Source organism: Adiantum capillus-veneris, chromosome 10 (genome assembly GCF_014529385.1).
Source record: "Adiantum capillus-veneris isolate H3 chromosome 10, ASM1452938v2, whole genome shotgun sequence".
In the NCBI taxonomy this organism is placed as follows: Eukaryota; Viridiplantae; Streptophyta; class Polypodiopsida; order Polypodiales; family Pteridaceae; genus Adiantum; species Adiantum capillus-veneris.
Genome location: NC_140940.1, coordinates 93052615 through 93340972, shown reverse-complemented (window position 1 = coordinate 93340972; position 288358 = coordinate 93052615). Strand labels below are relative to the sequence as shown.

Sequence of the window (288358 nt, the reverse complement as noted above, 5' to 3'; positions counted from 1 at the left end):
TCAAGAATGTGGGTAATCTATTGTGGGGCCATCTCATCGGCACGAAAGATACGTTGGGAGCTAGAATCGACCTTAGGGATGCTGGTCGTAAGGAGCAATATTGGTCACAGACAGCAACAACGGATCGATATAGCTGCCTAAAGCACCAGTGATCTTGACAGGACAACAAGAACACAAAGTGAAAGGGATAATTCAATTCTTGCATACGTCCACAAGCATAATGCACTCGGTCTGGACAACATTCACAAAGGAAGGGAAGCTTACCGGTTTGAAGTCACACGACTGGCATAAAATGTGTAAGGTATGTTTGAAGTGAAATAGAACATAGTAGGATGTGCATAGTATTACCCGTGTGTGGACTTTGATCCCAATGCTAAATCTATTTTGCAGTTTATTTTGTCGATGGCCATTGAGGGTTGTTTGTCCACCAGCGTCCGCCAAACAATCTACAAACTTGCGAAATTGGTGCAATGGATCTCCCAGAAGGAGATCGATAAAGTTTCTCTACCATCCACCAAACAAAACGCTGCGGAGGTTGTTTGCATGTTCAAGACACACTTTCCTACTACCATGCTGACCACTCAAGTGCATCTTCTCGTTCACGTAGTTGACGAGGTGGAAATAGCAAACACATTGCATTCCAAGTGGGTGTTCTTTTTAGAACGTTTCACGAAAACGCTCAAGGGATATGTGCGTCAGAAGGCATGTTTAGAGGGTAGCATGACAAAGGGTTGGCTTGTTTCAGAGTCCTTTGTGGCTTTCTAGATCTGATAGTGTAGGAGATACGCTTTGGCGCACCATTGATAATAAGTGAATTTCTAGGATTGTGATGTGAAATCTCGGTGTGGAAAGAACATAATGAAGGATCTAGAGGCTAAGATCAATCGATTTTGCATGCTTCACAACCAAGTGATGCAAAAGTGGATCTCACAGTAGGAGGATGCAAAGCAAGAGCGACAAAGGGAACGACTTGAGTGGCGACTCTACACGTGAGGTTTCTTCGCGATTTTCGCAACGAGACTTCCCAGTCGAGATGGATGCAAAGCTGAAGGCGCTTAAGCAAGATGTAAGTGAAGAGTTTAATTTGTTTTTGGGTCATTTTGAAGAGTGTTGGGTAGAGCTAGCGGCAGCCATGCATTTGGCTAATGGAGCCTACTTCAAGCTGGACAAATTCATGGCGTGTATGCACCCCAAGGTGAGAGAAAAAGTTGATTTCGAGAGTCCAAAGAATTACAATGGTGTGATAGCGATTGCCCGATCAAAGAGCAGAAAGATAAAGAAGAAGATAGAGCAGGGTGTGTCAGGCTACGAGACGATGGCCCATGTTCAATCGCAGAGTCCGAGGGAGGCTGCACATGAAGATAATCACGAAAATCCAGGTGTAGTTGTTGTGTCGCAAAATTGTGTGCACACAGTGCAAGCTTTGTCCGAGCAAATGCAGGAGTTGCGGCTCAGTGTCACGGATAGAGGACAGCCAAGAGGAGCAAGGGGCAAGGCACGGCCACTGCTAGGTAGGTGTTATGATTGTGGAGAAGAAGGGCACTATGCACCCAATTGTCCTCAACCACAGAGAGAGAGGAGGTATGTACCCCCTTTCTGGTAGAGGTCGAGGGCAAGGACAATACAATGGTCCAAGAGAGCAAGCGGTGGAGAATCCTGTGTAGCCAGCTCCGCAAAACATTATAGGGGTGGATAAGCAGGATGTCGAAGTTTTGGCCAATAAGAGAGCAAGAGCTGAGAGGGAGGTAGAGACACAGTGGGAAACTAGAGCTCGCAAAGGCAAAGAGGTGGTGTACGATGGTAGAGAGCAGCCCGAGCCTAGCAAAAGAAGGAGGCGTCACAAGATCAAGCAAGAACATTTCCAGCTAGGACGTGGCTATCCCAAGTACAATCTCGTGAGTGATGTTCAAATCAAAAGGAAAATATTACGATCCCCCCTCCAATAGGCTTTTGTATTATAGATTCTCCCATCAAGAGAGACTTGGTATAATACAATCTTTGTGCTCCTTGTGACCTTTGTGATGCTATGAAGATGGAAAGCTTCATGCATCACGAGCATAACATAGACTTTGTAAAAAGCATTAACCATCCCCGGCCTCAGTCCCAAGGCCTCAAACACCTTCAAAGGTGGAGAGAGCTAGCGGGGAATGAGGGTAGGAAAGAGGAAGGAGAAACATTCATAGGAGAAAGAAATAGTTCCTCACTTATCATCACTCTTCTTGCTAGCATACATAATAGCATAGTAATGAAGATGGAGAAGATGGCAAGCTTCACCATTGAAGCATGCCTCTTGGTTGGATTTGCATTCCATAGCCAAGAGCGTTGGTGTAGGCTCTCAACTTCTCAACAAGCTTGAAGAAGGGGATGAAATTCTTCCTCTTTCACCAAGTGAGAGAAAGTGTGAAAAATGAGTGTGTGAGTGGGTGTATACCTCCAAGCACACCCCTTGCTTCCTTTGGTCGACCCCTCCTTGTAGCTCAAGCTTGAAGCTCATTGGACCCCTCTAAGCCTATCCAATTACATGCACAATGCATTTCAAGTAACATGGGTAGCCTTTGGACAAGTGTCCTCCTTACCCCTTTGAGAGAGAGAACTTGAAAATATCTAGATATTTGTTAAATTGAACTAGAAGCTCATTGGACCCCTCTTTAGCCAAGCCAATAGGATTCAAACACACCATGCGGCTAAGCATAGGGAGAGCTTGACATGTGTCCATGTGCCCCTTGAGAAAGGGGGCGCCCTTTGGGTGAGTGGGAGGTTAAGTCAAAGATTCCCCTAACTTTGGGGCTTTCCCCCTCCTTTTTAGGGTCTCTTTTTGACTCAAGCACCTTACCCCCCATGCATGGGAAGCTTCTCAAGCACCTTCCTCATCAAGCATGTGACAAGAACCTCAAGCACCTTATCAAGCATGACAAGCACTTCAAGCACCTTACTCATCAAGCATGACAAGCACCTTAGTCACCAAGCATGGCAAGAACCTCAAGTTTGGGCCGGGTTCCCACCTCAAGCACAACCCTAGCTTGCCTAAGGTCTAAGGACTTTTAATACTAACCTTTGGAGGTCTTTAATGAAGCTAACCCTAAGGACTTTTAAGCTCCATTAGATGCACTTTCCTCTTTGATAGACCACCTCCTTTTGGACCCATATTAAGATGTAACCATCTCTCCTCTTGGTCCCCTGCTAAGATAAGTCTAGAAGCACTTATTGCTCATTGCTCTTTGGTAGACCATCTCCTCTTGGACCCCTATTGAGATGGAACCATCTCTCCTTTTGGTCCCTTGCTGAGATAGGTCCAGATGCACTTATTACATATTGCTCTTTGGTAGACCATCTCCTTTTGGACCCCTATTGAGATGCAACCATCTCTCCTCTTGGTCCTCTGCAGAGATAGGTCTAAAAGCACATGTCTCTATTCTAAATCTTGTTCCCATTTATTCTCCACATGAAATGATCAATTTAAAATGTGAAAATCATTCGGTTAGCTAGATATTAGATTTTATGACAGTACCTCTCTCTTGAAATCATAGTCGTCTTCGACTATGAGGTAGAGAAGATAAAGCCTAGTCATTAGTCCATGTTTCTTAGCGGGTAGAGGATCCCTTTTTACCCTACAATATCATTCCAAAATGGATGACTAATCCATTTGGTGCTCTGGAGACTTAGCTTCATCTCTACTCTTTAGTCCATATCATACTTCCAAAGTAGAGTAACAAATTCTACTTGGTCTCTGGGAAACGTTGTCACCACAAACATGATCCTAAGCATGCATACTTCTTAAATTTTGTGCACAATAAAAGAAAGAGAATGAGTTTTTTAAGACAAAAACATTGCTCATTTAAAATGCATTTTCATTTGCTTACTCTAGTGTAACATTGTAAGCAAATGACAAAAACATGCATACTTCCTAAATTTTGTGCACAATAAAAGAAAGAGAATGAGTCTTTTAAGACAAAAACATTGTTCATTTAAAATGCATTTTCATTTGCTTACTCTAGTGTAACATTGTAAGCATTGACAAGGTTCATATTATCCTTAAGCTAGGTTCCTTGCATCCCTCTAGCATCTTCAAAAGGATAATCATTAAACTTAATAAGATATCGTCGGATAATCTTACCGTTCTTTATACCTTGTCTTCATGTCATAGGATGGACTCAGATTGAAGTACTTCTTCTTGATCTTCAATTTTTGGAGGGTCTGCAACTATTGCTTCTTTTGGTGGTGCTCCTTTGTAAGCCTTACGTAGACTCTCATGGAAAACATTGTGCATGAGCCAATGGTTGGGCAACTTTAATTGATAATCCATCTCATTGATTGGCTTAAGAATTTAAAAAGGACCATAATATATTTTTTCTAGTTTAGCATAATACTCTTGGTGGCCCGTAGGATTTGTGTCCGTAATATGCCTTAGATGAGCCTTGAGAAACTTTAGCAAGACCAAATCATTTTCCTTAAAGGCTAAGGCTCTTCTGGGCTTATTAGCAGTAGCCCTGTTTTCCTTTGCTTTGAGATGGATATAACCTCTTTAATCCATGGAAAAGATTCTTGTGAGTCTCGGGTATATTCATCAGCAGCGAAGATCTTTCCATGTATTTTAAGTAGTAAGGGACTTTTGGATCTTCCCTCTTTAACCTCGAAAGGTGCTTTCCCCATAGAAGTATGCACAATGTCATTGTACACATACTCTATAGAGAGGTAGGTACTTCTCTCATTGAGAAGATTGATCTACTTCCATGACATAGGCTTTTAGTAGATTCAAGAATTGTTAGATTAGTTATTTCACTTTGGTCATCCGTTTGTGGATGATAGGCCAAAAGTGAAATGTAATCTAATTCTTAGATTCTCAAAGAGACCCTTTTAGAAATTACTAGTCATTCTAGTATCTTTGTCTGACACTATGGATGTTGGCAAGCCATGATACTTGAAAATTTGAGATCTGAAGAGGGTTGCCATTTGATGTGCCTTAATAATCTTTTTGACAGGCATAGTGTTTTCTTGTTAAGCATGTCAACTAAAACAATCCAAGTTGCTTCCCTCGGTCAATTTTCAACTTTTGGTATACCACGCATTTTGAAACATACTCTTGTATGTTTACTTTTCATGGTAGACCAACATAAATACATTTCTACTCCTCAAAGAGTAGATTGTGGAATCCCTCTTTGCCCTGCATAAGGAGAAGCATGGGATTCATACATGACTTTCTTATTGTATGGGTGAGTAATACATAGCCTATTGCCAGCCATTTGGAAGATAACCATCCTTCAAGGTAAATGGTTCTTTTTTCTTCCCTAATGCAAAGGCTGTAATTACGTACTTAAAGTTCGGTCAGTAGCATACTCATCTATCATAAAAGATAGATCATTGTGAGTTGCTATAGACACCACATTTACCCTTGGCTATTGTGAAAGTGCATCAACCACTTGATTGTGCTTGCCAGCAATGTGAGCAATATGAAGTTTAAATTGTGAAAAATCACTAGGAGTGCACCACCCTTAACCACAAGCTTAGAGATCCCAAACTCACACACTGCTCTAGTCCTAGATGGAGAGTCAATAAATCTTCTTCATTGTTTGTGTGAACGCCTTCCAAATCATAAGCTTTAGAGAAAATCACTTTACCTTGTGGATCATGTATAATCACACCTCCTATTGATTTCATCACTACTCTTTTATAGGCTCTATTGAAACACATAATGAAGGCTTCTTCCAAATCAGGTTCTTTTCCAACTTCTTTTTTCATGACTCTTGGATACGCCAACATATTTTCCTCTTTATTCACTAGATTGTACGCAAAATATGACTTGCTAGTATGATTAATTTTGAGCTCGAACTTGAACTTGAACTCTTGTAACTCAAGCACCCACTTTTGATACATCTCCATGTCTTTAGATGAAGGACTACCTCGAGAAAATAATTGTTAAGTGTGAGCACATAAAAATTTTGAATAATGAAATGCACTTTAAACTTGCAACATGCAAACACAACGGTCATCACCCACTGTTCAGCCTCTGTGTATGACCTTTCCCTAGAGATAATCACATGGCTATGAAAAATAGACTGGCTTGAACCCACCTTCAGCATCAACACAACACCAATGGAAATTGTACCCACCATTGTGGCAACATAGAAGTCATCCTCCTTGATATGAGGATAAATCGTCTGCAACTGGTAAAGAAACTCCTTTACTTTGCTAAAGGACATTTGTGCATCCTTAGTCCACTAGAAACCATGAACCTACTGACTCAAATTTTGAAGAGTGTATACATACTGTGAAAGCATCCAAAAGAACTTGGAAAAATCCTTTTGAACTTGTGCACAAATGAAATGCAACCTGCCGCACTGGTTGGGTTTCCATCAAAAACCAAGACTTCACCTTTTCTCGATTACCTTCTATCCCATTTTGTGAGACCACATGACCCAATAAATGAACCCCCGGTTGAGCCAGCTTACACTTATTGGGATTTAGTTGTCCATGCTCTTCATCCCACCTTTATAAGCATAACTTTAACTTGAAGCTCTAGAACTGTAACACCCAATATCCTGATGTGAATTACCCAAATATGGCCCGAACACCCTATTCATCCAATCTCAAAATGTCGCATAAGCATTCACCAAACCAAAAGGCATCCTGCGAGATAGGCAAAGCATCCCCATGGAAAAATAAAGGTGGTTTTCAATTGGTCCTCCAAAGCAATGCCAATCTAGAAATAACCTGCAAAGCCATCCATATGAATATATCTCATTCCTCGCCACATGGTTCAAGATTGCATCTTGGAATGGAAAGGGGTAGTTATTCCCCTTTGTAGAAACATTTAACGGCTTGTAAATACACATACTCTCTAATTCCCATTATTTTTTGGTGTAATGACGACATGTGAAACCCATTCAGACTCTATCACTAGGTAAAAAATACCTGCCTTGAGTAGCTTGTTGATCTCTTGCCACAAGGCCTCCTTTTGAATCTCTCCTAATCTCCACAACTTTTGTTCCCTTGGATTGTATCCCTCTTTGAGTAGAATCCAATGCTCCACCCTTTTAGCTCCTTGTAAGACTTTGTATTTAGTGGCAAAGAGATTGGAATATGATGCCCCCTTTCCTGCTTGGTTAGATCTTCACTCAGTATGCGCTCTATTTCTACCACATCTAGATCGCCATTGGGAGGTTGCATACCTTCATTGGAATGGAATCCATTGTAACTCCAAAAAAATCTATTCCCAACTTCAGCAAATCCTTGTCACTCTCCTCCTCCTTTGCAATGCTAGTAGAGCTTTCATCATAGGTTGATTCCATCTCGTACTCATAACTAGTGCTTGAATCCCCTTCATCACCTTCTACCATAGGATGAAAGTGGCTCTCCCTGTTCTTCAAATCAAGCACCACTTTCCTACGATTCTCTTGATCCGGCAATGTGAAAGCCCCCTTCTCCCAATCCTACTCACCTCCAAATGCAAGCAACCATGGCCTCCCCAAAATGAAGGCGAAAGCATCGTCACCTACTTTCATCCACAAAAAAACAATGAGGCATTCAATTTCCATAACCTTTACCTTCACATCTTGAGCAACTCCCAAACATCTCGCTTTAGCATGGTTGGACATCCTCATTTGCACATTGGATCTAACCACAACTTTGATACCTGTGTCCTTCATAGCAGACTCTTAGCGCACAAACTTGTGCATCACCATCAATATATGCATGCACCTACCTTTTCCTTTCAATCATAACATCCATAACTGGAAGCACATTAGTCAGGATCCCTACCCTTAGAGCTAGATTTGGCACCGCATAGACATCATATCTAGTCGGTGGAAGGCTTGTGCTGACATTGGTAGACCAATATCTCCTCAACTTGGGATTCAATGCAAGCAATTGACTAAACATAATGTTCGCCTTTTGATTTTGGACATCACTCACCAAGTCATACTCCAGATAACCCCATCCTAGCTGAAAATTTGACTGCTTGATCTTTCAATGGCACCGGCTTCTTCTTGACTCTGGCTACTCTTTGCCTAGGTACATACTATTCAAGATTTGGCTGAGCAGATGTAAGAGATTTATTTAAGTGTTATGGATAGAGGGCAACCAAGGGCTTAAAGAGGTAGGGCAAAACCATTGCTTGGCAACAATTGATACAATTGTTTGGAGAATAAGGGCACCTGATTTGGACTGCCCACATTCACCAAGGTAAACCCTATATATGTACCCATTGTTTAAAAGAAAAAGAGGGCAAGCAGAGTTCAATGGTCAAAGGGACCAGTAGGCAATTGAGAATCAAGTACTTCCAACTCCACTAGGTAATGATGAAGTTCCTAGAGTCAATATCATTGGTGTGGATAAGTAGGATTTGTATGTTTTGGCAAACAAGTTAGCAAAAGGTGAAAGGAGACAAAGATTGAACAAGAAACCAAGGATGAGGAATGGTTGTGACTCCCTGATTTTCTTGGTTTTTCATCAGGACTTTTTCTCTCAGTCTCTCGAGCGAACTTGGGACCATAAATTTATATACCAATGCACCTTGCTTGATCTTCTTCTTTGATTTTCTTGCTCTTTGCTTCTGCAATCGCAACCCCACCATTGTAACTCTTTAAATTTACCTTCTCTCAGCCTTCGAGATGTAGACACACCATGAATTTCTCCAATTTGAAGTACTCTTCAGTGGCCAATTACATAGTAGGGGCAAACTTTGCACAACACTCTTCAAAATGATTCATAAAAACACCCAATTTTACATTTACATCTTGCCTTAAAGCCTTCAACCTTACATCCAAATGAAGTAGAGACACCTCCTTCCAAAATCCCTACAGAAAGAAAGCCTGTAGGGCCAGCCATATCAATATGGGTTCTCCCTCCAAAGAATCAAACCATACCTTTGCTTTGCCCTGCATCAGCTAGCAAAATTGTCAGCATCTTGCTATCTTCATTTGGCATATGCAATGACAACTTGAAATCGGCCATCCACTCCTTTGGATTCTCCTCGTTGATGAAAATTGGCATGTAACTTCCTACTGCCATCACTTCTTTGTGGAAGAAACTGCCTTCCTTGATCAAACCAACAAGCAATCAAATGCTCCTTAGTGGGGACACTAGAAGATGGATTGGGTAATAAAAACATGGCCAAAAACACTCACAAATTGCTTCTGTATAGACTAGGATTTCACAACACCCAACCCTCTCAACAACACCTCTAGAACAACACAATTTTAACAACACACACACACACACACACACACACACCTTATGATGCACATAAATAAACGTAAACACATCTTGAGAAAACAACACTTGCACAATACTCACAATACTTCAATCAAACATGCCACCATTGCACAACACACTTCTCTACCTCTCTCCACCACCAAACACGGCTCGAAACTCATGCACGCAGCGATACCAACACCAAAGCACAAAAATAATGAAGGACTTACAATAGGGAGCAATCATCAATTGATTTTTGAGCAAAAAGAGGTGTCTATACAAGGCTTCTTCTATTCTCCCTTTGAACTAATGTAGATGCTATCCCAAAACAACAAAAAGGGTGGAGGGGGGAGCAAAACTTTTCTTTTTTAGCACATTGTTTCTCCTCTGAACACACGTTCAATTCTGTGCATGTCCACACATGAACTACTGCTTTTAGACCCCTGCTTCACTTATTGTCGCATGCGCGTAAAACCCCCTATTTATGGAGGGCAGCTTTTAGACCCCCGCTTTGACATTGTTTCTCCTCTAAACACACGTCCAATTCTGTGCATGTCCACACATGACTTACTGCTTTTAGACCCTTGCTTCACTTATTGTCGCGTGCGCGTAAGACCCTCTATTTATGGAGGGTGGCTTACGGTGACTTGGGGTCCACTTGCCTCCTGCAAAAAGGAGAGGGGTCCATGTGCACCCCCCATATGAATGCCCCCTTATGAGCAGCCACTAGAATCAACAACAAGTGCCACGACACCCACATTGACCATCACTAGTTGTTCATGGTTGCCACCGCTGCCAGCAGTGCCACATGCAGCACCCAAAACCCGCACATGTGAGGGGGATGAGGAGCTCTTCTCTTCTCCTTCTTCCTTGATGCCAATGCCAATGCACTCTTACAATATATGTACCTTGGGTCCTTGAGCTCAAACCCCCCATGTGGGGCTAGCATGCATGCCACATGGCATTGGAAGGAGCGCCCAACCTTTGTGAGTTAAAAATCTTTATAGAATCCCATTAAAAAATCGAAAATCTCCCCCCATTTCAGGGCACTCCCATTCCCTACTCAAGGATCCAATTGACTTCTTGGAAAAATACAGTTGTAGCCCGGGATCTTAAATCCAACTTGCATCACTGGCTTTACATTCTAACTTTTCCATGGCCTCAAACAAAGAACCCCAACCTGGCAACTGCTTCTCTCTGGCAATTGCTTCCAAATTCAACTGGGCGTATCTTGGTGGCCACAACTTTGATTGTCATGCCATCACTTTTAGTGGGCTTCCCATGCTATACACTACCTCTAAAAACTTTGGAGAAAAATAAATTCCTAATGGCACACTTATTGAGGCAATCAAATTGGCTCAGACCTAGCCCCCTGCAAAATTTTAACTACCCATAACTTGGCCGTTTGAACTCAGATTGCCAATCTAAAAAGACCAACATGCACCATAATATGAGCAGTTTAGGTTCATGCACTCAAATATACCTTAACCAACAATCTGCAATGGTTTAATCCATTAGGAGTTTGCAAACCACTTTTACATTCAAGCAGTTGTAACGTGCACTTTGTAGCTCCGATTGATGAGCCGTTTGAACCAACTCGGAAAACACTCTGAGGACCACCTTTGAGACTTCCATTTCAAAAATTTAAATACTTTGATGAGACACCTTTGATAGGCATATTGGCATGCACATGTACTACCGTTGACCTTCATATCTACTTTTTCACTTTAGCATGTACATGTAAGCACACATAGCATAGCCTCACACACTTTATTGCATCACCCAACTTTAGCTACACCAATGTATGCATGAAACACTCATCTAAATCTTGACAGCTCTTGCCGTCCTTGTTGTTGGGAAGGAACTCCTTCTAGAGCATAACTTGAAATCACTGTTAGGTTGTACTTTTTTTTTGGGCTTTAGCAACTTCCATCGCTTGTAGGCCTCACCTTCAAATGCTAAAAACATTTTGAGAGAATATAATACATTTGCATTCACATCATTTGTGTTCCTGCCAAAGGCTAAAGGGGTGTAACTGAGGCATCAATCAAAAGATAGCATTTTTGGTGGGAATCCAAGTGTAGTTGTTGAACTCTTGGCTAGGGTGAGGAAGTGTTACATTCAAAGCCAAAATTGGAGATTGTTAAATCTTGGCTAGGGTGAGGAAGTGTTACATTCAAAGCTAAAACTGGAGATTGTTAAATCTCATTGGTGGGAATCACACAAGGTAGATGGCAAATTATCGATAGATGATGTTGTATCCACAGATGGGTTTGCATTTGCAAACAATTCCATACGATTACATAGCTTTTTAGTGCTAAACATACATATACCAAGCATCCTGTGCTACTTGGTTGAGCAATCCAATGCTCTACTTAAGGAAATTGTCATCAATTCCATCTTTAGAGTCTTTAAAAATAATCATTCAAGTGAGATCCCAAAAGATTATTACACATTTCTTGAGAGCATTCAATTTTATTGGCTTGGCTTCTTTGACTTTGTAGCTACAAAATTCCTTATTTCCAAGCCAATAAATTTCTTTACCTAAATTGTGTGCACTCTTTATTGGGAATTGATGATATATCTGTGGGCCTCTTTCTCTATACTAAAGGACTATGAAATGAGCTAAAAATACTATGCTTAAGCTTGCAACATGTGGAAGCCCAAAAAAAGACTTTTTCAATTATAGCATGTTGATGGATTCTAGATGTCTCTCAATCAATGCATTCTAGAAGCAAGAAATTTTACCTTCAAGCATGATGGATAGGACTGTGCAGGTACTATACCCGTACTAAAGCAAATTCAAGATGCCTCTATGTGCAAGCTTCAACAGTCGAGCTCCCTTGGTCGCAGAGAGCCATGCACTGTGTCAAAAGTAATTGGAAAAACTTTCTCAAGCTAGGGATGTCCTCAAGTAAGAAGAAAATAAAAATGCACAAAAATATAGTTTTTTTATGCAAGCAACATGCATTGAAAGATACTCAGGATGCTTCTGAAGGATTTTTTTAAAAATGAAAATAGAAAAGGGCTAAGGAGTCTCTCACTTCTAAGATTACAAAGGATGGCACCTAACTAAACTGACAACCAGGATATGGTTAAGGCATGTGTGGATCACTACACTCAGATTATGGGTGCAACCCAGTCTTCGGATAAAGAGAGTGGCTATTGATTGGATGTTGATGATCGTGGATGCATGTATTGAGCATGTCACAACCAAAATATTAGACGGGCCTTTTGAGGCAGAGGAATTATATTATGCCCTCACTCAACTCCCTAATGACAAAACTCCAAGAATTTGTGGCTTATCAAAATAGTATATTGTCCTTGGGAGGATCTAAAAGATATAGTTCAACCTCTAATTAATGCTATTTGGTGGTCTCAATGCATAGATCCTACTCTAAATCAAGGGATCATTAAGCTCATCCCCAAGAAAGAATTTCCTAAAACTATAGGGGATTCGAGCCCTCTAACTATGACATGCATACTGTAAAAGATTTAGGTCAAGGCTTTGCCCATCAAGATGTTTCCTTTTCTCCAAAAGCATATTCATAGCTCTCAAAATGGATTTATTGCTCTACTAGATCCATTTATGACTACATTCTTACCATTCAACTAGGTATAGAGCATGCCATCATAACTAAGCAGGATAGAGTGCTATTGGAGATTGATTTTGAAAGACCTAGGGGAACTTCCTTGAGAATCCTCCTCCCTGCCTCCCTTTATATAAGTACTAGAACTCCTAGCCCTAGTCTATACTTAGGATTCCCTATCCACACCAAATAGTCAAGCCCTTCGCCTAGGTCCCTGACCCCCCTGGTCTTACATTACTTCCCCTTGGAGAAGTGTTTTCATCCTAAAAAACAAAAGTAGAAAAAATCTTCTCAAGAACACTAATGTTTTCCATATTGGCATCCTTCATGGATCCAATTGTCCATTTGATCGAAACACAATTTAGTAGAAGGTTTGATGAAATCAAGATTGATTTTCCACATTGTTGTCCCTTTGAAATCGTCTTGTGTAGCTAGCCCATACTGCCAACATAGCATATAAACTCCAATCAAAACTTGCTTGGGTATGCTAAACGGGTTATCTCAAGTAAGAAAAGAGTACCTTTGTGTTACAAGTCACATGCCATGCCCGACTTGCCGTTACCACTAAACAACCTTGCCTACATGCATCTACTACTATTGATGAAGTAAAAATTTGAAAGAAGTCACCTTTTTGTGTGTTGAGGAGCATCATAAAAAATTGTATGGGTTATCTTTGTTGGATCCATCCTCCTTAATCCAGGCATAAACACATGCCTTGCATGTATCCAAACTGGGTTAAAAGGACATGACTAAGAAATGTCAAGACTCCTTGTAGAGACAACCATGATATCTTCCTCAAGTTTGTAGAGTGTTCCTACAAAACAAAACTGAGATCAAGCTAAAGAACAAAAACCTACTTACTCGTGACCATGTCAACCAATTGGGTCTATCCTTCGCTAGTCAACACTTGATTATGTGTTCCATAATCAAAGTATGTCCGATGTATCTTGGTAAACCGTTCTTTGTAATCAAACATAACTAATCTATTGTGGCTGATCTTATGGCCCTTGCATTGTTGATACCCTATATGCTACCTTGTGTCCATGCTTAAAGTCAATATAGAGTGTAAAGAAAATTGAGTTTGCTGATCCGTCACCTTGTTGAGTGGACGCCATATTGCGAGCACAAAATTTTGACAATCAATATCTAGGTTGATTGTATAAACAAAGCATACTTGGCAACTATTGTCATTGCCAACCTCTTATTGCAATTCGTTGTCAGTTATGTTTGCACCATGACACCTTGTCTTCGACTTTTGGCACCTGGCCAATCCTGCAATTTGTCTTTGCATGAAAGCAGAGGTAGTTGCATGTTTCTGTGCAAAGTCATCCATGTCAAAGCCCTTGAAAACCTCATAAATGTGACTTTTAGAAGATTGTTAATTGCCTCCATGATCCCCACCATGCCTTTCATGGAGTCCATAGGAGTTTCACAACGGGATCTTGTCTAAACCCAAAAATCCATAATCTAGGAGTTTTGTGAAGAACTGTGCTTTCTGATGAGAGGATCATCAAATCAAATTCAATTTCACTTAAAAAGACCATTGAAAAACACTAATGTTTCATCCATGAAACCTCGATGCTCATACAAGCACAATTCTCAATCAAAACCCAAACCTCTTTCATGGTATCATGTAGCCTCGCCCCCAATTACATAGTCGTAACATCAAATAGTTGAAAGGAATGCTCGAGCTTCCACCTTCACGAAGACAATTTTCTGATTTTTCAGAGATTTATGAGCTTCTATATTGAAGCCCAAACACCATTTTGATAAGGGAAAACCCTAATTCACTCCTTCACAAGCTTAGATACAAGATTGCGAAGAGGCGGGACTGCAGCATACATAGATTGGGCAACAATGGAAGCTATTGCACAGTAGAGCAAAATTGCTGGTTTCTTCTGTAAAAAGCCCCCTTCCCTCTCTTCCCCACAACATTTTCAGCTGATGTGTCAAGTTTTGGGCCATTTTGCCACTTTGGACTAAAACTAGGTCATTTTCAGCTCATTTTTGACCCAAAAAAATGCCATTTTTGAGGCGAAAAATCCCAAACGGAGTCAGAAAAATCCCTAAATTTGTGGGATCACTCACATAAGCATATAAAGCATAGATAAGTATCATTTTCCATCAATATACCATTTTGGGTCACTCTCCATGCAATTTTGCAACGGTGCATGCTAGCTGCTATTTTTGGCAATTTTTGCCCGCATCAATCTTTATAGGCGAGATGAGTGTGCCACCATAAAACACTTGGAATATATACATTGTAAAACCAAATTAAGAATACTATCAAGTGGAAAAGCATGCAAATGCGCCACATCCAGGGCCACGACTCCCCGGATAGGTATGTACATGATAATGACCGCAGTAGACGCTTCAACATATATCACAATATGTACACGATTGCTTTTATTTGCCCTCTGAACCTGCATATCCTCCGGTATGTGCCACAACAACATTTGTAGAGCATTAAAACTCATGGTCAGACGCCATATTCTCACTTTCATCCTCAGTTTGCATATAGTTGGATTCATCATCCTCTTCACTTGGTTGTGCATCAAATGGATTAGAATGCCCTCTTCTTTTGAATAATTTATTTTTTTTCCTGCAATGGGAATTTTCAGTTCTGTTCCATCCAGTTCACGCGAGGTGTAAGTTGCATTTCCATGCACATGTTTGACAACATAAGGACCAAACCATCTCTTTGCAGGATTCCTTATTGTAGAGTGTTGGTTTTCAAGGCTACTATCGTACACCAACACCCAATCACCTTCTTCAATGTCTTTTGGTCTGAGCCTATGCATCTTGTCAAATCTGTCTTTGTTTTTCAACCTTGCATTCTTTAGTCGAGCTTTTGCAAGCTCAATGTCTTCAGGCCTTCTTTCTAGTTGTCGTATGCGCAATGCAAGAAGGTCTTCTCTACTCATTCCATCTTCCCATGGCAATACATTCCATGTAAGAACTACATCTTCAATTGGCATCACAGGTTTTTGACCATACATCAATTCAATAGGCATATAGCCAGTGAGACTGAACTATGTGTTGTACGGTCAGCCCACAATGCAAATGGCAGTAACCTTGGCCACTCTCCAAGATTACCTTCACAAGCCTTAGGCAAAGCTTTGATTATTGGAGGATGTCCTCTTTCACTTTTTCCATTTCCCTGTGGGTTATAAGCACAAGTTAAAGCTAGTTTGATGCCCATCCTAGAGAAGAATTCCCTTGCTTCATCAGCATCCAATTCTCCTCTATCTGCAGTTATCTTTCCCACACACCCATAGTGACAAATCACATCTTCAAGAAGAAATTTACATACAGCTTGTGTACTCTTTGTCCTCAATGCACGCCCTTCAACTTGATTAGACAAATCTTCTCTTGCAAGCACCAAATACCTCATTTGCCAAAGTCCCAAAGGCATTGTAACCAAGTCCACAACTCATTTGTAATGCATGGCTAATGGGTAAGTAGGATGTAGTCCATCACGATGCCGTACATTTGAATGCATTTGGCATGTCACACAAGACTCCACAAACTCAGCCACATCCTTATACATCCCTTCAAGAAGAAATTTACATACAGCTTGTGTACTCTTTGTCCTCAATGCACGCCCTTCAACTTGATTAGACAAATCTTCTCTTGCAAGCACCAAATACCTCATTTGCCAAAGTCCCAACCAAGTCCACAACTCATTTGTAATGCATGGCTAATGGATAAGTAGGATGTAGTCCATCACGATGCCGTACATTTGAATACATTTGGCATATCACACAAGACTCCACAAACTCAGCCACATCCTTATACATCCCTTTCCACCAATACCTTTCTTTTACCTTGGCAAATGTTGCCCATACACCTGAATGTCCTGCCCATAAACTTTCATGGAACTCCTTGATGATTTGTTGCTGAGTAACCTTATCGCATACTACACGCAATGGTGTTCCATCTCTTCGTTTAGGATGCTTCCATAAGTAGCCATCCCTCAAGAAGTATCCATATGCTTTTCTTCTTATCTCTTAAATTCTTGCTCAGTCCAATCATCCTGCTTCTGCAGAGTACTTAAGTAGCGACCTATTAAGAGCCAGTCATCCTCATATAGTTCCTCTGAAAAGAACTCAAGTGAAGACACAAAACATGCACGACTACTCTTTGCATGATCAATAGTGTAAAACTTTGTGCCAACATCATCTCCATCAATAATCATGTCCTGTTCATCTTCATACCTTGCCCTAGATAGCATATCTGCCATTGAATTGTCTTTCCATGCAATATGCTTGAACTCAGGATTCAAGGACTTTATGTAGGCTATCCATCGCAGCATTGCAATATCAGGAGTTGAACAGTTTGTGATCATTCCAAGAAGAGGCAAACAATCAGTTTCCACAACCACTGATGCCCCTATCAAGTACTCCTTGTCACACCTCAATGCTGTAACCACCCCCCATAGTTCCTTTTTTACTTGTGCATAATTGCGTTGGCAAGAACTCAGAATCTTGGCTCCAAATCTCACCACATACCTTTTTCCTTCATCATCATCTTGCCCTACTGCCCATCCTATCCCTGTAGGACTCGTGTCCACTGTCACAATGACAGGTCTCTCACATGCATAGTCTACCTTTCTCAAGGTTGGTGATGAAAGAAATAGCTTCTTTAACTTTCTCATGGCTTTTGTGTGCTCTTCTTCCCATTGAAACTTTTGATTCTTTCTCAACAACCTATAAAGGGGATCTTCTACATGTGCATAATGTGGTATCCAAATAAGATAGAAGACGCAAGCACCAAGAAATCTTCGAACTTCAGTTATAGTTGTATATGTTTCTTTCATGTTTTTGATTGCATCCATCTTTTTTGGACAAGGTCTTCTACCATAAGGACCACACATATGCCCCACAATCAACACTTCATTAACACCAAATACAGATTTTTGCCCTGATAGGGTAAGATTAACTTCTTCAAGCTTTGACAAAATCTTCTCACAATCTTTGATATGGTCTGCAACAAACTTACGGCACCCCCTTGAATCCATAGCTTCAACTTTATATTTGTCTTCACATCCTTTGATGGGCACATCATCAAGAAATGGCATTGTGATTTGAGGTATGAAGTCACGTAGAACCATATTCATCCCATTCATCATTTGTGCAACTGAATTTGTTGCTCCTTGAGGTAAGGTACACGTCCTTACCAATCCCAAAGGTGTTTTCATAGTTGTCAGATCTCTACTCTCAACATCTAGCTGAAATTGATCGTACCCTGAATAGAGATCTCCCATTGAGTAAATTGACCTTCCTGCAAACGCCCCTGTAAACTCATCCACTATAGGTCCTGTACCCACATTCCTAATGGTAACCTTGTTTACAGGTTGCATATCTTGTATGAACCGCAAAGCTCCATTCTTCTTAGGCACAATGAACCACCTGTTTGAATATGGTACACAAGAAGGCTCCAGGATACCCATGCTAATCTTTTCATTGAGTAGTTCTATTAACTTTGGCAAATGTGCTTTTGGAACCGGAATTGGGCGTACATTCCAAGGTACGTGAGGGATAGTGAAGATCACCATAGGTGCAACAACATTAGGATCAACACACCCTATCTCATGTGGCTGGAAAGCAAAAGCCTTACCATGTCTTGAAAGCATTTCTTTAAAACTCTTCTTCTCTTGTTCTGTTAAGAACTCTTCACAACCAACTTTAATCTCTTTTAGGAATTCCATTGTGAACTTGTGTCCAGTTCTTTTTGGATCCCTGAGACTTGGCTGCAAAGAAGCTTGCTCTAACTTTTTCCTGCAATCTGATGGTAAAGGTAAGGCCACTGGTCTCACTTTCTTTGCCACCATTTTGTACTTGGTCTCCACACGCACTTCCGGTCCTTCATTAGCATTGAAATCTTTCTGATCTTCAAAAGCCTCAATCACATCATACATTTCCATAGAGCATACTTCCACAATGTGGGTTCCATCTTGTATGCTAGAATCCATTTTAGCTTCAAGCTCAAGCATAGTATCTACAGGAGAAACTTGTTCAAAGAAACCTGAAATGTATTCACTATCCTCTATGAAACCATTTTCTTTCATGTATTTCTGTACACTATATACATATTGTCATGCACTTCTTTTCATATCCTCAAGCTTCGTAAAACATACTGATCCATGCTCTGTTAATCCCTGGAAACCTGTAGAAAAAGCTTCTTCTCGCTTTGGGTCAGGCGAGAATCTTTTTCTTCTTGTACCATTGCAATCCCGCTTCACAATGGTACATGGCCAAAACCCCTTGTCTCCCTATACTCTTGAACTCTTTGTTCGCTTTTGGTAGAGGATACTCACGAAGACTATTGCGGTTCCTCTCGTGATTCACACACACATTCAAAAATTGCACAGCTCGCTTCCCATCTCTGTTCTTTACCCTAGCATAAGCAGAACCATCATCCAAGACCTTTGTTTCCATGCGAACGGCTGTGATGTGTGGCTGCCCAAGGATAAGAGAATAGGTAGACATCTCTTGCACAAAGAAATTTTGCTCATCCTTCACATTACCAATCGTCACTTTCACATTTGGACAAGCCCCATACAACTCTCCTGATGAGTTATTTGCAGCTCTAATCATCCACCCATGGTCTGTGTCTATCAGCCACTTACCCTTCATGTAAAGACTCTTGGACATAAGATTGATCTCAGAGCCATGATCTATCAATGCAACATATGGCTCCTCAAGATCACCCTCCTTGACTAAGGTTTCTGTTGTAGCTCTTGCCCAATGACTTTTGGAGTAGTGGCTTTTGTAGGAGGCTTCATCATCATCATCATCTACAAATCTAGCATGTACATCTCTTCGAGAAGACTGGTAGCATCCTACCACACTATCATCGCAATCACTCTCTTGGACATGTATTCCATGTGCCTTACGTGACTCCCCTTCACCCTCAGACTGTGGAGGAATATACTCAGTGAGAGTTTGCCTCTTTCTTTTTATGATATCTATAATTTCTTCATGAAACTCGCGTTTAGCAATGCCAAGAACCTCACCCAAGGTAAACTCAACTTTGCTATTCAAAATCCTTTCCTCCAATACCTGCTTTAAGTTTGTTGCAGCTTCAATGTCACATTGTAGTTTGTATGTAGGGCCTTTTGCTTTAGCTTTTCCTTGCTCTTTCTTCTTCCCTGTAGGTTCCTCCTCCATAGGAATCTCAGGAGGAGGAGGCACATGTGGTGGAGCCTCATAAGAAGGTCCTGGATCCTTTCTTCCACCAGCTCTTGTAACCCTCTTCGAAGTAGAAGGACCTGCATCTCCATTCTCACGTCTGCGCTTCTCTTCCACAATTGCTTCATTGTTATAGCATTTTGCAAGATAGGCATGCACTGATAAAGAGTCCACAGGGTCATCCCAACCTGTTGTATGGCGTATGCAATCACCGGCTTCATGTAATACCTGTTTAGTTACCTTCCTTTTTCGACTGAGGCCATTGCATATGGCCACAAGCTATCAACCTCCTCAAAATCATCCGGAGTATACTTTAACACTTTCTTTGGAATTAGCTCTATCTTTGCCCCATAGGTAGCATCCTCCACTGCAAAAATAGCATGACTAGCTGCCATATCCTCCACTAACTTCCGCATACCTCCTTTTCCAAAGTTAGTTCCTAATGGCATACCTGTCTCTCGCATATGGATTTTGCCATCCTTAAAAAACACAAGATCTCTTTTTAAGGCATCACTAAAGCTATCACAATCCCTTATGCCATGGTCTGTGCCATCACACCATATGCATCTGTGCACAAATCCTTCTTTGCTTTGGGATTTTTGTCCTGTAGGTTGTCCTTTCTCTTCAAGCCTTGTTAGCTTTAACTTCATTTCTCGCATGTCCTTAACAAGCTCATCAAGCATTGAATTATCACCTTTTGGACTCACAACAGTAGGCTTTGGTGGAATCTCTGACATGCTAGGAGGAGAGGTAGTACCATTCACCACCATCTTGTCCCTACGACGTTGCCTCTCAGCAAGCAATGAAACTGTGTCTTCAACCTCTTTCCACTCAGCCTTTAAACCCTGTTCTGTATTCTTGTCTTCAAGGAGTAGCTCTAGCTTTTCTTAGAGCTCGTGACCTGCAGCTTGAAGGAACAATTCGGTCTTTTCACTATCCAAAGTAGTCCGCTCTTTTCTTGAGAGTTGAGCATAGTGTCGCTCAAACTCTCTCAACAGTTCGGTGATGGAAAGTCCTTCTTTTGGCTTTGCAACCCATTCCAAGAAGGTCCTTTCAGATTCCTCCATGAAGTATTCCTCCTTTAGGGCTAATTTGAATTGCTCCCAACATTCTCCATGATCCTCCCTGATTCCCCTTACATGGTCTCTAATCTCGGGGACCACAACAAGCTCAAAACTATGAATCATGTCCACCTCTGGAACCAGTTGTAACTCCATCTCCTTTACATAACCACAAAGAAACTTTGTGACATCTTTCCCTTCAAATTGGTCCATTTTGTTCACAATAGTTTGAAGGGCTTTGGTTGTTGCTGACACCTCCCTTCTTTCTGCAGCCTGTTGTTGTTGCATAAACACGGCGAATGCTTGAAACATTTGCATTGTGCATTGATCAAAACACATGCCTTGTTGCTCTTGTTGATCCATAGCTTTAATTATTTGTAATTAAACCTTTCAAAACAAGTATTTGAACCCCCACCCCAGCTGCTTCCCGTCGGGTTCACCAGAAATGTCGGAATGTGTGCGGTCTAGCTGGGAAGGTGCAAAACCTCTGGTTGTGAGAGTTCGTGATGAGAGTCACAAACCCTTTGCGAGAAAGTGTTTGTGGAGAATCACCAACCCTCTTTCTAAGGGTGACAGAGAATCTAAGAGCGTTCATGACAGCAAAGTCACAAACCCTCTTTCCTATCGTGCTTGGAAATTGCTTGTTTTCGTAGTCGAGAGTATGATGAGAGGATCATCAAATCACATTCAATTTCACTTAAAAAGACCATTGAAAAACACTAATGTTTCATCCATGAAATCTCGATGCTCATACAATCATAATTCTCAATCAAAACCCAAACCTCTTTCATGGTATCATGTAGCCTCGCCCCCAATTACATAGTCGTAACATCAAATAGTTGAAAGGAATGCTCGAGCTTCCACCTTCACGAAGACAATTTTCTGATTTTGCAGAGATTTATGAGCTTCTATATTGAAGCCCAAACACCATTTTGATAAGGGGAAACCCTAATTCACTCCTTCACAAGCTTAGATACAAGATTGCGAAGAGGCAGGACTGCAACACACATAGATTGGGCAACAATGGAAGCTATTGCACAGTAGAGCAAAATTGCTGGTTTCTTCTATAAAAATCCCCCTTCCCTCTCTTCCCCTCAACATTTTCAGCTGATGTGTCAATTTTTGGGCCATTTTGCCACTTTGGACTAAAACTAGGTCATTTTCAGCTCATTTTTGACCCAAGAAATGCCATTTTTGATGCAAAAAATCCCAAACGGAGTCAGAAAAATCCGACTCGCAGTATAATTTCATCATAACTAAGAATTTACACTTTTAAATAAAAAACTAAGCATAGGTGGGGTATTGGGGCATCATTGCTAAGCATTTAGATGCATTCTGGGTCAAAAACGACTAGGTAAAAAATCCACTGCTGTTAATAATCACGATTTTGAACTTTTCTTCCAAAATTGACATTTTTTGGCATAAATTAGTTCTAGGCACGGTATAGATCTTGGGTATGAGATATGAGGTGATTTGGATCAAGAAAAGTTGTTCATAACCCAGATTTTGGCTTGCAAAGATTTCTTTGCGTTTTTTGGCCATTTTACAAGTAATGGGTGGTCATTTTGGCTCATACTTGATTTTTGGCATGTAATAGGTGTGTACACATGATAGCTGAGGTGAATTGATAATTTCCAAGCAAAAATCATGCAAAAGTAAATAATCACGATTATTTACAACAGTGACAAAAACTTTGCAAAACTCACAAATTTTGACCTAAACATGTTTCATACACCTAATACAAGTCCTAAATTGAATTTGGTCAAGTTTGGTCATGCCGACATCACTTTGTGCTCTATCGACTCTAAAATCACCGTTTTTTGTGATTACTCTGTCTGTTGGGTTGGTCAGTCAACTTTGAGGCTTTGGACCTGTCCGTAACATAGTCGTGAAGCTACCTGTCTAATTCTGGCTCATTTGGAGTCAGTTTGGCCTCATATGTCGAATTTGACGCTTTGTAACCTTCGAGCCGTTTTCTGCTTTTTGAGGGCCTTGCTTGATGGATTTTACCAAACCAATCATATACATTGTATGTGGACCTCATTAGCAAGCCATCTGTGGCGTCAGGTCGGAATTCTGGCATTTGCCAAAAACCTAACTCTTCTACTAGGGACCCCCTTGACCCTAGCCGAATGGTCATCTGATGGTATAGAAAGGTTCTATTATGTTAGGGCATGCTATGGTTCAAATCCCATCCGATTTGGTCAAACTAACAAGCCGCTATGGTCAGTTTTAGGTCGTAGGTCTTCGTGCATTGCTCGATTTCTAGGTTTTTTTCTAAGGCTTTAGACTAGCTACCGGCCGTACAAAATGGATCATTATCGATTAAAGAACTTACCCCTCATGTCTCGTGTGAGACGGCGCTGAAAAAGGTCAACTGTGGGCTCCGAAAATGTCGCGCGAAAGAGGCCGAAATCTCTCTCTACAAAAGCTCCAAGTGGAAATGAGGTGGTTTTAGCCTACCATGGATATCTATACCTGGACTTCCCGAACCAAATTTCCCAAGATTCCCTCGTTAGTCCTACTAGGCCGTGAAATCTATGTTAGACTAAAACATTTCCCTAATCGGATTCCTATAGCTCATTCTGCAAGAATTTTGCAAAGTAGGCATGGCCGCTTAATTTAGGCTTCCTGCTTCCGTCTTTGGATTTCATTGAAAATTTTTGTGCTTGTTCGCCTTATTCTTCTGATCACCATCGTGTCTTCAATTTTTCTATATGAGCTTCCCTTCTATTTATTATTAATTTTGACCTGTTTATTTGAAAAAATCAAAGAAAATAGCAAAATACTCTAGAAAAGTAAAATAAAAATCCAATAATTAAGAAAATCACTTGAAAAACATAGTTTTATTATTTTTTGTTGGATTTCTCCATTTTTAAGCCTCCTTATCAACAAAAATGAAAAAAAAAACCCAAAAAAGGACTATTTTTGATGATTTTCTGCTAGTATATACACTATTTACACTCATTGGGAAGATATTATCAGTGAATTTTTTCCTTGATAATGAACTATAAGGACATTATTAGGTAATTTTGCAAAAAATCACACGTTAACATGAAACTTTTTCCTCCCTCTTCAAACATTGCCCTTAATTACCTTGTACTTAGTGCCCTTCCACCCCTCCTAGATGGCGTACATCGGGACGACTGCGTGCATGGGTTGAACAATTGTGTGTATGCATAGCCGTGATTGGTTCTACCATGGTATGAAGATCAATGCAATTCAAACCAATATACTGTGCAAGAGCTGGGTCTTGAGTAACTAACTCAAGGGTCGATATCGAGGTTTGCTGCTAATGTCTTCCAAAGAGCAAATCTTGTAGCTTTTGTGCTCTCTGTTTGATTGTACCATCAGGGTGTTTTAGCACGCTGATTGCTTGAGCTGTTGGTAGCACGTTAGACTGTTATTGAGCTTTTTCTCTCATTGGTAGCTTGGTGTCGCATGGTGTGGTGGAGTCTGTTGAGACTTAACTCGCCACTGCTTGATTGGTTTCGCGGTCTGTGGAGAAGATAAGTGCTCCTTTTTCTTCCAAACCCTTTTCATGTTAGGTTTCTTGCTCGTAGATGCTCAATTCTATGTTCGAATCCTTGGAACCGTCTTATGTTTCTTTGGTGAAGTTTTAGGCACCCATATCTGAATTGGTTTATCCTTAAGTTGTGCTTTTGGTACCCAAATCTGCCTGACTCCTTGCATGCTACCTGTAGCATTTGATTGTCGAGGGGATGGAGAAGATTGGCTTCGTGGATTGGTTTGCTGGTTTCTTCTTTTCCATTCCTCCTTGCTTGATGCAACTGGAACAATGAGTTGCCCTCCTTTAGGTGATAGCTTTAGCTGATTCGTATCCCAATCTGGTACTGCTTTGTATGTACACATCCAGGGAATTCCAAGAAGCATCGTCTCATTCATGTGTTCATCTGGCAAGCATACAAATTGATGCGGACATGAACATCCATGTACTACCACCTTCAAGTTTACTACTCTCAATATTGGAGTTGGATTCTTGTTGTATCTTTTGATTGTCGCTATTCCTGCGGTCAATTCTTGACTTGTTGCCTTCTTGTATGTGGAATAACTGATTGTATTCACTCTAGCTCCTGTGTCTACCAAAGCATTGGTGCTATGATTGTTGAGCTGTACTTTGATGCACAGATCCATTCCATCTAACCAGTTGTCATCTGTTGAAACTGCGTCTTTGCGTAATTTTCATTGTCGATCATCTAGTTCCAAAGTGTTGATGGGAATCGGTATCTGTTGATTCTTGAGAGCAGCTTTACGCTTGAGTACCCAAAGTTTAGCTTCCTCTTGGGCTTCATCAATAACCTGCTGTCGCTTGATCTTCCTTTGTTTGGCTGCATGCATTCTCTCTAGCAAATCATTGGTTAGTGGCAATTTGTATTTCTTTAAATGACATCCACTAATCCAATTAGCCATTGGTTCACCATCTAGGGTGGACAATTTTACTGCTCCATTTGGAGATACATCTTCAATGATAAATGGTTCGTTTCCCTTTTTCTTAAACTTTGGAATGTGCTGCTTAAGAGAATAGACTAAAACTAAGTCCCCTTTCTTGAAGATTTTTGTGATTAAGTGGGAATCAAAAAATTGTTTTTGTTTCTGCTTTTGTGCATAGATATGAGCTACAACAGTTAGCCTTTGCTCGTCTAGCTTTTCCAAATCTTCAAGTCTTTTTGACAATTCATGTCTAGTCCACTCAAGCTTTTGTGCTACCCTTAATTTCGGCAATAGAAATTCTATTAGGAGTATGGCATCAAGACCATAAACAAGGTTAAAGGGTGTAGCATTTATAACTGTTTTGAATGAAACTCGATAAGCCCATAGACCAGCATGGAGATTCATTTCCCAGTCTGTCCTTCCTAAACTAACCACTTTGGTCAGTACCGAGCTAAGAATTTTATTCGTATGCTCAGCTTGTCCGTTTGCTTGTGGGTGATAGGGAGCTAATTTGTTATGGATTACCATAAACTCATTAAGCAAATACTCTATTACGTCATTGAGGAAATGAGTTCCCCGATCACTGACAATCTCTATTGGCAGTCCATATCTCGTGAATACATACTCATATAAGAATGCAACAGTGGTTCTGGCATCATTCTTTTGAGTCGCTTTAGCCTCGGTCCACTTGGTCAAATAGTCCGTAGCTACAATGATATATTGAGCTTGGGTTCTATAAGCAGGTGGCTATATTGGTCCAACAAAATCTATACCCCATTTTTCGAAGGCTCTAGCCCCCATCATTGGTCTTAAGGGCATGTTGTCTACTCGTGTTGGCATTTTTGCTCGTTGACAAGCATCACATCTTCGAACATATTCTTTGGCATCTGCAAAAAGTTTTGGCCACCATATGCCTGCCATCAAGATTGCTCTTGCGGTGGTCTCACTAGAAAAGCGACCTTTAGCTAATCCCGCATGTGCTTGTTCTATAATCGGAATATACTGGTTTTTATTTGCACAATGACGCAAATGTTGTTGACGACATTTACTCATATCCTCAGGAAATGTTCGGCTCGATAAGTAAGTAACCAGATAATTACTCCACTTAGGAACATGTGACATTTGAAACAATGTTACATGAGGAATGGGTGGTTGTTTTTGACATTGAGGGTAATCTTTCACTAAAGATCTAACATCTCTCCTTATAGTCGGCCAAAATACTCCAAGTCTTAAGATTCATTGCATAGTTTGATCTTCCACAAAGTGAAGTCCTACTATGGTAACATGTGCTTGACTTAGGTATTGTTCCTTTTCTTCAAGGTTAATGCATAAAAGCAATATCCCATCTTGATTTCTTTTATATAGCCTTCCAGCTAGTAATTGATACATAGCCGATTGCTCGATTAAATCAATTGTGATAGGAAGTGGAGCTCCCCTTGGGCGCAGCTATGGCATTAGGAAAAGTTTGGACTCAAAAATGGGCCTTGTAAGAATTGTTGATGTGGCATAGCTTTCAAAAAGTGGGGATCGGTAAATTTTTTGCAAATAAGATCCAAACTTGTCGGAGGTTGGATATTTAGAATCTACTCTTCAAATGCTATCTATTGATGTATAGCATGCATGTATCGGACATTGCCTTCATGTAGATCTAGAAAAAGGTGATTTTAGATTACTGTAACGGTAACAAAACCTGGGTGATTGAAAAAAAATAGCATAACTTTCATAGAAGTCATCCAAACTTTTCGGACCTTGGCTCTTTAGAATCCATTTTTCAAGAACTTTCCAATGATAGGTCATATCATGGGGTTCTAAGCAATATTTAGAGGGGTCTACCGGGTTGCTTTCTTTTGTACAACTTTGATGATGTGGCACTCTTAAAAGGCCCAAAAATGAGTTCAAAATTTTCCTAATGCGTCCGCGCGCATGGCGCTGCTGTGGCGTGTCGGTGGTGGTTTTGGGCAAGGCTGGGCGGCGCCCTACGCCCGCGGAGTGTGAACCCGATGATGACGTGGTAGGCCCTTGCTAGAGGCGGGTCCCGCGGCTCTCAAAGGCCGAAAGTTTTGAGGAAAAGGGAGGGGGCAATAGCGATATCCCTATTGCCTTCCCCCCTCAGGTAAGGGATGAGCCCCACAACAGAGAGCGAGCGAGAGAATCCGGAGGCATCAAAATGGTATAAAGCAAAGCTAAAGCCGGCCAAGTTGAGGGCCAAGTGGACAAAGCCAGATGCAAGACCAAAAGGGGGGAGATCCGGCCGGCCAAGGTGGAAGGTGCAAAGGGCAAGTGTGCACACCATGTACATGTTTCCAAAAGCAAACTAGGCCAAGTGTTAACAATGCAATAAAATACTAAAAGAAGCTCTAAGTGAAGGCCACGGCAAGAGAAACTCACCTTTTTTTCTTTTTTTGGGCCTCTTAGAGGTACCCTATAAAAGGTTGTATATGTGAAAATTTAGGGGCTTTTTTGCCCGTGTGAGTAAGTGAAAGCTTGAAGCTTGTGTGATGCCAAGCTTTCCATTGAACCTGCATACATTAATTGTACTACCCTCTATGCAATAATACCAACCATTTTGCCCAATCTTGTGTGTTGCTTCTCCCCAACCCCCTCCTTTTCTCTCGCTCTTCGTGTATTGGTCATAGCTTGCAGAGGGTTTGCCTGCAGCTTGAAGGGTGCCATCAAGAGAGCAGATTAGGAGTGTTTTGTAAGTCGGGACGGGTGAGTTAAGCAGTGTGGGTGCATTTGTGTCGTGTGTGTTCTTTTGCAAGGAGTGAGGTAGTTGCTGTGTATGCTAAAGTGGAGTTGATAGTGACCTAGTAACAAGATAATTGAAAAACATGGGGGCATTATCATTATCACCTTCATGTGCAAAATCAAAGTTATCAATGTTCATTCCACTCTCTTGGTTATTGTCAGCCATGCTAATTAAACTTATGTATAGAATTAATTTGTGCTTTGGTACCCTCAAAAACCTTAGTCACTACTCTTCTTTACCTCTGAAAATTAGTTCTCAAGCAGCCACACCCCTAGTTCTCAAGCAGCCACACCCCTGGTTTAGAGACAGTCGATTGCAAAGACTAGTGGAGAGGGTCTAACATTGCTCGGTTGATTATAGTTCCTATTGAGCTTGCTAGTAGCTCAATAATGGTTAAGCCAAAGGCAAGCCCCAAGAGACTCCATTATTAAGACTCTAGTTTCCAACGTTGTACCTCAAACTAAGTCCTTATCAACCAGGATAATAGATCCTTGTCCCACTTACCCTATTGCAATGAATAGGTCCAACCTTTCATAGACAACTTAAGCACCTCTCTTCTTAAGCAAGAAAAGACAAAACAATAGCTCTGATACCTGTTAGGAAATATGATGTAGCTAAATAGATATTTGAGTGGATTACTTAATGGAGAGAGATAGATTTCACACACAAGAGATTATAGAGTAGAGAGAGAGAGAGAGAGAGAGAGAGAGAGAGAGAGAGAGAATACACACGATATATGTGGTTCACCCAATGTGGGCTACGTCCATGGGAAAGCAGCCACTCAATGGCTTGAGTACTTCAAAACAAGAAGTAGTTTACAAAGGGATTATACCCTTAATAGATCTCTCGCCTTGCTTCACTCTCACCACCTCACACCCACCTTGTTGCATCAACTTCACACTATGAAATGTGTGTAGAAATGGCTTCCTTTTATAGGCCAAAAGGGCTGCCCTCTCTCATCAGAGGCAGCCATGTGTAGCCGCCCTTGTGTAGATAAGTGCAAGTCAGACCCTCCAATCTGCCCATGTGTGGCCGCCCTTGAGAAGACAAGTCCGCTTTTGAATTCGGCCACCGGCCACCGGCCACCACTCGCCATTGACTACTGGCCACCCGACCAACTGACCGCTCATTTTCCAACCACTTTCTGACCGCCGTTCAGCCATAATATTCCCGCGAAAAGGAATATTCCGACAAAGCCAAATTGGCCGTGAAAATTTTGTTTTTCGGTGAGTGATTTTCCTTCACGCCTGCACGATGGCTTCTCCTCATAATGGGGGCCTGTGCATTTTTACCGCAGAAAATTACAAGGGGTAAATCAGGCTCCATACTTAACAATCTCCCACTTGGAGACTGATCTCCAAACCAAACCTGTGTGACTGCTTTCCATGCTGGATTCTTATCCTTGAATGCCGATTGAAGATGAGCAAAAGCTCAACTTCTCCTTGTTGACCACCTTTGTAAACATGTCTGCAGGAATTTCACTTGTATGCACCTTTAGTTATCCCTCTTCCAAAAGAGTGCGTATGAAGTGCTATCTCACCTCAATGTGCTTTGTCATTGAATGAAAGGTTGAGTTCTTTGCAAGATGGATAGCACTTTGGCTATCATTGTACAAGACACAATTGTCTTGTTTAAATCCAAGCTCTTCTAAGAATCTGTGAAGCCACATAATTTCTTTGCTTTCCTCTGTATTGCTACATACTCTGCTTCCGTGGTAGCAAGTGAGACCACTTTCTGCAGCTTTGAAGCCCAACTTACTGATGTGCCTCCAACCATGAAGACATAGCCAGTAGTGCTCCTTTGAGTATCTTTGTCACCTACCATATCTTCATCAGCATACCCTTCTAGAAAAATATCAGTTCCTCCAAAATATAAAGCATTTTTTGTTTTCCCTTTTAGATACCTAAGTATCCACTTCACAGCTTGCCAGTGTTCTTTACCTGGGTTGTCCATGAACCTACTCACAACTCCCACTGCATGTGCAATATCTGGCCTTGTCTAGACCATAGCATACATTAGAGAACCTACTGCTGCAGCATATGGAACTTTAGACTTATAAGCTATCTCCTCTTGTGTCTTTGAACACATATCCTTCGTTAGTTTAAAGTGACTAGCCAAAGGTGTAGAAACTGGTTTTGCATTTTTCATTGCAAACCTTTCTAGTACCTTCTTGATGTAATCCTCTTGAGATAGCTGTATTGTCTTCTTCGTCCTGTCCCTTGAAATTGTCATGCACATTGCACTGAGGACCACCCACTATAGAGAGCACAACACATTATCCGCGCTACAGGTGCTCTCATTTTTGCGATCACGGTGGGACCTCAAGTGAAATCTCACTCTGTGAGGTGCAAATATTGAAGCTAGTTGGGTCTATCTAGCTTCGCCTACCTTGCCTTGCACTGTTCTCCTCTCGCCTGATCCAACTGGTCTAGTCCTCTGTTGCCCTAGTCATCTCTCGCCCTGGTCCAACCTGTCCTCGTCCCTGGTCTAGACCTCCTCGACCCTGGTCTAGTCCTCCTCGTCCTTGGTCTACTAGTCCTCCTCGTCCCTGGTCCCCAGCCTGGTCTAGTCACTTGCATGGTCTAGTAGAGTCTAGACCAGTCTTCAGCTAATTCAAGGTTTTGTTTGCCCAATGCTTGGTTGGGTTGGTGGTCCCTGCATGACCCATACAAGGCGGTCAGTCGAGTGTCAAAGCGCACTCCTGAGTCCTCTGAAGTACTACAACAGAAGACGACCATTGTAACGTGTTAGAAGTCCATCAACCTCATCACCCATACCTCCACATACGACATCACCCATTCCTCCCTCCGGTTCCACATCTTCCAGATCACATTCTCCAGTAAAGCTCTCTCCTATTCTGCTATAGCAGGCTACAAAGCAACAGGCTCAGCAAGGGGCCATGGAGCCGTTGGCTAGTGTTTTGGCTAAGGTAAACATCAAGTTCCCTACATTCAAAATACTCTCCTTAGAAGATGCTGACGACCATGCAAGGAGGTTTGTATCTCTCTATAGGGGTCGTGGTCTTAATAGGGAAGATGCTTATTTGGTACTCTTTCCATCCACCTTGGATGGCTTAGCAGACAAATGGTACAGCCAGTTTGCAGAGAACCATTTTGCAACTTGGGCGACCTTAAGACAATAGTTCTGTGCACCTTTCAGGCCAGGTGACTACCAGGAGAAGGTGTTGGATGAGTTGGCCGACATGGTGCTCCAGCCAGAGGAGACTTTTGTAGAACTTATGATGAAAACCAAGTCTCTGGTTGCCAAGCTTCCCCAGCAACCAGGTGAATTTATGGTTAAGAAATGGGTAGAGAAGGCGCTTCCCAAAACTTCTCAGCAAAAACTACAAGAGAGTCTCCAACCCGATGCCACTCTGGAGGAGTTCATTGCAGCTGCTACGAGGATAGAGGGGGCTAGGAAGCTGTTCTCAAACCCCCCTCACATAGAGACCCCCTCTGTATTTTTGGAAAGTCCTTCTGATCCTTTAACTTCTTTACACAAGGAACTGGAAGCCCTAAAGTTACAGCGAGCTCTTCAAGAGGAGAGGTCCTTCTCTCTTAGATAGGAGACGCCTCCACATCATGAGGCATTGGAACAGATCAAGCGCGAGCTAGAAGAGCTCAAGGGTCAGCAAGAGACTAAGGCTACGGTTTGGTGTAGCTCATGCCGCTCTCTAGGGCACCCTCCACAGGAATGCCCCCTTTGGGTTTACTGCCACTTCTCTGAGAAATCTGGACATGAGGACAAGGATTGTTACTACCTCAAGGGATTGCGACAAATACAGCAAAGTCTTGGTCCTTCTCTTCAGCAAGGGCCATCACCTGCATCCAACATGGTTTCTCCCTGTGGCCATCCACACCATATGCCACGTTTGCTGACAGCCCCTATTATGCAAGGTATGCATAGCACTTTTCCCTCTCAGAGCTTTTATCATACCCATGCTCCCTCATCACCTCAAAGCTTCTATGCCTCCACCTCCAACTCAATGCACCAGGAGCAAGGACCACCTAGCCCTTCGATTCGCCCTTTGAATCGGCCCATTTTGTGCTATAGATGCGAGGAATATGGGCATTACCAAAGCAAATTCCCCCTGCCAGAAGGGTCCCCTCCATGCCATCATTGCCCTGACACGAAGGATCACTACAGTAAGGATTGCCCTAAACTTTGTGCATCCACGGCTTTGAACTCAATTCAAATCCAGAATGAGTTTGCCTTTCCCAAGCTCAATTTGATAGCAGTGAGCACAGTTTCTCACACGCCCCCTTCTACCCACGTGGTTACCCCTCTAAATAAGCCGCAACAGTTGGCAGAGGAGCCATCGGGCATCCTCACCCGAGCCTAGAGAGCCGCTCTCGGTCTTAGCATTCCATCAAGTTCAACTCCCCCATACATTCTCACACCTGCGTGCCCCCAGTGCCATGAAGGAATCAAAATCCTTGCTCTCGGATATTGATGAAGCTTTCTTGGAAGCAGTTTCCGATCTATAGAAGATCAAGGTACCAGAGGAACAACAACAGGTAGAAAAAGAGAAGCTTACAACAGAGTCAGTCTTGAAGAACATGTTCCAACAAGTGTCCCTCTATGACATGCTGCGACTAGATGCAAAGTTTAGAAGTGACACCTGTGCTGTTATTCAATCACTTTATCCTGGAGCAGATCCTAGTGGCAGGCACCTCCCAGTGCGACCATCAGAGTCCTATATGATATCCAATCCTGCTGCTCCACTCACTGATTATAGAAGCCCTCGCCTGACAGCGTCCATTTTGGGTAGGCAATTCTCAAGAGTGATAATGGATGGTGGATCTGGCATCAACATGATGCCCAAGTTCACTATGTTAGCTCTAGGTCTACAGCCTACTCGCCCTACTCCCTTCACAGTTACATTGGCCGACCAACAGACAGTCTACCCAGTGGGCATAGTGGAAAATGTGCCCCGACAGGTACAAGACTTTACTTTTAACTTGGATTTTGTTGTGGTTCGTCTTCCCCAGGTTGAGGGCGGATTTCTTTTGCTCATTGGAAGACCATGGCTGTGACACACTAAAGCACTTCATGATTGGGGAAACGACGCAATGTGGATACATACTTCTGGCTCCTTGATGCAACCCATTCTCTTAGAAGGTGGTATGGATCCCGTGGTGCAGCAAGTTTCTTTGTCAATGGAAACCAAACCTGAACAAGAACAGCCTACTACACCTGAAGGGTTAGATGAAGATCTGCTCGAGTGGTTGGAGGCTACCAAATCTATGCCTTGTTATGGAGTCTCTATTCACTCTTTGCCTAAAGATACACCCTCTTCAAATGTTTCCACAATCACTAAACCTAATGTGCCAGCTCAAGAGTTGAAGGTCACAGAAGATACTCCTGATGCGCTCTCGGTGAAAGCCCTCTTGATGAAAGCCGTTGAATTTGGAAAGCCTATGAAAAAGTATATAAGCGGGAAGAAATCTCCCCTACAGGAGTTCACCACCCCTCAAACATCAACCCCTATGGTGTCTGCTTCTCCGACCAGAACAAAGCTCTCTTCTGCGTCTAGCAAACTCCCTTCACAGAGCCCATCCTGCAAGGTGAATTCCAAGATCATGATATCTGTCTTGGTCATAATAGTTCGGTGCTTCTTATTTGTCCCTCGCCCCCTACTCCCCTTTCCCCCTCGCCTCGCCCTAGCCCTTCCCCCTCACCCCCTTGCCCTTGCCTTCACCCTAGTCCCTCCCCCTCTCCCCCTCGCCCTCGCCCTACCCTCCCCGTCACCCCCTCTCCCCTACCCACCCCCTCTCACCCCTACCCTCCCTTGCCCACCCCCTCGCTCCTACCCACCCCCTCTCGCCCCTACCCTCCCCCTCACATTCCCTCGTCCCTACCCAGCCCCCCCTCGCCCCTACCCTCCCCCTTACAATCCCTCGCCCCTACCCACCCCCTCTCACCCCTACCCTCCCTTGCCCACCCCTCGCCCCTACCCACCCCCTCTCGCCCCTACCCTCCCCCTTACATTCCCTCGTCCCTGCCCAGCCCCCCCTCGCCCCTACCCTCACCCTTACAATCCCTCGCCCCTACCCACCCCCTCTCTCCCTTACCCACCCCCTCACCTTCCACTCGCCCCTACCCACCCCTTCTTGCCCCTACCCAGTAACCCTCACCCCTACCCTCCCCCTCACCTTTCCCTCGGCCCTACCCACCCCCTCTCGTCCCTACCCTCCCCTCACATTCCCTCGCCCCTACCCAGCCACCTCCTAGCCCCTACCCAGTCACCCCTCACCACTAACAGAGATCCATGCATGCACGGGTGGACTACTGTACATCGGTCTGGCAATGTACTCTAATGGCAATGTACTCTAATGGCAATGTACTCTAACTGACTTTTGACTGTGTAGCATCATCGCAAACAACACATAGACAACCAATCCTTTGCCCATACAAACCCATGCTCTTAGCGAATGATTGTGCACAGGCTAGCTGGTGACCATCCACTAGAAAAATCATGATAGCTTGGTTGCTCTCTGGGTGTCTCCGCTAGCAAAGCCTTGGTATGCCATGCTCTTTTTCCTTGCAAAGTTCTAGTGTAGGATCCACTCCAGTTGGATTATGAGCACATGCTTGCAACTATATTACAGAATTATTGGGAGCTTTCTTCAGAGCTTCCTTCAATCCTTCAAAGTCCAATCCTCGTGTGCTAGCTAAGTAATATCTGTAGGTATGTTGATTCACATTTGCATCTCTAAAGATGTTGTGATGATTGGACCATGTTGGCACGGGTAAGTAAGCCTGTGACTCAGGTCGGAACCTTTTTATGAATTCTGCAAAGAGGCGGACAATACCTGTCCCAGAAAGTGCCTGAACTGATGCCACTTTCTTGTCTTTCAACACTTGTGCATCCTCACCATATGCCAGGTCCACAGGCAATTTTTCTCTCACCCCGCAATTCAGCCCACTAGCATGTGGCTATCGAGCATTCATCTGGTGGCCATCCTGTTGTTGTGATAGCTTTTCGTTCTGCCATCATGATAGATCTTAACCATATTTGTGTTGTTACTACACCTTATGGTCATTCCCCTTTTTGAAAATAGTGTTGTGAAGAAAGTGCTGCAAGGTTCATTTGCAAGTATGGACCAAGTCATTTTCCTCTCACCATGGTTAGGGATGATAAAGATATCCTGGATCCAAACTGAAAATATCTCTTTGCAGTGGAGCCTCATTCTATTTTGCTAATTGGGATTCTTTGACTAGGCAATCATACCGGGTTCTTGCATATTCAAAGGCTTAAGGCGTTTGCAAGCAGTGCACTGTTTTTAACTCCACTTTTTGAGGCATTTTTTTAAGTATTTCCTCTCACCGAGACGGTGAGCGGTCTTGTGGCGAGCAACCTGTAGGCAGGCTACAGTGTCACTTTCACAGGACACAGTTAGTACAGTTGGTCTAGGATGGTTCACAATGGAGGGACCCTCTGGGTTGGGGAGTGACACGTGGCAGGGTACCGATGGTGGTCTAGTGGACATCATGGCCAGGTCACCACATGGCTGACATTTATGAGCCGTTGCTGGCTCTTTATGGTGGTACATATGAGTAGTAGCGGTTAGCCATCGATATTATCTTCTTCACCTCTGGTCCAGCATCGTCGTCGAGAGCAGTGAGTCTATACACAGAGCACACTCATTCACCATCCTTGCACATCTGATGCCTCGACACCCCATTGTACCTGAGAGTCCTGGACTAGACCTGAGTGTGCTGCCACACCAAAGTCTGTATCAGTTCTTTGAGATAGTCGAGTCATTTGTTGTGATCTACGGTTGTTGTTCTGTGTTGTTGTTGTGTCTTTGTGAGCTCATTTTTTGTCTATTGTTTCCCTTCTTTTCAGTCTGTTTGAGTGAGATTGTCACGCACATTGCACTGAGGACCACCCACTGTAGAGAGCACGACACATTATTCGCGCTACAAAATGTACCTTTGCCGACAATCTCACAAACTTCATCATCTCCCAAGTATACATACTCAAAATTACCTTTGGTGTAATTTTGGAAATGTTGCTTGTGTGGTGTCGCATGGAATGAAGCCCTAGAATCTACTATCGAGGAATTAGACACATTGTCTAATGAGAGAATTAGAGCATCTTGCTCTACTTTACCTGCCGCATTGGCCTCCGATGGTGGCTTGTTGTCTTGAGACTCAGTCTCCTTCTTCTTCTTGGACCAGCAATCCTTCTTGACGTGGCCCTTCTTGCTGCAGTTCCAACATTCAATAACTAACTTTGTGCGTGACTTGCTCCGTCTTGAGCGATCACGACCCTTTTGGTTTTTGAACCTCTCCTTAGGCCTTCCTCTTGTTTCCACTGACAGTGCAGCACTTGATGATTCTCATGTGCTTATCCTTTGTATTTCCTCGCTTAGGAGAACACGCACAACATCATCAAACTTAAGAGTATTTGTGCCAGAATAGAATTACTTACAGCCATCACAAGGCTGTCCCAACTATCCGGTAGAGATGATGGTATAAGGAGAGCTTGCACTTCGTCTCATCAAAATTGATTTTCACTGATCGAAGTTGAATTATATTTGTGTTAAAGTCATTTAGGTGTTCTACAACTGAACCATTCTCTGCCATCTTTAGATTGAATAAGCACTTCATAAGAAATACCTTATTGGATGCCGATGGTTTCTCGTAGAAGTCGTCAAGTGACTTCATCAAGTCCTCCGTGGTCTTCATCTCCGAAACATTGAAGGCCACCGTTGACGCCAAGCTTAACCGGATTATTCCCAGTTCCTTTTGATCAAGGACAATCCATGATTCATCTGCCATTGTTGCTTGCTTCTTCGCAAGACCGCCTAGTGGCAAATAGAGGTACTTCTGGTAGAGATAGTCTTCAATCTGCATATTCCAATGTTGGTAGTTTTTGCCGTTGAACTCCTCAATCTTGAGCTTCCCTTCCTCCGTTATAACTCCCACTCAATTCAAGGAATCATTTCCTTGAGATAATTTAGCTATACGCAAACCTTGCTCTGATACGAGTTGTTAGGAAATATGACATAGCTAAATAGATATTTGAGTAGATTACTTAATGGAGAGAGATAGATTTCACATAAGAGATTATAGAGTAGAGAGAGAGAGAGAATACACACGATATACATGGTTCACTCAATGTGGGCTATGTCCACAGGAAAGCAGCAACTCAATGGCTTTAGTACTTCAAAACAAGAAGTAGTTTACAAAGAGATTATACCCTTAATAGATCCCACCTTGCTTTTCTCTAACCACCTCACACCCACCTTGTTGCATCAACTTCACACTATGAAATGTGTGTAGAAATGGCCTCCTTTTATAGTCCAAAAGGGCTGTCCTCTCTCATGAGAGGCAGCCATGTGTAGCCGCCCTTGTCTAGATAAGTCCAAATCGGACCCTCCAATCTGCCCATGTGTGGCCGCCCTTGAGAAGATAAGTCCGCTTTTGAATTCATCCACCGGCCACCGGCCATTGACTTCCGATCACTGGCCACCCGGCCAACCGACCACTGGCCACCCGGCCAACCGATCGATCATTTTCCGACCACTTTCCGTCTTGGAGAACATAGAGGGTGAACTTAATTAGTGGTAGCAACATAACCACGATACTTAATTAAGTTGGCATGAACAATACTTTTTCAAGAGAAAGTATTAGAGAACATGACAACAGTTAAGGACCGGATTTACTTGGAGCCGGTCCCCACTTCAAAAGGCTTTAGTATTATAGATTCTCCCATCAAGAAAGACTTGGTACAATACAATCTTTGTGTTCCTTGTGACCTTGGTGATGCTATGAAGATGGAAAGCTTCATACATTACGAGCATAACATAAACTTTGTAAAAGCCTTAACCACCCCCGGCCTCAGTCTCAAGGCCTCAAACATCTTTGAAGGTGGAGAGAGCTAGCGGGAAATGAGGGTAGGGAAGAGGAAGAAGAACCATTCATAGGAAAAAGAAATAGTTCCTCACTTATCATCACTCTTCTTACTTAGCACTAGGTTGGTAACCTAACAAGACATAAAAGTGTCCTTTCAGGGTTTTGAAAAAAACCTCCAAAACCATAGTAGATCCACTCATTTTGTAAAATCCTTTCATGAGGTTATAGTTCAAGGCCTACTACACATGGAAAAAATAAGAAACTTTTAAAATTTCTCATCTTTTGGTCACACCAAGCCTCCAAAGTTGATGCACCAGTACATTTTCATCAAAACAATCATTTCTTACGTTTTGTTGCATAAAAATCAAATTAGGGATTTTTGTAGGACTTGAGATAAATTCCCTAGTTAACTTCAATGGGTTGGTGATCAGAACATATGATTGCTTCTCACTCACTATTTTTTGTTTTGCCAAAAGAAATAGGTACAAAAAAGTTGAATTTTTACCATTCTGTAAACCTATCATCAAAGTTTCTATAGCCACGCTCAATACAAATAATATATGCATGTTTTCTTAGTTCCCTATTGTCCTTTAGGTTCATAAGGAGCCATGGAGCATGTCAAAAGAATAATACATCTCTTACCAAGGGGAATCTTGGGGGACAAAGATGAAGTACTAAATACAGCAAACATGAAAAAACTGGGTTCAACATTATGAGTTGTAGAATCCCATAGAAACTATTCAATATCTAGCCAAATTTGATCCTTATGACTAGATGTGGTTACTACCTACAAAATTCATGTAGTCGTCACAAGAAACTAACAATATTGAAAAAGCTATACTTGATATACTAGAATGTTTTGTTTTCTTCTATAATTGAAAAAATCAACCATCGTTTTCTACTATGCAAAATAGGGTATTAGGTGCCCCAAAACTCAAGGATTATTAGCTTTATGTTACAATATGCGACATAGAAAATCAAAACTGCATTTGGATATCATGAAAGCCACCAAAAAAATCATAGAAGAGCTAAAATTAGCTAAAAAACAGGATTTGACAATTTTTGTAATTTGGTCATAACTTACAACTTTGACATTTATTTCTCCTTAGAAGCATCAGGACATGTTGAGGACTACTAAAGATAGTTCTCTAGCATTATAGACCTCACAAACATGAATTCTAGAGTGGTATAGTTGCAAAAAGTTGAAAAAAGCCAAAAACAGGACCCGTTTTTTCACACAGTTTAGGTTGTGAAATGTTGTGCAAGGACAAGGTTAAAGATGGAATTGATATTCCAAAAAAATGTCGAGTTTTTTTCAGATCATGAGACAACTTTCTAGACAGATAGCACCTCAAAATCCATTTTGAAACTCTTGACATAATTCAAGGAAAATGGTCACTTATCAGGACATAAAAGTGTCCCATTACCAACCTAGTGTTAGCATAACATAATAGCATAGTAATGAAGATGAAGAAGATGGCAAGCTTAAGCATTGGAGCATGGCTCTTGGTTGGATTTGCATTCCATAGCCAAGAGTGTTGGTGTAGGCTCTCAACTTCTCAACAAGTTGGAGAAGGAGATGGAGCTCTTGCACTTTCCACTTCACACAAATGAGAGAGAGAGAGAGAGAGAGAGAGAGAGAGAGAGAGAGAGAGAGAGACAGAGTGTGTGTGGTGGGGGGGGGGGGGGGGAGGAGAGTATACCCCTTCTCATGCTTGGTCTCTCTCTCTCTCTCTCTCTCTCTCTCTCTCTCTCTCTCTCGTATTATTTAATTATATCATTTGGACATGTGTCCTCTTTTTCCTCTTTGAGAGAAAGAGCTTTATGCATCTAAATTCTCATTGGACCCCTTTAAAGCCTATCCAATAGGGTTCAAGCACATCATGAGGGCCAAATGGGATAGATCTTGGCTTGTGCCTTTTATGATTCTTATTAAGAGATCATGTTTGAATTGATCACTTCAAGCACCTTAGTCATTTAAGCATGAAAATTGTTTATGCCTCTTGAGAGATTATGTTTGAATTGAACACTTCAAGCACCTTAGTCATTCAAGCACAAAAAGCACCTCAAGTTTGGGCAAGGTTCCCACAAACACCTTAAGCACCTTAGTCAGCAAGTACGACAAGCACCTCATGCTTGGGTAGGATTCCCACCTCAAGGTTGGCCCCAACTTGCTTAAGGTCCTACGTCTAAGGACTTTTAACAATGACCTTTGGAGGTCTTTAATGAAGCTAACCTTAAGGTTTTTTAACTCCATTAGATAGCATTTCTCTTTAATAGACCATCTCTCATTTGGACCCCTTTAATCTTGGCCCCATGTTGAGACAGATCCATAAGCACATGTCTATATTCCAACCCTTGTTCGTGTTTATTCTCCCACAATAAATGATCAGTTTAATATGAGAAAATCATTTGGGATGGTTAGATATTAGATTTTATGACAAAATGAACTAAAATAGGAAGTAATGAAGAGATGAGCACACACATTTGCTATGTACAAAAAACATGAATGTGATTGGCTAGCTTCTTTGGATGCCGATACAAATTTGGCAAATTTGTTTACCTATGTAAGGAGCTAGAGTCCAAGGTTCTACATTTGAGGAGGATGATATGGATGTATTTCTTACAATGATCCAATATATGAATGAGGTACTAATGATGATTGGTAAGATTATTCTTGAAAAAATTGTTGTGTAAATAGTTCTTGATGTTTTTCTAGATTCTCCTAGGACTTTGGTCTCCATCTTTAGGCTGCGAAAGAGGATAAAGACGATGTGAATTTTGATGGCCTTGTCTCTACATCTACAAGAGGCCAAATCCCAAAAATATAGGGTCAACTAGCATGCTATTGAACATGCATTTGTGGCTACATAGCAAGAGAAGAATGCTGCTACTGCCACTTCCAATGCTTCTACTGATAGCAGGCCTTCCCCCACAACTTCTTCTTCTTTAAAAAGAAATAGGTGTGAGAAGTTTGTTGATAAGGAGAAAAGGAAGCTAAAATATAATTACTATAAGGCAAATGGTTATCTCATCAAGTAATTCTCTTAGCATAAGGCTACAGAGGTTCAAGAGAAAGGGCCAAATGTAGCCATTGCATATGGTTCTTCTAATGCTGACTCAACAAATATTATATGGGATACAAAATAGACTTTTAGTATGCAATTTTCGAATTACTCATGTGTTCATGATGCATGTTTTGCGGAATCTATGGATCATGTGTGGTGCTTTGACAATGAAGTAACTAAAATGTGTTCACTTCTCTTGAGACTATCCCTTATAAGGATGTTGTCATGTGTGCCAACAATGTCTCTTATCTTGTTCAAGGAAGTTCATAGGATTGGGAAGGTAATGCTTACTATTGCAGTTGGCAATTCTTTCACACTTTTGATGCTTTTTTTGTACTTGGAATTAAGAAGATTTTTTTTTTTGTGCACTTGCAAAACTTGGTATTGTAGTCAAGTTTGTGGATGACAGATGTATTGTGCATGATTTTAGTTTTATGATGCTATTGTGACATCTAATACTTTGCTTCGTGGGTTTCATAAGATCAATGCTTACAAGAAATGTGTCAAAGATCTAGCATGTGTATCATTTGATTTGAAGGTTATCTCATATGTAAAACTTTGGCATGCTTGTTTTGGTCATCTAAATTCTACTAGTTTGTCCAGTCTGTAGAAATCTGATATGGTTTCTTCATTACCCTCTCTTGAGACATCATTGAAACATGTATGCAAAGGATGTACTATGCAAAAATGTAGCATTCTAAGTTTCAAAAGAATAGTTCTGTGTGGACTAGTCATAAATTGTGGCTTACCCACATCCATGTTTGTGGTCCAATGCACACCTCTTGTTTTGAGAATCAATTGTACTTTGTAAATTTCATTGATGATCACTCCAAACAATGCCTTTATAAAAAGGTCTACGAGGTTGTCATGTGTTGGCACATAAGCCAAGTTGATCCCTCTTGCTGAGAGTCTCTCCCTGACATAGTGGTAATGCACCTCAATGTACTTTGTGCGAGCATGAAAAACTGGGTTCCTTGCAACTACGAATGCGCTCCAATTGTCAGTGTAGATAGTGTTAGAAGTGTCCTGTTCAACACCCAAATCAGTCATAAGGCGTCCGAGCCATACACACTCAACTATAGCTGTGAATACTGCCCTGTACTCAGCCTCACAACTAGAAGTGGCCACAATAAATTGCTTCTTGCTCAACCATAATATACATGAACTGCCAAGCATGAAATGGAAGTCACTTATGGACACACGCGTATCTAAACAGCCAACCCAAACTGAGTTCGAAAAAGCAATGTAAATCTAGCGGCAATGATCCCCCCTTAGGATAAAATAACCCAAGATGTAAAGTGCCACTCAAGTAGCGAAAGATCCACTTGACAACCTCCAATGCTGACCTTGGGCTATGCATAATCTGTTGACCTGTGAGACTGCAAACTGAATATCCGGCCTCGTGTTGCATACATAAATAAGGCATCCAACAATAGTTTGGTAAAAAGTGACATCGATAGAATCACCAGCATCATGAAGACTCAATTTCAAACTTGTTTCCATGGGAGTGGCAATAGGTTTGCAATCCTCAAGTCCAAATTTACATAGCAATGTCTCTATGTAACTTGTCTGACACAAGGCAATACCACCATCACACTGCTTAAACTGTATGCCCAAGTAATGATGCAATAGTCCCAAAAATTTCATCTTGAAAGTAGCATTCAAATCAGCCTTAAAGTCAGCAATATGTGCCTCATTTGGACCAGTGATCAACAAATCATCCACATATAGAACAACAATGAGAAGTGCATTGCCCTCACACATTACATACAATGTGCTTTCTATTGGACTATTACAAAATCCTCATTTAATTAAATGAGTTGTCAGATTTCTCATACCAAGCACAAGGAGATTACTTCAACCCATACAAAGATTTCTTACATTTGCGCACTTTATCTTCTTACCCTTTAACAATAAAACCATGAGGCTGCGCTACATAAACTTCCTCAAATATGTCACCATTCAAGAAATCAGTAACAATTTTTTATTGATGTACATCCCAACCAAAATGAGCTGCCAATGCACATAGAAAATATATAGTATTCATACGACAAGTGGGAGAAAAAGTCTCTTCATAATCCATGTCTTTTTGCTACGCATAACCCTTTGCAATAAATCGAGCCTTATAGCCATCAATCTCACAATCTGGCAAAGTCTCTTCATAATCTATGTCTTTTTGCTATGAATAACCCTTTGCAATAAATCGAGCCTTATAGTGATCAATCTCACCATCCGGATTGCGTTTCAACTTGTAAACCCACTTCGTACCAATGAACTTTTTGCCAGGAGGCAAATCACATAAAGTCCATGTGTCATTTTTAATAAGTGCATCATATTTTGATTGCATGGGAGCCATCCAATTTTTTGAATTTTTTGCTTCATCAAAAGACAGAGGTTCGTCAACATCACATAAGCTATACATAGCCAAAGCATAAAAATCTGATGCAAAAGATCCATGGTGAGAACTTGAACGAGTACAACTAGACAAAGGTGCATCCAATTTACTGTCACAGAAAGTATGCACCAACCATTTTGGCATACCTCTAGCCTGCTCATTCTCAACCCTTTCCACATCAAGTACGTGATGTACATCTACATCAATAATAGTTTGATCTATAACATTTTCCATGACGCTACATTAAATAAACTTCCTCAAATATGTCACCATTCAAGAAAGAAGTAACAATGTTTGATTGATGTACATCCCAACCAAAATGAGCTGCCAATGCTCATAGGAAATGCACAATAGTCATATGAAAAGTGGGAGAAAAAGTCTCTTCATAATCTATTTATTTTTGTCGTGCATAAACCTTTGCAACAATTCGAGCCTTATAGCTATCAATCTCACCATTTGGCTTGCGTTTCAACTTGTAAACCCACTTTGTGCCAATGGCCTTTCTGCCAAGAGGCAAATCACATAAAGTCCATGTGCCATTTTCTATAAGTGCAACATATTCTGACTGGATGGCATCCATCCAATTTTTTTGAATTCTATGCTTCATCAAAAGTCAGAGGTTCCTCAATATCACATAAGCTAGGCACAACCAAAGCATAACAATCTAATGCATAAGATGCATGGCAAGAACTTGAACGAGTACAACTAGACAAAGGTGCATCCAATTTACTGTCACAGAAAGTATGCACCAACCATTTTGGCATACCTCTAGTCTGCTCATTCTCAGCCCTTTACACATCAAGTACATCATGTACATTTGCATCTGTAATAGGCTGATCTGTAATATTTTTAGAAACCCCCATAGGCTGTACTTTTACCTCATTCAATTTTACATTCAAATTTCCACCATTGAAAGAGATAATCAACTTTCATAAATGTCCTGTGAGCTTACATTGATGTCTCTAGTATATGACAACAAGGGCTGAACATAATCTTTCACAAATGCAACATCCCATAAAACCAAGGTATAGTTTCTTTGCGGATGGCACAACCTGTAACCTTTGCTTTCATTACTATAACCAACAAAAATGCATTTGACAGCCTTATCATCCAATTTTTTGCGTTGCATTTGTGGCACCAAAACATAATCCAAACAACCAAAAACGCGCATATGATCAATAGATAACTTTTTGTCATGCGATCCTTTATAAGAAGTCATAGAATGAAAAACTTTTATAGGACACCTGTAAAGTACATAAGTGGCACACATGATAGCCTCAAGCCAAAACGAATGTGGCAAAGCTTGACTTTTGACCATACATTGTGCCATTTCCATTAGCGATATGTTTTTCCTTTCAGTAACACCATTTTGCTGATGTGTATATGGAACTCTACATAGGTGTTTTATCCCACAACTAGCTAGAAATGCATTAATTTCACGAGACATATACTCCCCCCCTCGATCTGAATTGAGGATGCCCATAGTACATTTAGAAACATTTTTAGCCATAGCCAAAAATTGCTCAAAGCACATAAACACTTCGAACTTAGCTTTAAGCGAATATACTCATGTATGATTGGATAATCATCAATGAAAGTCACGAAGTACTGGTAATTTTCCAAGGACAATGTTTGCATGGGCCCACAAACATCGATATGCACAAGTTGCAACCTGCATGTAGCTCTAATTGAACCATCCTTTGAAAACTCCAAACGTTGCATCTTACCCAAAATACATCCTTCACAAACATGATTTACAGGTGTTTCAAGAGGCGGTAAAGAAGCAACCTTATCAGATTTTTGCAAATGCAGCAAACTAGCAAAATTTAGATGTCCAAAACGTGCATGCCAAAGTTTTGCATTTGACACAGCCTTTGAATCCACAAATGCATTTGTAAAATTCTGCCCACACTTGTCGAAGTGAGCTTATACAACCCACATCATAAAATGCCAGATGCAACAATTTCATCACCAAAACTGAGATCATGAACTATATATATGTCATCCACAAATTTCACAACAAGATCAAGTCTAGCAAGTACAGATACATACAAAAGGTTCTTTTTTACCCCAAGTACATACAATGCATTAACAACTGTGAAAGAAATGATATTTAAAGCAGACAACACGATCTTTCCAACTCCCTTAATTGGATAAGAGGCATTGTTGGCACAAGTAACTGTATTTCCATGAGCGATATCCTCAAGAGGTAACCAAGTCACAATGAGAGGTAATGTGCTTTGTACCACCACTGTCAAAGTACCACACATGAGCATCTGCAACAAGTGACATATATGCATCATGGACAAAAGGATCATAAGTACACTCTGCACTAAAAGCTCATTTTGCATCTACATCAGCATCAAAATCTCCTTTCATAGAAGACTCTGCAATAGCTGCACTTGTAGTGGAACTAGCCTATTTCTTCTTAGCCTCTTTTGCCTTCAATTTTGGACACTGCTTGATCAAGTGATCCTTAGCTTTAAAATAATGTCAATGCATCTTTTTTTTGCCCTTTTCACCAAAATTTCTGGACGAAGTGCTATCATGAGAAGCATTATGAACAGGTTCCTTTCCACTCGCAAAAGAACCATGAGAAGTGGCTACATTGCTGTTACCGCTTTTTTTTTGAGCAACAATAAAGGCCTGTTCAATTGGACACTGTTTAGCCTTGTTTTTTTGAAAAGTGACTCTTGCAACAACAATGTGCACAATGCATCAAACTTGACAACTTCAGGATTTCCTTGGGTCATAAGTCTCCAAGTACTAGCAAAAGTCTGATAAGAATTTGGAAAATCATCAAGAACAGTTTACACAACGGAACTGTCAGAAATGACTTCACCCACAAAAATAAGTTCCTTATTAATATCCTTGATACCAATAAGAAAGGTGTCCATTTCATCTTCCTCATGCATAATCTTCGATTCTAGCTCTTTATGCAGCAATGCAATTTTAGCCTCATTGCGACTTGCATAAAGACCAGCCATACTATCCCAAGTCTGTTTTGCAGATTTTGCTGAACAAATGTGAGGAGCAATAGTGCGCTTCACAAATAATGCAATCAAAGCATGATCATGCGTATCTCTTACATCCCAACGAGCCTGCTCAGTCGTAGGCAAAATAGCTCTAACAACAACAATTCTACCACCAAAACGTGCAATATCCTCAACATTGCCTGCATCCTCAAAACCAGGGCATTCCTTAATGCCATGCACAACATTCCAAATGCCCTTTGGCACAAGAACATGTTGTATCATGTAAGCCCACATTGGGCAATTGTCTTTATCGAATTTATCCTCAACAACAAACATCTTGAACACATCTGTGTTGTTGTCAGCCATGGCGAATGCATGCACCTGATGTGAAAACTGTTCGAAAAGAGGAGAAACAAAACGAGACCAACTCGTGTTATATAGCACAATAAGGGACTTGTTATGCAAAAAACGACACTAAAAAAATTTGGTACAAAAGGACGAAATTGTTGCGCATCACTGCCTGTAGTGGAAATGGAGGCCGAAATGAGCCCGATGTATTTGTAGACATATTGACACTCACCAAAGATCACTGAAATCTAAGAAAGTGAGCAAATATCTGTTGGCGACGCTGATGACTAAGCCTGAGAGGATGCAACCTATTGCTCTAATACCAATTGTTGGAAATAGGGTTGCAAGGAAATGCACACAACTTGGAGAAGACAAAGGAAGCTCAAGACACACAACAGAGAATATATTACTTAGTGTGCAATGGAAAGATGAGATAGCCCTAGAATGATGGGCATGTATACAATGCACGGGGGAAAAACCTCCTAGTGAGGGAAAAAATGCCATGACGGTTCTAAGTGTGTTAAAACACATCACTACCACATATGTATGGTAATGGTGTGGGGGGGGGGGGGGGGGTTGTATGTCTAAAGAGATTAATACATTTATAACTAGTCATGGGATAAAACACCAATGTATAGTGCCATATACCCCTCAACAAAATGGCATTGCAAAAAGACAAAACAAGTCACTTATTAAAATGGCATGATGTATGGTCAAAAGCAAAGCTTTGCCACAAGCTTTTTGGTTTGAGGCTATCATGTGTAGTATGTATGTGCTAAACAAGTGTCCACCAAAGCATTGTAGTCTATCCATCCTTAAAGGCTTGGCATGGCAATAAGCCATCCTTTTTTCACTTGCATGCGTTTGGTTGCTTTGCTTATGCTTTGGTGCATAGGAAACGTCTTAGTGGTTAGAGTTTAGAAAGAAAAGAGTACAAGTTGTATCATCCAAAAACAAAGCATATTTTGACTAGTTGGCAACGCGTATGCTAACAAGAAAAGCATGTGATCAAGGTTATGACTATGATTGAATGGGTAGCATATAAAGAAAAGGATTACATAATGAATGACATGGGTCTAGAAAAGCATACAATCAAGTTTGGAAACTTCTCTTATCTTTCTCATATCAGATGTGGTTTGGGACACTTTTGTTGAATAGGGTGAAAACACAATGCTATGGTTCAAGTATATGAATGCCCCAACAAAATCAAGCTTAACAAAATAAGTAGGCAAGGCCAACTTTAATCTAACCTATGATACATTTGCACTAATAGTTGACCTCTTATTGTGGGATGCGGACAAGCTTGTCCAAACAAGACACAAAACTATATTTTCCTTCCACAATGGTTTTTTTTAAAACGCCCATTTTTAGTAAGTGAATCTCAAAGGACTAGCGTATTAGTATTTGTCGAGCTCAACATTAAGTTTTACGTAATTGCAAGCACAAAGGTATCCCTTGACAAGATGGCATGCCTAAGATTGCATTGCATCGATGGATCAAACCACCTTCTTGTATTTTAGCTTAAAGACATTTGGTCTAGGGGAAAGTTATAAGTGTGATATGTCCATTTTTTGACTGGAATAGGACCAGCCTCTCATCAATGCTGCAAATGAATCTAATAGGAACTAATTAGAAAGCTCATTCACAAGTTCAGTTGAGGCTCATCCTTAAAAAAAAAGGAGTACGCAAGGCACCGATTGTTACCATTATTAGAATATGTGGACTCTATGATCAAGTTTTCAAATGTATGTTGAGATATATATGATTGAATCTTTAGGAAGTTCTTACAAAGCTATATAAAAGGAAGTTTCTTTGTCTACTGGCCTTATGCTTCAACAAGTAGATGGAAATTGGAGTATCCTATTTAATGTCACAAAGTAGAGAAGTCAAACCAACTATTAGATAAATGGATAAGTTAGAATCGAATAAGTCATGGTTGTGATTTTTGAATGGAAATTAGCAAAAGTAAAGGCTGTAGAATGTAAGTGGCATCACGCTCACTAATAGACAAACTTATGTACCTAGGTATCATTAAGTGTTGAGAAGTTGAAATCATATTGATGGGAATTTGTGCAACTAGGAGTAGATACTTTTCACGTCATCTTATTTTTCTCTATCAATGAAAGGTTGTTAAAATACAATGGGAACTTGTCTATCTTTACTTTTTGCATGAAACGAACCTTTATGCTTAAACTTAGTGAGTTCCATTAGGATATTATAAGTTAGCTTCAATGTGATGAAACCATGGAGCCCTTGGCAAAACATTCTCATACTTCAAGGGGAAATGAAGAAATATTCTTATACCCTTGAGCATGTACTCGGATCTTTCCAACTATGTTGTCCAGAAGTTATTGATACTCCCTGTTCTTGTTGTTGAAATCTGTCTCTTCCTTGTGATGTATCGCCCCTATCAAGGATATTGTGCATGGATTTGTTAGGGATAGAGAAAAACTTGGAGACAACCATAATGTAATGAATGACTTCAAATGTGGTAACGCCTTTGTCAAGAACATTGTGCATGGGTTTATCACAGGTGGAGAACAACGACAATCATACTGTAATGAATGGCTTCAAATGTGGTATTGGGCATTGGGCCTCGGTGCATTAACATATGAACCAATGTCATTATGAAGGAATGCAAAAGTTTGACATGGTTTGAAGTAATCTCTTTATTCAAAGTTAGTGGCTTTGTGATGTAAATTCCAAACATGTCAACATACTTTCGAATATTGTTGCTTCTTTCAAATTTAAGACACATCTAGGCAAAGAAGAATGGATCATAATGTACTATCTAAAGTAAGTTTTCAAGAATAGATGTCCAATGCCAAAATTCGAGTTTTTCAAAAAAGCTATGGGTTTCACACTAGTTTAATAGGATTGACGTTTAAAGTGGCTATCACTGAACCACATTGTGGAAAAAGCATTAATAAGACTACAATATAACTTCTTTTGGTCTTTTTGAATACATATTGATGCCTTTTGGGCTCATTAATGCACCAACCACATTTAGTAAGAGTGATGGATACGTTTTATAAGCATCAAGATTCACAGGTATTCTTTAATGATATGATCATCTATGCCAAAATTCTCAATGAGCACAAGAATCATTTAAGGTTGGTGTTTCAAAAATTGTGTGACGATGAGCTCTATATCAATGAAAAAAAGAGCAAATTCTTTTTGCAAAAAACACACTATCCAAATCAATTCATCTAAAATATAAGCTGGTATCCAAATAACTTAAGGTGATAGAGGAGTGAACTCCATCAACAATCTCCATGAGTTTCGAGGTTTTATTGAAAAATCATCTTTTTATAGGATAAATATTGAAAGACTGTACACCAATCAAGAAAAGTTTAAGGCTTATCTTACACCTAGTGTTATTATGACCTGATCTTTTTAAAACCTTTGAGCTTTACTATTATGCACGGGAGATTGTTTGGGACTACTTACAAGAGGGGGTCATGATATTGCCTATGAGAGCTACTAGATTTATTTGAATGAGCATATTCTTGGAAATGTTACAAAGGAACTTCTTGCAATATGGCATACTCCATGTTAATGGAATTATTGACCTCGTGGCACTCTTTTCCTTCATACAAACAAACCATCATAATGTTTACTTAAAGTTATCCCACAAGAAAATAAGGCGGGCAAATTTTCTCAGTTTCGTTTTCACATTCCTCACATATTTGGCAAGCACAATCAAGTAGCTAATGTACTCTCTCATAGGTCTAACATTAATTCTATATCCATAGTATAACACAATGATCTTACCAATGTGGTATATGTATTTATCGTGAATATAACCTTGTAGATGATATATTGTCATCATTGTCTAATGGAAAGCCACAAGATCCATTCACATCAACAAAAAATGGGTTCTTTTCCTATGGCAATGAATGAGAAAGTTATGCAAGAGTCACATACTACATCTTGTGTGAAGCAATGCGGAATAGCAACTATGGCTCTTGAGACACATGAATGTCTCTCAATGCATAGTATGCCAAAAGGTTAAAGCAAGTTTATTGTTACCTTAACAGTGCTATCTAGCATATAGTTACAAATTTTTGGTTAACACACACATCTTGTACCGCAATTAAGAACATTAACTCATCGTACAACTAATCTTTTTATCTCTGAGATACGAATGTCATGGCTTCCCAAATTTGAATTTTTTTCCGACACACCAGAGGGCCCACACGGAGAGGTGCTTATCCCTTCCAAATATTAGCCATGTTACATGGTCGGGCAAGGGCCGCGTACCATCGGGCAAGAGCCACCTGTAGGCATTACCATGGCCACCTAATTGATGCACCACGTGCTAGGAATGACGGAGAGAACTAGTAGCAACCAGCTAGGAACCTCCACGATATACAAAAGAATGAAAGTTCTATGAAGGGATTTATGACTACAAAGCCCACCAATTGTTGTAGCTCAAACACTAGGATATACAAAAGAATGAAAGTTCTATAAAGGATGTATGACTAGAAAGCCCAACTGTTGAAAGCTCAAGCCGAACTGTTGAAGCTCAAATGGAATGAAAATTGGATGCTTGCATACACTCATGACATTCGCTGACTCAGAACTGCAACCAGGGATCCATCAGCACCTCTTTCTAAAGAAGAGAAGACAAGATCGACATGGTCTAGAGGGTCCATCACTTGGTCCGTGTCGAAAGCCTCTGAGAGTTCCACCACGATCTTAAGCTCCGGCATCTGCATTGCATCTGCAGAGATCTCCAAATTGCCAAAAGAGTTATCTGTGTTTCTTTCGTCTGCATGCAAGCTACTTTCATCGTCTGGTATACGGTCAAGCCCCTCTGAATGTGGGCTTGCTGCTCTGTCATCATCCCTACCCTCGAGCGATGGGTAACTATGGCTACTGCTGCTGCTAGAGTCACCAAACGGCATTGGATCGTCGAAAACTCGTGATTCATTCTCAGGTGGATTCGTGTACTCAGTCGGTGAGTTCTTGGCCGCCCCATCTGCTGCCAATGGAATGTCAACTTTGTTCTCAAATGCTCCCAGTGTATCATCATTACTTTCATTTGAACCTGCATTCTCCAGTTGGTTATGCTGATAAAGGTGAGTAACCTCTGTGGGTGGAATTGTGATGTGATTGTTATTAGCAGATGAAAATCCTTCACTTGTTTCTCGATGTTCCTGAACTGTTGGAATTCCCACTGATAATTGATAGTTTGATGTCTTTCTCCGTTCTTGCACCACTTGGTGACCAAGTTGAAGAGGCATTTCATGAAACGCCCCACCATCTTGATCGGTAATGGATGTATTCTCTACCTTGTTTGCAAAGTCTAACAACATGCTTTGCTGATGGGGTGGTTCTAAGCCAACAGGAAATGCTCCGGTTGGTGTAATATTTTCTTGAAAGAAACTGCCTGAATGAGGATAGAAACCTGTTGGCATGATATAACTTGAAGAATAGGAACACTCTCTTACATCAATAGTGTTGACATGGTGACTGGAGTCTGGAAAGTCAAGTGCTGGCCTAGCATCACGTGCAAGACGATCATCCTCTGCTACACCTTGCTCTGCCCATTGAAGAGAACTGCTTGCATTGAGAGAACATATTGGCATCCTAGAATGACTTGCCAAACCATCATGCTCTACATGCCTAGTGATTTGAGAATAGCTGTTTGGATCAGAGGCATAGGTGGTCCCCATGGTACCATCTTCTGAATGAGAGAATTCATGAGCACGTTGATTGCTACTGTCAAAATGCGGAGAATCAATTGCGTACGGGGTGTTGTTCATCACAAAAGCACTCTCATTCTCTAGATTGGTACCTTGGACATAAGCACATGAATCAAGTGCATATTCCGATTGTATGCTATCATTATCTAAACACGAAATTGGGAACAGTGCTGAGCGCACATCATTTGACAAAGTAACTGGCACAACATCGTGTATGGTGTCTTCCCTACTCCTATCAAAAGCACTGCTTGCAGCATTGACCACTTCAAAATAATCCTGTACAATAGGGTTTTCTGCAACACCATCTCCCAGACTCTCTTCTTTTGCAAAAGCCTGATGAATGATGTCTGCTTGGACCTCATCACCTGGATGTTTAACATCATTTTCTGTGCTGATGCCATATTTGACTGGAGGATTCTCGAATTGTAGCAAGCCACCACTATTAGAACTCAACAAGTGAACAACCTGGAAATATTACACTTTGAAGTGTTATGAGCGTTCCTAAGGACCAGAGAGGAGGCTATATATAGCCCAATGCAGAGAGAAAAGAAACAATATACTCGAACAAATAAAGAAGCGGTCGCTAGCATGCAAATGCCTAGAAAACCTTCAATCAGCATATCAGCTCATCTATAAGGGCGCACTACATGCTCTTAAATCTGTTCGGTAAGGTGAATCCCACCAGCTAAGCTGTAATTTTGCAATCCAACATAGGCAAGCCCAGAGAATACTACAATAAATAGATACATTTTACTTCATATTTGTCCTTTTCATTTGATATTTTATACTAGTAGATGCATGCCATCTGCTTAGTACTCATCAGAGCTTTGCCCATGCAAAGTGGAGCCCCTAATTGATCGAGTGCTACCTTAGAAGTTCGGTTTACCTGTTGCCCTTCTTTTGGCCCAAAGTCTCGTCTCTTTGAGAACTTTGATAGGAAAAGACTCCATCTAGCCTTGAGAGCATCCATGGTTGAGTGTGTCTGCACAACCTGCAAAGACATTGCTTTAAAGGCCTCAATAATATAATTGCAAACTGCTTGGCGGCATTATCAAATCACCTTGTAGGCCTTTACTGGTGCTGTCAGCAGCTTGCTACCTAAATGCAGCCACACAAAAATGCTTGCCCCAGCAATAAGAAGCATGCCTATGCCTGTTGCAGCCCCGATAAGAACTCCTGCAAAGACAAAATTTTGTATTCAGTGAGAAGTTAATGATTTCTAAGAACCAATTTTGCTTTGCAAGCGTAGGGATGTTTACCAGGCCTTAAGAGTAGCCATGTATGCGCGAACCAGCCATAATTTACAATGACAATTGTGGACACAGCCAACATTGGAACAGATGTAGTGGTGCTACAATCATTAAAGCACCCATAGTTCCCCATGTCATTGACTATAATTGTGATATGGGCAATCTCATTCATAGTCTGTCAAATGAAAGCACAACTATTCAGAAACAATTCATTTGAAAGTGCTATATATGTTCCTTGATATTAGGTCAGAAAATTTACAACCTATGAGAACACGAATGAGAACGAATTGAAATAAATAGATAGGACTCTACCAAAAACAACCAAAGAATTACATAGCTTTACACTAGAATAAACAAGAGAACTAGGCAAGATAAATGGGAGTACAATAAGGCTTTTCCTGGTTTTTCTTAAGGGACCAACTATAAGTCTATTACACATAGAAACATGGTACAAGGAACGGGATCGGGGTTGGGATGGCAAAAGTTTGCTATCTATTGGCCTATACCCAGAGAATGTATTTCCACTGCAGAAGAAAAGATTTCTTTTGAGGTCTAGGCCATTCACTCTGATTGGAGGCCAACTCTACAAGTCAGGACCATATGGTGTTCTGAGGCGGTGTGTCTCCCCTCATGAAGATGCCCACAATGGTCCCACTTGTGGCCATTAACCTGGTCATATCACCGCCCAGAAGATTCTACAGAGTGGTCTATGGTGGCCCTATGCTTTTCGGGATGCAATCGCCAATGTGAAAGTCTGTGATGTGTGTCAGCACTGTGCACCTAAACCAAGAAAGCAGTCCAACCGTCCTCTGCAGGTCTCTATGGCATGGCTGCCCTTTGAGAGATGGGGCATCGATTTTGTGGGTCCAATTGATCCCCCAGCCCAACTAGGTAACCGGTAGTATTTGCTGGTGGCTACAAATTATGCAACCAAGTGGGTAGAGGTATTGGCGACGACTGATTGCACTGGCAATACTGTAGCCAAGTTTCTGTATGAAAATATTTTGTGCACGTTTGGATGTCCCGTGGAGATCACCAGTGATAGGGCCAGTCACTTTGTTAATGAAATGATTTCAACATTGCTCGCCAACTAGAAGATTTTTCATCGTAAGTCTTGTTCCTATTACCCTAGAGCAAATGGGCAGGCCGATAGCACTAACAAGGTTGTGATAGCCCTTCTGCGGAAAGCATGTCATCTCCATCCGGCGTCTTGGGCTCAAGCTATCCACGACACCCTTTGGGCATACCGCACTTCTTTCAAAGCCACAACCAATCACACCCCATTTCAGTTAGCCTTCGGTTTGGAAGCAATAGCACCCTTCGAATTCAACTCAGGATCTCCGTGAGTAGGCAGTCTGCGTGCCAATGGGGATATGGGATCTACCTCTGTCTCTCATCTCGCCCTATTGGAAGAAAGCCGCCGTTTGGCTTCTCAGGCTCTTGAAGTAGAGCAGCTTCGTCGCAAGGAGTGGCATGATCGCCATCTCCGAAAGCCAAAAATTATGCAAGGCTCACTGGTACTACTATATCAGGCTCGATAACAGAAAAAGCAAAGAAGTTGGTCCCAGCTTGACAAGGACTACTCATAGTATAGGAGATTCTACCACAGGGGGCTATACAATTAGTGACTCTGGAAGGTGTTTCCTTGCCGTGGGTAAATGGCTCCAGGATTAAATGTTACTACCATAAGCCATAGGTTGTGGTCTCTCAAACTAGTATTTTAACCTACAGGCCACGAGTGTGCCTTTTCCTTGTGCTCTCTACCATCTGCCAGCTCACTTCTATCATTTGCCTTATCAGAGTCTTTCTTCACCTTCATCTTGGTCCCACTCTTAAACACTGTCTCCAAGTTTTTTCAATGGATTCCTGCTCTGTGAATGAATGACTTATATTCTTTCATTAAACATTTTACAATGGGGTTATTTGCATCAGTCTATTTATTGAGTTACTCTGAAGTCTCAATTCGATATTTAATTGGGTATTTCTCTCTTCTCATGGAGCCTTCTCGAAGCTTTCTCATCTTAACTGCATTGCCCGCTTTCCCTCCTTAGTATCCTTTTTTTTTTTCCAGAGTCTGCCTAGTTGCTGTATTACTCTTCTTTTCATAATTGAGATATTCCTCTCACATGTGGAATTCAAGATGTGTTGGTTAGCCATGGTGAACATAGCAATTTATCCTTCCTTTGCGAAACCATCTCTTCCCCTAGCTATGCTATGTAATATGCAACCTTTCCTTTCCCTTTTATTGGTTGCTCTCTCACCTACCCTCAGCCCTCGCTCTATCTTGCTTACCCTCGCCCCCTCGCCGCTACCCTACTTTGCTAGCCTACTTCTGTCTCAACTTATCGAGTACAACTTCGTCTGCATTCTGTATTCTCCACACGACCGGACTACCTCCATCAATCTCACGCCAAGAACTGCTCTTCAACATCGCACTGTGTTCAACAGCTCTCTCTCTGTGAATGTAAGCTTTTGTGGCTATGTAAGTTTCTAAGGATACGGAGACACAGAGTGAAGTTCACAACACACTATGGCTGGTACAAGCAAGTAATCTTGTAAGAAAACCTTGTTGTGACAGAGGCCCTCGACCGATACATCTCGAAGTTTTGCGGAGGAAGACGCAGAAACTCCACCCATGGACTCACAAATGTGTCCTCCAGTGATCATAGTGATGAGAGTTACAAAGCTTCTCTAGAGTCCTCATCGGGGTCTGACTCCAACTCTGGTTCTGGCTCTTCTAGCCAATGGGAAGAACATGTGAAAGACAAAAAGAAGGCCAACAATCAAGTGCTCAACCATCAAATTACTAGACCTCCTTCCTCCAAAAGTCAAACCAAATTCACTTTGAACTTTCATCTGCAACAGCCTAATCCTTCCCTTCAAGAAGTTATATCAAGAGATCAGCTACAAACGCTAGGTCTGACAGCATTGGCAGAGGCGAATCTCCCTACTACTATTCCTGTGGATATGGTCCATGAGGTTCTCAAACTTTTCCCAAAAGTAAGAGGTCACACACTGACGGCTACACGTATTGGTCATGCTTTGGGGATGACAAACTTTCCTTCAGTAAAACCGGCTACGAGAACCTACTCACATGCGACCATTCAGGCATGCCAGGAGCTACTTAGTGTTGATCTCGCTGACTATGCAAAGAATAAAAAGCTCTGGGCCATTTTCAAGTATTACTTCCTAGTTAGAGTTGCTAAAGTAAGCAAGGGCAGATGTGATGTGCCTACTATGTTCTCTCACTGCGATGGCCTATACTGCCTCATCAACACCATCCCGTGTGGCAGTGTAAAAATGCAAAGGGGAAATCTATTGAACAGACGATGAATCTACCTGGGAAGAAGAATAAGAAGAGAGCCACACTGGTGAAGGACACAGTAGAATCTCTAATATCACTGACAGTATCTAAAAGCCAGCAGCTTCGGGTGAAGCACCCTGTGTACGGCGCTCCTCGTATACTCCCGCTACTTGTTTTGTGGTATGCTCGGGTGTTTCGGATCACACTATGCATATTTCAGCTGTGGCTTCTACAGTGTGTGTCCCTCTCTCTACTTCTGCTATTTTCACTCCTACCACAGTGACTAGCTCCCAAGACCCCCTTGCAGTTGCCTCTTCTCCTATACCTATCCCTGTTGCACACTCCACCCGTCACTAGAGAGTCATGCTCCCAGTCCACCACCAGCAGTGCCACTTGCCAGCCCTCTCCCAACTTTGCTTTGCGACACGCATCGCAAGAAAAGTCTAAAATCATCGACGACCTCCGAGCTCAGATGCAGGGACTTCGAGAAGTGCTACTACACAGTGATTTGGGATTCCAAGCTCCAGTGAGTAGGGGATATGGCTGGATAGGGCAGGGGATACAAGTAAAGACTCCTGTTGGGTATGTACAGTCAGGTAGCTTTGCCCATTTCATGGAATCCTCTTCACACACTTCTGTCGGATACGGCCAGCCTCAACACTTTACCTACTATCCTCAGGGGTTTCAGCCATCGGCTTTCCTACCAAAAATGGAGTCAACATAGAGCATTCCTTGTGACGGCCTCGTTGGTACACACCGACACGGTTGTGTTAGTCGATGCCTTGAGTACACTGCAAGTCAGGTGCTTCCGTCAGTTGTGTAGCAGGTGGAAACTCTTGTCACTGGGAGCCAGTTTGGTCCAGAGCAGTAGAGCTCATCAGCAACAGCCTTCCACTATCGATTTGATGGCTCCTCCTCCAGAGGCAGATACCTCAGGTGCAGCAGTGGCGACGACGCTTTCTCTCGGTTGACAGGACCGCACTGCTCTGCTCAGTTTTCTTTTGTACATATAGCGACTTCTCTGATCTCTTTGCAGCATAGTGTTACTCTCACCGAGACGGTGAGTGGTTTTGTGGCGGGCAACTTGTAGCACGCTACAGTGTCGCAGGCACTGGACAGACAGTTAGTTGCAGTTGAGCTGAGTCCAAACTGAACTGACTTTTGCCTGGACTGTGACATGTGACATACGGGTGGTGGTCTAGAGGACGTGGGGCCAGACCACCACGACCATAGTTTTGGGATAGTCTTAGCTGGATTAGATATTTGTGAGCCGTTGGTGGCTCTTTATGGTTGTATCTGTCCGTAGCTGTTTGGGTTTTATGGGATATCTTCTTTTGTGTGGTCAGTCGTCTAGAGTCCATCATCTCAGTTGTACATAGCACGTCTGCACCATCCCTGCATAGTCGAGCCTCGACAACCCCATTGTACCTATGAGATCTGGGTTGGAGCTTAGTGCTGGAGTTTGTATTTGTTTCTTTGAGTTTGTCAATGTTCATGCTGTTCATGTTCAGGTTCTGCTGAGTCGTACTGTTGTTGCTCTGTTGTTCATTGTCTTCTGTGTTTGCATTCTGTGGAGTGAGATCTCACGCACATTGCACTGAGGAGCACCCACTATAGAGGGCACGACACATTATCTCCGCTACATATATTAACGTCTACAAAAGACCGAAGTGACCTATGAGACCAAGAAAGTTACAAGAAGCGAATCTAGTACAATGTCTGAGTGTGTGAGAAAAGAGAGTGTGTCTTAAATCATGGCACCTCGGGACTTGGAAGGGCTTGAAAGTTTGCAACAGGTTCTAGGTGTGTGCGAGCACACCCCTCATCCTACAAACTAGGCCAACCTCACGCCCACCGTACCTCCTCAATATTTGCCTCCACTTGAATCTATTCCACCTCAGTACGTTGGCAACCTACAGAAGGCAGCCTCACCTGCACCCCGTGGACCACCACCATCTCTGTCATAGTCATGGTGCCCATCTTCCTTCACACTATAACTGCCCCCACAATATTATGGTCTACAAGTCTGGCCCCTTAGGCGCTCCTGCCACCTGCATCAGGCATGAAGCCTCACCATTTGGGTGCCCACAGCCCCTTCTCCACTCCCTCCCATACGGCACCCCAACTAGCTGATGTTCCTTATCATGGGATGGCTCCAACCATGCCTCATCATGCCCCTTCTTTCCACGTTTTCCCTCATGCATTTTAGCTCCACTGTGCTCGTCAATAGTTCCATACTGAACTGGGCTCAGCAAACTGAGCACTGCAGGCAAGGCTGGGCAGCTTGGATGGTGCCGAAGCTACAGATGTTGGCACCAGGAAACCCAAGGGGGGTGATCCTACGGGTGGCAAGGGGAGGAGAAGGCCTGCTCGCCTGCTGAAGGTGGGGATAGCTGGTTGTGGGAGTGCATATTTTGATTGATGTATACCTTCAAGATATCATTTAGTATATTCACGATAAAATCTCTTAATTGCTTTTACCTAGGATTCGTATCCCATTCAAAGAGGGGACTCATGATAACTTTTGAAAGATTAGCATTGTGAATCAACCGAGACTGATCTTATAGTAAAGTGTGCTGCTGCTGCTGCAGCCGTGGCAAATGTGACCCCAGGGCCTCAACTATACAGATGAAGTGAATAATCCATACCTGGCCTCTACTACTGTGAATGCAGCCTGGCTCCCCTTGCAATGACGTGTGAAATGTCATGACCTTGGTTTTCCCTAAGTTCACTGTGAGGCCCCAATGAACTTCCTGGAGGTGCCGCTGTTTTTCTCCCAAGACTCAGAAATCAATATGATGTAATCAGCATATAGACAGGTGTATCTGATGAGTCGACCCCACCTCCACCTCTATGCACAATGAAGTCAGGCACCTTGTCAACATATAGCCCAAACAATGTAGGGGAAAGTGAGTAACCTTTCTTCACACCAATGGTGCTAGCAATGATCTTTGACATCCCTCTTTACTCTGCCAATATGGGCTCAAATTGAGGCTAGATGCCTCATGTCATATTTGTCGCGACTTTGGGATAGCCTCACTTGAGTAGCATGGATATATCGAGCTTCAGCAGTGCATATTTTCTTCCACAGCTATTGAGAAGATGAATACCGTGTCAAAGGCTTTGCACACACAAAGCAGCAATATAACTTCCTCTTCCACACCCTTGCCTGATCAATCACATATCTTTTAGAGTGAAAACGTGGTCTACAGTGGAGAAGGCTTGCCTGAGGCTCGCTTGTCTAGGGATAATAGACCCTCACGCTTTGCATAGGAGCTGAGCTTTGCCTTTTAGTTTGGCCAAACCATAACCAACCACGATAGTCTGTAATTGCTCGGATCGAGCATATTTTTGTCCTTCTCAATCGGCACAATGGTGTGTCTCGTCCACTCAGTTTGTAGGCCTGGTTAAATAGGGGAGCAAGACATGGAGCTGATGGATCAATTGCAGAAATGAGCCGCTCACCCTGTAGACCTCTGTGAGCAGCTGTATGAATGATGCAACATAAAAGACTATGGTTCCTGCAAAAGCACTTTACATGTAATGGTAGACAAGAGAAAGTTCTTCTAGCCATTCAGTCTTATGGAAGAAATTCAGCTAGTCATCAATGCATTTATATCCTGACTTGAATCCGTTTTATTAGGTCCCCTTCATCAATGTTAGATGCACATGGCGCTGGATGAGAATCTTCATGCTCCAACTAGAACTTGGCACAAAATCTAGCTACAGAAATTGCATAAATAATTAAGATTCCAAGGAAGTTGTTTTATCAATCGGGATTCAGAAAGCTCTCTTTGAAACTAATGCACCATTATCTTCGACAATCTCAGCCAGCCCCAAAGCAGAATTTGCGGACTCATAAAATGTGAACTTATAACTTGACAGAACTTTGCCTCACTTCACACCATAATCAAGGGATAGCTTGCATCTGGCACTAAGAGCACACCAATGTGCCACATAATGGAATGATGCACAGAGATTTCAAAATTAACTGTTCATTTACTGCTATAGCTTTTCAGAACCATGGAAGCCATCACTATGATGAATTAAATTCACAATTGTTAATCGCATGTTTCGACTACAGCTCCTTTTAAAAATTGACAATGGTTAATTGCATGTTTCAACTAGAGGTCCTTTTAAAAACCCAGTGGGACATGCCAATATCTCCACAAGCCTTCTGCATGCAATTGTACAATAGAATGATAAAACATTCAAAGCAAAATGGCTGGGTAATTCGGGTTCCAAGAACTTTTTGATAACACAGGATTCCTATTCTCGTCCATAATGGAAAGGGGAAAACAATTCATTCAGCAAATAGATGCTTCAACACAAGTCTGAAACAGGAAAACAAATTTTGTCCTGCTAGGAAAATGTTGTTAGTATCTGATGCATAGTGTGTTATCCAAGAAAGAAGCGCTTGATGGCTAATGCCTCACCCCACATTTTAAAAAGAATACCCAAAATCTGAAAGTCCCCCCATGCCACTGATCTCAGACTCTTACAAGGGGCAAAATGAATCAGACCTAAGTAGCCACAAAATGATTGTGAAGAAGAGTGGACACTACTTGGACCATTAACCTCTGCATATCACCGGCCATAGTTGGTCTACATCCTCAATGCATATGCTTACCATCTTGACCTCTAAGCTTCGAGAAGCACTCATCTACACAAAGCCACGTTCATGCATGGTAGGCTGTAGCACCATATGTATGAAGCCCTACAGAATAAGCTGACCACAGGGCATGGACTAGAACTTTTTTCTTCTATTCATTGCAAAGTCATAACATTGCAAAATTCTCGTTGAAGCAAGAAATCTAAAGTCTTTAATAGTCCAAGTAGTATATGATGGATGCACCTAGATTTATCAGTCACTATTGGGCACTAAAGGACCTAGCAACTCATGGTTATTGTAAACACTAGCTCGTTAATTCACAATCAAAGACTCACATAATATTGCAAAAAAGGACATGGAGAAAAGATAACATTGTTAAACTGATGATATGCTAGCTTATTATCTACGAGCAGGCAATAACCAAGACTCAAACTTGTCTACAATGGCTAAAAAAAGAGATGTTTCACTTGTTTTTATTCTGCTTTGAAGTGTCTTCGGTTTAAATGCTGATGTGGCTTACTGGACTTAATGGAGAGATGGAGCGATATTCCAAACTGGAGAGGGCAGAATTACAGTTAGATAAAGATGCGCGGAGCTTGATCGAGCTGCCAATAAGTTCGAGGGAGGCATTTGCTGATATCAATTGAGAAACGGGCTGCCAGCAGGTACCATTATTAGTTGAAGCAGTCACCGCCACATCACCTCCAATACTCATGACAACCAGCCCATTGTCTGTCCCAACGGTTAATGAGCATTGTAGCACTTCTCCAAATGCTGTATAATCCAAAATGTTAGGTTCATTATCATCCATTGACTTACATGCTAGTAAGTAGAGAGAGAAATGAAATGAAATGTTATATTAACGTCTTCAAAAGGCCAAAGTGACCTATGAGACCAGAGAGTTACAATGCGGTGTATCTGATACAAAGTCAGATTAACAAAATAAATTAAACTAGGATAACAAAATATAAATATTGCGGGACCCTAAACTAAGCAGTACAATGTGAAGGCAATATGGGAGGGGAGTAGAGATCCATCTTCATCTGCACTCCGTACGACGAAAGAGTATGGCTTGAATCCTTTGCTGTAGCCTCCTTCGAAACTGTGTAGCTCCTCTTCTCCATCGGGGTCGTCTAGATCTCCCTAGCTCCAATGCTCGGTCTATGAGAATGCCAGTAGTGCGGGTAGACCTCTCCACCGTTGTCTGGTCCTCTGTCTGTTCTTCTTGGTGTACAATATCTAGTGTAAAGAAATCTGTGATCTGTCTCTGGGGATGTCTCTCTTCAGCTCTCCTCAGTAAAGTTTCTCTATGCCTGTGTAACTCAAGTAGATATAGCCCAAGACATCTTTGATCCTCATAACTCATGACCCTAGATAGAGGCCCAAAACATTCTCTGAATAAACAATGAAAACGGCCTCGTATCTCATAGTACACTGTGCAATGACATATGTAATGTACTTCTGTCTCTGGTTCTAGATGGCATAAGCGGCATATCCTGCTATCTGCTGGTGTCCCTCTGATTCTGCCAGTCTCAATCTCGAGCTGATTTGAAGACGTGCGTATCTGGCCAATGGCACAACGCAAACCATGCGAAAGATGCGTGTCCATATAGCTAGGTCGAATCACAGAAGCAGCAAAAGAAGTTTCACCAACACGGAATTGCGTAAAGGCTGATGACGTGGCAGAACTACGGAATCCCGCATTTTATGCTGACATGATGACGTGGCAATTGTACGGATGCCCAAATATGCACTGACAAGTGTTGACGTGGGAGTGTACGGATTTTCGTGTTTTGCGCTAGGCAGCTTTTTGACAATATGTGTTTGGACCAGTTGCTTTTGAGTTTGAAAGATTTTCATGTAATTGCTTTTTATGGCCAAGGGTCTTTAAATATGAACCAAGGGTACTCTCCTAAATCTTCCCGTCTCAATCTCTGACTGATGCGATGATGTGCGCATCTGACCAATAGCACATCATATCCCATGGGATAAACGAGTGTCCATATAGGCAGATCTGATCACATATCCATCTGATTGCATCCTCTGCGAACTGGAGAAGATGCTCTCCTTGTCCTCATCCTGGCTTTCTTTACCATCTAAGTATTAAAGAGTATGTCTATGCGCATGGCTCCTGAGGATCGGGTAGAGCCTGCTGCCATGGAGGAGGGTGTGATCTACTGGCCATCATTAAAATTGTGAATAGATGGTATAAAACTGGGCCGAGCCATAACATAGTCCATTGTGCTAGCTCTGTGTCTGTGAGGAAATCAAGTGAACCCATATGCTGCTGGAAATCTCCGTAGGCCATTCAGGATGGCCAATCCATGTGTAGTCCCCATGTCAGTCAAATATTTCGCATACTCATTATGCACCACATCCTGTGAGCACCTGGACAATCCCATATCATTGACATTAAGCTGTCTTAACATCTCCTCTGAGGTATCATAGAAGGCTGTTTGGGAGTGGTCCATCCTGACATTGAAGTCCCCTAGGAGGATGACATCCCCATCTCTAGAGAACTTCCACGTGTCCTCATTTAAAATCATGTATGGTGACTGCCCCTTGGGCAATGCATAGAGAGATGTGCTCGGGGGGAAATAGCATATTGCAATATAAAGTGGCCTCCCCGTTTTTGCTCTCACCCTAACCCACATATATCTAGAATGCTCAACTTTGCTGAACAATATGAATGAGAGGGTGCAACTCTTCCTTGAATAGAACTACTAAACTTCTTGACCCACGTCCTCTATGCTCTGATCTCCCCTCTTGTCTACAAGTGGTCTCCCAATGGTATCCCGTCACTCTAGGCAATGTGATACCGGGAGTTTGATGTGTAAGAATAGAAAATAATGTCTCGTCCCCTAAAGCTATCCTCAAATGCACCAACATCTAGCTTCATTGATCCATTGCAGTTCCATACTGCCATTCTAAGGCTGGTCCCATAGGTCTTGCACCCTCATGCAATGCGTCTTTCCAAGATCATCACTCTCTAGCCTCTATAGAAAGCAAATTTTCCCTTCTCCCTCGCAGCCTTGATTTTTGGCATCAACTCTTGCATGTGTGCAATTTGCGCTAAAGTGAGGTCATCACCTAGAAATATCCCAGTTTGTTTAAGGGTTGGCTTCTCTTTAAGCACTTTAAATAACACTAAACTGAAAGAGATGCACAACACATGAGACGGAGAGTGGCGGAATTTCACCCCAAGAGAGCACTGGCCCCAAACCTTGGCTCCCTTTTCGGTATTTTTTTATATTGCTTCAACAAGGTACATCTCTTTCTCCAAGTCTCTTCTCCGTCTTAATCATCACCTGTACCTTCTCAAATATCAGGTTATCCTTTACCTCGGATAGTTTTCCTGCTCTTAGAGAACCTGGCGACAAAGTGTTGTCTTGACTTTTCCGGCTAATTGTGACCTTTGTTTTGGGCGGGGTTTGAAATGCATTTGGATCAAAAGTGTTGTTTGGTTGGTCCATCATGTATGATATGTGCAACCTACACGACTTGTGCTTTCCTGCAAGAACCTCCATTGCCTCTGTGCCCTTAGTGCTTCTGCACCCTCACGCTGCTTGTGTGCTACTTGCTGGCTGTGACTTGCACACTGCAGAGAGAGACGCAGCCAACCTGCGCGAACCCGAGAGAGAGAGAGAGAGAAATGAAATGAAATGAAATGAAATGTTATATTAACGTCTTCAAAAGGCCAAAATGACCTATGAGACCAATCAGTTACAAAATAGTGAATCTAATACCATGTCTGGGTACAAAAGAACTAGAAAAGAACTAGAAGTGGAACAAAATACTACTACTACTACTACAATCTAAAACTACGTGGGTGTAGCAGCTGATACAATAGGTACCCGGTAAACTGGATGTAACAGTGTGTGAAACAAAGATGGAAGAAATGGTGAGGATCCATCCTCATCTGCACTCTGGATGTCGAGAGAGTATGGCTCGAATCTTCTGTTGTAGTCTCCGTCGATGCTGTGTAGCTCCTCTCCTCAGTCGCGGTCGTCTGTATCTCTGTAGCTCCAATGCTCGGTCGATGAGAGTGCCAGTAGTGGTCGAATGAGTGTGGGACGAGCTCTGCAGTGGTGGCTGCTCCTCTGGCTGTCCCATATCTAGTGAAAAGAAATCTGTAATGTGTCTCTGGGACTGCCTCTCTCTAGCTCTCCCCAGTAAAATGTCTCTATACCTGTGTAACTCAAGTAGATATAGTCCAAGACATCTCTGATCCTCATAACTCATGACCCTAGATAGAGGACCAAAACCCTCTCTGAATAAGCAGTGGAAACGCCCCCGTATCTCATAGAACATTGTGCAATGACATATGTAGTGCAACTCTGTCTCTGGCTCTCTCTGGCATAATCGGCATATCCTGCTGTCTGCTGGTATCCCTCTGAATCTACCGGTCTCAATCTCGAGCTGATGTGAGGATGTGCGTATCTGACCAATGGCACAACGCAAACCATGAGACATATGTGTGTCCATGTAGCTGGGTCGAATCACAAACCCATCTCCTGTGAGGTGGAGAAGATGCTCTCTATAGAAAGCCATCTTTGTGCTCAACTCCTGAGGCGGCTCTATCCATGTCCTCCTGGTGTCGAGCTGGATCAGGTCCTGACGAATGAGTCTAGTGATCTCCACCCGTGTAAGAGACAGCGAGGGTGCCTGAAGAGAATACTGGAAAGGGGGCAACCTGTCCATGGTGAAGCCATGCGTCTGAAACCATGAAGTCATCTGTGCATACCAGCATGAAGTGTCCCCCTGTAGAGCTAACTGTCTGGAAGACTCAAGGGCCAATCTAGCATATCTGTCTCTAGTAGTATCCCATAGGCTGTGCACAAAGGACACTGATCTGGTAAGCGCCTCAATCTCCATGGGGGGGGCAGCTAGCTCTGCTCGAATGATCGCGTGAGGTACGGAGGCCTTGGCTCTAATCAATCGGGAGATCATAGATACCAAGGGCCTCTCCATACCTCTCCAACCATCCTGGCCTACAGAAGGTCCCCATACCTGTACCCCATACATCATAGCTGAGGCTACTAAAGTATCAAAGAGCCATAACTTTGTCCGAGGTTCCTGGAACTGAACCTGCGAACACATCCTCTCCAAGCCTCCCAAGGCCGCATAAGCTCTGGTCAGTCTAGTCTTTGCTGCTCTCCCCAAAGAAAACCTCGGCCCAGTGAAGACTATCCCAAGGTAAGTGTATGCATCTGTATACTCCACAATCTCTTGACCATACGTGAAGGTCGGTGCCGATCTCCTGATCCACTGCGGTGTGGTGTTAAACACCATGACCTTGGTTTTACCAAGGTTTACAGACAATCCACTATCCTCTGCAAAACTGTGTAATGCATCCAACTGTCGCTGCATACCCTCTGGTGAGTCAGAGATCAAGACAATATCATCAGCATATAACAACAATGGGATCCACGTCCCTGCCAGCTGGGCACCTCTATCACCCTCTCTGTCAATGTAATCAGACACCTCATCAACATACATACCAAATAGAGTAGGAGACAATGGGCAACCCTGTTTCACCCCGATAGTGGAGTGAACTAAGTCAGATATCCCCTCTGGGGTGCGTACATGTCCCATCACTGATCTGTATAAAGCCATAATCCCCCAAATCAACACTGTGGGCACCCCCATCTCCTGCAGTCTGCGCATCAGTCGAGCTCTCGGTACCATGTCAAATGCTTTGCGGAAATCCACAAAGCTACAATAAATCCGTCTCCCATGTGACCTGCCCTCCTCAATGATAGCTCTGAGTGTCAGAATATGGTCAAGAGTGGAGAAACCCCTCCTGAAACCTGCCTGTCCCTTTGCCCGTACACCCTCACCCTCTGCCCAGTTACTCAACTGCTGCTCAATAATGGATGCATACAATCGTGCCAGTGTGTGTCCAACCATAATAGTGCGGTAATTTCCAGGCTCTGTAGGATCACCTGCCTTGAATATAGGCACAATAGTAGACAACCTCCAAGTCTCAGGTAATCCCTCACAGATGGCACGATTGAACAACACTGCAAGAACCTCCATCAGCATATCCCTAGCATGTATAAAGTGCTCCGCTACTAGAGAGAGAGAGAGAGAGAGAGAGAGAGAGAGAGAGAGAGAGAGAGAGAGAGAGAGAGAGAGAGAGAGAGAGATGAAAAGAACCTCCATTGCCTCTGTGCCCTTAGTGCTTCTGCACCCTCACGCTGCTTGTGTGCTACTTGCTGGCTGTGACTTGCACACTGCAGAGAGAGAGAGAGAGAGAGAGAGAGAGAGAGAGAGAGAGAGAGAGAGAGAGAGAGAGAGAGAGAGAGAGAGAGAGAGAGAGAGATGAAATGAAATGTTATATTAACGTCTTCAAAAGGCCAAAATGACCTATGAGACCAAAAAGTTACAATTGGTGAATTTGATATCATGTCGGAGTACGGAAATTACAGAGAACTAACACTAGAAACATTAAGGAAATGAATATGAAACTGATTCGGGGGGAGGTTGGTGGGTTCAAATGAAATCTCTCATCGGTCTCGCTGTCGAATCTCATCCACATCCTCCATGGTAAGTACTCTGGTTGGGCATCTTGCATGTCGAGCTAGAGTGATCTGTATCTTTTGTTGCAACCTTCGTCCATGGTGGGAGACCCCTCGAGGTCGTGGGCATCTGGATCTGCCTAGCTCCATGGCTCGGTCAATCAGCGTTTCCTAGTGTGGGTGGGCTCTGAGATCTGCTGTGGTGACTGCTCCTCTGCCTCTCCCCTGGCTTGTGTAAAGAAATCTGTGATTCGTCTCTGAGACAGGTCTCTCCCCTAATGTCCTCAGCAAGCTCTCCTTGAGTCTGCATATCTCTAGCAGGAACAATCCAGACATCTCTGATCCTCGTATCTCATGACTCTAGAAAATGGTCCGAAGCCCTCTCTGAACAGACAGTGGAAGTGACCCCGTATCTCATAGTATGCTGGGCAATGACATGTGTAGTGCAGCTCTATCTCTGGTTCTAAGTGACATAGGTGACATATCTTGGCCCTTGCTGGCACCCCTCGAAATCGGCCAATCTCGATCTGGTGCTAATGTGAGGATGTGCGTATTTGCCCAATAGCGTATCGTATCCCACGAGATAAGTGCGTATCCATGTATGCAGGCCTAGTCACAAAGCCGTCCTCCGTGAGATGGAGAAGATGCTCTTTGTACAAGGCCATCTTCGTTCCCAACTCCTGTGTCGGCTGTATCCATGTGCTCTTGGTATCTAGCTGATCAGATCCTGGCATATGAGTCATGAGCTCTGTCCGCGTGAGAGACACGGAGGGTGCATCTAGGGACTATTGAAACGGAGGCAATCTATCCATGCTGAAACCATGTGACTGAAACCATGCTATCATCTGTCCATACCAACATGTTGTATCTCCTTGTAGCGCTAGTTGTCGAGATGACTCCAGGGCAAGCCGAGCATATCTGTCCCTGGGGAGATCCCATAAATTGTTGATAAAGGATACTGATTTAGTCAATGCCTCGACCACGAAGGGGGGAGGGGGGGGGGGGGGGGGCGGCTAGCTCGGCTCGGATAATCTCATGCGGCACTGAGGCCTTAGCCCGAATGATCTGAGCAATCATAGAGACCAGAGGCCTCTCCATACATCTCCATCCATCTGTGTTGCCAGATCTCTCATGATGGTCTACTGAGGGTCCCCATACCTGAACTCCGTAGAGCATAGCTGAGGTCACTAGAGTGTCAAAAAGCCATAGCTTTTTTTGTGGTTCCTGAAACTGAACCTGCGAACACATCCTCTCCAGTCCTCCCAAGGCTGCATATGCTCTCGTCAGTCTAGTCCCTGATGCTCTCCTCAGTGAAAACACCGATCCACCGAAAACTACCCCAAGATAGGTATATGCATCTGTGTACTCCACAGTCTCCCGGCCAGACGTAAATGTGGGTGCTGACCTCCGAACCCACTGTGGTGTGGTGTTGAACACCATAACCTTGGTTTTCCCAAGGTTGACAGACAATCCACTGTCATGAGCAAATGTATTCAAAGCATCTAAATGACACTACATCCCCTCTGGAGGGTCAGAAATCAACACAATATCATCAGCATATAATAACAACGGAATCCATGTCCCTGCTAGCTGAGCCCCTCTATCTCCCTGATGCTCTGCATAGTCTGAAAACTTGTCCACATACATCCCAAAAAGAGTCGGAGATAGGGGGACATCCCTGCTTCACTCCAATAGTGGAGTGGACCATGTCAGACATTTCCTCAGTAGTGCGTACCCGCCCCATCACTATCCTGTAAAAAGCAAGAATACCCCATATCAGCTCTATACGCACACCCATGTTCTGTAGTCTGCGTATAAGTCCCTGCCAACTGTGCTCCTCTATCACCATCTGAAACCGACCCGTAGGGCGGTAGACTTTGGCTTTCACCCGAAATTCTTTACTTTAGACACACACAAAGAGAACTTTGGAAAGGTAACCTGCGACGGGAATTAACACTTTAAGCACAAACACGGCTCAGAAGCTAGAATGCTCCGAGAAGACGTCGACAACCTGTAGGCCCCAAAATTGGCGCTCCTTTCGGTATTTCTTTACTTTAAGAGGGTAAATTATAAGAAGAGTCCTGGGAATCTTTATCTGTATTGAGCTAGACACCACCTGTTCTGGCGAAATTTCGAAAGCATAACAGTCCCAAAACTTACCCGGAACCAATTCCCTTGCTGGAACTCGCTTCCATTGACATAAACCCTCTCATTTCTGCCCAAAAATAGTAGATTCAGCATGCTGTATTTACTGGTTTTTGCCCTATTTTCAGACCTAAATAGTCTCTGAATTGTCCTCTAACAGTGGGGCACTGTTCCCAATGGTTCTGGCATCCGTATGGCTGAAAAATAGTCCAAATTCAGCACATAACCAGCGCTGAAAACGCACCTATACGGTGAGGTTATCAGTGCCTGCTTTTACTAGCAGTTAGCTACTTCTGTTCCTGCTCAGAGAGGCTCTTGCCTCAGCAAAAACACATATGACCACAGAGCTGTACATGAGTCAAATGAAGAGCCCTCTTGAGGGGCATCATATCACCCTCACCAGTGCCTGCTTTTACTAGCAGTTAGCTACTTCTGTTCCTGCTCAGAGAGGCTCTTGCCTCAGCAAAAACACATATGACCACAGAGCTGTACATGAGTCAAATGAAGAGCCCTCTTGAGGGGCATCATATTACTACACATAGGAGAGAGAGAGAGAGAGAGCAATGTAGGGTGTGCAGGACATGACTTCTTGCACTATACTGTACATGAGAGGGAAAGCTTGCAATCAATAGCTCTTAACCTGTGACAATCTTGCAAATGAGGCCTTCCCAGTTAGAAATCGAGCGCCCTCCTCTTCTGCATGAGGAAAGTGCACTAGAAAGTGCCACTTGGCTTATTTACAGGCAATTTCCCGCTTAAAAATCTCCCAACTGATTGCCCAGTTGACTTTGCAGCAGAGTTCTAAAATGTTCCCCTTGTCATTCTGGATGACGCAACAAATTTTATGCTCCAAAATAGCAGTTCCCTAAATTTTAGGGGATGCTTCCGTTGGACTCCCACTGGTAATTTGACCATCTATCCCCACTAGAACCACATCCGAAAATGCAATGTAGCCCAGCTGTCGGGTACTTTCCTTTGGTGACCCCACCTTGGCATTGTGCCTTTATTGAGTTCACTTCCTAGTATCCACCAACTTGCTAAGTGCGACGGGGGGACCTACATGATCTTGAACTGGGCCTAGACATCCTTTTACTATACGAGTTCCAGTGCCGACCAACTTCCCATCTGCGGGTGAAACTACCATTTTGGCCATACAATGTCCGACCATTTGCAACTTCAAAAAGAGGGTCTCAAAAATTAAACAAGAATCATTGGAAAGAAACCAACAACTAAGGTTAGCAGTTGCCACGTTCTCGTGACATACCGACCTCTTGAAATCGCAAACATCCTCGATTGCATACCATGAATACACGCCACTCATGATTTTGTGTTGTTAGCACTCTTTTATCATCGCATGTATCCGCAAGAAAGGTCGTAACATATAGATACAAATGACTTAATGAGACCTTCATACTTTTGTCATTTCTATCTATTACACTGAATTCATATGTACATTTGATGTGCTAGCTCTATCATTACCCCTCCTTTGCACACGTTGGGTTGGGACATAAGTAAGCTGTAACCCAAAGGCTTCAAGGTAAATCTGCAATACATTTGGTGACTCTGACAGTTCATGCTCGTCCATCCACTTTGCATCCATAGGTGGATAGTTTTTGAACTTCACCAAGTAGTGTCTTGCAACTTGTCCTTTAACTTTTCTCTCCTTATGTGCCAAAACTTGCTCAGGTCCCAGGATCTCATCAAGTTCCTCAACTTCTGGCTGATTCTCATCTAGCATATCTTCTGGCACATCACCCACGAAGGGTCTTAGAAGACTCATTAGACAATTACATCTTCCACGCATTAGACAATTTTATCCTGTAAGCCACATCGCTGATCTTATCAAGCACTTGAAAAGGCCCTAGTAGTGCATACTGAGCTTAGGGAACAACTATTCCTTGCCCTGCATCTTCTTTAACCTTGCCTTCTCAAACCTTAACAGAACCCAATCACCACGTGATAACAATAATTCACGATGGTGACGATCAACAATCTTTTCTGCTTTGCTCAAGTCTTCTCCAAGGCACCTTTTGAGAATTGTTGTACGCATACTCAAGCATAGGCAAATACTGTTCCCACTTTCCCTTATTATCTGACACATAGCATTTCAACAGATCCAAGACAATAGAATTAGCTTCTTCTGACTGTCCATCAGTTTGTGCATGAGACGAAGACTAGAACTTGAGCGTAGTGCCCATGTTCTCATACAATCCTCTCCAAAACAAACTTGTCATGCGAAGATCACGATCACTGACAATCGATTGTGACATACCATGGTACTTGAACACATTGTACATGAATAAGCGTGCCATCTGATCAATTTTATCTTGTTCCTAATAGGGATAAAATGGGCCTGCTTGCTGAACTGCAAATAATGGTTCATATACCATCATTCCCTGTTAGCGTTCTTGGAAGATCAAAGATAAAGTCCATAGCAATGCTTTCTCATGGCTTATCCGGAATCGGCAGTGGTTGTAACAACCCTGGTGCCTTTTGCTTGTCAAACTTGACCTTTTGACAAATCAGGTATGCTCGCATAAAGGCATCCACATCTCTTCTCAAAGTAGGCCAATAAAAGAACGTCTCTACCGCTTTAACTGTCGCATCAATACCATGATGCTCTGCATACAGTGGGACATGACTTTCTACCATGACCTTATGTCGCAATGGCCTAGTGACACAAAGTCTGCCATGCATCATCATAAAATCATCTCTGAGGAGGTAGTGCTCGTGATGTTGCCCCTCTTGCAACTGTTCAAAAATCCTTGCGAAGTCTTCACCAGTAGCATATTGTTCCTTCATGTCATCAAGCTCATGATGATAAGGAATTGACACAACTGAAATTTGTGGCTTTCTGGATAACGCATCAGCCACAACATTCTTTTGCTTTCCACATGCATGATTTGGAAGTGAAACATAGAAAGATGTTTGCCCATCGCATATGCTTTTTGGATAGCTTTGACTGTGTCAAGAAGTATCACAAGGTTTGATGGTCTGGCTGGACAACAAAATCAGCACCTAAGAGCTGGTGCTTCCAACTAGAAAGCGCATGAATCACGGCCAAGAGATCTTTCAGACTTGCATAGTCTTCTCTGGCCCTTGCAAAATTGGACTTTCATAAGCTACTACCTGTCCATCTTGCATTAGCACTGCTCCGATGCTACCGCCACACGCGTCACACTGGACCACAAATGACTTCCTGTGATCTTGCAAAACAATTACTGGATCTGAAGTCACTTTCCTTTAAGAAACTAAATGCTGAAATCTCTTTTTGGGTCCATCTGAAAGTGACCTCTTTCTTTTGTAAAGTGTGAAGAGGTGATGCTATCTCTACAAAATTCCTGATAAACCTTCTACAGCAGGAACACAATCCCAAGAAGCTTCTGACATCATGCAAAGTCTTCAAGCCTGGCCAATGTCTTAATAGCTTCGACCTTTGCGGGATCCAGTATGACACCATCCGTTGACACTATGTGGCCAAGAAACTGGATCTCTTCCAAGAAGAATTCACTTTTCTTAGGATTGACAAGTGCTCTTGGAACACAATGGTCAAGTGACGCCTATGCTCCTCTTCATTCTTCGAATAGACTATTATGTCATCGAAGAATGTACCAACAAGCTGTTGATGCGAGTGGAAAATCCAATCCATCATCCTGTTGAACATGGTAGGAGCATTTGCTAGACTAAACGGCATCACTAGGAACTCATAAAGACCAAATGTCGTTCTAAACGCAGTCTTGTGCACATCCTTTGGCCTTATACGAATTTGATGGTACCCACTCTTAAGGTCTATCCTGCTGAAAATTGTAGCACCCTCCAAATGATCGAGAATATCATCAATCCTTGGAATAGGAAACCTATTCTTGATGGTATTCTTATTCAACGCACGGTAATCAATACACATGCGCCATGAGCCATCCTTTTTCTGTACTAGGAGCACTGGGGAGTAAAGGGGTGAAGAACTAGGCTAGATCAGCCCCTTCTCTAATAACTCCTCAACCTGACCCATAATCTCTTTCTGTTGCGCCGCACTAACCCTGTAGGGAGGTCTATTTGGTGGGCTACACCCTGGCACCAAATCTATCCGATGGTCTTCAGATCTCTCTGGCGGCAATTGCGACGGTAATGAATCAGAAAAACAGTCACGAAACTCTCGCAAAAATGCTGACCTTTCTTTATCTAACACAGATAAATTTGAGTGACAATTATATGAGACATCACCTGCAAAAATCAAGTACACAGAAAGATGATTCTTTATTACAGAAGTGATAGCCGAAGCAGATACAATAGGGATAGACTCCCCTTTGAGCTTTAAATCCAAAACATAAGTTTTGCCCCTACGCTGAAGGGTGATCGTCTTGTCAAAGGAATCTAGCACGCCATGTACTCTGAACATCCATGGAATTCCAAGTAGCTCTGCATAACTCGCTGGCATCCACTTTATCCCATGCTCTGCATAACTCTCTGGCATCTGTATTGGACTTGTCACCCACCATATCTGGCACCAAACCTACCGTGGGTTTAGGCTTCTTGCCTTTCTGGTCCTCTTTATCATCCGATTCAGCTGGTCTTTTCCTTTGTGGACAATTTGTAGAAAAGTGACCAGGCTGCTCGCATATAAAGTATCTATTTTCAACCATTAGGACCTTCTTTTCCTCGAGTGGCTTACACACAAAAGGCTTCCTTTTCTGTTTCTTTGCTTGCGCTCCAGAAGTCCCGGCTGAGTCCTTATCCTTGTTGGCCTTTTCTGACCCCTGTGACGCTTTAGGAGCCGTTTTCACAAAGGGTTTCTTCACTGAATTTTTCTTCTGCTGCCCTCCTTTTTCGTTGCTCGGAAACCCACTGTCCTCTCCTTTCAACAAGGCAAGACCAGTGTTAGCAAGTTCCATGAGCTGGGTGAGGGTAGCCACTTTGTTCTTGGTACAATAGTCTCAAAGCCCTTTAGGCAGCCCACAACAATACTTCTCTATTTGCTCTGTCAATGGCACAAATCTGTAGGAGGTTATTGAAAGTAACGCTTTACAAAACCTCCGATTCTACTCCAGCAAGCTCTTGCAAGTAGCCGAAGTAAGCTGGTGCCAATCTCTCATGACGTCGGCTTCAAATTCATTTGATAGCCAAGCAGATGCAAACATTTACTTGAATTAGACCCAAGTGGCGGGTGCCTGACCTTGCATTAACAATGTCGTCCACCATGTAAGCGCATTGTCTTTCAAGAAAGCGGCAACTTTCCTGACCTTGGAGGCCTTTGTAAAATTCCCTCCTGCATAAGCTATATCAAACTGTTGGAGGAAAGTAAGGGCCTTTGGCTTATCCTCAAAGCCGCTGAAGCCTGAAAGTGCTAAACTTTATAGCTACACCACCTTCTTTGTAAGCTTTCGGCTTTTCGAGTGCCCCCAAATTGTCATAAGGAATTGTCTGCAACATGGGCACTGTGGTAGGAATCATCGGCGCATCTTGGCCATTGACATTTTGTGTCAAAGGTGCCATATCTTGTTACTGTCCAGAAAAATCAGCCATGCCAAAATGACCCTGTGGCACCCCAAACTTGCCCTGGTTGCTCTGAAAGCCTTGCTGCATGCTGATGCTACCATACATGGGGTTTGGCATCATGCCTTGCATACCCCCAAACATTGTTCCTGGCATGTACAGCTGGCTTCCAGGCGCATAACCAGCCATACTTTGGAACACAGATCCACCCCCGAAATACCCAGGATGTACCGTGGGAGGTGGGAAAACTTGATGCATTGCCTGGCAACCAATTCCCTGTTCATTCAAGATAGCATGCTGGCTCTAAAAGGTGGCGGGCTGAACTGGCATAGCCTATGGAATACGCGACCTAACCGCCTGTTCAAGGACGGGAGGAACCTGTTTTGGAGCCCCCAACTCCGCAACATGCGAGTGTTCCCTATCCTACTGCGACGCATGAAGTACTTGGGCTTGAGCCTCAACAAGCTCTGTTTGCGGTGTAGGTTGCCTATTTTGCTGTGGCACTGGTGGCGCTTGCAAGAACTCCATAAACCTTGGGTTCTGTACCAGTCGCAAAAACACATTCACCGCGGCAACTAACTGAGTCCTGAACGCATCATCCTCAAGTTTCCGAGTCATAAAGCCATGTACTGGAGGAGCATTCTCATTAGGAAAAGAAAAAGGTGCAGATAGGGGTGGCCGTGAACTCTCGCCATAGGAATTTCCTGTCTGTCCTTCGAAGAGGAGCCCTCTTCCATACTGCCTTTCCCTTTGTCGGCCATAGTGTAATCCCGCGTTCCTGTACTCTGTGTCTTTAGCCAAAACAATCGAGGCTCACTTCTTGAGGAAAAAGTGATCTATATCCCGGCAATGGAACCATGAAACCGGCCTGTATGGCGGTAGACTTTGGCTCACCCCCGAAATTCTTTACTTTAGACACACACAGCGAGAACTTTGGAAAGGTAACCTACGACGGGAATTAATACTTAAAGCACACACACAGGGCTGCTGGACTCCCACTGGTCATCTGACCATCTATCCCCATTGGGACTGCATCCAAAAATGCAATGTAGCCCAGCTGTCGGGTACTTTCCTTTGGTGACCCCACCTTGGCATTGTGCCTTTATTGAGTTCACTTCCTAGTATCCACCAACTTGCTAAGTGCGAGGGGGGGGGGGGAGACCTACATGATCTTGAACTAAGCCTAGACATCCTTTTACTATACGAGTTTCAGTGCCGACCAACTTCCCGTCTGCAGGTGAAACTACCGTTCACATTGGCCATACAATGTCCGACCATTTGCAACTTCAAAAAGAGGGTCTCAAAAATTAAACAAAAATCATTGAAAAGAAATCAACAACTAAGGTTAGGAGTTGCCACGTCCTCGTGACACCATCCTCTCAATGTAGTCAACAATCTCATCCACATACATGCCAAATAGTGTAGGAGATAGCGGGCAGCTGTGTTTCACCCCAATAGTGGAGTGAACCAATTCAAAAATCCCCTCTAGAGTGCGTACATGCCCTACTACTGACTTGTATAGAGCCATGATCCCCCAAATCAACTCTTTTGGAACCCCCATCTCTTACAGTCTGTGCATCAACCTAGCTTTGGGCACTGTATTGAAGGCTTTGCGGAAGTCCACAAAGCAACAATAGAGCCGTCTTCCACGTGATCTCCCCTCCTCAATAATGACTGTGAGCGTCAGGATACGATCAAGAGTAGAGAAACCTCTTTTGAAACCTGTCTGTCCTCCTGCCTTTACACCCTCTCTCTTTGCCCATCTACTCAACTGCTGCTCAAGGATGGATGCGTACAACCGTGCCAATGTGTGTCCGATCATGATAGTGCGTAGTTCCCAAGCTCCATAGGGTCCCGTGACTTGAAGATAAGTACAATCGTGGACAAACTCAAAGTATCAAGTAGAAGCACATGGCACAGTTGAACATCAGTGCTAGAAGCTTTGCAAGAAAATCTTTGGCATGTATAAAATGCTCTGCTACCAGGCCATCCTGATCATATGCTCTCCTAGTCTTCATCCTGTCAATGGATGTCTTTACCATCTTGGCGGTAAAGAAAGCACATTTGTGTGGGCATAGCTCTAGCGGATCTGGAAGAGGTGGCTGTGTCGGGACGGTATAGAGAGATGATGCATACTGATCCCATACCTCTGTAGAAGTGATGACTGGTGGGGGGGAGTGCTCATGGAAGAGTCTCCATGCCTTGCCTGAATCCTGGCTCAAAAACAACCGTTATAAATCCTGCTCTAGCCGAGCTAGAAATGCCCTCTTCTTTCGTCGTACCAAATGCCGAGAAGCAATTTGTGACTGCCTGTGAGTAATGACACCTAGAAGTACCTCCCTCTGAAGTCGGGCTCTCGTCTCTCGGCACTCCTCATCATACCAACTATTTTGGGGTGTGATCCCAGAACATCGACGTTGCCGAGGCTTAATACGGGATTATGCCTCTGTAATTGCATCCTGTAGTGTCTCTGTCAATATATAAGTGAGCTCCCCTAAAGGTCTCCCCGGATCCTCTGTGCATAAGCTTCTGTAGATACCATCTATGTAGAGAGAATCAATCTCTGAAGTAGAAGTGTATCGGGTATGCATAGGCGTCTGTGCCAGTCGAGCTGTGTTGAACTGGAATGAGACGGTAAACGTGAGGAGAGCATGATCTATTGCAATCCCAATAGGCTTGGGCTTGACTGTAAAGTCCTGAGTAGAGGGTATGACACTGGGCTGAGCCAAAACATAATCCACTTTGCTGGCCCTTTGTCTATGAGAAAAGCAAGAAAACCCACTCGACGCTGGAAATCTCTGAAGGCCATTCAAGATGGCCAATCCATATGCAGTCCCCAAATTTGTCAGATATCCTCCATATCCAGTGTGCTCTTCATCTTGCGAACAATAGGTCAGCCCCATATCACTGACATCCACTTCTCTCGACATTTCCTCTGAGGTATCGTAGAAAGCTGTCTGAGACTGGCCCGTCCTGGCATTAAAGTCTCCCAAAAGAATAACATCTCCATCCCTAGAGAACTCCCATATGTCCTCATCCAATATCATGTAGGGTGACTCCCCCTTGGGTGATGCATAATGAGATGTGCTGGGGGAGAAATAGCATATTGCAATGTAGAGTGGCCTCCCTATCTCTGCTCTCACTCTGACCCACATATATATGGCCTGCTCATCCCTCCAAACAATATGAATGAGGGGTTGCAGATCCTCCTTGAACAGAACTGCCACACCTCTTGATCCCCGTCCTCTATGTGTTGATCATCTTGCCTACAAGTAGTCTCCCAATGGTATCCCGTCACTCTAGGTAATGTGCCGCCAGGAGTCTGAGTCGTTTTCGAGTAAAAAATAATGTCTCGTCCCTTAAAGCTATCCTCAAATGCGCCTACATCTAGCTTCATTGATCCGTTACAATTCCATGCTGCCATTTTAAGGTTGGTCCCATAGGTCTCGCACCGTCATGCGGTGCGTTTTTCCAACACCACTACTCTCCCTCCCTTGTAGAAAGCTATTTTCCCTTTTTCCCTCGCCGCCTTAATCTCTAGCATCAGTTCTTGCATGTGTGCTACCTGTGTTAGAGAGAAATTAAATGAAATGTTATATTAACGTCTTCAAAAGGACAAAATGACCTATGAGACCAAAAAGTTACAGCACGGTGACTCTGATACAATGTTTGAGAGAGAGAGAGAGAGAGAGAGAGAGAGAGAGAGAGAGAGAGAGAGAGAGGAAATGAAATGTTATATTAACGTCTTCAAAAGGCCAAACTGACCTATGAGACCAGAAAGTTACAATGCGGTGTATCTGATACAAAGTCAGATTAACAAAATAAATTAAACTAGGATAACAAAATATAAATAGTGCGGAATCTAAAATAAGCTGATAGGTGTGAAAGGTGAAAGGCGTGAAATGTGTGAACTAAGCAGTACAATGTGTAGACAATATGGGAGGGAAGTAGAGGCCCGTCTTCATAGAGATCCATCTTCATCTACACTCTAGACGACGAAAAAGTATGGCTTGAATCCTTTGCTGTAGCCTCCTTCAAAACTGTGTAGCTCCTCTTCTCCATCGAGGTTGTCTAGATCTCCCTAGCTCCAATGCTCGGTCTATGAGAATGCCAATAGTGCGGGCAAACCTCTCCACTGTTGGCTGCTCCTTTGTCTGTTCTTCTGGGTGTACAATATCTAGTGTAAAGAAATCTGTGATCTGTCTCTGGGGTTGTCTCTCTTCAACTCTCCTTAGTAAAGTTTCTCTATGCCTGTGTAACTCAAGTAGATATAGCCCAAGAGATCTCTGATCCTCATAACTCATGACCCTAGATAGAGGCCCAAAACCTTCTCTGAATAGACAATGAAAACGGCCTTGTATCTCATAATACACTGTGCAATGACATATGTAATGTATCTCTGTCTCTAGCTCTAGATGGCATAAGCGGCATATCCTGCTATCTGCTGGTGTCCCTCTGAATTTCCAGTCTCAATCTCGAGCTGATGTGAGGACGTGCGTATCTGGCCAATGGCACAACGCAAACCATAAGAAAGATGCGTGTCCATATAGCTAGGTCGAATCACAAACCCATCCCCCGTGAGGTGGAGAAGATGCTCTCTATAGAAAGCCATCTTTGTGCCCAACTCCTATATTGGCTCTATCCAAGTCCTCCTCATGTCCAGCTGGATCAGATCCTGACGAATGAGTCTATTAATCTCTACCCGCGTCAGAGACCTTAAGGGTGCGGGTGCCTATAGAGAGTATTGAAAAGGAGGCAGCCTGTCCATGGTGAAACCATGTGTCTGAAACCATGATGCCATCTGTGCATACCAGCATGATGTATCCCCATTAAGAGCTAATTGTCTAGAGGACTCTAGAGCCACCCTGGCATATCTGTCTCTGGTAGTATCCCAAAGACTGTGTACAAAGGAGATTGATCTAGTAAGCGCCTCAATCTCCATAGGGGGGGCAGCTAATTCCGCGCGAATGATATCATGCGGTATGGAAACCTCGGCTCTAATCAGCCGAGAGATCATAGATACCAGGGGCTTCTCCATACGCCTCCAACCATCCTGGCCTATAGAAGGTCCCCAAACTTGCACCCCATATAACATAGTAGAGGCAACCAAAGTATCAAAGAGCCATAAATTTGTCCTAGGTTCCTGGAACTGAACCTGCGAACACATCCTCTCCATTCCTCCCAGAGCCGCACCGGCTCTAGTTAGTCTAGTCTCTGCTGCTCTTCTCAAAGAAAATCTCGGCCCAGTAAAGACTACCCCCAGGTAAGTGTATGCATCTGTATACTCCACAATCTTCTGACCATATTTGAAAGTAGGTACTGATCTCCTGACCCATTGCGGTGTGGTGTTAAACACCATTACCTTGGTTTTACCTAGGTTTACACACAATCCACTATCCTCTGCAAAACTGCGTAGTGCATCCAAATGTCGTTGCATACCTTCTGGTGAGTCAGATATCAGCACAATATCATCAGCATATAGCAACAATGGGATCCACGTCCCTGTTAGCTAGGCACCCCTGTCACCCTCTCTATCAATGTAATCAGACACCTCATCAACATACATACCAAATAGAGTAGGAGACAATGGGCAGCCCTGTTTCACTCCAGTAGTAGAGTGAACTTATTCAGTTACCTCTTCCGGAGTGCGTACATGTCCCATCACTGATCTGTACAAAGCCATATCCCCCAAATCACCTCTATGGGCACCCCCATCTCCTGTAGTCTGCGCATCAATCGAGCTGTTGGTACCATGTCAAATGCTTTGCGAAAATCTACAAAGCTACAATAGATCCGTCTCCCATGTGCTTTGCCCTCCTCAATGATGGCCCTGAGTGTCAGAATATGATCAAGAGTGGAGAACCCCCTCCTGAAGCCGGCCTAACCCTTTGCTCGTACACCCTCGCCCTGTGCCCAATTACTCAAGTGTTGCTCCATAATAGATGCATACAACCATGCCAATGTGTGTCCAACTATAATAGTGCTGTAGTTCACAAGCTCTGTAGGGTCACCAGCCTCGAGGATGGGCACAATATTAGACAACCTCCAAGTCTCAGGTAACTCCTCACACATGCATGATTGAACAACACTGCGAGAACCTCCATCAGCATATCCGTGGCATGTATAAAGTGCTCCGCTACTAGACCGTCATGATCATATGCCTTCCCGGTCCTCATCCTGTCAATGGCCCTTTGTACCATCTCAGATGTAAAGAAAGTGCTCATAGCTTGGGAAGGCTTGGTAGGGTCTGGAAGGGTTCCTGTCTAGGAACCGTATATAATGATGTCGCATATTGGCCCCACATATCAGGTGAAGTAATCACTGGGGGAGGGGAGTGCTCATGGAGAGAGAAATGAAATGCAATGTTATATTAACATCTTCAAAAGGCCAGAGTGACCTATGGGACCAGAACGTTACAAGGTGGTGGATCTGATACAAAGTCAGAGTAACAAAATAACAACAATACAAAACAAAGATATATACTATGGGATCCTGGACTGGTCGATGTGAACCAAGCAAAAATGGGCGGCTTGCTGGGATCGTTGAATCACAGGAGATATAGCATCAGTCGTTGGCGGATCTCATCAATCTCCTCCATGGTTAGTAGTCTGGCCAGAGTGCTCCGAATCTTCTGACGTAGCCTCCGTCGATGCTGTGTAGTCCTCCGCAGTCGTGGGCGCCTGGATTTCCCCAGTTCAGTCACTCGATCGATCAGTGTGCCTCTGGTGTGAGACGAGAGGGAGCTCTGCTGTGGGCGTGTCTGCTTTGAAGAAGTATGTGATCCGTCTTTGAGACTAGCTAGCCTCGCCACTCATTAGGCTATCCCTGTGTCTGCACAGCTTGAGCAAGAACAAACCCAGGCATCTCTGGTCCTCGTATCCCATGACTCTTGAGAGTGGTCCAAAACCCTCATTGAACAAGCAATGGAAGTGGCCTCGTATCTCGTAGTAAACGGGGCAGCGGCATGTGTAGTGCAACTCTGTCTCAGGCTCCATGTCACACAAGGGGCATGTCCTGGCCTCTGCTGGTACTTCGCTGTATCTCCCAGTCTCAATCCGCGGCTAGTGAGAAGATGTGCGTAACTGGCCAATAGCACATCGTATCCCATTAGACAAGTGGGTGTCCATGATCCATGTCCTCCTGGTGTCTAGCTGGGTCAGGTCTTGGCGGATGAGCTTGGTGATCTCTGACTGTGTAAAAGTGAGACGCTGTATCTCCCAGTCTCAATCCGCGGCTAGTGAGAAGATGTGCGTAACTGGCCAATAGCACATCGTATCCCATTAGACAAGTGGGTGTCCATGTATCTGGGTCTCGTCACAAAACCATCCTCCGTAAGCTGGAGAAGATGGTCTCTGTAAAAATCCATCTTCGTGCCCAATTCCTGTGCTGGCTGTATCCATGGCATCCTGGTGTCTAGCTGGGTCAGGTCTTGGCGGATGAGCTTGGTGATCTCTGACTGTGTAAAAGTGAGAGATGGTGCATCCAATGAGTACTGGAATGGTGGCAACCTGTCTATGCTAAACCCATGCGCCTGAAACCATGATGCCATCTCCCCATACCAGCATGCTGTATCTCCTTGCATGGCTAACTGTCGAGAGGACTCAAGTGCATTGCGAGCATATCTGTCTCTAGGAAGTTCCCATGTGCGGTTTATGAAGGAGACTGATCTGGTGAGCGCCTCAACCACTAGTGCAGGGGTCGCTCACTAGATGCGATAATATGCAGTAATGGTTGTAGTTCCTCTCTAAATAGCACTACTACTCCTCCTGAACCTCTGCTCCCATGCTCAGATCTCACATTTGTCCTGTGAGCTGTCTCCCATCTGTATCCCATCACATGTGGCATTACCTGTCCAGGGACTTGATGAGTCTCTGAGAAGAATATAATATCCTTGTCTTTGAAACTGTCCTCAAATGCACCCACGTCCAACCTCATAGACCCATTACAATTCCAGGTAGCCATCTTCAGTGTGGTCCCATAGGTCTTGCACCGTCATGCAGTGCGTCGCTCTAAAATCACCACCCGGTTATCTCTGTAAAAGGCTATCTTTCCCTTCTCCCTTGCCGCTATAATCTCTGGCATTACCTCTCTCATATGTGCGAGCTGTGAGAGAGTCATGTCATCCCCGAGGAAAATACCTGTCTTTTTGAGAGTAGGCCTCTTCCTCAAGAATTCCTTCTTCTCTTCCAACGAGTGGAAGCGTAGTATGAGAGCTCTCGCCTTTGAAGACTCTCCCGTGCCATCACTTTTCTTACCTACCCTCCATGCCTTTGTGTGCAAAGGCTTCTCCATCCCCATCATCGATGTAAGGCTTGTAACCTCTTTCTCCACATTGTTTATGTCCTTGAGACCGGTCACTCTCACATGCAGTGCTCGCATCCGCCTTCTTTGTTCCTCTTCAAGGGTCATGTTGATAAGCGTCGGTGTACAAGGAGTTTCTTGACCTTTCCCTTTCTTGGCGACCTCAATCCATTTTTCGGCCTCGTCCGCCTTTTTCTGTGTCCTTGTTATCATCTCCGCCCATGAAGATGTCTTTGCCACACTCAGTTTCTCTTCCTCTGTGATCATCCTTACCTGTTCCTTGATTTCCTTGATTTCATCTATTATCGAGGGCTGAAATTCGCCTTCCTCTTGCCCACTGCTTACTCTATCAGCAAGCTCCTGTTTAAGGGCTGAGACTTCTTTTTTGAGTGTCCGTATCTCGGCGTTTGGGTTCTCCTGTTTGAGGGCTAAGACTTCTTCTTTGAGCGTCTGTATTTCTGCGTTAAGGCTCTCTTTCTCCTTCTTCCACTGTGCGCCTTCATTGAAGACCATCTGAAGGAGGTTGGCCTTCTCCTTCCACCACCCTTCCATCTCTATTTTCCACTCCTTCATTTCCCTCTCCATTTGCGCCATCCGCTTGTTCGTGAGCATGAAGGTTGCCTTTGCTTGCCACTTGCAAACAGGTGAGACATTGACGGCTTCCGTGTCCTGTGCAGGGTCTTGTGCAGGGGAGATTGCTTCCATGTTTTGTCGTTCAAGAGATGTATCGGGCTCACTTACCATTTCGCACACAGAATTTTCGTTGAATCCTACGCGTATGATTTCCCGTATGATGCCTAGCTGAGCTACGCGTATGATGACCCTCCTACGCCTAATGAGTAAAAGGAGTAAAAGCGCCTACCTGAGTGAATGATGTTGCCGCCTACGCGTATGATGATGCCGCCCGTGCGCTCTTGCCGCGAGAGAAATGAAATGAAATGTTATATTAACGTCTTCAAAAGGCCAAAATGACCTATGAGACCAATCAGTTACAAAATAGTGAATCTAATACCATGTCTGGGTACAAAAGAACTAGAAAAGAACTAGAAGTGGAACAAAATACTACTACTACTACTACAATCTAAAACTACGTGGGTGTAGCAGCTGATACAATAGGTACCCGGTAAACTGGATGTAACAGTGTGTGAAACAAAGATGGAAGAAATGGTGAGGATCCATCCTCATCTGCACTCTGGATGTCGAGAGAGTATGGCTCGAATCTTCTGTTGTAGTCTCCGTCGATGCTGTGTAGCTCCTCTCCTCAGTCGCGGTCGTCTGTATCTCTGTAGCTCCAATGCTCGGTCGATGAGAGTGCCAGTAGTGGTCGAATGAGTGTGGGACGAGCTCTGCAGTGGTGGCTGCTCCTCTGGCTGTCCCATATCTAGTGAAAAGAAATCTGTAATGTGTCTCTGGGACTGCCTCTCTCTAGCTCTCCCCAGTAAAGAGAGAGAGAGAGAGAGAGAGAGAGAGAGAGAGAGAGAGAGAGAGAGAGAGAGAGAGAGAGAGAGAGAGAGAAAATGAAATGAAATGTTATATTAACGTCTTCAAAAGGCCAAAATGACCTATGAGACCAATCAGTTACAAAATAGTGAATCTAATACCATGTCTGGGTAGAAAAGAACTAGAAAAGAACTAGAAAAGAACTAGAAGTGGAACAAAATACTACTACTACTACTACAATCTAAAACTACGTGGGTGTAGCAGCTGATACAATAGGTACCCGGTAAACTGGATGTAACAGTGTGTGAAACAAAGATGGAAGAAATGGTGAGGATCCATCCTCATCTGCACTCTGGATGTCGAGAGAGTATGGCTCGAATCTTCTGTTGTAGTCTCCGTCGATGCTGTGTAGCTCCTCTCCTCAGTCGCGGTCGTCTGTATCTCTGTAGCTCCAATGCTCGGTCGATGAGAGTGCCAATAGTGGTCGAATGAGTGTGGGACGAGCTCTGCAGTGGTGGCTGCTCCTCTGGCTGTCCCATATCTAGTGAAAAGAAATCTGTAATGTGTCTCTGGGACTGCCTCTCTCTAGCTCTCCCCAGTAAAGTGTCTCTATACCTGTGTAACTCAAGTAGATATAGTCCAAGACATCTCTGATCCTCATAACTCATGACCCTAGATAGAGGACCAAAACCCTCTCTGAATAAGCAGTGGAAACGTCCCCGTATCTCATAGAACACTGTGCAATGACATATGTAGTGCAACTCTGTCTCTGGCTCTCTCTGGCATAATCGGCATATCCTGCTGTCTGCTGGTATCCCTCTGAATCTACCAGTCTCAATCTCGAGCTGATGTGAGGATGTGCGTATCTGACCAATGGCACAACGCAAACCATGAGACATATGGGTGTCCATGTAGCTGGGTCGAATCACAAACCCATCTCCTGTGAGGTGGAGAAGATGCTCTCTATAGAAAGCCATCTTCGTGCTCAACTCCTGAGGCGGCTCTATCCATGTCCTCCTGGTGTCGAGCTGGATCAGGTCCTGACGAATGAGTCTAGTGATCTCCACCCGTGTAAGAGACAGCGAGGGTGCCTGAAGAGAATACTGGAAAGGGGGCAACCTGTCCATGGTGAAGCCATGCGTCTGAAACCATGAATTCATCTGTGCATACCAGCATGAAGTGTCCCCCTGTAGAGCTAACTGTCTGGAAGACTCAAGGGCCAGTCTAGCATATCTGTCTCTAGTAGTATCCCATAGGCTGTGCACAAAGGACACTGATCTGGTAAGCGCCTCAATCTCCATGGGGGGGGCAGCTAGCTCTGCTCGAATGATCGCGTGAGGTACGGAGGCCTTGGCTCTAATCAATCGGGAGATCATAGATACCAAGGGCCTCTCCATACCTCTCCAACCATCCTGGCCTACAGAAGGTCCCCATACCTGTACCCCATACATCATAGCTGAGGCTACTAAAGTATCAAAGAGCCATAACTTTGTCCGAGGTTCCTGGAACTGAACCTGCGAACACATCCTCTCCAAGCCTCCCAAGGCCGCATAAGCTCTGGTCAGTCTAGTCTCTGCTGCTCTCCCCAAAGAAAACCTCGGCCCAGTGAAGACTATCCCAAGGTAAGTGTATGCATCTGTATACTCCACAATCTCTTGACCATACGTGAAGGTCGGTGCCGATCTCCTGATCCACTGCGGTGTGGTGTTAAACACCATGACCTTGGTTTTACCAAGGTTTACAGACAATCCACTATCCTCTGCAAAACTGTGTAATGCATCCAACTGTCGCTGCATACCCTCTGGTGAGTCAGAGATCAAGACAATATCATCAGCATATAACAACAATGGGATCCACGTCCCTGCCAGCTGGGCACCTCTATCACCCTCTCTGTCAATGTAATCAGACACCTCATCAACATACATACCAAATAGAGTAGGAGACAATGGGCAACCCTGTTTCACCCCGATAGTGGAGTGAACTAAGTCAGATATCCCCTCTGGGGTGCGTACATGTCCCATCACTGATCTGTATAAAGCCATAATCCCCCAAATCAACACTGTGGGCACCCCCATCTCCTGCAGTCTGCGCATCAGTCGAGCTCTCGGTACCATGTCAAATGCTTTGCGGAAATCCACAAAGCTACAATAAATCCGTCTCCCATGTGACCTGCCCTCCTCAATGATAGCTCTGAGTGTCAGAATATGGTCAAGAGTGGAGAAACCCCTCCTGAAACCTGCCTGTCCCTTTGCCCGTACACCCTCATCCTCTGCCCAGTTACTCAACTGCTGCTCAATAATGGATGCATACAATCGTGCCAGTGTGTGTCCAACCATAATAGTGCGGTAATTTCCAGGCTCTGTAGGATCACCTGCCTTGAATATAGGCACAATAGTAGACAACCTCCAAGTCTCAGGTAATCCCTCACACATGGCACGATTGAACAACACTACAAGAACCTCCATCAGCATATCCCTAGCATGTATAAAGTGCTCCGCTACTAGACCGTCATGATTGTAAGCCCTCCTGGTCCTCATCCTGTCAATGGCTCTCTTTACCATCTCAGTGGTAAAGAAGGTGCTCGTAGGTGGACATGGCTCTGTAGGATTTGGAAGGGGATCCTGCCCAGGAACCGTATATAACGATGTCGCATACTGGCCCCACACATCAGGAGAAGTAATCACTGGGGGAGGGGAGTGCTCATGGAAGAGTCGCCATGCCTCGCCTGAGTCTCTACTCAAGAACAACTGATACAAGTCTCGCTCCATCTGGGCCAAGTAAGCTCGTTTCTTCTTTCGCACAAGGCGCCGGAAAGCAATCCGCGACTGTCTGTAGGTGATGACTCCTAAATGAAGATCCCTCTGAAGCTGGGCTCTCATCTCTCTGCACTCCTCATCATACCAACTATTCTGGGGCATGCTCCCAGAATGTCGCCTCCGATCCGGTTGAGTGTGTGGGCATGCCTCTGATGCTGCATCATGTAGTGTCTCAGTCAGTAAAGTAGTGCACTCCTCTACTGAGAGGCCTGGAGCAACTGTGCATAGACGATCCCAGATCGCCTCTGTATAAACTGAGTCAGTCTCTGGTGTAAATGTATAACGGGTGTGTGACCTGCCTCCTGATTTCTGGGCTGTACTAAACTGAAAAGATACGGACAGTGTCAAGAGAGCATGATCCACTGCTACGCCCACTGGTCTGGCTCCCACTGTGAAATCCTGAATACAAGGAATAAAGCTCGGCTGTGTCATAACATAGTCCACTATACTGGCCCCATGTCTGTGTGGAAAGCATGTGAAGCCTGCTGCTCCAGGAAACCGCTGTAAGCCATTAAGTATGGCTAGCCCATGTGTAGTCGTCATCTCCGTGAGGTATCTCCCATACTCAGTCTGCTCTCTGTCATGTGAGCATCTGTCAAACCCCAGCTCACCCACATCCAACTCTCTAAGCATCTCATCTGAAGTGTCGTAGAAGACTGTCTGACAGTTGCCCGTTCGAGCATTGAAGTCTCCTAGGAGGATGATATCACCATCCCTAGAAAACTCCCATATATCATCATCTAGAATTGAGAAAGGCGACTGCCCTCTGGATACAGCATATACTGACGTACTGGGGGGGAAGTAACATATAGCAATATATAGAAATCGACCTGTGTCAGCTCTCAGCCTCACCCACATGTATCCAGCCTGATCATCTCTCCGTACAATATGTAGTAGTGGCTGTAGCTCCTCCCTAAACAACACCGCTACTCCTCCTGAACCTCTACTCCCATGCTCAGATCTCGTGACTGTTCTGTGGGCTGTCTCCCATTTGTATCCCACCACATGTGGCAACAGTTGGCCAGGGGCCTGGTGAGTCTCTGAAAAGAAAACAATGTCCTTGTCTCTGAAACTGTCCTCAAAGGCACCAACATCCAACCTCATAGACCCATTACAATTCCAAGTCGCCATCCTCAATGTGGTCCCATAGGTCTCGCACCGTCATGTAGAGCGCCGCTCTACAATCACCACCCGACCATCTCTGTAAAAGGCCATCTTCCCCTTCTCCCTTGCCGCTTGAATCTCGGGAATTACTTCTCTCATATGCGCAAGTTGTGAGAGAGTGAGGTCATCGCCTAAGAAAATACCTGTCTTCTTGAGAGTAGGTCTCTTCCTCAAGAATTCCGAGAGAGAGAGAGAGAGAGAGAGCGGGAGCGTAGGGGCAGCGTGTGCGGGTGCGTAGGGGCAACGGGTGCGGGGCGGGAGATAGAGAGACTCACCTGCGGGTGCGGGTACACAGGGGCAGAGCGCGTGGGGAGGGCGAGAGAGATTCAGAGGCAGGTCCTGTCGTGCTCGCGAACGGGCGCGCGCGCGCGCGCGCGAGAGAGAGAGAGAGAGAGAGAGAGAGAGAGAAGAAGGAGAGAGTTTTACCGTCGTAGGAAACTATCCCAAGAGACCTTAAAGATCTAGCCGACGAGGAGTTGAACTCAAGACCTGTTATTCAAGAGGGAAATGGCATAACCAATCTACCACACTTGGGTGATAGAAAGGTTATACCATTTTTCTCTTTTTATTGGCACACACCCACACCCACACACACACACCTGAGAAGAAGAGAGTTTTAACATCGTAGGAAACCATTCCAAGAGACCTTAGAGATCTAGCCGACGAGGAGTTGAACTCAAGACCTGTTATTCAAGAGGGAAATGGCATAACCAATCTACCACACTTGGGTGATAGAATGGTTATACCATTTTCCTCTTTTTATTGGCACGCATCCACACCCACACCCACACACACACACACCCGAGAAGAAGAGAGAGAGAGAGAGAGAGAGAGAGAGAGAGAGAGAGAGAGAGAGATGAAATGCAATGATCATTTACATCCATAGAAGGCCTTGAAGACCTATGAGAAAAGAAATATTGTCATCATATGATCCGAATGTCTAATACAAAAAAAGGAAGAGAGAGACCTTGTCTTCCAAACTCATCAATATCTGCCACAACCACATTTTCTATCTTGATGCTTATATTTGAGATCATGTTGACATGTGCATCAACATAGTTTGGTGCAACAATTAAAGGGGGGTCATTAATAGCTCTGACATAGATTGGCAGGTTCTTAGTCGATTTCACGTCTTGCAAATAATAGACATCATACATTGTAGACATGTTTTCTGCTGTGTTTGAGGAGCTGGCATTTAGATAATCATCCCCTGCACCCCTGCATTCAAAAGAGCTCAACCCTTGAAACAAATGAACTAGTGAATTATCAAAATTTTCAAAGATCTAAATTCTTGTTCCTTCCTACCCACAATAAATTCAACTACCTTGGAAAGATTATGGTCTTTATATGAAGTGAAAAAGCTTCAGATTTATGGCACTGTTTTGTCTGTGAATTCAGTAAAAGTGAACATGCCATGTACCTTAAGAAGGTCATACACTCAGAAAAAATGCTTAGTGTTTGAAGCATACTGTGTCTTACCCTCTAAGGTTAAGTTTTTCATTAGAAGACTGACACTTGCATGCTGGCAATGTCAGATCTTCTAGATAGAGCCCCTTCTCCCCCCCACCCGGGGCTGCGGAGGGAAAAGCAACACGTTTTCTCCAGTTGTCATTATGTACTCTTCTTGGAGGTGGCTTTGTGAAAATCTATGAGACCTCACTTGGTATTGAAGGATAATGAGTTTATACAGGTGAAGCCATGGAAATCTTTGAGGACTATAGATGCAACTACATATTTTTTGTTCTTTGGAGAAACAAATAGTTTATTCGACTAAATTCCGCAATAGATTGAACATGAACGAGAAAAACTTACCCAACATAATATACATCTCTCAAGGCTCTGTTCACTGGTTGCAACATGCCAAAAATCATCAAGGTTTTTGAGTTATTTCCTGAGATTGTGACGTTTGAGTTTATTAGAGATAACAGAATTCCATTTAGGACTGATAACTTCACTTTAATGAGAGCTTTTCTTTTGTTGAACTGCACTCGAAAACCTTGCAAACTTTCCAACAAAAGAAATAGTTATGAGTGGGAGAATCTTGTTTAAATGAACTCCATGAAATACTTAGAAAGGCACAAAATTTTGACTATCTCAGAGTAAAGCTAAAGTATTCTTTCGGTTTTTTTAGACACAAGAAATGCCTGTGAAGAGCATGCCCAAGTCCTTTGCCTTAGGCCAAGTGTTGCAAAAGTTACAAAATGTGGCAAGGGACAAACGGCCTTCAATGAGTCCATAGTCCTAACATCACTTTAAATCAAGAGCCTTGGTGCTCAAGCTTTTATATCTCTATTTCTAGTCCTACTGGCTGGAACATTGGACAATGGGGCTGGGCAGTGGGAGCTGGAGCAGCCACAATGGAGAAGAAAGAAAGAAAGAAATCTTTTTAACGTCTATGTGAGACCCAAGGTAGTTAGGTACGTAGTGTTCGGTACAAATCGGTACAAATCGGTTAGTAAGGTAGTACAGAATGGATTGAGTTTTTAGGTACGTAAAAATTCGTACTTTTTTTCACAAAGCCTAAAACTGAGAGTACTTCATACATTTGGGTGAAAGCATGTTAACCTGTCATGCTTTTTCATGTCCCGGACAATGCTAACTAGCACAATTTTGACATATGCTAACTAGTACAATAACTTGAGCTACATCTCCAAGATCTATGACATATGATATATCAATAGAAAGCACTTGAAACAAGGAATCCAAATGTACAACCTCCGATAAATTTTGATATTATTTGTAAAAAATTTACCGGACGCCCAACTTTTCGAAGATGTGCTAACTTGAAACTGCTAACTAGCACAAAAAGCGCGAAAGGTTAACATGCTTCCACCCATTTATATATGAATTCACCAAGACTTTTAATAAAGACTAGCAAATCAACAATAGACCATTACAAATGCCAAAAACTAGAGTCCATGAGTCTAACCGAACAATGAAAACACAAAGCTGAGTTTAGCTAACCAATGTCTACAACCAAATAGTGTCGATGTGTGCTGTCATGGTCACATAAAACTAAGAGCATCAAAATAGATACATAATGAATCATGATAATCCAAGAGTGAAGTCTGAAGTCCCGACTCTAATAAGTAAGTACAAACTGCACACTGCACTCAAAGTTGGCACTTGCAAGAGAGGAGCACACACTACACTATACCTGTATCTCTGCCAAAACCAATCGCTCTCAGCCGCAACAAGGCGTTTTTTGAAAAGAGGCCTAATCGACTGAAATAGAGCAGCCAAAAAAAAAAGGTACAAATCCTTTCCGTACTATACGGATCCATACTGTACGAATAGACTCCGTACGTACATACGGATGCAACCTTGGTGGGGCCGAAATCAACCTTTGAGACAAATCAAGTATACATGTGTGTATGTCCTCTGTCTATCGGAAAAGACAAAAAAGTTTAGATTAGTACATTAAAAAAAAAAGAGAGGACGTCTGGTGGATGATGAGATCTATGGGGATGGATGGAGCTCTAGTACTAGGGATATGTGCATGTCTTTATGGCGAGGGTAGTACAACCATGCAAATGCATCAATCTAGCTAGCTCCATCTTGTACTAATGGGGGGTGTAAAATGTAGTACATGGGAAGGTCAGGAGCAAGGGCTGCCCAGATGAATGCCTCTGGGCGAGCCATTATCTAGGCTCGTCTCTCCTCACCAGCTCGATGTGCCTGACTCCGTATCTCCTCGATCTGTCTGTAGTGGAGTCGGGGGGCCCAACCTCTAGTAACCCGCGGGCGTCGTCTAGCCCAGCTCGCCTCAGCTTGTTAAAGGGTCACTCCCCTCGATGGGTTTGGGAGTGGAAGGGGTATAGCTCTCTGAAAGAAATTTGTAACTTGTGACAATTCCCCCCCCCCCCCCCCCCCCCCCCGTCTCTGTAGGTGGTTGAGTGTCCTTGTGCCTCTATATCTTAGCAAGTAGCGAACTAGCTGTCTCTGATCTCTAGAGCGCACAATATCTCGGAAGGTAGACTGCCCTCTGAATAGGGCTCATATCGGCCTCTGATATCAGCATAAGCTTTGCATCTGCAAACAAAATGCTCCTCACTCTCCACTTCCTCTGTGCATACTCTACACTCTCTCTCCTCCCCGGGAATGTCATGAGCTCGCCCGACCTCGATCTCTAATCTGTGTGATGACACTCTGGGCTGGCCAATTGCTACCCGTGAGCTGTTTGGCATATAGGTGTCCATATAGCGTGGTCGCTACCACGTTGTATGAACCAGTCCTCCAGTATGGTAAGAAAATGGTCTCTATAGTGTGACATCTTCCGTCGGAGGGGAGATGTGATCCAAGTCTGTCTGATATAGAGCTGCCAGAGATTCTGTTGGATCACTACGTTTCTCTCACTACTTGAGAGATAAGGTTGAGGGGAGTCGGGGTCGTACAAGAAAGGTGGCAAACTCTCTAGGTCAAGGCCATGTGATCCGAACCATGCTCTAATCTGTGTGTACCATGCTCTGTCGTATCCAGCCTCTGATATCTGTATAGCTAACTCAGATACTCGTCGTGTGACTGTCGAGGGAGCTCTGTCACTTTGTGGATGAAGCAGACCGTGTAAAAAAAGCGCCTCCACTACCATGGGGGGTGGTAAGCTTTGCCCTGATGATGTCTAGTGGCACTGTGTGTTTGCCTTGAAACAGGCAAGAAATCATATAGATCTTGGCCTCTCCATCCGTGCCCACTGGCTATTTGTCAATCTGGGTGCCCACACTACTGCTCCATACATCAGGGCTGGAGTGACTAATGTGTCGAATAGCCAGATCTTCGTGCGGGGATTCTAAAAATGTGCATGATGGCATCTCTGCTCTAGCATAGCCAATGCTGCATATCCTATGGTGAATCTATCAGTGACGGCATGTGCCATGGAGAAGGGTCTCTGTCTGCTGGTGAAAGTGACTCCCAGTTAGATGTAGGAGGTGACCACCTCTATTGGTCCTGCTACTGTAAATGTTGTTGCTTGTCGGACTGGCTCTGGAGGTGTCGAAGATCATGATCTTGGTTTTCTCAAGATTTACTGTGAGTCCCCTGTTTGTACAAAACTCGTCCAAAGCTCTCAGATGGCTCCGTAGGCCCACTGGTGACTCTAAGGTTAGTACAATGTCATCAACATATAGCATAATGTGGACTGTGGTACCTGCTAGGTCCGCTCCTGCACCTCTCGCTCGTAGGATGTAGTCGGAGATCTCATTGATGTAGAGTCCAAAGAGGGTTGGGGAGAGGGGGCATCCTTGCTTAACACCAATGGTGCTAGCAATAGACTCTGACATACCGCCTGGGCAGCGAACTGTCCCAGTCACTCTCTCATAGAGAGCATAGATTGTCCACATTATCTCCAAAGGTATCCCTAAACTCTGAAGTCGTCCAAAGAGCCTCTCCCATGGGACGGTGTCAAACAGTGTGCAGAAATTTACAAAGTAGCAATAAAGCCTCTTCTTCCGCACCTTTACCCAATCAATGAGGTAGCACAGAAAGAAGATGTAGTCGATAATGGAGAAGGTCTGCTTGAACCCTGTCTGACTAGGAGCCCGTAGTCCCTCAGCCTCCGCGTCAGGGTGGTCTCGTACGGTCTCGTACGTTTTGTACACGTACGACGATGTGCGGTACTAAACGAACTAAAAAAAATTATGATGTACGATGACGTTATGTACGTTCAAAATAAAAAAAAACAAATAATTCTTAAGCCTAAGGCTTAGGCCTTAAAGAAACTTGACATTTAGACAGATTACAATTATGAGAGCTTGAGAGGGAGAGACGATGGAGAACTTGTCACTTGAGACTCGAGAGCTTCAATGGGAGCTTGAGGGGGAGAAACCCAAGGGAGAGGAGAGCTTGAGCCTTGTCACTTGAGAGCTTCAATGGGAGCACATGGATGATGAGAGCATTGAGAGGCTAGAGCTTGTAGCTTGTAAGTTGTGTTGAGAACAAGGTGGAGGAGTTGCTTAAATAGATTATAGGAAGAGGAAGAGCATGGGAGAGGGAGAGCATGGGGCATTATGGATGCGAGAGGGAGAGCATGGCAATAGGCATTGGTACATGCCACATGATTGCAAACATGCTCCAAAATGGCTCCCTAAATGCCCACTAACACGTGCAAAAACTGCCGCCAACGGTCATAAACGGCTACATTTTTCGATCGTACAGAACGTACTAAACGTACGGAACGGAACGGGTCTGACCGAACGGTACTAGACGTCCCGTACGTCGAACGAAAACTACCCTGCTCCGCGTACAAACTAAGCTCAGCCTCAATAACTGTCCTATATAGTTTGGCCATTGTATGGCCAATCATGATAGTCATGTAATTTCCTAGATCCAAGGTGTCTCCAGACTTGTGGATCTGCACAATGGTGTGCCGGGTCCACTCCTGTGCTGGGAAGCCCTCCCCTATAGCCCAATTGAATGCATGTGCGATCAACAGGTCTATCGTGGCGGCTGCATAAATGAGGTGCTCACTCTGAAGACCTGTATTATTTGATGATCAGTAGTGCTATAGTCGGCATATGGCCTTCTTGACCATCTCTGCTGTGGAGGAGGAGCTCGTGGGTCGAGGCCCGGGAGGTTGTGAATCGGAGATTGGTTCGGCACCTTATACAGTTTCTTTGCATAGTCGTGCCATACCTGTGGATCCTCAATGAAGATAGTCGGTTGTGGCTCATGGAGGGTGCGCCATCCTGTGGCACTGTCCATGCTCATGAACATGTGGTATAGCTCTAGCTCCTGTGCCTCCTTGAAAGCTCGCCGCTTTCGGTGCGTGAGTGTCTTCATCTCACATCCGGCCTCTCGATCACTGGTCTCTTCAAGAGTCCGTTGTGCATGCAACTGGCGGTAGAGATCTCTGCACTCAGCATCGTACCAGCGGCTCTGTGGCATAGTCTCTTGGGGGGGGGGTGGGGGCTGTATGGGTGGTGTGCGAGAAATAGCTGATGGCTGATGTCTGAAGAACAAATGTGATGTGGGAGGCAAGCATAGGTAGTAGTGTAGAGGGGTGGAGCAAAAGAAGTCACTTCTTTTGAGTATAAGTGGGCTAGCTCATGTGTTAAATGGATCGTGGTGTGTGGGGTGCATGTCATGGTGTGTGGGGTGTGCGGTCGCTTGTGAAGGAGAGTGCGAGATAGGTGTGGTCGGCTCCAATCGGTATGGGGGGGATGGTGAAAGAGCTAAGTATGTATGTGGCCTTTCTAGATCCCATGATGTAATCCACGGTACTCCACCCCCCCTCCCCTGCACCCCCCCCCCGGCTGCAACTCCATGTGGTATGCATGTTAGTCCTCTTCAAGTAGGCCATTGTGCCATCTCAGTATAAATAACGAGGCGGTGATGAAAGCCTAATCTGAGCAAATGATGGCCGTACTTTATGGTGCGAGCTGTGTTTGTTGACTCTCTCATGGTGGCCTCCTCCTGTATGGTGAATAGTGCCACCGGGTCTTCTATGTCGTATGTCTCACACTGATTCTTGCATGTCCTGGCATTGAAGTCTCCCATAAGGAAGACTTCCCCTAGCGTAGAGTACTCCATGATCTTATCTGATAGGCTTGTGTATGGGATGATCTCTCCTCCCTCCCCTGCTGTCTCTGTGGTAGCAAATCAGGAGCCTAAGGAGGCGAAGTAGCAGAGGACAATGTAGATAGTCCTGGCCTGTAATAGCTCCAAGCGGATCCAAAGGTAACGGACGTGTGGGCCTTGTACAACAATTTGTATCGTGCTTCGGAGTCCTTGCGTGAAGAGTATAGCCACCCCTCCTGAACCTCGTGCAGTGTGTTGGCGGGTGCTCTCTCGATGTGAGAACTCCCACTGAAACCTGGATCTTTGGTAGACTCCGCTCTCGATTCTCATGAGTCTCTGTCAAAAGTCTCGATTCTCATGAGTCTTTGTCAAAAGAATGAGGTCCCGTCCGCTCAAGCCTCTCTGGATGTGTCCATAGATCCCCGTTGTAGTTCCAAACCACGAGGTGGATCTCCTCATGTGCCCCATAGGCCGCGAGTCCCTATGCGATGGTCTTGCCATCAATGATGACCCTACCATCTTGGTATACCTCCTTCTTCCCTTCTTTACGAGCTTTCTTCACTCTAGGCATGCATGCTCGGCGGTGGTCTTGTTGCATCTTTTGAGGTCGTCATCAAAGTAGCTAGGGGGCCCCTTGCGACCTCTCAGGATAACCCTCTTTCGGATGAAGGATGTTCGAGACTCCTCAGAGGTGTGTAGCCGGGCTACAGTGTCACTTCACAGGACAGACAGTTGGACAATTGGTTACAGTTGGTCTATTTCACACTGGACGGACCTCTGGGCTGGGGAGTGACACGTGGCAGGGTACCGACGGTGGTCTAGTGGACATCGTGGCCAGGTCACCACCACCACTCAGTTTGGAGATAGACTTAGCTGACTGGACATTTATGAGCCGTTGGTGGCTCTTTATGATGGTACATGTGATTAGTAGCTGTGGGGTGAGGATCATCATCTTCTTCACTTTGGGTCCAACATCGTAAAAGCAGAGAGTCTTACATAGAGCATTGCTTCACCATCCCTGCACATCTGAGCCTCGACAACCCATTTGTACCTGTGAGTCCTGGGCTGGAGCTGAGTGTGCTGCCACGCCAGAGTCTGTACATGGTTCTTTGAGCTAGTCGAGTCCACATGTTCTGGTCCACTGTTGTGTCTCTGTTGTTATCCATTGTTCCTGTGTTTCATTCCTGTGTTTCATTCTGTTTGAGAGAGTTTCCATTTGTTTGAGTGAGATTGTCACGCACATTGCACTGAGGGGCATCCACACTGTTGAGAGCACGACACATTATCCGCGCTACAGGTGCTCTCATTTTGGTGATCACGGTGGGACCTCAACTGAAGTCTCACTCTGTGGAGTAACTGGGTTCTTCGCTTCGCCTGTGCAGCCTGTTGGTCTGGTCTAGTTTCACCCTTGACAACTTAATCTAGCTGGTCTAGTCTCTCGCCTTGTTGGTCTGGTCCTCTCTCGCCTTGGGCCACCCAGTGCTCGTCCTGGTCTAGTCCTTCTCGTCCTTGGTCTAGTCCTTCCTCGTCCTGGTCCAGGCCAGGTGGTCTAGTCACTCGCCCTGGTCTAGCAGAGTCTAGACCAATGTTCAGCCAAGTGAAGGTTGTCTTGCCCAAGTGAAGGTATTCTTGCCCAAAGCTTGGTGGGGTTGGCGGTTACTGCATGACACATACAAGGAGGTCTTTGGAGCGTCAAAGTGCACTACTGAGTCCTCTGAAGTACTACCACAGATGGCGTCAACCCTTGGTGCCTAGTAGAAGCATATTAACCCCATCACCCCATACCTACTCATACGGCTACCTCCATTCCTTCGACCGGTTCTACATCCTCCAGGTCACCTTCTCCGGTAAGGCTCTCCCCCATTTTGTTACAGCAAGCTAGTGAGCAACAAACTCAGGAGTAAGAGGCCATGGAGGAGCTCACAAGTGTTCTGGCAAAGGTGAACATCAAGTTCCCTACCTTTAAAGGTCTCTGCGCAGAAGATGCAGATGACCATGCTCGAAGGTTTGTCTCTCTTTGCAGAGGTCGTGGCCTCAACAGAGAAGACGCATACCTGGTGCTCTTCCCGTCCACCTTGGATGGTCTTGCAGATAAATGGTACAGTCAGTTTGTTGAAAACCACTTTACTAATTGGACCATGTTAAGACAGCAGTTCTGTGAAGCTTTCCGACCAGGGGATTATCAAGAGAAGATTCTAGATGAGTTGGCCAACCTGTTGCTCCAGCCCAAGGAGACATTTGCAGAGCTCATGACCAGAACAAAGTCCCTGGTTGCCAAGCTGCCTCAGCAACCAGGGGAATTCATGGTGAAGAAGTGGGTAGAGAAGGCTCTGCCTAAGACTTCTCAACAAAAGCTCAGAGAAAGTCTCCGTCCTGAAGCCAGTCTGGAGGACTTTGTTGCTACTGCTACTAGAATAGAGCGAGCAAGAAGGCAATTCACTGACTCTCCTCAGTTAGATACTGCCCCTGTACTCATGGAAAGTCCATCAGACCCCTTGACTTCTTTAAGAAGGGAACTGGAAGCCCTAAAGTTACAGCGGGCCCTTCACGAAGAGAGATCCTTCTCTCTCAGAGAGGATAAGCCTCCACATCAAGAGGCTTATGATCAACTTAAAAGAGAGTTAGAAGAGCTCAGGTCTCAGCAGGAGACTAAGGCTATGGTATGGTGTAGTTCATGCCGCTCTCCAGGACACCCTCCACAGGACTGTCCCCTTCGCTCTTATTGCCACTTCTGCAAAAAATCGGGTCATGAAAATAAAGATTGCTACTATATAAAGGGATTGCACAAAATACAGCAAAGTCTTGGTCCTACTCTCCAACAGGGGTTAGCACCAGCATCCAACATGGTTTCCCACTACAACCATCCCAACTACATGCCACCTTTGCTCAATACCCCTGCTGTCCAAGGTATGTCAAGTACTTTCCCGACTCAAAGTTTTTATAATGCTAATGCCACCTCAACTCCTCAGAGCTTCTACACTTCAGCCTCCAACTCCATGCAGCAACCACCTCGTCCCCCGTTTCTTCCTTCCAATCGGCCCATACTCTGCTACAGATGCGGAGAATATGGGCATTATCAGAGCAAGTGTCCTTTACCTGAGGGGTCCCCTCCTTGTCGTCATTGCCCTGATTCGAAGGATCACTACAGTAAGGATTGTCCCACGCAACGCAAAGGGCATCCACGTCTTCAAGCTCAACTCAGAACCAGCAAGAATTCACCTTCCCGAAGATAAACTTGATTACTGTGAACACCATGCCTCAACCATCACCTGCTACTCGATGTGGTTAAGCCACTTTAAGTGGAGGAGCCTGCTGGTGTTCTTACTCGGGCACATAGAGCAGCTCTTGGTCTCAGTCTGCCCACAGGTCCACCTCGCCAGTCCCCACTTCCTCAAGCTGGTCTATTTGACCCAAAGGACGAGTCCTTCAAAATTGCTCAGAGCAAACCAACGCAACCACCTCGTCCCCCGTTTCTTCCTTCCAATCGGCCCATACTCTGCTACAGATGCGGAGAATATGGGCATTATCAGAGCAAGTGTCCTTTACCTGAGGGGTCCCCTCCTTGTCGTCATTGCCCTGATTCGAAGGATCACTACAGTAAGGATTGTCCCATGCAAAGGGCATCCACGTCTTCAAGCTCAACTCAGAACCAGCAAGAATTCACCTTTCCGAAGATAAACTTGATTACTGTGAACACCATGCCTCAACCATCACCTGCTACTCGATGTGGTTAAGCCACTGCAAATGGAGGAGCCTGCTGGTGTCCTTACTCGGGCACATAGAGCAGCTCTTGGTCTCAGTCTGCCCACAGGTCCACCTCGCCAGTCCCCACTTCCTCAAGCTGGTCTATTTGACCCAAAGGACGAGTCCTTCAAAATTGCTCAGAGCAAACCAACTTCCCTGTTATCTGACATTGATGGAGCCTTCTTGGAAGCAGTGGCTGACTTGGAACAGATTAAGGTCCCAAAGGGAGCCCAGTTCGAAGGCGCCAAGCCCATAGCAGAAGCCATCTTGAAAAATACTTTTCAGCAGGTGTCACTATACGACATGCTAAGGCTCGACGCAACACTTAGAAGTGACACCCTGTCAGTCATTCAGTCTCTGTACCAGGGGGCTGGGCCTAGTGGCGGGCACCTCCCTGTACAGACCTCAGAGTCTTATTTGATTTTCTATCCATCTGCTCCCCTCACCGATTATAAAAGTCCTCGCCTCACTGTATCTATTCTTGGGTACCAGCTATCTTGGGCACCAGCTATCTGGCGTCATCGTTGATGGAGGATCTGGAATCAATTTGATGCCCGAATTCACTATGATGGTCTTAGGTTTAAAGCCTACCCGACCTGCTCCTTTCACTGTTACATTGGCCGATCAGAGAACAGTCTACCCAGTGGGCATAGTCGACAAGGTGCCTCTGAAGGTACAAGATTTCACTTTTAACTTGGATTTTGTGGTAGTTAATCTTCCCCAGGTAGAGGGAGGTTATCCCTTGCTGATTGGTAGGCCATGGCTGCGACACACTAAAGCACTTCATGATTGGGGAAACGACGCAATGTGGATACATACTTCAGGCTCCGCGATGCAACCCATTCTCTTAGAAGGTGGTATGGATCCCGTGGTGCAGCAAGTTTCTTTGTCAATGGAAACCAAACCTGAACAAGAACAGCCTACTACACCTGAAGGGTCAGATGAAGATCTGCTGGAGTGGTTAGAGGCTACCAAATCTATGCCTTGTTATGGAGTCTCTATTCACTCTTTGCATGAAGGTACACCCTCTTCCATTGTTTCCACAGTAACTAACCCCAATGAGCCACCTAAGCCAGCTCAAAGGTTGAAGGCCTTAGAAAAAACTCTGGATGCGCCCTCGGGGGAAGTCTTTGAATTTGGCGAGCCTATGGAGGAAAATAGAAGTGGGAAGAAATATCCTCGACAGAAGATCACCCAACATCAAAAATCAGCCCCATTGGTGTCTGCTTCTCCCAGATCAAAGCTCCCTTCACAAAGCTTGTTCTGCCTGATGAATTCCATTAACTTTATAGTAGTCCTGCTCATGGTGACGGCCCTCTGGAGCATCTCCTCTTTCAACCAGGAGCCATGGATTTCATCTATTGCCCTACCCACCCTCTCTCTTACCCTCGCCCCTACCCACCCCCTTCACCCTCGCCCCTACCCTTCCCCTCCCCCTCCCCACTCTCGCCCCTATCCACCCCCTCCTTCACCCTCGCCCCTACCCACCCCCTCCCCCACTCGCCCCTACCCTCCCCACCCCCTCTCTTACCCTCGCCCCTACCCTCCCCACCCCCTCTCTTACCCTCGCCCCTACCCACCTCCTTCACCCTCGCCCCTACCCTCCCCCTCCCCCTCCCCACTCTCGCCCCTACTCACCCCCTCCTTCACCTTCGCCTCTACCCTCCCCACCTTCGCCCCTACCCACCTCCTCCCCCTCTCACCCCTACCCACCCCCTTCCCCCTCCCCCACTCGCCCCTACCCTCTCATACCCTCGTCCCTATCTAGCCCTTCCCACCCTAGCCCCTACCCACCCTTCCCCCTCGCCCCTACCCACCCCCTCCCCCTCTCGCCCCTACCCTCTCCTACCCTCGCCCCTATCTAGCCCTTCCCACTCTCGCCCCTATCTAGCCCTCAACACCCTCGCCCCTACCCACCCTTCCCACCCTCGCCCCTACCCACTCCCCCTCGCCCCTATCTAGCCCTCCCCACCCCTCTCAAGTTCAGCAAGTGAAGTGTTAGGAAATAAGACGTAGCTAAATAGATAATTAAGTAGATTACTTAATGGAGAGAGACAGATTTACATACACGAGATTATAGAGTAGAGAGAGAGAGAGAGAGAGAGAGAGAGAGAGAGAGAGAGAGAGAGAGAGAGAAATGAAATGAAATGAAATGTTATATTAACGTCTTCAAAAGGCCAAAATGACCTATGAGACCAATCAGTTACAAAATAGTGAATCTAATACCATGTCTGGGTACAAAAGAACTAGAAAAGAACTAGAAGTGGAACAAAATACTACTACTACTACTACAATCTAAAACTACGTGGGTGTAGCAGCTGATACAATAGGTACCCGGTAAACTGGATGTAACAGTGTGTGAAACAAAGATGGAAGAAATGGTGAGGATCCATCCTCATCTGCACTCTGGATGTCGAGAGAGTATGGCTCGAATCTTCTGTTGTAGTCTCCGTCGATGCTGTGTAGCTCCTCTCCTCAGTCGCGGTCGTCTGTATCTCTGTAGCTCCAATGCTCGGTCGATGAGAGTGCCAGTAGTGGTCGAATGAGTGTGGGACGAGCTCTGCAGTGGTGGCTGCTCCTCTGGCTGTCCCATATCTAGTGAAAAGAAATCTGTAATGTGTCTCTGGGACTGCCTCTCTCTAGCTCTCCCCAGTAAAGTGTCTCTATACCTGTGTAACTCAAGTAGATATAGTCCAAGACATCTCTGATCCTCATAACTCATGACCCTAGATAGAGGACCAAAACCCTCTCTGAATAAGCAGTGGAAACGCCCCCGTATCTCATAGAACACTGTGCAATGACATATGTAGTGCAACTCTGTCTCTGGCTCTCTCTGGCATAATCGGCATATCCTGCTGTCTGCTGGTATCCCTCTGAATCTACCGGTCTCAATCTCGAGCTGATGTGAGGATGTGCGTATCTGACCAATGGCACAACGCAAACCATGAGACATATGTGTGTCCATGTAGCTGGGTCGAATCACAAACCCATCTCCTGTGAGGTGGAGAAGATGCTCTCTATAGAAAGCCATCTTCGTGCTCAACTCCTGAGGCGGCTCTATCCATGTCCTCCTGGTGTCGAGCTGGATCAGGTCCTGACGAATGAGTCTAGTGATCTCCACCCGTGTAAGAGACAGCGAGGGTGCCTGAAGAGAATACTGGAAAGGGGGCAACCTGTCCATGGTGAAGCCATGCGTCTGAAACCATGAAGTCATCTGTGCATACCAGCATGAAGTGTCCCCCTGTAGAGCTAACTGTCTGGAAGACTCAAGGGCCAATCTAGCATATCTGTCTCTAGTAGTATCCCATAGGCTGTGCACAAAGGACACTGATCTGGTAAGCGCCTCAATCTCCATGGGGGGGGCAGCTAGCTCTGCTCGAATGATCGCGTGAGGTACGGAGGCCTTGGCTCTAATCAATCGGGAGATCATAGATACCAAGGGCCTCTCCATACGTCTCCAACCATCCTGGCCTACAGAAGGTCCCCATACCTGTACCCCATACATCATAGCTGAGGCTACTAAAGTATCAAAGAGCCATAACTTTGTCCGAGGTTCCTGGAACTGAACCTGCGAACACATCCTCTCCAAGCCTCCCAAGGCCGCATAAGCTCTGGTCAGTCTAGTCTTTGCTGCTCTCCCCAAAGAAAACCTCGGCCCAGTGAAGACTATCCCAAGGTAAGTGTATGCATCTGTATACTCCACAATCTCTTGACCATACGTGAAGGTCGGTGCCGATCTCCTGATCCACTGCGGTGTGGTGTTAAACACCATGACCTTGGTTTTACCAAGGTTTACAGACAATCCACTATCCTCTGCAAAACTGTGTAATGCATCCAACTGTCGCTGCATACCCTCTGGTGAGTCAGAGATCAAGACAATATCATCAGCATATAACAACAATGGGATCCACGTCCCTGCCAGCTGGGCACCTCTATCACCCTCTCTGTCAATGTAATCAGACACCTCATCAACATACATACCAAATAGAGTAGGAGACAATGGGCAACCCTGTTTCACCCCGATAGTGGAGTGAACTAAGTCAGATATCCCCTCTGGGGTGCGTACATGTCCCATCACTGATCTGTATAAAGCCATAATCCCCCAAATCAACACTGTGGGCACCCCCATCTCCTGCAGTCTGCGCATCAGTCGAGCTCTCGGTACCATGTCAAATGCTTTGCGGAAATCCACAAAACTACAATAAATCCGTCTCCCATGTGACCTGCCCTCCTCAATGATAGCTCTGAGTGTCAGAATATGGTCAAGAGTGGAGAAACCCCTCCTGAAACCTGCCTGTCCCTTTGCCCGTACACCCTCACCCTCTGCCCAGTTACTCAACTGCTGCTCAATAATGGATGCATACAATCGTGCCAGTGTGTGTCCAACCATAATAGTGCGGTAATTTCCAGGCTCTGTAGGATCACCTGCCTTGAATATAGGCACAATAGTAGACAACCTCCAAGTCTCAGGTAATCCCTCACACATGGCACGATTGAACAACGCCCATGTGTGGCCGCCCTTGAGAAGACAAGTCCGCTTTTGAATTCGGCCACCGGCCACCGGCCATTGACTTCCGACCACCGGCCACTGGCCAACCGACCGGTTGTTTTCTGACCACTTTTCGGCCACCGTCCGGCCATAATATTCCGGCGAAAAAAAATCTCGGGGGCCTCCGCCCCCAAGGCCTCTAAAGTTGCCCTTGATTCTTGTCCGTGAAAATTTTGGTTTCCAGTGAGTGATTTTCCTTCACGCACGATGGCTTCTCCTCATAATGGAGGCCTTACAAATGTGCGCTTTTACCACAGAAAATTACAAGGGTAAATCAGGCTCCATACTTAACATGAAGGCCCTTTCATTCTGCCATCATCATGGAGCTAATCCTATTTGCGGTGTTACTCGGGTTTATGGTTATCCCTCTTTTCGAGAAGAGTGTTGTTGCAAAAAGAGTGGCAAGGGTCATCTGCAACTACAAGCATGGCCCAGGCTATGCAATCATACATACTGGGGTTCCTGCCTAGTTAGAGGCTTAAGGCGATTGCAAGCAGTGCAGTGTTTTTAACTCCACTTTTGAGGTATGTAAGGTCATGGGCCTAACACTTGCTTCAAAAAGATGTACGGATGCAGTACCTAGTGGTTTTCTTTCACAGTTTTTCAGTATTCCTCACCGAGACGGTGAGCGGTCTTGTGGCGGGCAACCTGTAGCTGGGCTACACAGGACAGACAGTTGGATAGTTGGTTACAGTTGGTCTAGTTCACACTGGACGGACCTCTTGGCTGGGGAGTGACACGTGGCAGGGTACCGACGGTGGTCTAGTGGACATCGTGGCCAGGTCACCACCACCACTCAGTTTGGAGATAGACTTAGCTGACTGGACATTTATGAGCCGTTGGTGGCTCTTTATGATGGTACATGTGAGTAGTAGCTGTGGGGTGAGGATCATCATCTTCTTCACTTTGGGTCCAGCATCGTATCTCCAAGCTTTGAAGAAGGGTAGCTCCTCGTCTTCTTTGTACCCGAACTTCATGCATAAGGCTCTCCCATCACTCTCGGGTGTGGACCCCTCCTCTTCGATGCCAATCACTCGTACATTGAGGCGGCGGGCTTGTTGCATCTTCTCTTCCTCAATGGTTGTGTGTATGATGAGCACTTCATCTATTTGGGCTTCCGCTTTCGCCTCCTTTTTTATATTCTTCTTGACTACTTCAACCCATCCTTCCTTGGTAGCCTCCAATTTGTCATCGATGCTTGCCGTGAGAGCTTTGGTGATGTCCTACTTAAGAGCTTCCTTGGCTTTCGTTTTGATCTCTCCTTCGGGGTGAGGGATGCGATAGAAGCACAGAGGAGGTTGATTTTCTCCTTAAGCTCTTCCTTTTCCTTCTTCCATTCTTCTTTCTCCTTCTCTCTCTTCTCCTCCCACTTCTCCTCCTACTTCCATACTTCCTTCTCCTTTTTGATATTCTTCTTGACTAACTCAACCCATCCTTCCTTGGTAGCCTCCAATTTGTCGTCGATGCTTGCCGTGAGAACTTTGGTGATCTCCTCCTTGAGAGATTCCTTGGATTCCGCTTTGATCTCTCCTTTGGGGGTGAGGGATGCGATAGAAGCACAGAGGAGGTCGATTTGCTCCTTAAGCTCTTCCTTTTCTTTCTTCCATTCTTCTTTCTCCTTCTCTCTCTTCTCCTCCCACTTCTCCTTCTTCTTCCATACTTCCTTCTCCTAGATCAATCCTTCGACCTCTTTCTCAAGCTTGTATAGCTGGTTAGTGAACACATCAAGGGTGTTCCAATGTACGGGTTCTCTGGCTTGGTCACCACCGGCGGTTTGGTCGCCTGTGTTCTTCAGCATGTCGGCCTTTTGGGCTTGGGGGGGGGGGGGGGTCTGGTGTGGGGGAGGGGTTTTTTAGGAGAGTCGAAGCAGAGAAATCTTCACATTTATAAGAACAGGCATATTAAAAGACTAGTGCAAACATTGATTACCTCCCAAGGCTTAATGGATTTCTCTCCAAAGCTATTGCCAATGAATCAGAAACTGTTATACTTGGTGTCGACCACACACCTGAAATTTGATTAGAAAGAGGTTAATGAACAAAACACTGATGCAATACTGTAAGCTTTAATCATCAAAGAGAGTGAAGGCATAATACAAATTATACAAAGCATATGACGTCCTTTATATAGAAACAAGGTGCCCAGTCTCTTTACAAAAGATTAAAGACAACAACGGCCTTCATTATAATAAAACTCAAAAACTGCAGCAAAGAAAATTTTCCTACACTTGTTTAAGCCAGAGTTTGTAAATGCGAAGTTAAAGTGGTGAAAATTGAGCTGCTCAATTGAGGTAGCTTGTGCATTGAGATAGCTTCCATTCTAGTAATCGCAAAACACAGAATGAGTCCCGTGCATTATTTGCTGATACCTTAAGAGTGTTTTTGCTCGACAACCGACATAGTTTACTCTTTTGAGGTCTACCAGAGTTTTGTGCACATACCGCAAAGAAATCTCAAAACATATGCCCAGTTTTGGATATTGGAATGCCTTCAAAAGTCTCTATGTCAGCTTGGTTTCAGATGCATGGCTTCACTATGAATAGATTACCACCTTGTCAGTACTCATTGGATGCACCATCGCTTGCACTGACACGGCGCAGGATTATCAGACAGGATCTCAGATAAGGAGGACATGGTTGTCACCTGGAGAGGAGCTAAGGAAAAAATGGCTTCCTACAAACACCATTTTCTCCACACCACTGAGGCTGGCTTCATCATACGGCCAAGCTACATGGGCTGAGCATCTGTCACATGGGATTCGATGTGCGATAGGTCCGCTACGTACATCCTCACACCAGCTCCAGATAGAGATACACAGATACACAATAGTTCCCCTAGATATCATCACATAACTCAGAAGAGGAATCATCACATAAGTATTCAATGACAAGAGGCTTGATAATGTGGCCACAATGAAACATGAGCATCTCTTGTTTATGAGAGATTTTAAGAGGACTTCAAGCACAGGGTTTTCCAATAAAATTATTATTCATTTGGGACATAAAGCAATTGGTACTCTACATACAATCTGAAGTAAGCCTGGTTGCACACTATGCCTCTGCCGGCTATTTCTCTCAGCAATAGCCAATCGAGTATCTTCAGCAACAAAATGGGCGGTCATCTTAATACACACCATAAAAAAAAACTGCACGCCATTTCCCAGCTGGCAGCTAGCTAGGTGCCAAGTCCAAGGGTCCTTTGGATGGAGGGTATGGCAGAATTAAGTGTTGTGATCATTAAAAACATTGTATATATTCAAAGGAAATTCCTACTCCAAAGTTCACTGTTTGAGCCTTTGATATTAATGCAGTCTTCACGAATTCCAGGGCACTTGAAAAGATATAATCAACAAAAAAAACATGTACATGACCTAGACAATTAGAATCACCTTCTGCAATAGAAAGACTGAATGGACTTCCATGGACATGAACACCTTTTGAGGTAATTGCTAATCTATAATTGCCTGCCTCAAACATTGTGTAGCTTCCTTCATAACTAAATTCCGATGATTTTTGGGTTTCAAAATAGTCGAACACCAAATTTCTTGATATAACTATCACGAAATTAATATCCCGTCCATCTTTTGCTTCTGCCAGGTTTCCAAACATGTCCATAGTTCTGATAAGGATTTGCTGGGTGGACCCAACCAAGGACTTTGTGAGACCTGAGCCCATGGGTAAACAAGAAAATATCTGAACCTCGCCTGCAATGAAAAACAAAAATGAACTATTTACCTCTTCCTTGAATTACCCGTGAAAAAGGGCAGGTAGTTAGAGACAACCCTACCTGCATGCAATCAAAACCAGGCTTAATGGGCCTATTTAAGACCCCACACAAATTGTCGTAGGATTTAACCAAACTTAGTAATTCACTTCTAGAAACATAAAGCATCACAAACAATTAGGAAAATCGAAGGGGAAGTGGACAAGTATCTAAATGTGAGTAGTAATTTCATACCACTATCGTATGAGGAACCTGCCTCTTACTCCTCTTACTGAAAACGTTTCCATGCGATAAAGTTTGTCTAATAAAGGCCAAAGTTGGCCGATGAGACAGATCAATATACAAGGGTGTGTCCTCGATATCCAGGAAAGTAACAAATAGTAGAAAATAAAAGTGCTACTAGAAAAACACCTTAGATGTGATGTAAGGGTGGTGTAAATAGGGATGGGGAGGAGCGTAGTGATTAAGGAATGGGGCTCTAGATCTAAGGGTATGAAAACTATATGCTTAGGAAGGAAAATCATGAGGTGCATGCATCTACCTAGCATTCAGTACCAAACTGGGGGTATAGGATATGATGCATGGGTAGGGAATGAACAGCAGATGAAGGATCCCTGCAATGTCTAAGCACTTGCTCTTGTATGGCTCTCTGATGCCATGCTCAGATGTCTTTGATCTCCCTCTGATGTACTCTCTGGGTTGGGTATCTTCGTGGTCTTGGTGGTCATCTGCAAGCTCAAGCAGTCACTAACTGCTGTAATGTGACTCCTCTCTGGGTTGTAGGAGAGGGTGCTGAGTAGCTCTTTGGAAGATGTTAGTGAGCTACTCTGCACTTTAAGGGCAAGAGGGATTTCTTGTTAAATATCTATGCCCCCAACCATGCTAGTGCTTGTACAGAGTTTTGGACTATTATGCTTTACCAGTCATGAAGCATTGGCGTGTTCCGCGCGTGGGCTTGTGTAGCAAGGCTACAGTGTCACTGGCACAAGAACGACAGTTGGTTGCAGTTGGGCTGGAGTTCACACTGGACGGACTCTCGCCTGGGCAGTGACGGGTGGCAAGTGATGCGGATGGTGATCCTATTCGACACCATGGCCAGATCACCACCATTGCAGTTTGGAGATAGGCTTAGCTGGATTGGGATATTTACTAGCCGTTGTTGGTGACTCTTTAGGAGAGACATATGTGTGGTTGGTTCCGGTCTACATTGTATGGTCTAGTGTCCTGAGTTCATGCACAGCATGTCTGCACCATCCTGGACATTTAAGCCTCGACACCCCCATTGTACTCGTTAGTTCTGGGCTCGGAGTTGAGTGTGTTGCCATACCAGAGTCTCTACTGGTTCAATTGAGTTCGTCGAGTCCCACGCTGTTCTGGTTCTACTATTGAGTCACCGTGTTTGCTTTGTTCTTCATCATTTTCAGCATTTTAATTCTGTTGGAGTGAGATTTCACGCACATTGCACTGAGGAGCACCCAATGTAGAGAGAACGACACATAATCTCCGCTACAGGTGCTCTCATTTTTGGCACGCTCGGTGGGACCTCAAGTGAAGTCTTCACTCCATTGAGCCTACAGGTTGAGGAGCTAGCTGGTTTAAGCTCTCGCCTGTGTTGGTCTGCTAATCTCGACTGCTCTGGTCCAGCTTGGTCTCGTCCAACTTAGTCCTCGACCAGCTTCTCTCGTCCTGGTCTAGCTGAGTGGTCTAGTCACTTGCACTGGTCTAGTGGAGTTTGGACCAATGTTAGTAAGTTTAAAGTATTTGGGCCCAAAGCTTCGGGGGCTTCTGATTGCTGCATGAAACTTACGAGGCTGCACTGGTCTAGTGGAGTCTGGACCAGTCTTCGGACCCAAAGCTTAGGGGGGCTTTTGATTACTGCATGAAACATAGGAGGCAGTCCAAAGATCGACAAAGTCCACTACTGAGCCCTCTGAAGGTACTACCATAGAAAGCGCCAACCTTTTGTGCCGAGTAGAAGTCCATCCCTCCTACCTCTCCCCTCCCACGCATCTACCTCCACTCCCTCGACCAGTTCTTCACCTCCCAGATCACCTTCCCCAATACAGTTCTCAAACACTGTAGATCTTAGGCTACAAGCTCAGGAGCTGGTAGCCATGGTAGAGCTGACAAGCGTTCTAGCTAAGGTGAACATCAAGTTCGCGACTTTCAAAGGTCTCTCCACAGAGGATGCTGATGACCATGCTCGGAGATTTGTATCCCTCTGCAAGGGTCGTGGCCTCAACAGGGAAGACATATACCTAGTACTCTTCCCAACCACCTTGGATGGCTTAGTAGAAAAATGGTATAGTCAGTTTGCAGAGAACCACTTTACGACTTGGGCCACATTACGACAACTACAACAGAATACTGTCAACCCAATAGTATCCCTAAAACCCAAAGGGAGATCAATGACTCTATATCAAAAATCGGGGTAATCTGTTGAAAAAGGAGCGGAGTGACTCCCCTCTTGTCACGTGACACATCCAACCCTATGTGTCCGTGGACAAGCTACAGCATGATCAGGGTTCAGTTCAGTCCAGTCAGTCTAGAATAGGAAGTGATCTGGCACTTTTGTGAGTCTGTTCGCAGACCGTGCATGTCCAGACACTTAGATTAGATGCATATTCTCTGGTTGCACACAACATGATCATCAGATTTCCATCAGAACCCATCAGGAGCATTTTTACAGTGCATAGACCTATTTTCCCTATTTTTGACATTTTTCACTTATTATTTTTAAGTGACTTTTGTTGGAAACTAAGTAGGGCAATTTTGCTAAGTTTGTATAAATAGAAACCTAGCGCTAGCACTTTCTGGCAGAAGAGGCAGCAGAAGCACTCGCTCAACAGGCAACTTCTCAGCAGAACCCCAAGAGGCCTAGCGCTTTTGCATCACAACAAAAGGGTAGCGTTTTTCTCTTGCAGATTCTTGGTGACAGAACCACAGCAGATCAGCCTAGCGTTTTGCATTGCAAGACAACCGGCAGCAAGCAGAAGACAGAAACCAGCCCTAGCGTTTTTGGATCAGCCTGGACCTCAGCTTTTTTGCAGTTCCGGCGCGACAAGGCAACAAGAAGACTTTCAGTTTTCAGCAGTTAGCATCCGCAGTAGAAGTCCCGAACCTCGCAGATCTCACCTTCCTGTAGCAGATCCTCGCTGCACGATCAGATCCCGCGAAGTTTGCAGATTCAGCCCGAAAAACGCAGATTTCAGCATCTGCGTTTTCAGCGCGTTGTCGTATTGTCTTCACCGACATCGTCACAAACATAGAGTCAGAATTCAGTAGATAAAAATTTGCAGATTTCAGCCATTAGCATTTTGAGATTTCAACCCGTCTCGTCGTCGTCCTCATCGTCGTCGACACTGTCGGCAAGTCCAAGCATTGTAGAGATTTGTGCAATCATAAGTAGACCGCTCTCGCCATAGAGAGTGGGGCCTTCGCAGGAGGTTTGACAACATTCGGGTGTCCTATTCTTCTCTCTCTATCTCTCAGTCTCAGCACCTTCATTCACACTGTTCACCACTTTGTTTGTGTCCATTGCATTCCCTCAATAAAGGAACGGAAGGCTCTCCCTTCCGCAAAAAAAAGGAACCTTGAGCACAGTCCGGAGCACTTATCTTGAGCAAAGTTCAATATTCACTTCCGCTGCACCTTACACCTCTTGTGCAAGCCCGCTGCACTAGATTCACCCATACTGAAATCGGGGTTCTATCGGAGTAGACTACGCTAAACCGAATGCTTCAAGCTAAAGTTTCACAATCTGAGGAGTATCTACTAGGTCCTCCTCCTCCATCCACTTTGCATCCAATGCACGATAGTTCTTGAATTTACCAAGAACCGCCTAATCACTTTACCTTTAATCTTTCTATCTTTATGTGCCAGTATCTGTTCTGGAACGAGGATCTCCTCGCTTTCCTCCACTTCGGGTTGCTCATCTGGCTCCCCATCATCGGGCACATCGCCTTTAAAAGGCTTCAAGAGACTCACATGAAAAGCATTGTGAATTCTCCAAGTATTGGGCAGCTTCAGTCTAAAGGAGACATCATTTATCTTTTCTTTTATCTAGAAAGGTCCATAGTATCTCATGCTAAGTTTTGAAAAAAGCCGCTCCTTTCCGTTTTTTTCCTTAGGTGTGCCTTCTCAAATCGTAAGAGCACCCAATTGTCTTCCTTTAATTTCAAATCACGACGGTGTCGATCTGCTGCCTTCTTGTGTCTTTCCTAAGATTTTGCTAAAGCCTCTCGGACCTTGGCAAAAGCAGTGTCCAAGTCCCTCGTGTATTGGTCGGCTTCAAAAATCTTATCTTTCGTGCTTAGGCAGGGTGGAACCTTCGTAGCACCTTTAATAATCTCAAATGGCGCCTTCCCGGTCGAAGAGTGGATCGTGTTATTGTAGGCAAATTCCACCAAGGGGGAAAGCTTTTCCCATTGAGTCTTCTGATTAGAAATGTAAGACTTCAATAAATCGAGTACGACTGAATTTGCAATCTCAGATTGCCCATCTGTCTGTGAGTGGAAAGATGACGAGAACTGCAACCGTGTGCCAATGTTCTCCCAAATAGCCTTCCAAAACAAACTCGTGAATCGGGGATCTCTGTCAGAAACGATTGTCTCAGGCATGCCATGTAATCTCAAAATCTGGGCAATGAACAATCTCGCTAAATGATCTAGCCTGACTGTTTTCATTGGAATAAAATAAGCTTGCTTGCTAAATCTGTCAATAATAGTCCAGGTACCATCGTGTCCACTCTGTGTCTTCGAGACATCAAAAATGAAATCCACAGCAATACTTTCCCAGGATCATGTGGGAATAGGTAAAGGCTGTAACAATCTCTATGCTTTATGGCTGTCAAACTTGACCTTCTGGCATACCAAGCAACAGCGTACAAAGTCGTCCACATCCTATTTGAGTCTCAACCAAAAGAAGTAAAGCTCCACACCTTTCAAGGTGGTATCAATGCCGCGGTGACCCGTAAATGGTGGACACTGGCATTCGGTTAGAACCTTTTTCCTCAACGGCTGTGTAATGCACAACATTGTTTTCTTCATCAAGTAGCCGTCCCGTATGGAATATCCCGCTACTACCTCCCCATTCTGTATTCGATTGAATACATCTGAAAAATCTAGATCTGTGGCATACTGATCGACCATGTCCTCGAAGCTTCTATGATGAATCGCGGCAATAGCCAAGACTAACAGCTTCCGGGACAAAGCATCTGCCACCAAGTTCTTCTGTCCCTGTACATGGACAATCTGGAAGTGAAACTGTGACAGATGTTAGCCCACTGCATCTGCTTTTCCGAAAGCTTCTTCTGTGACAAGAAGTAGCGTAACCTCTAATGATCAGTGAAGACCATAAAATCGGCTCCGAGTAGGTAATGTCGCCACAGAGTAAGAGCATGGATAACCACCAAAAGCTCTTTCTCATAAACGTGTGCTGTGAATTCTGGCCTTGAAAACAATCTCATAGGAAATGACATGGCCTTCTTGCATTAAGACCGCACACAAAGTACGACCACAAGCATCACAATATACTTCGAATGACATTTCCCGTAGTCAATTTCTCTTTCAAAGTCTGAAAGGCAGTCACCTTTGTGGGTCCCCATGAGAAAGGGACTCCTTTCTGTATCAAGATATGCAAAGGAGAAGCAACCTTTGCAAATTTTCTAATGAACCGCCGGTAGTAAGAACATAAGCCCGAAAAGCTTTTTACTTCATGAACATTCTTCAAATCGGGCCAATCACGTATAGTCTCAATCTTGGCCGGGTCCATCAGTACTCCTCCTGCTAAGATGACATGTCCCAAAAAGTGTATCTCCGGTAAGAAAAATTCACTCTTCCTTGCATTGATTACTAACTTGTGATCTCGCAATGCCTGAAAGACCCGTAGCAAATGATGTCTGTAATCTACCTCATCCTTGGAGCAGACTATAATGTCATCAAAGAAAATTTCAACAAAAGATCTATACTCTCTAAAAATCTTATCCATCATTCGGTTAAAAGTCGTTGGAGCATTGGTAAGGCCAAAGGCATCATCAAAAAATCATATAAAACATAGCTCGTCCGAAAAGATGTCTTGTAGACATCTCTCGACGCGATTCGGATCTAATGATATCCGCTTTTCACATCGATCTTGCTGATACAAGAGGATCGCTGTAATCTCTCAAGAATATCATGGATCCTCGGAATCGGAAATTTGTTCTTGATGGTGATTTTATTGAGAGCTCTATAATGAATGCACATTCTCCAAGCTCCGTCTTTCTTTAAAACCAACAACACCGGAGAGGAGTAGGGTGAAGTACTCGGCTAGATAAGACTCTTTTCCAAGAGGTCTTTCACTTGGTTCATAATCTCTTCATTCTGGGCTTGGCTCACTCGGTAAGGTGGCCGATTCGGTGGTGTGCTTCTAGGTATCAGATTAATTGTATGATCCTTAGGACGAGATGGTGGCAACTTGCCTGGCAGGCCCTCAGAAAAGCAATCGACATGAGTGTGGAGAAAATCTTGGTGTTCTTTATCAAGTTCAGACATATTTGTCTTGTGTTCATCATTTAACTCTTTCAAATAGATCGAGTAAACAAACAGACTGGATTTCATTAATTTCGAAATGGCCGAAGCTGATACAATAGGGACAGACTTGCCCTTCAATTTCACATCAAGTACAATTTTTCAGCCCTTTTCATTTGTCAATGTCGTTTTCTTTGCCCGATAATTGACCACGGCGTTGTTCTTATGGTACCAAGGGACTCCACGAAGGACATCACAACCTTCCAAGGGCATTATGTAAAAGTCCTTATGCTCCAAATACCCCTGACAATGCAACCGAAGTTTTCCAATGACAGGTGTAATGGCTATGTCCAGTCCGGGTGCCGCTAGAACTGCCTATGCTTGTGGTCCCATGCGATCGGGTGTAATCTCGAGCTGCGCCGCCAATTCAAGTGAAATGAAGTTGGCCTTGCCTCCTCCATCAAAGAAAATTAGGGCTTCTTGATCTTTCACTTTGCCCCAAGCTCGACAAAGTTCTGTACTTTCATCAATCGTGCTTGGCAGTACCCATGCAATCTGGAAACAGTCCTGCTTTCATCTTGCCTTTTCTGCCACGTTCCTCAACTGCTCTCAAACTCTCTGGCTTGTCTTCATTTTTTTCTTGTTGTACCTTTTTAGGGAACTTCGCGGAGACGTACCCATGTTCCCCGCATCCAAAACACTTCCCCTCTTTGATGTAGTTGGCCCTCTCTCGAAGAGTGAGCCGGGGTTGCGAATCCTTGTCTTTCTTTTCTTGGGAACTCTCTCTCTTTCTACTTTCATTATTAGAAGTCTGTTGGGTTCTCTGAGTGAAGATCTCATCAGTGAGGTAAGTCAAATTGCCTGAATGTATCGCAAAACCCCGTTTCGCATGACCCATCAATTCTTGAATAGAATTTGACTTTTGTTCCAAGCAGTATTCTCGGATCTTTTTCTGGAAGTCTGTAGCAAAACCGCTCAATCTGTTCTTTAAACGAGACCTTCTTAAATAAAGAGGCTCCTAGAAAAGAGCTCCAAAATCTCTCGCAATAAGCGTCCAGAGAATCTCCCTTGGTCATCCGAAGACGATTCCAAGCAGTTCGTATATCTTGTTCGTACTCCCTAGTCAGCCAAGAAGAAATAAAAAGCCTTTTGAATTTTAACCATTTATCTGGAGCTTCCTTTCTCAGTAGAAGGGTGGACCACCACATTCAAGCATTCCCTCGAAGAAAGATGTAGCCCTCCGAATCTTGGAGTGCTCTAGGTAATGCCCTCCAAAGAAAGCTTTGTCAAACTGCTATATGAAGGACAAAGCCCTCGGAGCATCTCAGAATCCAGAAAAAGAGTCAAACTTAATTGACTGTCCACCTTCTTTGAATTCTTTACTTTTTTGCTTTTATCTTCGAGGAAGTCATATTGGTTGGCTTTATAAAAATGCTTCTTCTTTGCATAAAACATTTGATCCCCGGAGTCCGAACTATCTGAGGTTGAGTCCTCTGGAGAACTATCAAAAACTGGGCGAAATTTAGGCTTCTTTGCCTTTTTCTTGCTCTTTCCGAAGCTTTGCTTTTTTTTCTTTTCTATCTTCTTCGCTCGAGTAAGAAGAGCTAGAAGATCTGTCAAAAGAAGAAGAAGAAGAAGAGCTAGGTAGTCCTTCAAATCGTACACGCTTCTTCTGGTTTCTTGTCGATACAAAAGAAGATTGACGACCCAAATAACCCAGGAAGTCAGTTCTTTTCTTGTGCTTTTTCTCATGCTTTTTGGATTTGTTGTTTGCATCCAAAAGCTGACTAATTTGTGTCTGAACCACCTCTTGTAATTCTTGCTCTGTAAACATGCTCGAAGAAGAGTTTTCTTGATTGCCGGTTTGATGGGTGGTTCTGTGGCCTTCTACCACTGGCTGTATACTTTTGCGAGGGATTCCTGAGTAATTTTTTTTGCAAATCTTGGATCCTTCGCAATTTTATTCATCTGATTTGTTGCCTCGTCAACCGATTGTCGACGTTCCATCTCTTCAATCTCGAACTGAGTGGGCCGAGGTGGGCCGTACTCTTCCTCTGATTGCTCATGAGAATCTTATTCGTGATCTCAGCCCGCATTTTTGGCAGATGCAGAAGAAGTCGACTGATTTTTGTTGGAATCCATAAGTGTCGCGACAAAAGGATCGGATTTCCCAGTAGAAGAGAAATCGGCCGTGCTCGGATACCACTGTAACAAACTTGGACACCCCAAGTCAAGATTCTACTGCGTCAGAGAAGAGATTCACTTCAAAACAGCTCAAAATTGACACGGCCCGGCGTAGTTCCGTGCCCAGAGGTATTGGCCCCAAAGAATGGCGCCCCTTTCGGTATTTCTTTTTGTATTAAATTGTGTTTAAAGTACAAGAGAGCGGGTAGGTGCTCACTCTCAGATTCTGCATCCAGATGCTCTGAGAAGTGAAGCCCTGCCTGCTTATTTATAAGTACAAGGGATGCCCAAATGCATTTAACGCAAAAGCAATTGTCCCAAAAGCTGCAGCAAATTCAGCCAGCGTAATTTTAGGAAATCCCTACGCTGCCATGTCAGCATGTCAGAGCTTTATGCGCCGCAATTTTCGGAAATCCGTACCACTGGCCACGTCAACCTGCCAGCGCTTTATGCGTAATCTGCTACCACGTTAGAACTGTGTGTGTCCAGGGTTAGCCACGTCACCATTTTGTGACACTCGCCCCTACCCAGCCCCTCCCTCCCTCCCCCACCACCCCTCTCCTTGCCCCTACCCACTCCCTCCCTCCCTCCATCCCTCCTCCCTCCTACCCAACCCCTCGTCCCTCCCTACCTCACTCTCGCCCCTACCCACCCCCTCATCCCTACTGACCTAACTCTCGCCCCTCTCTACCTCCCCTCGTCCCTACCCACACCCCCTCGCCCCTACCCACCCCCCCTCGTCCCTCACCACCCCCTCTTGCCCTACCCACCCTCTGATCAACCCCTCACCCCTGACCACCTCCTCTCATCCCTACCCCGCAATTCACAGAAAACCGGCTTTAGTGTATTTTCTAAGGACCAAAATTGGAAAATTCCAAGCCAACTAGAGGGTCGCCTCGAAGAAAACTGGCTAAAGTTGAAGGGCCTTCTTCGGCTTGTGCTCTCTGTCCGCTATCTCAATGTGGCAGAATGCCTACTTCTTCCTCATATTCTGCGAATACCTACATTTCATCATTTCTTCTCCACAGAGCTCCAGTGGGGCTGGCTGCATTTTTCATGCTAGTTTCAACATTCTCTGCTAGTTTTAGTAGTCTCTGCTAGTTTCAATGTTTTCTCTAGTTTCAAGGTTCTCTCTCACCGGGACGGTGACTAGTCTTGTGGCGGGCAACCTGTAGGCAGGGCTACCGTCTCACCAGCATAGGACAAACAGTTAGTTGCAGTTGTGGGCTGGAGTTCACACTGGACGGACTCTTGCTTGGGCAGTGATGTGTCGCAAGTAATACGGATTGTGATCCTATTGGACACCGTGGCCAGATCACCACCACCGCAGTTTGGAGATAGGCTTAGTTGGATTGGGATATTTGCTAGCCATTGGTGACTATTTAGGAGAGACATATGTGTGGCTGGTTCTAGTTCTTGGGGGTCTATCATCATCATCATCATCTACATTGTATGGTCTAGCATCTTGAGTTCATGCACATCACGTTGTTAGCATGAAAATGTGAAGGAAAACGAATGCCTCTATAGCCTTGCACGAGCCACACCGTCGAAAAGAAGCACTATTGCACGGCCGAAAACACCTGTATTGATTTATGAAAAACCCTTCAATCACGGAACACACTCGAAATTAGGAGAAACAGGGCACATCATGACAAAGCTCGTCTTGTGGAGATGTCCGTAGAGTATCCATAGAAAAAAAAAAGATGAAGGATGAAAGAGTTATGGCCGCTCGAAGTCGGGGGTGCACTCTTTCTTGCTCAAAAATTAGCTCTCTAGCAGTTGTGCAGGCGTTGCAGCTATTAAAATGGGGGATTTCTTATCTTTTATCCCCAAGATTTTTCTCTCTCTTCTTAGCCAAGAAGGCTCTCTCTCAAGGCACCTTTTAATTGGTTCAATTTTGGCCTTTTTTGGGTGAAAAATGAGCTGTCTGTGACCCTTTGACCATGGAATGGGGTGGGGGGAAGTGGCGAGTGGATCAAAAATGAAGCCAGGCGCCTGGGCAGCTGAGCGTAGACTGAAAAATGCGCCATCTCCTTCCCCATGAGCCCACGAGCCCCCATAGCCAAGCCTTGAGAGAACTCCTCTCACCTTTGATACACCTATAGTGGGCTCCCAAGGTCCCCTATGTACCCTCTACTTTCCTCTTTCCTCTTCTCATGTGGGATAATCCCCCTGCCACATGGAAACTTCCTCCCAACTCCCTCAAGCCCAACCAATTTCCAGCTTCTCTCCCAAGCATAAGAACTTCTCGGACAACTTTCCCTGCGGCATAACTTGCTTCTCCGGTCACCGAATGACGCACCGTAACACGCGGCTCAAAGCCCATCACCTCGACTATCTCCAGAAATGTAAAACTTCAGTATTTCTAATATTAGACCCCCAAGTTGGCCCCGTTGACCTTGTCGCATGCACTCGCAATCACCTTCTAATTTAAGACCGCCCGCTTCAGATGCTCATAAGTCATGATGTACAAGTCCAATTCACGAGCTATAAAGCACGGCTGAAAATACTTATTAAAAACCATGTTTTGGGGACTGGAACAACCCAAAACATCAGCATTCAAGCTTGGAAAAATCACACCTTTGTACATGGATTTTTACATGGCCACTTCCAAAATTTGCAGGGCTATGTACACATATATACATGAGGCTAGTGGGCAAGTGTTTCGGGACGACTTAGTGACTTTATGCTCATCCAAAAAATGCCTGACATAGCTTGCCAACCCCCCCTTGACTGCTTGATCATTGATGACAAGCATAGGTTTCTATGATGAATAACTGCTGCATCTCATCCCCAGAAAGCTCATCTACATCCTCATATGTTTCCATATTGTCTTTTCCTCTATTGATAGCATTTCATCTGTCACGATTGTCATCAAACGTGCCAAGTATTTCTTCCATCTATAACCATGAACACAATATTTATGCTATGCACCACTTAAGTCAGCCAACTGATATGTGCCATTATCAAATTTGTTCACAATAGTAAAAGAACCTTCCCATTTGATTTGAAACTTCTTCTAAAAGGTATTGTCCAACTTACTGTTGTATCGCAACACCAGATCACCCTTTTCAATTCCCTTCTCCTATACGCATTCATTAGCCTTTAGCTGAGCCTTCTTTGTCAGTTCTTCATAGTAACTCAATACTAGAACTCTGTCCAATTGCAAACATTGTAAATCCAACAATCTTTTCTGCCAAGTATTTGTTTGCTCTTCATCTCCCGATGACAATAACTTGAGTGTAGGAATCTCCAAGCTTCCTTGCCATAAACCAAGTGATAAGTAGAAAATCCTGTGCTCGTTTTGATAGCAATTATGTAAGCCCATAATGCACAAGGAAACTCTGAATCCAAGTCTTTCCGTGTGTTTGGGTCATCTTTGTCAAGATCTTCACTAAATCTCCATTGAACCTCTCATTGAGACCATTGCATTGTGGATAATAAGGAGAACTTTACCTATGCTGTATAATGAGCTTCTCGCATAAGAAATCAAACAGGTCTCTTCTAAATCCTGGCCCTCTATCACAAAGTAGCTCTCGGGGCACACCAAATTTGCAGCATATATACTCATAAACAAACTTCTTCATTTCCTTATTGATAATTTGTTTGAAAGCTTTAGCTTCTGCCCATCGTGACAAGTAATCTACTGCTGTCAAAATGTAAGCATTTCTTTTGCTAGTCATAGGTAAGGGTCCAATAGCATCAAGGCCCCATTTTTCAAATTGTTTGTCGCAATTCGGGTTTCAAAATTCTCTGTCCCATCTTCTGGCAAAGCAAACACGACTTGCACCAATGGTTAACATCCCGCTGGATGCTTGGCCATACAGAGCCTTCTTGCAAAATTTTATGCAACATGACCTTCATGGCAAAATGGCCTCCACAAGATCCCTCATGATTTTCTTCCAAGATCTTGTAGATTTCCTCTTTCCAGGACGCATGATGCAAAACCAAATCGCTTCCTTTTATGTAAAGCACATCATCAAGCATTTTATATTTCCTGGCTTTTGTAGCAGGCTACAATGTCACTTTCACAGGACACAGTTAGTACAGTTGGTCTAGGCTGGTTCACACTGGACGGACTCTCTGGGGTGGGAGTGACACGTGGCAGTGTACAGACGGTGGTCTAGTGGACATCGTGGCCAGGTCACCACATGGATGACATTTATGAGCCGTTGGTGGCTCTTTATGGTGGTACATATGAGTAGCAGCGATTGGTCATCCAGAGTATCTTCTTCACCTCTGGTCTAGCATCGTGGGGAAGGGCAGTGAGTCTATACATAGAGGAGTGCTTCACCATCCCTGCACATCTGAGCCTCAACACCCCATTGTACCTGAGAGTCCTGGGCTGGAGCTGAGTGTGCTGCCACGCCAGAGTCTGTATCAGTTCTTTGAGATATTCGAGTCATTTGTTGTGGTCTACTGTTGCTGTTGTGTCTCTGTGAGTTCAGTTGTTGTATATTGTTTCCTGTTTTCAGTCTGTTTTGAGTGAGATTGCCATGCACATTGCACTGAGGAGCACCCACTGTAGAGAGCACGACACACTATCTGCGCTACAGGTGCTCTCATTTTGGCGATCACGGTGGGACCTCAACTAAAATCTCACTCTGTGAGGTGCAAATCTTGAAGCTAGTTGGGTCTATCTCATAGTTACCGGGGAACGCGTTCCGCAGGCCCTAGAAGGCCGGAACGCCGTTCCCTCCCCCTCTGCCAAGCTGGAACGCCCCGGAACGTTTTGCCATTCCGGGTGACCACCTGATACCGGAACGGCCGGTCGGAACAGCTCCGGAACGGCCTCGAACAGCCTCGGAACGGCCCGAAACGGCCAACTCTCAAAAATGGGAAGAAATAGGCAGTTTTTTGCAAATTTGCAATGAACATTAGGTGTTTTTTTAGTGTGCAAGGACTCAAAAATTAAAATGCACCCCCTCACACCCATTCCCTTCTCAAGCATTATTTGGGTGTTTTTAATGTCTCCCGTTCCGCGCCGTTCCCGTTCCGGACCCCTGGCCGTTCCCCCGTTCCGCGAGGGTCCCCGTCGCCGTTCCCGTTCCGCGTTCCGGTTAACTCTGGTCTATCTAGCTTCGCCTACCTTCCCTTGCACTGTTCTCCTCTTGCTTGGTCCAATTGGTCTAGTCCTCTGTCGCCCTGGTCCAACCTGTCCTCGTCCCTGGTCTAGACCTCCTCGACCCTGGTCTAGTCCTCCTCGTCCCTGGTCCAGTCTGGTCTAGTCACTTGCCTGGTCTCAACTTCCTTCTTTTGCACCACCTCTTCTCGAACCAAAACAGGAGTGTCTTTATAAGTGAGTAAATCTGCCAGGGTAGCCAGAGTACTCTCTTCCACTAAAAAAGTGAACTGAAACTCTTGAAGTTCAATAACCCATCTCTTTACTGTTTTTGATATGTTTGAGTTATTGAACAGTTGGGAAGCAATGAATAGGGTGACAAAGGTGAATGATTTTTGCACTAAGTAGTGTCTGAATCGTCTGCAAGCATACACCATATTGGTCATCACCAATTCAATTTCAGAGAAATCTCTTTCATGGGGAGTCTTAAGTCTGCTAGCATATTGAATAGGCTTCATGTACTGAGATTCATTCCCCTTCTGCAACGACATGGCCCCAATGGCTGTAGTAGCAGGCTACAGTGTCACTTTCACAAGACACACAGTTAGTACAATTGGTCTGTTCTGGTCCACACTGTGGTCCACACTGGACGGACTCTCTGGGCTGGGCAGTGACACATGGCAGGATACGAACGGTGGTGTAGTGGACATCATGGCCACGTCACCACCACTACTCAGTTTGGAGATTGGCTTAGGTGGCTGACATTTATGAGCCGTTGGTGGATCATCTTCTTCATATATGGTCGAGTGTTGTCGTCTAGAGTAGCGAGTCTATACACGCAGCACGTCTGCATCATCCCTGCACATCTGAGCCTCGACACCCTCATTGTACCTGCGAGTTCTGGGCTGGAGCTGAGTGTGCTTCCACGCCAGAGTTTGTATCGGTTCTTTGAGATAGTCGAGTCCTATGTTTTGGTCTGTTGTTGTGTTTGTGTGTGATCAATTGTTATCTATTGTTCCTTTGTTTTCATTTGTTTGAGTGAGATTGTCATGCACATAGCATTGAGGAGCACCCACTGTAGAGATCACGACACACTATCCGCACTATAGGTGCTCTCATTTTTGGCGATCACGGTGGGACCTCAACTGAAGTCTCACTCTCTGTTGAGGTACAAATCGAGGAGCTAGCTGGTTTTTACCTAGCTTCACCTACTTTGCCTTGCACTGTGCAGCCTGCTGATATGGTCCAACCAGCTCTCGTCCTGGTCTAGGCCTTCCTCGTCCCTGGTCTAGTCCTTCCTCGTCTCTGGTCTAGTCCCTCCTCATCCCTAGTCCAGCCTGGTGGTCTAGTCACTTGCGTTGGTTTAGTAGAGTCTAGACCTGGGTTCAACCAGTTAAAGGTCTTCTTGCCCAAAGCTTCTGCGGGCTTTTGGTTACTGCATGACACATACAAGGCAGTCAAAAGAGCGACAAAGCCCACTACTCAGTCCTCTGAAGTACTACCATAGGAAACGTCAACCCTTCATGCCAAGAAGAAGCCCACAAGCTCCGGTACGCCTACCTTTCCCTACAGCTACCTCAACAAGTTCTACACCTCTCAGTCACCCAAATCAATAAACTTCTCATTCCCTGTGTTACTGCGAGCTCTAGTGCAACAAGCTCTTGCACAAACAGCCATGGAGGAGCTCACAAGCGTTCTAGCTAAGGTGAATATTAAGTTTCCGACTTTCAAGGGTCTCTCCTCAGAGGATGCTGACAACCATGCCCTGAGGTTTGTTTCTCTCTGCAGAGGTCGTGGCCTCAACCAAGAAGATGCCTACTTAGTACTCTTCCAATCTACCTTGGATGGTTTAACAGACAAGTGATACAATCAGTTTGCAGAGAACCACTTTGCAACTTGGGCCACTTTACGACAGCAGTTCTGTGCAGCATTCAGGCCAGGTGACTACCAGGAAAAGGTTTTGGATGAGTTGGCCAACATGGTGCTCCAGCCAGAGGAGACTTTTGCAGAACTTATGACTAAAACCAAGTCTCTGGTTGCCAAGCTTCCTCAGCAGCCAGGGGAATTTATGGTTAAGAAGTGGGTGGAGAAGGCTCTTCCTAAAACATCTCAGCAAAAACTCTGAGAGAGTCTTCGACCTGACGCCACTCTGGAGGAGTTTGTCGCGGTTTCTACTAGGATAGAGGGAGCTAGGAAGTTGTTCACCAACTCCAATCAGGTAGAAACCCCCTCAGTGTTTTCGGAAATTCCTTCTGATCCGTTAACTTCTTTACGCACTTGAAGCCCTAAAGTTACAGCGAGCTCTTCAAGAGGAGAGGTCCTTCTCTCTTCGACAATAGAAGCCTCTACATCACGTGGCATTGGAATAGATCAAGCGCAAGCTAGAAGAGCTCAAGTCTCAGCAGGAGACTAAGGCTATGTTTTGGTGTAGCTCATGCCGTTGGAGAGGGGGAATGGGGGAACACGCCCGGCACAAACACAAGGGACTCTCTATAGCTCAGGGTATGCACAACACCCCTATCCTCTCGGAAAACACCTTCAAAACACAATTCACACTAGCGCCTGCCCAATTTCCACTGGTCACACACTCCACAAATCCACCACCCACACCTGCTGCTACGATCTGTCTCCACCCTTACACACGCTCACAGCCGCTCAATCTCACTCTCACACAAAACACTGTCGGTCCAGGGGGGCACACACATCCACGCTACCGGCACCGACGGGAAACACCAGAGTAGGAGAAAGAGAAGGGGGCAAGGGGAAACAACAACAAGACGGAGCAACAGTGGCTCGATTGCACTTCACCAAACATGTACACAGGCTTCCACTCCCATCACCATGGCCATTTTCATGAGAAAATACAAAGGGCTTTGACAGGCACACTCCTCTGTCAGAGAGCTTCACTTTGCAGGCTTCAAACGGCCCAAAAAAACCCAGAAAAAAGCCCCTAATTTGATGCAAATTTGACCTTTATAGTGGGAGGTCTTCAATTTTGGAAATTGCTCTCATCTTTGACCATCTGGCATCCCAATGTGGTATCTTTTGGAAGGAGTAGTCCCCTTGCTTCATCTGCTCAATTCCTCTCTCTTTTGCACTTGGGAGGGGGGGCATTAGCGATGTCACTATTGCCCCCTAGGCTTCTTTTTATTTTTTTCCTTTTTTCTTCATTTTTTACCCCTTTGGGGAGGCCCACTTTGCACTGCTCCTTTGGCTCATCTTTGACCACCTTTGTCGGCTCACGCCTGCCTTCTCTCTCTCTATTCCTCTCTCCTCCTTCACCCTTTTTTGGTCTGGCCTTGTGTTTGCCCTTGCTTTTGTTTGGCCGACCTTGAAATGGCCCTTTGCTTTGCACTTGTACTCCTAGCGGCCCTCGGGCTCTCTCTCACTTTCTCTTTGCCTTTGCCTAGCCTTTGCTCGGACGGCCTCTTTTCTAACCCCTCCTTTTCACTTCCCCTCTCCTCGTCTCTGTGGGAACCATCCCTTGCCCCGTGCCCTCGAGCATTAGCGAGCTCGCTAATGGGGGGGAGGGACTTATCCTCAAAAAATTGGGGCCTTAAGGGCTAAGCGCGGGAATCGTTGCCACCACTGGCAATCCACGTCATCACTGTCGCAAGGTGCCGAACTACCACAGGCGGGCGCACGCGCCACTGGGGCCGCTCCATGCTGTCCAAAACCGCCGTATGCCCGCCCTGCAGGGCCGCCGCGCAGACAAGCCAGCCATCCACAGCGCCCACTGGCGCACGCCATCACCATGGGGTGAGGGAGCTCCCCTCTCTCCCCCTTTGTGTATCTCTTGAGGCTCACGGCCTAGCTCAAATACCACCCATTCACAAGTGCCAATTGCGCATGTGGGTTTAGTCGTCGACACGTGGCAGCCTGTGGGGTGTCCCCCTCTTGCAGTAATTTCCAACACCTTTAAAAAAACCCCATACATATTGTTTTTTTGGCCCTGCTTCACAAGCTTGTCACACTTTACTTAGAGGCCGGTTTCCTAAAGCCGCAAAGCCCGGCCGAAGGAGCCCGTTCTTGAATTTGAACTCCTCTGTGCTCACCGCACACCAAATTCTCCTGGCCCTCGATCTAGGGCGACCAAAACTAAAAAAAATCATTCTGCAACCACTTCACTCTCAACAGTTCCAGGCCCTCTTAGCCGGCGCTCGAAACTCAGAATCACATGCGGTCGATTTTGACTAACTCCACATAGGGCATACCATCACCCAGAACCTTGGCGAGGCCGCAAAACTGCCAGATGTCGTATCCTCCAATGCGGTCAAGTGGGCTCAGACCTAGCCCTTGGAAAATCTTCAAATAACCATAACTTGCTAACCAAAGCTCCGATTGGCAATCCGAGAAGACAGGCATGTCCCATAACTTGCACTCTATGCATGTATCCACTAAAATCAGCTTGTGCCACCTGTCCCCAGCTACCCTGCCCGTGAGGGATCCGCTACACACTCTGCCTTTACACTTCAATAACTTGCACACCGAGGCTCCGTTTGACGAGCCGTCTGGACCGGCTTCTAGAGCACATCAAACACTATACTCTAGGACATTGATAGAGAACTTCGGAAACCTTCATCTGCTACCCCAACTGAGCCCTCTTTGAGCCTCCTTGGCCTAAAAATCCGCCTTAGACATACTTTTCCGCTGCCACTAGTCTGCCCAGGACCTTGGTACTTGCCCTAGCCTTCTGCACTGCACCTGCCTACAACCTTTGCCTCGCATAGACCACTTCCTAGTTAGGACCAACTTTGGTTGCACCATCATTGCCCACCCCCTCATTGAACGTTTATGTTCAACCACACATAGGCTTACTGCACTAAAAAACTGCACACCTAAAAGAAATTCTCTGTACACCACAAAGACACCTATCATATGTACATAACTGGCACCTGTGACCCGCTGGCTTTGTTCATGCGGGTTGCCCAACCCCCTGCTTTAACTGTCATCAACCTCTTGGGTCAAACACCTTGCACTGGTCTTCTCCATCCACTTGTAACACCCTTGAATAGTACCACACCAAGGCACATATAACTGCATAGCCAAACTTCCATCAGCATGCTTCTACCACTCCAAGCCCTTATCGGCAAACTGCCCACTCGCAATAAAGCTCCTCCAAGAACACCAAATAGAGCACCCTCGTGCTCACCTTGCTGCTCAATCAACACTCCTGACATACCTGACCCACCCTCCTAACCATGTAAAGCTAGATCCTCGTCTAGTAGACCCTGTACCTGCTCAACAGCACACTGCACAGCTGCCTTTATTAGCATTCTCTTCAACCACCACTCACAAAGCTCCTCGGAAAGCTTGGACACCACCTTGGAATCCGCATCACCTGTCATAGAGGGCACTGACTGCATAGGAAGCACCTCTAACTTTGACTCCGCACTGCCCTTCTCATCTGCCATGCACTCAATTCCAGCATCGTCGAGCTCCTCTTCGTCAACTGGCCCTTCAAGGTGGATGAGCACCATCTGCTTGTTGGTTGTAACTACCTTCTCTTCTATCGCTGCATCATCAAACTCTGCCAAGGAAGAGAGAAACTCGTTCTCTATCGCTTCACCCTCGTCCTCTTCCACCGGCACGACTGCTTTACGTATTTTTGTGAAACTTTGCACCTGCTGTATCACTATGGCATATTCCACTGCTACCTTCATAAACATGGCCATTAGCATGGCACTGCACATCAGCTTTACCTGCTCTTCACCTGTAGATCCAAACTGCTCTACTTGGTCAGGCATCTCGGCTTGCACTTCATGCTGCTCCTTGTACATATTCACTGTTTCTCCACTCACATGTAAGAGGTCAAACTCATCATACCTGGATTGATACGACTCGGTCTCCCAACTCGAATCTGCATCCATAGAGCTACTATCACTCGACTCAACCTCCTCTTCTGTTTCTAGCTCGGGAATCTCCTCTATCTTCACCGCTTTGACCTCGTCTGCAAACCGCACTCTTTGCTCTTTACCACACCTCAATGGAGATTCTACAGTAGCACTCGAATTTGGCAGCACATCCTTTGCCCTTTATGAAACCACTTGCCCTTCTTCCACAATTGGAACTGCTCTAGCCGGCATCTTCGGCATAGGAACCACTCTGTCTTTTTGTAGCCAAAGAACCCTTGGTTCTTCTTGCACTTGCACTTCTCTTTGCACCACCTATGGCTCGGCTACCACCGCATTACACTGCCTTGGCATCATTGCACTTTGCAAAACCTGCCTAGCCTCGTGCTTCTTTAACATCTTTTTGGTCCGCCCTTTCCCTAGAGCTACCGCCTCTTCATACGACATTGGGCCATCTACCTCAACCTTATCTCGCACTTCTTCGTGCAAGCAATCCATGAATTTATTCAATTTCAAAAAACTGGCATTTTCTGCAGCAGTTACCTTGATCAATTTCCCCCAAAGGGCTTCGAACTCCCACTCGAACGCTTGAAAATCACCCTCCAAGCTTTGCTTCAATCCATCCAGCTTTCGCTTTACTTCATCCAGCTGCGCATCCGCAACAAATCTTCTTCGAAAAGCCGCCTCTAGGGCTTCACAATCTGCCTTTTCTTCTTCACCAAGGGCATTGAACCATAGCCTAGCTTTACCACGAACCAAGAGCGGGGAACACCTGTACCGCACCATCTTCTCTCGATAAACTGCTTTCCAACACGAACAATCCGTAATCTTGAAGCGAGGTTTCCGCATCTTCAACCCCAGTGAAAATGGGAAATCTCGTCCAAGCCATCACTAGCAGCACCTGCTCTTCAAAGGTCGCACCTTTGGCATCACCAAAATCACCGTTCTGACATCAACTAGGAGCATTAGCATACTCCTCCGTGGGGGCACCAGAAGATGGAGAGGAGGAATGGGGGAACACGCCCGGATCAAACACAAGGGCCTCTCTATAGCTCAGGGTATCCACAACACCCCTCTCCTCTCGAAAAACACCTTCAAAACACAATTCACACTAGCAGACCACCACCTGCCCAATTTCCATTGCTCACACACTCCACAAATCCACCACACAACGCACACCTGCTGCTACGGTCTGTCTCCACCCTTACACACGCTCACAGCCGCTCAATCTCACTCTTTGACACAAAACACCGTTGGTCCGGGGGGAGGCACACATCCACGTTACCGGCACCGAGGGGAAACACCAGAGTAGGAGAAAGAGAAGGGGGAAAGGGGAAACAACAACAAGACGGAGCAACAGTGGCTCGATTGCACTTCACCAAACATGTACACAGGCTTACACTGCCATCACCATGGCATTTTTACGAGAAAATACAAAGGGATTTGACAGACACACTCCTCTGTCAGAGAGCTCCACTTTGGAGGCTTCAAACGGCCCAAAAAAGCCCAGAAAAAAGCCCCTAATTTGATGAAAATTTGACCTTTATAGTGGGAGGTCTTCAATTTTGGAAATTGCTCTCATCTTTGACCATCTGGCATCCCAATGTCGTATCTTTTGGAAGGAGTAGTCCCCTTGCTTCATCTGCTGAATTCCTCTCTCTTTTGCACTCGGGGGGGGGGGGGGAGAGCATTAGCGATGTCACTATTGCCCCCTAGGCTTCTTTTTATTTTTTTCCTTTTTTCTTCATTTTTTACCCCTTTGGGGAGGCCCACTTTTCACTGCTCCTTTGGCTCATCTTTGACCACCTTTGTCGGCTCACGCCTGCCTTCTCTCTCTCTATTCCTCTCTCCTCCTTCACCCTTTTTTGGTCCGGCCTTGCCTTTGCCCTTGCTTTTGCTTGGCAGACCTTGAAATGGCCCTTTGCTTTGCACTTGTACTCCTAGCAGCCCTCGGGCTCGCTCTCACTTTCTCTTTGCCTTTGCCCAACCTTTGCTCGGACGGCCTCTTCTGTAACCCCCCCTTTTCACCTTTGGGCTCGGCCTTGGAGTGGCCCGGTTGGCTATACTTCCCCTCTCCTCATCTCTGTGAGAACCATTCCCTGCCCCTTGCTTTCGAGCATTAGCGACCTTGCTAATGGGGGGGGGGGCTTATCCTCAAAAAATTGGGGCCTCTAGGGCTAGGCGCGGGAACCGACGCCACCACTGGTAGGCCATGTCATCACTGTCGCAAGGTGCGGAACTACCACAGGCGAGTGCGCGTGCCACAGGCGCTGCCCCATGCTGTCCAAAACCGCCGTATACCCGCTCTGCAAGGCCGCCGCGCAGACAAGCCAGCCATCCACAGCGCCCATTGGCGCACGCCATCGCCATGGGGTGAGGGAGCTCCCCTCTCTCCCCTTTTGTGTATCTCTTGAGGCTCACGGCCTAGCTCAAATACCCCCCATTCACAAGTGCCAATTGCGCATGTGGGTTTATTCACCGACACGTGGCAGCCTCTGGGGTGTCCCCCTCTTTGAGTAATTTCCAACACCTTTAAAAAACCCCGATACATATTGTGTTTTTGGCCCTGCTTCACAAGCCTGTCACACTTTACTCAAAGGCCGGTTTCCTGAGCCGCAAAGCCCGGCCGAAGGAGCCCGTTCTTGACTTTGAACTCCCTTGCGCTCACCGCACACCGAATTCTCCTGGCCCTCGATCTGAGGCCACAAAAACTAAAAAAAATCATTCTACAACCACTTCACTCTCAACAGTTCCAGGCCCTCTCAGCCGGCGCTCGAAACTTACAATCACATGTGGTCGATTTTGACTAACTCCACATAGTGCATACCATCACCGAGAACCATGGCGAGGCCGCAAAACTGTCAGATGGCGTATCCTCCAATGCGGTCAAGTGGGCTCATACCCAGCCCCTGGAAAATCTTAAAATAACCATAACTTGCTAACCACAGCTCTGATTGGCAATCTGAGAAGACAGGCATGTCCCATAACTCGCGCTCTATGCATGTATCCACTAAAATCATCCTGGGCCACCTGTCCCCATCTGCCCTGCCCGTCCGGGATGTGCTACACACTCTACCTTTACACCCCAATAACTTGCACACCGGGGCTCCATAGACGAGCCGTCTGGATCGGCTTCTAGAGCACAGTAAGCAGTATACTCTAGGACACTAATAGAGAACTTCAGACACCTTCATTTGCTACCCCAACTGAGCCCTCTTTGAGCCTCCTTGGACTAAAAATCCGCCTTAGACATACTTTTCCGGTGCCACTAGTCTGCCGAGGACCTTGGTACTTGCCCTAGCCTTCTGCATTGCACTTGCCTACAACCTTTTCCTGGCATAGACCACTTCTAGTTCGGACCAACTTTGGTTGCACCACTGCTCTCCAGGGCACCCTCCACAGGAATTCCCTCTTCGGGTTTACTGCCACTTTTGTGAAAAGTCTCGACATGAGGACAAGGACTGCTACTACCTAAAGGGATTGCGACAAATACAACAAAGTCTTGGTCCTGGTCTTCAACAAGGGCCAGCACTTGCATCCAACATGGTTTGTCCCTGTGGCCATCCACACCATATGCCACCTTTGCTGACAGCCCCTCCTATGCAAGGTATGCAAAGCACTTTTCCCTCTCAGAGCTTTTATCATACCCATGCTCCCTCATCACCTCAAAGCCTCTATGCCTCCACCTCCAACTCCATACACCAGAGGACCACCTTGCCCTTCGACTCGCCCATTGAATCGGCCCATTTTGTGCTACAGATGCGGGGAATTTGGTCATTACCAAAGCAAATTCCCTCTGCCCGAAGGGTCCCCTCCCTGACGTCATTGCCCTGAAATGAAGGATCACTACAGTAAGGATTGCCCTAAACTTCGTGCCTCCACGACTTCGAACAAAAGTCAAAGCTAGAATGAGTTTACCTTTCCCAAGCTCAATCTGATAGTAGTTAGCACCGTTTCTCAGCCGCTCCTTCTACCCACGTAGTTACCCCACAAAAAAGGCTGTTGTTGGTAGAGGAGCCATCGGGTGTTCTCACTCGGGCCCAAAGAGCCGCTCTCGGTCTTAGCATTCCAGCAAGTTTAACTCCCCCACACATTCTCACAACAGTGGATACTCTGCCTTCAGCTGGCGCCAAGCCCTCAGTCACTGACAAGCAAGAATCCAAATCTTTGCTTTCCAACCTTGATGAAGCTTTCTTTGAAGCAGTTTCAGATCTACAGAAGATCAAGGTACCAGAGAAACCATTGGTAGAACAAGAAAAGCTTACAACAGAGACAGTCTTGAAGAACACTTTCCAACAAGTGTCCCTCTATGACATGTTGCGGCTAGATGCGAGCTTCAAAAGTGACACCCTTGCAGTTATTCAATCCCTTTACCCCGGAGCAGGACCTAGTGGCAGGCACCTCCCAGTGCGACCATCAGAGTCCTATATGATATCCAATCCTGCTGCTCCTCTCACTGATTATAGAAGCCCTCGCCTGACAGTGTCCGCCTTGGGTCGGCAATTTTCAGGAGTAATTGTGGATGGTGGATCTGGCATCAATATGATGCCTGAGTCCACTATGATGGCTTTAGGCCTGCAGCCTACTCAACCTGCCCCTTTCACAGTAACATTGGCCGACCAGAGGACAATACACCCTGTGGGCATAGTGGAAAGGGTGCCTTTGCAGGTACAAGATTTCACTTTTAGTTTGGATTTTGTTGTGGTTTGTCTTTCACGGGTGGAGGGCGGATTTCCCCTGCTCATCGGTAGACCATGTCTGCGACACACTAAAGCACTTCATGATTGGGGAAACGATGCCATGTCGATACATACTCTTGGCTCCCCGATGAAACCAATTCGCCTAGGAGGAGGCATGGATCCTGTCGTGCAACATAGTTCTTTGTCCCTAGCAACCAACCTCTAATTGGAACAACCTACTCCACCTAACGGGTCAGATCAGGATCTGTTGGAGTGGTTGGATGCTACCAAATCTATGCCTTGTTATGGAGTCTCTATTCACTCTTTGCCTGAAGTTACACCCTCTTCCAATGTTTCCACAGTAACTAAACCTAATGAGCCACCTAAGCCAGCTCAAAGGTTGAAGGTCACAGAGAATACTCCTGATGCGCCCTTGGTGGAAGCCTTTGAATTTGGTGAGCCTATGAAGAATCATAGAAGCGGAAAGAAATCTCCTCTTACAGGAGTTCACCCCCCTTCATCATCAGCCCTAGAATCTACTTCTCCAACCAGAAAAAATCTCTCCTCTGTGTCTAGCGAACTCCCTTCCTAGAGCTTCCTTAAGAAGGATTACAACCAAAAAGATGTTGATTTCAAGCCTGATAAATTCCCTGCTCATAATTATGATATCTCTCTGCTCCATGTCATTCCAGACTCACCATTCACTACCCTCCCACCCCCTCCCTGCCTTCGCCCCTACCCACCCCTCTCTTGCCCTCGCCCCTACCCACTCCTCCTTGTCCTCGCCTATCTAGCCCTTCTACCCACCCCTCACCCCCCTCACCAACCCTCGCCCCCTTTCCCCTACCCACACCCCCTAACCACCCCTTGTCCCCCTCACCCCTACCTAGTCTCCCCTCGCCCCCCCTACCTAGTCTTGCCTCGGTCCCCCCACCCACCTCCTGCCCCTGCCATACATGGCCAAAGCATATCTCTTTGTTGTGGAGCCTCATTCTATTGTGACAATTGGGATTCTTGGACTATGCAATCATACTGAGTTCCCGCCTATTCAAAGACTTAAGGCGTTTGCAAGCAGTGCAGTGTTTTTAACTTCCACTTTTGAGGCATACAAGGTCATACTTGGGCCTCATACCGGCTTCACGAAAGATGTACGGATGCGGTACCTAGTGGTTTTCTTTTATAGTTTTTCAGTATCCCTCTCACCGAGACGGTGAGCGGTCTTGGGTGGCGGGAAACCTGTAGCAGGCTACAGTGTCACTTTCACACGACACAGTTAGTACAGTTGGTCTGGTTTGGTCCACACTGGACGGACTCTCTGGGTTGGGCAACGACACATGGTAGGATATGGACGGTGGCTTAGTGGACATCGTGGCCAGGTCACCACCACCACTCAGTTTGGAGATTGGCTTAGGTGGCTGACATTTAAGAGCCGTTGGTGGATCATCTTCTTCATATATGGTCCAATGTCGTCGTCTAGAGTAGCGAGTCTATACACACATCACGTCTGTACCATCCCTACACATCCGAGCCTCGACACCCCCATTGTACTTGTGAGTTCTGGGTTGGAGCTGAGTGTGCTGCCACGCCAAAGTCAGTATCGGTTCTTTGAGATAATCGAGTCCTATGTTCTGGTCTGCTGTTGTGTCTCTGTGTGATCAGTTGTTATCTATTGTTCCTTTGTTTTCAGTTGTTTGAGTGAGATTGTCACGCACATAGCAATGAGGAGCACCCACTGTAGAGAGCATGACACACTATCCGTGCTACAATGGCATCATCTCCCACTGATGGGTTTACATAAAACTCCTTTTCCCAGTGAGGAGCTTGCATAATGGGTAGTGTACTCAAAACCTCTTTGACTCTGTCAAAAACATCGTCACAATCACGAGACCACTCCAAGGGATCATTCTTAACTGCTTGCTACAATGGATGCATTAGTTGTGATGCCGAAGGTATGAAACGAGATATATATCAACCTTCTGTATGAAAGTGGCTAACTGTCTGGTATCTTTTGGAGATGAAAGCAACAACAAAGCTAGGGTTCAACTGACCTCCGCATTCATCATACCTTGCAAAAGTCATTTCAAGCTTTTGAACATGCTCTTTCCTTGAACTGTATACACAGAAATCATCTATGAATCTTTTGACAAACTTCCCAAGGAACAAAGTAAGGACCCAATCTACTTTTCTTTCAAAAGCTCCAGGCCCATTTGTCAATCCAAAGGGAAGGCAGCAAAAGCAGAAACAACCTCATAGCAGCGTGATAAAAGTAGTCTTTTTCCGGTCTTTAGGAGTAAGGATAAGCTGAAATTATCCTGAATAACCATCACAGACACTACATCTTTCAAAACCAGCCACTGCATCTAAAAGTTGATCAATGAAAGGCAAAGAGCAAGGATCTTTCTTGGTCACTGCATTTAATGGCTTGTAATCAACACAAACTCTCCAACGCCCATCTTTCTTTGGAGTGACCACTAGAGGACTCACCCATTCAGCATTATCAACTGGCTCAATGAATCCTACATCCAAAAGCTTATCCACTTCTTTCTTTAAAGCATTCATTTGCTCCTTACCCATCCTTCTTAATTTCTGTCGTATTGGCTTTGCCCCTTCAACTAGCTCGATCTTCATAGGATCCCCAACAAAACCCCTTATTTCCTGGTATGAGGTGATGAAAAGATCTGGAAACCTGTCCAACATTGTTAAGTACTCCCTTCTTTCTCCTTGCATCAAATCAGTACTCAACATATTTTGAATCAAATCTTTCTTCACTGGCAATTCTTGTTTAGGTTGCATCAACTCTTCAAGTTTCTCTAAATGGATTGAAGCGTTTATATTCCCTGACACTTGCAGTATTTCACCCACTTCTCTCTTCTCCTCGTCCAATAACAAGAATGACGCTTCACTCTCATCACTGGAACGGGAAGCAAAGCTACTTTCTGAATCTTTCGAACTATCTTCACTGGTAACCAAGATTCATCATTCTCACTCATATCTTCTAGTGCCATAGGTTGCTTGGTAGTCATATCAAACACCCTTTTTTCACCCTTCCTACCATAATCACAGATTGTGCCCTTGCCCCAATCTTGCACAGCAACAACAGCTCTAAACCAAGGTTGTCCCAAAATGAGAGGAAAAGCTTCGAGGCCAACTGGCATAACATGAAAGTTTACTATAACCATCACGTTGAAGACTTCAACTTCCAAATTCTTAATCATCCCCAAACACTTCACTTTGGCATGGTTTTCTAGTTGCATCCAAAACCCAGAGCTTCTGCATGTAATGAGGCCCAGTCTCTCGACACATGACTGTGTGATCACACAAACTTGAGCACCTCCATCAATGTAGGCTTCTCCCATGCCCACACCTTTGAGCCAAGCGTTCACCACAGGAAAAATGTCAGGTAACTCTCCCACAGCCAACACTCTGACTTGTCTATGGTTCGGCTCTTTCTCTGGATTCACTAATGATTTCCACTGCCTTTGAGTTTGGGCACCATATTCATCAACTGTCCAAAAGTACAATCTACTTTCCTCCCAATCAGGTCTTTCTTTAAATTATAAGTTGTTTGGCCTTCTCCCAAAGGTAAATTTTCCACTTCAAATTGTCTACGAGGTCTTGTCTTTCTCTTAGCTTTCGCATCTTCACCGTCTTTCTCTTTCCCTTTCTTTTTGCTAGGACCTTGCGCGACATAGCCTTCCCTCTCTCTTTTGCCCACGGGCAGCACATTTTCTTCTTCTTTTCAACCCGCACAATACCCACATGACCACTAGAGGTTGAAGCCTAATTTTCCTGCTCAGTACCTTGATCTCCCCATATATCCAATGCATAATCATTAGCCCTATTAGGAATCTGCTAGGGGAGTGGTAACATATCACCTCCCATCCTTGTTTGCTTTGAGCAATAAGTGTTGATGTGAAAAAGTTCACCATAATTATAACAAGTAGGAATGAATTTTCTTTGTGGTTCAAAACCGCCTTGTCCACGACCCGCATTAGCATTAGGTTGAGCTTCACATGCCTGGGCCATTCCTCTACCACGTCCACGACCGCCTCCACCTCCAAGAACACTAAGTCGCAATTCCTGCATCATAGTCATCATATCTTGCATATTTCGCTGTAACTGTTCAGTATTAGCAGCCCTTTGAATGGATTGGCCTCCAACTTCTGCCTGATTTTCCTCCTTTTGGCCACCATTACTTTGCACAGGGACCGCTTTTGCATACTCATTAAGTCTTTGAGCCTTCCATTCTTTGTCTTTGGCGATAGGGACTACCTCCTCGAAGGTGGAGGGCCTTTTCAATTGAACTTTGAACTTCAGACTCTCAACAAAACGGTCCTTCTTTAACATGGATGGAGGGATCTCATTTCCCAAAGCCCGGGCCCATTTATCCCATAAACGGGTGAATTGCATGACAAAATCATCAACACTTTGATTAGCCTTCTGAGTGTACTCTAAAGTTTCATGCCAAACTTCATTAGGCACTTCAATGGATCTGTACTGTGCTAGGAAAGCTTACTTCACATGAATATAGTCCAAAACCACCCCTGGAGTTTGTGCCTGCACCAACTCTTCATGTTTGTGTAGCCAAACTTTTGTCTCATCCTGTAAACTGTATTGCAGTAGCCGCAACAATATAGTTTGGTCTAGTATATTCCGCAGTAAGCAATTGACTTACAACTCTTCAATAAAAGTCTCTGCATTCTCATTACACAATCCATGAAACTGTGGGAACTTGTCTGCCATGTTTGATTGCCACAAAAACACTTACATGTGACGTCGAAAGCTCAAGGGATGTCGATGGATCGGTCCAGTACCTAATCCACCTCACACTCGGTAACCTGGCCCCAGTGCTTGGCTTCACAAAACCTCATGACTCTCCAAAGGCTGCAATCCAATTATACGACCGCCTCAAGTCATGTCCACAATTTGAACATACATAGGCGGTTGTCCATAAGAACCCACATCCCCTTTACATTCTCTCACTGCAGAATGACATATTTCACAAGAATTGGAGCATGGGAGAACTTGATTCTCCGTGGGGGCACCAAAACGATGTTAGCGTGCAAACGTGAAGGAAAACGAATGCCTCTATAGCCTTGCACGAGTCACACCGTCAGAAGGAAGAACTATTGCACGGCCAAAAATACCTATGGTAAACACCTGTAGAGATTTATGAAAAACCCTTCAAGCATGGAACACACTGGAAATTAGGAGAAACAGAAGACATCATGAAGAAGCTCGTCTCCTGGATGTCCGTAGAGTATCCATAGACAAAAAAAAGATGAAGGATGAAAGAGTTATGGCCGCTCGAAGTCAGGGGTGCACTCTTTCTTGCTAAAAAATGAGCTCTCTGACAGTTGTGCAAGTATTGCAGCTATTAAAATGGGGGCTTTCTTATCTTTTATGCCCAAGATTTTTCTCTCTCTTCTTAGCTGACAAGGCTCTCTCTCAAGGCACCTTTTAATTGGTTCAATTTTGGCCTTTTTTGGGTGAAAAATGAGCTATCGGTGACCCTTTGACCAAGGAATGTGGTGGGAGCAAGTGGCTAGTGGACAAAGAATGAAGCCAGGCGCCTGGGCAGCTGAACGTAGACTGAAAAATGCGCCATCTACTTCCCCATGAGCCCATGAACCCCCATAGCCAAGCCTTGAGAGAACTCCTCTCACCTTTGATACACCTATAGTGGGCTCCCAAAGTGCCCTATGTACCTTCTACTTTCCCCTTTCCTCTTCTCATGAGGGATAATCTCCCTGCCACATGGCAACTTCCTCCCAACTCCCTCAAGCCCAACCAATTTCCAGCTTCTCCTCCAAGCATAAGAACTTCTCGGACAACTTTCCCCGTGGCATAACTTGTTGCTTCGGTCATCACTGAATGACGCACCGTAACACACGGCTCGAAGCCCATCACCTCGGCTATCTCCAGAAATGTAAAACTTCAGTATTTCTAATCTTAGACCCCCAAGTTGGCCCCGTTGCCCTTGTCGCATGCAGCCGCAATCACCTTCTAAGGTGAGACCGCCCGCTTCCGATGCTCATAATGTACAAGTCCGATTCACGAGAAATAAAGCACGGCTGAAAATACTTATTAAAAACCATGTTTTGGGGACTCAAACAACCCAAAACATTAGTATTCAAGCTTGGCAAAATCACACCTTTGTACATGGATTTTTACATGGCCACTTCCAAAACTTGCAGGGCTATGTACACATATATACCTGAGGCTAGTGGGCAAGCTTTTTGGCACGACTTAGTGACTTTATGCTCATCCAAAAAATGCCTGACAATGTCTGCACTATCCCTACACATTTGAGCCTGGACACCCCCGTTACAACCGTGAGTTCTGGGCTTGGAGTTGAATGTGCTACCATGCCAGAGTTTGTATTTGTTCATTTGAGTTAGTCAAGTCCCATTCTATTCAGGTTCTACTGTTGAGTCGCTGTGTTTGCTTTGTTGTTCATCGTTTTCACTGTTTTTATTCTTTTGGAGTGAGATTTCACGCACATTGCACTAAGGACCACCTACTGTAGAGAGCAAGACACATTATCCCCGCTACACATGCTGGAGGACACATGATATGTTATGAGGAAGCCACGCTACTTTTTGTTGTAGGGCTTGCATCATAGGAGAGATAACATATGTCACTACAGTTGACTGATTATGTATGGCAGCATGAGGCTTTTGTGCGATAACAGGGAAAGTTTGAGTTCTCTCGATCTCATTGGCACCTTGTGGGTGCCAACTTATCGTGTATAGATAATTGCTATGAAGGTGACCTTTGTACGAGAGGGGGCTCCACAACCATTTTAATAGGATCCTTCTCAAACCATGCTCTGGTTCTCTTGTTTACTGAAAAGGGAGCAAGGGAAGCGAGTTAGTCTTCTTGGGTGTGCGCTTGTCTGGGAAAATGGAGGAGATTTGGAAGACATCGATGAGCATGGAGGGTGATGTGGCACAAGAGGTAGTGGAAAAGGTAGCACAATTAAGCAAAGTCTTGATGAGACTTTCTATGCCAAATTGCCCAAGACTCGCAAGGTCTGAGGTGTGGCTTAGTCCCTTCAGCACATGCAGCAGAGATAGCCACATAGGGAGCAATTTGAGACTTTGCAAGGCTAGGCCAAAAAGGAGATTTTTGAGCTCGAGGAGTGAAGGCATGAATTTGATTTCCACAAACAGGTAGCTCCGTTGACCTAGGTTGGGGAGTGAGTTATAGATGAGTTTTTTGTGAAAATTGCTCCAAGTCACTTGTAATATGGGATTCGCCAACTCTAGCGATGCAGGGGTAGCTCACAAGCTCAGGAGCAGAGGGAGATCAAAAAGATTGCTTGCCCTTCTGTCAGGAGAGGAGTTTTAAAGCGCATGGATGCTTACTGGGCAGAGGTTTAGGGCTCATCTTTTACGGAATGCGTGCTGAGTTAGAGAGCCCCTCTTGGAGATTAAGTTGTTTGGATGCTTTGAGGGCTTTGTCACGATAGAGATGCCATGGTGAGGATGTTCTTATCTCTACTTTTTCATGAGACACTGGAAGCTTCTTGGTCCTTGTTTATGTAGTGTTGTTAAGCATGTGGACAGATGTGATGCCACAAAGTTTATTGAAGGGATTGATTCATCTCATCCCCAAGGAGGATCAATCTCTAGATGATTTTTAGGCAGTGGAGGTCTATCACGATCCAAAACTCAACCTACAAAATTTTAGCGAGGCGATGAGTTTGAGGATCACGCCACTACTAGGAGATTTCATTCATGCTATAGAGTATAGGTTTGTTAAGGAACCCACCATCCTTGACAACATCTTTAAGTTTTGGGAGGTGGTAGCTTAGGCCCATATGCATGATGAGAAGCATATTTCTTGAGGGGACTATGCTAAGGATGGGCTTCTCTAAGGCGTGGATTAGGGGGTTTGTAGCATTGTATTCCACGACCCATTTGGGGAGGAGTGGACGAAGATTTGCATTGACCAAATCTGTTAGACAAGGCTATCCTCATGCATCTTTCTTGCTCTTGTTCTTCACTAAGAACTTGAGCCATCTCATGGATCAAGAGATTGGGCTAATGACATTGCATGCACTTGGACCGTCAATAGGCTAATTTGCAGAGGGACTAGCAGGCTCTTGAGACCATTCTATTGCTTCAAGTGCACTATTTAGTAGGAGCTGTCATACATTTTTTGGATGAGCATAAAGTCACTAAGTTATGCCAAAAAGCTTGCCCACTAGCCTCATTGATATATGTGTATATAGCCCTGCAAGTCTTGGAAGTGACCATGTAAAAATTCATGTACAAAGGTGTGATTTTGCCAAACTCGAATGTTGATGTTTTGGGTTGTTCAAGTCCCCAAGACATGGTTTTGAATGAATATTTTCAGCCATGCTTTATAGCTCGTAAATCGGACTTATACATCATGAGTTATGAGCATCCGAAGTGGGCGGTCTCAACTTAGAAGATGATTGCGGGTGCAAGTGCATGCGACAAAGGCAACTGGGCCAACTTGATAATTGAATTTAGGAATGCCGAGGTTTGAGAATTCTAGAGGTAGCCGAGGACTTTGGCTCCAAGCCGTGTGTTACGATGTGTCATTCGGTGACCGGAGCAACAAGTTATGCTTGGGGGAGTTCCAGGCTCGCTGCTGCTAGCGCTCACCCCCCCGCCATCGCATCCTCTCCCCCCTCGTAGCTCGCGAGGCCCTGCTCCACTCCCCGCGCGCTGCCCACTGCCCCCGTTTCCGGCTCCCGCACACCCGTGCTGCCCCAGCCCGCCCACATTCCCCTTGCTCGCCCTCGCTGCCCATGCTCGCCACCCCCCTCATTTGCCTGCCCTCGCGCTCCTTTCGCCATCGCTGCACCTGCCCGCCCCTTGGCCTTAGCACTCCGACTCACCCTCCCGGCTTCTGTTCTCTTTACGCCTTCCGCCTACCTGTAGGCTGTTTTTTCAGCTTGCTGATATACGCCTCGACACCAACGCCCCTGTCTTCGTCATTCCCGAAGGTTCCTGCACTTGGCTCTGCAACACTGTTTCTTCGGACAGTGCTTGGCGTGCTCGATTGCAGTGTCTCTTCACCGTCCACTTCTTCGCCGCAGCAGTAGACACAGATGGAGGCTCCAGCTCCACCACAGAGGGACTCATCTGAAGCCCCCTCGCCCGACCCCGCTGAGCCCACCATTCGACTTTCTCTATCGCCGACAGAGCAAGCGAGCCTAGCCGCTGAGGTTGAGCGTTTCCAGGAGACTTCGGTCATCTGCAAAGTTCTCGGCACCCGTCCTAGCAGAGGAGAGCTGCGAGACCTTCTCCAGGCCCGCCTTCTCCAAGAGGTAGGCAAGATCATGGATGTTCAGATTCTCGGACGGGGGTACTACCAGATCGAGTTTGAGACCTCCGAGATGGCTTCCAAGGTCATAGCTATGAGTCCACTAGCCATCCGAGCATCACGCGGCCACTTTTGACAGTGGCGACATGGCTTTGACCCGACTTCGGATGTGCTAGTAGAGGAGGCAGACATCCCCATTTCAGTCTGCTTTCTGGGTTTACGGAGGGAGTACCTTCCACTTCTCTCCAGGATTGGCTCCGCCATCAGGACCGTCCTGGAGACACCCCGTACGGCAGCATCAGTAGCTGCCAAGGCGGCTGGCATCCCTTCAGTTCGAGTCTTGGTCAGAGATACCCACACGCTCCCGAAGGTCATCCTTTTGCCTCGGGTGAGTGGGGGTTGGTTTAGACAGAGTGTGGAGTACTTGGGTCTCCCGAACCAGTGCTTCATTTGCAGACAAATGGGCCACCTAGCGAAGGCCTGTCCACGGAGGAGGCCACGACCTGCACCTCAGCCTCAGCCCGAGCCTGCCAAGGCTGGGCCGCAGCCACAGCCAGCGGCACAGCGCAGAGATTCAGAGCCACCCTCCGAGCCTGGGGCTCCAGCGGAGGAGGGGTGGCAGCAGGCCCGTGGCCGAATCAGACCTTGAGACAGTCTACTTCAAGGTTCATGTGATGTTCCTTGCAGCCAAGTGGATAGAGGCCTTGGACTCAGCAGTTGGCTTCTCTTTTTCCCTTTGCGGCAGGGACCAGACTCAGTGGACCCTTGACTCAGTGTTGGAGTGGCTACATACTCAGACCCTAGAGTTCTCTCACCACATGGGAGACCTAGGAGTTACAGACTTGCTTTCTACTCTCTGGCCATTGGCCAAGTTTGCGGTGACTCCTCCAGATGCAGCAGGATGTAGACACATTGTGGTTCACTTCTTTGCTGATACTCAGTGCTTGCCATGCTATGTATACATTCATGAGGACTCCTGGATAGAGGAGGTTGCTTTACGTATGGCTCAGGCTACTTGGGCTTGGGCCAAACACATTTTGCAATCGCGCCTATCTAGAGGACGCTCGGATGTGGATTACTCCCCATCCAAGCAGCCTCGAAGATAGCACGTTTAGCTGTTGCGGCAACATCTGTTCTTTCTCGCTCCCCATGAGGATCGCCTTATGGAACATGCAGGGACTAGGTGGGCCCCAGTTTCAGTGTCAGAGGGGCCGACTACGTCAGGAGCTTCATCATTGCCTTGTGGGAGAAGAGATTGATCTCTTGATGCTACAGGAGCATCATCTGTGTGAGAGCCGCATTAGACGTTGTGGTCAACTCTTGCGTTGACGATATGATACGTTTTGGTCAGCTGCTTTTGGACCTGGAGGCATCCAGGGTGCGGATTCTTTGCAGCAGGCCATTGTGGGCAGAGGAATTATTGTGCTAGGCAGGGCTCAGTGGATCACTATGCAGGTTCAGGGTTGCCATGTGGGCTTCATGAATATATATGCGCCCAATGTGGCAAGTGCACGAGCAGAGTTTTGGTCACAAATCGTTGAGTCTCTGTCGCAGGCAGAGCAGTAGTGCATAGGGGGTGACTTAAACATGTTGGAGGACCCTTCTGATAGGATTGGTGGTAACCATGCTACCGTACATGGAGTTGAGCTGGCAGCTTGGGAGAGGTTTTGTACGACTGCGGGTTTCGGATGTGTGGCAGCACTCTAGCTTTGTGAGGCCCCCAGACAGCCTGGCCTTCTCTCATTCGGACTGTAGAGTGGGAGGAGTGAATCTATCGCGGATAGATCGCTTCTACACTAGTAACCATTTCTATGACTTGGGTGGGACATTTGTCATTCTGGCAGGGACTTCCTTCTCAGACCATGCACTAGTGATCCTCACAGTGGCAGATAGACAGAGGCGGGGGAGCACGATGCTTCGCATCCCTGAGAGGGTCTTGCTGGACTCTGCACTCAAAGAGTGTGTAGAGGCTCTTTGGACAGAGAGCTTGGACATGCAAGATTCTCCTTCTGACAAAGTGGCCTCAGGACTAGCTCAGCTTAGTCACTTCTTTCTCCAGGAGTCTTTGGCTCGCCTGGCTGCAGGGAGAGAGGAGGAGCAGCGTCTCAGATGGGGCATTCTTCCTTGCAGAGGATGCAAGACCAGCATCCAAACAATCCTTGGTTGGAGGAGCAGTTACAACAGGCTCGCTAGGAGCTGGTTAGCACAGAGGAGCGGCGCCATGAGTTTGCTTTCCATCGACAAGCATCACAGTGGACGTAGATGGGTGATAGAGTGACTGGTTCTTTTTTTGAGGCAGTGGGACCTCGACATATGCATGCCAAGGTCAGTCAGCTGAGGAGGCAGAGCCTCAGCCAGAGCATCAGCCAGAGCATCAGGATGCATGCAAGGAGAAGGTGTGGGCATAGATGCCTTGCCTAGTGACTGAGGAGATGTGTCAGAGGCTTGAGCTGCCACTTCAGCTTGAGGAGTTTCACACGGCTCTTAGTGCACTCCCCCGTGATAGCTGTACAGGTGAGGATGGCTTGACTCCCAGTTTCTTCTTGGAGTAATGGGACTTGCTTGGCCCAGACCTCTATAGTGATTTTCAGTACATCTTGCACACAGGAGAGATGCCCAAAAGCATGAGGGTCTTATCTACCTCATTCCCAAGGAGGGTGGCTCCTTGCATGAGATTCGACAGTTGCGCCCCATCACCATCCTCAACTCAGCCTACAAAATTCTTGCCAAGGCTCTGAGTTTGAGGATCCATCCACTTCTAGAGAGCCTTATACATGGGACTCAGACAGGTTTTGTCAAGGAGCGCAGTATCCTTGACAACATCTTTTGGGAGGCTTCTGCCCTAGCGTGGCTCCGTGGTGAGGATCTGGTGATTCTTCTTCTCGATTTTGAGAAGGCTTACGACACAGTTGATTGGGACTTTCTGGAGGGCACTTTACGCAGGATGGGCTTCTCAGATGTTTGGATCAGAGGGGTGTCAGCTTTGTACAGACGGGCACACAGTCAGGTACTTTTGTCAGGAGGTAGAGGTGATTGCTTCATACTCACACGTTCGGTCAGACAGGGCTGCCCTCTTTCCCCTTTCCTCTTTTTGTTCTATGCTGAGGCGATGAGCAGGTTTTTGGTGTCGGTAGGTTGGTTTACGGGGCTTAGCACTTCCTATTCAGGGAGATGAGCTATTGGACACTGAGTTTGCTGACGGCTCAGCCTTGTACTTGGATGGCCAAGAGGCCAACCTTCACAGTTGTGAGCATGCTCTTGAGATCTTCTGTTGTGCATCTGGCCCACTGATGAACTGGAGAAAGACAATGGCTTTCTCGGTTGGTAGTGTTCCTGTACCCGATTGGATGCCAAGGGAGGGTTTCAGGTGGATTCCCCCAGGTACAGCAGTTCGGTACCTGGGTTGTCAGGTTGGTTTAGAATTGTCTCCTGAGCAGCAGATTGCTCCGCTCCTCCTGTCTATCAGGAGGAAGTTGCTACAATGGATCTCCGCACGACTCTCTTTGGCTAGCAGAGTAGTAGTGGCCAACCAGGTGTTGTTGGCTACTATGTGGTACATCACTTCTTGCTGGATCTTCTCGAGTTCTTGTATCAGCCAGGTAGAGAGGCTGATCAGGAACTTCCTTTGGTCAGGGCGTGACACTCAGATGGCCTGAGCCAAAGTGGCTTGGCAGATCATCACTCTTCCTTGTTCACAGGGAGGACTTGGGATCATAGACCCAGCACAGGAGAGCAGAGCCCTTCTTGGGAAGTTCATCGTCCGAGGACTTCTTCCTGGTGAGGAACCCTAGAAGGAGCTCTTGCTACAGCGGCTTCGTGCTAGGGTGCCTCAAGCTGGAGGCCCCTAGGGCGACCTTCGACCAGATGGATCTTTACAGAGATGCGCAGAGTTAGCTTGAGAAGGAGACTGGAGGACCGCTTCGTTGTGAGTTTGCTTCGATCTTGGGAGCACTTGCGGCGAGGCCTGGAGCAGCGGCAGCCTACTTGCACGGAGGAGCGCCTAAGACAGCCCCTTGTTTGGAACCCCATGGTTAGCACTCAGAGAGGCCACCGGGTTGTTAGTCGGCCTCATGTTTCCTGGGGTCCCATGGCAGCGAGTCCTGCACGCTCTTTAGGTGACTGGCTACAGTTTTCAGGCTTGTCAGAGGAGCTGCAGGGCTTTCAGTTTTGCAAGGCATGAGAGGTGCAGAGCATGTGCCAGGACATCTCAGAGGCAGTATCAGCTGAGTGGCTAACACCTCTCGAGTCAGCAGTGCCCAGACGGATGGGAGCCTTCACGCGACTGGAGGTTCTCATCTCAGTTCGGACTTGTTGAGAGACTGTGCCCTTCCTGTTTTTTGAGTTACAGGGTGAGGGACGCTTATAGCGAGTTGCAGTAGAGGCCCCGCAGGTGGCTGAGTGCTGTTTTTAGAGGATCTGAGTAGTGGGCATCTATGGGAGGGCTTGTGTCATCGATCCTGACCCAGCCGCTCTTGAGATTGGACATTGGAGATTGTGGGCTTGGGAGTGTTGTCCACTGGCATGAGTACAGTGGGATCCTGGAGAGTGGCTATGGAGGGACCCTTTCTCTTCTATAGACCACCTAGGTGTCCCTTTCTTTCAGTACACTGTTCGACTGGGACGTCACATTCTGGCGGCACAGAGAGAGGCTCGCCCTGTTATTGCAGCACCTCATTGGTAGGAGGAGGGTCTCACAACTGAGTTCTTGGCAGCTTTTTGGTAGAGGTTGTGGGACTCCAGACAGCCGCGGCGAGTCACTTTGTTTCAGTGGTTGGTCGCACACAGAGCTACAGCAGTTGGGAGCTGGCTTTTGCATAGTGGTCTCTCGGCCGCATGCGCAGCTTGCGACCATCTTGTAAAGAGTTAGCGCCACTGTTTTTGGGATCGTCCCTTGGCACAGCAGGTGTGGCTTCGTGTTCTTCAGCTGATGCCTGCTCTCTCCACAGCTCACAGTACACTTGGGGGGCAGCTGCTTGGTCCACTCTCACGGGTGGCACTTCAATTTGAGCTATCTTCCACCAGCAGGATGATAGTGATGAGGGGGGGGGGCGCCCTACACTCAAGCCTGCCACAGAGCTTACTCCACTGCAGTGGTGCAGTGAGAGAGAGGAGTGCTGGGAGCTCATCAGTGGCCTGACACTCTGGTTCATCTCGCGGGGCCGCTGCGTCCGCATCTTTGAGGCTCGCCCTATACCACCAGCAGAGACTGTTCGCGATATTTGGCTAGAGCTGATCCACACTCTTAGAGGAAAGCTCGAGAGACTCCAGGGCAGCTCCGACCGCATGCGGGAGCGCAGAGAGGCTTTCCTTCGACTCTGGCGTCTTGGGCCTTTTTACACCATGGTCCAGGGTGTACTCAAATGGCACTACCGTCCACCTATGTGGATTTTCCCTCCTCCCATTCCTTGATTTAGCCTCTTTGTACATTTGATGTTTTTTCATTGGGAGAGTCTCCCCATCATGGTTGTTTTAGCCCTCTCTCGCAGAGGTGGTTGTAGCCCTATGGGCAGTTTCATTAACTAATAGAAGGATCTTTTTCTCGGGGGGGAAAAAAAAAGTTGAGCCTTGAAAGGAGCTTCTTCTGCCCGATTTGAGTTTCAGCAAAAGACCTTGGGCACCGAGAGGTTCGGTGGATTTTTATGGAGAATTGCGATTTAGAATCCCGTGCTAGGTGGCAACATACTACAACATTTTAAATAATTGAACTAGTGAATGAAATTTTACACTTAAGATGAGACACAAAATAGCGAAGTTCCATTCTCGAATGCATTTGGCCCCTCAAGTAGGTGCCTCTTACAATATTTCGTTTTATTACTTGAGTTGTGTAGAACTGCCAGTATGAGCTTGGCTCCAACTAGATGCCCAATGCTCACACAAGGCCTCGTCCATAGGGACCTAGCCCCTTGCTTTTACACGTGCTTAAAAACACCCAAATTCATCTAATATCAAAAGCAGGTGCTCTCAAAGCTTAAAAGTAATGCTTTTGAAACTAGCTGCAATAGCTCTCGCCTGGCTGCCACATCACCAGCCCCCAATTTGCAGCGCACATCCCATCGAGAATCATGGGCTGGCATGTATCGGTTTGGTCCTCCGTTCCGGTGCAATTTGGCCTCGGCTTATGCTCTTCCTCCTCAGGTCCTTAGGGTCATGCCACATCATCCATTTGTCAAATACTCCTCTCCCCCCCCCCCCCCCCCCCCCCCCCCCCCTTTTAAACAAGAGTGATTGCCCGTGATTACACCTGTCATAAGAAATCCAATTCTTGCATAGAGACCGACTCCATGCAGACATGCCAATGACCATCCTGTCGAAACACTACATTCTTTAAGCATGCATCCACATCTTCCTCTATCTATGTAGATTTCTTGATACATCAGAATGAAAATTTGCATAGTCACCTCATCCTTTTGAAAAGCTTGATCCATCAGGTTCATCATCCAAGCTAGAACTTTTGATGCAGTAGAATTTGAAGAGAACTAATGATTCACAAATGTGATGCAATTCACAAATGCCTTCATTTGCATATGAATACATAAGTCCATCCGCTGAGAGAAGGTCCATTAAACACATGCTGAAATTTTCAGTAAAAACCCTAATTTTTTGGACATCTTTTTTCCAAGAAAAAGATCCTTCTATTAGTTAATAAAATTGCCCAGCGGGCTACAAACTGCCTCAACAAGAAGGGGCTACATCAGCATGAGGGGAGACTGCCAGTGAAAAAATGAGATATGTACGATGATGTATTAAATCAGGCTATGGGAGGGGGAAACAACCACACAAGTGGCCGGTAGTGCCATCTAGGAGCCCCATGGGCCATGGTGTAGAAACCCTCGATGCCAAAGTCGTAGGAATGCCTCACAACGCTCCTGCATACGGTATGAGCTGCACTGAAGCCTCTCGAACCGTCCTCGAAGTGTATGGATCAGCTCCAGCTAGATATCTCGTATAGTCTCCACCAGTGGTATGGGATGGGATGCGGAAGCAACAAGCTCTCCAAATGAACCAAAGAGTCAGGCTGTAGATAAGCTCCCAACAAAGCTCTCTATCACTGCTCCACTCTTGAGGCGTAAGCTCTGTATCAAGCTGGAGTGTAGGCCGGTGGCCCCCGGTCGTACTGTATCACAATCATCCTGCTAGCTAAAGAAAACTCAAACAAAGTGCTTGGCCCATGAGGGTGGTCCAGGCAACAGCACCACGAGTGCTTGGCCCATGAGGTGGTCCAGGCAACAACACCACGAGTGTACTGCCTAGCTGACGACAAGGCTGGCATCAAAGGTAAAATCCAAGCAGGCGTGTGCTGGAGCAGCTGGCGACTAAGCCTGGGAGGACATGACCTGCTCTGATACCAATTGTTGGAATGCCAAACCTGCTTCACCATGGGGCAGTCCCATAGACAATGCCTGTGTGACTCAAGTGGGTGGTCATCACTAGCACAACCCACCGGATGGCCAGTGTAGACTAGCCAACTCCCAACTGTGGTAGCTTGATGGGAGACTAGCCACTGGAACATGGCCACTCACCTCGCTTGTTTGCTCTTCCACAAGCGCTCCCAAAAGTCTGTCAGGTACTCAGCTATGAGGCCCTCCTCCTGCCAGTGATCTGTTGTAGTAGGGCAGGCCTCTCTACAAGTAGCCAATATGTGACGCTCGAGTCGTGCTCTGTACTGGAAGAAAGGGATCCCTGGCTGATCAGCTGAAGCGTAAAGATCCAACCAAAACCACTCCCTAGGGTCCCACTACACTCGCGACAAAGGGCGACTCTCCCAAGCCCAAAGCCTCCAATGCCTCGTCTCAAGATTTGACGGGTCAGGATCAAAGCACACAGGTCCTCCCTCTGATGTCCACAACTTCAATCCGGTGGAAACAACACTCTGCTACCTACTCTGTGGGGGCGACCCTCTCGCTGAACCTCAAAGAACATGCAAAGACTTGAGTCTGAGCAAGCCCTAACTGTGATAAGGACCTCAAGGCGAGTGAAGGCCCCCATCCAGCTGGGAGCTGCCGGATCCAGAGGTGTGTGCCACTCTACTGGTTTAGCCTCGACAATGTCCTGACACATGCTCAATGCCCCCGTCATGCCGCACAGCTGGATGCTCTCAATCTCCTTAGGGAGTGTTGTAAACTGCCACCAATCTCCCAAGGTGCGGGTTGGACCCTTTGCCATGGGACCCCATGGGACATGGGATCTACTGCCAACCATGTGACCTCGTTGTGTGCTGACCAACCGGTTCAATGTAAGAGGCTGCCTCAAGCGCTCCTCATTGCATGTGGGCTGGTGCTGCTCAAGTCCCCGCAACCGCTGCTCCTAGGACCAAAGCAAGCTCAATGTGAAACGGTCCTTCCATCTTCTGCTCAGGACCACTGCGCATCAAGTGGCCACCCGTCTATGGAACTCGGCCTCAAATCCAAGCAGCCAAAGCTATTTCCAGGGCTCCTCACACTCCAGCTCGCTACAGAGATCACCCCTCAGAAGTGGTGCAGTGATAGAGAGTGGTGTTGGAAGCTCGTCTTCTGCCCGACACTCTGGTTCATCTGGAGACTGGCGGGCCTGCTGCCAGCTTGAGAGACTTTAGGGTAGCTCTGACCGCATGCGGGAGCGCCGAGAGACTTTCTTGTGACTTTGGCGCCCAGGGCCTTTTTTCACCATGGTTGAGGGTGTGCCTAGATGGCACTACCGGCCACCAATGTGGCTATTCCCTCCTCCCATCTCGTGATTTAGCTCTCATTGTACATACTTTGTTTTTTCATTGAAAAGTCTCCCCATGTTTCTGTTGTAGCCCTCTCTAATAGAGGTGGTTGTAGCCCTATGGGCAGTTTTATATAATGGAAGAATATTTTTCTCGAAAAAAAAAAAAACCTCGAGAGCTTGAACATGGAGCCCATCACTGTGACAATTCAACCCAAATAAGCAAGACATCGTTGGGCACCTCGCCAACAACAAACTCTACTACAAAAGACTGATGCTTTGAGCGTTTCCAGACAGGATACACCTATGCATGTCCTACAAAAGGAGATAAGTCTCCAGAGCAACCTCCTGCTAAGAAAGCTAAAACTCCGGTGGGACTTGTTTCCCCGACATTTATGGCATCTCTCTTGATGGATGCAAATAATTATGCAAAGCATATGGGAAGATTAATGGCTTCGATGCACTTATCTTCTTTGACCCAGGAGCCAACGAGAATTTCATCCATTGACATTTTCTGAAAGTAGATGAACTTTTAAGTATGATCAGTTTGCTAGAGAACTCGAAGCCGAGCTCACCACCGTGCAAACTCAAAAAGTTGTACCTGGTCTTCTGATCACCATCCAAGGGTACCACGGCAAGGCATACTTTTGCATCATGATGTTAGGACATCGCAACGCTCTTTTAAGCATGCCTTGGCACGACCCGAACGATGCTACCATCCAAATAGGGAACTGTACCATCACTTTGGTGCAGAAGGAAAAGCCAGTCATCTTTAAAGTTTGATTGACAGAGACAAACCCATAATGATTATAGTTTTTCTTTGTATTGAGATACTTTAAACTTTGTTCGAAAATACTAATAGGAGTTTGTTTGAAATGGAATTCATCTGTTTTGAACTTATCTTGGTACCAATTGAGTATTGCTTGATTCTGGTTTTGATGCTGGTTTCACTTGGATCCTTGAGGGCAGGATTCCAGTAACAACGAACAAAAATTGATATGGGAAAACTGGAGACAGTGAGGGGGATGGGTATGGTTTAGAGGTGCTGAATGGACATGGGTGACGGGGATAACATAGCAGATCCACAGTCCAGACCTTATGTATGGTGAATTTGTTTGCTCAAGAATCAACTGGTAGCTTTACTGTGTGCTTTTGGTATTTCATGGTAGCCTTATAACTTTAAACACTGGCACATTTCTTTCTTTGCCAGTGCAAACAAAAACTTTCTAAAGGGCATGCATAAACTGAATAGAAGACCCTTCGCAATGGATATACCTGGTTCTACATTGATAACTTGAGTTTCAGTTTGAAAAATACTTCCATATAATGAAACATAAAGCTGGTATGATCCTGCTAAGGTGATCGTTTGGTTTGCCAAATAAGTAAAATTTTCTGTTTCCTTTGCACAAAAGGTGGTTACTGATTGCCAAGGGCTTGGATCAAGAAGCATGCAAATCTTGATTCCATTTTGGGAGGAAGTGAAGTTTGAAGTAGTTATATACACAGTCACCATTGCACCAGCAAGGATTGTTCTTTTTGGATCAACCCGAACAGTCACTGTTTCTGGAAACTTTCTAGCACCATCTACAAGTGACAAAGTCATAAACCAGAAGTAACCTAGTACAATCCAGAAGCATGAATTTATGTGTGTTTCAATAATAAAAAGCAATAACTAATATGGAAACTGGAATCTCAAGATCAAGGTAAGTCCATGTTCCACATCAAGAACACAACTAATTTGGCCACTAAGAATTACATGAAAAAGTGCATTCTCAGCATCTACAACTAAGGATGCCTCAATCATAAGACGCCATGTCTTTGTGTCCCTCACAATGTATGACTAGTTCACCAAAATATTTGAAGACACGAGAGCAAGAGGCAATTCTGTCTAGCTGGTATGGCTCAGTTACCATCCCCTAATCTACCTCAAGTCATTCTTCTTCTTAGAAGACCTCAATAAAGAAAGTTTCTTTGTTTTTCTTTCTGCCACCACTTGAAAAGCATAAAACAGGTAAAATCACTAGTACATGTATGTTTTGCATAGGACAAGGATCATACGTATCAAGCTTGTGCTGCCCACGAAGGCCATCTCAACATCCCAACCCCAATGTCCTGTCAGCCCTCAGGCTCAGACCCCACCTAAGCTGCCCACTGACAGCAGTCTCATCTCCAGCACTCACTCTGTTAGCTTCTCCGTACCACAGGCAGCTTAATGCCAATGCCGAAATGGTTTGAAGACCCTGCCTCTTTTCCAATCAGAAGACCTTGAGGTAAAAAGGGATTAAGTTTGGATGGTCTTTAAAGTTCACCATAATCATTGATTGGGCATCTGTAACTGACATTTCTCTACTGCATTCTCTTCGTTCCCTTCCGTCTAGATTAAGAAAGTCAAGCCACTAGTGATCCTCTGTTGGTTGTCGTAACCCCACATACAATGCATGTGAGGTTTCCTGTTGGTCAAAAGTATAACTAGCTCGTTTAGGAGCTAACGATCGCCTCTGTAAAATTACCCTATTTGTTGATTCTGCATTACATATGCATAAACCACCTCAACGTAGCCACAGAATAGGACATGACATGGTTACAAATTATAAAGAGAGAAATCAAATTAAAGAAAGCTTTAAAAGTAAGACTAGTTTAGTTTTTTCAATAGCAACAGCATAGCACATACATTGTGCAATGTGATACACATCGTAAATAGATGAATCAAAGGTAAAGTAAGCTTCAAAAATAAGACTAGCTTGTTCAGAAGCTAAAATATTTGCCTCTTCTACCAAGGAGATAAATTGAACAAAGTGGAGGGACAGGATGATACCACTTTGTATTGAGACATTATAAGGCACGCCCACAAAGTTGATTTTTCTGTAGGAAACAACTATACTGTAAAATCCGGCAGACTTTGGCATATAAGCAGCAACATAACCATTGATACCATTGTATGTAAAGTTTGTAACCTCAGCAGAAAAATTTGTGTATATTATCATATTCAAGGAGGGTAAATTTGCCTTTCTCAAGTTTCCAAATGTATCTTTGAATAAGACAACAACATTGTTTAGCACATTCTTGGTCGCCAAGGGTGTCAACCCAACACCTGTTACTCTTGACTGATACATATTAATAGCTCCTGCAACACGTCAACAAAACGCATTTGGTTTCTCCGAATATCTGATAAGGCTTTCACAGGAAGTAACACAAATGCATCACAAGAGGATGTTTAGCAGTACCATGATGCGTCCTGCAAAAGCCCAATGAGCCAGATAAAAATAAAGGAGAGCAGACATTAGCAGTCAAGGAACAAAGGGCGACTTTAGAGGAAGAGAAAGCCAGAATTCACTATTGTACACATCATTGGTTGGCAAAACACGGTGTATGGTCTCAAGGTAGGGGATATTAAATTGACTATACTCTATCCCATAAATTGAAGACAATGGGCAGGAATATTGACAGTTACAACTATGAGAAGAACACTTCCACACAAGAGAAATGTACAGAAGATTAGTAAAGATGCCCATCATTTAATGGGAATGTCTGGAACACACTGTAGCAGATCTGACCACATCAATGCATTTCACTTAGGTCATTCTTTGCATAGTTTAATTCCTCGGGCAAAATCCAAGTTGTACCTAAAAGAATATAGGTTACCCTACTAAAAGCTTCTTTACTTTAAGCTTGATAATCAAGATTTTTGACTGCAGGACGACCACAGCATTTTGTGAAACAGCTTATTTATAAGTCCGTAGCACCAATGCATATCTTCCAGAAATGCATCCAAAAAGGATAGACAAATGTGGAGATGTCATCTGTCTGGCAAGTGTTTCCTTGATGGCATCCTAAGTACACATCTTAGTGAGCTATTCAGATAACAATAACAACAACGTTTCTATAGACTCCTCCTAGATTTCCTCGTATTGTGCCAGAAAACCTTAAGCCATTCACTCTGCAGCATATCCATGTTCCTTGTCTTGTCGTACCACCTTTAAGCCATTCACACTACAGCATATCCAGATACCATTTCTTTTGCAACACACAGGACGCATGCTTAAAGCAAACACATGCACAAACAACAAACACCATAGAAAATAAGGGGTAAAAATGACATAGCTATATGGTTTGAGACCCAAAGATAGACATTGCTTATCCATATACCAGGCTGTATCGTGATTGAGTATGGACTTCCTCGTATTGCTTCTTGCATAACATCAGATTGAGCAAAGACTTCCATTTTATAAATCCGTGCTACTTGGATAACATAACTGACATGAAAGATTCCAGTGCCATTGTTTGTAATCAAAGTTGACAGGGTAAAGTTAGGACTGAACGTCACATAGAATGTCACCAGACTTGATGGATTTGCATTCCCATACTGGTCAGATGCGATAATATCAAAACTGATAGAAGTTCCAGCTACTCCACCTCGCAAACCACTTCCAAGAGCCTTACACTTTGCAAAGAAAATAGGCCCTGCATTCAGCCAATGTAACCTGTTAAACAGAATTCTTACCGCTTCAAACTCCTGTTAGATGGCAAAACATAATACAAGCACAAGGAAAATAGGAGCACTGCAAAAGATAACTTCTGGAATTTCAACGGCCTTGTTGCACATATGGCAGGAATCTATGTTTTGTTTAAACTCAATCAATTGAGTATTGTACATTAATTGAGTATTTGAGTGGCCATGAAGTACGTCATGGCCACTCAAATGAGAACTTATTGTACAGTAGTTGGAGTACATGGTGTAATACAGATCACCCAAGGGCGTGCAGAATCACAAGGGCTTGATATATAATATGGCATAAGCAACAATGATGACAAATATTAGGCACAAGAGTGATACATTCCTCATATCATGTGTACAAGGCCCAAATTCACACTCAGCTTACACCACATGATAAAAAATCATGGGTCTATAATGTGAAAAATAGTAATGATAGACACTCAGCCTCCAATACTCTCCCCAAATACCATGACCACTATCAAGGGGCACATTAGAGAATCCAAGATTCTGATGAATCTGAGAAGGTGGCTCAGACTATCCGAAATAATGGTGTGGCTACATCATTATGCAGCAACACCCTATATAAACATTCTATATGATCTGCAAGGAAAATGCCAATAGCGGACAGTAGGCAAATCCTTAAGAGACTGCGGAAATCACTTTCCCATATCATCAACTGGCACTTTCCCACTTTCCCATAGTGATGACTCACCCACCAATATCAATGAGTCAATGTTCAAAATGTCTATCCTCCATCAAGAAACTCCCATCCAAATTAAACAGTCATTCACCAAAATAGGAGAATTGTTCAACATGAAAACGAGCCCTAATTAATGTGGAGATAAAGAGGTCTTCGTTCATCATGCATAAGCCATCCATGAAGGATCTGCATGCAGAGCATGATATATCTTCATCAGATCTAGAAGTTTATGGAGGTGAAAGAGCAATTTTCAAATTCCTAAACATCGAACTCTAACAACAAAAATTGAAAAGCAATCATTCCCTCAACTTCAAACTCCTACAGTGACAAAGCCACATGTTAAATTTCATGCTCTTATGCTTATATTGTGATGTTCATGAGTGGAGACAAGGTTAATGAATTGAGCTCAGTGTGCCTTCCACCAAAGGCTAAAGCAAGCACCCATTTATATTGATAAAACAAGCTACAACTGATGCCATGCTGCCATTACGTTCTTGATATACACTACATGCCACATACACACCCCAATATTCTGAGATAATGAAATAACAAAATGAAAACTGTGAAGTAAAGAGCATTGCACCAAAACATTAACTACAAACATGAAAAACGGATTTGTGCAACCTTAAGTTTATTTTCTTGACCAAAAAAAGGACGTAAATCGTCATCTTTATCTTGCATAGCTTAACTGTAATTACAATATTGCTCGAGTACGTCCATGTTTATATATAGTTAGTTTCTTGTTTCTTCATATCACTTTTTGAAGCCAATCATTCAGTTTCTATTGCACTTTGGAGGTGGTAGTCTGCTCAACCATGAGCAGAGTTATAGCAAGACTAACAAGTATATCATAGAGACACAAGTTACAACGAAGTCCTTGAGTAGGCATGGAGGTTTCAAAACCAAGTTGTACGAAACAAGTTTTGAAAGGCTTGAAACGGTTTCATCAAAGTTTCAAATCTCCCTCATGATGTTCCCAAGATATAAGAGCTCATGCATAAAACTCATTAGAAATTTTGGAAGAAATGTAAGGTATAGGAATAGTATCCAAATTGTCACACTCTGCTTTGAGCTGATTCATAATATATCCACATTTAAATTGTTAGGAGCTCAAAAGATGTTAAGGTGTAATAATGAAAAAAAAAATCCCTACCTGTGGTACAATCGTGTGTACAAAACTTGAGGGTTGTCATTGTACGGTAAAGTACACTTTAGTTTTGTAGCGGAAAATACAGTGTGTTACAATTTATATCCTATAGCTTAAATCTATTCTGTGTTTTTTTTTAAACTCTAGAGAACCATTTCATATTGTATGGTGTGTTGTATTGTACGGTCATACAATACAGTCCTAGAGTATACCATATTTGTACGATATCGGCATTTGTACAGAATATAGAAACTTCCATGTTAGAGTTGAAGGTTGCTTGCCATTAGATAGCTCCATGTGGGCCTTAAAAAGAGACCATAAGATATGCCACAAATTTGACAAATTCATAAAGCTATCAAGCACCAAGTTAAACTCTTGATCACACACATTATTCTGCTTGATTAAAATGCAAGTTTGGGCTTAAAATGTGATTTTCTCTCTCTAGGTTTAAAGCTACAAAAGCCACTCGACCGATCTCTAAGAATTTTAACAAGCTTCCTTAGAAACAAAATGGTCTAGTTGGCCTTGCAATGACCTCGCACAGGCAGTCTTCATGTTGAGAAATACACGAAAGCAAAGGAACATGGCTATAAGCCCTAGCTAAGGCGAGGATCAGCCCTAGATAATCCGTTATCACTCAAGTCAGCTCAACAATGGGAGATTCCACCCATTACAGTGGCAAACACCGGTAAAAGAGAGAGAAAATATGGACAAGCCACTTGTTTTGCCAAAATACAAGTATGTGCCTATGATTATGGGAAGAGGGTTAAAAGGGTATCTAACAAGATCTTTGCTTGGGGATTCAAAGCAAGAGGGCACCCTCTCGTTGGCTTCTCTTGCATTACCGGGAATGAGTGGTTTCGTGTCGGAATTGCTAGTTTTTTTGGGAGTTGTTACTTCTAATCAATATTCTTTTGCCTTTAAGGCGGGAATTACGGTGCTAGAGGGAGTTGGTACGGTATTAAACGGTGGAACTACATCCTCTAAAGGCAAGCTTGTCACTTTGTTTCTGCATTCTTGGTCGCCGCAAAAAACACACAGAGAGAGAGAGAGAGAGAGAGAGAGAGAGAGAGAGAGAGAGAGAGAGAGAGAGAGAGAGAGAGAGAGAGAGATTGTCCAGAGAGAATAGCAGCCCGGAGCATCCTACAGCATTCTTGACAAGAGCTATAGGATGCACACACACACACAGAGATAGATAGATAGATTTTATTATCGTCCTCGGAGGTCAAATATGACCTATGGGACCAAAGTTACATGTGATGTAGTATGTGTATGGCTGATGAGTGACTCTCGATGCTCCAAAATTGTAGTGATGAGAGTCGCAATGGAGAGCCCACTTTTTGGCTGGGAGAGGAAAGTGTGTAGGTCTAAGTTATGGCTGAAAATGTGAGAGAAGCAAGTTCGGATGTGATCAAAAGCTGAGCACTCTAGTAGTGTGTGGTACTCATACTCTCGAACTTGCAGTGAGCATAATGTGCACAATCGATTTGACTCTTCTCCATTGCCCCAACGCCCTATCTCGCATCGAAGGAAATGGGAGCTAAGCCGAATTGCTGCGATAGTGCGTATCGCGGACAAGGGAATAGGCTCAAGCATGTAAGTGTGAGTACGGTTTCCTCTCTCAGCGAAGAACATGGTTTTGTAGTTGGGGGCAATATAGGTGGTGTAATGTATGAAGCGTGACCCACCAGATTTCTCCCAAGCCGTAATACATTGGCGTTGTAGAAAAGCTTCATTCACTTGAGAGTCAATTGAAGCATCATGTAGCAAGTGTAATGCATCCCATCTCCCAAACCACTTCTTTATGTCTTGCATCCATCCCGTGCTCAAGATCTTGCTTTTATGCGCCTTTTGAACTTTTTTGCTTGCTTCCCATGCAATTGTAGGAAGTCGATGTGAGGGGTTTTGACGTATCTTTATCATGTACTCCACAACCCTTTCCATGCCCATAACCTCAATTGGAAGAGATCCCGACTCAAGAAGTAGGAGCATATATGGTGTTTGTGTCTTAACTTGGAGAAAGTTTGTAAGAAAACGCTTTTGGACATTCTCAAACTCTTTCCAAGTAGACTTTGAGATGCTCCCGCCCCACACTTCAACTCCATAAAGAAGAACCGGTGTCACCAATGCATCAAAAAGATACTTCTTGAGAACCCAACACTTGATGTTTCCCGCATTACACATGTTCTTAAATGCATAATATGCTCTTTATCGCTTCCAAACGACGCATAGCACATTCATGCCACTTGTGATTGGATGGAACCTCAAGGCCAAGGTACTTAAAGCTCTCAACAACTTCAAGTGTCTTGTTGTTGTACACAATGCATGGCTTCTCCTTATGGTTGGTTTTCACAAGCATAACCTTTGTTTTGGATTCATTTACAATCAGCCCACTATGCAAGCAAAAGTTCTCAAGGACAACCATAAGCTTTTGTGCATCTTCTAAAGTGTGTGCTAGAAGCACTACATCATCCGTATACAACAAAAGCATGATTACCGCATTGCAAATAGTGACCTCTTCAATGCCTTCTTCTTGCATAAAGTCAAGTACCATTTGTTCCAATTGATCGATGCATAGACCAAAGAGAGTTGGTGACAATGGACATCCTTATTTAACCCCAATAGTGCTTACAAAAATTTCTGAAATTTCTCTTCCCATGCGCAATTGACAAATCACCTTCTCATATATTCGAGAAACCGCAAGCATAAACTCACTTGGCACTTGGAGTTCTTCCATCCTTCTCCACAAATTGTTACGTGGAATCATATCAAAGGCTTTCTTAAAGTCCACAAAACAACAATACAATCGCTTGCCTTTCAACCGACTTTCCTCCATGAGAACACGAAGAGTGACAAGATGATCAATGGTGCTATGGCATCGACGAAAACCCGCTTGTCCCTTTATACGCTTGTCATTCTCTTCAGCCCAATCACTCAATTTCATCTCCATTATGCACCCAAACAACTTTGCCATAAGAGACCCAATCATTATAGTCCGGTAGTTGCTTACATTCTTTACATCCCCTCCTTTATGCAAAGGCTTAACCCAATTAGTACTCCAATCATAAGGCATACCGTGTTAAAGTGCAAGGTTGAACATATCACGCATCCACTCATGGGTAAAATCTCCCGTCCATTTGATCATCTCCGGCTTGATACCTTGAAGATCTCCCGCTTTGCGAGTGGCCAACTTTTCAAGCCCACCACATACATCCTCAATAGTAAAAAAAGACGGCATACATGGGAGTGAACCATAAAATGGCATTTTTTCAGTATTTTCTTGCTCATATAATTGCCTACAATGTGTGTACATATCCACTAGACTCAAGTTACCAAAATTCTCAACCCGCTTGCCTCTCAAGTTTCTCCAAAATCTTCCACATGCATGTGCCTTTTCTTGGACTTGAAATTCTTGTTGCTTTACTTCCCATCTTCTTCTCTTCTTTTGAATCAATGCCTTGTATGCATGCAAATGACTTTGATAGTTGTCTTTGTCCATAGTTGCATCAAGCTTTATCAAGGACTTTCGAGCATCTTGACATTCTTTATCAAACCACCTTTTGTGTGATCTATCTTTGTTGATACCATGGAGATGCTTTATGGCAAAGCATTCTTCCGCACAAGAATAAATAGCTTTCTTGAAAGCTTCCCATTTAGTTTCCAATGGTGCATCACATTGAAGCTTTGTCATCCATAATTTTTGCTCAACCATTTCAATGTACATTGGTGCCCGTTTGAAATCCATACATAGTGATAACTTCTCTTTCCTTTGGCTGAGATTATCATGCTTAGTTGCTTCTCCACATGAAAGGTCAATACATAAGGTGCGATGGTCGGATTCCGGGGTCCATTAACCAAACATAAAACTCTTTATGCGATACATGATGGCTTCAGAGAGTAGCATATAGTCAATCACACTATCCCCATTATGTCTTCTACATGTAAATCCATTGGTTCCACTCCACAAAGATACACCATTGGCAATGAGCATATCCGTGCTATTACACATGTGTAAAAGTAACTTTCCATAGTGATCCGGCTCTTTCTCATCCATTGAAGTACGATCATACAAGTGAACTTCCTCCAACTCCCTTGAAATGTATGGCATATCAAATTGTTGAGTATCATGTTGCAATGTTTTTGTGCGAGCATTCATATCCCCAAATACAATAACATCACCTTCACCTTTGAAATAAGCAATGTCCTCTTCCAAATCAGAAAATGGTTGATCTCTATCCATGCAAGCATAAAAGGGGGAATCATGATGAGGAATGTAGCAACCGGCTACAAAAATGGGTGCTCTTTTTGGTGTCATAATTTTCAACCATACATAACGTTTGTACTTGTCATCTTTCACAATTGATACAAAATCTTCCAATCCTTTCTTAACCATACATGCTAACCCTCCTTGTCCTCTTCGTTGCTTGAGATTCTTTGACCACATCAATGAATGTACATTGTAATCCTCCAAGCCGTTAATCCTTTGTGTATCATGCTCCCAAGTTTCAACAAGAAGTACAACATCGGCTTTGCTTGTTAGTTCATCAATGCCAACCCCCGCATTCCATGGGTATCCATTACAATTCCAAAAGCATATTTTCAATTGTAACTCGGTCTCATAGGTCACGCATCCCTATTTGCTTGAGAGACTTGCCTTCTCCTTGGGCACATTTTCTTCATGAGAGATCTCCTTGTTTTTATTATTCTTTTCCTCATATGCCTTGCGACGCATATTTTGTTGCTTAATAGTGCGATCTTCACATACAAAACATTTTGTATCCCTCAAATAGATCCAACTATTATCAAGGATAATCTTTCGCTTGGTCTCATCCGGCATGGTGCATACAATTGGCCGTTCTCCCGAGCGAGGAGCTCCTTGCTTCCCCACTCTATGTGCTCCATAGACCATAACTCCGGACATGCCAAAGTGGGTTTTGAAGAAATCTTCAATAACAATGGCAAGAGAAGGAGGTGTCTCTAACTTCTCTTCGGGAATTCCATGAAAAACAATGTTCTTGGAACGTCGCTCCCGTTCCTTCAACTCCTCCACATCCTCATTCTCAACATTCTTTGTTTGAACCATAGCTTGCATGAGTGAGGAATTAGAAACCACATTGCTACCACATACATCAGCCCAAGACTTGTTTGTGCATACATTTTTCATGTCGCATACATCCCGGCTCATAGTGTCAAATTTCTCCTCTTTCAATACATGGTCATGCTCTACTTTGCTCATCCGCTCCTTCAAAGCATTCAAGTCCACAAGAGAGCGTTTACATTCCTTGAATTCCTCTTCAAGTTGCATCAAACGTGTTGTTTGCATCTCAAGTGTCCTCTTGAGATTCTCATTCTCAACCACAAGTACCCTTAGTGTGCCATTCTCCATTGCAAGTGCTCGTAAGTCTTCGCCTTGTTTGTTTACGGTCTCTTGCAATGATACCAAGTACGCCACGATCATGGTTTCCGATGTCGTTGGTTGGGTGGTTGTGTTGCTATCTCCACACTTAGGAGATTTTGGATCATTTTCCACAATGGTTGTGGACCTTGTTGAAGAAGAAGAACCCTTGCGAGTGCCGGAAGACATTGTATGTAAAATAAGAGATGAGAATCAATTTTGTTGAACCTGTTCACTTCGGAAATGCTGCTACAGAAACGTCTTCCATAACTCTGAAAATTTCTGTCTTTACATCAATGCGTAGAGGACTTCGTGCTCTTTGATTGAGGCTATAGATCACCCAAATCGGAGTTCGGATGAAGAAGTTATGATCAAAAGAGTGGACTGCTGTCTACTAGGTCTCTCTCTCTCTCTCTCTCTCTCTCTCTCTCTTATGAGAGAGAGAGAGAGAGAGAGAGAGAGAGAGAGAGAGAGAGAGAGAGAGAGAGAGAGAGAGAATGTTATGTTAACGTCTTCAGGCCAAAGTGACCTATGCAACCAGAAAGTTACAATTGGTGAATCTGATACAGTATTTGGAGAGAAATGAAATGAAATGATATATTAACGTCTTCAAAAGGCCAAAATGACCTACGAGACCCAGTTGTTACAACATAGTGAAGCTGATACCATGTCCAGAATCAAAAAGAACTAAAACAAAAATACAACTACAACAAGCTGGGACTATATGGATATGCCAGCTAATACAAAAGGTGCCCAGTACAATGTGTAGTACAATGAGAGAGGGGGGGGGGACATATGGTAGAGATCCATCCTCATCTGCACTCTGGACATCGAGAAAGTATGGCTTGAATCCTCTAGTGTAGTTTCCGTCGATACTGTGTAGCTCCTCTCCTCAATCACGGTCGTCTAGACCTCCCTAGCTCCAATGCTCGGTCTATGAGAATGCCAGTGGTGATAGAAAGTGCGGGGAGAGCTCTGCAATGGTGGCTGTCACAAACGGGAGCGCATAACAATATAAAATATACTCGGATAAATAGAATTTATCACTTAATACTGAAGCCAAAGGATATAGAGAGAAATAAATAGAGAGAGAGAGAGAGAGAGAGAGAGAGAGAGAGAGAGAGAGAGAGAGAGAGAGTGAGAAGATCGACACAGTACTGGGGACCAGAAGATGGGCTGGTCCCCCCCCTTAAAGAGAATTCTTTATTAGGGAGAATTTTTTTACAAGGACAAGAACCGGAGAAAACCCCTCCGTTCTAAATCTCTGACTCCATGGCCGTTCCTTCCCGTAAGGAAAATCCGAGAGACGAGCTCTCAATCCTTTTTCCGTCTGTACTCGGAGTCGAGACTCCGCAGACAATTTCCGAATTCCGTTCCTGGAACTCCCAAGCGTAGGCCAAAGCCTTCTCGCTTCTCCTTCGCGATGAAGTACCTGCAAACACACACGCAAACACGCGACAACAATTCGTATGGCGAATCCACAATAGATACCTGCCGCTCTTGCGCGGTAAAAGCGACTTCCGTGCTTCCTAGTCTCGCGCGATCTCTCGCGTCTTCTGGCGGTAGAGTCTTCTCTTGCTGGCGTTGGTAACCTCCTTCAGTGAGGGCATGTGGTGCTTTTATAGCTCCTTCACCACGGCACGAATAATTGCTCGCGGAGAGATTGCGGCCGTTTTTTTTTTTAATAATAATGTTCGACCCGAAATAGGGAGAGAGAATTCGCTGGCTGGTTTTGTTGCTTTATTTTCTAAGTGGCTGCCCACTTATAAGTGGACGGCCGGCATATTTTTAAAATTGGTATGAACCTGCCCAAAAACTCAATAAAACCTTATAAGTTAAAAACAATGCTTTCACAGCACTTCCCAGGCATCCCTGGATGCAACCACATGCACGAATGCAATGCAAACATAGATTCCTCGCGGGAAAGCGTCTGCTCTCCCCGAAAAACTCGTTAAAATATTCCGCTTTTTAAGAAAAGCTTCTCAAAACCCATCTTTATTCTTTTGCTTGCGTCTTTACGCGTATTCCTCTTTTCCAGTTCGGATTTCCTCTCGACTATGGATATCCCCTTTCCGATACACCCATCACCCACCTTGTGACGCATCAGGAATACCCATCACCTAGTCCTTTCCTACCGAACTTACGGTACAATCTCCTTCACGATGCTCTATGTCACCCATCCTATGACACATCAGAGATGTCCGTTCCCGGATGGTCGGATACTTCTTCCTGATGCTCCCTGTCACCCATCCGATGTGACGCATCAGAAATACCTGTTCTTGGTGGCCTTATAGATATCCCCGTTCACAATGCTCCCGTCATTACTTTGAATGACGCACTAGGAATACTCTGTACTCGGATGTCTCCAGTGAGAAAAACCCTCTCACTTAAAATTCCAATAATTCATTTAGAATTAGTTTCTTGGTGTTCCAAGCGAGAAAACCCTCTCACTTATAAATCCAATAATTCATTTAGAATTATTTTTCTGTCAGATAAAGCCAATTTAGCAACATCCCTCTCACTTATAAATAGTTGTCCTCAACTGGAGAGGTCCAACTGAACTGCCGGGGAGAAACCGGAAAATTTCAATTCTTGCTCAATGGTGAGTTGAGCTGGTCCTTTCTCAAAAGAGAACTTAAAAATTAAACTAAACAGAAATTCAAAAATTCAATAATTCAATACTTACCTTACCGGTTCATGTCCTTCCTCTAGTACCTCGAGGATATCCTTTACCATTCATTAAACTTACGAGCCATGTAAGAACTCTTCATTCGCGTCTTTCCGAGAATCTGTTAACTCAATTCCACCTTCTCAATCCCGAGAAGAATCATCTTCCTAAAAATAAATTTAGGTCTATGTCCTTGCACATAACCTTGCGCTATTAGTCATGAGGATATTAAACCTCTTGTGTCCTCCCACATAGGGAATGCCCAAATCATAAGAGTATTAATCTTGATGTCTTGCTTCACAAACAAAGTGTGTGATCACCTTAAAGAAAGTTCTTGTTTCGGGCCGTCGCTCAACGTAGGCAGACAGTTCCAATCTGAAGATTCCTTGTGCACGGCGCACTTCCTTCCAATCTTTTCCTCCTTGCAAGCATCAATGACGCCTTGCAAAATCTCAGGCAGATAGGATTCTAGCCATAGCATTTTCTGAACGTACGTTCAAACCTAGTTCACAATAGAGCGAACCCTCTTTGATTCTCAGGGATGTTCTCCCATATGTAATTCTTACCATTTTGAAACGGTTGGCGAATTATATTCTTACGAACAGAATAGTTCGAATTTATTCCAGCAGCGTGTAAATGCTACTTGACCTGCTCATGGAGAAACATATACTGCAACCAAAAGTTGCTATTGTAATGGTAAAAGCACATAGCGTACTCAATGATCAACGACCATCAGAAAACCTCTTCTCCGTAGAGAAACTCAAATTCCTTCTACCGAACACACCTCAAATAGAGATTCTCGTGTCGGAATATCCTTTGCTGCTCCTTTTGCGACTCCTCTGGGTATTCAATATCTAGTGTAAAGAAACTTGTAATCTGTCTCTCTCTAGCTCTCCTCAGTAAAGTGTCTCTATGCTTGTGTAGCTCAAGTAGATACAATCCAAGACATCTCTGATCCTCATAACTCATGACCCTAGACAGAGGCCCAAAACCCTCTCTGAATAGACAATGAAAACGGCCTCGTATTTCATAGTACAATGTGCAATGACATATGTAATGTAACTCTGTCTCTAGCTCTAGATGGCAGAAGCGGCATATCCTGCTATCTGCTGGTATCCCTCTGAGTCTGCCAATCTCAATCTCGAGCTGATGTAAGGATGTGCGTATCTGGACAATGGCACAACGCAAACCATGAGAAAGATGTGTGTCCATATAGCTAGGTCGAATCATAAACCCATCCCCTGTGAGGTGGAGAAGATACTCTCTATAGAAAGCCATCTTCGTGCCCAGCTCTTGTACTGGCTCTATCCATGTCCTCCTTGTGTCCAAATGGATGAGATCCTTACAAATGAGTCTAGTAATCTACACCCATGTCAGAGACATCAAGGGTGCCTATAGAGAGTACTGAAAAGGAGGCAGACTGTCCAAGGTGAAGCCATGATGTCATCTCTGCATACCAGCATGATGTATCACCCTGTAGAGCTAACTGTTTGGAGGACTCTAGGGCCAACCTGGCATATCTATCTCTAGTAGTATCCCATAGGCTGTGTACAAAGAAAACTCAGCTGGTAAGTGCCTCAATCTCCATAGGGGGGGAAACAACTGTATACCTCCTACTATCAATCCTAAAGGTGTTCAAAGCTTTGTAGGCCATATAGGTTATCATCGCAGATTCATTAGGATGTATGCAGATGTTTCACCCGCCTGACCAATGCTGCTGTACCATTTCACTGGTCCATGGCTGAAGCCCAAGCCTCTGCTTACCTAAAAAAAACACCTGACTGAAGCCCCTATTTTAGTAGCCCTAGATTGGTCTCTAACTTTCCATGTACATATTGATGCTAGTTAGACAAATGTGGGTGTTGTCCTCACTCAGCCTAGTGAAGAGTTCAATCTAGATCGTCCCATTCATTATGCAAGCATGTTGCTCACTAAAGCTAAGCGCAATTACAACACTACCGAGAGGGAAGGTTTGGCCAATGTTAATGCTCTTCAAAAATTTCCACACTATTTATAAGGGGTTCACTTTACAGTTATTGATCATCATGCTCTCCGTTATTTGCTAAATAAGCCACAAGTTGCAAGCAGGGTTTGGCGGTGGCTCCTTCTGTTCCAAGACTTCGATTTCGAAGGGTACTTCGTCCTGGCTGACCATCTCTCTCACGTTCACACAGGTGAGGGAGCTACTAGTATTGAGGACGACTTTCCAAATAGCAGTTTCTTTAAGGTGGATATCACTCCAGAGTGGTACGGGGATGTTTTGTATTTGTTATCCATTGGCATGTTCCCAGAAAATGCTTCTCCATTGCAGAAGAGAAGGTTATTGTTCAAAATCTTGACCCTTCACTCTGATTGGCGGTCAGCTCTATAAGGCTGGACCAGATGGTGTTCTGAGAAGATGTGTCTCCCCCATGAAGTGGAGCATATCTTAGAGGAAGCCCACAGTAGTCCCAGTGGTGGCCATTATCCTGGTCACATCACGGCTCAAAAAATTCTCCAGAGTGGCTTATGATGGCCATATGTGTTTCCGGATACCATTGCTCATGTAAAAGTGTGTGATATATGTCAGCAATGTGCCCCTAAACCGAGTAAGCACTTCAACCGTCCCCTCCAGGTATCCATGGCATGGTTTCCATTTGAAAGATGGGGTTTGGACTTTGTGGGTCCAATTTCTCCACCGACTCAACCAAGTTATCGAAAGTATCTCCTAGTGGCTACGGATTATGCAACCAAGTGGGTATAAGTACTGGCAACAATAGATTGCACTAGCTTGACAATAGCAAAGTTCTTGTATGAGAATACACTTTGCGGGCTTGGGTGCCCCTTGGAGATCACTAGTGATAGAGACAGTCATTTTGTGAAGGACTTGATCACCACATTGCTCGGCACCTACAAAATCTTCCATCGCAAGTCGGCTCTTACTATCCCAGAGCAAATGGCCAGGCAGAGAGCACCAACAAATTTCTCGTTGCTCTACTTCGTAAAGCTTGTCATTTGCATCCGGCTTCGTGGTCTCAAGCAATCCTCGACACTGTCTGGTCGTATCGCACTTCTTGCAAAGCAACAACGCTCTACACTACTTTTCAACTGGCTTTTGGTTTGAAAGTTATTGCTCCTTTCGAGTTCAACTCTGGATCCTCTAGGGTGGGTAGCCTCTGGGTCACAGCTGGGACTGCCTCGGCCAACCTCTCTTGGCTCTCCCTGTTGGAAGAAAACCACAGACTCGCTTCTCAAGCGCTGCAAGCAGAGCAGCTTCATCGGAAAGCATGGCATGATCGCCACCTTCGCAAGCCGAAAATAGTGCAAGGAACACTCGTACTACTCTATCAAGTTAGATATCAAAAAAAAGAAAAGAAGTTGGTCCCAGCATGGCAAGGACCATACATGGTACAACAAATTTTGCCACAAGGTGCGGTCCAGCTAGCGACTTTGGAGGGTGCTTCTTTGCCGCTAGTATGGCTCCAGGATCAAACGCTACCACCTCTCATCATAAATCATCAGAGTAATCCCCAGTAGTACTTAACTTACAGCGTGTCTTCTTCCTCGTTCAGTCTAGCATTAGACGCAGTGTGCTCCCTACAAACCTGCTAACGATTCACCTCACCTCTCTCATTGTCTTCATCACAGTCTTTGCCTCACTTTTCTCCTTGCCTACTGTTTCAACAACGTTCTTCTGATAACTACATCTGTCTTTTGCCCCGCAAGTTTTTCAATTGATTCCTGCTTTGTTTAATAGACGCATTGTCTTCTCTCATGCAACGTTCTCCGTTTTTTATATTGGATTTGTACCTTTATTTAGTGGCACTGAGGTCTCTATCTGTTTAATTGGGTACTTCTCTCTTTTTTCATAAAGCCTTCTCATCTTAAACTGATTTACCACTTCCCTTCCCTGATGTCCCTTTTTTAAGAAATATGCATAGCCGCTGTTGTACTATTCTTTTCCAGATTGTGGTCTTCACTTCACATGCAAATTAAGTTTCTGTTTGTTCCCCTTGTGCACATAGCAGTGTCTAATTCATTTGCCAAATGTTGTACCACCCCATCTATCTCTTAGAGTACATTCGATCCCCACATTAATTCTGATATTCACTATTGTCCTCATCTCCTCCACCCTCAACAGCTGGGGCTTTCCAGATTGCTAAGGCTCATCATTTCCTCACCATGCTTTGCTTTACCGGGTGAAATCTCATGGTAGGGAAATCACCAAAAAAGAGCCATCTTCTACTCTACTTAGTTATTCAAATTCATCATATGTTTCGTTTTCTGTTGTTCTACCATTTGGACGTATGGGTGGTGCCTGAAATCCCTTTCCCTTCCTCACTATCTAACTCCCTAGCCCCCTAATCTTACTCCCTCACCCCTAATTTCGCCCCTCTCCGATCTCTCTCGCCCATAACCTACCTACTCGCCCCTACCCCAACTCCCTTGCCCCCTTCCCTAATCCCCTCGCCCCCCTCCAATCTCACTCGCCCCTACCCTCTCCTTGTGCCCCTACCCCAACCCCAACCCCTCGCCCCTCTCCAATCTCCCTCGCCCCTACAGTCACTAATCGCCCCTCCCCTCGCCCCTACCCAATCTCACTCGTCCCTACCCTAACCCCCTCGCCCCTACCCAGTCTCCCTTGCCCCTACCCTCACAAATCACCTCTCTCCCATCTCCTTTCGCCCCTACCGTAACCCCCTCACCCCTCTCCAATTGCCCTCGCCCTTCCCAGAAATCGCCCCTACCCTCTACATCCTCGACCCTACTCTTTTCCCTCGCCTTGCCCAATTCCGACCTACCCTTTTCTCATCGCCCCCACCCAACCCACACGCCCCTTCATCATCAATATAGCCTACCACTTTACCCTCTTCTGCCTCGCCCCTTGCCTTACCTTTAACCTTAGCGCTTTCCCTCTCTCTCGGTTGATATGGTAGGTACTAACAAGTAATGGCGAATGGCAGCATTGCGAAAAAAGCCAGCTGTGGCTGCAAGGTCAGTGAGTGATGACAACTCAAAAAAAAGTAGCAACGGCCTCAAGGACATCACTTCAAGTGACCCCAACAATGAAAGTTACAACGCTTCACCAACAGACTCAACGTCGGATTCTGAAGATAACTATAACTCGGATGCTTCCAGCGATTGAGAGGAACATCCGAAAGGAGGTCAAAAGAAAGGAAAAAATCAAGTCATCACTCATGAGATCAGGAGGCCTTCAACATCTAAACGTCGCTCAAAATTCTCATTGGATTTTTATCTACAACAGCCTCGACCATCTCTATGCGAGGTCCTTTCAAGTGCTCAGCTACAGACTCTAGGTCTCACAGCACTCGCTGCTAGCGATCTACCAACCATTGTTCCTGTTGAGATGATCCATGAACTTTTAAAAAATTTTCCCAAGGTAAGGGGCCACAAACTCACTCCTACACGGCTTGGCCATGCCATGGGTGTGGCCAGCTTTCCATCTATGAAGCCGGCTACACGAACCTTTACTCAACTGTCTAAGGATGCAACAATTCAGGCATGTCAAGAGATGCTTGGTGCGGATCATCCAGAGTACGAAAGGAGCAAACAGCTCCTGGCAATCTTTAGGTACTATTTTCTGGCTAGAGATGCGAAAGCAGATAAGGGGAAATGTGACCTGCCCACTTGGACTGCCTTTACTGTTTGATCCACACCTTACCCTGTGGATTCCACCAAATTCTCTTTACATCCTTACAGTCTTCGGCCAAACGATTTCGGGCCGAGGTGCAGTCTGTGCAGTTGAGCTCAACTGTTTTGGAGCACCTCTCTTGGCGTGATTCATAAATATCCATGTTACCCCTGACGAAGTGGATGATGTACGCAACCAGAGCATTCGCACCGGAAAACAAAATCTCTAAGTACTTAGACTGATCATTAAGTAACCAAGAAAAAGAAGATCAAAGCAAAGGTGGTTAAGGACTCAGTAGAGTCTCTACACTCATTGCCAATGTCAGAGAGCCAGCAGACAAGGGTGACGCATCTTCCGCGATGCTCTCTCTCTACTCCCATCCCTTGTTCTACTATACCACTGTCTACTTCCACTCTTCATGACGACTCGGCTGCTTATCCTTCATAGCCTCCTCTCCCTTCTTCTCCCATATTCACCCCCACTACAGTCCATATATCTCACACCCCATCAACACCAACCATCTCAGATGTACCTACTACACCCGTTGTACACACTAAACCCATACCTACTCCTAGCTCGACAGCTGTGCCACTTGTGCGTCCTCCAGTACCTCACGTCTGTTGCATCTCAAGGGTGGTAGACTCTACTTCTCTTTTTGAGCTTTCTCAGAAGATATTACAAGATTCTAGGAATGCTATCGCCAACATAAAGCTAGGAACAGAGCAGTTAGCTGCTACGCACCAGCGTCACTCCGCCACATACGCAGCTATGCAGTGATCTCTGCGAGTCGCTGAGAGTGCCATCACCGATCAGGATGCTACTATTTTTGCATTGGAACAAGCGTTGAAGATAAAGTCCCGAATGATTGACAACCATAAAGCACAGGTACAAGGATTTTGAGAAATGCTTTTGCATTGTAGCGCGGATAATGTGTCGTGCTCTCTACAGTCGGTGGTCCTCAGTGCAATGTGCGTGACAATCTCACTCAAACAGACTGAAAAGAAAGGGAACAATAGACATCAACTGAGCTCACAAAGACACAACAGTAGACCAGAACATATGACTCGACTATCTCAAAGAACTGATACAGAATCTGGCTTGGCAGCACCCTTAGCTCCAGCCCAGGTCTCACAGGTACAATGGGGGTGTCGAGGCTTAGATGTGCAGGGATGGTGAATAAGTGCTCTGTGTATAGACTCTCTGCTCCTAACGACGATGCTGGACCCGATGTAAAAGAAGATGATGATCCTGGCCCAACAGCTACTACTCACATGTACAATCATAAAGAGCCACCAACGGCTCATAAATGTCAAGTCAGCTAAGTCTATCTCCAAACTCAGTGGTGGTGGTGTCTGGCCATGATGTCCACTAGACCACCGTCCACCGTCCGTATCCTGCCACGTGTCACTGCCCAGCCCAGCCGAGAGAGTCCGTCCAGTGTGAACCAGACAAGACCAGCTGTACTAACTGAGTGTCCTGTGAAAGTGACACTGTAGCCTGCTACATGCATAGAGATAGGTCTACCCAGGCTCGTGTGGGCATGGGGTATGGATGGACTAGATAAAGGACTCAGGGACAGCCTCCTGTCGGGTATGCTGCGACAGGTCCTTCTCCGCAATTTATGAGACCCTACACACAAACTCCATTCCAATACTATCCTCAGCAGTATCCTCAGGGGTCTTAGTCGTCGGGCCATATGACACACATGTAGAGCGTTCCTTGCTGTGACGGCGTTGCTGGTGCACACCTCCATGGTTGTGTTGCTGGCGTCCTCAGTATACTACCGGCCAAGTGCTTCCATCTGTAGTGCAGCAGGTGGATTCTCCTTACATAGGCGGCCAGTTTGTAGACAACACAATCCAGTAGCCTCTAGTCCAGCCGCAAAATCCCACCATTGATTTGATGGCTCCACCTTCAAAGACTGACACTCCAGGTGCGGTTGTGGCGACTACTCTTTCTCTTGGGTGAATGCATCTATTTGCAGTCCAGTCTTTTTACCATGGCAGTGCAGTAGTGGTTAATTTTTGCAGTCTTAAGATCTTTTAGTAGTTTCAATTTTTTCTCTCGCCGAGACGGTGAGTGGTCTTGTGGCGGGACCCCTGTAGCAGGGCTACAGTGTCATTGGCACGAGACACGCAATTAGTTACAACTGGGCCGGGTTTCACACTGGACGGACTCTCTCGCCTTGTCGGTGACACGTGGCAGGGATACGGGTGGTGGTCCAGTGGACACCATAGCCAGCACACCACCACCACAGTTCAGAGATAGGCTTAGCTGGAGTGGATATTTAGTAGCCGTTGGTGGATCTTCATGTTTGTATATATCCGTAGTGGTGTTTACTTGGTGTGCTCCCAGTGGGTACTTTTCTTCGGAAGCGCCGTATCCGCCCTTCATCATGTGTCCGTTGCTTATCTGCCGAGGAGGATGTTTGTCACCTCTTGTGGGAATGCAGTGTCACTCGAGAATTCCTTCGTCGGGTATCTACGTGTATGCGGTTACGTTTTCCTTCGACGGTCTTCCATAAGCTGTTTTGGGTTTTGGGTATCTTCTCGCCGGCGTTGAAGTGCTTTGCACCCTTCTTCATGTGGGTCAGGTTTTGGGCATATTGGAGCCTGTGGCGACAGCGTAATGGCTGTATGTTCCATAGCATTCACACGGATCCTTTACCTTTCTTCAAGATTTCCCTTCGGCAGTCTCTGTGGTTTTCCTTGGAAGTTGGTGATATCACGGCAGAGATACATCAGCTTTCTTATGAATGCTTTTAGATATTTTGTACAGCTGAACACTGTTGTGTTCCTTTCCTTGTACATCTTTCGGGTGGGTTCCTCTCTTTGAGGTTTCCCACAAATAGTTAAATCAAATTGATTTACAAAAAAAAGTGTGTGTGACACTCAGAGCCATCATTGACGAGGGCAGGTCACATGGGAGATGGATTTATTGTAACTTTGTGGATTTTTGCAAAGCATTTGACACGGTACCGAGAGCTCGATTGATGCGCAGACTGCAAGAGATGGGGGTGCCCATAGAGTTGATTTGGGGGATTATGGCTTTGTACAGATTAGTGATGGGACATGTATGCACTCCGAAAGGGGTATCTGATTTAGTTCAATCAACTATTGGGGTGAAATAGAGCTGCCCATTGTCTCCTACTCTATCTGGTATGTATTTTGATGAGGTGTCTGATTACATTGACAGAGAGGGTGACAGAGGTGCCCAACTGGCAGGGACGTGGATCCCATTGTTGTTATATGCTAATGATATTGTGTTGATATCTGACTCACCAGAGGGTATGCAACGACATTTGGATGCACTACACAGATTTGCAGGATAGTGGATTGTGTGTAAACCTTGGTAAAACTAAGGTTATGGTGTTTAACACCACACTACAATGGATCGGGGGATCAGCACATGCTCTCACATATGGTCAGGAGATTGTGGAGTATACAGATGCATACACTTACCTAGGGGTAGTGTTTACTGGGCCGAGATTTTCTTTGAGAAGAGTAGCAGAGACTAGATTGACTAGAGCTTATGCGGCTTTGGGAGGATTGAAGAGGATGTGTTTGCACGTTCAGTTCCAGGAACCTAGGACAAAGTTATGGCTCTTTGATACTTCGGTTGCCTCTACTATGCTATATGGGGTGCAGGTTTGGGGACCTTCTGTAGGCCACGACGGTTGGAGAAGTATGGAGAGGCCCTTGGTATCTATGGTCTCTTGGCTTATTAGAGTCAAGGCCTCCATACCGCATGATATCATTCAAGCAGAGTTAGCTACCCCCCCTATGGAGATTGAGGCGCTGACCTGATCAGTCTCCTTTGTACACAGCCTATGGGATACTAATAGAGATAGATATGCCAGATTGGCCCTAGAGTCCTCCAAACAGTTAGCTCTACAGGGGGATACATCATGCTCGTATGCACAGATGACATCATGGTTTCACCATGGACAGGCTGCCTCCTTTTCAGTACTCTCTACAGGCACCCTTGATGTCTGTGACAAGGGTGGAGATCTAGCTCGACACAAGGAGGACATGGATAGAGCCGGTACAGGAGTTGGGCATGAAGATGACTTTCTATAGAGAGCATCTTCTCCACCTCACAAGGGATGGGTTTGTGATTCGACCTAGCTATATGGACGCACATCTTTCTCATGGTTTGCGTTGTGCCATTGGCCAGATACGCACATCCTCACATCAGCTCGAGATTGAGACTGGCAGATTCAGAGGAATACCAGTAGATGGTAGGATATGCCGCTTCTAGAGCTAGAGACAAAGTTACATTACATATGTCATTGCACAGTGTACTATGAGAGACGAGGCCGTTTTCAATGTCTATTCAGAGAGGGTTTTGGGCCTCTATCTAGGGTCATGAGTTATGAGGATCACAAATGTCTTGGACTATATCTACTTGAGTTTCAGAGGCATAGAGACACTTTACTAAGGAGAGCTGGAGAGAGAGTCCCACAGACAGATTATAGATTTCTTTACACTAGGTGTTGGACACACATTGGATCAGCCACCATTGCAGAGCTCTCCCCACACTCATACTACCACTACTTGCATTCTCATAGACCGAGCACTGGAGCTAGGGAGATCTAGACCGCGATTGAGGAGAGGAGCTACACAGTATCGACGTTAATATATCATTTCATTTCATATCATTCTCTCTCTCTCTCTCTCTCTCTCTCTCTCTCTCTCTCTCTCTCTCTCTCTCTCTCTCTCTCTCTCCCGCCCTACCTTGCTCGCGCTGCTGTGCTGCTCGCGCTACCCCTCGCGCTCCTGTGCTGCTGCCGCCTGACTTGCGCTCTGGCCCCCCCCTCCTCACTGCCCCCCCGCCTCTGCCCCTCGCTGTCTGAGCCGCATCATCGCGCCCGCCCTCGCGCGCACGTCGCCCTGCCCCCCCACTGCCCTGCCCTGTTCGCGTGCTGCAACTCTATGGCACCCTGCTGTGCCCCCCCCCCCCCCCCCCCCCCCCCCCCCCGCGCGCCCGTTGCCCTAGCCCCCCCCCATCTCCTACGCGTAGTATGTCTCCCCCCCCTCTCCTACGCGTAATATGTCTCCCCCCCCTTGTTTTTTCTCGCACGCGTAGGACATCCATCCTCTACACGTAGGGAGTAATTTTTATTTTTTTTTGGCCCGCCCCCCTTCCCCCCACCCTATCTACCATACTTCCCCCCCCCCCCCCCCCCCCCCCCCCTCTCTCTCTCTCTCTCTCTCTCTCTCTCTCTGTCTCCAACCTATAGCTATCGCTTCGCCCCCCGAGCCGTACCGCCTCGCGCTCCACCACTCGTCGAGACCGTCGCTAGTGGGGGTGCACACGTGCATCTAGCGACTCCCTTGCGGACGACGACTCCACACGCCCAATTGCCGTGCCCGCTACTAGGGTAGGTGCACACGCGCATCTAACCCCCTTGCGGACCACGATCAAGCATGAGGAAGACGAACGAAAAAGCCGACCCCCTAGAGGATGCCATTCGAAAATGCAAAGAGGAAATGACGGAGACCATCACCAAGATGAACCGCAATCTCTAGGGCACAATAAACATTCTCGAAGGATGTGTGCGAATCCAAGAGAACAAGATAAGCATGCTTGAAGACCGAGTGACGACCCAAGAGGAAGAGATCACGTCACTCAAGAAAGAACTCGCCGAAACCTGATCAAGAAACGCACTGGAAGAGGGCGAACTGCAACCCTCAGTAATTGAAGAAATCAACATGATCAAGGAACAAGTACGGGCCATCAAAGAGGGAGAAGAACAGCACAAAGAAATGACGACTTCTTGGCTGGATGTTCTTACAAAAACCCAACAGAAGGCGGACGAAGCCGAGAAATGGATCAAGGTGGCCAAGAAAGGAAAAGACAAGGAGATAACGCCCACGTCCACACCCAACATCATTAACCAGACACTAGAGGAGGAGCAGAGGAGAAGGGTGCGCGCTTTACATGTGAGAATTTGCGGTCTTAAAGACAAAGGCAATGTGGACGAAGAAGTAAAAGAACTCACAGCCTTGATGGGGATTCATGAGCCGACACACACAAGGGCATGGAGAGTGGGCAACATAAAGAAAAATGGAGGCAGTGGAGAAACCTCAAAAGAAAGAGCACTCATCCTCCGTTTTCCCTCCATGGAAGCAAAGAAGTCATTCTTGAAGAAAAGACCAACTCTTAAAGAGACTGACATCTTTCTTGGGGACGATCTCACCCTCTCGCAGATCGCTCATATGCAGGAAGTAATGCCGGAGATTAGAGCGGCAAGGGGAAAAGGAAAGATCGCTTTTTACCGAGACGGAAAAGTGGTAATACTTGAGCGACGCTCCACATGACGGTGCGAGACTTATGGGACCACACTCAAAGTAGCTGCCTGGAACTGCAATGGATCTATGCGTCTTGATGTGGGTGCTTTTGAGGATAGCTTTACTGGAAGAGACATCATCTTCTACTCTAAGACACACCAGGTCCCTGGGCAATCCATGCCTCACATCAGTGGATATAGGTGGGAGACAGCCTACAGACAGGAGACACGCTCAGAGCACAGAGGGCGGGGCTTGGGAGGAGTGGCAGTGTTATTTAGAGAGGATCTGCAGCCACTGATACATATAGCCCGCAGGGACGAGCAGGCTAGGTACATGTGGGTGAGACCGAAAGCAGAGACAGGCAGATTCCTCTATCTAGCTATTTGTTACTTTCCCCCGAGTACATTAGTTTATGCACCACCCAGAGGACAGTCCCCTTTCTCTATTTTGGATGATGACATATGGGAGGTCTCTAGGGACGGTGACATTATCATCCTCGGGGACTTCAATGCTAGGACTGCCCATCACCAGGCAGTGTTTTATGATACTTCAGAGGAGATGCTAAGAGAGATAGATGTGGCACAGACGGGCCTTTCCAGACTATCACACGATATGGAATATACTGAGTATGGGCGACACCTGATAGACATGGGCACTGCACATGGATTGGCCATCTTGAACAGCCTACAGAGATTTCCTGTTGCGGGAGGTTTTACATGCTTCCCACATAGACATGGGGCCAGCACGGTGGACTATGTCATGGCACAACCGAATCTCATCTCTAGTATCGAGGATCTCACAGTTGGGCCCAGACCGGTCGGGGTGGCGATGGATCATGCTCTGGTGTCAATGACCATCGCCTTCCATTTCAGTGCAGCACAAAGGCCACGAGTAGCAGCCCCTACTCGCTACACATTCACAAGGGAGACGGACTCGGTATACATGGACGGAATCTACAAACGCTTATGCACTGAGGACCCGGGGCGACCTCTGGAGGAGCTAACTACTATACTGACACAGACATTACATGAGGCAGCAGCTGAAGCATACCCACACACCCAGCCTGAGCAGAGCCGCCGATTTGGGAGCATGCCTCAGAACAACTGGTACGATGAGGAGTGCCGCAAGACTTCAAAGGGAGGTACTGTTGGGGGGCATCACTCACAGACAGTCACAAATGGACTTCCGACGCGTGGTGCGGCGGAAGAAGAGGGTTTTTTTGGCTAGACTCGAACAGGATCTTTATCAGCTATTCTTGAGACAAGACTCGCGTGAGGCGTGGCGGCTTTTTCATGAGCAGTCCCCCCCCTCTGCTATTTCCTCCACAGAGACCTGGGGTCAGTACGTATCATCTTTGTACACAGTACCTAGACAGCCGCCCTTCCCCAACCCCCCCGACCCATGCCCGCATACATGTGTCTTTTTCACTGCTCAGATGGTGAAGAAAGCCATTGACAGGATGAAGACTGCGAGAGCATATGATCATGAGGGCCTAGTAGCTGAGAATTTCATGCATGCCAAAGACCTACTAGCAAAGCTTCTAGCAGTTATGTTTAACCATGCCATGTGTGAGGGCCTACCGGACACTTGGAGCCTATCTACAATCATACCTATCTTCAAATCAGGAGACCCCATGGAGCTTGGGAATTATCGCACTATTATGATTGGGCACACACTGGCACGGTTGTATGCATCCATTCTTGAGCAACGGCTGAGTAGATGGGCAAAGAGGGAAGGAATACGTGCAACTGGGCAGGCAGGATTCAGTAGAGGCTTCTCTACTCTCGACCATATGCTAACACTCAGGGCCATCATCGAGGAAGGGAGATCTCATGGGAGACGGATCTATTGTAGCTTTGTGGACTTCCGCAAAGCTTTCGACACGGTACCCAGAGCTAGACTGATGTGCACATTACAGGAAATAGGAGTACCCACAAAACTCGTTTGGGGGATCATGGCATTGTACAGATCAGTAGTAGGGCATGTACGCACCCCGGAGGGACTTTCTACACCGGTTCACTCCACTATTGGGGTGAAGCAGGGCTGCCCGCTCTCTCCCATTCTTTTCGTATGTATGTGGATGAGATTTCTGACTACATTGACAGCGATGGGGATAAAGGTGCTCAGTTGGCAGGGACATGGATTCCACTTTTGTTATATGCTGATGACATAGTGTTGATCTCCGAATCCCCAGAGGGAATGCAACGTCAATTGGATGCTCTGCATACGTTTGCCCACGAAAGTGGTTTGTCTGTCAACCTGGGTAAAACCAAGGTTATGGTGTTTAATACCACCCCACAGTGGATCAGGAGATCAGCACCTCCACTCACATACGGCCAGGAGACGGTGGAGTACACAGACGCTTACACTTACCTTGGAGTGGTTTTTAGCAGACCTACATTCTCACTCAGAAGAGCAGCAGAAACCAGACTTACTAGAGCCCACGCAGCATTGGGTAGATTGGAGAGGATGTGTTCGCAGGTTCAGTTTCAGGAGCCCCAGACGAAGCTCTGGCTCTTTGACACCTTGGTGGCTTCAGCATTGCTCTATGGAACCCAGATATGGGGACCTTCACTGGATCACCACGGGAGGACGGGTCGCTCAGACGGATGGGGAAACATGGAGAAACCTCTCGTCTCTATGATCTCGCGGCTCATTAGAGCCAAGGCATCAGTACCACGGGCCATTATCCGAGCAGAGCTAGCGCCCCCCCCACTTGTGGTGGAGGCGCTCACCAGATCAGTCTCCTTCATAAACCGCACATGGGAACTTCCTAGAGACAGATATGCTCGCATAGCACTTGAATCCTCTCGACAGTTAGCCATACAAGGAGATAGAACATGCTGGTATGGGGAGATGACATCATGGTTTCAGGCACATGGGTTCAACATAGACCGGTTGCCACCATTCCATTACTCATTGGATGCACCATCTCTCACCCTTACACAATCAGAGATCACCAAGCTCATACGCCAAGACCTGACCCAGCTAGACACCAGAAGGACATGGATACAACCAGCACAGGAATTGGGCACAAAGATGGCTTTCTACAAAGACCACCTTCTCCAGCTTACGGAAGATGCTTTTGTGGCGAGACCCAGATACATGGATACCCACTTGTCTCATGGGATACGATGTGCTATTGGCCAGTTACGCACATCTTCTCACCAGTTGCGGATTAGACTGGGAGATACAGCAGAGTACCAGCAGAGGACAGGACATGCCCCTTGTGTAACATGGAACCTGAGATAGAGCTACACTATACATGTCGCTGCCCCGTCTACTACGAGATACGAGGCCGCTTCCATTTCTTGTTGAGAGAAGGTTTTGGACCACTCTCAAGAGTCATGGGATACGAAGATCAGAGATGTCTAGGTTTGTTCTTGCTCGAGCTGCGTAGACACAAAGATAGCCTCATGAATGGTGAGGCTAGCCAATCTCAAAGACGGATCACAGACTTCTTCAGAGCAGACACGGGACAGCCGCAAGAGCCACTCCCACAGCAGAGCTCCCCCTCGTCTCACACCAGAGGCACATTGATTGATCGAGCAATTGAACTGGGGAAATCCAGGCGCCCGCGACTACGAAGAACTACACAGCATCGACGGAGGCTACGACAGAAAATTCGGAGCACGCTGGCCAGGCATGCACGACGCCCGGTTAGACTACTGACCATGGAGGAAATTGATGAGATTCGCCAACGACCGATGCTAGATCTCTTGTGATTCAGCTATCCCAACAAGCCGCCCATTTTTTTGTTTAGTCTTTTGCTTGGTTCACATCGATCAACTTAGGACCCCATAGTATATATCTTTGTTTTGTACTGTTGTTAGGTAATTTTGTTACTCAGACTTTGTATCAGATCCACCACTTTGTAACTTTTGGGTCTCATAGGTCATTATGGCCTTTTGAAGACATTAATATAACATTTCATTTCATTTCTCTCTCTCTTTGTCTAGTAGCGCAGCACTTTATACATGCCATGGATATGCTGATGGAGGTTCTCGCAGTGTTGTTCAATCGTGCCATGTGTGAGGGATTACCTGAGACCTGGAGGTTGTCTAATATTGTGCCCATCTTCAAGGCTGGTGACCCTACAGAGCCTCGGAATTACCGCACCATTATGGTTGGACACACATTGGCACGATTGTATGCATCTATTCTGGAGCAACACTTGAGTAGCTGGGCAGAGGGCGAGGGTGTACGAGCAAAGGGTCAGGCCGGCTTCAGGAGGGGTTTCTCCACTCTTGATCATATTCTAACACTCAGGGCCATCATTGAGGAGGGCAAAGCACATGGGAGACGGATCTATTGTAGCTTTGTGGATTTTCGCAAAGCATTTGACATGGTACCAAGGGCTCGATTGATGCGCAGGCTGGAAGAGATGGGGGTGCCCGTAGAGGTAATTTGGGGGATAATGGCTTTGTACAAATCAGTGGTGGGACATGTACGCACTCCAGAAGGGGTATCTGATTTAGTTCACTCTACTATTGGACTGAAACAAGGTTGCCCATTGTCTCCTACTCTATTCGGTATGAGGTGTCTGATTACATTGACAGAAAGGGTGACAGGGGTGCCCAGCTGGCAGGGACGTGGATCCCACTGTTGCTTTATGCTGATGATATTGTACTGATATCTGACTCACCAGAAGGTATGCAACGACATCTGGACGCACTACGCAGTTTTGCAGAGGACAGTGGCTTGGGTGTAAACCTAGGTAAAACAAAGGTTATGGTGTTTAACACCACACCGCAATGGGTCAGGAGATCAGTACCTACTTTCAAATATGGTTAGGAGATTGTGGAGTATACAGATGCATACACTTACCTGGGGGTAGTCTTCACAGGGCCGAGATTTTCTTTGAGAAGAGCAACAGAGACTAGACTAACTAGAGCCGGTGTGGCTCTGGGAGGAATGGAGAGGATGTGTTCACAAGTTCAGTTCCAGGAACCTAAGACAAAGTTATGGCTCTTTGATACTTTGGTAGCCTCTACTATGTTATATGGGGTGCAGGTTTGGGGACCTTCTATAGGCCAGGATGGGTGGAGGCGTATGGAGAAGCCCCTGGTATCTATGATCGATCGGCTGATTAGAGCCAAGGTTTCTGTACCGCATGATATCATTCGAGTGGAATTAGCTGCCCCCCCTATGGAGATTGAGGCGCTCACAAGATCAGTCTCCTTTGTACACAGTCTATGGGATACTACCAGAGACAGATATGCCAGGGTGGCTCTAGAGTCCTCCAAACAATTAGCTTTTAATGGGGATACATCATGCTGGTATGCTCAGATGACATCATGGTTTCAGACACATGGTTTCACCATGGATAGGTTGCCTCCTTTTCAATACTCTCTTCAGGCACCTATGAGGTCTCTGACACGGGTAGAGATTAATACACTCATCCGTCAGGATTTGATCCAGCTGGACACGAGAAGGACATGGATAGAGCCGTTACAAGAGTTGGGCACAAAGATGGCTTTCTATAGAGAGCATCTTCTCCACCTCACGGGGGATGGGTTTGTGATTCGACCTAGCTCTATGGACACGCATCTTTCGCATGGTTTGCGTTGTGCCATTGGCCAGATACGCACGTCCTCACATCAGCTCGAGATTGAGATTGGCAGATTCAGAGGGACACCGGTAGATAACAGAATATGCCGCTTATGCCATCTAGAGCCAGAGACTGAAGTACATTACATATGTCATTGCACAGTGTACTATGAGATACGAGGTCGTTTTCACTGTCTATTCAGAGAAGGTTTTGGGCCTCTATCTAGGGTCATGAGTTATGAGGATCAAAGATGTCTTGGGCTTTATCTATTTGAGTTACACAAGCATAGAGGAACCTTACTAAGGAGAGGTGAAGAGAGACATCCCTAGAGACAGATCACAGATTTCTTTACACTAGATAATGTACACCCAGAAGAATAGACAGAGGAGCAACCAGCGACGGTGGAGAGGTCTACCCGCACTACTGGCATTCTCATAGACCGAGCATTGGAGCTAGGGAGATCTAGACGACCCCGAGGGAGGAGAGGAGCTACACAATTTCGAAGGAGGCTACGGCAAAGGATTCAAGCCATACTCTTTCGTCGTCCAGAGTGCAGATGAAGATGGATCTCTACTCCCCTCCCATATTGTCTTCACATTGTACTGCTTAGTTTAGGATCCCGCAGTATTTATATTTTGTTATCCTAGTTTAATTCATTTTGTTAATCTGACTTTGTATCAGAACACCGCATTGTAACTTTCTAGTCTCATAGGTCACTTTGGCCTTTTGAAGACGTTAATATAACATTTCATTTCATTTCATTTCTCTCTCTCTCTCTCTCTCTCTCTCTCTCTCTCTCTCTCTCTCTCTGAGCTTCTAGGAGTGATATTCAATTGTGCCATGTGCGAAGCCCTACCTGATACTTGGATTTTGTCCACTATCGTACCTATCTTCAAGTCCGGGGACCCTATGGAACCTAGGAATTACTACACTATCATGATTGGACACACATTGGCACGGTTGTACGCATCCATCCTTGAGCAACAGTTTAGTAGATGGGCAGAGAGAGAAAGTGTACGGACAGCAGGACAGGAGGGTTTCAAAAGAGGTTTCTCTACTCTTGATCATATTCTGACACTCAGAGCCATTATTGAGGAGGGGAGATCACGTGGGAGACGGCTCTAATGTTTCTTTGTGGATTTCCACAAAGCCTTCGATATAGTGCACATAGCTAGATTGATGCGCAGACTGTAGGAGATGGGGTTACCCAAAGAGTTGGTTTGGGGGATCATGGCTCGATACAAGTCAGTAGTGGGGCATATATGCACACAAGAGGGGATTTCTGATTTGCTTCACTTCACTATTTGCCCGCTATCTCCTACAATATTTGGCATGTATGTGGATGAAGTTGCTGACTACAATGAGAGGGATGATGATAGAGGAAGACAGTTGGCAAGGATATGGATCCCACTATTGTTATATGCTGATGGTATTGCATTGATTTCCGACTCGCTGGAGGGGATGTGGCATCATTTAGATGCTTTATACACATTTGCACAATAGTGGATTGTCTATTAACCTGGGGAAAACCAAGGTTATGGTGTTTAACACCACACCACAGTGGGTCAAAAGGTCAGCACCCACGTGTACATATGGCCAGGAGACGGTGGAGTATACAGATGCATACATCTATCTTCGGGTAGTCTTTAGTGGACCGGTGTTTTCATTGAGGAGAGCAGCAGAGACTAGATTGACGAGAGCTTATGCAACCTTGGGAGGATTGGAGAAGATGTGTTCGCAGGTTCAGTTTCAAGAACCTCAAACAAATCTGTGGCTTTTTGACACTCTAGTGGCTTCAGCTATGCTTTATGGGGTTCATATTTGGGGACCCTTAGGGGATCACTATGGAAGGTCTGGTAACATTGATGGATGGAGATGTATGGAGAGGCCTCGAGTCTCTATGATCTCTCGGCTGATTCAGGCTAAGGCCTCAATGCTACATGAGATTATTCGTGCCGAGCTAGCTGCCCCCCCTATCGTAGTTGATTCCCTTACTAGATCAGCTTCCTTCATGCATAATTTATGGGACCTCCCTAGAGACAAATATGCTGTCTAGCCAGCACTACACAAGGACACAACATGCTGGTATGGGCAGATGACATCATGGTTTCAGTCAGCACTGTAGCGTGGATAGTGTGTCGTGCTCTCTACAGTGGGTGCTCCTCAGTGCAATGTGCGTGACATCTCAATGTGTGGAAACAATAGATAATAGCAAATCAACACAGAGACACAACAGCAGACCAGAACATATGGACTCGACTATCTCAAAGGAATCAGTACACACTCTGGCGTGGCAGCACACTCAGCTCCAGCCCAAAACTCACGGGTGTGTCGAGGCTCAGATGTGCAGGGATGATGCAGACGTGCTGTGTGTATAGACTCACCTCTAGACGACGACGCTGTACCATATATGAAGAAGATGATAATGATGACCCAATAGCTACTACTCATATGTACAACCATAAAGAGCCACCAACGGCTCATAAATGTGAGCCATCTAATTCTATCTTCAAACTGAGTGGTAGTGGTGACATGGGCACGATGTCCACTAGACACCGTCCGTATCCCTGCCACGTGTCGCTGCCCAGCCCAGAGAGTCCGTCCAGTGTGTACCAGACCAACTGTACTAACTGTGTGTCTTGTGAAAGTGACACTGTAGCCTGCTACGGGTTGCCTGCCACAAGACCTCTCACCGTCCCGGTGAGATAGATCAGTGAAACTAGAGAGAACATTGAGACACCAAAAAAAATCCAGTACATTTCTGGCTGAAGGAAGCGATGTCTGGAGAAGATTTTGAGTTACTAGGAAGAAGTACCAATGAAGAATGTCGATATTTGCAAGATATACTGAAGAAGCAATGACCCCGGCGCAATGAGGTAAGCTGACCAGAAAGTAGAAACAGAAGATTGAAGACTGTCAAGATTAACAAAGCCCACAAAGCACCTGAAGTGGAGGAATTTGAGTGAGTTACAGTTGGCTAGACGGGAAGGTGAAGGTAGGGGAGGGGAGAGGGGATAGGCCCGAGATTCTACTGATCCAGAAGAGCTCAAAGTGTACATGATCAATGTAATGAGGATTGTCGAATCAATCTAGCCTCTTTGATTTAGCATTTGCACGAGCTATCGCTCTACGAGCAGCAAAAAGCCTTGCCCACAATCTGGCCACCCAAAAGATGCACCCAACAATAGCTAGACTTACAACAAGCATCCAATAGAAGGAAAGCCACCTAGGAATAACGAATCTACTTGCGTGGAGAAGTAATACACAAAGAGGTTCCATGTTAGTAGAGGCCCAAGGAAGCCTCTAACAAAAATAAAGAAGGGAAGGAAAACCACATTGAGGTAGTTGAAAGTTCGTGTGGCGCTTGCGAGGGAAGCAAGGGTCCAAAATTCTGCACGAAACTGGTGCACTCAGCTAGACCCAAGAGGAGCATGATGGAGAGGGCACCGTGCTTTGTATAGTATCGGCAGGAGAGCATGTAGCGGGTACTGGCGACATGGTGAAGAATGAAGAGGGCATCCTCTGGGGATGAAGAGCGCATAGTGCAGAAGGTCGACAAGGAAGTAGGCTACGCTGAACTCGACAATGGCGTCTTGGAAGGGAGTGTTCGGCGCTTGCAGCAACTGCTGCCATGGCTTGGATTGCAAGGATTGCTGATGGAAGTGGAGAGTGACATCCCAGGCAGTAAGCAGAGTGACGAGTGAGCCGTTTAGCAGAGACATGAAGCAGCTTGCAGCTTCATGACGCGTCGAGTGGGTAGGGCGGGCGGAAGGAGGGAGGGGTGGGTAGGGGGGGGGCAAGGCCTGGGCAAGGGGCGAGGGGTGGGTAGGGGGGCGAGGGAGAAAAGGGGTGAGTAGGGGCGAGGTCATGTGGATAGGGGGCGAGCGTTTACTAGGTAGGGGCGAGGGGGGAAAGGGGTGAGTAGCGGGCGAGACCTGGGCAGGGGGCCAGGGGTGGGTAGGGGGGCGAGGGGGAGGGACTAGGGGCGAGTGAGTGTGAGGGGGAGGGTAACTTCATTTTGTTTTCGTACCCAGACATTGGATTAGATCCACAAGCATTGTATCAATTTGGTCTCATACGTCATTTTGGCCTTTTGGAGACGCTTAACATTTCAGTTCATCTCTCTCTCTCACTGCTTGATCGGGCGATAGAGTTGGGGCGGTCCTGTCGCCCACGGATGAGGGGACCCTCTCGACATTGACGTAGATTGCGACAGAGGATGCATACCATACTGGCGCGACATAGAAGCCGTCCTGAGAGAGTTCTTACCATGGAGGACTTTGAACCTCTACAGCCTTTTGGATACTGATGTCTCTACTGTCAGAGAGATCCATTGTATCAGCCCCCCTCCCCCTCCTTTTTGTATCAGCTTCCACCCCACCCTACCCACTATTTTCTTTTCAGTTCTTCGTACTTTTCGTACCTAGACTTGGTATTAGATTCACCACATGTAACCTTTTGGTCTCATAGGTCATTTTGGCCTTTTGAAGACGTCAATATTACATTTCATTTCAGTTCATTTCATCTCTCTCTCTCTCTCTCTCTCTCTCTCTCTCTCTCTCTCTCTCTCTGAAAAGAGGGAAAATGGGCCTCCTACCGAGACAATCGAGTCATCATTGATGGCAAGGCCGTAGCATAGGGACTCGCGGACTATGGGACACTATATGAGGAGATACAAATGGCAATTTGGAACTGCAATGGCTCTCTATGGACACATCCAAGGAGACTAGAGGAGGTGATACATGACGGAGACATGGTTCTACTCACAGAGACACATGCGAGTCCCGAGAGAGGCCTACCTCGAGTACAGGATTACCAATGGGGGTCTCTACACAGGAAGTGCACATGGCACAACACTTCTAGAGGATCTGGCGGGGTAGCAATCCTCTATCGCCGCTCACTTCATAGCAAGATACAGATAGTAGCCCGCGACCCAGAGGCACGCTACATGTGGATACGGATTGAGCTATCGGAGGAGCACACTCTATACATTGCCATTTGCTACTTCGCGCCTAGCGGTTCTAGATTTGCACATACAGGAGGAAAGGGGTAGAGGAGACCCATACACACGTAGGAGAGGAGGAGGACAATACACAATCACCATATACGTGTCTCAAGGAGGGGATCATGAAGTACTCCAGACTAGGGGAAGTCTTCCTTATGGGGGACTTCAACGCCATGACATAAAGTAGACAGTGTTTCATCTACAACCTCGATGACCCAGAACTACTCTCCACCCTGGAGAACACAGAGGCAGAGAGGACCTCCGGAGTCCGAAGATACCACCACGCCGATACCATAAGGGAGACATATTCCGTTTGGGATCACAGCATCGTGTCGTTTGTTGAGATGTCGAGCTCTACACCTTGAGCTGGCATCCACTACGGGTCTTGGCCGCTTACGGCATTTACTCACTGGCGCGTTAGGTGACCGACACGGAGGATCTCTGCCAGTGATTCTACAGCTGGACTACACTTATAGTGCCAGCCTAGTACGCTTCTAGCGAGTTCACACTTAGTGACCGCATGTACATATGTGCTACTTTTCAGCTTTAGCACTTAGTCATTTTGTACTCTCTTTTCTGTGAAGAAGAAGAAGAAGCTTTCCATCTCTGTGTGCTTTGTGCTTGTCTTGTGTAGCTCTCTTGCATCCTCATTCTTTACATGGTATCAGAGCCTGGTGCAGGCAAGAGAGGCTAAGAGAGCAAGAGCATCACAAAGTGCAGTATACAGAGATTTACTGTACAAGTACAGTGGTTGTGAAACGCTTGATTGTGGACACTCGTTGAGTGTAGAAAGCGTTACAGGAACCACGATAGCAGGTTCAGCAGATTTGCAGGTTTTTGCAGATTGCAGCTATTTTGTCTTAGTGCTTCAAGATGTCTGACGGTTTCAGTCAGATTGTTACTGAGAAGCTTGAGAAAAATAACTACCCTGCATGGAAGTTCAGAATAACAAATTTCCTAAAAGGAAAAGGTTATTGGGACTATATAGAAGGAGACAATGAAAAGGAACCAGAGATTCCCGAGGCAAATGCTACAGCAGAGCAAAGGAAAGCTTTGAGGGACTGGCAACAAGGCCAGAGCAAAGTGATGTATTGGCTGTCTATGAGCATCACAGATGGCATGATGGGCTATCTACAGGATGCTCAAACCCCCGCCATTGCATGGAGAAACTTAGGCAGAGTGTTCGAGGTGAACACCAAGGCCAGGAAGCTTCAACTAAAGTCGGAGCTAAATCAGGTTAAGAGGAACAACCTCTCAATCAATGATTATGCCTTGAAGATCAAGAGTATCATTGAGGCTCTTGGATCTATTAAAGTCTCAGTGGAAGACGATGACATTGTCCGTGCATGCTTGGATGGTCTAGGAGATGAGTATGTACATTTTAGGTCTTCCATGAATACAAAAGACGACATCCCCGTGTTCCAAGATTTGATTTCTATGCTTATTCTTGAGGAGAAGAACCTTGACACATCTTCTTCTCATGGCAGAAATAATTCTGAACAGGCCTTCTATTCTAACTCCAACAGAGGTAGAGGTAGAGGTCGTGGTCGAGGCCCAAGGGGTTGCAGGGGCCAATTTCTGGAAGGTCAATCAAATCAAAACAATACAGGTGGCAGGGGAAACCAGTCTCAAGGCAGGGGGAGTCAAAGAGGTCGTGGTGCAGGATCAAGCAGGCAGCAACATACTCCAGATAGTAGAGAATGTTGGACTTGTGGTGAAAGAGGTCACATGTCACGTGACTGTCCAAAGGGAAAAGCAAGTAGAAAGAGAGAACAGGGCAACTATGCATCTACTAGCAGAGATGCAGATGACAGCAAAAACGAGCGCATGTTTGTTATGCAACATGTAATGAATACAATGACTGCAGAGAATTCCACCCAAGATGATGTTTGGTATATGGATTCAGGTGCCTCTAATCACATGACGTCTCGTGGAGAGTGGTTTAGAGATATGCGCAAACCAGATGTATCAGGCTATGTGCAGACAGGAGATGACACAGCTCACCCCATTGCTCATGTAGGGGACATACCTCTAAATACGAAGAGTGGGAAATCAAAGTACTTAGCAGATGTACTTCATGTCCCAAACATTACAAAGAATCTTGTTTCTGTTGGACAAATGGTTAAGCAGGGTTTGCAGGTTCGCTTCAATCCAAATGGCTGTTATGTAGAAGATTTCCAGAATGGCTGTAAGCTGATCACAGAGGGCAAATGTGTGGGCAGAATGTTTACGCTGAATGTAGACATGCCTGAGGTAAAAGCTGCATTATTTGCACAGGGCACAGGTGTTGTGGCTGATGTTGACATTTGGCACAAACGCATTGGCCATGTGAATGAGCAGAGATTGCGCAGCATGCAATCAAAACAGATTGTAAAAGGTTTGCCCAAATTCAAGGTGGATGGTATGCATAAAGTGTGTGCAGCATGCCAGTTTGGAAAACAGTCAAAGGGCTCATTTTCACATGAGCGCAATGTATGTAAAAAGCCACTTGAGGTGGTGCACACAGATGTTTGGGGTCCAACCGATACTGCAAGTATACATGGTTGCAGGTATTATGTCTCTTTCATTGATGACCATACAAGGAAAGTATGGGTCTACTTCATGCGTAACAAAAGTGAAGTGTTTGGTCACTTTCAAGACTTCAAAGTCATGATTGAGAAGGAGACAGATATGCAAATCAAGACATTGAGGTCAGATGGAGGGGGAGAGTACTTCTCCAATGATTTTTCAGATTTTCTGCGAATGCATGGTATACACAGGCAGTTTACATGCAGATATACTCCACAGCAGAATGGGGTCGCAGAAAGGAAAAACAGGCACATTGCAGAGGTTGCACGTGCATTGATGAATGAGAAGAACATGCCTCATCATTTCTGGGCTGAAGCTGTAAATACAGCTGTGTACATTATGAACAGGACACCTACAGCTGCGGTGCATGATGTAACAACTGAGGAAAAGTTTACAGGTACAAAGCCTGATTTGGCACACTTGAAAGTGTTTGGCTGCATAGCTTACGTGCATGTACCAGATGAGTTGCGTAGGAAATTGGATCCTAAAGCAGAGAAATGTATTCTTGTGGGATATTCCCTTGAACAAAAGGGGTACAGGTGCTACAATCCTACTACACGAGAATTACGAGTGAGCAGAGATGTAGTCTTTGATGAGATGAGCAGCTGGTACAGTAATGCACATGGCACTATTGGGGCTGATGTAAAAGATGATGTGGTTGTACAAAATGTGAGGCCACAGTCACAGGTTTTGAGTGGACCACAAGAGTCCTCTTCTCGTGGCTCTGTTGAGAAACCATGGAATGGTAGACTACGTACGCAGGTTACTCCACCAACAGGTACAGGGAATGTATCACGAAAAGGAAAGGAAAAGGTTGATGAACCTCCCTTTATGGTTGATGCATCATCAGGTTTTTCACATGTAGACATGGATTCAGATGGTTCTGAACAAAGTCTTGATGAGGAATTTGGAATTCCGGCTGTCAGGACACCTGGTGTAAGGAAAGTACAAGAAGATGCTAGAGGGCAAAGGAGTGACCAAGGACCGCGCAGATCTAATAGAGTCAGAAATTTAGTTCAGAAATTGACTTATGATGGGTATCTAGCGCATCACCAAGCCTACATGGCTAAGGTGATACAGGATGTGGAGCCCACATGTTTTGAGGATGCAGTTGGAAATGTGCATTGGGATGATGCAATGAATGAAGAGATGGCTGCATTGGAAGCAAATGACACATGGGAGTTGGTGCCATTGCCAAGTGGCAAGAAAGCTATTGGCTGTAAATGGGTGTATAAAACCAAGCATAAGGCTGATGGTAACATTGAGCGTCACAAGGCAAGGCTGGTCGCAAAGGGTTATGCACAGACGTATGGCATAGACTATGAGGAGACCTTTGCTCCAGTGGCAAAGATGACGACAGTGAGAGCTGTCATAGCAGTGGCTGCATCTAGAGGATGGATTATGCATCAAATGGATGTAAAGAATGCCTTCTTGAATGGTGAGTTGCAAGAGGAAGTGTATATGGATCAGCCACCTGGTTATGTCGATCCAGGTTACCCAGATTATGTATGCAGACTTCTCAAAGCTTTGTATGGTTTGAAGCAGGGCTCTAGAGCATAGTATGACAGGATTGCCAAGTATCTTGTCAGTATTGGTTTTAGGAGAGCTCATGCTGATCATTCACTCTATGTACGTGAGAGTGATGTGGGGATTGTGGTCAGTACCATATATGTAGATGACCTTATTATTGTTGGTGACAATGCTATGGAGATTGACCATGTGAAGGGTCTTCTCAAACAGGAGTTTGAAATGAAAGATTTAGGCGAGTTGCGCTACTTTCTTGGCATTGAAGTGATCAGGACTCCAGAGGGTGTATGGCTATCACAGAGACAGTATGCTTTGGACATGTTGTCAAAGTATGGTATGGCTGATTGTAAGCCAATTTCTATTCCCTTGGATGTGAATGCAAAGCTGAGTGCAGAGAAGAGTGATGTTGTTGAGGATGTCAACATGTACAGGAAGATTGTGGGTAGTCTAATCTACTTGACTATCACGAGGCCAGACTTGAGCTACACAGTAGGCTTGGAGAGTCAGTTCATGCAACTTCCGAGGAAGCCACATTTGGATGGAGTACGACGCACACTTAGGTATGTGCAAGGTACTCTTGACTACGCATTGTTCTATGCAGCAGATGCACCATTAGCATTGTATGGGTATACAGATGCAGATTGGGCAGGTAGCATTGTTGATAGGAGATCTACGAGTGGCTTCATGTTCTCTTTTGGGAGTACTGCTGTTACTTGGAGCAGCAAAAAGCAGCCTACGGTTGCTTTATCGAGCACAGAGGCCGAGTACAGAGGTGCAGCAGTTGCGGCGTGCGAGGTAGCTTGGCTACGCACATTACTTGAGGACTTGGGAGTGCAGGTGGACCAGCAGATTTTCATCCATTGTGACAACCTCAGCAGCATGCAGTTGGCTAGGAACCCAGTGTTCCATGCCAGGACCAAACACATAGAGGTCCATTACCACTACGTTCGAGAGCGAGTGTTGGCGGGCGACATCGACTTGGTCTACGTCAGCACAGAGGAGCAGATAGCGGATATCTTTACCAAGGCCCTCGGAGCTGAGAAGCTTCGACGTTTCCGGACTATGCTTGGACTCTGCGACATGCAGAGCTCGAGGGGGAGTGTTGAGATGTCGAGCTCTACACCTTGAGCTGGCATCCACTACGGGTCTTGGCCGCTTACGGCATTTACTCACTGGCGCGTTAGGTGACCGACACGGAGGATCTCTGCCAGTGATTCTACAGCTGGACTACACTTATAGTGCCAGCCTAGTACGCTTCTAGCGAGTTCACACTTAGTGACCGCATGTACATATGTGCTACTTTTCAGCTTTAGCACTTAGTCATTTTGTACTCTCTTTTCTGTGAAGAAGAAGAAGAAGCTTTCCATCTCTGTGTGCTTTGTGCTTGTCTTGTGTAGCTCTCTTGCATCCTCATTCTTTACATCGTTATCTATAACGGGATGGAGCAATGGCCATTATCTGGAGGCTTTTGACTTGCATACCACCATCGGTATCTGGTGGAGGTGGTACAGTGGATTACATCATCGGCCTCAGAGAGGCATCTCACCTGCTCACATCCTTCACCATCCCACCACTACCTATCGGGGTTGACCACGCATACCTTGCTCTCTCTTTCACACTGGCTCACCCATTTCACACACACCACCCACACCCACGCCACACACTACCATACATTTCACACATGAGCTTGCCAGAGTCTTTTTTTTTTTTTTTCTTTTCCGAGAAAAAGATCCTTCTATTAGTTAATGAAAACTGCCCATAGGGCTACAACCACCTCTGCAAGAGAGGGCTACAACAAGCATGATGCGGAGACTCTCCCAATGAAAAAACAACATATATACAATGAGGCTAAATTAGGAGATGGGAGGAGGGAAGAGCCACACAAGTGGACAGTAGTGCCATCTGAGCACCCCCTGGACTATGGTGTAGAAAGGCCCAGGGCGCTAGAGTTGAAGGAAAGACTCGCGGCGCTCCCGGAGCTGCCCGGTAGTCCCTCAAGCTATCCTCTGAGAGTATGGATCAGCTCTAGCCAAAAGTCACGAACAGTCTCTGCTGGTGGCACAGGGCGAGCCTCAAAGATGCGGAAACAGCGGGCCCGCCAGCTGAAACAAAGTGTCATGCCACTGATGAGCTCCCAACACTCCTCTCTCTCACTGCACCACTCTTGTGGAGTAAGCTCTGTAGCAGGCTGGAGTGTAGGTCGCCCCCCCTGCATCACTATCATCCTGCTGGTGGAAGATAGCTCAAACTGAAGTGCCGGGCCCGTGAGGGTGGACCAAGCCGCTGCCCCCCAAGTGTACTGCCGAGCCGTGGAGAGAGCAGGCATCAGCCGAAGAACTCGTAGCCACATCTGCAGGGCCGAGGGACAGTCCCAAAGAGAGTGACGTTGACTCTCCACCAAATGGTCACAAGCTGCACATGTGGCCGAGAGACCACTATGCACAAGCCAGCTCCCGCTCCCTACTACTGTGGCTCTATGTGCGACCAGCCACTGAAACAAGGTGACTCGCCTCGGCTGTCTGGAGTCCCACAACCTATCCCAAAAGTCTGCCAAGAACTCGACTGTGAGACCCTCCTCCTGCCAATGACGTGAGGCAGCGGGGAGGGCCTCTCTCTGTGCTGCTAGTATATGACGTCCCAGTCGAACAGTGTACTGAAAGAATGGGACTCCTGGGTGGTCTGCAGAAGAGAAGGGGTCCCCCCATAGCCACTCACCAAGATCCCACTCTACTCGTTCCAACGGACAACACTCCCAAGCCCATAGCCTCCAGTGTCCTGTCTCAAGAACTGCTGGGTCAGGGTCTATGACGCAGGTCCGCCCACAGATGCCCACTACTCGGATCCTCTAAAAACAGCACTCTGCTACATGCGGGGCCTCTACTGCAACTCGCTGTAGTCGTCCCCCACCCTGAAGCTCCAAGAACAGGGCTGAGACAAACTCTGCGCAGGCCCTGACTGAAATGAGAACCTCCAGTCGTGTGAAGGCTCCCATCCACTGGGGTGCTATTGGCTCAAGAGACGTGAGCCACTCAGCTGGAATTGACTCTGAGATGTGCTGACACATGCTCTGCACCCCTCTCATGCCCTATAGCTCGAAACCCTGCACCTCCTCTAACAAACCTGTGAACTCTAGCCAGTCACCTAGAGAGGGTGCTGGACCTGCTGCCATGGGACCCCAAGAAACATGAGGCCGACTCCCAACCAAGTGGCCTCTCTGAGTGCTAACCATGGGGTTCCAGACGAGGGACTGCCGTAGGCGCTCCTCCGTGCACGTCGGCTATCTCTGCTCTAGGGCCACGCCGTAAGAGCTCCCAAGATTGAAGCAAACTCACAGCGAAGCGGTCCTCCAGTCTCCTGCTCAAACCAACTCGGCGCAACTCTGTAAAGATTCATCTGGTCAATGGTTGCCAAGGGCCTCCTGACTGAGGCACCCTGGCACGAAGCCTCTGCAGCAAGAACTCCTTCCAGGGCTCCTCTCCTTGAAGAAGTCCTCTGACTACGAGCTTCCCAAGAAGGGCTCTTCTCTGTTGTGCTGGATCAATGATCCCAAGCCCTCCCTGAGAACAAGGAAGTGTGATGACCGACCAAGCCACCTTGGCTCGAGCAATCTGAGTGTTACGACTTGACCAAAGGAAGTTCCTGATCAGTCTCTCTACCTGGCTGATACAAGAACTCGAGAAGATCCAGCAAGAAGTGATATACCACATAGTCGCCAACAACATCTGGTTGGCAATTACTACTCTACCAGCCAACGAAAGTCGTGGTGAGCTCCAATGTAACAGCTTTCTCCTGATGGACAGGAGAAGAGGAGCAATCTGCTGCTCGGGGGACAAGTCCAAACCAACCTGACAACCCAAGTACCGAATTGCAGTCCCTGCAGGAATCCACCTAAAACCCTCACCTGGCATCCAATCTGGCACAGGAGCACTGCCACTGTCTTTCTCCAGTTGATCAGTGCGCCCAATGCACAACAGAAGGTCTCCAAATCCTGTTCACATCTGTGTAGATTGGCCTCCTGGCCCTCTAAGTACAAGGCTGAGTCATCGGCAAACTCAGCGTCTAGTAGCTCATCTCCCCGAATAGGGAGTGCTAAGCCCCTCAGACCAACCTGTTGTGACACCAAAAATCTGCTCATCGCCTTCGCATAGAACAGAAAGAGAAAGGGGGCAAGAGGACAACCCTCTCTGACCGAGCGTGTGAGCATGAAGCGATCACCTCTATCTCCTGCCAAAAGCACCTGACTGTGAGCCTGTCTGTACATAGCTGACACCCCTCTGATTCAAGCATCTGAGAAGCCCATCCTGTGTAGAGTGCCGTCTAGAAAGTCCGAGTCAACTCTGTCGTATGCCTTCTCAAAATCGAGAAGAAGAATCACTAGGTCCTCACCACGGAGCCGTGCCAGGGCAGAAGCCTCCCAGAAAGTGAAGATGTTGTCAAGGATACTGCGTTCCTTGACAAAACCTGTCTGAGTCCCATGTATAAGGCTCTCTAGAAGTTGTTGAATCCTCAAACTCAGAGCCTTGGCAAGAATTTTGTAGGCTGAGTTGAGGATGGTGATGGGGCGCCACTGTCGAATCTCATCCAAGGAGCCACCCTCCTTTGGAATGAGGTAAATCAGGCCCTCACTCATGCTATCCGGCATCACTCCTGTGTGCAAAATGTACTAAAAGGCACTACAAAGATCTGGGCCAAGCGGGTCCGAGTACTCCAAGAAGAAGCTGAGAGTCAGCCCATCCTCACCTGGATAGCTACCACGAGGGAGGGCCCTAAGAGCCGTGTACAACTCCTCAAGCTGAAGTGGCATCTCTAGCCTCTGGAGAATCTCCTCAGTCACAAGACAAGACATCTGTGCCCAAACCTGCTCCCTGCATGCATCTTGCCGCTCTGACTGGGGCTCAGGCGACACTAACTCACGGTAAAAGTCAGTAGCAACTGCACGCATATCCTCGGGCTCAGAAACAACTGACCCATCGGGTCTCCTCAACTGATTGACCTTGGCATGCGAGTGCCGAGGTCCCACTGTCTCAAAAAAAAGCACCTGTCACTCTGTCACCCACCTGAGTCCACTGAGATGCCTATCGGTGAAAGGAAAACTCATGACGCCTCTCCTCTGTGCCTGCTGTAACTGCTCCTCCAACCATGGACTGTCTGGATGCTGCTCTTGCATCCTCTGTAGTGAAGCAATGCCTCCTCTCAGACGCTGCTCCTTCTCTCTCGCTGCAGCCCGGCGAGCCAGAGACTCCTGGAGAAAAAAGTGGCTAAGCTGAGCTAGGCCTGAGGCCACTCTGTCTGCAGGTAGAACCTGGCTGTCCATCCCCTTGTCGAGAGAGCCTCTACCCTCTCTCTGAGTACTGAGTCCAACAAGACCCGCTCTGGGATGCAAAGCATCGTGCTCCCACTCTTCTGCCTGCCTGCCACTGTGAGGATCACTGGTGCATGGTCCGAGAAGGATGTCCCTGCCAGGATGCCCACTGATCCCCCCAAGTCACTGAAGTGGTCACTAGAGTAGAAGCGATCTATCCGCAATAGATTCACTCCTCCCACTCTGCGGTCCGATCTAGAGAAGGCAAGACTGGCTGGCGGCCTCACAAAGCCAGATTGCTTCCATGTATCCGAGACCCTCAAAGTCATACACAACCTCTCCCAAGCTACTAACTCGACTCCATGCACAGTAGCATGGTTGCCTCCAATCCTGTCAGAAGGGTCCTCCAACATATTGAAGTCCCCTCCTACACACCAATGGTCAGCCTGCGGCAAAGACTCAACAATCTGTGACCAAAACTCTGCACGAGCACTCGCCACATTGGCCGCATAGATGTTCAGGAAGCCCACAAGGCCACCCTGAACCTGCATAGTAATCCACTGAGCCCTGCCTGGCACAATAATCCCTCTGTCCACAATGGCCTGCTGCAATGAGTCCGCAATAGTCATACATACCTCACCCTGGATGCCTCCAGGTCCAAAAGCAGCTGACCAAAAGGTATCATATCGTCCACGCAAAATATGACCACATCGCCGAATGCGGCTCTCACACAGATGGTGCTCCTGAAGCATAAGGAGATCAATCTCTCCTCCCACAAGGCAACGCTGAAACTCCTAATGCAATCGGCCCCGCTCTCACTGCAACTGGGGCCCACCTAGTCCCTGCACGTTCTACGAGACGATCCTTATGGGGAGCGAGAGAGAACAGATACTACCGCAGCAGTAAGACGGGCTATCTTCGAGGCTGGCTTGGATGGGGAGTAATCCGCATCCGAGCGTCCTCTAGATAGGCGAGACTGCAGTGAGTGCCTAGCCCAAGCCCAAGCAAAGCGAGCCGTGCGTAAAGCAACCTCCTCTGTCCAGGAGTCCTCATGAATGTATACATAGCAAGGCAAACACTGCGTATCAGCAAAAAAGTACACCACAATGTGCCTACATCCTGCTGAGTCTGGGGGTGTCACCGCAAACTTGGCCAGTGGCCACAAAGTCTGCAGCAAATCTGTAACTCCAAGTTCTCCCATGTGATAAGAGAACTCGAGAACCTGTGTATGCAACCATCCCAACACTGAGTCGAGGGACCACTCTGTCTCGGCCCTACCACAGAGGGGGAAGAAGAAACCAACTGCTGAGTCCAAGGCCTCTGTCTCCCTAGCGGCGAGGAACAAAGCATGGACCCTGAAGCAGGCTGCCTCGTGGTCTGCTGCGGAATCGCCAAGAAAGCGAGTGAACCTATAGTCGAAGAAATCTCAGCGGCGTCGGAGGTCAATGCTCGTCAGACCACGAGGGATAGCTGCAAGGGAAGATGTCTAAATCTGCAGAGGGGGCCGCAAGAAGGGCTGACCCTCTCTCGCTAGGCGACTCGTGGTCCCAAGAGATCTCCTAGCCGCCAGCGAGGGACCAGTCTCCTGAGTCGACTGTGGAACTGGAGCAGGAGGGGGGGAAGAAGGAGCTTGGGGGGGGGGGGGGGGCGGAGGGGAAGAGGAGCGGGGTGGGGCGACAGAGGTAGAGAGGCGAGGTGGAGAGGCGACGGGAGCAGAGGGCGGGGGGGGAGGATGAGGAGGAGGAGGGGAACTCTGAAGGGGGGGCGGTTGTCGAGGGTGAAGCGGAGGTGGAGGCTTGCGTAGGGGACTCCTCCTACTCAAGAGGACCAAAGCGGTTCCTCGTGCGAACCCATTGCTGCTGAGTAGGCACCTGAGGGCCCCTTTAAGTGCCAGGCTGTCACTGTGGCCCCTAGCGTCGACGGCCACTTTGAGTGCCACGCTGTCGCTGTGGCCCCTAGCGTCGACGGCCACGGGCCTGCTGCCACCCCTCCTCCGCTGGAGCGCCAGGCTCGGAGGGTGGCTCTGAATCTATGCGCTGTGCCGCTGACTGTGGTTGCGGCCGAGCCTTGGCAGGCTGGGACTGAGGCTGAGGTGCAGGTCGTGGCCTCCTCCGTGGACAGGCCTTCGCTAGGTGGCCCATCTGTCGGCAAATGAAGCACTGGTTCGGGAGGCCCGAGGACTCCACACTCTGTCTAAACCAACCCCCACTCACCCGAGGCAGAAGGAATACCTTCGTACGAGGTGTCTCCAGGACAGTCCCGATGGCGGAGCCAATCCTGGAAAGAAGTGGTAGGTACTCCCTCCGTAAGCCCGGAAAGCACACTCAGATGGGGATGTCTGCCTCCTCTACTAGCACATCCGAAGTCGGGTCAAAACCATGTCGCCACTGTCGAAAGTGGACGCGTGATGCTCGGATGGCCAGTGGACTCATAGCTATGACCTTGGAAGCCATCTCGGAGGTCTCGAACTCGATCTGATAGTACCCCCGTCCGCGAATCTAGACATCCAAGATCTTGCCCACCTCTGCGAGAAGGCGGGCCTGGAGAAGGTCTCGCAGCTGTCCTCTGCTAGGACAGGTGCCGAGAATTTTGCAGATGACCGAAGTCGCCTGCAATCGCTCTACCTCAGCGGCTAGGCTCGCTTGCTCTGTCGGCGATAGATCAAGTCAAATGGTGGGCTCAGCGGGGTCGGGTGAGGGGGCTTCCGGCGAGTCCCTCTGTGGCGAAGCTGGAGCCTCCATCTGTGTCTACTGCTGTGTCGTAAGAAGAGGTCGACGGGCGGACGCTGCAATCAGGCGCAGAAGACACTGCCCCAAAAAATGAAGCAATGCCGAGGATACCGAACTGTAGTGGTTGACGGGGATAAACCGAGGCGGGGGGGGAGGGCGGGGGGGGGGGGGGGGGGGGCGGGCAGAAACACTGACGGCAGCAGGAGGAGGGGGTGACGAGTGGGGGCGGCAACGGGCAGGCAAGGGGCGGCGCAGGATAACAGGCAGTACGGGGGTGGGCAATGGGGCAAAGGGGTGGGGCGGGGGAGGTAGCGGGCTGAGGAGAGGAGGGGGCGGGGGGGGGGGGGAGGTGTGAAGCTAGGCGTGCGCAGGTGGGCAGCAGTAGCGAGCTCGCATAGTATAGCCTTGTTATTCACCAAGACCTTTGGGTGCCAATCTTGAGCTTGCCAGAGTCTTCATCACATGTATATGAGGGGATCTATGTTCTCAATCCAGATACACCACTCTCTACACTCACTAGCCAGCTCTCAATAGTTCTTCACACTTCAGCCCTCAGTTGCTTCCCATACACCACTCATAGTGGCCGACCCCCACCCTCTGTGACGATGCCCTAGAATAGATGGTATAACAGGGAGTGCAGAGACCTCTACAGACAGCTGCGGGCTCAACGAGCCTTGGAGGAGATCCTCGAGAGCCAGCTCAGGAGACAGATGAAAGCCATTACACGCCGTAAGAGACGGGCCTTCAAGGAGGAGCAAGAGCTTGAGCTATACCACCTTCATGAGTACAGACTGCGCCACAACATGGAGGATTCTCAGAGATCCACATCCTACTACCCCACTAGAGGACCCTCAGACCTGGCATGACTGTGTCGAGTGCCTATACTAGATATCTGGGCAGCCACTAATCCCAGATCCATCCGACCCTGGACCTACGACCTCCACTTTCTTTACATCTTCTATGGTGGAGAGGGCCATTCGGCGCCTACAGCATGGCCGCTCAGCAAATCATACCGGCCTATAGAGCGAGCACCTGATCTATGCGACAGACACTCTCTCCCCCCTGATAGCAAGTCTCTCCAACCGTGCATTGGTTGAGGGACTACCAGAGGAGTGGAAAATGCACACGATTGTGCCTATCCACAAATCTCGCAACACCCTGGATCCAGGGAACTACAAAACTGTCATGATTAGACACACACTGACCAAACTATACGGGGCAGTTCTTGAGGCAGAGCTTAGCGCACATGCACAAGCATCAGGGATACGGTCACCAGGACAGGCAGGTTTCAAACGCACTTTCTCGACTATCGATCACATTTTCGTGCTTCGCTGTCTGATAGACGGAGCGAAGGCGCGGAAGAAGAGACTCTACTGCTGCTTTGTGGACTTCCACAAGGCATATGACACCATCCCCAAAGATAGACTCTTTCAGCGCCTTAAGGAGCTACAGATACCCTCTGCCATGATATGGGCCATTCATTCTTTGTATCCACAGGTCATAGGTAGAGCAGGGTAGAATCCGTACGTACGTACGGTACCATTCCGTACGGTACGGTACAGTACGGCATTTTAAAAAAAATTTGGGCGTTTTTTGCTCGAACAAATTCCGCTAGGGAGCGCTTTCAGTTGGGCTTATTAGTGTGAAGGGGGGGAAGCCTTAGGCTTTTTTAATCGACCACTGTAGCAAAAGAGTCTCTGTTTTGTTGCAAAGAAGTCTGCAAAGCAGTGCACAGAGTCCTGCAGAGCCGAGCTACGCACGTGAAAAGGTACTGCTTCTGCCACCATGCACTCCGTACTCTTCTCGCACTCCGTACTCCTCATGTGTGCACTCTTTTGCATTTGCAATGTGCAGGATTCATTATGCCGCGTAAAACCAACCCCAACTGGTCGCTCCACACCAATGTTTTGAGCATCATCACCACCACTTCTCAGCAAGGTTCTGGCACACGCTTATGGCAATGCAAGTATTGTGGGGACCAATACACCAGCACTATTACGCGAGTCAAAAAGCACTTGACGAGCATCGGGTGCACTGATCAGATTGGTGCATGTGAGAAAATACCACCACCTTTGAGGGAGCAGCTTATTCAAGAGTATTTTCCTGTTGGTGCTCCTGCTTTGAGAGGTGCTCCCAACACACAGGATTCTTTACATGATGCTTTTGTTGGAGAGCTGGAGTCTTTAGGTGCGGAGACAGAGGTTGGAGGAGGTTCGGCCTCCATGCAACCCCCTACTTGCAGGAAGAGAGCACGTGTGGGTGGCGAAGGTGAGGATTCCTTGCCACGTGAAAAAGGTACATCTGAAACACCAACGCATACCACTTTGCCTAGTCGCATCTCTTCTCAGGCTTGGGTGAAAGAGCGTCAGAGGGTGGCACAGATGGAGATATGTCGCACTCTTATTGAGTGCAACATATCTTTCAATGTTTTGCGCACAAATCAATGGAAAAGAATGGTAAAAGCCATTGCAAAGGTGGGGCCTACTGAGACATGGACAGGTCTTGATTACACAAAGATGCGCACCACTATGTTAGATGAACAAAAGGCCTTAATTGACAAGGCACTTACGCGTGTGAAAGCTGGATGAAAGGAGTTTGGATGCACCATTATCTCAGATGGTTGGGCAGACATACGCAGACAACACATAATCAATATCCTTGTGTCTTCTGCTTTGGGCACTTATTTCTTGCGTGCTGTGGATGCAGGAAAAGCAGGGGAAAAGATCACGGCTGAGTTTATTTTTGGTCACATCAAAACAGCCATAGAGGAGGTTGGCAAGGAGAATGTTGTGCAGGTGGTGACAGATAATGCAGCTAATTGCAAGGCAATGGGATTTATGGTGGAGCAACAGTTTCCTGGCATAGTGTGGACTCCATGTGCTGCACATTGTTTGGATTTGCTCATGGAGGATATTGGCAAACTTTCATGGGTGCAGCCCATAGTTGCAGATGTAGTCAAGGTCACTACATTCTTTCGCAAGAAACATCAGGCTCTTGCTATCTTCTGCAGCCATAGCACTTTGGATATGGTTCGACCTTCAAAAACTAGGTTTGCCTACATTTACTTGGTTTTACAGAGGCTCTACAAACTAAGAGATCCACTACTACAGACAGTGGTGGATCCAAAATGGCGAGGCATGTCAAGATCGCAGGATGAATCTACAAAATACTTGCAGAGGCGGATCCTTGATGAGAGCTTTTGGCAGGAAGTGCACGCTCTTTCAGTGGCACTCAAGCCAGTCTACGTCCTCCTTCGATTGACGGATATGGAGGGATCGACCTTGGGACTAGTCTATCATCTGTTTATGCAGATGAAAGACCACGTTTCCAAATGCGATCTGTTGACTATTGATCGGTAAGGGTTCCTCATGTTCTAATGGTTGTCTGTTTTAATCATCAAGTCTAAGTTATAACTTGTATTGACAACTTGTTTTGATATTTCAGCCGATCAGATTTATTGGGATGTGTTGAGAGCCGCTGGACTTTCATGAGCCGTCCCATACATGCGATGGCTGCCATGCTTCATCCTCTCTACAGGTCGCCAGAGCTATGGAGTGATACCTTGCTTAGCACAAAACAATCAGAGTATGTTGGGCTCATGTTTTCAGAGGATGATCAGCTTGGGATAGACAAGGAATTCACCAACTACATGAATGGCATTGGCGCTTCTTTCACGAGAGCAGTTTCTTTGAAGAAGGAAGCCACAAAGTATCCTTTGACGTAGTGGCACTTGTATGGGAGAGTTGGTCTTCCCAACCTCTCACGCATTGCTCTTCATATCCTTTCCCAGGTTAGGAAACTGCCATCCATGATTACATTGTATATATCATTTTAAACTTCTAACTTCATCTTTATATTACTTGACACTTGTCACTCTCTTGCTGATGATTGCGCTCTTGCTTGAGCATTGAGCAGGATTGCTCGGCTGGAGCATGTGAGCGCAATTGGAGTGCTTACTCTCTCATACACACGAAGATTCGAAATCGCCTTAGCACTTCTCAGTTGGAGAAGTTGGTGTATTGCAGAGCCAACATGAGGCTCATGCGGAGTTACCATTCTTTGGGGCAACCCAAACAGGTAATTATCTTGATGTTGGCCACTGTAAACTCAACCCGCAAGCATATGCCATAAATAAGTCAGTTTAACTTTATTTTACTCTTCAACAGGTTGATGCGACAGAGCTGAAAATGGTAGATGATCCTAGACCAGAGGAGGTGGACCGACAGATTAGAGACGAGCAGGAGCAGATTCTCAGAGAGCTGCATAGAGAGCTCGAGAGCATGGATCGTCGTGTGACTAGATCACATGCACGAGCTCTTAGCCTTCCTCTACGCACGGTGGGAGGAGATCCAGATACTGTGAGACGAGAGAGTATTCGCAGGGGGAAGCTTCCTATTCGCTCCATTCGCAGGCGAGCGAATGAAGCTGTCCGGCTCATCCATGCAGAGATTGCTGATATGCCTGAGGAGGCTTGTGGTGCATAGGTGCTTGTACCAGAGTTGACATATGCTGAGCCTGACCCTGAGTTTGATGAGGAGGGCAATGTCCTTGATGATGGGGGCTTGCTCTCTACCGACGATTCATCTTCCGCATCTAACACAGACTTTTGAGGCCGCACGTCTTAGTGCACACTGGTGACTGCATGCTTTGGAGGACAGGCTGCATCAGACTTTTATTGTTATTATGGCATTGTAGTATTTCACAGTACTTTGTTTTGGATCTTGATTCAGTTTGTATGGTATATGCCGACTTCTGGCTGATGCCATGGACATGATGTTTGTAGTTGTTATTTGGTTTTATGATTTATGGTCATTGGTTTTCTCATTGAGTATTGAATCTTGAGTCATTAAGTTTTTTGATCAATATGTTCATTTTAAGCATTGCATTGTTAATGAGGCTGAATTTTGAAAGGTCTATGAACTTAAATTTAGTGTAATTGTCTTTTTTTACAAATGGTACGTACCTATCACGTACCTAAAGGTTGGTTCAGTACGGAAGTACGTTCCGTACGTACCTAAACCGTACCGTACACTACGTACCTTTCCACCTTGAGGTAGAGTGAGATGCCTTGGTGGATTATCGGATCCCATTGCTAGCACCATCGGTGTGAAGCAAGGATGCCCTCTCCCCGACTCTATTTGGTCTCTAAATCAACGAGATTTCAGATTACATCCTACAAGCAGGCGGCACGGGCTCAGAGTTGGCAGGTATACCAAGAACAAGATCCTTCTATTAGTTACTGAAACTGCCCATAGGGCTACAACCACCTCTTCAAGAGAGGGCTACAACAACCATGGTCGGGAGACTCTCCCAATGAAAAAACCAGCATATGTACAATGGGGCCTAAATCAAGAAATGCGGGGAGGGAAAAGCCACACAGGTGGTCCGTAGTGCTTGGAGTACACCCTAGACCATGGTGTAGAAAGGCCCAGAACGCCAGAGCCGAAGGAAAGCCTCTCTGCGCTCCCGCATGCGATCGGAGCTGCCCTGTAGTCTCTCGAGCTGTCCTCTGAGAGTGTGGATTAGCTCTAGCCAAAAATCGTGAACAGTCTCTGCCGGTGGCACAGGGCGAGCCTCAAAGATGCGGAAGCAACGGGCCCGCCAGATGAACCAGAGTGTCAGGCCACTGATGAGCTCCCAACACTCCTCTCTCTCACTGCACCACTCCTGTAAAGTAAGCTCTGTGGCAGGCTGGAGTGTAGGTTGCCCCTCCGGCATCACTATCATCCTGTTGGTGGAAGATAGATCAAACTGAAGTGCCGGGCCCGTGAGGGTGGACCAAGCCACTGCTGCCCAAGTGTACTGTCGAGCCGTGGAAAGAGCAGGCATCAGCCGAAGAACTCGAAGACACACTTGGTGTGCCGAAGGACATTGACGCTGACTCTCCACAAGATGGTCACAAGCTACATATGCGACCGAGACACCACTATGCACTAGCCAGCTCCCCAACTGTTGTAGCTTTGTGTGCGACCAGCCACTGAAACAAGGTGACTCGCCTTGGCTGTCTGGAGTCCCACAACCTCTCCCAGAAGACTGCCAAGAACTCAGCTGTGAGACCCTCCTCCTGCCAATGAGGTGCTGTAGCGGGGCGGGCCTCTCTCTGTGATGCTAGTATATGACGTCCCAGTCAAACAGTGTACTGAAAGAACGGGACACGTGGGTGGTCTGCAGAAGAGAAAGGGTCCCTCCAAAGCCACTCACTAGGATCCCACTGTACTCGTGCCAGTGGACAGCACTCCCAAGCCCACAGCCTCCAGTGTCTAGTCTCAAGAGCTGCTGGGTCAGGATCGATGACACAAGTCCTCCCACAGATGCCCACCACTCGGATCCTCTGAAAACAACACTCTGCCACCTGCCGGGCCTCTACTGTAACTCACTGTAAGCGTCCCTCAACCTGTAGCTCGAAGAAAAGGGATGGAACATTCTCTGAGCAGGCCCTGACTGAGATGAGAACCTCCAGTCGTGTGAAGGCTGAAGGCTCCCATCCACCTGGGTACTACTGACTCGAGAGGCGTGAGCCACTCAGCTGGAACTGCCTCTGAGATGTCCTGGCACATGCTCTGCACCCCTCTCATCCCTTGAAGCTGGAAACACTGCACCTCCTCTAACAAGCCTAAAAACTCTAACAAGTCACATACAGACGGCGCTGGACCCACTGCCATGCGACCGCAGGAAACGTGAGGCAGACTACCAACCAAGTGGCCTCCGTGAGTGCTAACCATGGGGTTTCAAACAAGGGGCTGCCGTAGGCGTTCCTCCGTGCAAGTAGGATGTCGCTGCTCCAGGCCTCGCCGCAAGAGCTCCCAAGATCGAAGAAAACTCACAGCGAAGCGGTCCTCCAGTCTCCTACTCAAACCAACTCTGCGCATCTCTATGAAGATCCATCTCGTCGAAGGTCACCAGGGGCCTCCAGCCTGAGGCACCCTAGCACGAAGCCGCTGTAGCAAGAACTCCTTCCAGGGCTCCTCACCTAGAAGAAGTCCTCTGACTATGAACTTCCCAAGAAGGGCTCTGCTCTACTGTGCTGGGTCAATGATCCCAAGCCCTCCCTGTGAACAAGGAAGAGTAATGACCTCCCAAGCCACTTTGGACCGGGCTATCTGAGTGTCACGTCCTGACCAAAGGAAGTTCTTGATCAGCCTCTCTACCTGGCTGATACAAGAACTCGAGAAGATCCAGCAAGAAGTGATGTACCACATAGTGGCCAACAACACCTGGTTGGCCACTACTACTCTGCCAGCCAAAGAAAGTCGTGTTGAGCTCCAATGTAACAACTTCCTCCTGATAGACAAGAGAAGGGGAGGAATCTGGTGCTCGGGAGACAAGTCCAAACCAACATGACAGCCCAAGTACCGAACTGCAATCCCTGGGGGAATCCACCTAAAACCCTCTCCTGTCATCCAATCGGGCACAGGAGCACTACCAACCGAGAAATCCACTGTCTTTCTCCAGTTGATCAGTGCGCCTGATGCACAACAGAAGGTCTCTAGAGCATTCTCACACCTGTGAAGGTTGGCATTCTGGCCATCTAAGTACAAGGCTGAGTCGTCGGCAAACTCAGCGTCCAGTAGCTCATCTCCCCGAATAGGGAGTGCTAAGCCCCGTAGACCAACCTGCTGCGACACCAAAAACCTGCTCATCGCCTCCACATAGAACAGAAAGAGGAAGGGGCAAGAGGACAGCCCTGTCTGACCAAACGTGTCAGCATGAAGCGATCACCTCTACCTTTTGCAAAAAGTACCTGACTGTGAGTCTATCTGTACAAAGCTGACACCCCTCTAATTCAAGCATCTGAGAAGCCCATCCTGCGTAGAGTGCCCTCTAGAAAGTCCCAGTCAACTTTGTAGTATGCCTTCTCAAAATCGAGAAGAAGAATCACTAGGTCCTCACCACGGAGCCGTGCTAGGGCAGAAGCCTCCCGAAAAGTAAAGATGTTGTCAAGGATACTGCGTTCCTTCACAAAACCTGTCTGAGTCCCATGTATAATGCTCTCTAGAAGTGGCTGAATCCTCAAACTCAGAGCCTTGGCAAGAATTTTGTAGGCTGAGTTGAGGATGGTGATGGGGCGCCACTGTCGAATCTCATCCAAGGAGCCACCCTCCTTGGGAATGAGGTAGATCAGACCCTCACTCATGCTGTCAAGCATCACTCGTGTGTGCAAAATGTACTGAAAAGCACTACAGAGATCTAGGCCAAGCAGGTCCCAGTACTCCAAGAAAAAACTGGGAGTCAACCGATCCTCTCCTGGACAGCTACCACGGGGAAGGGCCCTAAGAGCCGTGTGCAGCTCCTCAAGCTGAAGTGGCAGCTCTAGCCTCTGGCGCATCTCCTCAGTCACAAGGCAAGCCATCTGTGCCCAATCCTTCTCCCTGCATGCATCCTGACGCTCTGACTGAGGCTCTGCAAACAGTAACTCACGGTAAAAGTCTGTAGCAACTGCACGCATATCCTCGGGCTCAAAAGCAACTGACCCGTCGGACCTCCGCAACTGACTGACCTTGGCATGCGAATGCGGAGGTCCCACTACCTCAAAGAAAGCACCAGTCACTCTGTCGCCCACCTGTGTCCACTGAGATGCCTATCGGTGGAAAGCAAACTCATGTCGCCGATCCTCTTTGGTAACAAGCTCCTGGCGAGCCTGCTGTAGTTGCTCCTCCAACCAAGAACTGTATGGACGCTGCTCCTGCATCCTCTGCAAGGAGGCAACGCCTCGTCTGAGACGCTGCTCCTCCTCTCTCGCTGCAGTCAGGCGAGTCAAGGACTCTTGGAGAAAGAAACGACTAAGCTGAGCTAGTCCTGAGGCCACTCTGTCAGCAGGAAAATCTTGTGTGTCTAAGCTCTCTGTCCAAAGAGCCTCTACTCGCTCTCTGAGTGCAGAGTCGAACAAAACCCTCTCAGGGATGCGTAGCACCGTTCTCCCCTGCCTATGCCTATCTGTCACTGTGAGGATCACAAGTGCATAGTCCGAGAAGGAAGTCCCTGCCAGGATGCCAAATGTCCCACCCAAGTCATAGAAAAAGTCACTAGTGTAGAAGTGATCTATCCGCGATAGATTCAATCCTCCCACTCTGCGGTCCGAACGAGAGAAGGCCAGGCTGTCTGGGGGCCTCACAAAGCTAGAGTGCTGCCACACATCTGAAACCCTCTGAGTCATACAAAACCTCTCCCAAGCTGCCAGCTCAACTCCCGGCACAGTAGTGTGGCTACCACCAATCTTGTTAGAAGGGTCCTCCAGCATGTTGAAGTCACCCCCAATGCACCACTGCTCTGCTTGCGGCAGAGACTCAACAATCTGTGACCAAAACTCTGCTCGTGCACTCGCCACCTTGGGCGCATATATGTTCAGGTAGCCCACAAGGCAACCCTGAACCTGCATAGTGATCACTGAGCCCTGCCTGGCACAATAATCCCTCTACCCACAATGGCCTGCTATAGAGACTCCGCAATAGTCATACATACCCCACCCCGGATGCCTCCAGGTCCAAAAGTTGCTGACCAAAAAGTCTCATAGCGACACACAAAATCTGACCAGAACGCCGAATGCGGCTCTCACAAAGATGATGCTCGTGCAGCATAAGAATGTGAATCTCCTACCCACAAGGAATCTCTGCAGTTCTTGACGCAGCCGACCCCTCTGTCGCTGAAACTGGGACCCTCCTAATCCGTGCACATTCCATGAGATGATCCTCATGGAGTTAGTGAGAGAAAACAAATGCTGCAACAGCAGCCAACCTCGCTATCTTTGAGGCCGGTTTGCATGGGGAGTAATCCGCATCCGAACGACCTCTAGACAAGTGTGCAAGAAGTGACTGGCCCGCCTGGCCCAAGCCGAGCGTGCAGCCCGAAGGGCTACATCCTCTGTCCAGGAATCCTCATGCACAAAAACATAACACGGAGGGCACTGAGTGTCAGCAAACAAGTGTACCACAATGTGCCTGCAACCTGCTGCATCTGGAGGTGTCACGCTGAACTTGGCAAGAGGCCAAAGTGTCTGTACCAGATCTGCCACTGCTAAGTCCCCTGTGTGGTGTGAGAACTCAGTAGCCTATGTCTGGAGCCACTCCAGGACTGTGTGCGGGTCCACTCTGTGGTATCCCTACCACACGACGGAAAGGAGAAACCCACCGCTGTGTCCAGGGCCTCACTGCCTCTAACTGCAAGAAAGAGGACGTGGACTCGAAAGCTGGCCTCCTCCAAGTCGGAAGAGGAATCACCCAGAAACGGAGTGAAGCTGTAATCAAAGAAATCCCAGCGTCTCCGAATGTCGAAGCTGGTCAGACCTCTGGGGATCGCTGCAAAGGCAGAAGTGAGCACCACAAAAGGCGGCCTCAAGTGGGGCTGTCCCTCACGAGCCACACGGCTCGTAGCAAAAGCACTACCCAGAGAACGCCTCGCGGCAGAAGTGTGGCCAGTACCCTGCGTCTGAGGAGGAGTAGAGGAGGGGTTCAGAGACGAGGCTGTGGGCCCCATTGAGGAGGGGGGGGGGGGGGGGGGGGGGGGGAATGTGGAGAAGGCGGGGGAGGCGGGGCGGTAACACCGGAGGGAGGAGGAGGGGGTGGTGGAGGAACAGAAGTGGAAGGGGCCTCCTCAGGTAGGTCCTGCTGAAGGGGGTCGAAACGGTTCCCAGTCAGAACCCAGTGCTATTGAGCTGCAGCAGGTCGGCCACCAGGAGGAGCAGTGGGGTGAGCTCTCCCCTGACGGCGGTGGACAGGCATCCGCTACCAACCATCAGCTGGCTGGTCACTAGTCTCTGTCGAAGTACCAACCTGTGTATCCTGTGTACCTGGCTGCTTGGAATGCTCAGCCTTGGGTGGCTACGCATGCGCTGTGGGTCGAGGTCTCCTGCAAGGACAGGCCTTTGCCATATGGCCTATCTGTCTGCAAATGAAACACTGGTTTGGGAGACCCGAATACTCCACACTCTGTCTAATCCATCCCCCACTCACCCTAGGGAGCAGTACCACCTTGAGGAGGGAGTGTGTGTCACGAACAAGAACCCGCACAGTAGGTAGACCTGCGGCCTTGGCCACAACAAAAGCTGTCGTACGTGGAGACTCCAAAACTGTCCCGAACATGGAACCAATCCTGGGTAGGAGAGGGTGGTACTCTCGCCTCATGCCTGGAAATGCAAACCAAAATCGGCAATTCTGCCTCCTCCTCGAGCACATCTATAGTAGGGTCGAAACCGTGATGCCAACGTCGGAAGTAAGCTCGAGCTGCTCTGATGCCGAGTGGGCTCATCGAAATCACTTTGGTCGCATGTCTGCAGACTCGAACTCGACTTAGTAGTACCCTCTCTCGAGGATCTGGACATCTGTAATCTTGCCCACATTGGAGAGAAGACGGGCCTGCAGTAGATCCCGAACTTCGCCCAGACTGGGCCGAGTGCCAATGACTTTACAGATAACCGAAGTGGCCTGCACTTCGGCCATCAAGCTCGCTTGCTCTTCTAGCGAAAGAGCAAGTCGAAGGGTCGGCTCCGTGGTGTCGGGCGAGGGGGCTTCTATGGAGTCCCTCTGAGGTGGAGCAAAGGCCGCCATTCTGTGTCTGCTGCTGAGAGGATAAGGTCGTTGGAGGCGTGGTGAATGTCCGCAAGCTGAAAAAACAGCCTACCAGCTCGAATAAGGTGAAAAAAGGGGGGGGAAAGAAGGGGGCGGGGGGTGTGAGAGGGTTGAGGCCAGGGGGCAGGAGGCTGAAGCGGCAGCAAAAGGGGGGTGCGGGGGGGGCTGGCTGAAACTGCGCAGCAGCGCGCTGGGGGCCAGCAGCGGGCAGGGCAGCAAGCATGGCGGGCAGGGCAGGGCAGCAGCGAGGGAGCTGCACGCGCAGCGGAGGGGGGGGGGGGGGGCAGCAGCGAGCTACGTTGCCTCAGTCTGGAGAGGTTTTCTATCATTGATCTACCTAAGTGATTCTAGAGGTGGTGTCCCTACAAAATTCCCGTTTACACACCTTGTTGTCATCAGAGATGGATGCAAACACTAAGAATAAGCAGCAAGGTATGCAAAAGCACAAACTCACCCGTTCCTACAACTGAAGCTCTCTTCATTGTCAGCAGCGGCGCTCATTGAGTCGGTTGGGCCTTTCTGCAGAAAGACTCCGTCAAAACATATATGAAGGGACTCTATACACAAACAACACCGACCAGTCGTAAGTGAGAAGCCAAGAGAATGTCGGCACGGATAAGTACCTAGATAACTTTGTCAACTGAAAAAAACTAATGGAGGAAGGTTCATTAATGAGAAACTGCTTCTCGGAAAAAGGTAGATGATGCAACATGCTTGAACGTGCCTGACAAACATCTCGTTGCACTATCTTGCCTACTTGATAGCATCACTGTCCAAGAAAGGCAGTTTGGGTCCACAAGGCATAGCAACAAAAGCAGTATTTTGGGAGGCCATGTGTTCAATGTATTATAAGGGGACCTTCTTTTACGAGAGCATAAAACATCATTACAGACTTTTTGTCTCTTGCAGTTTAGCAGATTTGTTCATATGTAATGAGGTAAGTTTCTTGTCCAAACTAAATGAAAAGAAGACAACTATTAATAAAACACATAGAATCTCATTATTGAACTCTAAACTTTGGATCAGAAAGGCATCATTTATGGATCAGTCTGTCAAGGACTTAAGGTCATGTTGAATTTTATCAAGATCTTATACAAACATCAAAAAGGAAGTTTACCTGGAGATACATATTTCTTGAAAGCGTGTTTTTCACCTGAGGAATTAGCCACCAGAAAGGAAACATCTATAACATAACTTTCAGATACAGTAGCTTGATAGGAAACGTTAAAAAGCCCAGGATATCTTGGAATTGAAGAGATAAGAGTATTAACAGTTGCACTATCACTATTCATAGAAACCATGATTAAACTTGAGAACCAGTCCACAGCATTCCCATATTTGTCGCGGCATTGAATGACAAAGCTTGAATTGTCACCCGCAATAGAGTTTCTCAAACCATCCCCTACAACAAGACTCTTTTGGATGCTTGGAAATCCTGCAACATCAATGGACATTCAAAGTGTGAATAATCATATAGAACTTTATTGCTCCGTTTGACTAGCTTTTAAATTTTTTGATAAAAAGCACTCTTTGTGGTTAATCTAGTTTGAATCCAAGCAGAGACATTTCTAGTGTTACCGTTTTCTCATAGAAAAGGAGCTCTCCACCATATGTGGCACAAAACATAAGATTTTTCCTGTCTATCAGTGGCTGAGAGAGTCTTAGTGCTCAATCAGTCACAGACAATGGAAAGTAGATTTTTTCACAATTGTCTATCATTGGTAAGGATAGTAAGGGAGAAACATTTACTGTGTCTAAAAGATGAAATCACACTTTGACCTGTTTATAAATTTGTAATGAGAGTACTGCTGGTCAGCTGTCGCTGGTCACAAGAGAACTTAAGGGTTTTCCTTCACAATTTCCCCCCCCCCAAAAAGTTAATCCGATCTAGAGAACTTTAATTCAGAAAACACTTTCCACCCAACCCTCGTCCTCCATGCCTTTAGAAAACCCAGATAGATGACTTCTGAAAAGACAGGTGGACATAATTCATTGTTACTCAAGCTTTTACCAGTAAACTCTCTTGAATAACTGCAGTTGAGGGTTTCTAGCAATCAGGTTTTGTTTACGAAGCTTTGGATAGTAAAACATGATTGACTACAGAATCTGTTGGAAGTTTTTCAGCGAATATCTTGTTTTCAGGATGTACTCATTACCAGTAAAATAGGAGAATATAAAAGGAGATCCCATGATATTTACTTCAGAATCTCCAACCTGCAGCATATATTCGCCTGGTTGTGAGATTTGAAAAGTTACTCTCTGCTGCATGGACGTCAGAGAGCCTATTGGAATAATCTTGAGACTGTCAATTGAAAGGGGAAGAGATTGTCCATTCTTATAGATTTGAACTCGAAAAAGAGTAGACGAAGAGTTTGTATTCATTGACACCAAATTTCCATAAGCGTCTCTCTGGGTGATAATGAATTTAGCTGTGTTTCCTACTTCAAAATTATTTGATCCATCTTCCCAAGCACCTGTGCATTTTGCAACTGACAGCAGACCTGAATAAAAACACAACGATTATTGAAAGCCCCTCTATGCTTGATCTAGCAGCTAACAATAACTAAATGTCCAAACATGTCTGCAACAATTCATGCGAGGAGAATTAACATAGTTATCCACAGCATGTCTATGCAATCTCACACATCAAACATGCTCATTTGCACGTGTGTGTGTGTGTGTGTGAATATTTTGGACCTGCGTAGGCATGTCATTGCTAGGAAGGCTATGCTTTTGCCTACACTTGTGCAACAATCTCAGCCTTGGACTCTTATGTTTGCACACTTGAGTCAGCACGTGGTTACATCCTCATTTGGTCACTGGCAATCATCCATGTGGGAGGTAGTATTTGGTAAGATGGATGGTCATATTCCTGGATGCCCACTTTCTTCCACCTTGCTCTCTGCATGGAAACAGGTTACGATTCATCTCTCATGGAATGGTCGGAGGGAAGGAAACTCACTTCGTGCGGAGAGCCTTCATTGGAGTCAGGCTTTTTCTCTTACTTTGGTCGACCGCTCGCCTCGCCAGGCGTATTTCCTCTCTTGCCGTGGCATTCGAGTGGTTGAGGATGTGGTGGATGCAGCTGGTTTCACTTTCGAGTTTCCCTTTGCCGCTCGCCTCTTTGGATTGGGCATGCATTATCGCCGGTTTTGGAGAGAATAACAGCAAATGTTGACACGCTTCTTGCCTGTTTCACCTTTGGCTGATGGTGATCGCATGTCTGATTGGAAGCTTGGGGAAATTCCATTTCGAGATATTTCTGCCGCCCGGGCATATGCTCTTCTTCTGCCTCGTCCATGGATTGCTGATCATTGCAACGCTGTTTGGCACATGCATAAATCAGATATTTGGTGGCGCATGATTATATCTGCAATATGGGAAAGCAAGTTGCCGTTGAAAGAGCATTTGTTTCTTTGGCAGTGTTTACTTGGTGTGCTCCCAGTGGGTACCTTTCTTAGGATGCGCCGTATCCGCCCTTCATCATGTGTCCTTTGCTTATCTGCCGAGGAGGATGTTTGTCACCTCTTGTGGGATTGCTGTGTCACTCGAGACTTCCTTCGCCGGGTATCTGCGTGTATGCGGCTACGTTTTCCCGCGGCGGTCTTCCATAAGCGGTTTTGGGTTTTTGGTATCTTCTCGCCGGCGTTGCAGTGCTTTGTAGCCTTCTTCATGTGGGTCAGGTTTTGGGCATACTGGAGCTTGTGGCGGCAGCGTAATGGCTATATGTTCCATCGCATTCATACAGATCCCCTACCTTTCTTCAAGATTTCCCTTCGGCAATCTTTGCGGTTCGCCTTGGAAGTTGGTGATATCACGGCAGAGATACATCAGTTTTCTTATGAATGCTTTTAGATATTTTGTACAGTCGAACACTGTTGTGTTCCTTTTCTTGTACATCTTTTTGGTGGGTTTTCCTCTCGTTGAGGTTTCCCACAGATAGATAAATCAAATTGATTTACAAAAAAAAAGTGTGTGTGTGTGCGCGCGCGCTTGTGATGCAAGTCGATATTGACAAGGCCTTTGACATTGTCCTTTGGGATTACATTGCGGATGTTCTGCGGTGCCTTTTTGGTCCTAAGATAGCAAATATTGTATACTTTTTATATGCTCAAAGTATGTCCTCAGGAATCCTTGCAGTTGAAGTCTCCGATTCCTGGTCTCTTGGCTGTTCTGTACGCCAAGGCTGCCTGCTCAGCGCCTTATTATTTGCCATTGCCACTCACCCTCTGCTTTTATATCTGGATTCCTTGCTTCATACAGGCCGGCTTCATGGATTGCAATTACCTTCTGGCCAGGATTTTATTGGATAGGCGTATGCTGATGATTCTCTGTTTTTTCCAAAGAATAATCAGGGTGATGTACAAGAAATTATGCAAGCTTTGGACTTGTATGGTTTAGCTGCAGGTCTTAAAGTCAACTTCCGCAAGTCAAGGCTTTTACCTCTTCATGCTCGTGATTGGCATCAGCTTCTCTGGCCAGGTGCTATTGTTCCTCCGCATGAGGTCACCATACATTTGGGATATCCTATTGGCTGGCATGTCACTAGTACCCAACAGATTGATTGGGTTATGCATCGTCTTAACATCAAGTTACATTACTGGAAATTGTCTACTTGGCCATTACATGTCCGACTCTGCATAGTACAGAGTATCTTGATTGCTTATGTTGAGTTCTTTTTGCCTCTGTTGCCTAGGCCTCATCACCGACTTACCTCTCTTCAATCATCTATCATGTCACATTTATGGCACACTAAGGCTCACAAACGTGGCTTGCGCTTGATGCCTATGTGGAAAGTTTGTTGTCCAAAGCGCTTTGGGGTCTTAACATATTGGATTTGCGGAGACATGCTCTTGCTCGCAAAGCTTTACTTTTGCCTACACCTGTTGAGCAGGCTCAACCATGGACGGTAATGGTTATTGCCTTATGTGAGCATGTGGTTACTTCATCCTTTGGACATTGGCAACCATCTCTCCGGGAGGTGGTGTTTGGGAAATTAGCTGGACATATTCCTGCTTTGATATTAGATTGGAAAAAGGTCACGATGCACTTGTCTTGGAATGGTAGTCGAGGGCTTGAAGGTAATTCTTTGAGATTGGAGAGCATTCATTGGAGTAAAGCCTTCCCATTAACTTTGGTGGACAATTTTCCAAGACAGGCTTGTTTTCTTTCTCGTCATGGGTTGCGTGTGGTCAATGATGTGCTGGATTTAGATGGCAATGTACTTAGTTTTGATCTTGCTGCACATCGTTTTGGTTTGGGCATGCATTATCGACAATTCTGGAGACAGCTGCAAGTCATGCTTTCAGACTTCTTACCCATTCCACCTTTAGCTGATGAGGATCGTTTCTTGGATTGGCAATTACAGACTTTATCTTTAGCTAATATTTCAGCCCGCCAGGAGTACAAGGTTCTCTTGCCTGATCCTTGGCTTGCTGACCATTACAACACCCTATGGTCATTACAACATTCTCTTTCTTGGTGGCAGCGGGCTCTTCTTGCTATATGGCAGAGTCACTTCCCTCTTAAGGAACGTTTGTTTCTTTGGTGCTACTTGCTTGGTGTTTTACCGGTGGGCTCCTTTTAGCAAGCTCGTCACATCAGCTCTTCACGGTGTGTTCGCTGTTCAGCCTCTGAAGAATCTGTGACTCATTTACTCTGGAATTGTTGCATTACTCGAGCCTTCATCATTCGAGTTTCTACACTCATGCGTCTTCGCTTTCCTTCCGTGAAGTTTGGCAAGATGTTTTGGCTTTTTGGGATTCTACCATCCGTGATAAAGCCTTATGCTTCTTTTTTCGCATGTGTGTGTGTGTGTGTGTGTGTGTGTGTGTGTGTGTGTGCGCGTCTGTGTGTGTGTGTGTGTAGCCTTCATTGGGCAAGTGTCGACTGCTCTTCGGCTGCGTTTTCCTTCTGGCTCTTTTCACAGACGATTTTGGCTTTTCGGAGTGCTTCGGTCACAACAATCTCAGTTTGCGGTGTTCTTCACTTGGGTCAAATTTTGGACTATGTGGGCCATCTGGCATCATAGGAACTCCTTAATGTTCCAGGACACTCTTGTTGACCCCTTTCCCTATTTCAAATTATCTCTTGGTCAAGCATTGCATTTTGCCTATGACGCTGGAGACATCACTCTTGAAACCTACAGGATTTATTTTGACTGTTTCTAGCCTTCAGAGCCTCGTAGTGCTCCGTGTTTTGTATCCCTTTCTTTTCGTGGGTTTTCCTCGCTTTGAGGTTTCCCACTTGTAAATTAATCAAAGCAGATTTACAAAACAAAATGTGTGTGTGTGTGTATGTGTGTGTGTGTGTGTGCGCGCGCGCGCGCGATAAATTAATGGCAAAAATTCTAGTTAACCCACTCAAGTACTTTTTGCATGAAGGCTTGCATCAATCTCAATACGGCTTCATTCCACAATGTCAAATTACTAATAACCTCGCGAATGTCATCATTGGTATGGAATATGCAAAATACACTCGACAGGATGTATTGGTCATGCAGGTTGACATTGAAAAAGCCTTTGATACTGTTCTTTGGGATTATATTGTGAGAACCATGCAACACTTGGGATTTGGGCCTAGGATATCCCGTGTCGTGCAGTTCTTGTATGCACACAACACTTCTGCGGGCTTGCTGGATGGATCTCTTACAGAATCTTGGCCTTTGGGACGGTCGGTGAGACAAGGCTTCCCTTTGAGTGCTCTATGCGATTGCTACTCACCCCTTGTTTATGTATTTGGATTCCTCGACTTCCAATGGTAGGCTACATGGCCTGTCTTTACCTTCGGGACGGCAATTTGCTGGTCAAGCCTATGCGGATGACTCTTTGTTTATGCCTCGTAATCACTATGATGATGTACAACAAATTATGCATACTCTTCACTTGTTTGGATTGGCAGTGGGTCTCAAAGTTAACTTTTGTAAATACAAGCTATTGCCTCTAAAGGAGTGTGACTGGCATAAGATATTATGGCCTGGTGAGATTGTTCCACCACATGTTCTAGTTCGCCATTTGGGTTATCTGTTGGGTTGGAATGTATCGGCTATGTAAAAACTGGATTGAGTGCTCCAACGTCTACATTCCAAGTTAAATTATTGGAAACTGTCCACGTGGCCACTTCATGTACGTCTCAGGATTGTCCAATGCATCCTTGTGGCTTATGTGTAGTTTTACTTGCCTTTGTTATCCTGGCCTCGGTTGTGCTTGCAGTCCCTCATATCCAATATTTTAGAGAATTTTTGGTGGACCTCGTCTACCAAGAAGGGTCTTCAACTTCTCTCTATGGACAAGCTGTGTTCTCCCAAGCGGCTTGGAGGGTTAAATATTTTGGACTTGTGACGTCATCTTTTGGCCCGGAAAGCTATGCTGTTGCCAACTTTGGTGGAGCAGCAGCAACCCTGGGCTCTCATGGTCACACATTTGTGTACGCACATTGTCACACCAACTTTTGGTCATTCGCAACCGACTTATTGGGATGTTATTTTTGGCAAGCTTGAAGAACACATTCCTGGATGTCCCTTTACTTCTTCTCTCATTGTTGATTGGAAAGTTGTCACTTCGCATTTGGCTTGGAATGGTCGACCATCCGCTGTGGGTAATACTCTTCGTTTGGAGAGTCTGCATTGGAGCAGGGCCTTCGCTTCAACTTTGGTTCAACGGTCTCCTTGCCAAGCATATTTTCTTGCCCAGAAAGGAATCTGTCAGGTGCATCAGGTGCTTGATGGCTCGGGTTATGTTCTTTCGTTTGCTGATGCAGTGTCCCGCTTTCGGTTGGGTCCTCACTATTCTTCTCTTTGGCGGGAAATTCAAAGGACGCTTGCTGATTACTCACCCATTCCTCCTTTGGATGTGGACTCTCGCTTCTCTAATTGGAATCTGGCTACGACTAGATTGGACTGTATCTCAGCTGGCAGTGTATATGCCATCCTTCAGTTTGATATATGGATTGTGCATCATGGTAATCGGTTGTGGTTGCTCTCTGAGTCATCCTTGTGGTGGCAACACACAATGTCTCGTATTTGGCAGAGTCATCTACCTTTGAAGGAACGGGTTTTCTTGTGGCGCTGCTTGGTGGGAGCTCTACATGTTGGCAGTGTGTTACATACTCGGCATATTGCACCTTCCCACTGCCCCAGATGCCTTGAAGCTGAGGAGACCGTGCCACACTTGCTATGGCGTTGTCGCCACTCCAGAGCCTTCATTCGGCAAGTGTCGACTGCTCTTCCGCTGCATTTTCCTTCCGGCTCTTTTCACAGACGCTTTTGGCTTTTTGGAGTGCTTCGGCCATCGCATTCTCAGTTTGTGGTGTTCTTCACTTGGGTCAAATTTTGGACTCTGTGGGCCATCTGGCACCATAGGAACTCCTTAATGTTCCAAGGCACCTATGTTGACCCCTTCCCCTATTTCAAATCATCTCTTGGTGAAGCACTACATTTTGCTCATGATGTTGGAGACATCAATTTTTGTGCCTACAGGATTTACTTTGACTGTTTATAGCTTTCGGAGCGCGCGGTGTGTGTGTGCGCACGCGCGCACGTGTGGTGTGTGCATGAAGAAAAATTGCGCGCGGCAAATTTCTGCTATGTCACGAGCCCTTTTGCGCGCTGTTGTAGCCCACTGCGTCTGTGTCAGCAGGTGTGTGTGCATGTGTGTGCCCTGCACGAACCCAGCCTCTGGGCCCTCAAAGACCTGCATGGACTGCTCGTTCAGAGCGTCTGGAGATCCGCTGCAGTAAATTGCATTCAGCTCAGTAATCTGCCCCTGCGCAGTTAAACCCTGCAGTCCTGAGCTTGTTCGCTCCCTGTCAGCCTCTATGCGACTTGCCGAATCCTCAACGCCAGTCAAATTACAGGTTTGTATAGTCAGTGACAGTTAATAATCCTACAGGCTATACAGTTTGCAATTTTACAAGCTTTTTTCTTGCAAGATATGTCTTTTGTGGCAGATGTAAATAATTATGCAGTCTCTGTGAATAGATAAAATAACAAAAATCTAAACAAAGTCTTTTGCTTTGGTTTCGGACGTGGTCCGGTTGCTGTATGACAGAGTTCCCGTCTGTTTTTAAGCGTCGTAAAGCCATGGATAATGTTTCGGAGAGTGCTTATGAAATCAAAAGTTGTCTATATGAAGACTTTGAAGAAGCACGATAAGCCTGGAATGGTCAGGCACATGTCCTTGAGGTGCGCATTTCAGTACAGGACCTTATGGATCCGGTAGCACAATACGCCATGAATGCGGTCATCTTGTATTTCTCGGGAAAGATGCCAATTGCGCAGGATGTCGGACAATGGGTTGATTTCCTTCTCAAACGCCAAGCTGTCCAAGGCGTTTATTTTGGTGCTCTTTCTCTGAGGTTTTACTGGCAGACACTGAAGCTAGAAACCTTTTATTGGAGATGTCTCCCCTTTTTTTTGGCACACAGATGACTCATGTTGTACCGTGGGCACTTACGAAGGATATCAAAGCCTTATTCACCACAAATGTCCTGTGTGGGTGGAAATTGTTGATTTCCCTCGCACGTGGAGGCATTTTCTTCCGTTGCTGTCTGCTCAGCTTAGCAAGGTAATTTGCCCTCCAAAATTGGATGCGAATACCAATAGGTTTTGCATTCTCTGGGATTAGGACAAGCAAACCCCGGATGTAATTATGGTGGATTCAGGGGATCCATGGGTTGGCAAGCGTCCTTTTAAACTCAAATGGGGCAAATTTGCAAACTCCTGTTTTCGATGTGGTAGATTTGGTCACATGCAATCTGAATGTCCTCAACCAGTTCTGCAACCCCCTCTTTCAGTTGTTCCTGCTTCTGTCCCTATCCCTATAGGAAAATCTATTGGTGAAGCTAAATTGAATGGAGTTTCTACTATGAAGGTGATTTCTAATGTAGAAAAAGGGAAAAACAAAAATCCATAGTCTGTTGATGTTGGGAATGTAAATGCAATGAAAGGCAAAAATGTTGGGTCAGGTGATATTGGCTCATGGGTAGTGCCTAAGAAGACAGTGAAAATTCGGGCTCCAACTTCCTCCCGCAACTATGTTCCTCTGGTTAACGCCAACAAGAATGCATCGTTTAAGCAGCTTGCTTGCAATGACAATCGCACGTTGATTGATGCTTGGGAAAAAGCGATGCATTCTTATAAGGATGTGCTTTTGGGTGAGGCTTCCACCTCTCAAGCAGATCCTATGGACAAGTCTCCTGCTTTCACTCAGTGGATGGGGGCTGGTGTGAATGTGGTGGATGGAGATGTCCATATGGGCATCTCGACTTGATTCATGTGTTTCTTGCCGTTGTACATATGATCTCTAATGCACAGTCGCATTAAATGCATTACATACAATGTGCGTAGGTTATGTAACCTTGACAAATGGCGATTGACCTGGCACTATGTACATACATGTAGGGCAGGTATAGTTGTTTTGCAAGAACACAACCAGCATGACTTTGCTGGTCAGTGTTCTTATTTTGTTGGTTATTGGATTGCATATGCTGGTTTTCAAGACTATTCAGGTTTACTGATGCTGGTTCGGCATGAGCTTCAGCCACCTCTCTTGCACAATAATCCGTAGGGCCACTAAATGGTGGTTCAATGCCTGTTGAATGGTCAGGTTTATGAATTTGGAGGTGTTTATGTGCATACAGCATCTGGGCAAAGGGCTGCTCTATGGCGAGATATCTCTTCTCGTTTATGGACTTCAAATGCATTCCTTTGTGGTGATTTTAATAATAATCCTGCGATGGATGATAGTACCACAGGTAATTCAGACATGTTGTCTGCGGAAAGGCTAGAATGGGATAATCTACTTGCTACTACTTCGATGATTGATTTATCACGGCATTTGCACCCAGATGCCTTTGGATTTACTTTTCAACATGTTGCTCACTCTTCTTATTGAGCGAGGTTGGACGGAGGGTATTTGCTTAATCTGTCATTCGAGCGTCAAAGCCCACTCATGAGTCCTCCGAAGTACTACAATAGAAGAAGACCCTTGGTACCTAGTAGAAGTCCATCAACCTCATCACCTATACCTCCACATACGGCATCACCCATTCCTCCATCCGGTTCCACATCTTCCAGGTCATCTTCCCCAGTAAAGCTCTCTCCTATTTTGTTACAACACGCTATTGAGCAACGGGCTCCTGAGCAAGAGGCCATGGAGGCGTTGGCCAGTGTTTTGGCCAAGGTAAACATCAAGTTTCCTACCTTCAAGGGACTCTCTTCAGAAGATGCAGACGACCATGCAAGAAGGTGTGTATCTCTCTATAGGGGTCGTGGTCTTAATAGAGAAGATGCTTATTTGGTACTCTTTCCATCTACCTTGGATGGCTTAGCAGACAAATGGTACAGTCAGTTTGCAGAAAACCATTTTGCAACTTGGGAAGCTTTAAGACAATAGTTCTGTGCAGCATTCAAGCCACGTGACTACTAGGAGAAGGTTTTGGATGAGTTGACCAACATGGTGCTCCAGCCAGAGGAGACTTTCGCAAAACTTATGACTAAAACCAAGTCTCTGGTTGCAAAGCTTCCCTAGCAACCTGGTGAATTTATGGTTAAGAAGTGGGTGGAGAAGGTTTTTCCCAAAACTTCTTAGCAAAAACTCCGGGAGAGTCTCCGACCCGACGTCGCTCTCGAGGAGTTCGTCGCAGCTGCTACTTGGATAGAGGAGGCTAGGAAGTTGTTCACCAACTCCCCTCACATAGAGACCCCCTCTATGTTTTCGGAAAAACCTGCTGATCCATTGACTTCTTTACGTAGGGAACTTGAAGCCCTAAAACTACAACGCGCTCTTCAAGAGGAGAAATCAATCTCCCTTCGACAGGAGAAACCACCACATCTTGAAGATTTGGATCAAATCAAGAGAGAGCTAGAAGAGCTTCGGTCTCAGCAAGAGACTAAGGCTATGGTATGGTGCAGCTCGTGTCGCTCTCCAGGACATCCTCCAAAGGACTGTCCCTTTCGGGCTTATTGCCACTTCTACGAAAAGTCGGGGCATGAAGACAAGGATTGCTACTATATCAAGGGATTGCGGCAAATACAACAAAGTCTAGGTCCTTCTCTCCAACAAGGGATAGTACCTGCATCCAACATGGTTTCACCCTATAGCCATCCAAACCCGATGCCACCTCTGCTCACAACACCTCCTATGCAAGGTATGCACAAGAACTTCGCATCCCCCAGCTTTTATCGTGCTAGTACTCCTTCAGTTCCCCAAAGCTTCTACACTTCAACATCCGGTCCCCTGCAGCAAGGGCCGAGACCACCTCGCCCCTCCAATAGGCCAATTTTGTGCTACAGGTACGGGGAGTATGGACATTATCTGAGCAAATGTCCGTTTCCAGAAGGGTCCCCTCCTTGCCGACACTGCCCTAGAGCTAAGGATCACTATAGTAAGGACTGCCCAAAACAACGTGCATCCACATCTGCAAGCACAAGCCAGAACCAGCAGGAGTTTACATTCCCAAGGGTTAACCTCATCACAGTAAGCACCATTCCACAGGCCCCGCCTTCCACTCTTGTAGTTGCCTCTCGCGATGGGTTGAAGCAGGTGGAAGAGCCGGCAAGTGTGCTCACATGGGCACAAAGAGCTGCTCTTGGTCTCTGCCTCCCTGGCGGTCCAATTTTTTCATCTCTAGTCACACAAATGAGTCAAACTCCCGTAGTAGCTGACAAACCAACATGTAGTGCCAAGAGCCAACCTACCTCTCTTTTATCAAATATTGATGGTGCTTTCATGGAAGCAGTAGAGGAATTGCAGAAGCTTAAGATACCAGAACAAGATGTGATCAAAAGAGAGAAGCCTACAACAGTCTACCTTGAAAAACACCTTTCAGCAAGTGTCACTGTACGACATGCTTCAACTTGATGCAAATTTTTGAAATGACATCCTTTCCATCATCCAGTCTCTGTATCCTAGTGCAGGGCCTAGTGGCGAGCACCTACTTGTGCAGCCCTTCGAGTCCTACATGATTTCTTATCCAACTGCTCCCCTCACCGACTACAAAAGTCCTCGTCTCACCATGTCTCTTGGGCATCAATTCTCAGGCGTCATAGTGGATGGTGGATCTGGGATAAATCTGATGCCAGAATTTACTATGTTGGCATTAGGTATGCAGCCTACCCGCCCTGCTCCATTCACTGTTACATTGGCGGACCAAAGGACAGTCTACCTTGTGGGCATAGTAGAGAGGGTGCCTCTAAAGGTACAAGACTTCACATTTAGCTTGGATTTTGTGGTGGTCAGTCTTCCTCAGGTGGAGGGAGGATTTCCTTTGCTTATTGGTAGACCATGGTTGCGGCATATTAAGGCACTTCATGATTGGGGAAACGACGCCATGTGGATACATACTCCTGGCACCCCCATGCAACCAATACGACTCGAAGAAGGTATGGATCTAGTGGTTCATCACAGCTCATTGTCAGTACAGTCCAAACCCGACCCTGAGAAGCCCATCCCACCTGACGGGTTTGACGTCAAGAAGACCTGCTGTAGTGGTTGGAAGCTACCACACCGATGCCATGCTATGTGGTCTCTATTCAAACCTCAACTGTGCCGGTAACACTCTCTCCCAGCTCCTCAGGCGGACACCAGTGTCCCAAGCCCTACAGCAGAAAGTGTGCCAGTCGAAGAAGTAACTGTGTTAGTCCCTGATGCCTATGATTCAAGTGTTCCTCTGATGGAAGCCGTCGGCCTTTGTGAACCTATAACACATCACCGAAGGGGGAAGAAATCTCCTCTGCATGAGCTCGCCAATGATACCCCCCTTCCTCTAGCATCTCCCACGTCAGACGTCCCGCCCCCTCAAAAGCACCCTGCGATGTCTTTGTCTGAAGATTTTCCCTTCGAGGAGCCTCCACCAGGATGGTTACAAGAAGAGTATGCAGAGTTTCCAATCGATCAAACACCTGCCCATGATGTCTCGAAGCTCCAAGAGGCAGCTCACTTCTCAACTTCCGAAGTACTCTCCACAGTTACACCTCCTGACCCGGTCAAAAAAGTTAACATGGGCAACCCTGACAACCCTCAGCACATCCTCTTAGTAGCTTGGTTATGGGAGCATCCCGCATTACTTGATCAGGTAGTTTCTTTTATACACTCTTTTAAAGATGTTTTTGCTTGTAACAGATGCGCGCTCGCTGCTGCTGTGCTAACCCCATCGCTCCCACCCTCCCCCCAGCGCTGCCGTTCCCCCCCCCCCCCCCGCGCACGCTACCCTCCTCAGCTGGCTGCCTCCCGCCCCCCCCCGCCTGCCCTCAGTCCCCTGCTGCCCCCCCTCGCGCTTCCATTATCCCTGCCCGCCCGCTCGCCCCCAGCCCAGTCCCCCGCTACCCCCCCTAGCGCTACCCTTATCCATACCTGCCCGTTGCACACCCACCCCCCCCCCCCCCCCCCCTTGGCCTTGGCCCGCTAGCCCGCCTGTGGGGTTCCTCCGCATCGACAAATCTCTGCAAATCGACACCTTCGGCACCTGTTTCATTTCTTTGGAGCAGTGGTTGGCGCGCCGAATTGCACCGCCCTCCCGTTGTCGCCACCTTCTTACGCCACAGCAGTAGACACAGATGGAGACTCCAGCGTCACCACAGAGGGACTCGCCAGAAGCCCCCTCGCCCGACCCCGCTGAGTCCACCATTCCACTTGCTCTATCGCCTACAGAGCAAGCGAGCCTTGTCGCAGAGATAGAGAGATTGCAGGCGACTTCGGTCATGTGCAAGGTTCTCGGCACCCGACCTAGCAGAGGAGAGCTGCGAGACCTTCTCCAGGCCCGCCTTCTCGCAGAGGTGGGCAAGATCTTGGATGTCCAGATTCTCGGACGGGGGTACTACCAGATCGAGTTCGAGGTCTCCGAGATGGCTTCCAAGGTCATTGCTATCAGTCCATTGGCCATCTGAGCATCACGCGCCCACTTTCGACAATGGCGACATGGCTTTGACCCGACTTCGGACATGCTAGTAGAGGAGGCAGACATCCCCATCTCAGTCTGCTTTCCGGGTTTACGGAAGGAGTACCTACCTCTTCTCTCCAGGATTGGTTCCGCCATCGGGATTGTCCTGGAGTCACCTCGCACGGCGGCATCAGTAGCTGCCAAGGCGGCTGGCATTTTCTCAGTTCGAGTTTTGATCAGAGATACCCACACGCTTCTGAAGGCCATCCTTCTGCCTCGGGTGAGTGGGGGTTGGTTTAGACAGAGTGTTGAGTACTCGGGTCTCCCGAACCAGTGCTTCATTTGCAGACAGATGGGCCACTTAGCGAAGGCCTGTCCACGGAGGAGGCCTCGACCTACACCTCAGCCTCAGCCTCAGCCTCAGCCCCAGCCTGCCAAGGCTAGGCCGCATCCACAGCCAGCGGCGCAGCGCACAGATTCAGAGCCACCCTCCGAGCCTAGGGCTCCAGCAGAGGAGGGGTGGCAGCAGGCCTGTGGCCGTCGACGCCAGGGGCCACAGCGACAGCCTGGCCCTCAAAGTGGCCCGCAAGTGCCTACTCAGCAGCAGTGGGTTCCCACGGGGAACCGTTTTGGCCCTCTTGAGCAAGAGGAGCCCCCTACGCCAGCCTCCACCTCCACTTCACCCTCGCCAGCTACCCCACATTCAGAGTTCGCCTCATTCTCCTCATCCTCCCCCCCCCGCCATCTGCTCCCGCCCACTCCCCTCCTCGCCCTTCTACTTCTACCGCCCCACTCCGCTTCTCTTCCCCTCTGCCCGGCCCTACTCCTTCTCCCCCCCCTCCTGCTCCAGTTCCAAAGTCGACTTGGGAGACTGGTCCCTCGCCGGCGGCTAGGAGATCTCTTGGCAGCGCCTTTACCACGAGTCGCCTAGTGAGAGAGGGTCTGCCCTTCTTGCGACCCCCTCTGCAGATTCAGACTTCTTCCCTTACAGCCATCTCCCGTGGTCTGACGAGCATTGACCTCCGACGCCGCTGGGATTTCTTCGACTACGGGTTCACTCGCTTTCTCGGCGATTCCGCAGCAGACCACGAGGCAGCCTGCTTCAGGGTCCACGCTTTGTTCCTCGCAGCTAGGGGGGCAGAGGCCTTGGACTCAGCAGTTGGTTTCTCCTTCCCCCTCTGTGGTAGGACCGAGACAGAGTGGACCCTCGACTCACTGGTGGGATGGTTGCATACACAGGTTCTCGAGTTCTCTCACCACATGGGTGAACTTGGAGTTACAAGTTTGCTGCAGACTTTGTGGCCACTGGCCAAGCTTGCGGTGACACCCCCAGACTCAGCAGGATGTAGGCACATTGTGGTGTACTTTTTTGTTGATACGCAGTGTTTGCCTTGCTATGTATACATTCATAAGGACTCCTGGACAGAGGAGGTTGCTTTACGCACGTCTCGCCTATCTAGAGGACGCTCGGATGCGGATTACTCCCCATCCAAGCCAACCTCGAAGATATCCCGTCTTGCTGCTGCGGCAGCATTTGTTCTCTCTCGTTTCCCATGAGGATCGTCTCGTGGAACGTGCAAGGACTAGGTGGGCCCCAGTTTCAGCGACAGTGGGGCCGATTGCGTCAGGAGCTTCAGGGCTGCCTTGTGGGTGGAGAGATTGATCTCCTCATGCTTCAGGAGCACCATTTGTCTGAGAGCCACATTCTTCGTTGTGGTCAGATTTTGCGTGGACGATATGACACCTTTTGGTCAGCTGCTTATGGACCTGGAGGTATCCAGGGTGGGGTATGTATGACTATTGCGGACTCATTGCAGCAGGCCATTGTGGGCAGAGGGATTATTGTGCCAGGCAGGGCTCAGTGGATCACTATGCAGGTTCAGGGTCGCCTTGTGGGCTTCCTAAACATCTATGCGCCCAATGCGGCGAGTGCTCGTGCAGAGTTTTGGTCGCAGATTGTTGAGTCTTTGCCACAGGCTGACCATTGGTGTGTAGGAGGGGACTTCAACATGTTGAAGGACCCTTCTGACAGGATTGGAGGCAGCCATGCTACTGTGCATGGAGTCGAGTTAGCAGCTTGGGAGAGGTTGTGTATGACTTTGAGGGTCTCGGATACATGGCAGCACTCTGGCTTTGTGAGGCCTCCAGAGAGTCTTGCTTTCTCTAGATCGGACCGCAGAGTGGGAGGAGTAAATCTATCGCGGATAGATCGCTTCTACACTAGTGATCACTTCAGTGACTTGGGGGGATCAGTGGTCATCCTGGCAAGGACATCCTTCCCAGACCATGCACCTGTGATCCTCACAGTGGCAGACAAGCAGAGGAGTGGGAGCACAGTGCTTCGCATCCCAGAGCGGGTCTTGTTGGACTCGTCACTCAGAGAGCGGGTAGAGGCTCTCTGGACAGAGGGCATGGACAACCAAGCTCTTCCTGCAGACAGAGTGGCCTTAGGCCAAGCTCAGCTTAGCCATTTTTTTCTCCAGGAGTCTTTGGCTCGACGGGCTGCAATGAGAGAGGAGGAGTAGCGTCTCAGACGAGGCATTGCTTCACTACAGAGGATGCAGGAGCATCATCCAGACAGTCCATGGTTGGGGGAGCAGTTACAGCAGGCTCGACAGGAGCTTGCTTGCACAGAGGAGAGGCGTCATGAGTTTGCCTTTCACCGACAGGCATCTCAGTGGACTCAAGTGGGTGACAGAGTGACAGGTGCTTTCTTTCAGACAGTGGGACCTCGGCACTCGCATGCCAAGGTCAATCAGTTGAGGAGACCTGATGGGTCAGACGTTTGTGAGCCCGAGGATATGCGTGCAGTTGCTACTGACTTTTACCGTGAGTTACTGTCGGCTGAGTCCCAGTCAGAGCGGCAGGATGCATGCAGGGAGTAGGTTTGGGCACAGATGCCTTGTCTTGTGACAGAGGAGATGCGCCAGAGGCTAGAGCTGCCACTTCAGCTTGAGGAGCTGCACACGGCTCTTAGGGCCCTTCCTCGTGGTAGCTGTCCAGTTGAGGATGGGTTGACTTCCAACTTTTTCCTGGAGTACTGGGACCTGCTTGGCCCAGATCTTTGCAGTGCCTTTCACTACATTTTGCACACAGGAGTGATTCCTGATAGCATGAGTGAGGACCTGATTTACCTCATTCCTAAGGAGGGTGGCTCGTTGGATGAGATTCGGCAGTGGTGCCCCATCACCATCCTCAACTCAGCCTACAAAATTCTTGCCAAGGCTCTGAGTTTGAGGATTCAGCCACTTTTGGAGAGCCTTATACATGGAACTCAGACAGGTTTTGTCAAGGAACGCAGTATCCTTGACAACATCTTCACTTTCTGGGAGGCTTCTGCCTTGGCACGGCTCCGTGGGGAGGACCTTGTGGTTCTTCTTCTCGATTTTGAGAAGGCATACGACAGAGTTGACTGGGACTTTCTAGAGGGCACTTTACGCAGGATGGGCTTCTCTGATGCTTGGATCATAGGGGTGTCAGCTTTGTACAGACAGGCTCACAATTAGGTGCTTTTGGCAGGAGGTAGAGGTGAGCGTTTCATGCTCACACGATCGGTTAGACAGGGTTGTCCTCTTGCCCCCTTGCTCTTTCTGTTCTATGCGGAGGCGATGAGCAGATTTTTGGTGTCACAGCAGGTTGGTTTGAGGGGCTTAGCACTCCCTATACGGGGAGATGAGCTTCTGGACGCTGAGTTTGCCGACGACTCAGCCTTGTACTTAGAGGGCCAGGAGGCCAATCTTCACAGATGTGAGCAGGCGTTAGAGACCTTCTGCTGTGCATCGGGCGCACTGATCAACTGGAGAAAGACAGTGGCTTTCTCAGTTGGCAGTGCTCCTGTGCCAGATTGGATGCCAGGAGAGGGTTTTAGATGGACTCCCCCAGGGACTGTAGTTCGATACTTGGGTTGTCAGGTTGGCCTGGACTTGTCCCCCAAGCAGCAGATTGCTCCGCTTCTCCTGTCCATCAGGAGAAAGCTGTTACATTGGAGCTCATCACGCCTTTCGCTGGCTGGCAAAGTAGTAGTTGCCAATCAGGTGTTGTTGGCGACTATGTGGTACATCACTTCGTGCTGGATCTTCTCCAGTTCTTGTATCAGCCAGGTAGAGAGGCTGATCAGGAACTTCCTTTGGTCAGGTCGTGACACCCAGATTGCCCGAGCCAAGGTGGCTTGGTCGGTCATCACACTTCCTTGTTCTCAGGGAGGGCTTGGGATCATTGATCCAGCACAGCAGAGAAGAGCCCTTCTTGGGAAGTTCGTTGTCAGAGGACTTCTTCTAGGCGAGGAGCCCTAGAAGGAGTTCTTGCTGCAGAGGCTTCGTGCCAAGGTGCCTCAGCCAGGAGGCCCTTGGCAACCTTCGACCAGATGGATCTTTATAGAGATGCACCGAGTTGGTTTGAGCAGGAGACTGGAGGACCGCTTCGCTGTGAGTTTGCTTCGATCTTGGGAGCTCCTACGACGTGGCCTAGAGTAGAGACAGCCGACGTGCATGGAGGAGCGCCTACGACAGTCCCTCGTCTGGAACCCCATGGTTAGCACTCAGAGAGGCCACTTGGTTGGGAGTCGGCCTCATGTTTCTTGGGGTCCCATGGCAGCAGGTCCAGCGCGCTCTCTAGGTGACTAGCTAGAGTTCATAGGCTTGTCAGAGGAGGTGCAGGGTCTCCAGCTGCAGGGCATGAGAGGGGTGCAGAGCATGTGTCAGGACATCTCAGAGTCAGTTCCAGCTGAGTGGCTCACCCAGGTGGATGGGAGCCTTCACTCGATTGGAGGTTCTCATTTCAGTCAGAGACTGTCCTAGCCCTATTCTTTGAGCTCCAGGGTGGGGGACGATTACAGCGAGTTGCAGTAGAGGCCCCGCGGGTAGCAGAGTGTTGTTTCTAGAGGATTCGAGTTGTGGGCATCTGTGGGAGGACTTGCGTCATAGACCCTGACCCAGCAACTCTTGAGACTGGACACTGGAGGCTATGGGCTTGGGAGTGTTGTCCACTGGCACGAGTACAGTGGGATCCTGGTGAGTGGCTATGGAGGGACCCCTTCTCTTCTGTAGACCGCCGAGGAGTCCCTTTCTTTCAGTACACTGTTCGGCTTGGACGTCATATACTTGCCGCACAGAGAGAGGCCCGCCCCGCTGCAGCACGTCATTGGCAGGAGGAGGGCCTCACAATCGATTTCTTGCAGACTTTTGGCAGAGGCTGTGGAACTCCAGACAGCCGAGGCGCGTCACTTTGTTTCAGTGACTGGTTGCACACAGAGCCACAGTAGTAGGGAGCTGGCTTGTACATAGTGGTCTCTCGGCCTCATGTGCAGCCTGTGACCAGTTGGTGGAGAGTCAGCGGCATTGTCTTTGGGACTGTCCCTCGGCCTAGCACGTGTGGCTACGAGTTCTTCGGCTGATGCCTGCCCTCTCCACGGCTCGACAGTACACTTGGGGGGCAGCGGCTTGGTCCACCCTCACTGGCCCGGCACTCTAGTTTGAGCTATCTTCCACCAGCAGGATGATAGCGATGCAAGGGGGGCGACCTACACTCCAGCCTGCTACAGAGCTTACTCCACAGGAGTGGTGCAGTGAGAGAGATGAGTGTTGGGATCTCATCAGTGGCCTGACTCTTTGGTTCATCTGGCGGGCCCGCTGTTTTCGCATCTTTGAGGCTCGCCCTGTACCACCAGCAGAGACTGTTTGTGACTTTTGGCTAGAGCTGATCCATAGTCTCAGAGGACAGCTTGAGGGACTACAGGGTAGCTCCGACCGCATGCGAGAGCGCCGCGAGGCTTTCCTTGGACTCTGGCGCCCTGGGCCTTTCTTCACCATAGTCCAGGGGGTGCTCAGATGGCACTACTGTCCACCTGTGTGGCTCTTCCCTCCTCCCATTTCTTGATTTAGCCTCATTGTACATATGCTGCTTTTTTCCACTGGGAGAGTCTCCCCATCATTCTTTTTGTAGCCCTCTCTTGGAGAGGTGGATGTAGCCCTACGGGCAGTTCTCATTAACTAATAGAAGGATCTTTTTCTCGGGAAAAAAAAAAAGGATGTTTTTGCTTGGGCCTACAAGGATTTGGAAGGGATCCCACCAGAATTAGGTGTCCACACTATCCCTCTGGTTGAAGGAGCTAAGCCTATAGAGGCCGAGCTTACAAGCTCAACCCAAAGTATGCAGAGGCTGTTAAGTCAGAGCTCAAAAAAATGCAAGAGGCAGGGATCATTGTACCTGTGGAGCACCCTGAGTGGTTATCACCCATGGTGAGAGGGCTTAAGAAGCAGTCCAAAAAAATTCGTGTGTATGTAGGTTACCGCGCTCTGAACAAGGTAACTATCCCAGATGGTTTTCCCACACCTTTCATTGAACGTGTGCTCAAAGATGTAGCAGGGCATGTATTGTACAGTTTCATGGATGGGTTCAGTGGATACAATCAGTTGGACATCCATCCAAGTGCTCAGCTTAAAACGGCCTTTGTGACTCCCTGGGGTATTTTTATCTACACTAGAATGTCGCTTGGGTTGCAAAACGCTTTACCTTCCTTCAATCGAACAGTATATCTCATATTTTGTCCTTTACTTGCGGATCATCTTCGCATTTTCATGGACCATTTTGACCTTCTCAGGTGCCCAATGTTCAACCCCAGTGGAAAATTTAGAGGAACACCTCGCTCAGCTCTCTGCTATCTTCCTCAGGAGCAGAGAGGTACGCCTAAAGCTCAATCCTAGCAAATGTCACTTTTTGGTCATTGAGGGCACACTTCTAGGCCACGTAGTGTATGCCAAAGGTTTAGCACCTGTCCCAGAGAAGATCGCGGCCATCTTGAAGTTACCACCTCCCATCAACCCGAAAGGTGTTTAGAGCTTTGTAAGCCACACAGGCTATCATCGCAGGTTTACACGAATGTATGCACAGGTGGCTCAACCATTGACTCGACTGACTAGTGCTATTGTACCCTCTCAATGGTCAAAACCTGAGGCTTAAGCATTTGCATACCTCAAACAACACCTCACTGGAGCACCTATTTTAGTGGCTCCAGATTGGTCTCTCCCTTCTCATGTGCATACTGATGCCAGTCAACTAGTTGTGGGTGATGTGCTGACTCAGCCTAGTAAGGAGTACAACCTGGATCGCCCTTACACTATGCAAGTTGCTTGCTCACCAAAGCAAAGCGCAACTACAGCACCACAGAAAGGGAAGGTTTGGCTATGGTGTATTCTTTACAGAAGTTTCTTCATTACTTGTTAGGGGTTCACTTCATTATCATCACGGATCATCATGCACTACGCTATCTTCTGAATCAACCCCAAGTTGCAGGAAGAGTCTGGAGGTGGCTACTGATATTCCAGGAATTCGATTTCGAAGTAGTCCTTAGTCCAAGCAAGCGGCACGTCATGGCCGACCATCTCTCTCGCATACATAAATGTGAGTCCGATACCGGGGTTGATGATGACTTTCCAGATAGTCATCTCTTTAAGGTCGACACGACACAACCCCAGAATTGTATGGAGATGTGTTACATTTTCTCTCTACTGGCCTATATCCTGAGAATGCTTCTCCCTTGCAAAAAAGAAGACTCTTGCTGAAGTCTAGACCCTTCTCTTTGATTGGTGGACAACTCTACAAATCGGGGCCAGATGGTGTGCTGCACAGGTGCGTCTCCCCTCATGAAGTAGACCACATTCTGGAGGATGCACACAGTGGTCCTACAAGTGGCCACTACCCTGGTCACATCACGGCGCAAAAAATCTTACAGACCGGCTTATGGTGGCCCTATATATTTAGAGATGCTATTGCTCATGTCAAGATTTTTGATGTCTGTCAGTGATGTGCGCCCAAGCCTAGCAAGCAATCCAATCACCCTCTACAGGTATCTATGGCGTGGTTGCCCTTTGAGCGATGGGGCTTGGACTTTGTTGGTCCAGTTACTCCACCCGCTCAACCCGGCAATCGTAAGTATCTCCTCGTAGCAACGGATTATGCAACAAAGTGGGCCGCAGTGGTGGCCACTATCAACTGTACAACCGCCACTGTCGCAAAATTTTTGTATGAAAATATTTTTTGCAGGTTTGGGTGCCCTCTGGAAATCACCAGTGATCGAGGTAGTCATTTTGTTAACGACATGATCTCCACACTCCTCACGAACTACAAGATTTTTCATCGCAAATCTTGCTCTTAATATCCTAGAGCAAATGGGCAAGCTGAGAGCACTAACAAAGTGCTAATCGCGCTTCTTAGGAAAGCTTGTCACCTGCATCCAACTTCTTGAGCTCAGGCTATCCTCGACACAGTTTGGGCTTATCACACCTCCTTCAAGGCAACCACTAACTACACCCCATTCCAGCTAGCTTTCGGTCTAGAAGCAATTGCACCATATGAGTTCAACTCAGGTTCAACAAGAGTGGGAAGTGTTCGCGTCACAGCGGGGATTGCTTCCGCAAATCTCTCTCGTCTCTCATGTTAGAAGAAAGCAGGATGTTAGCTTCACATGCTCTCCAACCCGAGCAACTTCCTCGCAAAGCGTGGCATGATCGCCATCTCAGAAAGCCGAAAATAACGCAGGGAACACTGGTGCTACTCTATCAAGACAAATATCTAAAAAAAGCTAAGAAGTTGGTTCCAACCTGGCAAGGGCCATTCATGATACAAGAGATTTTGCTACAGTGGGCTATCTAGTTAGTCACTCTGACAGGTGTTACCTTGCCACTTGTAAATGGATCAAGAATCAAGTGCTATCACTCGCCTAGATTATATAGAAATATGAGGATGTTATCCACCCCACCACCACCGTATGATTGTCCCCTCCTCAGCTCTCTGTGGCTTTCCATTTTTCCCTCCTCTCAAATCTTCTTCATGACACTTCTTTTATCTCAGTTCTAGTCAATGTATCTTTAAAATTTCCATTGTTTCACTGCGTGCATCCATTTTGCTCTCATCTCATTGAGATAAGTGGGTTTTTGGAGTCCTACTATAATCCAACTTTATTGCTCTGTCTCTTCTCCCTCTCTGTCCTTGTATATTTGTTGAATATACGAAGTTCAACTCTCTTCGGATAGATCTTTGATTTTTTGATATTGTTCCTAGGACGTTAAAACCTGCTCTGCTGCATCTCCCTTTCCATCTCTATGTTATGGTGCGCTCTCACATACACACATCTCTCTCTTTGTCTTTCTGGTCAGTTCCCTTTCGTAACACTCCTTCAAAATGCTAACTCTTGATGCCTCCTATTATTTAATTCCTCTGTTCCCCCTCTCTCACAAATATACGCAAGTTGCTTGAACTATGCGAGTTTCCTTTAACATTTCTGGTCACCCACATCCTGTCCCCTCCTTCAAAATGCTAACTCTTGATGCCTCCTGTTATTTATTTCCTCTGTTCCCCCTCTCTCACAAAAATACGCAAGTTGCTTGAACTATGCGAGTTTCCTTTAACATTTCTGATCACCCACATCCTGTCCCTCCTCTCAAATCTCAGCAGGCTAAAATTATATTCTGCAATACAATACAATTTTTATCTATCTATCTCTGCCCTTTCCTTTCTCTCTCTCGCTCACTGTGCCCTCGCACCCTCTTTTCCCGATTCCTATCCACCGTGTTTGCTCACTCTCTTTACCCATCGGACCCTACCCACCCCTCCCTCGCCCCCTATCCAGCTCTCCCCCCCCCCCCCCCCTCCCTCGCCCTCTATCCAGCTCTCGTCCCCCCTACCCAGCTCTCACCCCCCCTTTCTACCCCTCGCCCCCTACCCAACTCTCGCCCCCTATCCAGCCCTCGCCCCCCTATCTACCCCTCACCCCTACCCCACCCTCGCCCCCCCCTATCTACCCCTCACACCTACCCAGCTCTCACCCCCCCCCATCTACCCCTCGCCCCTACCCACCCCTCTCTCGCCCCCTACCCAACTCTCACCCCTATCTACCCCTCGCCCCTACCCAGCTCTCGTCGTCCCCCCCTCCCCCCCCCCGCCCATCTAACCCTCGCGCACCTCACCAGTCCTCGTTCCCTATTGAGTCCTCGTCTCCCTCTCTCGCCCTCTACCTGCCGCCGCCTGTCTACTCCACGCTCCAACCCTCGACCCCACCGCCCGCCTATCTCCTCCCTCGCCCTATCCAAGCAGGCCTGTCTGCACCGTATACTGTCAGCAGGCATATTGGATTGGTTGCACCAACAGTGATAGTTGGTTGTCTCACTTCTTTGATACTAAATCCTCGGCCTCTCTCTGATTTTCAACCTGTGACGTTTCTCAGAAGCACAGATCGAGATATTGTTGTTTACAGAGTTGCAATTGTATTTGAGACAGAGTTGCAGTTGAGTATGAGACACACAATGATGTGCTGATAAATGTATGATATGGGGATATTTTCTATGTATACTCTTGGGGACCTTACAGAATCTACTCTGCAGCAAGTTCACTGCTATAAGCTTTTGGGTTTTTTGAAAGACACTACTACAGTGTGTACAGTCAGCAATTAGTGGCTATGGCAGGAGGCAATAAACTGTTGCCGAGGAAAAGGCCTCAACTACAGAAGAAGCCGGCTAATTATGAAACTGAAGCAGATTCAGAACCTAGCATCTATAGGGTCACGGATATAACGTTCAGTGCCCCATCGGACGAAAGTTACAAGGCATCGACATCAGATGCAGATACCAACTTCGGCTCAGATAGTGGTAGTAGCTCAGACAGTGATAACTCAAGTGCACCAGAAAAGGATCCAAAAGGAAAAAAGAAAATCATGAGTCACATGATCAGTCATGAAGTGCCTAGGCCCGAAAAAACTAAACACAAAACAAAGTTTTCACTCAATTTCCACATGTAGCACCCCAAGCCACCTCTTATAGATGTTCTCTCACAGGACCAATTAGACAACTTGGGTGTCAAATCGCTAGCTACAGTTGTCCTCCCTGAAGACATACCCGTCAGTATGGTTCATGACATGCTGAAAAATTTTTCCAAAGTCAGAGGACACACTTTGACGGTGGCACGTCTAGGGCATGCAATGGGGATGACCAGCTTTCCCTCCTTGCAGCCGACTACTAGGTCTTATTCAAAGCTCTCCAAAGCTGATACAATACTAGCATGCAAGGTATTGTTCGAACTTGATCATCCAAATCTGAAGCATCACAAAGCTTTGTTAGTTGTGTTTAGATATTATTTCCCGGTGAGAGATGCTCAAGGACCCAAGGGAAAATGTGAAATACCTACCACATTCCCACAATGTGATGGTCTTTACTGCTTAATCAAGAACATACCGTGTGGGTTTCACCAGATCCTCTTTACATTGTTGCAGACTAGGGCGAAAACAGAGCACAAGTGCAGTCACCTCAATCTAGCTTCCAACGTTTTGCCGCGCCATTGTTGGCTTGGGTGATAAACATCCGCATCAACCCCCTTGAAATAGATGAGGATGTAGCATTGTCATCGCGTGCAAAAAGAACTCTATTGGCACAAACGGGCAGAAACAAAAACAAAAGAAAAGAGTCAAAGTGGTCAAAGATACGGCAAAGACGCTACGGCCTCTGCCATTTTCAGAGAGTCAGACTAGGGTGACGCATCCTCCACGACGTTCTTCTTCTACCTCCATCCCCGTCTCTACAGTGTCGGAGGCCGTTGTGAGCTCCGCTGTGCTTGGTACGCCCACTCCTGTTACTGAGGCGATCTCTCTTCCACAGGTACGGGTATGGGTAGGTTCGTCCACCTAGATCAGTACGGACGTCCATGGGATATGGAGACTACCGTCATCGACACTTTGGGGGAGGTGCACCTTCACAGCAGCAGTTTGACTACTACCATCAGGGATTTCAACAGCCTGGCACCTTTGGCTCCTTACCCCACATGTCATCCTCATAGACGGCTCCTTGTGACGGCTTCGCAGGCGCACATCGACATGGGTGTGCGAGTCGGCGGCCTCAGTACACTTCAGGCCAGGTTCTCCCATCCGCCAAGCAGCAGGTGGCCGCTCCTTTCGCTGAGCATCGGGTTGTGGAGCACACTCATAGAGTCAAGGGTTTTCCCATTGATCTGATGGATCCACCTCCAGATTCTGATACTTCGGGTGCAGCAGTGGCCACAACTCTATTCTTGGATGACAGATTCACAGCTCACAATTGTGCATATGCAGTACCTAGTGGTTTTCTTTCACAGTTTTTCAGTATTTCTCTCACCGAGACGGTGAGCGGTCTTGTGGCAGGCAACCTCTAGCAGGCTACAGTGTCACTTTCACGGGACACACGGTTAGTACAGTTGGTCTGGTGTGGTTCACACTAGACGGACTCTCTGGCTTGGGCAGTCACACGTGGCAGGATACGGACGGTGGTCCACTCAGGTTGGGAATAGACTTAGATGGCTGACATTTATGAGCTGTTGGTGGCTCTTTATGGTTGTACATATGAGTAGCTATTGGGCATCGGATTATCTTCTTCATATTCGGTCCAACGTCGTCGTCTAGAGGAGAGAGTCTATACACACAGCACGTCTTCACCATCCCTGCACATCTGAGCCTCGACACCCCCATTGTACTTGTGAGTCCTGGGCTGGAGCTGAGTGTGCTGCTACGCCAGAGTCTGTATCGGTTCTTTGAGATAGTCGAGTCATATGTTTTGGTCTGCTGTAGTGTCTCTATGAGCTCAGTTGTTATCTATTGTTCCTTTGTTTTCAGTCTGTTTTGAGTGAGATTGTCATGTATATTGCACTGAGGAGCACCCACTATAGAGAGCACGACACACTATCTGCGCTACAAGCCTGTCAACAGTTGCAAGTGTTGGCTAATTTGCGGCCTTTGTCTGACACTGAGATGTCGGAGTTGTGCAAAGCTTGTGTGTGTATTTAGCATAATGACAAGCGAAAACTTGCTAAATGGCAGACGCGTGCCCGTCAACAGGCTTTCATGGATAAAGGCTGTGCTTCGCAACAATTTTTCAAGCATTTGCATCATACGAGGGTCTCGCAAGCAATTAAGCGGGTTATGCTTTTCCCAAGGGTTTGGACTTCTTCAAAGCAAGAACTTGCTGATGCCATGGTTTTGCATTATCGACAAGTGTTTGCTGCTCCTTCTCAGGTATCCTCAGTTGCTTGCCATGCGCATCAATTGATGCTTTCCTTTGTTCATCCGATTATATCCCCACAGGATGCAGGTTGCCTTGAGGACCCGTTCACTGCCTCAAAATTGCATAGTGCATTGCTTGCTTTGGGCCATTGGCGGTCTCCTGGTTGGGATGGGCTTACTGTGGAATTCTTCCTCTCCTTTTGGGAAGCCCTCGAATTTCCATTGCTTTTCATGATGAATGTAGCATGGCAGAAATAGGATTTGCCACTATCTTGGAAAGAAGGTTTACTTAAATTGCTCCCTAAGCAAGCGCTTTGTGAGCGATTCTCTCACCTGCGCCCGATTACTTTCATGCCCGTGATTTACAAGATATTGGCTAAGATGCTGGTGCACCACATTAAGGATCTTCTTTTTGCAGGACTCCATTAGGCTCAATATGGTTTCATTCCACGTCGTCAGATTATGGACAATTTGGCTAATGTTCTGATTGGAATGGAGTATGCTAAGTACACTCATCAGGACGTTCTGGTTATGCAGGTTGATATTGAAAGGCCTTTGACACTGTACAGTGGGATTTCATTGCTGCCACGATGAGGTGCTTAGGGTTTGATCCTAAATTCGCCAATGTGGTTTATTTCTTGTATGCATGTAGCACGTCTTCGGGGATCTTAGAATGCGAACTAACAGACTCTTGGCCTCTTGGTTGTTCGGTCAAGCAGGATTGCCCCCTTAGTGTTCTGTTGTATGCTATAGCCATTCACCCGTTATTTGTTGGGGTTAAGGTCTATGTGCCTTGACCGGTCGCCCAGGTCATGGGCACCCGCCCACTGACTTGTATACCTTATACATAGCATAAGTGTATAGGGGGCTGCTCACTTTTTGAGTCTCCCCACCCACATCGTGTGTGTGTCTCCTTCTCTCTCTCACTCTCCATCTGTGGTGCTCCCTGATCCCCTTCAATTGGTATCAAAGCTACGGTGATCGCGGAGAGCACGACGGCTTTGAGAGCTTCGAGGCGATAGCTCGCTTGCTCTCGACGGTAGAGAGATTAAGAAAGCAGAAGACTTGCTGTGAGAATGCAATGGGAGCTTGTGAGCTCAATTGAGAGTGATGTATGCTCTTGTGGAAGCTCAGAAAGGAGTGTGGAAGATTGTGTGTAAGTGAAGGTGCTGTCCTAAGACTGTGTGCGCAGCAACACAGTTTTCAGATTCGTTTTACTTCTTGTAGAATGCAGATATGAGAATTCTGTCCACCATGCCTATCCGTTTCGACGTGGTCTACAACTTTGCAGAAGAAACGTTTTACAAATTCCTCACCGTTTTGCTGATATTCAGCTCAAACTGACTGTATACAGAAATTCCAGATTTTCTGTTGTCGCATTGTGTGCGAGTTTGATGCACTTTTGGAAGCACGGGAGATGCTTGATGTTGAGTGTATAAATTCTGAGTTGAAGATGCAATTGCAGCTTGTGTTAAGCTTGTGGTTTGAGGGTTTTTTGGTAGACTTGGGCAACGAAGTACGGAGGCATTTACACACCACCGAAGCGGTCTCTTGAGAGACGCAGTTTTTTGGAGCACACAGGTGGAGCTTCTTTCACTGGTTTTCACAGGATACTTTGGCAGTGATTTTGTGCTTGGATTCATGGTCTTTGCGGATGGTTTGCATATGGTTATGGCACATGGTTGATGCCCATTATATATGCATTTTGGCGAGCACTTTCAAGTGCCGGTGAGCTCTCTTGAGAGCATTGTTTTCGCATTGAATAAGTTTCCGGATTGCAAATCTTTTGGCGCTTGCTTATGCGCGGTCACTCCGTTGATGTACGTTGAGTGCAGATTGCCATTGTATGTGAAAATGTGGAGCCATTTTGGCATTTCTACTCATTGGCATTGAGTAGTGTTATGGTTTATGGTAGAGATTGTACTTGAGTTTTTTGCTCAGTTTTCAGGGGAAATTCTGTCGGATTTTTCCCATATTCTCGCCATAGTTTGTGATCGAGTGTTTACTCTCACTTTGACAGGTTTTGTCAGTTTGGACACAGTTTTGTGTTTTTTGTATCCACTCTCACAAGAGTGAGGAGTTGTGTATCTTTCTTTGCTTGAGACAGTGGTTTGCTCTCAGGTGGGAGAGTCTTGTGATCTCGAGCATTGTTTGCCATAGTTTTGCAGAGCTTATGCATGTATGTTGAGTGTAGTTTGATGCGCATTGATTGCTCATTGTATTGAGCTTGCAGGACAATGGTTATTTTGTGTTGATAGCCATTGTGCGTCGAAACTCTGGCGAAATTTTCCCAGGAGTTTTATGTGTATCATTTATGCGATCTAGGTAGAGACTGCGGGTTGCACTCAGCATTTGCGTGCGGTGTTCTCTGCAGGTGGGAGATTTGTGCGTGTGTATGCATCGATACCGCAGAGTGTGGGCTTGGTGATTAGCTCACAGATTGCAGTGTGATACTAGAGCAGGTGAGGCTTGTATTGACATTGCGGGAGCTCTATTTTGGAGTGTCTCACAGGTTTTACATTGTGTTTCTGGCCATATTTGTAGACAGTTTCCAGGTGTTGTTGGTGAGGTGGTTTTGCTTTCTAGTTTGCTACATTGTGCTCATGGCAGAGACAGGTGATCGATCAGATTGTGACCTCTCACAGATGCGCATGTTTGATGGGTCAGACTTTGCGGCATGGAGAGAGTGTATGCTTGACGCATTGACACAGCGAGGGTTGCATCGACCATTGAGTGGTGATGCAGGTAGACCTTCAAACATGTCTGACGATCAGTGGCAGGAGCTAGAGGAGATGGCACTATCTATGCTCTCTTTGCACCTTGTGGAATCTGTATATGCTCTTGTTATGTATGAGGCTACTTCGAGAGCACTTTGGCACAGATTACATGATATGTATGATAGATCTGAGTCATCACGGACTCGTGTGAGACATGTACATTCACGAGCACGCCGACAGGTGACATGTTGGTATTGTGGTCATTCTGGACACGTTAGACGGCGTTGTTTTCGTCGTATGCGACATCGCAGGAGACATGGCAGTCTCAGAGATGTATGTAGTGATGCCATGGACTCAGTTGCTTTGACAGTTGAGGCACATGTAGTGTCGGAGTATACTAGTGACGGGGATGTCACTTTTACCTCGAGCTATGCACGAGATGCTATACATGTGGATAGTGCACTCCCTTCGCAGTGGTTGCTAGACGCAGATGCTATGTTTCATGTCACGCCGCATCGTGCATGGTTTTGTAGCTATTCTAGCGGGATGCTTGGCAGTGTACGTTTGACCGATGGATCGATGCATGCGATAGCAGGTGCAGGAGATATGAGACTGTCATTACCGAGTGGTGCATCTTACTTCTTAGGACATGTGCGCTATGTACCAGATTTGACAGTGAGTTTGATCTCGATTGGTCAACTTAGAGATTGTGGATGTCAGATTTCGATACGAGAGTGAGATTTTGTGATGCATTTGGGTTCGCTAGTGATTGCGAGAGGTGCCAGGAGTGGTACAGGTTACCCATTGCATGTGGATCACGGGAGAGACGGTGTTGTCTCTGTGATCACGCAGCCAGGTAGAGAGCGAGAGAGCAGGCGAGTCTCTTTTGCTCATGGGTTGCAGGGTACTTTGCATGGAGTGCAAAGTAGTGAGCTCGTTGTGCACACAGTTGGGGCACGACTTGAGCAGTCACACAGAGAGGTGACAGAGTCAGACATGCATGCTTTGCTAGTGACTGAGCAAAGAAGAGAGTCAGTTGTGCGAGATACTTCTATGCAGGATAGACAGGTAGAGCGGTCTTGCTCTAGTGAGTCACGACAGGAGGACGTTGTGCAAGAGTCTATGCATACGGAGTTAAAGCATGAGAGCTCTAGTGAGTCACAGCAGATTGAGTGGTCATGTTTGCAGTGGATGATTGCAGAGGAGACTGAGATGTCAGCGATTATGCAGTCATTCCTTTCTATGCTCGACAGTGAGCACGGGGATATAGTTGTGCAGGATATGTCTTCCAGCAGACACCTAGAGCAGTTGGTTTGCTCTGGGTTGCACGACAGGTTGATGCGTCTTTTGCGGACAGTCAGGAGATGCGTGTGGCTGACACGCCTTGTCAGTCAAAGATGCCTATTGCCAGGGATATATATCTTGATGCATGCTCCTAGAGCTAGCAGGGCCCGCTAGCATTGCATCGGCATTCGGTGGTCTCATGTATGAGATGCTGATCTTGAGACCGGATATCGCAGCTGTAGTGGGAGCATTTGCAGCAGGGTTGATTAGTTGTTCGATGACTGATCTCGGCATAGAGCATAGGGGAGGTTTGCAGGTATTGGACCGATACTTGCAGGAGTGCATGAGCTCTTGTAGACTCTTTGCAGAGCTTGGAGCTAGCTCTGTGTGGCTTCCGCAGCGGGATGTTTGTCTATCAGTAGAGCCGGATGCACTAGCTCATCGAGAGTCAGTGGGAATAGGTTGAGAGAATCTCTCACCTTCTATTAGTTGTACACTAGTAGATCTTGCTTAAAGGCACATTGGCCTTTAAGTGGGAGGTTTTTGGGGTTAAGGCCTATGTGCCTTGACCGGTCGCCCAGGTCATGGGCGCCCGCCCACTGTTACCCTATACTTATAGTGAGTATACTGTATAAGGGGAGCTGCCACTCTTTGAGTCTCCCCACCCACATCGTGTGTGTGTCTCCTTCTCTCTCTCTCTCCATCTGTGGTGCTCCCCGATCCCCTTCATTATTGATGTATCTTGATCACTTGACTTCTGCTGAGCGTCTTCATGGTTTGCGGTTACCTTCGGGTCATACCTTTGTTAGCCAGGCTTACGCAGATGATTCCTTGTTAATGCCTCGTAAACAGAAGGATGATGTCGAAGTGGTTATGGAAGCTTTGGAACTTTTTGGCTTTGCGGCTGGGCTTAAAGTCAACTTTTGCAAATCAAATCTTCTGCCTCTTCGTTCTTGTGATTGGCACAATCTATTGTGGCCAGGTGAGATTGTTCCTCCAAACGTGATTACTAGGCATTTGGGTTATCCAATTGGATGGAATATCACTCATTCTCAGAAAGTGGATTGGGTTATGCAATGTTTGAATGTCAAATTGCACTATTGGAAATTATCCACTTGGCCATTACATGTTCGTCTGCGAATTGTTCAAAGTATCCTGTTGGCTTATTTTCAGTTCTTTTTGCCACTGATGCATTGGCCTCATCGTTGTCTTGATTCTCTTATATCGGACATTATGTCCCATTTGCGTACCCATGCTCAAAAAAAAGGCTTGCACTTGACGTCTATGGAGAAGCTTTGCACTCCTAAACGCCTAGGTGGCCTTAATATCTTGGATTTGCACCAGTATATTCTTGCTCGGAAAGCTATGTTGTTGCCTACACTTGCGCAACAAATTCAGCCTTGGACTCTTATGTTTACACACCTTGGTCAGCATGTTGTTACTTCCTCTTTTGGCCCTTGGCAACCATCTATCTGGGAGGTGGTTTTTGGGAAAATGGGAGGGTACATTCCTGGATGTCCTCTTGCTTCCGCTTTGGTGTCTGCCTAGAAAGAGGTTACGATTCATCTTTCATGGAATCCTCGGTAGGAAGGTGATTCAATCCGTTTGGAGAGTCTCCATTGGAGCCGAGCATTGTCTCTTACTTTGGTCGACCGCTCCGCTCGCCAAGCTTACTTTCTCTCTGGCCGTGGTATTCGTGTGGTTGAGGATGTAGTCGATGAGGCTGGATACACTTATGAGTTTCCTTTCGCCGCTCGCCGTTTTGGATTGGGCATGCATTACCGTCAGTTTTGGAGAGAACTTCAAAGTATGCTGCTTGACTTTTTGCCACTTTCACCTTTACCTGATGGTGATCGCATGTCTGATTGGGATCTTCGGGAGACGCCTTTTCGAGATATTTCTGCGGGTCGAAATTATGCTCTTCTTCTACCACCACCATGGCTTACTGATCATTGCAATGCCCTTTGGCACATGCACAAATCTAATCTCTAGAGGAAGCTGCTTTCTGCCTTGTGGAAAAGCAATTTGCCTTTGAAGGAGCGACTATTTCTTTGGCGCTGTTTGCTTGGAGTGTTTCCTGTTGGCACTTTTCTTAGGGCGTGTCATATTCGCCCCTCCTCTTGCGTCCGTTGCTCCATTGCAGAAGAGGATATTTGCCACTTGCTATGGGATTGCTGCATTACTAGAGACTTCCTTCGCCTTATATCAGCCTGTATGCGGCTTTGCTTTCTAGGGGTTGTTTTTCACAAAAGGTTATGGGTATTTGGCATTTTCTCGCCGACACTACAACGTTTTGCGGTCTTCTTTATGTGGGTTTGATACTGGGCTTATTGGACCCTGTGGAGTCAGCGTAATGCTTGCATGTTTCATCGTACTCATACAGACCCGTTCCCACTCTTCAAGCTTTCCCTCAAGCAATCGTTACGTTTTGCTTTGGAAGTTGGTGATATCACCGCAGAGATACATCCGCTTTCCTATGAATGTTTCTAGCTACTCTATACAGCTGAGTAGTTATGTGTTCTTCTCCTTGTACATTACCCTTTCAGTGGGTTTTCCTTGCTTTGAGGTTTCCCACTAGTAAATTAATCAAATAGATTTACAATATAAAAAAAGTGTGTGTGTGTGTGTGTGTGCGCGCGCGCGGGTGTGGATGCGGTGTAGCAAGAAATCTATGTCGTGCTCTTTAGCAATATGCGAGAAATCTCACTCCAAACATAGAAACAGACACTGTAGAGCAATATGGAACAAAGCAAGACTATACTCACATGACAAAACAACAATCTCCTAACCCAATGGAAACTTCACTAAACTCATGGAACCAATACAGTCTCTCGCTCGCAGGACACTTAGCTCCAAGCCCAGGACTGTCACAAAGTGATGACGTGGCTGCCCGCTCTGCAGAAAATCAGAAACCCTAATTTTTTGAAACGCTAACCCTAAAATTCAGAAACACTAATTTGCTGAAAACCTAACCCTAACTGTGGAAAAACAGAAACCCTAATTTGTTGAAACCCTAACCCTACAAATCAAAAACCCTAATTTGTTGACGTGGCTTGACACCTGGCAGCTGTACAGACCCTGCGAACGTGATTTTCACGCAACAGGGTGGCAGTTTTTTATTTCAGTTTTTGGACCTGCTTTTCCTACGCAAGTTGAGAAAGGGAGAGAGAGAAGCCTCTTTGCTTTATTTCTATTTAAGCAAGAGAGAGAGTTCTTTTGTTTGCTTTATTCCCTCTCAAGAGAGAGAGATTGTGAAAAGCAGAGAAAGCTTTTGCTTTATTTTCAAAGCTTTTAATTTTCAGCTTTTGGGACAGCTTTTGAAGCTTTTGGGGGCTCTACTTTTAGCATCCCTTTGTACTCTTTAAATACGTGGGCAGGGCCTCATAACTCAGAACATCTGGACGCAGAGTCTGAGTGTGAGCGCCTACCCGCACTCTTGTACTTTGAACACAGATTAATACAAAAAAAGAAATACCGAAAGGGGTGTCAGTCTTTGGGGCCAATATCTCTAGGCACGAAACTCCGTCGGGCCAGTATCGAATTAAATTGTGAACTGTGAACTTGTTTTGAAGTGGTTATTTGGTGCTGTCGCGGTAGATTCTTGACTTGGAGTGTCCAAGTCTGTTACAGTGGTATCAGAGCACGGCCGATTTCTCTTCTACAAGAAATCCGATCCCTAATTCTGCGGCACCTATGGCTTCAGGCAAGGATCAGTCGACTCCCTTTGCATCCGGAGATGTGGGAAGGGATCACAACAAAGATTCAAGCAAGGAGTATGGCCCGCCTCGGCCTACTCAGGCGGAGCGTCAAGAGATGGAGCGTCAACGATTGATCGGCGACGCAACAAAGATGATGCTCAATTTTGCCAAGGACCCAGAAATGGCCAAATATATGAGCAAGACCTCTTTGGAGGAAGTGCACACGCAGTGGTGGCAGACCACAGAACCACCCAAGAAAACTCCTACTCCCAGGATGTATACAGAGCAAGAATTAGAAGAGGTGGTTGATGCACGAATTGCTCAACTTTTTGATGCGCAAAACAAAGCTAAAAAGCACGGCAAAAAGCAGAAGAAAGGCACTGGCTTCCCGGGTTATTTAGGTCGTCAGTCGACATTTGAAAAGGGAAAGAGACAGAAGAAGCGTGTTCGATTTGAAGGAGTACCCAGTTCTTCTTCTTGTTCTTCTTTTGATAGTTCTTCTAGCTCGTCTGACTCGAGCAAAGAAGACCGAAAAGGCAAAAATCGAAGGCAAAAGCAATGCTTCGCAAAGGGCAAGAAAAAGACAAAGAAGTCTAAATCTCGCCCCGTGAGTGACAGTTCTACAGAGGACTCGTCTATAGACAGTTCAGACTCTGACGACAACAACTTTTATGCAAAGAAGAAGAATTTTTACAAAGCCAACCATTATGACTTTCTGGAAGACAAAAGCAAGAAAGTCCGAGAGTTTAAGGAAGGTGGACAGAGAGTTTAAGGAAGGTGGACAGTCAATTAAATTTGACACGTTTTCTGGTAATAGAGATGCTTCAAAGGCTTTGTCTTTTGTACAGCAGTTTGATATCGCTTTCGCGAGAGTGCGTTACTCAAAGCACTCTTAAGATTCGGAGAGCTACCTCTTACTTTAAGGGGAATGCTCGAACTTGGTGGTCCACGCTTCTATTAAGCAAGACTGCGGCAATTAAATGGCTGAAATTCAAGAGGCTTTTTATTTCCTCTTGGTTGACTCGAGAGTATGAACGTGATATACGGGCTTCTTGGAACCATCTTCGGATGACCAAGAAAGTTATAGTGGACGCTTATTGCGAGAGATTCTGGAGCTCTTTTCTACCCGCCTCTTCATTTAAGAAGAGCTCGTTCAAGGAACAGATTGAGCGGTTTACCTTGGGTCTACCTACAGAGATCCAAGATCACTGCTTGGAACAGAAGTCAGCTTCTATTCAGGAGTTGATGAATCATGCAAAACGGGGTTTTGCCATCCACGCTGGCAGTCTCACTTACCCCACCGATGAGATCATGACACAAGGAGCTGAAGAGACTTTGACAAATGAAAGTAGATAGAGAAAGAGGAATCCAGAACAGAAAGATAAGGATGCACGACCCAAGCTTACTCCTCAAGAGTGGGCTCTCTACATAAAGGAGGGAAAGTGCTTTGAATGCGGGGAAACTGGGCATATCTCCGCGAAGTGCCCTAGCAACGCACCGAATGAACAAGATGAAGAAAGGCCAGAAAGTTCTAAAGCAGCTGAGAGACGTGGCAGAAAAGGCAGATAAAAAGCAGAACTGGTACTACATCGCGTGGGGCCTGAACCGAATTAAATGAATGAAACTACAAACTTTGCTGCTTTTGGGGCAAAGTGAAAGATCAGGAAGCTCTTTTAAAGGAGCCAAGGCCAACTTCTTGAATTGGCTGCTCGATTTGGAATTACGCACGATAGGCTAAGGCCACAGGCGGAGGTAGTTCGAGTGGCACCCGGACAGGATGTTGCCATTACACCGAGCATTGGCAAACTTTGGCAAACTTCGTTTGCTTCGGGTCTTTTAGGCATTACGAGATCACAAGTTAGTGATCAATGCAAAGAAAAGTGAATTTTTCCTACCAAAGATACACTTTTTAGGACACATTGTGTCAGCAGCAGCAGGAGTGCGGATGGGTCCGGCCAAAATAGAGACTATCCGTGATTGGCCCGATTTTAAGAATGTCCATGAAGTTAGAAGCTTCTTGAGATTGTGTTCGTACTATAGGCGGTTCATACAAAATTTTGCAGAGGTTGCTCCCCCTTTGCATATCTTGACACAGAAAGGAGTCCCTTTCTCGTGGGGACCCACAGAAGTGACTGCCTTTCAGACCTTGAAAGGGAAATTGACTACGGGACCAGTTTTAACTTTGCCAGACTTGCAGTATTCGTTTGAAGTATATTGTGATACTTGTGGTCGTAGACTGGATGCGATCTTAATGCAAGAAGGCCAATGTCATTGCCTACGAGAGCCGATTGTTCTCAAGGCCAGAATTGAAAGCACAGATTTGTGAGAAAGAGCTTTTGGCGGCTATCCATGCTCTTATTCAGTGGCGACATTACCTACTCAAAGCCGATTTTACAGTTTTCACAGATGATGGGAGTTTATGCTACTTCTTGTCACAGAAGCAGCTATCGGAAAAAGCAAATGCGGTGGGCAAAACTTCTTATCACAGTTTACTTCCGGATTGTCCATGTGCAAGGACAAAAGAAATTGGTGGCAAATACTTTGTTCCGAAAGCCATTGGTTCTGGCTATTTCCGCAATACATCATAGAAACTTCGAGGATATGGTCGGTCAGTACGCCACAAAACAGATTTTGCAGATGTTCTGAGTTATGAGATTATTCCATTCGGGATGGCTACTTGATGAAGAAAACCATGTTGTGCATTACACAGTCGTTGAGGGAAAAGGTTCTAACCGAATGCCAGTGTTCGCCTTTCACGGGTCATCGCCGATTCATTGCTACCACCTTGAAAGAGGTATAGAGATACTTTTTTTGGCCGAGCCTCAAGAAGGATGTGGATGCGTAGTTGCTTGCTATGCCCGAAGGTCATGTTTGACAGGCATAAAGCACACGGATTGTTACAGCCTTTTACCCATACCCCCCCGCCCTGGGAAAGTATTGCAATGGATTTCATCTCTCGAGAACACAGCGTGGGCACGATTGTTTATTGCCCACGTCTTCAGATTACATGGCATGCTCGAGACGATTGTCTCCGACAGGACCCAAGGTTCAGGAGTTTTTTTTGGACGGCTATTTGGGAGAACATAGGCACGCGATTGCAGTTCTCGTTCCACCCGCAGACTGACGCGCAATCAGAGATTGCTAATTCAATGGTATTGGATTTGTTGAAGTCTTTTTGGTTGGATCAGAAGACTACGGGGAAAGGTTTTTACCTTTGGTGGAATATGCCTACAGAAACACGTTTGACTCTTTGATGGGGAAGATGCAATTTGAGAGTTTTGAATTTGCTACGAAGGTTCTACCCTTCCTTAGTGCGATAGATAAGATTTTTCTTTGAAGTCGACCAGTTCACGAGGGACTTGGTCCGGAAGGCTTTGCAGAAATTTCAGGAAAGACAGAAAAAGACAGCAGATCGCCATTGTTGCGATTTGAAATTGAAGGAGAAGGATTGGGTGATCTTACATTATGGGCAGGCACGACCGAGAAAGAAAACAAAAGGGAAAGGAGCGGCTTCTTTGTAAGCTTAGCATGACAAAGTGTGGACCTTTCCAGGTTTTCCGAAAAGATGAATGATATCTCCTTTGGACTGTAGCTGCCAGAATACTTGGAGGATTCACAATATTTTTCATGCGAGTCTCTTAAAGCCTTCTGAAGTTGATGTGCCTGATGATGAACAACCCAAAATGGACAAACACGAGCAGATACTCGTTCCAAAACAGACATTGGCACAAAAAGAAAGTAAGAAGGTAAAGCGAACTGACAGTTCTTGGTTAAATTCAAGATCTACTTTGCATTGTGTCACAAACGGGAGCGCATAACAATATAAAATACATTCGGATAAACAGGATTTATCACGTATTACTCAAGCCAGAGGATATAGAGAGAAATAAATAGAGAGAGAGATAGAGAGTGAGAAGATCGACACAGTACTGGGGACCAGAAGATGCGCTGGTCCCCCCCCGTAATAGTATCTTTATTACTGAGGAGAAGTCTATACAAGCACTTGAACCGAACGTATTACCACGTTCGTTCTAGAATAAGACTTGATGGTTCTCGGAAGCCTCAGCTTCCGATTCCTAGGGCAAAATCCTATTCCAAGGAACTTCCGTTCCTTATTCCAATTCCTCGAGAATCAAGGTTCTCGCCTCTCGATCTCACCTTCCAGACTCAGGGCATGGCATCCCTGCAACTCTTTTCCAACTCTCTTTCCAGAGTCCTCTTCCCGCAGAAAAACTCTGCTTTCTCGGACACGAAGTCCTTACTTGGGAATCCCAACTTCCGGATCACAACTTGAGAGACTACCTCTCTCCGATCCGTGGATCTACTTCCCAAACTCGGGTACGAAACCCTTGGGCTGATCTGGCTCTAGTTCCTCAGAGCACTTTTCTCCTGCAGAGGCTCATACCTTCCTTTGCTCCTACTCCCTCACTAAGAGGAAGTACACCTGCAAACAAATACTCAGAGTTCATAACATGAAAATCGATACCTTCAAAGTCTGGACGCTCGAAACGCAACTCTGTTCTCGAAAAACAATTCCCCGGAAGAGATCTCTCCATAGAAAATCCTCTCTTCCAATCCTACACACAAAAGAGGTGTGTTCTCAGGTTCCTTCTCGTAAATCAGCCCCGTCTACGACGTTTATGGGCTAAAACAGAGAAAAACAGCAGCTTGTCGCGACGGAAACATGCTTCGTAGGCACTTCTTCGCGAGGCAACTCGCGCACTAGGTCTTGGCGACATCTGGTACACTTGGGGCAGCCATGGGCATCACTGGCAACGTCTTCTTTACGGCTGGAATCTGCAGCAGCATCTCCTCCTTGCAAAGATTGGTCCCCCTCCCTGAGTGAGGGCATGTGATGCTTTTATAGCTCCTAGCCACGCGCACGAATAGCTGCTCGCGTAGATATCGCAGCCATTTTTTTTTTTCATTTTTTTTTTTTCTGTTTTGCCAGAAAAAGAGAGAGAGAATACGCTGGCTGATTTGTTGCCTTATTTATCAGATGGCTGCCCACTTATTAAGTGGGCGGCCGGCGTATTTTAAAAATAGTCTGAACCTGCCCAAAAACTCAATAAAACCTTATAAGTTAAAAACAATGCTTTCACAGCACTTCCCAGGCGTCCCTGGATGCAATCACACGCACAGTTGCAATGCAGACATAGACTTCCTCGCGGGAAAGCATCTGCTTTCCCGAAAAGCAATCCCGCTTTCTCAGAAAGCATCAGTTTTTCCTCAAAGTTTCCTCTGAACCCATCTTCATTCAAGTGCTTGCTTTTCCTTGTGCACAATTCTAACACAGTTCGGAATTTCCTCCCTACTATGGATATTCCCTTTTCGATGCACCCGTCACCCACCTTGTGACGCATCAGGAATACCCATCACCTAGTCCTTTCCTACCGAACATACGGTACAATCTCCTTCACGATGCTCTATGTCACCCATCCTATGACGCATCAGAGATGTTCGTTCCCGGATGGTCGGATACTTCTTCCCGATGCTCCCTGTCACCTATCCGATGTGACGCATCAGAAGTACCCGTTCCTGGTGGCCTTACAGATATTCCCTTTCACAGTGCTCCCGTCATTACTCTGAATGACGCACTAGGAATATTCTGTAGTCGGATGTCTCCAGTGAGAAAAACCCTCTCACTTAAAATTCCAATAATTCATTTAGAATTATTTTTCCTTGGTGTTCCAAGCGAGAAAACCCTCTCACTTATAAATCCAATAATTCATTTAGAATTATTTTTCTGTCAAATAAAGCCAATTTGGCAACATCCCTCTCACTTATAAACAGTTGTCCTCAACTGTAGAGGTCCAACTGAACTGCCAAGGAGAAATCGGAAAAATTCCAAATCTTGCTCAATGGTGAGTTGAGCTAGTCCTTTCTCAAAAGAGAACTTAAAAATTAAATTAAACAAAAATTCAAAAATCCTATAATTCAATACTTAGCTTACCGGTTCATGTCCTTCCTCTAGTACCTCGAGGATATCTTTCACCAATCATCAAACTTACGAGCCATGTAAGAACTCCTCATTCACATCTTTCCAACAGATCGGAAGTTTTCCTTATCCGAGAATCTGTTAGCTCAATTCCACCTTCTCAATCCCGAGAAGAATAATTCCTCCTAGAAATCAATCTAGGTCTATGTCCTTGCGCATAACCTTGCGCTATTAGTCCTGAGGATATTAAACCTCTTATGTCCTCCCGCATAGGGCATGTCGAGAGCATTAAGCTCCTGTGAATCTTCCTGTGGCAGACAAAGTGTGTCATCTTACCAAAGTAAGTTCTTATTCCGGGCCTTTGCTTTGGGTAGGCCAATTGTTTCGAGAAGAATAATCTTCCTAGAAATCAATCTAGGTATTTGTCCTTGCGCATAATCCTGCGCTGTTAGTCCAAAGGGTATTAAACCTCTTGTGTCCTCCCACATAGGGAATGCCCAAATCATAAGGGTATTAATCTTGATGTCTTCCTTCACAAACAAAGTGTGTGATCACCTTAAAGAAGGTTCTTGTTTCGGGCCGTCGCTCAACGTAGGCGGACGGTTCCAATCCGAAGATTCCTTGTGCACGGCGCACTTCCTTCCAATCTTTTCCTCCTTGCAAGCATCAATGACGCCTTGCAAAATCTCAAGCAGATAGGATTCTAGCCATAGCATTTTCTGAACGTACGTTCAAACCTAGTTCACAATAGAGCGAACCCTCTTTGATTCTCAGGGATGTTCTCCCATATGTAATTCTTACCATTTTGAAACGGTTGGCGAATTATATTCTTACGAACAGAATAGTTCGAATTTATTCCAACAGCGTGTAAATGCTACTTGACCTGCTCATGGAGAAACATATATATATATATATATATATATATATATATATACCTAGATGAATCCAGGATATACCCAGATTTACCCTTGAAGGAAAGTGCAAGGTATAGACTCATGGTAGTCACCCACGAGACAATATAACCATCAGCTCCATCATGCATAGTATTGACTAAATAATACCACATCCCCACTAACGTCGTCAGTGCCCAATAGTGGGTGTAGAACTAGGTACAAACATATGCTCCCAAACACAACATACACCACACGCACACACACATGAGCATACATCAACACAAAGTTCAGCGTACTGAGTTTCTGTCATGACTCCGGAGATCAAGGGCAGACTCAGCCATAATGAAGCCTAGCACTAAGAGAAGCGTTAAATTGGAAAAATTAGCACAAAAGAAAAGGTAGTTGATAGGGCATACGCACCACAAAAGATAGAAAGAATTAGCACAATATCAACTGGTCGTAACTCGGACGAAAACTTCACAATATGAGGTCTGCATGTCCGCTATACGACTAAAAAATATACCTAGATGAATCCAGGATATACCCAGATTCACCCTTGAAGGAAAGTGCAAGGTATAGACTCATGGTAGTCACCCACGAGACAATATAACCATCAGCTCCATCATGCATAGTATTGACTAAATACCACGACATCCCCACTAACGTCGTCAGTGCCCAATAGTGGGTGTAGAACTAGGTACAAACATATGCTCCCAAACACAACATACACCACACGCACACACACATGAGCATACATCAACACAAAGTTCAGCGTGCTGAGTTTCTGTCATGACTCCGGAGATCAAGGGCAGACTCAGCCATAATGAAGCCTAGCACTAAGAGAAGCGTTAAATTGAAAAAATTAGCACAAAAGAAAAGGTAGTTGATAGGGCATACGCACCACAAAAGATAGAAAGAATTAGCACAATATCAACTGGTCGTAATTCGGACGAAAACTTCACAATGTGAGGTCTGCATGTCCGCTATACGACTAAAAAATATACCTAGATGAATCCAGGATATACCCAGATTCACCCTTGAAGGAAAGTGCAAGGTATAGACTCATGGTAGTCACCCACGAGACAATATAACCATCAGCTCCATCATGCATAGTATTGACTAAATACCACGACATCCCCACTAACGTCGTCAGTGCCCAATAGTGGGTGTAGAACTAGGTACAAACATATGCTCCCAAACACAACATACACCACACGCACACACACATGAGCATACATCAACACAAAGTTCAGCGTGCTGAGTTTCTGTCATGACTCCGGAGATCAAGGGCAGACTCAGCCATAATGAAGCCTAGCACTAAGAGAAGCGTTAAATTGGAAAAATTAGCACAAAAGAAAAGGTAGTTGATAGGGCATACGCACCACAAAAGATAGAAAGAATTAGCACAATATCAACTGGTCGTAACTCGGACGAAAACTTCACAATGTGAGGTCTGCATGTCCGCTATACGACTAAAAAATATACCTAGATGAATCCAGGATATACCCAGATTCACCCTTGAAGGAAAGTGCAAGGTATAGACTCATGGTAGTCACCCACGAGACAATATAACCATCAGCTCCATCATGCATAGTATTGACTAAATACCACGACATCCCCAATAACGTCGTCAGTGCCCAATAGTGGGTGTAGAACTAGGTACAAACATATGCTCCCAAACACAACATACACCACACGCACACACACGTGAGCATACATCAACACAAAGTTCAGCGTGCTGAGTTTCTATCATGACTCCGGAGATCAAGGGCAGACTCAGCCATAATGAAGCCTTGCACTAAGAGAAGCGTTAAATTGGAAAAATTAGCACAAAAGAAAAGGTAGTTGATAGGGCATACGCACCACAAAAGATAGAAAGAATTAGCACAATATCAACTGGTCGTAATTCGGACGAAAACTTCACAATGTGAGGTCTATATATACCGCAACCAAAAGTTGCTACTATAATGGTAAAAGCACATAGCGTAGTCAATGATCAACGAACATCAGAAAACCTCTTCTCCGTAGAGAAACTCAAATTCCTTCTCCGAACACATCTCAAATAGAGATTCTCGTGTCGGAATATCCTTGCACGTAAAAAGGCGCTCAAGAGAGTATAACAAACTCCTATCAAGTTCCTGAAAAGGAAGTTGGTTCATCTCATTCCGTTCAGCAGAAAAAAATCAACTGGTAGATGACCCACCTTGGCATAGGTCTGCATCTTCGTGTGTTATCCATGTACCCAAAGGTGTACATAATTCTTAAGCTGTGTTTGAGTTTTAATGAACCTGGGAAATTACCTTCCCTTCATAAGATCCTTAGAGCAAAGACGCTCAACCTGACGATCCCTTGGCTCGATCTTAGAGCAAACTAGGATTTCAATCCTTGGATTCTCGAGCACAGTCCGTAGTCGTCGCTTGCTCCTTCCCTCATAAAGAGAGTGTTCATTCACTTGTACGAAAAGCACTACCATGTTCTCCCTTACCGGGTAGAGGGTGTTGGTTCATAAGGTACTCAAGCTTAGTGAAAGCTATTCTTGGTTGAAATCTCGGAATGGTTCCTTCCTTTCTGCCGTCCTACCCGCAATAGCAGGTAATTTGTTGGTGAACTACCGGATACGAGATCAATAGTTGACCTTCCAGATATTTGAGCAAACCAGTCCATCGCATAAAGCAATGTTTCAACTCAATTCTACTCTCATAAACACTCGAGAGTGATTGTCCTGGTTAGACACATGCATATCTCGTGCATAAAAGCAATACGCAGTTTATGAGTTCCTCAAAGATTTAACTTTGATCAAAGACCTGCCCTCTCACTTAAAATTTGAGGGTCTTCTATTCAAAAACTTAGGAGTTAGATTGAATTCCCTTACTCCAAACTTTCTCCGGATAGCAACGTATCCTTCGAGGAGAGGTAACAAAAATTCATTGTTTCTGTGTTCAATGGTTCCTGTCCCACTGCGGGGATTAAAGTCTATGTACACTAAGGTGTACACTTTCAGCTTTTATGGCTGACTCCACCATCTGCTGCAAAGTATCTTGTAGATGCGTCTACAAAATCTGGGCAAAAGTCCTTTGTTGAATTTCTTCATCTTTCCTTCCACAGAGAGGATCGAGAGTGGAGCTACCTTGGCAAGAGTGAACCACTACTTGCTTTGACTCACTCGTGTTCCTATTGGGCAAACCCATCCCAATCTTCTTGGATGCCTTCCTCAAAGTGTAGAGGAAAAAAAAAATTGTCGAAAAATTCAGCCTTGAATTGAATCCACGTCTTGTTGTAAGTTCCTTGCAGAGCTTTGGTATACCACCAAGTACTTGCAATCCCCTTGAGGTGTTTAATCACATGCCTCATCTTCGACGCTTCTCAGAAATTGCCGTTTGCAAAGGCAACTTCAAACTGTCGAATGAAAGCAATAGCTTTCAGGACATCTTCCCTTCCGTCAAAAGTATCAAACTTGACTGGTCACTGGAGTGTTCCTAGGTCTAGAGACCTTCTTCATATCCTTCCCGAAATGACGGGATTTCTTGGCTATGGTTATGGTTTGATGTTCATGGATATTTTGAGGATTCCTAAGGATCTTGAGCATTCCGCTCCTTGGATTCTCTACGTTCTTGAGCATCATGCTCTTCTCGCCTTCTCAGAGAATCCCAAGTCTTGTGTCGACTTCTTGCAGAGAAAAAAAAAAATTTCCCAACTCTGCGAAATTTTCCTGCAGGACTTAGGTTTCCGCCTGCTTACTTCTCTCTTGGCTTGTCATAACTTCTTCCCATACCTTCCCAAAGTCGTCCTCCTTTACAAAGAAAGAGAGGACACCATGCTCTGATACCACTGTCACAAACGGGAGCGCATAACAATATAAAATACATTCGGATAAAAAGGTTTTATCACTTATTACTGAAGCCAGAGGATATAGAGAGAAATAAATAGAGAGAGAGATAGAGAGTGAGAAGATCGACACAGTACTGGGGACCAGAAGATGCGCTGGTCCCCCCCCGTAATAGTATCTTTATTACTGAGGAGAAATCTATACAAGCACTTGAACCGAACGTATTACCACGTTCGTTCTAGAATAAGACTTGATGGTTCTCGGAAGCCTCAGCTTCCGATTCCTAGGGCAAAATCCTATTCCAAGGAACTTCCGTTCCTTATTCCAATTCCTCGAGAATCAAGGTTCTCGCCTCTCGATCTCACCTTCCAGACTCAGGGCATGGCATCCCTGCAACTCTTTTCCAACTCTCTTTCCAGAGTCCTCTTCCCGCAGAAAAACTCTGCTTTCTCGGACACGAAGTCCTTACTTGGGAATCCCAACTTCCGGATCACAACTTGAGAGACTACCTCTCTCCGATCCGTGGATCTACTTCCCAAACTCGGGTACGAAACCCTTGGGCTGATCTGGCTCTAGTTCCTCAGAGCACTTTTCTCCTGCAGAGGCTCGTACCTTCCTCTGCTCCTACTCACTCACTAAGAGGAAGTACACCTGCAAACAAATACTCAGAGTTCATAACATGAAAATTGTTACCTTCAAAGTCTCGACGCTCGAAACGCAACTCCGTTCTCGAAAAGCAATTCCCCGGAAGAGATCTCTCCATAGAAAATCCTCTCTTCCAATCCTACACACAAAAGAGGTGTGTTCTTGGGTTCCTTCTCGTAAATCAGCCCCGTCTACGACGTTTATGGGCTGAAAACAGAGAAAAACAGCACCTTGTAGCGATGGAAACATGCTTCGTAGGCACTTCTTTGCGAGGGAACTCGCGCACTGGGTCTTGGTGACATCGGGTACACTTGAGGCAGCCATGGGCATCACCGGCAACGTCTTCTTTACGGCTGGAATCTACAGCAACATCTCCTCCTTGCAAAGATTGGTCCCCCTCCTTGAGTAAGGGCATGTGATGCTTTTATAGCTCCTAGCCATGGGCACGAATAGCTACTTGCGTAGATATTGCCGCCTTTTTTTTTTTCATTTTTTTTTTTCTGTTCTGCCAGAAAAAGAGAGAGAGAAAACGCTGGCTAATTTGTTGACTTATTTATCAGATGGCTGCCCACTTATTAGGTGGGCGGCCGGCGTATTTTAAAAATAGTATGAACCTACCCAAAAACTCAATAAAACCTTATAAGTTAAAAACAATGCTTTCACAGCACTTCCCAGGCGTCCCTGGATGCAATCACACGCACAGTTGCAATGCAGACATAGACTTCCTCGCGTGAAAGCATCTGCTTTCCCGAAAAGCAATCCCGCTTTCTCAGAAAGCATCTGTTTTTTCCTCAAAGTTTCCTCTGAACCCATCTTCATTCAAGTGCTTGCTTTTCCTTGTGCACAATTCTAACACAGTTTGGAATTTCCTCCCGACTATGGATATTCCCTTTCCGATGCACCCGTCACCCACCTTGTGACGCAGTAGGAATACCCATCACCTAGTCCTTTCTCTCTCCTTTTCCTACCGAACTTACGGTACAATCTCCTTCACGATGCTCTATGTCACCCATCCTATGACGCATCAGAGATGTCCGTTCCCGGATGGTCAGATACTTCTTCCCGATGCTCCGTGTCACCCATCCGATGTGACGCATCAGAAGTACCCGTTCCTGGTGGCCTTACAGATATTCCCTTTCACAGTGCTCCCGTCATTACTCTGAATGAAGCACTAGGAATATTCTGTACTCGGATGTCTCCAGTGAGAAAAACCCTCTCACTTAAAATTCCAATAATTCATTTAGAATTATTTTTCCTTGGTGTTCCAAGCGAGAAAACCCTCTCACTTATAAATCCAATAATTCATTTAGAATTATTTTTCTGTCAGATAAAGCCAATTTGGCAACACATTGGATGCGAAGCGAATGGAGGAGGAAGACCTAGCGGATATTCCTCAGAATGTGAATCGTTACCTTAAAGCTTTTGGTTTAGCATTGTCTATTCCAAATGGAACATAGAATTCAGCTTGGCCGGAGATTTGGTGCAGTGCGTTTGCACAAGAGGGGAGTTACTCCGCTCCTTTGTCAACAGATGCCTCAATTTTTGAATACTAGAGTCACTGATGTCTCTTTGAGCTTCAGGGATACTGAGAGCTGACAGTATTCTGCTGGATGACTTTATTAAATGAAATTCCGCAAAATATGAAATTGATTAGTTCTTGACTTGTTTTTTAAGTGCAGGAATTGATCAACGAAATGACTGCAGCATTTTGGTCTAATTTATCTCGAATAGACATGGTTGTAATAGGGGTTAGTCAATCGGAACACAATGAGGTCCCGATTGGATCTAGATGTGATTGCTACGTACTTTGCCGATAAATCATGGTCTAAGATCCGAATGAATGTTGAATGTCATGTGATGTCCTATGATGTCTAGTGATGTCCTGTGATGTCGTGTGATGTGACTGTCGATTGGTACATGTGCTAGATGTGTGTTCCTAGTACGTAGATACTAATAGTCAGCCTAAAAATCAAAAAGCCTAATTTGCTGACGTGGCTTGACACATGGGAGCTGTAAGGAACCCCGCAAATTTTGGCGTGGTTTTCGGGCAGCAGGGCGGTAGTTTTTTTTATTTCAGCTTTTGGACTTGCTTTTCCTACGCAAGTTGAGAAAGGGAGAGAGAAGCCTCTTTGCTTTATTTCTATTTAAGCAAGAGAGAGAGAGTTCTTTTGTTTGCTTTATTCCCTCTCAAGAGAGAGAGATTGCGAAAAGCAGAGAAAGCTTTTGCTTTATTTTCAAAGCTTTTAATTTTCAGTTTTTGGGACAACTTTTGAAGCTTTTGGGGCTCTGCTTTTAGCATCCCTTTGTACTCTTTAAATACGTGCGCAGGGCCTAATAACTCAGAGCATCTGGACGCAGAGTCTGAGTATGAGCGCCTACCCGCACTCTTGTACTTTTTTACAGATTAATACAAAAAGGAATACTGAAAGGGGCGCCAGTCTTTGGGGCCAATATCTCTAGGCACAGAACTCCGCCGGGCCAGTGTCGAATTTAATTGTGAACTATGAACTGTTTTGAAGTGGTTATTTGGTGCTGTTGCGGTAGATTCTTGACTTGGAGTGTCTAAGTCTGTTACAAGAACTCACAAGTACAATGGGGGTGGCAAGGCTCCAACTATGAAGGGAGAGTACAGGTGTGTTAGACTAAAAAACAAGACTCTAGATTCAATGACTCATAACACCTCTATGACGCATAGATATCCCCAAAACCAATTGAGCATATATACAAACATAAAGGGCGGCCAACGGTTAACATAAATATCTTTGTGCCTATTTCTTAACCATAGTTACCCGGAACGGGAAATTGGAACGAGAAACGGGGAACGGCAACATACATGAAATGCCATTCCCTGTTTCGGAAACTCACGTCTGAAACACGGAACGGGACTCCAGGAATAGGAAATTGGAATGGGAACGGGGAATAGGGACCTGAAAATGGCCCTTCACTATAGCTATGCTCTAAACTATGGTGGCAATGAACTCCCCACAGTGTCCTCTAGACCACCACTCCCTTTGTCTGCCACATATCACTGCCGAGGCGAGAGTCCACCTAGTGTGAACCTAAGGCTAATTGTAACCATTGTCCAAAGCCAATTGTAAGCTGTCCATGTCCTATGGCACTCTAGACTCCTACGGGTTGCCCGTCACAAGACCACTCACCGTCGTGGAGAGTGGTGGTATAGCTAACATGTGCCTCTGTAGTAAAACTGGTGATATGTACATTAGAGAATGGTGAAGAAACCGTCGATCATTGATGCTCTAATGATGGTGGGGGCAGATAGAAAGGTGGGTAAGGGGATGGGGGCCACACATATCGGGGAGGATAGGGGCCATACTAGTACATTTGATTTGGCATGCCGGCCCCATGGGTAGCAGGTGAAGGGGAGGCAATGGGAGAGGTATTGGGGGTGGGTGGCTAATAGCCTCGAAAAACACCAAAAGGCAAGGTATAATGTGAGGAGGTGGCTGTGAGAGAGTGTAGCAGGGCTACAGTGTCACTGGCCCGAACAGACACTTAGTCACAATTGGTCAAGTTTCACACTGGACGGACTCTCTTGTCAGCTCAATGACACGTGGCAAAGATACAGTCGGTGGTCCAGCCAACACCGTGGCCAGCGCACCACCACCACAGTTCAGAGATAGGCTTAGCTGGATTAGATATTGGTGAGCCGTTGGTGGTTGTTTATGGTTGTATATATCCTTAGTTGTTTGGGTTTTTATGGATGATCTACTTTTGTGTGGCCAATTATCTAGAGTCTCTTATCAGAGTTGTACACAGCATGGCTGCACCATCCCTGCACAATTGAGCCTCGACACCCCCACTGTACCTATGAGATCTGAGCTGGAGCTGAGTGTGCTACCATGCCAGAATCTGTATCGGTTTCTTTGAGTTTGTCGATGTTCGTGCTGTTCCTCTGCTGAGTCGTACTGTTGTTGCTCTATTGTTCTTTGTCTTCTGTGTTTTCATTCTGTGATACCATGCACATTGCACTGCGGAGCACCCACTACAGAGGGCACGACACATTATCTCCGCTACATGTGCTCTCATTTTTGGCACGCCCGGTGGGACCTCAACTGAAGTTTCACTCCACTGTGCCTACAGGTCGAGGAGCTAGCTCGTTTAAGCTCTTGCTTGTGTTTTTCTAGACGAGCTTAGTTCAGATTGGTAGGTCGAGCTCAATACTAGACCAGCTAGTCTAGTCACTCGTCCTGGTCTAGTCCCTCTTGTCGAGGTCTAGCCAGAGTAGCCTTGGTCTAGTCCTCTCTCGTCCAGGTCTAACCAGGAGGTGGTCTAGTCACTCGCTCTGGTCTAGTGGTGTCTGGTACAATAAGTGAAGGTCTTCGTGCTCAAGGCTTGGGTGGACTTGTGGTTAGTGCATGACACATACAAGGCAGTCAAAAGAGGGACAAAGCCCACTACTAAGTCCCTTGAAGTACTACTACAGGAAGCGTCAACCCTTCGTGCCAAGCAGAAGTCCACCAACCGCATTACCCCTACCTTCTCCCTCAACCAGTTCTACACCTCCCTAGTCACCCCCATTAATAAACTTCTCACCCACTGTGTTACAGCAAGCTTCGGTGCAACAAGCTCCTACAAAGACAACCATGGAAGAGCTCACAAGTGTCCTAGCTAAGGTGAATATTAAGTTTCCGACTTTCAAAGGTCTCTTTACAGAGAATGCTGACGACCATGCCCGGAGGTTTGTTTCTCTCTGCAGAGGTCGTGGCCTCAACCGAGAAGATGCCTACTTAGTACACTTCCGATCTACCTTGGATGGATTAGCAGACAAGTGGTACTGTCAGTTTGCAGAGAACCACTTTACTACTTGGGCTACATTAAGACAACAATTTGTGAAGCTTTCAGACCAGGCAATTTCCAAGAAAAATGTTCTGATGAGTTGGCCAACTTACTGCTTCAGCCCAAAGAGACTTTTGCAGAACTCATGACCCGAACAAAGTCTATGGTCGCCAAGCTTCATCAGCCACTAGGTGAGTTCATGGTCAAGAAATGGGTCAAGAAGGCTCTTCCAAAGACTTCTCGGCAAAAACTGAGAGAGAATCTCCGACCTGATGCCACCTTGGAGGAGTTTGTTGCGGCTGCTACCAGGATAGAGGGGGCAAGGAAGCTGCTTACCGACTTTTCTCACGTAGAGACTGCCTCTGTACTCTTGGAGAGTCCATCTGACCCTTTGACTTCTCTACGTAGGGAACTTGAAGCCCTAAAACTACAACGCACTCTTCAAGAGGAGAAATCAATCTCTCTTAGACAGGAGAAGCCCCCACATCACGAGGCTTTGGATCAAATCAAGAGAGATCTAGAAGAGCTTAGGTCTCAACAGGAGACTAAGGCTATGGTATGGTGCAGTTCATGCCGCTCTCTAGGACACCCTCCACAAGACTGTCCCCTTCGTGCTTATTGCCACTTCTGCGAAAAGTCTCGACATGAAGACAAGGATTGCTACTATCAAGGGATTGCAACAAATACAACAAAGTCTAGGTCCCTCCTACAACAAGGGCTAGCACCAACATCCAATATGGTTTCCCCCTACGGCCATCCAAATTACACGCCACCTTTGCTCAATACCCCTACTGTCCAAGGTATGCCAAGTACGTTTCCGTCTCAAAAAAATTATACCCATGCTCCCTCAGCCCCTCAGAGCGTCTACACCTCAGCCTCCCAACTCCATACAGCAACAAGAGGATAGACCACCTCGTCCCCCGTTTTCTCAATCAAATTGGCCCATCTTAGGCTATAGATGTGGAGAATATGGGCATTACCAAAGCAAGTGTCATTTACCTAAAGGGTCTCCTCCTTGTCGTCATTGTTCGGAGTCTTAAGGACCACTACAGTAAGGATTTTCCCAAGCATAGGGCATCCTCATCTTCAGGCCCAACTCAGAATCAACAAGAATTCACATTCCCGAAGATCAATCTGATTGCAGTGAACACCATCCTTCAGCCATCACCTGCTACTCATACGGTTAGGCCACAACAAGTGGGGAAGCCCGTTGGCGTCCTCACTCAGGCACAAAGAGCAGCTCTTGGTCTCAGCTTGCCAACAAGTCCATCTCATCCATCTCCACTTCCACAACCTCACCCAACAGAAGAGCCCTTCATTGGTGCTAAGAGCAGGCCAGTCTCTATGCTATCAGACATTGATGGAGCCTTCTTGGAAGCACTAGCTGACTTGCAAGAGGTCAAAGTTCTAGAGGAAGCCCAGATCGAAGAAGCTAAGCCCACAGCGGAAGCAATCACGAAGAACACCTTTCAGCAAGTATCCCGTTACGATATGCTCCGGCTCGATGCAACCCTCAAAAGTAACACCCTCTCAGTCATTCAATCTCTGTACCCGGATGCAAGGCCTAGTGGTGGGCACCTCCCTGTACAGCCCTCATAGTCTTACATGATTTCCTATCTAGCAGCACCTCTCACCGATTACAAAAGTCCGCGTCTCACTGTATCAATTCTTGGGCATCAATTCTCCGGCATCATAGTCGATGGTGGTTCTGAGATCCATCTGATGCCACAGTTCACTATGTTGGCTCTAGGTTGTAGTGCGGATAGCGTGTCGTGCTCTCTATAGTGGGTGCTCCTCAGTGCAATGTGCGTGACATCTCACTCAAAACAGAATGAAAACAAAGGAAACAATAGATAACAGTTGATCAACGCAAAGACACAATAGCAGACCAGAACAGAAGGACTCGACTATCTCAAAGAACCGATACAGACTCTCGCGTGGCAGCACACTCAGCTCTAGCCCAGAACTCACAAGTACAATGAGGTGTCAAGGCTCAGATGTGCAAGGATAGTGCAGACATGTTGTGTATAGACTTGCCACTCTAGACGATGACGTTGGACCATATATGAAGAAGAAGATCGTGATGACCCACCAGCTACTACTCATGTGTGCCACCATAAAGAGCCACCAAGGGCTTATAAATGTCAGCCATCTACTCAGTGGTGGTGGTGACCTGGCCACGATGTTCACTAGTCCATCATCCGTATCCCTGCCACGTGTCACTTCCCAGCCCAGAGAGTCCGTCCAGTGTGAACCAAACCATACCAACTGTACTAACTGTGTGTCCTGTGAAAGTGACATTGTAGCCTGCTACAGGTTGCCCGCCACAAGACCACTCACCATCCCGGTGAGATACAATAGTGAAACTAAAGAGAACAGTAAAATACTAGAAAAATGTAGTATACTCTGATTGAAGGAAGCGATGTTTGGAGAAGATTTTGAGTTCCCAGGAAGAAGTACCAAATGAAGCAATGTCGATATTTGCAAGATATACTGAAGAAGTAATGACCCCGGTGCAATGAGGTAAGCTGACTAGAAAGTAGAAACAGAAGACTGAAGACTACCAAGATTAATAAATCTCACAAAGCACCCGCAGTGGAGGAATTTTTGTTAGTTTCAGTTGGCTAGACGGGAAGGAGTGGATAGGCCCGAGATTCTACTGATCCACAAGAGCTCAAAGTGTACGTGATCAATGTAGTGCGGATTGTCGAATCGATCTAACCTCTTTGATTTAGCATTTGCGCGAGCTATCACTCCAAGAGCAGCAAAAGGCCTTGCTCACAATGTGGCCACCCAAAAATACTCCCAACAATAGCTAGACTTACAACAAACATCCAATATGAGGAAATCCACCTAGGGATACCCGAATCTGCTTGCCCGAAGAAGTAGTACACAGTGAGGTGCTGGGGAGGGAGGGAGGGAGGGAGGGGTGGGTGGGGGGCGAGGGTTAGTGGGACAAGGGGTAGGTAGGGGGACTAGGGGTAGGTAGGGGACGAGGGGTGGGTAGGGGGCGAGGGTGAGTGGGACGAGGGGTACGTAGAGAGCGAGGGGTCGGCAGGGGTGAGGGTGAGTGGGACTAGGGGTAGTGTATAGATTCGCTACTCTAGACGACAACGCTGGACCATATATGAAGAAGAAGATCGTGATGACCCAAAAACTACTACTCATGTGTGCCACCATAAAGAGCCACCAACAACTCATAAATGTCAGCCATCTATGTCTATCTCCAGCCTGAGTGGTGGTGGTGATCTAGCCACGATGTCCACTAGTCCACCGTCCGCATTCCGGGCACGTGTCATTGTCTAGCCCAGAGAGTCCGTTTAGTGTGAACCAGACCATACCAACTGTACTAATTGTATGTCCTGTGAAAGTGACACTATAGCCTGCTACATAGGTTTGTAGCCTACCTACCCTGTTCCATTCACTGTGACATTGGCCGACCAGAAGACAGCGACCAGAAGACAGTCTATCCAGTAGGCATAGTAGACAAGGTGCCTCTGAAGGTACAAAACTTCACCTTTAGCTTGGATTTTGTGGTGGTCAGTCTTCCCCAAGTGGAGGGAGGATTTCCTTTGCTTATTGGTAGACCATGGTTGCGGCATACTAAGGCACTTCATGATTGGGAAAACGACGCCATGTGGATACCTACTCCTGGCTCCTCCATGCAATCAATTCAACTCGAAGGAGGTATGTATCCAGTAGTTCATCACAGCTCGTTGTCAGTACAGTCCAACCCCGACCTCGAGCAGCCTACACCACCTGATGGCTGTGACGAAGACCTGCTCCAGTGGTTGGAAGCTACCACATCGATGCCGTGCTATGTGGTCTCTATTCAAGCCTCACCTATGGATATACTCTCTCTCCCGGATCCTCAGGCTGACACCAGTGACCCAAGTCATACAGAAGAAAGTATGCCAGTCCCAGAAGCAAGTGTGTTAGTCCCTGATGACCATGATTCAAGTGTTCCCCTGATGGAAGTCGGTTACAAGAGGAGTATGCGGAGTTTCCAATCGATCAAACACCAACCCATGATGTCTCGAGGTCGCTGAGCTCGCTGCTGATGTGTCCCTGCCGCTATGCCCTCGCCCTCCCCCCCCCCCCCCCCCCCCCCCCACAGCGTTGCCCGCCTGCCCCCCCGCTAGCCCTCGCTTCCCCCCCCTCTGCTTTGCTCGCCTACGCGCTGCCCTAACCCAGCTGTAGCAGCGTGTAGCGCGGATAATGTGTCGTGCTCTCTACAGTGTGGGTGCCCCTCAGTGCAATGTGCGTGACAATCTCACTCAAACAAATGAAAACTCTCTCAAACAGAATGAAACACAGAAACAACGGATAACAACACAGAAACAATGGATAACAACAGAGACACAACAGTGGACCAGAACATGTGGACTCGACTAGCTCAAAGAACCATGTACAGACTCTGACGTGGCAGCACACTCCGCTCCAGCCCAGGACTCACAGGTACAAAATGGGGTGTCGAGGCTCAGATGTGCAGGGATGGTGAAGCAGTGCTCTGTGTAAGACTTCCTCTAGACGACTACATGCAAGATAAGATAGAACTGCCCCCAAAACACTACTACTCATATGTACAACCATAAGAGCCACCAACGGCCCATAAATGTCCAGCCAGCTAAGTCTATCTCCAAACTGAGTGGTGGTGGTGACCTGGCCACGATGTCCACTAGACCACCGTAGGTACCCTATCACGTGTCACTCCCAGCCCAAAGGGTCCGTCCAGTGTGAACCAGACCACTGTAGCTAACTGTCCAACTGCCTGTCCTGTGAAGTGACTGTAGCCCTGCTACTCTACTATTGGAATCAAAGTTCTTTGACATAAACTCTGCCATATTCTTCCCATAGACAGTATGGCATTGGGAGTCTCATCATGTCAAGTCCTTGATTACACCTTGTTCATTATCCCAATTGCCATCTAAGCAGAGTCCCCAAGAGTCCCCAAGCAGATTCCACTTGTCAAACTGAACAAAACCACTCCGACGAGAAGCTTGACTGAAAGCTTAACTGGAAGGACCTTAATACTTAACCGCAAATAACAAGACATAGCAGAAATTGAGACAGTAACAGAGCATCCATTCTGGTGGAAAGCTAGTCGTGAGGAGAGCGTAACTGAGACAGTAACAAAACACCCGTTCTGATGAAAAGATAGTGGGGAGGAGAGAGATGGGACATAGAACCTACAGATGGCGGGATAGTTGCAGACCCTTTAATCAGAGGAGTAATAGCACTTGATTCTCGAGCCATTTACCAGTGGCAAAGGAACGCCTTCCAAAGTGACTAACTAGACAGCCCCCTGTGGCAAAACCTCCTGTACTCTAAAGGGCCCTTGCCAAGCTGGAACCAGCTTCTTTGCTCTTTTCAAATATTTTGCCTGATAGAGTAGCACCAATGTGCCTTGCGTTATTTTTGGCTTTCTGAGGTGGCGATCATGCCACGCTTTGCGACGAAGTTGTTCCGCTTGCAGAGCACGAGAAGCTAAAAGGCGGCTTTCATCCAATAAGGTGAGACGGGAGATAGAGGCAGATTCCATGCCCCAACTTGCACGCAGACTGCCCACCCTAGGGGAACCGGAGTTGAACTCAAATGGAGCTATGGCTTCCAAACCGTAAGCGAGTTGAAAAGGCGTTTGATTCGTTGTTGCTTTGAAAGATGTGCGGTATGCCCAAAGAGTGCCGTGCACAGCCTGAGCCCACGATGCTGGATGGAGATGACATGCTTTCCTCAGTAGGGCGATCAGAACCTTGTTGGTGCTCTCGGCCTGTCCATTGGCTCTAGGGTAATAAGAGCACGACTTGCGATGAAAAATCTTGTAATTGGCCAGCAAATTTGAGATCATGTCATTGACAAAATGACCGCCTCTATCACTGGTGATCTCTACGGGACATCCAAATCTGCATAAAATATTTTCATATAAAAATTTGGCCACCGTATTGCCAGTGCAATCTACTGTCAGTAGTACCTCTGCCCACTTTGTTGAATAGTCTGTAGCCACTAGCAGATATTTGCGATTACCTGGTTGAGCCGGGGGATATATTGGTCCCACAAAGGCCAAACCCCATCTCTCAAAAGGTAGCCACGCCATCGAGACCTGCAAAGGACGGTTGGATTGCTTACTCGGCTTCGGCCCACATCTCTGGCACACATCACAAACCTTAGAATATGCTATTGCATCCTTAAAAATGTAGGGCCACCACAGACCACTCTGTAGAATCTTCTGAGCAGTGATGTGACCAGGGTAATGGCCACCAGTGGGACCATTGTGGGCATCCTCCAGAATATGCTCCACCTCATGAGGCGAGACACAACGCTTCAGAACACCATCTGGTCCCGCTTTGTAGAGCTGCCCCCAATCAGAGTGAAAGGCCTGGACTTCAACAGCAATCTCCTCTTTTGCAGTGGGGATGCCCTCTCTGGGTACAGCCCAGTAGATAGAAAATATAGGACCTCGCCGTACCATTCCGGTGTTGTATCTATTTTAAAAAGACTGCTATCTGGAAAGTCATCCGCAATCCCGATAGCTTCTTCGCCTGTGCAAATGCGAGAGAGGTGGTCAGCCATTACATGATGCTTACGAGGACGGAGTACCACTTCAAAATCAAACTCCTAGAATAGGAGGAGCCATCGCCATACTCGACCTGCAACCTATGGCTTATTAAGCAGATAGCGCAAGGCATGGTGATCAGTGATAACTGTGAAGTGGACCCCTAGCAAATAGTGACAAAATTTGTGTAGAGCATACACTATAGCCAATCCTTCCCTCTCTGTGGTGCTATAGTTTCGCTTTGCTTTGGTGAGCAGGCGACTTGCATAATGTACAGGGCGATCCAAGTTGAACTCTTTGCTAGGCTGAGTCAGCACAACACCCATAGCCAGCAGACTGGCATCTGTATGCACATGAAAAGGTAGGGCCCAATCCGGGGCAACTAGAATAGGCGCTTCAGTGAGACGTTTTTTGAGGTATGCAAATGCTTCGGCCTCAGGTGTTGACCACCGGAAGGGAACAACAACACTGGTGAGCCGGGTCAATGGTTGAGCCACCTGTGCATACATACGTATAAACCTGCGATGATAGCCGGTGTGGCCCACAAATCTCTGAACACCTTTGGGATTTATGGGAGGAGGTAACTTCAAGATGGCCACTATCTTCTCTGGGTCCAGTGCCAAACCTTGAGCAGACACCACATGGCCCAACAGTGTGCCCTCTGTGACCAAAAAATGACATTTGTTCGGATTGAGCTTCAAACTTGCCTCTCTGCACCTGAGGAAGACTGCAGAGAGTTGAGCAAGATGCTCCTTTAGATTTTCTACTGGGGTCGAACATTGAGCACCCGAGAAGGTGGAAAAGTCATCCATGAATATGCGAAGGTGATCAGTAAGCAGAGGACAAAAGATGAGATATACTATGCGATTGAAAGAAGGCGGTGCATTTTTAAGCCCAAAAGACATTCTAGTGTAGATGAAAATACCCAGGGAGTCACAAAAGCTGTTTTGATTTGGTCGTTTGGATGTATTCCTAACTGATTGTAGCTGCTGAACCCGTCCATAAAACTATACAGTACATGGCCAGCGACATCTTCGAGGACTCTCTCAGTAAAAGGTGTCGGAAATCCATCCGGGATTGTGACCTTATTCAGAGCCCGATAGTCGACACAAACTCGAATTTTGTTGGACTGCTTCTTTGGGGCAATAACCATAGGAGACAACCATTCTGAGTGCTCTACTGGTACAATAATACCTGCTTCTTGCATTTTTTCCAACTCGATTTTGACTGCTTCTGCATACTTGGGATTCAGTTTGTAAGCCCGTCCTCTGACCGGCTTAGCCCCCTCAACCAGAGGAATTGTGTGGACTCCTAGCTCTTCTGGGATTCCTTCTAAATCGTGGTAAGACCAGGCAAACACATCTTTGAAAGAGCGCACGAAGGAGATTACCAGGTCGAGTAGAGCGGGGTGATCCCATAACCAAGTGGCTAATAAGATGGGCTGATGGTTGTCAGGGCCGCCTAGGTTTACCTCTTTGACTGGGTCAGGCGGTGCAGTGGTCAAGGCTGCGTCAGGTGGAGAAGACTGTGCCGCCTCTGTTAGCCTTTGGACATTATGAGCTGGCGTCTGATCAATGTTGAAATCAGCATACTCTTCCTGCAACCAACCTGATGGAAGCTCTGCAAATGGTAAATCCTCAGATACCTCAAAGTGCTCCGGCATGGGTGGAGAGTCAGATGGAGTAGAGGCTAAGGAGGGAGCTGGGGTGTTGGCCAATTCTTGCAAGGGAGACTTTTTTCCCTTTCTATGGTGGGTTATAGGCTCACCCAGGCCGACGGTTTCCATCAAGGGACCCTCTGAAGGATGGGCACCAGAGACTGGTCCACTTGGTTCTGACTCACTTGAGACTGGTCCACTTGGTTCTGGCTCACTTGGCTGACTGGGATTCTTGGTCTCAGGTGTAGCTTCAGATGTAGGATCAAGGGGAGAGGGTGAATCTGTTGGCAAAGGTTGAAGAGAGACAACATAGCATTGCATCGAAGAGGTGGCTTCTAACCACTGCAATAAGTCTTCATCAGACCCATCGGGAGGGACCGGCTGCTCCAAGTCAGGGTTGGACTCTACTGACAAAGAGCTATGCTGAACGACCGGATCCATACCTCCTTCGAGACGAATTTGTTGCATTGGAGAGCCAGGAGTATGTATCCACATGGCGTCGATTCCCCAGTCGTGAAGTGCTTTCGTATGTCGCAGCCATGGCCTACCAATCAGCAAGGGATAACCTCCCTCTACCAGGGGAAGATTAACTACCACAAAATCCAAGTTAAAAGTGAAATCTTGTACCTTCAGAGGCACCTTGTCGACTATGCCCACTGGGTAGACTGTTCTCTGATCAGCCAATGTAACAGTGAAAGGAGCAGGTCGGGTAGGCTTTAGACCTAAGGCCATCATAGTGAATTCGGGCATCAAATTGATTCCAAATCCTCCATCAACGATGACGCCGGATAGATGGTGCCCAAGAATAGATACAGTGAGGCGAGCACTTTTATAATCGGTGAGGGGAGCAGATAGATAGGAAATCAAATAGGACTCTGAGGGCTGTACAGGGAGGTGCCCGCCACTAGGCCCAGCCCCGGGTACAGAGACTGAATGACTGACAGGGTGTCACTTCTAAGTGTTGCATCGAGCCTTAGCATGTCGTATAGTGACACTTGCTGAAAAGTATTTTTCAAGATGGCTTTTGCTGTGGGCTTGGCGCCTTCGAACTGGGCTCCTTTTGTGACCTTAATCTGTTCCAAGTCAGCCACTGCTTCTAAGAAGGCTCCATCAATGTCAGATAACAAGGAAGTTGGTTTGCTTTGAGCAATTGGTAAGGACTTGTCCTTTGGGTCAGGTAGACCAGAGTGAGGAAGTGGAGACTGGCGAGGTGGACCTGTGGGTAGACTGAGACCAAGAGCTGCTCTTTGTGCCCGAGTAAGGACACCAGCAGGCGGCTCCACTTGCAGAGGCTTAACCACATGAGTAGCAGGTGAAGGTTGAGGCACGGTGTTCACAGTAATCAAATTTATCTTCGGAAAGGTGAATTCGGGCTGGTTCTAAGTCGAGCCTGAAGACGTGGATGCCCTTTGCTTGGGACAATCTTTACTATAGTGATCCTTCGAATCAGGGCAATGACGACAAGGAGGGGACCCCTCGGGTAAAGGACACTTGCTTTGATAATGCCCATATTCTCCGCATCTGTAGCAGAGTATGGGCCGATTGGAAGGACAAAACGGGGGACGAGGTGGTTGCTGCATGGAATTTGAGGCTGAGGTGTAGAAACTTTGGGGAACTGAGGGAGTACTGGCATGATAAAAACTGTGGGGTGCAAAGTTGTTGTGCATACCTTGCTGCATAGGGGGTGTTGTCAGCAGAGGAGGACACTGGTTTTGATGGCCGTAGGGTGAAACCATGTTGGATGCAGGTGCTAGCCCTTGTTGGAGAGAAGGACCAAGATTTTGTTGTATTTGACGCAATCCCTTGAGGTAGTAACAATCCTTATCCTCATGTCCAGCTTTTTCACAGAAGTGGCAGTAAAAACGAAGGGGGCATTCCTGTGGTGGGTGCCCTGGAGAGCGGCATGAGCTACACCAAACCATAGCCTTAGTCTCTTGCTAACACTTGAGCTCTTCTAACTCGCGCTTAATCTGTTCCAATGCCTCATTATGTGTAGGCTTCTCTTGTCTAAGAGAGAAGGACCTCTTCTCTTGAAGAGCTCGTTGTAGCTTTAGGGCTTCCAGTTCCCTACGTAAAGAAGTTAAAGGATCAGTAGGACTACCTTCCGAGAACACAGAGGGAGTATCTATTTGAGGAGAGTTGTTGAAGAGCTTCCTAGCTCCCTCTATTCTAGTAGCAGCTGCGATGAACTCGTCGAGAGTGGCGTCGGGTCGGAGACTCTCTCGGAGTTTTTGCTGAAAAGTTTTGGGAAGCGCCTTCTCCACCCACTTTTTAACCATGAATTCACCGGGTTGTTGGGGAAGCTTGGCCACCAGCGACTTAGTTTTCGTCATAAGCTCCGCAAAAGTCTCCTCAGGTTTGAGCACCATGTTTGCCAACTCATCCAACACCTTCTCCTGGTAGTCACCCGGCCTGAAAGCTGCACAGAACTGCTGTCTTAAGGCTGCCCAAGTTGCAAAATGGTTCTCTGCAAATTGGCTGTACCATTTATCTGCTAGGCCATCCAGGGTGGATGGATACCAAGTAAGCATCTTCTCTGTTCAGACCACGTCCCCTACAGAGAGATACAAATCTTCTTGCATGGTCGTCAGCATCTTCTGAAGACAGCCCTTTGAAGGTAGGGAACTTGATGTTCACCTTGGCAAAAACACTAGCTAGTGGCTCCATGATTCCTTGCTGAGTCTGTTGCACAATAGCTTGCTGTAGAAGAATAGGAGAGAGCTTTTCTGGAGAAGGTGATCGCGAAGATGGGGAACCTGATGACGAAGGAACTGGTGAGAGCTTTTCTGGAGAAGGTGATCGGGAAGATGGGGAACCTGATGAAGGAATGGGTGATGTGATATGTGGAGGTATAGGTGATGAGGTTGAAGGATTTCTACAAGGTGTCAAAGGTCGTCTTCTGTGATAGTACTTCAGAGGGCTCAGTAGTGGGCTTTGACGCTCAACTGACCTCCTTGTATGTGTCATGCATTGACCTCCAAACCAACCAAGCTTTGGGCAAGAAAACCTTGAACTGGCTGAAGACTGGTCTAGACTCTACTAGACCAGATGAGTGTCTAGACCAGTTGGACCATGGACGAGGAGGACAAGACCAGGGTCTAGACCAGACAAGTGACTAGACCAGCTAGACCAGGGTCGAGGGGGTCTAGACCAGAGACGAGGGCAAGTTGGACCAGGGCGAGAGGGGACCAAACCAGCAAGGCGAGAGACTTAGACTGCACAGGCGAAGCGAAGAAACCAGCTACTCAACAAAGTGAGACTTCAGTTGAGGTCCCACCGTGATCGCCAAAATGAGAGAACCTGTAGCGCGGATAATGTGTCGTGCTCTCTACAGTGTGGGTGCCCCTTAGTGCAATGTGCGTGACAATCTCACTCAAACAAATGAAAACTCTCTCAAACAGAATGAAACACAGAAACAATGGATAACAACAGAGACACAACAGTGGACCAGAACATGTGGACTCGACTAGCTCAAAGAACCATGTACAGACTCTAGCGTGGCAGCACACTCCGCTCCAGCCCAAGACTCACAGGTACAAAATGGGGTGTCGAGGCTCAGATGTGCAGGGATGGTGAAGCAGTGCTCTGTGTAAGACTTCCTCTAGACGACTACGTGCAAGATAAGATAGAACTGCCCCCAAAACACGACCACTCATATGTACAACCATAAGAGCCACCAACGGCCCATAAATGTCCAGCCAGCTAAGTCTATCTCCAAACTGAGTGGTGGTGGTGACCTGGCCACGATGTCCACTAGACCACCATAGGTACCCTACCACGTGTCACTCCCAGCCCAAAGGGTCCGTCCAGTGTGAACCAGACCACTGTAGCTAACTGTCCAACTGTCTGTCCTGTGAAGTGACTGTATCCCTGCTACAGAGCGCACGCTACTGCTGCTGTTGCAGCCCCGCCCGCGTTTTCTGTCCCTGCCGCCTCTGCCGCCAGCTGCCCTACCCTTGTTGTAGTCGTTCCCGCCTGCTACCACCCCCGCCTTTTTCTGCCAACGCTCCCGCATTACCCCCCCCCCCACCCCCCCACCCCGCCTCCTTTTATTTTTCCTCGTAGTTGGTACCTACAGCATTGAGTCCATTGTGGGGCAGTGCTGTGCGTGCCAAGTTGCAGATTCCGCCCGCTGTCCTCTTCTTACGCCATAGTAGTAGACAAAGATGGAGGCTCCAGCTTCGCCACAAAGGGACTCGCCTGAAGCCCCCTCGCCCGACCCCGCCGAGCCCACCATTCGACTTGCTCTTTCGCCGACAGAGCAAGCGAGCCTTGCCGCCAAGGTAGAGCGTTTGCAGGCGACTTCGGTCATCTGCAAGGTTCTCGGCACCCGACCTAGCAGAGGAGAGCTGCGAGACCTTCTCCAGGCCCGCCTTCTCGCAGAGGTGGGCAAGATCTTGGATGTCCAGATTCTCAGACGGGGGTACTACCACATTGAGTTCGAGAACTCCGAGATGGCCTCCAAGGTCATAGCTATGAGTCCGCTGGCCATCCGAGCATCGCGCGCCCACTTTCGACGATGGCGACATGGTTTTGACCCAACGTCCGATGTGCTAGTAGAGGAGGCAGACATCCCCATCTTAGTCTGCTTTCCGGGTTTACGGAGAGTACCTACCACTTCTCTCGAGGATTGGTTCCGCCATCGGGACTGTCTTGGAGACACCTCGTACGACAGCATCAGTAGCTGCCAAGGCAGCTGGCATCCCCTCATTTCGAGTTTTGGTCAGAGATACCCACACGCTCCCGAAGGTTATCCTTCTGCCTCGGGTGAGTGGGGGTTGGTTTAGATAGAGCATGGAGTACTCGCGTCTCCCGAACCAGTGCTTCATTTGCAGACAGATGGGCCACCTAGCGAAGGCCTGTCCACGGAGGAGGCCACGACCTACACCTCAGCCTCCGCCTCAGCCTGCAAAGGCTGGGCCGCAGCCTCAACCAGCGGCACAGCGCATAGATTCATGGACACCCTCCGAGCCTGGGGCTCCAGCGGAGGACGGGTGGCAGCAGGCCCATGGCCGTTGATACCAGGGGCCACTGGCACTCAGAGTGGCCCTCAGGTGCCTACTCAGCAGCAGTGGGTTCCCACGAAGAACCGCTTTGGTCCTCTTCAACAGGAGGAGTCCCCTACGCCAGCCTCCACCTCCGCTTCACCCTCGCCCGCCGCCCCTCCTTCAGCTTTCCCCTCCCCCTCCTCATTCCCCCCCCCCCCGCCCTTTGCTCCCGTCCACTCCCCACCTCGCCCCTTTTCCTCTGTCGCCCCGCACCACTTTTCTTCCCCTCCGCCGCCCCCCCCCCCCCCCCAGCTCCTTCTCCCCCCCCTCCTGCTCCAGTACCACAGTCGACTCAGGAGACTGGTCCCTCGCCGGCGGCTAGGAGATCTCTTGGCAACGTCTTTGCCACGAATCGCCTAGCGAGGGAGGGTCAGCCCTTCTTGCAGCCCCCTCTGCAGATTCAGACATCTTCCCTCGCAGCTATCCCTCGTGGTCAGACGAGCATAGACCTCTGACGCCGCTGGGATTTCTTCAACTACGGGTTCACTCGCTTTCTCGGCGATTCCGCAGCAGACCACGAGGCAGCCTGCTTCAACGTCCATGCTTTGTTCCTCGCCGCTAGGGGGACAGAGGCCTTGGACTCAGCAGTTGGTTTCTCCTTCCCCCTCTGTGGTAGGACCGAGACAGAGTGGTCCCTCGACTCAGTGGTGGGATGGTTGCATACACAGGTTCTCGAGTTCTCTCACCACATGGGAGAACTTGGAGTTACAGATTTGCTGCAGACTTTATGGCCACTGACCAAGTTTGCGGTGACACCCCCAGACTCAACAGGATGTAGGCACATTGTGGTGTACTTTTTTGCTGATACGCAGTGTTGGCCTTGCTATGTATACATTCATGAGGACTCCTGGACAGAGGAGGTTGCTTTACGCAAGGCTCGCTCTCCCTGGGCTTGGGCTAGGCACTCACTGCAATCTCGCCTATCTAGAGGACGCTCGGATGCGGATTACTCCCCATCCAAGCCAGCCTCGAAGATAGCCCGTCTTGCTGCTGCGGTAGCCTCTGTTCTCTCTCGCTCCCCATGAGGATAGTCTCGTGGAACGTGCAGGGATTAGGTGGGCCCCAGTTTCAGCGACAGCGGGGCCAATTGCGTCAGGAGCTCCAGCGTTGCCTTGTGGGAGGAGAGATTGGTCTCCTTATGCTTCAGGAGCACCATCTGTATGAGAGCCGCATTCGGCGATGTGGTCAGATTTTGCGTGGACGATATGATACCTTTTGGTCATCTGCTTTAGGACCTGGAGGCATCCAGGGTGGGGTATGTATGACTATTGCGGACTCATTGCAGCAGGCCATTGTGGGCAGAGGGATTATTGTGCCAGGCAGGGCTCAGTGGATTACTATGCAGGTTCAGGTTGGGCTTGTGGGCTTCCTGAACATCTATGCGCCCAATGTGGCAAGTTCTCGTGTAGAGTTTTGGTCACAGATTGTTGAGTCTTTGCCACAGGCTGACCATTGGTGTGTAGGAGGGGCCTTCAACATGTTGGAGGACCCCTCTGACAGGATCGGAGGCAGCCATGCTACTGTGCATGGAGTCGAGTTAGCAACTTGGGAGAGGTTGTGTATGACTTTGAGGGTCTCAGATACATGGCAGCATTCTGGCTTTGTGAGGCCTCCAGAGAGTCTTGCCTTCTCTAGATCGGACCGCAGAGTGGGAGTAGTGAATCTATCGCAAATAGATCGCTTCTACACTAGTGACCACTTTAGTGACTTGGGGGGATCAGTGGGCATCCTGGCAGGGAAATCCTTCTCGGACCATGCACCAGTGATCCTCACAGTGGCAAACAGGCAGAGGAGTGGGAGCACGATGCTTCGCATCCAAGAGCGGGTCTTGTTGGACTCAACACTCAGAGAGAGGGTAGAGGCTCTCTGGACAGAGGGCATGGACAGCCAGGCTCTACCTGCAGACAGAGTGGCCTTAGGCCTAGCTCAACTTAGCCACTTTTTTCTCCAGGAGTCTCTGGCTCGACGGGCTGCAGCGAGAGAGGAGGAACAGAGTCTCAGACGAGGCATTGCTTCACTACAGAGGATGTAGGAGCAGCATCCAGACAGTCCCTGGTTGGAGGAGCAGTTACAGCAGGCTCAACATAAGCTTGCTTGCACAGAGGAGAGGCGTCATGAGTTTGCCTTTCACCAACAGGCATCTCAGTGGACTCAGGTGATTGACAGAGTGACACGTGCTTTCTTTGAGACAGTGGGACTTCGGCACTCGCATGCCAAGGTCAATCAGTTGAGGAGACCTGATGGGTCAGTTGTTTCTGAGCCCGAGGATATGCGTGCAGTTGCTACTGACTTTTACCGTGAGTTACTGTCGGCTGAGCCCCAGTCAGAGCGACAGGATGCATGCAGGGAGCAGGTTTGGGCACAGATGCCTTGTCTTGTGACTGGGGAGATTCGGCAGAGGCTAGAGATGCCTCTTCAGCTTGAGGAGCTGCACACGGCTCTTAGGGCCCTCCCTCGTGGTAGCTGTCCAGGTGAGGATGGGCTCACTCCCAGCTTCTTCTTGGAGTACTGGGACCTGCTTGGCCCAAATCTTTGTAGTGCCTTTCAGTACATTCTGCACACAGGAGTGATGCCGGATAGCATGAGTGAGGGCCTGATTTACCTCATTCCAAAGGAGGGTAGCTCCTTGGATGAGATTCGTCAGTGGCGCCCCATCACCATCCTCAACTCAGCCTACAATTTCTTGCCAAGGCTCTGAGTTTGAGGATTCAGCCACTTTTGGAGAGACTTATACATGGGACTCAGACAGGTTTTGTCAAGGAGCGCAGTATCCTTGACAACATCTTCACTTTCAGGGAGGCTTCTGTCCTGGCACGGCTCCGTGGGGAGGACCTTGTGATTCTTCTTCTCGATTTTGAGAAGGCATACGACAAAGTTGACTGGGACTTTCTAGAGGGCACTCTACGCAGGATGGGCTTCTCAGATGCTTGGATCAGAGGGGTGTCAGCTTTGTACAGACAGGCTCACAGTCAGGTGCTTTTGTCAGGAGGTAGAGGTGAGCGCTTCATGCTCACACGATCAGTCGGACAGGGTTGTCCTCTTGCCCCCTTTCTCTTTCTGTTCTATGCGGAGGCGATGAGCAGATTTTTGGTGTCACAGCAGGTTGGTCTGAGGGGCTTAGCACTCCCTATACGGGGGGATGAGCTTCTGGATGTTGAGTTTGCCGACGACCTTGTACTTAGAGGGCCAGGAGGCCAATCTACACAGATGTGAGCAGGCTTTGGAAACCTTCTGTTGTGCATCGGGCGCAGTGATCAACAGGAGAAAGACAGTGGCTTTCTCGGTTGGCAGTGCTCCTATGCCAGATTGGATGCCAGGAGAGGGTTTCAGGTGGATTCCCCAAGGGACTGCAGTTCGGTACTTGGGTTGTCAGGTTGGTTTGGACTTGTCCCCCAAGCAGCAGATTGCTCCTCTTCTCCTGTCCATCAGGAGAAAGCTGTTACATTGGAGCTCAGCACGACTTCCACTAGCTGGTAGAGTAGTAGTTGCCAACCAGGTGTTGTTGGCGACTATGTGGTACATCACTTCTTGCTGGATCTTCTCCAGTTCTTGTATCAGTCAGGTTGAGAGGCTGATCAGGAACTTCCTTTGGTCAGGTCGTGACACTCGGGGTGCCCGAGCCAAGGTGGCTTGGTCGCTCATCACACTTCCTTGTTCTCACGGAGGGCTTGGGATCATTGATCCAGCACAGCAGAGCAGAGCCCTTCTTGGGAAGTTGGTCGTCAGAGGACTTCTTCCAGGCGAGGAGCCCTCGAAGGAGTTCTTGCTGCAGAGGCTTCGTGCCAGGGTGCCTCAGTCAGGAGGCCCTTGGCAACCTTCGACCAGATGGATCTTCAAAGACTTGCGCCGAGTTGGTTTGAGTAGGAGACTGGAGGACCGCTTCGCTGTGAGTTTGCTTCGATCTTGGGAGCTCTTACGGCGTGGCGTAGAGCAGAGACAGCCGACGTGCACGGAGGAGCGCCTACGGCAGCCCCTCGTCTCGAACCCCATGGTTAGCACTCAGAGAGGCCACTTGGTTGGGAGTCTGCCTCATGTTTCTTGGGGTCCCATGGCAGTAGGTCCAGCGCGCTCTCTAGGTGACTGGCTAGAGTTCACAAGTTTGTCAGAGGAGGTGCAGGGTTTAGAGCTACAGGGCATGAGAGGGGTGCAGAGTATGTGTCAGGACATCTTAGAGTCAGTTCCAGCTGAGTGGATCACGCCTCTCGAGCCAGTAGCACCTTCACACAACCGGAGGTTCTCATTTCAATCAGGGCCCGCTCAAAGACTGTCCCAGCCCTGTTCTTCGAGCTTCAGGGTGGGGGACGACTACAGCGAGTTGCAGTAGAGGCCCCGCAGGTAGCAGAGTGCTGTTTCCAGAGGATACGAGTTGTGGCATCTGTGGGAGGACTTGCGTCATAGACCCTGACCCAACAGCTCTTGAGACTGGACACTGGAGGCTATGGGCTTGGGAGTGTTGTCCACAGGCACGAGTACAGTGGGATCCTGGTGAGTGGCTATGGAGGGACCCCCTCTCTTCTACAGACCGCCCAGGAGTCCCCTTCTTTCAGTACACTGTTCGGCTTGGACGTCATATACTTGCAACACAGAGAGAGGCACGCCCCGCTGCAGCACGTCATTGGCAGGAGGAGGGCCTCACAGTCGAGTTCTTGGCAGACTTTTGGCAGAGGCTGTGGGACTCCAGGAAGTCGAGGCGCGTCACTTTGTTTCAGTGGTTGGTTGCACACAGAGCCACGGCAGTAGGGAGTTGGCTTGTGCATAGTGGTCGCTCGGCCACATGTGCAGCCTGTGACCAGTTGGTGGAGAGTCAGCGCCATTGTCTTTGGGACTGTCCCTCGGCCCAGCAGGTGTGGCTACGAGTTCTTCAGCTGATGCCGGCTCTCTCCACGGCTCGACAGTACACTTGGGGGGCAGCGGCCTGGTCCACACTCACCGGCCCGGCACTTCAGTTTGAGCTATCTTCCACCAACAGGATGATAGTGATGCAGGGGGGGCGACCTACACTTCAGCCTGCTACAGAGCTTACTCCACAGGAGTGGTGCAGTGAGAGAGAGAGGAGTGCTGGGAGCTCAATCAGTGGCCTGACACTTTGGTTCATCTGGCGGGCCCGCTGTTTCTGCATCTTTTCGCCCTGTGCCACCAGCAGAGACTGTTCGTGACTTCTGGCTAGAGCTGATCCACACTCTCAGAGGAGAGCTTGAGGGACTACAGGGTAGCTCCGACCGCATGCGGGAGCGCCGCGAGGCTTTCCTTCGACTCTGGCGCCCTGGGCCTTTCTACACTATAGTCCAGGGGGTGCTGAGATGGCACTACTGTCCACCTGTGTGGCGCTTCCCTCCTCCCATCTCTTGATTTAGCCTCATTGTATATATGTTGTTTTTTCATTGGGAGAGTCTCCCCATCATGCTTGTTGTAGCCCTCTCTTGCAGAGGTGGATGTAGCCCCATGGGTAGTTTTCATTAACTAATAGAAGGATCTCTTTCTCGGAAAAAAAAAAAACCCATGATGTCTCGAAGGTCCAAGAGGCAGCTCACTCTTCATCTTTTGAGACGCCCTCTCCAGCTACACCTCCTGACCCGGTTAAAGAAGTCAACCTGGGCGACCTTGACAACCCTGAGCACATCCTCTTAGCAGCTTGGTTATGGGAGCATCCCGCGCTACTCAATCAGGTAGTCTCTTTCATGCACTCTTTTAAAGATGTTTTTGCTTGGTCTTACAAGGATTTGGAAGGGATCCCATCAGAATTGGGTGTCCATACTATCCATCTGGTTGAAGGGGCTAAGCCTGTCAGAGGCCGAGCTTACAAGCTCAACCCAAAGTATGCAGAAGCTAGAAAGTCAGAGCTAGAAAAAATGCAAGAGGCAAGGTTCGATGTACCTGTGGAGCACTCTGAGTGGTTATCACACATGGTGATAGCACCTAAGAAGCAGTCCAATAAAATCCGTGTGTACGTAGAGTACCGGGCTCTGAACAAGGTAACAATCCCAGGTGGTTTTCCCACAACTTTCACTAAGCGTGTGCTAGAAGATGTAGCACGGCATGTATTTACAGTTTCATAGATGGCTTCAGTGGATACAATCAGTTGGGCATCCATCCAGGTGATCAGATTAAAACGGCTCTCGTGACTCCATGGGGTATTTTTATCTACACTAGAATGTCGTTTGAGTTGAAAAATGCTCCACCTTCCTTCAATCGCACAGTATATCTCATATTCTGTCCCTTGCTTACAGATCATCTTCAGATCTTCATGGACGATTTTTCAATCTTCTCGGGTGCTCAGTGTTCAACCCCAGTGGAGAATCTAGAGGAGCACCTCTCTCAGCTCTCTGCTGTCTTTCTCAGGTGCAAAGTGGCACGCCTGAAGCTCAATCCAAACAAAATGTCATTTTTTGGTCACTGAAGGTATACTTCTAGGTCATGTAGTGTTTGCTAAAGGTCTCGCGCCTGACCCAGAGAAGATAGTAGCAATCTTGAAGTTACCGCCTCCAATCAACCCTAAAGGTGTTCAGAGCTTTGTAGGCCACACAGGCTATCATCGCAGGTTTATACTCATGTATGCACAGGTGGCTCAACCACTCACCCGACTCACTAGTTCTATTGTACCCTTCCAATGGTCCAAACCTGAGACTGAAGCATTTGTATACCTCAAAAAAAGCCTCACTGAAGCACCTATTCTAGTGGCTCCCGATTGGTCTCTTCCTTTTCATGTGTATAATAATGACAGTCAACTAGCTGTGGGTGCTGTGCTGACTCAGCCTAGTAAGGAGTACAACCAGGATCGCCCTATTCACTATGCAAGTCGCCTGCTCACCAAAGCAGAGAGCAACTATAGCAACATAGAAAGGGAAGGTTTGGCTATTGTGTATGCTTTACAAAATTTTCGCCATTATTTATTAGGGGTCCACTTCACAATTATTACTGATCACCATGCCCTGCGCTATCTGCTTAATAAGCCGCAAGTTACAGGTCGAGTATGGCGATGGCTACTCTTATTTCAAGAGTTTGATTTCGAAGTGGTACTCAGACCAGGCAAACATCATGTCCTTGTTGACCACCTCTCTCGCATTCACACAGGTAAAGAAGCAACACGGGTTGCAGATGACTTTCCAGATAGCAGTCTCTTTAAGGTGGATGTCAAAAGACGAGCACCACCTGCCAATAGAAAAGAACAGACTGAACAGGCTTTTAGCACTTTAATAACAGTTGAACTGAAAGAGAGAGACGACACGCGATACGGATTGGCGGAATTCCACCCAAGAGAGTACTGGCCCCAAACCTTGGTGCCCCTTTCGGTATTTCTTTATATTGCATCAGCACACTACAAGCTGGTACTCCAGACTCTGCACCTTCTCCAGGAAGCATGCCAGAGAATGAGCCCTAACCTCATATTTAAAGGCCCTTGGCCTGAAATGCAATTACAGTGAAAAGCCTTCAAACTCAAAAGCTTCTGGTCCCAAAAGCAATGCCAAAAGCTGCCAGCTAATTTGCAGAAATCCATATAGCCTGCCACGTCATCAACCGGCGCAAAACGCGGAAATCCGTCCAGCCAACCACGTCCTCATGCCAACGCAATTTTTGGAAATCTGCCGCAAGTCTCTTTTTGAGTGTGTGTGTGTGTGTGTGTGTGAGAGTCTTGCTTTATTTTAATGCTTTATGTCACTTGGGGCCATATCGGACCGGGTCCCCATAAGTTGGTAGGTACGGGCTGGAAGATATTCAACAACTCCCTCATCACTCCTCCCGCATAACCTAAAAAAGTCCGGGCCGGGAGATATAGAGGCCTTTTACAACTAAATGCCCCCCAGACCGTAGCCTCGTCGTTTGGAGGTGCTGAGAGTAACCACTGCTCAGACTTCTTAATACTCCTCCCGCATAACCATCCAAGTCCGGGCCGGGAGTCACAACAACAATACTCCCCCTGTAAATAACCACAAGGGTCCGGACCATGAGTAAAAACAACACTTTTCAATCAATCAATACTCCCCCCACAAATAACCACAAGGGTCCGGGCCATGAGTATGAACAAGCATTCTTAAACATAATTTCTCACTACTCCACCCGGGAGTAAAATCACCAATCGTTGAAACTAGTATCAAACCAGAGTCAAACAATTCAAATCGGCACCAAAATAGGTTCAAGGCAGATACCGTCCATTTCAAACAAATTCCAAACAGGATCACCAAACTAGATCAAACAGAACTCAAACTTAGAAAGCAATCTCGACATCAGTCGAGCTCGAAAAGTCAACTGACTTTCCATCCTAAAACCTGCATCAAAAATTAGGGTTAGGTTCCTTCTATAAGGTCGTAGACAACCACAACATGGTCCATCAGCTCTTGGACAGACAGTGTTCGTCTGGCGGCGATGGTATTCCCAAGACATAGCAATCGCACCGAACCTCCAAGGTCATCAGCTCGTGAAGAGACATCTACTGAGAGATGTCGAGAAATTTCAAGATATAATCTGCTAGGGTTTCCATGGCAAGCATTTCAGGAATGTCAGAAACTATACAACTTCGGGCAAAAATTTTCTTGAAAGCTTGCCAAGTCCTTGGAAGTGTGCGGCTTGGTAGCTGTAGACATCAACATCTGCATGGCACTGTCTCTGAGAAACATAGCAGCTCGAAATAAATCTTGGATCCTTCTTTTGCAGGTGATCTTAATGGCTTGTGCGAAGGTGAAGACGGGAGCGCGCAAAATTCCAATGGCTAATAATAAGTCCGGGGTTGGAGGCCGAAGATACCTCAAATAAAATTCCAATAGCTCTCTCTGCTCTTTTGTAGGACCGGTATGCTTTCAAAAAAGCACACGCCTTATGCTTCGATACCACTGTCACAAGATGCGTACCACGTGCCCATAGAAAAGAACAAACTGAACAGACTTTTAGCACTTCAATAACAGTTGAACTGAAAGAGAGAGACGACACGCGACACGGAGTGCCGGAATTCCACCCCAGAGAGTATTGGCCCCAAACCTTGGCACCCCTTTCGGTATTTCTTTATATTGCATCAACACAGTACAAGTCGGTACTCTAGACTTTGCACCTTCTCCAAGAAGCATGCCAAAGAATGAGCCCTAGCCTCAGATTTAAAGGCCCTTGGCCTGAAAAGCAATTATAGTGAAAAGCCTTCAAACTCAAAAGCTTCTGGTCCCAAAAGCAATGCCAAAAGCTGCCAACGCAATTTGTGGAAATCCGTACAGCCTACCGCGTCATCATGCCAGCGCAATTTTTGGAAATCTTCCGCAAGTCTCTTTTTGTGTGTGTGTGTGTGTGTGTGTGTGTGTGTGTGTGTGTGTGTGTGTGTGTGTGTGTGTCCTGCTTTATTTTAATCCTTTATGTCACTTGGGGCCCCATCGGACGGGGTCCCCATAAGTTGGTAGGACTTCTTCTTCTGTTACTTGTTCTCTTAGGGTTTAGGCCCCTTGGCCAACATCTATAGGGTTTTGACACGTCAATAGTGGATACCACTCCGGAATCGTACGGCAATGTCTTGCATTTTCTATCTACTGGTCTGTACCCTGAGAATGCTTCTCCACTGCAAAAGAGAAGATTGCTTTTAAAGTCTAGGCCATTCACTCTGCTTGGAGGCCAGCTCTACAAGTCAGGACCAGATGGTGTTCTAAGACGGAGTGTCTCCCCTCATGAGGTTGAGAATATTTTGGAAGATGACCACAGTGGTCCCACTAGTGGCCATTACCCTGGTCACATCACCGCCCAAAAGATTCTACAAAGTGGTCTATGGTGGTCCTATGTTTTTCAAGATGCAATTGCCTATGTGAGTATGTGATGTGTGTCAGCGCTGTGGACCTAAACCAAGCAAGCAGTCCAACCGTCCTCTGCAGGTCTCTATGGCATGGCTGCCCTTTGAGCGATGAGGCATGGATTTTGTGGGTCCAATTGCTCCTCCGGCCCAGCCAGGTAACCGGAAGCTAACCGGAAGTATCTGCTCTAGTAGCTATAGATTATGCATCTAAGTGGGCAGAAGTACTGGCGATAACTGATTGCACTAGCAATACTGTAGCCAAGTTTCTGTATGGAAATATTTTGTGCAGGTTTGGATGTCCCCTGGAGATCACCAGTGATAGGGACAGTCACTTTGTTAATAAAATGATTTCCACCTTGCTAGCCAACTACAAGATTTTTCATCGTAAGTCTTGTTCCTATTATCCTAAAGCAAATGGACAGGCCGAGAGCACCAATAAGGTTCTGATAGCCCTTCTGCGGAAAGCATGTCATCTACATCTGGCGTCTTGGGCTCAAGCTATTCACGGCACCCTTTGGGCTTATCGCACTTCTTTCAAAGCTACGACCAATCACACCCCATTTCAGTTAGCCTTCGGTTTGGAAGCAATAGCACCCTTCGAATTCAACTCAGGATCTCCATTAGTAGGGAGTCTGCATGCCCATGGGGGCTTGGGGTTTGCCTCTATCTCTCATCTCACCCGATTAGAAGAAATCCGCAGTTCAGCTTCCCAGGCTCTTGAAGCAGAGCAGCTTCGTTGCAAGGCTTGGCATGATCGCCATCTCCGAAAGACAAAATTTATACAAGGCTCACTGGTGCTACTGTATCAAGCTAGATATCAAAAAAAAGCAAAGAAGTTGGTCCCAGCTTGGCAAGGCCCATTCATGATACAAGAAATTTTGCCACAGGGAGCAATCCAGCTAGTAACTTTGGAAGGTGTCCCCTTGCCGCTGGTAAATGTCTCCAGAATCAAATGCTATTATCCCTCTGAGTAAGTTGTTTCTGCAGTTGTTTCGAGATCTGTAGTTGTTCTGCCTAGAGTATAGGTTCTGCACCACCCTTCTCTCTTCTTTCACTTAACTTCCCACCAGAGCCGGTGTTATGATAATGTCCCTGCACACTCTCAGTCTCTGATATCAGAAACCAGTCTCTGCTATGCCTGTAAGTGTCTCCACATCTCCACCCGCGGTATACCTTATCCACTGCTGTGTAACTGGGGTGCTTGTTTCATCCTAAACTTCTTGTAATCAGCTCATTCTTTCCAGACTAAATTGTTGTATTGCTTTGTATCGTCAGTCTTATTTGACACTCAAAATGGGTCTCTCTAATGTAACACACGTTAGGTCATTAGGAAATATTTCTATGCAATCATTCTCTTTCCATTCTTCTTTCCAGTAGCACTGAGTTCCTTCTTCTTCTTCTTCCAATGTTTTCACTCTATTACCATTGCTCTCTCCGTAAAATGTATAACCTCTCTCTCTCTCTCTCTCTCTCTCTCTCTCTCTCTCTCTCTCTCTAGAGAGAGGCAGTCCCAGAGACACATTACAGATTTCTTTTCACTAGATATGGGACAGCCAGAGGAGCAGCCACCACTGCAGAGCTCGTCCCACACTCATTCGACCACTACTGGCACTCTCATCGACCGAGCATTGGAGCTAC

At 46.4% G+C, this 288358-nt stretch overlaps 3 protein-coding genes and 3 pseudogenes across 3 annotated transcripts; 2 read left to right on the top strand and 4 right to left on the bottom strand.

Moving 5' to 3' along the window:
• Positions 1-34479: 34479 nt before the first annotated feature.
• Positions 34480-36362, bottom strand: LOC147449250 (aspartate aminotransferase, mitochondrial pseudogene; annotated as a pseudogene).
• A 14449-nt stretch (positions 36363-50811) lies between these two features.
• LOC147449249 (uncharacterized) lies at positions 50812-61069 on the bottom strand. The gene is made up of 5 exons (XM_086521765.1): positions 59801-61069; positions 53858-54023; positions 53659-53774; positions 53485-53589; positions 50812-53063 (listed from the first exon to the last, which is right to left on the bottom strand). Exons 1-5 carry the CDS (start codon positions 59858-59860, stop codon positions 51450-51452), a joined length of 2061 nt encoding a protein of 686 aa, XP_086377891.1. The 5' UTR covers positions 59861-61069; the 3' UTR covers positions 50812-51449.
• A 926-nt stretch (positions 61070-61995) lies between these two features.
• On the bottom strand, positions 61996-215153 carry LOC147449245 (protein GAMETE EXPRESSED 2-like). Its single transcript, XM_086521534.1, has 10 exons — positions 215018-215153; positions 214169-214513; positions 213130-213447; positions 155586-155900; positions 154255-154563; positions 108834-109148; positions 107376-107454; positions 91454-91645; positions 90609-90859; positions 61996-62538 (listed from the first exon to the last, which is right to left on the bottom strand). The coding sequence occupies exons 1-10, from the start codon at positions 215151-215153 to the stop codon at positions 62264-62266; spliced, it is 2535 nt and encodes an 844-aa protein (XP_086377660.1). The 3' UTR covers positions 61996-62263.
• On the bottom strand, positions 186405-187042 carry LOC147449248 (TLC domain-containing protein At5g14285 pseudogene; annotated as a pseudogene).
• LOC147449247 (uncharacterized) lies at positions 202314-204175 on the top strand. Its single transcript, XM_086522540.1, has 3 exons — positions 202314-203022; positions 203158-203806; positions 203896-204175. Exons 1-3 carry the CDS (start codon positions 202314-202316, stop codon positions 204173-204175), a joined length of 1638 nt encoding a protein of 545 aa, XP_086378666.1.
• LOC147449246 (uncharacterized) lies at positions 204186-205061 on the top strand (annotated as a pseudogene).
• Positions 215154-288358: the final 73205 nt, after the last annotated feature.

Bases quoted from the DNA above. Each gene is read 5' to 3' on its own strand.
- LOC147449249 (XM_086521765.1), bottom strand. From the start codon at position 59,860: ATGACATTTCACACGTCATTGCAAGGGGAGCCAGGCTGCATTCACAGT. The intron at 53,775-53,857 runs GTAAACATCCCT...TTGTCTTTGCAG, and splicing joins ATGGCTACTCTTAAGGCCTG to GAGTTCTTATCGGGGCTGCA. The intron at 53,590-53,658 runs GTGATTTGATAA...ATGTCTTTGCAG, and splicing joins CACCAGTAAAGGCCTACAAG to GTTGTGCAGACACACTCAAC.
- LOC147449245 (XM_086521534.1), bottom strand. From the start codon at position 215,153: ATGCATGCCCAATCCAAAGAGGCGAGCGGCAAAGGGAAACTCGAAAGT. The intron at 155,901-213,129 runs GTAAACTTCCTT...GGCTGAATGCAG, and splicing joins CAAGAAATATGTATCTCCAG to GGCCTATTTTCTTTGCAAAG. The intron at 62,539-90,608 runs GTCTCTCTCTTC...TGGATTATACAG, and splicing joins TGATGAGTTTGGAAGACAAG to CATTTGGAGAAGTGCTACAA.
- LOC147449247 (XM_086522540.1), top strand. From the start codon at position 202,314: ATGCCGCGTAAAACCAACCCCAACTGGTCGCTCCACACCAATGTTTTG. The intron at 203,023-203,157 runs GTGTGAAAGCTG...CTGTGGATGCAG, and splicing joins AATTGACAAGGCACTTACGC to GAAAAGCAGGGGAAAAGATC. The intron at 203,807-203,895 runs GTAAGGGTTCCT...TTGATATTTCAG, and splicing joins GATCTGTTGACTATTGATCG to CCGATCAGATTTATTGGGAT.